The sequence below is a fragment of the Anthonomus grandis genome, chromosome 8 (genome assembly GCF_022605725.1).
Source record: "Anthonomus grandis grandis chromosome 8, icAntGran1.3, whole genome shotgun sequence".
In the NCBI taxonomy this organism is placed as follows: domain Eukaryota; kingdom Metazoa; phylum Arthropoda; class Insecta; order Coleoptera; family Curculionidae; genus Anthonomus; species Anthonomus grandis.
Window position 1 is genome coordinate 17,763,595 of NC_065553.1, and position 205,407 is coordinate 17,969,001.

Here is a 205,407-nt window from a genome sequence, read left to right on the forward strand (position 1 = left end):
CGAATAGTTTAGCGCATTAATGGAAGGTGGCGGATCTTATTCTTTTCATCGATACGATTACGGTGAATGCTCTTCCGAACTAGCTCACACCATTCCACTCAGAGCTATATCAAATGCAAGATCTACTCTATAGAAACAGATGCACGTGGAATATCGAGTACTGAGACACGCTCTTGAACATCGCTGTATTTTTATCGAGAAGTGTGTGGAATCAATTCTCAAAGCACTTTTTTACATCTTGCAAAATTTAAAAAAAAATGCAAAGAGATCTTCATAGGACTCGTGATACTGGAGTACCATAGGGTTTGACCTTTTGTATTGGGCATATTTCGTCAAAAAAAAAAGATAATGATGTCAGTTCTAAACCTGCAGTGCATAACGAGGTTGTTAGTCAAAAAATAACAGTCTGAAAAACTCTTGAATATGCTGGAAGTAGTATTCCTCCGAAGGTTATATATATAGTCATTATCCTATATTATTGAGGAATGGCACGGAGTTAGGACACTGCTCTTTAGTTACAGTAATACTTTACTTATATGTTACAGCATTATAATAAACGAAAATACTCCGCGACTTAATTTTCAGGCTGGCAAACTTGAAACTGTTTTGAATGATTAGTTTTTTTGTTTGCCAACTTTCTTATTATATATGACAGTAAAAGTAATAAAACAACATCTAACTATAATAATTTATATTATGTATATTAACAAGATTCTACCTATATGCTAGATAGTTCCACAAATTTGCTTAATTACATAGAGATAAAACGGATTCTTAAAAATAATCTATTCATTGTTTAAATCACAGTTAGAAAATACTATCTACGTTCTCATTAGTGTTTTATATCTTTTATTTATTTTGATTCCATATCCCTTGTACCTTTTGTTTCGTCCTTATATAAGTAGGGCCTATGCCATAAACATAATTAATTTTGATTTTTCAGCAACAGGTATTTCATATCTATCATATTGAAAATAATTCTTTCAAAAGCTTATCACATACACCGGCACGTGAAATGCCTTTTGCTTTTATAAAGACGCGTTTTAAACTATTTTCAACACCTATTAGGACGAAAAAAATTAATCAAACTTTTTATTTTCTAACCAACCTTATTAAAGCCTATTTCTATAAAATATAAAGAACTGTACACTAACAATGAGACAGAGTCTAATTAATATTTAAAATAATTTATTATAAATGGGTCCTTAAGTTTTATATTTCTACTAATATATACTATCTATCTTTTTTGAAAATATTGTTGGATAAGGCCTATTCTATATCACTAAAATACTTATTTAAAAATATGTTATTTTAAGTACATTTATGGTGAGTCAAAGTTGGGGATGTATATAGTAAAATATGTATTTAAAACTTAATAAATACTGCTTAAAGTTAGGCCAATTTAATCACTGGAAGCAAAAATACTTTAATATAGTAAAATAGAGCTTCTGGGAAAAATACTTATTTCATATTAGAAAAATAGGAAAAACTATTAGATAAGATATTTATCCTGGTAAGGGAGCTTCTGCATAGAAATCTGGTTCATCGTCGTCTGCATCCGGTTGGTCACCATCGAGCTGCAAAAGAAATAAGTGAAATTAGAAATTGGTGAAGGCGCAGGGTAAGTTGCAAGGAAAGCTTATAAAGGCTTTATTTAATTAAAACAACAAAAATTTAAGTATAAAGTTTAATTGCAGTGGTTCTTGTGTCTATGGAATATTCAGGAAGAATTTTTTAATATATTAGTTCATAGTGCCAATATACAATTATTACAATTAAGTTTCTTTAAATGAGAATCTGTAGGAAGAAACTTAACATTTTTCAAAGTCTATTTTTAGCAAACATAACATATTTAGATGTTTCTTTTAAGAAACTTCAAAATCGTAAGCAGAGACACGCGTTAGTAAGAAACTCACTCATGCCGCAATTATGTAAAGAGCTAAATTACGTAAGAAAAATACGATTTTGAAATGACTGAACGCAAAATAAAACGCTAATACAAATACACGGTTCATATACTTTTATCTTTATACACAGTGATGCAAAACATCAAAATAGAATTGTCGGCATTTTTTAAATTTCCTTATCCATAAAACGGTATTCGCCCGTCCTTTATATAAAAACAAATTTGCTTTAGGTGATAAGATTATTGATTTTTTTGAAACGCAGCCTAGACCCAACCTTAAGTAGTTATCATATTTATCGTAATAGTAATAGTATCGTTTAGTAGAAGTAAATATATTTCTTCTTAGTCATATCTTCATTCTCGAAGAGTTGTGACGTCATGTCTATGAACACTGATGGGTCGATTGTCTCCACTGTTGTCAATCTTCTGCTACTCTTATATTTGTCTGGAAGGCTTGCCCTGTAATTTCTTTAATTTGGTCTATCCACTGTGATGGGGATCTTCCTCTTGATCTTTTACCTTCTGCTTTGCCCTGCACGATAAGTTTTTCTAGATTGTCTTGGTCTCTCCTGGTAATGTGTCCGAAGTAACCCAGAATGCGGCGTCGGTAGCTGGAGGACAATCGATCGGTGATTCCTAATTCGTTTAATATCGACACATTGGTCAGGTGTGCAGTCCAGGGTATGCATCCTCCGCCAGCACCACATTTCAAAAGCATCTATTCGGTGCCTGTCGCTCGACTTTATTGTACAGGATTCGGAACCATACGAAAATATCGAAAACACTAGGGTATTTCTGGTTATGGATCTGTCTTTCCATATCTTGGCTAAGTTTGACATTGCTGTCATCGCTAATGCTATCCGCCTTCTTATTTCTGTTTCACACCCTCCCTTGCTGTTTATTAGGGACCCTAAGTAGATGAATTCATCTACTACTTCAATTCTATTTTGCAGATTTCTTAACTCTATGGTGTTACTCCTGTCAATGACCATTAACTTGGTCTTGTCTAGATTTATTTCGAGGCCTAGAGCTGGGCTTTCATTAGCGACCTGATCAATACCAGTAACCATCTCATCTTCATCTCTTGTTATTGTCGTCCTGAGTCGGCGTATCTGAGATTACATATCTTTCTACCATTGATTGACACACCTCCTTCAAAATTTTCCAGGGCTCGTCTTATTATGAATTCACCGTAGGCATTGAAGAGTCTCGGTGATAGGATATATCCTTGACGGACGCCTCTATGTACTTTAAAAATGTTTGATGTTTTATTGTCGAGACTAACTATGGCATTGTTATTTTCCTATAGGTTGGTTATTAGAGATATGAAATGCGGAGGGATTCCCATTTCTTTCAATACGTTCCAGAGACTACTCCATCGAACACAGTCGAAAGCCTTTTTGTAATCTATAAAGCACAAGAGCATGGGGGTATTGAACTCCCGGGCTTTCTCGATTAATTGGCGGATGTTGAATATTTGGTCCCTAGTCCCTCTTCTCTTAACGAAGCCTGCTTATTCTGGAGGAATTTGACTCTCTAGTAGTTTTGCAATCGTCTATCTATTATTTTAAGCAGGATTTTGCTGGCATGAGAGATATCGTTCGATAATTTTCGCATTTTTTGGTGGATCCCTTTTTGTGAATAGGTATAAATGCAGACGTTGTCCAGTCTTTAGGCCATTGACCACTTTGCCAGATCTTATTACATATATCATGTAGGATTTTGGTTTCCGGGTCTCCTAGTACTTTTATGAGCTCAGCACGAACTCCGTCTGTTCCTGGGGATTTGTTTAGCTTTAGGTTTTTTATAGCTTCTTTAATTTCAGACATAAGAATATTGGGCTCCATTTCAAATTGTGTGTTTTCTTTCTGTTGTTCGATCGCTATTTTGGTTTCTTCGGTGTATAATTCCTCACAATATTGTCTCCATAGTTCGATCACTTTTTCATCTTCCCATACTATCTTTCCGTCCTTGTCTTCAATTGTGAAAGTCTTTGGTTTAAATTTGCGTGTTATTTCCCTTACTTTTTGATACAAGTCTCTGGTGTCATGGGTGAGTTGATGTTCCTGTAGTGGTTTTTATCCTGTCTGCATTGTCTCTGTATCTTTTTATTTAACCTCTTGTACAGGTCGCAGTCTTCTCTCGTTAGGATGCCCTTCCTTTTCATTTCTTTTCGTTTGTTAACTGTTTCTATGGTCGCTTGTGTGATCCAGGGTTTGTTTGGCCGATTTATGGGGTTTTGTGTTAGTTGAAGGTGATCTGCTGTCGTCTTAATAACATTTTTCAATGCTTCCCATTCTTGGTCTGGGTCTTGTTTATTCATTATGTCATGTTTTTCGGCCTCCAATTTGTTTTGTATTTCTTCTTGAAATTGCCGTTTGGCTGTTTCCGTCATGTTGATCCTGTTGCGTTGGTGGTAGATTCTTTTTAGACGGAGCCTGAATTTCATTAGTAATAAATTACGATCTGAACCACAGACAGCTCCAGGGTACGTCTTGCAGTTAACGACGGAGGATTTCCAGCGAGATCTGACCATAATGTAGTCAATTTGATTTCTGCATCTATCTCCTGGTGATGTCCATGTGTATAGGCGTCTTTTATGATGTGCAAATAATGTGTTTGCGATAGTGAGATTTTTTTCTTGGCAGAATTGAAGCATTCGTTCACCTCGTTCGTTTCTTGTCCCTAAGCCGAACGAACCAAGTAAATATATACAAAACATACAAAAAATTGGAAATCTCTAATGGTCTCCTTCATACAATTCTGATGCACATTGCCACCATAATATAGCATGCAAGGTTAATTAAATTACTATTAGAAGAGGAGCAGGTGTCTAAGAATATTATTTGAATTATCACAATTTGCATGCATCGACTCGATTATATAACAAATAGATTCAAAATTTGTCCTAGAACTATAAAAAAATATATTGCAATTTAATTCTGTTATTTTATTCTAGTCAGCAAGAAAAAAAGGCCTCAAATGTTAAAAACAAAGGGGTAGTAGGTCTAAAAAAGGGTCTCAAAGTACAATTATATGTACTAGGTATAGAACCAAAAGTTGTCATAAAACCTTAAAAAATTATATGAAAATTAAATTTAAAAATAAAATTTGTAATGAGAAATATACGAGGGAATCATAAATCTGTCAAGTCGATCGACTTTAAAAACCAATTATTTTTAATAGTCCAGATGTGTGAGTATAAGGCCCGAGTTGCTGGGTTTCGATTTAACAGGGGAAATAATGTATCCAGTGCCGTAGCCATTGAGTGAGTTATGAGGGTACGTAAGATAGTAATATGATCTATAAAATATTTTGTTACTGATTTAAATTTTTCTTTATTCACTAATTGGTCTCTCCTGTTCTTATGCCTCCTTTTTTTGTAGAACCGTTTAAGGCAAATCCGTCATTATTGCTGACTATTGGCAACTATCATTAATATGATTTTAGTTATCGTTTTTTTACGATATGGACGAATTTCAGTTGGAAGCATTTAAACTTAAGAGTTTTTATTCACTCCCCAAAAGCCCGATTGAATTATTCCTTAATCCTCTCCATCCTCTAAAATGTTATGGCTACCTACGTCCCTGTTTATGCTACCTAATGTTTATTTTTGTTCCTCGTTAAAAATAATGCCAGCAAAAACAAGAAGTTCAAGCTTTCTTGGGTCTCTGGAATTTGGAATTTTCCGTATCTACTATTTTTAACTTTTTGTGCATTTTATAAACCGATTGTTAAACACAATCGAATAGGCGTAATATAGAAAAAAATAAATTAAATTTAACCTTGGTTGAGGTTGGTTGATTCATCAACATTGTTTAACCTTCTATGGTATTATTATGTTACTTATTTATGAATCAATAGATTTTTAAAGAACACGTTTTATTTGGTATTTTATTGGCAATTATTTTTGATGTACAAATTCGAAAGGTACCATTAAGGTTATTTTGGAAGGTTCTAAATATCTTTGAATATAACAGAAAGAAACTGTTTTTTTTTACATTATTCACGAACTTATAAGTATACCTGGACTGCCAATTCAAAGAAAAATAAATGACCACTACTAGGGGGCCGCCATTTTGCGTGATTGCGTCCTTTCGATGTTGGTCACTCTGACAAATTTTAGTTGTGCCAACTGTAGGGAAACAAAACAATTAAAGTTTTTGAGAGGTTATGTTTACAAAAATACAAAATAGAAAGTTACATTTAGTTAAGAATCTAAGATAGTTGCGTTAGATCTGTGATTTTTCTGGTACTTCTTTACAAGAATTTTGTTAAAATTTATAAAAGAAAATGAGACCAAGTTTCAATCAACTTGGAATAGATGTATGCACTTTAAAATATTTGTTTTATCATTCTGATAATTTTGAATCTTATAAATCCTAATAGCATGAAAATCATGATATTCATTTAAATTTTTGCTTGTATTTACTTAACAAATTCAGTTAAAAACGCTTATTTTCTTTCTATTTTTACTATTACGAGTTTTACTTTCCTTCCATGTACAGTGTTTCCACAATAATAGCTACAACCATCTATAAGAATCAAAATATAGATGATTTTATGCGGGTTTGTAATTATAAAGGGTTTATACAGTAAAAATATAATACTCCATCAACAAGTCAATATATTATTTTATTATAAACAACACAGACGGACAATTCAGAATAATTCGGTTTTGAGAAACTGAACCAAATACCTTTAAATAAAGATGGTGATACATTATAAACGTATTAACCCTGGAATACTATCGCTAATTCATGGGTTGCTTACTATTGCTACGTAAAATTTACGTATATATTAAAATACTTGAAACATTAAACTCTTAAAAGGATAGCCTAGCAGAAAATAAAAGGCTTGAAAAAATACTGTTTTTATAAATATATATTGAACATAAAATTTATAAACGTGGATAAAAAAGGTAGAAAAAAACTAAAAACATTACTGACATATTTTAATTTGAAGCTCCTCACAAATCGATTTTTTGCATTTGGGACAGTAGATAACTGTCATAGGTCTCTTAGCTGAAGGACAAGTTAAACAATTTTTTCTCTTTGGTTATCCTCTGCAATAGGTTCTATATATTTTTCTTGTTCAGTCATATATAAGTTTGTCTACATAATGGTTTTCCCCCTTGCCAAATAATATTCTGAAAATATATTACATACGAGTTAATACATGCCATGTTAATTATGTTATAAAAACAAAAACTCAAAGGTCATCGTCTAGTTTTACGGTTAGTATAACATATTTTGGCACATTTATTTAAAGGTATCAACTGACCCTTTAGTTGAGTTGTAAGTTTCTATAATATATGGCTTTTTTAAATCAGGTTTAATTTTTCCAATAGTGGTGTGCATTCTGGAAATAAGATTTACTGTTTTATTTTGCTTTGCTTTATATGAAACTAAAGTAGTTTTGTGACTATATACAAAAATTGTAGTTCCAACTTGTCGTTCATTTTTATTTTCTTTATTATTTGTAGTGGCAGATGGGCTTTATTCTTTCGAATAGTGCCTACTACCGTAAGACTAAATGACTTTGCTATAAACCGATCTACTAATGGCACAGACGTAAACCATATATCCATGGTACGTTTCTGTAATTCAATGAATAGGCTTCGTAAGCTGCTCCACAAAAAAAATCAACTAATGGTTTACCATATGTATTTGTTGATTTACCCAGATATGGTGAGGCGTTGATTAAATATTTCGTCGCCTCATCACAAAGCATTACAATTTTTAGACCATACTTTGACAGTTTATTTGAAATGTACATCCTGAAAGGACATTTTCCTCTAAACCCTACTAATTGTACGTGCCTCGTTTGTAACTTCTTTTACGCAGTCAGAAATTCAAAGCGTCCCTTGCTTGAAAAAGTTTTATTAAAGCCAAATCAGTCTTTTAAATCAGCAGAAAATATGTATGGACTCAAAAGCGATTTAAGTTCTACCAGATTTGTTTCAGATACAGTTTGTGATGCCACTTTATAATTTTTATTTTGTCTTATAATTTCCTGATTTGTGTAAAATAAGACATTGTTTAAAAGTGTATCAAGAAAAAATCACTGAAAGTGTGTAACTGGTTGTAGCAATTCCTTAGCCTTTTGTGTTGCATCTGGTCTCACATGATCAATATCTATAGATGGTATTTTTCCTCTCTTTTTAGGTTAAGTTTTCCACATTCAACCATTTTTGCCTAGTAAATTTTTAACCTGTGAATCAACTATGCAGTCTAGAGTGAGTAACTTCATCAGGCGTTACTAGGTTATCCTAAAATAGGCATTACAATATATGTGTATATATATTAAAAAGCAAAAAACAAACTTACCGAAGTACTTGGGGTAGACAACCTTGCTTGAACAATATTAGAGTTTTGACGTCTTTTGGAAATTTGAAAAGTACCCGGCTAACAAAAGGTTTCCTCAATGTCGTTCTTACCAGGAGCAAAATTAGGATCGGCTACGCTATCGTCAGAATCACTACCTAACCACACATCTGTTAAACTTTTTTGAGATATTTTTGGTAATCTAATACTGCTTATCACTATTACCACGTCAAAATTAGGTCCTAAATAAAATACGGTTAATACTATTGCTACGTAAAAAATACGTGTCGGCTTTAAGAAATTCGGCTTCAGCCAATACTGTAAATACACAGATCAAACTAGTTCAGGCGTGTCATACTCCTGATAGACCGCTCAAAGCACTACTGAGCGCTAAGGTGGGAGAAGGTAATAAAATTGTAGTGACACGCTAAATAGTGCTGTCCGCACGTAAATATTACGTACAATAGCATTCCAGGGTTAAATAAGGAGAAAGATACATCGCCTGTTCCAGACGATATACCCAAGCGTCGTTTACAAGTCGCCAAAAACTAGGCAATCCGCTATTACTCACACGTCAAACGTCAGCGTTGTCAACTTCATTATCATTATTTAATAAATTTTTTGTTGGCAACACTAAAAATTTTCAGAGTGACCAACATGAAAAAGGACACAACAACTATAAAAATGGTGGCCACCATGCAGTGGTCATTTTTGGGTATCGTGGCCATATGCATTAGCAGTCCAGGTATATTTATAAGTTCGTGACATCATTGGATATGTCATTACTGTATATCAAAGTCAGTCTCATCAAAATCTGAATGGAGAAAATCTTAGTTTCGCTTTTCAGAAACCATAATCAACTTTATTATTTAAAACTTTTCTGTATTTTTTTATTACCATTTGGTCTAATAAACACCATAACGATCTTCTATTTTAACTTACATGTCAGTTTTGTCAAGACTCTAGCTCATTATCAAACAAACAAACCCACTGCTGGTTCCTAGTTTTGCTGGAAAGGATTTGACTTACACACTTTCATCTCCTTTGTACCATATCGCTAATTTGATATTGAGAACTGGAGTGAACAGTTAGACAAAAAGTCTCAATCAGCATGGATGCTTCTCTAGTATGTTATTAATTTTCACTCTTTTTCTCATGAAGTTTGTAACGATATAAATAAAAGAGATCAACTAGATGCTGTTGACTTTGACACCTGACCAAATTGATCATTATATATTACTATAAAAACTCCCTAATCTTTTCAGATTTTCGCAAATTCTGGTGAAATTGCTCCACTAATATCTTTTTGATCGAAGACAATTGATGAATTGAAATCACACAGGTTCATTCTAGCTTCTGGTGTACCTCAGGGTTCTAATGTTAGACCACCTTTTTTAACCTATTTATTAATGATCTTGTAGAAATTAATTATTTTCATTGTCTTGTTATCATTGGTATTTTTACAACAAGTACTATACTCTACCGTATATATGTACCGTTTTTCATTAACCCTACCCTTACCCCCCCACCCACCCCATACAACTTACCAGTAAGAAATTGTTTTCAAAAATCATTGTTTTACAAAATAATGCGCATAAATAACAGCTGGTTTCAATATCATCAAATATAAAAAGAAGAGAGACGCTACTAAAACGTGTTTTATCAGCTAAGGTGACGGTAGTAACTTTAAAAAATAGATTGTAAGGTGATAATTGCCTTTTTTAAAATAATAAAGAAAAGATGCTAAATTTTCAGATTTTGCAACTGCCTGGAAGATGTAAATTATGATTTAAGCCCAGGAACTCATAACCTGGGCTTAAATATGAAAAAAAGAAGAGGAAGAATTACGTAATTCGTCCAGGCAGTTGATACTGCGTTTTTTCAACCCTATGGAGCTCTAAAATCTCAATTTGCATGAAATGTATCTTTTCAGCCGTTCTTCTGTGATAGTCATGATTTTTAGTCCATAAGTTGTCAATGAAAAGATAAAGCTTTACTAAATTTACTTTCTCTTCAAGTTTATTGGTATATCTTTAAGTATACATCCCATCTTTCGAAATGCAGCCCACGTTAGTGCAATTCTTCTTTAGAATTTTCCTTTCATATTCTCGCACTTCTCGACTTTTTCTACTTATCCATCTCTCTGTTTTGACTTTATCTGTTATTAAATCTTCATTGATTTTGATTGTGCTCATATATATCTTTAATAATAAGAATGTATCGAGAGTAGTGACAGCAATGAATAATCTGGAATTATTCATTGCTGTTATAAACGCCCATTTCTCAACTGTGTCAAACGCCTTCTGATAATCAACAAATGCCTAATGTAGCAGAATATTATAATCTGGGATCATCTCAATGAATGTTTGTATAATGTGTAAGTGGTCCACTATACTATATCATATTCTGAATCCAGCCTGTTCATTTGACTGGTAACCGTCTAGTTTTTGTGTTAACCTGTTAGTAATAATTCTTGTTCGAAGTTTATATAAACGTAAAAGCAGGCTAACATGTCCATAGTTTTGCATGTTTTCAAAAACTTGAATCTATCGTCCCTTCCGGTCTATTATAAGTCACAAAAATCAGCGTGGATGAATTCAGACCTGTTTTAAGAGTGATTTAATTTAGTGCTTGTCCCAAGAGTTAAAAAACATTTAAAAAGTGTTAACTTGCCTATCAAAGCAGTTCTAGTATTAGATAATGCTCCAACCCATCCTCATGACTGCGATGTAGATGACATAAAATTAGTTTATCTTCCTCCTAATGTGACAAGCTTAGTGCAACCAATGGACCAAGGAGTGATCGAAAGTTTAAAAAGACGATACAGGCGTAAACTTATTTCTGAAATTCTGCAACACTCGGAGAGTGAAGACAAAGGTCTTTTAGAAGTCATCAAAAAGATCAATATCAAGGACGTTATCTATATGTTAGCTACAGCATTTCAAGAAATGCCCTCTTCAACGTTTATTAAATCTTGGAGAAAACTTTGGCCAGATGTTGAGAATCTAGTTGCGATCTCGAATATTGCAGGGACTGAAGAAGAAGAAAACAAATCCACTCTACAAGACCTTCAAAAGTTAACGGGTAACGAAGCATTGCAACCAGAAGATGTGGAAAATTGAATGATAAGTTGTGACGATCACCTTGAAAATTAATTTTTGAATGATGAAGAAATCATAGATTTAGCAACCAAAGAACCAGAGGAATATGATGAGAGTAGTGACATTGAAGAGGAAAAAACTTCTCATGAAGGAGCCAAAAATGTAATGGAATTTGCATTAAAATACATTGAGCAGCAACATGAGTCAATAGCATTAGACGTTTTGGTGATTAGAAAATGAAGGGATATCGCATTCAGAAATTCACTAAAGGTTAAAAAACAGAAGAAAATCACAGACTTTTTCAAGAAATAATTACATATTAAACTTACATACATATGTATATTTGTTGATGTAGCACCTTCATGTATGTAAATATGAAATACACAATTATATAAAGAATATTTTTCCATTATTTTATATTTATTATGTTCATATATATGTGTAATACTCTCTTCAATATATATACATATGTACATAACATTGATAATGAACATAATATAATATGTATTATGTACACATATATAAGTACACTTCAGATTAACCGGCCAGGTATGCAGTCCCGAGGTGACCGGTTAAGAGGAATTATACTGTACTAACAATACCTAACCAGAAATCAGACCACAATAAAAAATACTTAAACTAGATTTGCATTTGATGTCTCATGCCTAATTTAGAGTTCACATATATTTTTTTTAATTAGTATTCAAAACAATCTACGTTTGCATATATGAATCGAAGAAAAAGGTATACAGTTAGGTGCCCGAAAGCGTGCTAGAATGTCTTATGTAACCATAAATCGCTACTTCCGGTCTTCCTAAATTATCTGCCTGACTTCTTTTGATTCGTTTTTAACATACTTATAGCGATATTTTTAGGCTAGATATATAGGCTGCCTTAAAATTCAGATTTAAAATATGAACATTTCACTTAGGGTATTCTCAAATACAATTATATCTTTCTCTCTTCACTCATGAAATTAAACAAAGAAAACAGAGGCCTTCCGTCAAATGCAAGAAAAAGTAATATATTATAAATTAGTAAGGTTATTTTATGCTATTACTATTACTACTAACGATTGAATAACCTTAAATCGGTTATAAACAATAAATAGTTTTTTTTAATGGTTCGCCAAAATATAACACGTCACTTTGTCATATTTCCAGCACCACCCTATTTCCTAAAATTTGACCTTCAATTATATTAAATCATAGTGTTGATGCTAATGGTCTTGAACCAAAAATTCCATCACCAACATATATTTTATATCTCGAAAGACCAATCCGCTTATACTTAAAAAAATACTTAATACAGGTATGGGACTGCGTATAAAGTAAAATAAAATTTATTGAAATATTCAATCTTACCGCTCTAAGTTCCCTCTGTGAAAATACCCTGGACAATTGGTGTCTTAGGGGGACCATCATGATCAAGAAAAACGGGAATGCTAGGGACGCCTTTGTTGATTTAACGATCCATAAGATAATCAGACACATCAGCTGAATAGTGGTGAAAATGTGCATCTTGACGGTGCGCACCTGAAACATAAGCGTGATATCAAATATATAAAAAAAAATTAAAACCGCATTGATTCCTTTAATAGCGTTAAATTGCGCGGAAAAGAATTTATATTATAGGTGCATTATCTTGGTAATGTAATTTAATTCAGTGCATATACTCCCTAAAGGAATTGTTGTAAAAACCGGGGTCTTTGATGATCCATTTAGCCGCCTATAGTAGCCATTTTTAGAACAACGTGAATATAATCGACATTCTGTTCGTTTAAATTTCACTTATTTTCAAGACTATCTGAGAAAATTGTTAAGAATAAAAGGATTCCACAAACAGATATTTTGTTTCTGGAAAATTGGCTTATTATGATGAATTTTTCATTTGTGACTATAGCAAACAATAGTAGGGTGCGACAAATAAGCAAGTCAATTAGATTATTAAGAAAAATAGTGATTCATCATAAAAATGTGTTGGTAATTATCGTATGCTTAGTCATATAAAAGATCAATGAGTTTCAATGTTCATGTTCTCCGGAAATATTCGGACTTATTTTAACTATTAACGACATTTTAACAAGCATTGGTTGATATCAAGATTTTTTGAATTCGAGGATTTTTTAGAATAATAAATTTAAATTTACTGTCTAAACTGTTAATAAATTTAAATTTGTTTTTTGTATCTTTTAAAGGGCATCCCTGTATGGTCTCCACTGTATGGCCAATTTGTTTTGTACCACCCGTTAAGTCAGTTTCGATAGAAAATTTATATTTTCCAACTTTCCTTCCATTTTAAAAGTTATACTCGCTGTATATTGAAATTGCGCAAGGGATACTTCTGTTTTAAAGAATTTGCGTAACTATTATTTTAGATATTTGTTAAACAGTTGCTCATATTTAATGAAAATACCACTATTAAAAACCAAGAAAATTAGACAAAAATAATTTGAACTTTTATTTATTTTCAGTCTTTTGACCTTCGTAAAGATGTATTGATACTATTTTAGGTATGGGTTTGATTTGTTGTTAGCATACGTTTCTATCCTGGGCTAGATGTGTTATTTCTTTTAGTTTCTCAGTCCCACTTATTAAAGACTGTCCTTTGGGACTTTTTTCCTCAACTTTTCCATCTAGCACGAGCTTTCCCATCTCACCTATTCATCTAGCTTTATGACCGAAGTACTATACAGATGCTTTTATAATTTGGTTTCGTAGATGCTTCTTTTTATTTTTAGTTCTTGTACACCAAAGGTGTTTGCTTTGTGTTCCACCTATGACACTCTTAAGATTCGTCTGAACACCGAAAATTTTAAGTCTTCAATTCTTTTTCTATCTGTTTTCTTTAGTGTCCATATGTTAACAGAGTAAAGAGCAATTGGGAAAATCAAGAAATTGGTCAGCATTACACTCACTGTTTTTGTAATGGTTTAATCTCTCCATATTTAAATGAGCTTAGTTCTTGGTGATGGCCTTTGCCAATCATCTCTTTATTGCCTCTGAACAGCCTGCAGCTCTGGTTATCAACGATCCCAGGTATACAAACTTGTCCATCACATCATATATCGCTCCATTTTTTATATTAAACGTGCTACTGGATCATTACTTTGGTTTTTGTTTTGTTAATTTTCAATTATTGGCGTTATTGGGTAGTGTCTTTTAATTAAAAGTATCAGATCCTTGGGATCATTTTATCCAGAGAAGTGATCAGCACACAGAGACTAACGCTTTTGTATAATCTACCAAGCACATATATATAATTTTGTTAAAGTTGTGTTACCTCGCTTTTTAATAATCTGTCAGGAATTGCGACAAAAACTTTATATACAGGAATCTTGAAAAGTTAATCGTTTTCATGTTACAGGGTGTTTTATAATTCCTGTCGAAGATGGTTTTTTGTTAATATTTTCGAAACGCCTGGTCGTTATTTTTCGAATTTTTTATCATATTCTACTGTTATTGTTACTAACTGATTTTATGACATTTTATGCTAAAATGTATACAGGGTCGATTATAATTTAGTGGTCAGCAAAGAAAAAAATTTCATCACCTTTTTTCTGGTTACCTTTTTTATGTAAATATGTTGGTTCTTTTTAATTTTACTATCCAAATAATTAAAAGGTAACCAGAAAGAAAGTTATGGCATTTTTATCTTTGCTGACTACTAATTTTAAACGACCCTGTATAGGGGAGAATGGTCCACAATCAGACAAAACATGCAATTTTGAAATTCCCGCCGCAAGTTTGACGTTTTTCGTTCGGACAGTGCGGTTATACACGCCGATGTGGTAAACAAAGTTTAAATGCTGTTCCCCTGGTGTTGTGCATTTTTTAATAAAAAATCGTTTTTCAAAGTAAGTTTTTTCTATCGTTGATATGATATTATATGCTCTAATTTTTCTTCTGAAACTAGTATTACAAAAACAACCTTTACATCAGATTTTGGGCTATTTTGTCGACATTTTATAAGCAAGTTTACTTTTGTAGGTTATGTATGAAGGTCACAGTTAAATTTAATTTTGTATTGTAGGTTGTGTTTCACAGCAGACACTGTCTGATTGTGGAACACAACGCTTGTTTGGAGTGTTGTTGAAAAAGTAATTGTTTTTGTAAAAATTTAATTTATATTTCAGGAAAAATGGCTCGAGGACGTCAGCAAAAAAGCGATAAAGGGCAATTTGATGAACAATCCATGAGAGCTGCTGTTAGGGCAGTCACCGAAGAGAAGATATCTTTAGGACAAGCAGCTGAAAGATACAATTTAAAATTTCAAACGGTTTATGAATATGTAAAAAGGCAAAAACGGAATCCCACCAAAGAGATTAAAATGGCTCCAAATTATGCTTGTAGAAAAGTTTTTTGTGAAAATCAAGAAAAAGCCCTAGCCGATTACGTATTAACTTGCTCAAAAATCATTAATATCAGAAAAATGGCTTATGAAATGGCAACTATTAATAATTGTAAAATTCCGGAAAATTGGCAAACAAACAAGGAAGCTGGACGCGAATGGTTCCTTGGATTTATGTCCAGACATGCAGAATTAAGTCTTCGCCAGCCGGAACGATGTAGCCTCTCCAGAGCGACATCATTCAACAAACACAATGTTGGACTTTTTTTCAAAAATTTGGAAAAAGTGTTTCAGAACCATGGAAATTTTTACAGCGGTACAAGAATTTATAATTTAGATGAAACTGCTAAAAACCGAAAAAGATTGTTGCTCAGAGAGGGATCAAGCAGGTCTCTTCCTGCACGAGCGCCGAACGAGGTTTACTGGTCACCACTTGTTGTATTATATCAGCATCCGGGAATACAATACCACCAGTCATGATTTTTCCACGAAAAAAGTTGAATGACTTATGGAGCACCGCATGGTACTTTGGGATTGGTTTCCGATTCTGGATGGATGACTGGTGAATTGTTTCCAAGCGTTGTAAGGCACTTCATTAAACATACGTCCAGCACAAAAGAAAACCCTTCTCTCCTAATTTTTGACAATCACGAGAGTCGTCTAACCATAGAAGGAATAAATCTAGCCAAGCAAAATCGAGTGATCATTTTGACCTTACCGCCACATACTTCCAACAAGCTGCAACCATTAGATGTCTCGGTGTTTTTTTCGTTTAAATCATTCTACAATACTGTCTTACAAATATGGCTTTTAGAGCACCCTGGGATACCTGTTTCTATTTTTGATATCGCTGGCTGTGTTGCTTATGCATTTGAAAAATCGATGACTCCCGCTAATATCAAATCCGGATTTCGAAAAACTGGGATTTATCCCTTCGAAAAATTCATATTTACAGATGACGACTTTGCAATTAGCAGCGTAACTGTTAGGAATGTTAATCAAAAGAATGAAGAAGCTCAACGACTTATGGATCCAAATCAACCATCAACATCAAAATGCACTGAAGAAAATCTAATGTCAGACTCCTTAGTTTCAGTATCAGTTAGTTTAAACACAACACCTACACAAAATCACAAAGACACTTTCGTAAGTCCACAACAATTTAAAGGATACCCAAAAGCTGAAGAACGAAAAATTCAGAGAAAGAAGTGAGAAAAAGCTGAAAGTATTATCACCACGGACACTCCAGAAAAGATCGCCCTAGAAGCTAAACAAATGGAGCGAGAAAGAAAAAAAAGTGTTAAGAAGAATAAGGTCGTGAAAAGAAAAGTAATCGATGAAGACTCAACAGACGAAGAAAATGAAGACGCGGCGATGCTTCTAACCGAAAGTTCCGATAATGATATTGATTTTGTAGGAGAAATCGATCCACCACCACTTCTAGATAAGCTTAATAAAGAGCCAGAGGTTGGCGATTTTATTTTGATAGAATTTATGGACAAAAAGAAAAAAAATTATTACATAGCTGAAGTGTTTTGTAAAAAGGAGTAAATGCGAGGTCAAATTTTTGAGAAAGTCCGTTAAGTATAATAACAGTTTCATTTACCCCGAAATAGAAGACGTCTCATTGGTATGTTTGGAAAACATTAAGATGGTGTTACCAAAACCAGCACATGTGGGAACAGCAAAGCGGCAACAATCTTATTTGAAGTTTAAAGTAAATTTTTCAGCTTTAGAAGTTCGTTAAAACATTATTACCTATTGTCTTATTGTGGAACATGCAGTGTCTGGATGTGGAACATGTGTGTTCTACTAACAGACAACTGTCCTTCCATTGTTAAACAAACTTTTTTTAAATTAGTTTTTGGTTTATGGTGTTTGTTCTACCATAAAAACTTATGTTTAGCCTTAATTTATTTTAGTGATAATCATATTTTGGTTGGTTCAAGAAACAAGGTCAATACTTAGCAAAATCTATTTTGTGTCTGATTGTGGAACACTCTCCCCTACATTTTAGCATAAAATGTTATAAAATCAGATACTAACAATAACAGTAGTATACGATAAAAATGTCGAAAAATAACGACCAGGCGTTTCGGAAATATTAACAAAAAACCATCTTCAATAGGAATAATAAAACACCCTGTGACATGAAAACGACTTATTTTTCCAGATTCCTGTATATGAAGTTTTTGTCTTATTTTTAGACAAAAAGATGCAGCTGGTAAAATATTGCGATGTAATTACGGGACACCCTGTATATTCGCACCATTTCATTGGCCATTCGTCCGTTTGTCATATTTAAGCGCATAACGCGTGATTTGAAATTACGATATTGGAATCGCAAAAAAAGGAAATTTGAAAGGATCTAAAAAAGAAAAATGAATATTTATCAGCTGAATTGATAGCTGTCAATTTTGAATATGTCTTTTTCCTTTACATACATTGCCAAGTTTACTAAAAGTCCTGATGGTTATTAAAACAGTATTTTATATTTGTATGGTATATTTTTTATTTATTATACTAGATATTTTTAATTTATGTCTATATTTATTTAATATGCTGTTATATGTATTATAGGTATCGAATTAAAAAAATCACATTGATACTATATCACTTTCCACTTGATTCAACATTTCTGCAGCCATTTGAGTCAGTTTTAGAATTTTTGCATCTAAGTTATTATCACCTTTCGGAATAGGCAAGATTGGTGACATTTTATGACTTTCATGTATCAGCGGGTAGAAACTTTGGAAAACCCTTAAAATTTGGCAACATCCTAAGACCAGTAGATTACTAAATTCTCAAGCCAACCCTAATTTACTATTGAAAGATATTGTTTAAAATAAATTGATAGTTATGTATAGAGGGTGTTCCAGGACCCACTGTAAGTACTCAAGGTGTATACCTTAGGAAACAGTTATTGGTGTTATTATATTACCATTATAATATACCATTTTTATACCAGTATTTTACTGGTATATTTTTGTGAATTTGATAATATTGGATGGCTGTCAACTTTTAAAGAATCGGCAGGATTAACTATTTTTTAACTTTATTGTTTCCTGATATATCGCTATTTACCTTTACCCAAATAATGACAAATAAAGTTAATATTAAAGGAACGCATAGTGTTATTTATATATATCGATTGGGAATTGATTCCTTTTTGATAGCCAAAAGTCTCCATCTTGAACAATACCGAAAGAGAATCTGTCAATAAAAGTAAGTTAGTATATCTATAATATAAGTTTATAATATCTATTAGTAAAAGCCAAAGGATGCTTAATGAGTACTGCTTAAGGTACAAATCAGTCCAAGCAATTGTTTTGGTGATAATACACTTTTAGCCAGTGACCTCCAAGAATCAACATCTCAGGAACTGCTGGAACAATTTTCATGAAATAATAATATGGTATTAGTCAAAGTATGGTTAATAAATATTGCTCAAGATCCACGTCAGTCCATGTACTACTTTTGAAAATAATGAACTTTTTATCCAGCGATCTCCAACACTCATCATTCATGTTTAAAGGTGATCACTTATTTTAAAGTTGAATATTTCAAAGACTGCGACAAGTTTCTTCTATTCTACTGCGTAATATATGACAGCAATCAAAGCTATCTATATTGTATTATGAGTTATAGATATCAAATTTGTTATATATTTCAATATGAAAGCACGTTATGTGCGTAATAAAAGAACCTGTTACTTTTAAGGTATCTACAAGCTGCACCGGTACCATCAGTACTTAAACCATGCAATGAGCAATAAATTATCGAGGGGCAGATGGGCCATCCATCAGGTAGTACGACAGGACAGTACGGAATATTAAACAGAACCACGAAAATATATGGGTGTCAAATTGAAAATTAAAAACAGTGTTTCACAATTTTTATAGAGAATCCATAATGTACCCGTGTGTAAATAATAAAAAAAATTATCAATATGTACTCAATAATACAATGTTATCATTATTAGGGTTTTAAAGTGAAAGTCGCTTTAGTGAAAAAACAATACGTTCGGCAACCGTGGCAATTTCAAAATCGAAGTCGCGTTCTCTCTCTTGATGTCTCTGTCGAGCCCATGAACTTCGTTCCGTCCTTGCGTTGTTTCGGGCCCGGACTTGGGTATTTTGGAAATATTAAAAACTAACATGTTAACAGAATTTTTAATTAACCTTTTTAAAATGTTTATAATAATAAAGGTGTACAGGTTCTTAAAATAATACTTTTTTCTATTTATAATAGCATTTTTCAGGCAGACCAAATTTGGCCGTGGTGACGATAGTTTTAAAATGGCGGACCTGACAAAATGGATATTTGGTATGGTTCACTACTTAGATCCAAAAAATGGATATACGTTATTACACTAATTGGGCAACATCTAAAACGTCGCCATTTTGTTTTGTATTCGAGTAGCAGAATATAATACTAGTTTTAGAGATTGGCTTTCGTAAAAAAATTGCCATTTTGACAGTTAAAAATGTCATTTTTACGTGAAAAAATAAGATTGTAAGTAGATACGATTGGCCGCCATATTGGACCCAGGCGATGGAGCGAGTTTGCCTCTTAGCTGCTAAATGTATATGAATATACTCGTATACAAGTATAATATTTTATTAATAGAATAAAAAAAAATAGTCGCGACTATTTAAATACATGTAGCAGATACACTTCAATGAAGAAATTCAAGAAACAATTCAAATACATTCAGTCCGACTCGCTCCATCGCAAAGTGTTTGCCCCAATGTACAAAAGTCACAAAAATAATAACGCAATTTAAAACAAGAAAAGCCATTAATGGTAAGTATAATAATTGCAGATTACAAAAAAGCCAAATAACTGCATAGCTTTAAACTAATAAGAGCGAGAATTTTTATTATATATTTTTAAATACATAAATGTTTGTGTGTGCAGCAGGTTCTTTATAAGTTTTCTGCAAGTGCAATTTATATTAGTAGTGTGCCCAAACATGGATTGTAATTTAACAGGTATGTATTCCTTCCTTTCCCTATTACATTACTTATTAAATTACAAAATTATAAAAAAATAGTTTGAGAAAATTCAATTATGTTTTTTAAAAAATGTGCAAAAATGCCCCATATGATTTTTTGAAATATGATAACGCCACGACTCTACCTTATTATAAAACATTAAAATCTTGCCCCAATTTGTCCCCCTCTTAGTAATTAATTTTTTTAGATGTGTCCGACAATATACCAAGAAGGATCCTATTTGAAGAGTGGCTAATAATTCTAAAGCAAAATGAGGGCTATATACAGCAGAAAAGCCATATTTTTTGTTTAAAGCTTAAGGAATTTTGGGAAAGACATAATCGAACACATAGTAGAGTAGAAAAAAATCAGGAAAAGTGGCTTAATGGAAATATTACGGGAACTCTCAAAACGACAACTTCAACTTCAGAAGTAGCCAAAACTTCGAGTGACGACTCCAAGTTGATTGGCAGACCTAGAAAATCGTTCGCAAAGTTATGTCCAAAAAACAAAAGAAGACGAGTAGAACCGCTACTTAAAAGCTATTCCATGGAAGAATTATCTTTTGCTACTAATAGGTCAATGCATTTATTTGACAATAAATATTCCACTCAAATTTAGCCAATAAAAAATGTCTTACAACCTCACAGGCTTTGGCGCTTTTTTACGACATTAATCTTTCTGTCAGAAAATACAACATTTTGCGGTCAGTTGTAAATGCGCTTCATCCAGACTGTTTTTCGAGCTACTATTCAGTGCTAATAATGAAAAAAGAATATTTACCAGACAAAATTAAAGTAACTGAAACCTCCGGAAGTCGACCTTCAACAACTCTTGGAAATAACCACGGATAGCATTTTCAAAACTTTAAATTTTAATAATATTCAAGACCACCACCTCAAACTTGTTTGTAAGTGGGGTTTCGATGGTAGCTCGGGACACAGTCTCTACAAACAAAAATTTTCATCGGCAACAGACACGGATGAATATATGTTTTTGACAGCAATTGTTCCGCTAAAGTTACTTGACCTTGACAACCACGGCAATGTGATTTGGGAGAATCCAAAACCGTCATCTACATTTTACTGTCGGCCGATAAAATTTATGTTTGCCAAAGAAAACTCGGAAGTTGTTCGTAAGGAAGAAGAAAAAATATCCAAGTTAGTAAGAGAGCTTAAAGAATATAGAGTTCCCGTTCAAGAAAACACTATTCTTGTTTCCTTTGAAATTATTTTAACAATGTTTGACGGCAGTATTGCAAATATTTTATCCGATACAAACTCCACTGCAAAATGTATCATTTGTGGAGCCAGTCCCAAAGAAATGAACCCCTAAAGAACAAAATTATCGCTTTGGTATATCAACTCTCTACTGTTGGATGAGATTTTTTGAGTGTTTGCTGCACATTGCATACCGTTTGCAAATGAAAGTATGGCAAGTTAAAGGTGACGAAAATAAAAAAAAAATAGAAAACACCAAAAAAGTTATCCAAGCTAATTTTAAAAGCAAAATGGGTCTGATAGTAGTTAAACCAAAACCTGGGTATGGCTCCACAAATGATGGAAATACTGCTAGGCGCTTCTTTCAGAATTCTGATTTAAGCGCCGAAATAACAGGCATTGATAAAGGCTTAATTGAAAAGTTTCATTTAATATTAAGAATATTGGCATCTGGTCGTAAAATTGACGTAACTAAATTTAGGGTTTTGCTTAATGAGGCCCGTCTTTTGTACTTAAGCCTTTATAGCTGGTATTACATGCCTAGTTCTGTTCATAAAGTCTTAGTCCACGCGTGCGACATTATTGACTTTTTTGAATTACCTATTGGCCAGCTTTCAGAGGACGCGTTAGATGCTAGGCATAAGGAATTTCGAAAAATCCGACTGTGTAACAATCGTAAAACTTCAAGAGCAGATGCCAATACTGACATTATAAAAACTCTCTTACTAACTTCGGATCCTCATTTATCTACATAGACGATCATCCTCATTTATCTACATTAGACGATCTTTAATTAAAAACAAAAAAACTGCCTGTGACGATGAAATTAAAAAATATCTGATAAATGAAGAATCCCACGATTCTCATTCATTTTTAGATATAACGGAAGCTTTAGATACTGATACCGAAACAGAAACTGATAATTCAGACTAAATTTTAAGTGGAAAATGATTTAGAATAATATCCTTTAAGTTTTTATATAGGTATATGTAATTTTTATTTTTGTTAATAAATAATTTGATTTATTATATATTTTATTACCTAGATAAATTTTTTCAAAAATATCGAAAATACAGTTTTTTAACTACGTATTTATTATTTAATAATTTCAATTACCCGCCTATACTCCATACCTTTTTAAAATCCTATAAAAACACCTTTTTAAAATATAAAGGTATAAATGAAGCTGTATCTATATCTATAGATATAGGTATTTACATACTATAGGTTTTATAATAGACATAAATTCAACTTTATTTTGCTCAAACAAATACCTACACCTACATGATAGCCAGATATGGTTTGTTTATGTTCTAAACATTTTCTTTACACAACCACAATTATTCCAGTTTTTATGGCATCTCACTAGCTCAAATATTAAAAAAGGCAAGAGAGGTGCCGTATTAGAAAAACCCTGTGCAATTTCCAAAAATATGCTAGCCATATGTCTCTGTAATGCATTTTGGTTGTTCTTTAATATTAATACATTAAGACATGAATATGTTTAAAACATAGGTTGTATATTACTATTGTTCCAAAACTCCTAACTTACGCAACACTGTGCATCGCCTAGGTACAATATGGCGGTCGAGCATACTCACTTCTATAGAACCTGAATTTTACTGATTCTATAATTAATTAAAACCCCGTATGGTGAGCATAAACAAGTAATAAATAAAAGTTGATTTACTCTTTTTCGCAAATAAGTTGGGCAAAGAGAACTTATGATGATAATATGTGAGACAGACATGAAAATATCCATGTGAAAGTGTTATCCATTTTAAATTAGTGTTTTATCGTTTACTAGCCTTGTCTTGATAAAATAATCCAGCAGAAACTGCAACGTATACAAAATACGTAACAAAATACGTGTTGTCGATTTGTGTGTAATTTAAGAAAATTTGATCGTATGTCCTATATGTCTATCGATTGCAGTGGATAAAAATGTCATTTCTTTTTAGGTTTCCTTTTTTTACTGTTATGTATCGGCTCTATAAGAACCAAAAGCCAAAATATCTGTTAGAGAAATTAATTCCAAGAAATGCGATTCATGATAGAGATATATGACATAAGACTCTGACATTATCACACCATAGCACAGCCCTTTTCTCATGTAGTTATACGTACATTGCCGTAACAATTTGTAATCGATTTAGACCTAATTTTTCAATTCCAGTACCTTGCTTTAAAAATGATTATAAAACTTTGTTATTGCGGAGGGTTGTTGGGTGGGGTCAGAAATAAAACAGAAACCTGTTTACCTAAATGTCGACGTTTCGACTTATATTAAGTCATCCTCAGGACACTGAAATGGATTCAAGTAATTACAGAGATAAAATAAAGTAATTTCGAGTACATAAAAAACACTATTAAAATAAATGTTCTTTAAGTTACAAAAATTAAAACAACAAAAAACAAAAACCACAACACAGTTAAAATTACATTCAGGTACAATCCGTTAAAAATTTTTTTTATAAAAAAAAACAGTATAAAATATTTTTTTTTTTTTTTTATATACTTTACACCTCTTACCTAAGTCTAGGTTTCTTAAGTTATAATTAAAACACATTTATAATAGGAGCGTAGAATTATGTTTAACATGGGTTTAATTTGTAGGTGTTATTGTGGGCAAACTAGAATCAACAATAAGCCAAGAAACAAATGTTTTTATTCTTCCGAGCGTTTATTTATTTAATTTTTATGATTCAATGTTATGTTGATAAGTTAAGGATTAGTAGATAAGGAAGATGTATCTATACGTTCAAAACCAGAAACTTAATTTGTTAATACACTGTGTGACCTAAATTTGGGACATACACTCTTTGACAAAAATAAATTTTATGTTTTAGTTTTATCTTTTTGGTAGTAAATTAATTAAATTATAGTAACTTGTATTTAGATCATCGGTGTCTTGTTTTTTATTAATGCTTTCTTTATACTTTTTTATATTAACCATTTCTAGTAAAATTCTTTTTTATAATTTGATTCTCTGCCAATGATCCGAGTGCTGTTAAAATCAAATTGGTGTTGTTGATTGAAGGAGTGTTCTGCTAGAGCAGTCTTCCCAGATGGTGCGTAGTTCGTTGGTTTTACGCTTCTTTCGTGTTCGCTAATTCTGGTTTTTAAGTACCTGCCCGTTTGACCCACATACAGACCTTGATAATCAGAACAGGGTATTTTATAAACCACGCCACTTTGTAACTCATTTGGTGTTTTATCTTTGAGTTTTGAGAAGTATTTGTTGATGGTATTTTCATTTTTGAACGCTATTCTGACTTCATCATCAGAAACAACTCCTGATAGCCTTTCAGACAAACCTTTGATATAAGGAATTTTTGCAAATTTATGGTTTTGGTTTTCTTTGATTTTTATAGGTGTAGGGTTGTTGTTTAGGATTTTGTTTAATAGTTTATGAGGAAAATTGTTTTTTAGTAAAATATCTTTAATTTTGTTTACATTTAGTTTTGTTGACATTTAGGTAAACAGGTTTCTGTTTTATTTCTGACCCTCCGCAATATTGAAGATAGTGGGTCACAAACACGAAATTGAAAATAAAACTTTGTTTTTGGAGGAGGAACAACTGCACAATTCGTGTTTTTCTCTACGGATTTACAATGTATTTAATTATTTTTTTTTTCTCTCAATTTGTTCTTTGGTTAATTTTTACATAACTATTACTGTTTGTTTGTCAAATCATTTGTAATTACTGGTATTAGGGTTAAGAGTAAAAAGTAGCTTTAGCTAATCTTCGTCTTTTTGGGCAAATGTAATGTAATGTGCAATTGATACCAAATAAAGACATATTTATTTATTTGTTTAAAATATCTCCTAATAAGTGTAATTTCTATCTGAACCACCTTTTAGGTATGAAGCCACTATGTATACAGTTTCCAAGGTGTCCAGTTCAAAATGACATATATAAATGATTTTGTAACACACGCAATTAAATTAAACGCCGCATATTGGACGTAGCAGAGGCGAGGCCTGCGCGACATAGTAACAGAGTACTCTGTCCGGCCTCTGTCGGTTGTGGAGTGTGCACAGTTTTCTCTGCAGAGTGGCAACTGTTGTTGTAAAAAAATGGAGCTCCTAATTGAACTCGTGCGGGCAAATAAAGTATTATATAATACAAGTCACAAAGACTATATGCGTACAAATATTGTTTAGTTTGAACGTCACTTAAATCACTTAAGAGATTAAATTATCCATGCATTCTTATTTTTTTTAAATGAGTACTTTCACCTAAACGCTTTTTTCGCCGTTTTAAATAGAAATACAACAGAATATTTTCGATTTCCGAATCCGATTCTGAATCTAAACAAAGTTTGTCTTCTGTAGACATACTTAATTCTAATAACTAATAGGTACCGTCAATTTAATTATGCTCTTTATATGACAATATAGGTAAATATATATATAACAAAAAAAGACAAATAGCTACGACATGCAAAGGTCCTACGTTAAATATGCGCTCGTCGCAGAGGCAGAGCAGAGGAATAGTTTTCCTCTGCTATGTCTCGGCTGTGCTGTGCTCTGCTGCCCTACGTTCAATATGCGGCTAGCCTTAATATTAGGCCAAATTTAAACTGCTAATATTTCGGAAACTATCAATTTTTGGACTAGATAACCTTATATGAAGGTAACCTTATTTTTAATTATCTTTATGGAAAAATTATAAAAATAGGGGGTTTCCATTTAAAAAAATTGACTTTTAATGATTTTTTTCATTTTAATTTTTAATGCTAGTTTTGACTCCCCTGTATTTTTTTTAGCCAAATATTAAAATAGTCTTTTAAAGTGGTCCTGCCTTGAAAATAAAACCAAAACTACCCAATAAATAAAAGCTACTAAAAGGGAGTAATCGGTAATTATGTTAGGGCTTATAAACATAGTTTTTCACATGAAATTAAACATATGTCAAAAACGGTTACACTTAGGCATAGGACATTATACACAAAATATATCTAGAATTTCACGTGGAAGCCAAAAATGTAAGAATATATAAGGTGTTCTATTTAAAATAACGAAGTTGACACCTATTTCCGGTATAACCGGAAAGGTCACAACTGACAAAATATTTTAGTTGTGTGGCCCCCATCGACTGTGCCATGTGGCCAAATTTTCAACATTTTTGAAAAATTACTTTCCGAGATATCAATCGCGTCTAGTCGTCGTGTATAGCTACACGAGACACGCTGTATAATGATATATATAATACATGGATTATTGGAAACGGTTAGGGATACAGGGTAGACCAAATGGGAAAAAATGAATGCCCATAAATAATATGTCGTCGACTTCTTTAAACCCGGAATAAAAACCTATAAGGTAAATGTACCTATCTTCGGCACTACCCCAATTATCGGCACTTATTACAAATTATCCTCTTAAATAAGATTCCTGCTACGAAATCGTTGAATAAAAATATTCTAAATACTTCTGTAAATCTTTTTCTACGCCTCTGTAAAATCGAACGCTCCTCTGTCAAAATCTGAAAAGACAGCTGTCAAAACAATACTGGTCAGTTCGCGCATTGTTGAATTGTGCATTTGTAGTTACTTCCATTAAAAAAAACAGGTAAGCTAAATCGTGTTATAATTTATGATTAAAAATTCGCATAAACATTCCATTACATTTAATATGTTTCGAAACTATTGTTTTTGATATTTTTTCTGTTAAAAACTATTTTTCTCTTGCTTCTTCGAGAATTTTATGAGTGCCGATAATCAGTACGTAAATATTAATTTAATATTATAGTTATGTGCCTTATAGTGCATTTAGGTCGATTTTACGTTGAATTATTAACTTACCATGGGAAGTGATTGATCTTTAAATGCAGTATAAAACAAAGAAATTACACACCAATTTTCGGCACTCTATATTTTGTACTAAAGTTAGCCTTATTTGACGCATAATATATCTGCCGATAATACATACACTATAAGTGCCGATAATTGGATACGTTTTTTTTTAGATCAGAATTACTTTAATAACAATGGAAAACAAGAAACGAATTCAATATTCTACCGAAGCTATAAAGAATGCTGTTGGCGCCATTCAGGCAGGAATGCCTTTTAAAACAGCTAGCAAGTTATATCGGGTACCAAGATCGACCCTTCAGGACAAAGTAAAAGGTAGAACGAATTTAGATAAGAAATGTGGATTAGGAACTATACTAACAAGTGATGAAGAAAACTTACTGGTAGCATGGTTATTCCGGATAGCAGCTTGTGGATTTCCAGCAACAAAAACGCAGTTATTAGATAGTGTTCAACTATTACTCAAAGAACTGAATAGGCCTAATAATCTCACAGACGGTAGGCCTGGACGGAAATGGTATGAACTATTTCTAAAGAGGCATCCAGAACTGGCAGCAAGAATTTTCCAAAACCTCACTTCTGCTAGAAACATTCTAACAGCAAATCGCATTCGACAGTGGTTCATAGAAGTACGGGCCTACTTACAAGACACAAAAAACCTTAACATTACCTATGACCCCAGCCGTGTGTTCAATTGTGATGAAACGGCTTTCTTCCTCACTCCGAAGGGAGACAAAGTTTTAGTTCGAAAGGGGGATAGAACAGTTTACTCATTTGTAAACAATAATGACAAAGAATGCTTGACGACTTTGGTGACATGTAGTGCCCCTCTGGTCAAATTTTACCGCTAATGATCGTTTAGAACTACAAAAGAATTCCCAAATCAGTTGTCGAAAAAGTTCCAAAACACTGGGCAAGTCGGAAAATGGGTGGATGACTGGTGAAAGCTTTTTTGAGTACATCGCCAATATATTTCACCCTTGGTTAGTTGCTCAGAAAGTCCAGTTTCCCGTTATATTGTTCTTGGATGGACACACATCTCACCTGACGATGTCCCTTAGCGAATTTTGCAGTAAAAATAATATCATCCTAATAGCTCTTTGTCCTAACGCAACACATATTTTGCAGCCACTCGACGTGGCTGTGTTCCGACCGTTAAAACTTGAGTGGAAAAAGAGCGTACACCGATGGAGAATGGAAAACCAAGGCCAAAAGATTACCAAAGACTTCCTTGGAATCCACTTTTCAAAAAATTACTAATATCCCAGATATAATTAAAAACGGGATTCGAACCTGCGGGCTTGTTCCCTTCAATGTTGAGAATATAAAATTTTCCAAATATTTCAAAACGGAAACCGGAGCACAAAATCATCGAGAGAACCCTGAACAGCCTACAAAATCACAAGCAGCTTTAAGAAGCGTGGAACAATATATTCCACCAGAGACCCTTAGATTATTTCAGCTTTCCGGGTCAGTCTGGGAAGGACCAATAGAACATACTAGCCTGTTTTCACTCTGGATGAAAATGAAGACCGAAGGAGCCAATAAACAGACCAATGCAATAGTAAAGTTTGTTGATGAAGCACAAGGTGAAAATGAACTCCAAGAAGACTTAAATGGAAATGATCTCCAAGAAGACTTTGCCGCAGGTGATTCTTCTACAGAGGCAGAATTTTACAACGAAATGGATATCACAGATGTCAATGAAAATGACAAATTAATGAATGACGTGTCACAAGTGGATAATCAACCTCAAGAAGACACTGAAATTGATGTTACAGAAATGAGTGACTGTACAAATTTATCTCTTCCAGTAGGTGTTGCTGAAGATATTCCCATCATAATTGCAAATACATTCGATGAATTTCAACATGACGTACATGTGGAAAACTCTTGGCATAATATTTCTTCTCCTGTAAAACAAAACTTTCAAGAAATTGGCTCTGACCAAATTACGACAATGCCCAGCAATAAAACAGATTCTATAAGCGAGAAAACCTCGAATTTAGAAAAAAAAATGTCGCCTTTGCAACAAAATGTTGCTTTAGATGAATCTGTTCCGACTCCATTCAAGAAAATTTTATTTTGGCCTACACCTAAGGAAAACGGTGCTAAGCCTAAACCAGTTAAGGATAGGGTACCTGCTGTAGCAACTTCATCTCAGTCTGGGAAGGACCAATAGAACATACTAGCCTGTTTTCACTCTGGATGGAAATGAAGACCGAAGGAGCCAATAAACATACCAATGCAATAGTAAAGCTTGTTGATGAAGCACAAGGTGAAAATGAACTTCAAGAAGACTTAAATGAAAATGATCTTCAAGAAGACTTTGCCGCGTGTGATTCTTCTACAGAGGCAGAATTTTACAACGAAATGGATATCACAGGTGTCAATGAAAACAACACACAATTTTAGCTTTAATATTTAATATAATTATTAATATAATATTTAAGAATGAACTCTTAACAAATTTCGTTTTCTACCTACATAATGTTATCTATTGACTACTTAGATACCTAAGTAGTAATATTCTATGCCGATAAAAGGATCTTATTATATGCCGAAACTAGAGCATGCTTTTATTTAGGTGTGCCGATAATCTGGGCAGAGGAGGCTTCTTATTTATTTCCTTTTGTGAGTAGCATATGTTTATTTTAGGTTAAAATAAACATTCCGTCTAAAATATGACACATTTTACTAGCCAAATAAATACTCAGAATATAGGTTGGGCAAATATTTTATTTACTAAATGAATTAAAATGATGCCCAAAGGCATTCTAACAAGCTAAAGATGCCGATAATAGGAATGTTTACCTTATACGGCGAAAAAAAAAAGAGTGCTATAAAATGCTTTATAGCTTGTTTATTATAAAAGATCCTACAAAAACCCAGTTTTGTAGAAAAGTGCGACCGTTTTTGTTTTGCAAATCAAGAACCTCTAAAAACTAGCGCTAAAAGTAATAAAGGATATTGTTTCGAAATTTTTGACAAGATGCGAAAACTCAAGTTGGCAATTTCAAACATGGCAGTTGTAACTAGAATAAAAATATCCCCACTCCTATTTAAAATTTTGAGGGTGGTTGCAACCCCCGCCAAAGGGTTGAAAGTAATAAAAAAAATTGTCCCCCTAAAATCAAAAATCAACGGGTCGGAGCATTTTTTGAAAAAGGGCCCCAAAGCTTGCTGGACTGTTTTCGATGGGCCACCGATGCACTGTTTTTAGGATTTTTACTATTGTAAATTTATAAAACATTAAAAGTTAATAACGAAATTTGGTTAAAAAAAAATTAAATACAGTAGGTACATTTTAAGAAATTATTTTCATCTTATCTGCCCTTGTTGACCAACAGAGGTCGACGCACCATAGAGACAAAAAAAACCAAATATGGCAGTAAACCACTAAATTTTAAAATAAAATATTCTAAATATATAGATATTAGTATTCTCTTAAATCACTGAAGCCTTAAGAATAAAATGTTAATAAAATGATCCTGAATACGGTCCTGTTTGCTAATGAGTCTGGCGACCTTACTGCCATCTGGCCTCGGTCAACAAACTAAACCGTCGATCAGCTCGAGAAAGAAACAAAAACCGATCGGCTCGAAATCGCGAACGGCCGCTTCCGACCTGACCTCCATTTAAACAGTCGATATTTCGCTAATTTAACATAAATAACAACGAATTCTGGTGCCATTTGGTGTTTTATTGTGTGGAAAATTTAATACCGATAAGATATTATCGAAAAGCGATCGTTTTCCCATGTAAAAAGCGACTTTAATGCGGGTGTGGCCCGATAAACAAAATTAGTCATCGAAGGTGGCGTCGCCGGTTTCGACTGACTGACAGTTTCCCCCCCTGAAGAACCAACAAACGAAATTTTAATAATGTCAACAGTGTAGCCCGATTTGCATTTTCCGTTTGTGTTGTGCCGGTTTCATAAAATTTTCATTAGTTTTTCCAAAATGAGTGCTAACAACGTGAACGCGGGGACCGTTCCCACCACTCAGGCCACGGCCACCATCAAAAGTCGTCCAAATATGCCCAGCAGTTACATGTACACCTCGAGCAGTGCTCTTTTAAACCGAAATAACGAGAATAAACCGACTCCACCTCCTACTTTACCTAAATACACTTCGAGTTTTAACGCGGGCAGTGGTTTAAACAGGGACAGGGATAAGGACTCTATAGGGGGTTCATACAGGCTCTCCAGCCTCGACAGGCTTGCCATGAGGCAAAAGTTTTTGGATCAACAGAGCCCTACTAATGGGACAGCCCCGACACCACAGACCAATGGGGATAATACTAGTAATGGCAGCATCAACACATCTTCTATCAACCCTCTTCAAAACAAAAGAGAAATATTTTTTGCTAGTACAGGTAAAGGTTCAATATATGTCATCTTTTATTTGAGGTTATGTTTGTTCGGGTGTTTCATTCGAATCTTCTGTTATGACTTTCAAAGTAAATATTCCAGGTATAAATCTACTTAGTACTCAGAATTGAAAGAACTCATCCATTAGAATGTTGGTACAAACCTAAATAAAGATTCATATTTTATTTTGTATTTTGTTATCATCAGATTAGATTTTTAATACCAGAAGCAGACACAATAAAGTATTGTTTTTTATGTATTTGTACTCTTTTTTGTTGAAAACAAAGTTATACAGAGTCTCCCAAACATAAAATATGACCTAATAGCAACCCTAATTTTTTTTGTGTATTTTTTAAGACAATATCAAATCATACATAATAATAATAAATTCCTTTATTGCCATCAAAATTCTTAATAAAAAGACAAAGTGATGTCAACAAATTTTGACTTGAATTAAAATCTTATGACCTAAGTTAAAAAGACCTAAAACAATTTTTTTCAAAATAAATAAAATTATAAAGTAATATCTACGTTAAAATCAACAAATACCCCATATAAACACAAAAACTTAAAAATCTGTAGTTCATAAAGATACATTTTTATTTACTGAATTTAAAAGAGTAGAACCTTTTTTCAATAAGAAATCGCTTAACACTCTGTTTAAATAAATTACGGCTCTGAATCTGTCGCAGACCCGCCAGTAACATGTGGTATGACTTTACTGCTCAATAAGTTGAGCTCCTTTTAAAGAAAGCTGACCCGTGTGCAGGTACTCCAAGAGCTTCTCTGTTTCTTGTTATGGTCGTCATGTCTCGTGAGTACCCATCCTGATTTTTTGGAAATAACTGAGGATGCTTCTTAATGAACATCACAAGTGATAAGAAGTAAAGTGATGGGGGCAGAACGTACACTGAAACCATCAAAATACTCCTCTCTGGGAGCAAGTCCAAATATGCACCGAATTATTCGTTTTTGCACCTTAAAAATATTTTGGGCATCCCTTCCACTACCCCAAAACATGATGCCATAATTCAGCACTGACTGAATGTTTGAAAAGTAAAAAATCTTAATGGTTTCTATTGATAGTTGATCCCTGAGTCTACGAAGAAGACCACAGAGGCTGCTCAGTTTTGATGTTAAGTAATTTATGTGTTTTTTGTAACTAAGACATCCATCCAAGTGTATACCCAAGAATTTAATACTGCTCAACCACTCTATAGACCTTCCATTAAGTTTTACATAGAGTGATGTGTCTTTTTTGAATTTAGAAAATGTAAGCAGGCCAGTTTTTTCAGTATTTAATTTAAGTTTTTTTTCTAGATTTTCTTACATAGTTGCAAAATTTCAAGATAATTAGAATCAAATTCTTTTATTTAATACAAACTATAAAATCTGTTTTTTAACAAATGTTTGTGGGAACATTTGCAGTTAATAAGTTAGCTTATTTGCAGTTTTGTATTAGTATATGCTCTTCAGAAATAAGCAATAAAAGCCTTTTTTAAAAAAAATCAATAACATAATATGCATTTCAATTTTGGGACCCACTATCTATTAATTTTTACATAAATTTACAGACTCACACTATAGAATGAGAAAATTATTGCCTAAATTTAAACAACTTAAAGAGTTTTTAAATTTAAAACACTTAAAAGCACTATATTTTGCTTTAGTACAACCACACTTAACCTATGAACTTGTGGATGATTGAGGTAGTCTAGAAATGATTATTAAAAATAACTTTTGATAAAAATACATTATTTGCTTCTATTTGGCTTTTCAGTTTTACTGGTTATTTGATTTATGGCACTTATATAATCAAAAATTACTCATAAACCTGCACAAAGATACAATCTTTGTTGAAAATGTAGGTCATAGCTATAAGACTCAAGATTAAAATGAAAATACAATAGTACCACAAAGTACAAAAGCTATTGGCAAGATAGGTACATATTACATTTCCAAAATTTATAACTTGGTTTCCAAAAATTTAAAATGAATATTAGAAACTGGATACAGCAGATAGATCTACTACTTTGATTGTTTTTTTTATATAAATAAAAATTTCTATTGGAAAAGATTTTATAAATAAGAGACATTAAATAACTGAATTAGTCTAAATCGATCTCTAACTGGCTTGTACCGCAGACCAAAACATAAAAAAATTATTTTTTATACAATTTGTATTTGATCTTTTGTAAGTTAGTTATGTACAAGTACATATTGCTACTTCTGTGGTTATTGTTTAGTTACTTCTTTAAGAATTATATTAAAGTTAATGATTGTTTAAAGGTTTTCTTGCTGTCATAAATAAAGTGATTTATTGTTATTATTAAAGGTGCCACTGACAGAATCTTTCAGCAGCAACTTTAACAAACAAACTGCAAAATAGAATATTGGTGGAGGCGACTATATATTTGGATAGTAAAATATATTCTACATAAATCAATACAAAATGAGATTTTAAATATAGTACTTATGATGATAAACACCTGAGATTTAGAATGTTTTTTCCATGTTAAAAATTAGTTATTAGTTCAAATTAATAACTAATAAATCAATCATTTTAGTTCATCCTATTTTGTTCTATGTTGTTTCTGAAAGGAAATTATGTCTTTCTAACTTTGTCTCTATCAGGTATAAAATACTACAGTTTAAATACAAACATAGTATCCAACAATATCTTCTTTGTGATTCTTCTTTTAAATGAATTGTCTACATTTCCACTAATTTTAATTCTAATACATAAATAGAAAATAATTGAATTAAACAATTATAACACTGCATACCTATATAAAATAATGTGGCATGTATGAAAAAAAGATTTGAAAATATATTATGTGTCTCGGATATTACCTAGAGAATGAATAAAATTTATTTATTTAATAAATTAAAATTTTAGTTTGTTATTTATTGTTGTCTTGTCAGTAGAATATAGTACTGGTAGATAAAATCACATATGTAAAAATGCAAACCATCTTGGAGTACTCACTTGTTGACTTAAAAACATAAATTTTAATTTTGCCAATGGCAATTGAAAAGTGCTATAGTGAATGTCATTTCTAATTAAAATATAATTATGTTAAATTTATTCTGGCATTTTTTGCTCATTAGTCTATAATATAATTAAAAATTATTTAATTAAACAATAAGTTGATTATAGTAGTGCATTCATTAGGTAATATGGCATCTATGAAAAATTGATTTTTTTTTAAATAAAAATTGAAGATTTATTGTGGTAAAAGTCAATTTAAACTATTTTTAATTCTTAAGCCTTTTTACTCACTCAGTGAATTTTTTAAGTATGAAAAGTAATGTTTGTAAGGTGTCTGCAACGTAATTTGCTAAGATAGATTTTACTTCATATATAACGGATGTTTTTCTATATCATGTATTTTTGCTGATCTTTTTCTTGTTATCATATAATTTCATTTGTTTATTTACAGGTTGAATAAGCCTAATATGTAAAAATAGTCAGCAAAGTAAAATTCATTCCTCAAAACTAAAAAATAAATAAAATCTGAACTTTTAAGAAGGATGTTTTAACCAACATAAAGTCATCTTAATATTTTATTCTCAATTTTATATTTTCATCTTTATAATGGGCATTTATAAGGTACCTACTGGTACTTACTACCTGATAAGCAACAATAAGAACAAAAAATTTAAATTAGGGACAGATTAAAATTGATTATCAATGGGTGCTTAACTCCTAAATGTGTACCTGTTCAGATACCAATAGTTGAACATCTTTTAAAATTTCATTATTAACTTCACCTCACAGCATAAGAAAATATGACGCTCATTAATAAACGTTTTTCAAATTACAAGTTGTAACTGATTAGTTTTAAATGTAGAAGTTACTAATTAATTAACCTTCTTTTATTTGCTTCCATGTCAGAACTGAATATAGTTGGTTATTAAATATTTTAATACTATCTTTTAAGTGCCTGGGTTTCTTCTATTTGTCAGTTATTTATACTTTATATCTGATGATCTCCATTAATTATCCAAGATTTTAAAAAATTCTTATCATTCTGAGGTTTTTTTTATGTTTGTTACCAGGAGCTACTCCAGAGCAACCCAAAGACACAAACCGACTAAACAAAACCCCAAGCATTGAAAAACCACCGGTACCAGAAAAAAAGGAAACATTAATAGATGGCCCTCCTCCCAAAGAAACCAAAGAAAAAGATGAATCAAGCAAAGAATCTAGTCCAGAAATCATAAAAGAAAGACCCAAAGTGAAGGAGCTGGACGGTTACGTAGGATTTGCGAATCTCCCCAACCAAGTATACAGAAAAGCCGTCAAAAAAGGGTTCGAATTCACCCTAATGGTAGTAGGAGAATCTGGACTCGGAAAAAGTACATTGATCAACTCGATGTTCCTTACTGACATATACAACTCGACCGATTATCCGGGGCCTACACAACGCCTAAAGAAAACAGTAGCAGTAGAAACCACTAGGGTCATGCTAAAAGAGAATGGCGTAAATCTCCTTCTCACCATGGTGGACACGCCTGGATTCGGCGATGCTGTGGACAACAGCAACTGCTGGGCTCCCGTAATCGAATATATTGAGAGTAAATACGAAGACTACTTGAACTCCGAGGCGAGAGTAACGAGGAAACTGAGTCCGGACCAACGGGTACATTGTTGCCTCTACTTCATACAGCCCTCCGGCCACGGACTGAAGTCCCTAGATATAGAATTCATGAAAAGACTGTGCGATAAAGTGAATATCATTCCCGTTATTGCCAAAGCCGACACGCTCACCTCCGACGAATGCGCTTTATTCAAAAAGCAAATTATGAGTGAAATTGCTCAACATAAGATTAAGATTTACGAGTTTCCGGATACTTCCGAGGAAGACGAGGAGCATAAGTTAAATAAGAGTTTGAAAGAAAGAGTTCCTTTTGCTGTGGTTGGATCCAATACGGTTATCGAGGCTGATGGTAAGTACTGCTTTACTTAAGAATACTGGCTACTACAAAGGGAAATTTGTTCATTTTATTCGAAAATGTTAACTCAGCGGTAAATTAAATTTTATTAAAAATTTAGGAGTTGCAAGCTTCTTTATGAGGTCTAGAGTGTTTTCTTAATATTTGAATAATGTTGACATACTGATCAAATTGTAAAATCTTCCTTGGAAACTCCTGGTTTGATAATCAGGTCAACAAAAGAATTTAAAAAGTTGGGATAGTCTTATTAAGCCTAAATTACTTTATGCAGCAATAGTGTGATATATGAAGCACAGGTTTTTGAAATATATGTATATATATGCTTCAAAATTGATGGAGTACACCCTGCAAGTGGTCTGACCTTAAGTTAATTCTACTAAGTAATTTTTTTTATCTATGAGGCATTGTGCTATTTATTCTCAGCTGTTCCCCATATCCACACTAGAAAACACTTTTTTTTTAATTTAGAAAATAGCAACTTAACTTAGCAAGAAGTGCACCTTTATATTGAGCTTGCTCATGATTTAATATTTTACACAGCAATAATGATATCGACCTGTTTAATGGCAGCATAGTAAAATTTAAAGAGAAAATTAATGCAATAATTATGACATTATAACCATCAAATATCTCTTTCTATATAAGCCCCTTATTTAATTTTCTTTTGCCTGTAGTATACTCTGGAGTTCTGAGTTTGGGATTTCGTTTGTTTCTGAACCATTTCAATTTTTATAAGAAGCTAACTATTTTAAGTTATCTAAAGTATATAAGTTTATCTGTTTCTTATAATTACTTCTTGATTTGTCAAGCATAAGTTAAATAATTTTGTAGTCCAAAATGGATAAGTTATTGGATATAAGCATGAAAAAATATAAATGTATTTAATTTGGCTGGCGTTTCACCAAGCAGGTTTTTCAGAATACTAAATACCAAGTTATTTTTTCATTTATTTATCTGCAGGGTAACACACCTACTCCGCGATTAACCCTGTGCATTATATCTCATATTTCAGGTCTCTTTTACGTTGGATTAAGTCTTATCTGACGGATAGACAACAGCGGGTTAAAATTGGTGGTTTTTTGTCAAACCCATTTTCAACAACTTCAAAGGTCATAGGGCTCCCACTTTGGACCATTGTTGTTCAGCCTCTTTATCAATCTTCATGGCTCCCTATTAGAATCTGAGTTCTTGTTGTTTGCTGATGATTTGAATATTTCTTCTTCTCAAGATCAGTTGGTGCTCTAGAGAGATTTAAACAAAGTATTTTTCTGGTGTCGAATGAAATGTCATTAAATATCAAGAAATGTGTATCCCCTCAAAGCAGCTTGACTCACGATCAAGTGGACTCGTGGATTTAGTTGTCTTTTTGGACCCGAGACTTACTTTTTCCCACCACTCTGAGTATACCATAAATAGAGTAGAGATGTTGATTTTCGTTACTAATCGTTACTCGACTATTAAGTAATCATTTAAAGTATTCGTTACTATGATTACTGTACTGATTGTGTTACTTTTATTGGTATTTGCATGTAAAATACCGCTACCGGTATCGATTGACAATAATCATGCACAAAAATTAATAATAAATATAAAAAAAATTAAAATTTAATTAAAAATAAAAATGCTGATTTGGTATTTACCTATTAATTAAAATATATTGTTTTAAAAAATATTTATTATTATAAAAAAAACAACAAAACGTAACATTTCGAAAAATAAAACTTATAAATGTTGGTTATTATGTAAAAAAATTATCATTTCCACGTTTTCACCTTTTAGCCTGTTTCTCCTTTCTGACAATATCTGTCTTGCGGTGGAAAATGTCCCTGTCAGATGGGACTGATGTTGTTACTATGCATAAGTATTTTTTTGCTAATTTACAAAGATGAGGATATATTGCCGTTCTAGCTTTCCACCAGTCTATTGGATTTTCTTTTCTGTTCAAAAGATCCTCAGCTATATAAGAGCGACATTCTAAAGTAGCTGCTGTTTTTGCATCAATTTCTTTTCGCGCAGTTGCAATTTTATCAAAATCTGCCCAAATTAAATTTTTCTGTTGTTCCGTTTCGAATCTGCTTTTTCTAGTAGATGCTCAGTTTTACGTGGTAAATCCCGGCGTTCTGCACCTATCATCCGAGCTACTTCTGTTTCCAAGTGTTCTTTGGCCAAATTGAAATGATGTTCTGATGAAAAAACTTTAAAACGTGCATACATACGTACGGTGGTCTGCGCTTGATGCTGTATAAATAGTATAGAGTATAGGTATTAGGTAGTAATAATTTTTGAATTCGGTATTCGTTACTTCGGGTATCAATGAGTAACGAGTACTCCTGTAACGAATAGTTACTTTTTCAACATCTCTAAAATAGAGCTAATAAATTGCTTGGATTTTTCAAGAGATCTTGCGCAATGACTTCACCAATGTGTCAGCATTCAAATATTTACCTAGTGAGATCTCTTTTTGAATTTCCAATATAATTTGGTCAGCTCATTTTCTCATTTACATTGAGAGGATTGAAAATGTTCAGTTCAAGCCAGATATGCTTTTTTGAATTCGGGCCTGAACCTTACCTGGTCTGAGACCATGTCATACTTGAGTATTAACTCTTTATCGACCAGAGGGCAGTTCTTTGATGTTTGCTTTGCATTTAATGTCCTCAATGGTATTGTTAAAAGTCAAGAGTGTGTGTATCCTCTTACACAACACGAGGTCAGCAGCTTCTCCATATTCCCTTTTGCAGAACATCTAGCAGAACAGAACTAGACTTGCAAAAGATCTTGACTTTCTTCTGGAAGTCTTCAGCTAGGGTTGTTATTTTGGGAGAGTACCCTATAGCCCCACTCTTTAGGTGAAGCTAAGTATTGTTTATTAGAAGTATAGTTATTACTGTTAGCTACTAATATGTATTTGAAATGTTGTATACGTTGACCGATGTATAAATAAATTAAAAATTGCTGAGAAAATCCATTATTTTATTTTCTAGGTAAAAAGATCAGAGGACGAAAGTACCCCTGGGGAATCGCCGAAGTAGAAAACTTGGAGCATTGTGATTTCATAGCGCTAAGGAATATGGTGATAAGAACGCACTTACAGGACCTCAAAGACGTCACCAATAACGTTCACTACGAAAACTACAGGTGCAAAAAATTAGCTGGCCTGGGCACTGATGGAAAACCATCGAGGATATCCAATAAGAATCCCCTGGCCCAAATGGATGAGGAAAAGAGAGAGCACGATGCCAAAATGAAAAAAATGGAGATGGAAATGGAACAGGTAAGGGTATGGAGGGAATATTTTAATACCGAACATCAAATACGACGTGTTTGTTTTTTTTTGCAGGTCTTTGAAATGAAAGTGAGAGAAAAGAAGCAGAAACTTAAAGATTCTGAAGCGGAATTAACAAGAAGACATGAAACAACCAAGAAGCAGCTGGAGCAACAAGCCAAGGAGCTCGAGGAAAAACGAAGGCAGTTTGAACTCGAAAAGGAGGCCTGGGAAAAGGAGAATCAAGTGACCATTGAAGATTTGAGGAGGAGGAGCTTGGAGGGATCCAGGGAAACTATGGATGGTAAGAAGGAAAAAAAGAAAAAGGGCCTTTTTTAAGTTGCTTTTTATATTTTTGTGTGAGTTGGGACGAATTTCACTGGGATGTAAAAATAATTTCTCTTGTTCTTTATAAAGTGTAATTTATTTTGATGGAGTGGTGTGAGGTTCGAAAAATTTATTAAGCTTCCTAGATGTTAAGATTTTATATCTTATGTATTGTGTATTCTTAACATGCAGTTTAGGTCTTAGTATACAAAATAATATATAGGTATAAGCATTTCTTTTCAAAAGGCTGTTTTTTTATCGTTTCATGACAATTTTTAAATTTCAAAGACTTTTTTTGGGACTGATAAAGACTTCCACATTCCTTTTTTTTATACGGTTTTCATTCACAAAAGGTGTGTTTCCTGTAGTATAAGTATCCAGTCCAAATTAGGAGAAAACTGCCAATATTATGACCTAATATTAAAAAAAAAGCTGAAATCCTACATAAACATTTCTCTCGAAAAACTAATAGCTTGAAATATGATATATGTGTAGTATAAAAAATATATTAATCTTTAATAAGTAATTGTAAAAAAATATGATATACATATGTGTTATAATTTATGAGTATCAATTTCCTTTTTAATAATATTTAAAATTGTGTTTTTATAGTATAAAGTGCTTCATAGCGATATGAAATCAATACTGTTCTAAATTATTTCTAGACATATGATTTTGTGTGCCATCCAATATATTTTTTTTTTAATTTGTGAGATTCGAATATAAACCCGAAATTATGTTGTATAGAATTATGATTAAAGCAGATTTTAAATATATTTATTTTTAATTTCTGTAGAATGGATTTTTATTTGTTTTCTGTCTACCTGTTGATACATATAGTTTTTTATTTAGACAATCTGTCCAAATTTTATTCTAAAATCATTTAGTTTTTATAAAGCTTTTTTAGGGTTATCCATAATAGTCTAGGCGAATTGTACCAATTTTAGGCAAAAAAGGAAAAAATTGTTATCCGGAAACTAACGACGGGAAAAGGTTTGGGGGGTATCAGGAACGAGAAAAAAATTCATGCAGGAGCAGGTTAAGGGAAGTAAAGTTTTGGGGGGGTGAAAAGGGGTGAAAAATTGTACCCTTTCGATTTACGACGAAAGTTGACGTCAACGAAAAAAATGTATAATGGAAAAGTTGTAGATAATAAAAAAATCTACAACTTTTATAGCGGCCACTTTCCCAAGTAACATTTTCTCAAGCAGTTGGTTTTTAAAATTGCCTTTTAACCGCACCAAGGTTCTGCAATAGTCATTGGCTTGCTTGATGGAACTATTTAGGTTAAATTTTGTGCTAATAGGAACTAGGAACCTTAGGTAAATTAAAAATCTAATTAGTTCTAGTCAAGTGTCAACAATAACGTTGTTATGGCCATAAACGAGGGCTTGATGGTTTTGAGATAATAAGGTTTTGGAGAGGTTATATTTCAGCATTAATTTGGCAATCAAAATTCCAATATAGAACGATTTTAGCATTAAAATTACCTATTCAGAACCATATGGTCTTGAATCAATTGCCTAACTAATTGGCACTTTATACGGCCTATTCCGGAAAATATAACATTTTTTAACACCTAAAGGATTTGCTAAAAGTCATATGGATAATAAGATAACTTTATGGGATAAGGTTTAACCAACTAGTCACAATAAAACACAGTTTGCGGACGGTCGCGACTATTAAATCCTACGTCATTTATTCTTAGAATACAGGGATGTCTTGGCACAAAATTGTAAGAAGTGGTTTTAGTTTTATTGAATCAATTCAATTCGGCAAATGCACCGATTTTTTTCCTTAAAGCAGGAGGAGGCAATGTAAGTGACAGTATTTACTCTTCAGTTTTTAGTTTGAATGTTATCGGTCTATTGTCGCTTTTTTACATTGCTTCACTGGATGCGATACCATATCTGGTTTTGCGGGTAAAGGTAAAAAAACCACGGTCGATTTGCTTATAAAAACTCGGAACTTATCAGATTTAATAAAACCTTTTTACGAGCCTAATACAGATCCAAAAACTATTGCTCGAAATTGTTGCGCTTTAATTGCATCAGTTTATAACTCTAAGGCACCGTCTATAGATTACAATTGTAATCTATACGGTGGCTAAGGATACCAGATCATCTCTAGACGATTTAAGATTTCAGCGATACAAAGTATTGACTGCAAAGACAACCTTTCAATTAGAAAAATTACCACCAACTGTTGGAGCAGCTACACAACACTCATATAGATCGTATTATCAGCTTCAAAAGTGGCTTGGAAATGAAATGAATGCGACGAAGTGGGGCTGGAAAGAAGTAGCTGTGAATAACTCTAAAATGCTCGTGCCTCGTTTTACAGACATCTCACTAATACCTGAAGAGCTATTAAAAAAAATATCTTGTAGTTGCAAAACAAATTGTTCAAGCAACCGTTGTGGAAATGCACCGTATTGTGCACACAATGTGAACACACAAGAAAATGCTCCAACGTACAAGTAATTGAAGATGATGTTAGTGATTCTGAAGACACTGTGCATGCATTCGAGCAACCAAGTATTTCCTTGGATCAAGAAAATGTAAAAAGACCGAGATTAGCTTAATAGATTTTTATAAATAAAGTCAATAAAAAAATATTTTAGATAAGAAAATGATAATTTTAATTATTTACTTTAATAAAACACATTGATTGTAATACATTTAATAATAAATAATTTCAAACATTCCTTTTTTTCATAAAATTTATTGTGTATTTTTTCTGTTATACCATCCAATCAAATACTGTGATTGATTATTTCAATTTTAAAAATATTAAAATGCATTATTATAAGTTGGTAAGCCGATAATGTATTAATTTTTTTTGGAAAATTAGGAAAACCTGTCTATTTTGCCAAAAATTTAGTCATACGGCCTTGAAGAAAGCGAATTTGGGCACAGTAACCTTCGAAAATAGACTCGGCACATTGTAAAATATTAAGTAATGTGAAATTTAATCGTAAAAATAGTAAAATCAATGAGATCCCACGCCCCTTAGTAGCCGGAGTATTAAGAATATCAATGCAATCGAATGTTTATAGTAATATTATCAAGAAATTAACTTTACGATCAAATAACAAAATATATGTTTTTTTGTATTTTTTCCCGTAGAATTCAATGGTGTAATCAGATTTTTTGTTTTTTACAAAATTTAAACAAATTCTTAACAATTATTGTAAAATTTTTTTTGAAAAAAATTTTTTTTTAGTTTTTTGCATTTTTGAGCACATTTTTAAATTGCAAGTCTATTTTTTTAATTTTATCTGAAAGTACATAAAAATAACAAACAAAATGAGATCTGGATGAACCTCCTACGACGATTTTTTGAAGGAAAAATTTTAATTGAAAAAAACGTAATTTTTTTTAAAAACCTAATATCTCGGAAAATTTTCAATATTTCGGTCTGAAAAAATTTGTGGTTTTTAAGGACACATGAAAGTATTTTTTTGCCAAGTTTGATCAAAATCAGTGTGTTTGTCCGAAAATGAAAAATAAAAAACAAAAAAATTAAAAAACAGCAATTTTTCGCGATTTTCTTGGAAATTTTGAGGTTATGTCACAAAGTGGCCTCTATAAAAGTTGTAGATTTTTTTATTATCTACAACTTTTCCATTATACATTTTTTTTTTGACGTCAACTTTCGCCGCAAATCGAAAAGGTACAATTTTTCGCCCCCCCAAAACTTTACTTCCCTTAACCTGCTCCTGCATGAATTTTTTTCTCGTTCCTGATACCCCCCCAAACCTTTTCCCGTCGTTAGTTTCCGGATAACAATTTTTTCCTTTTTTGCTTAAAATTGGTACAATTCGCCTGGACTATAAGGTTTTGTAAGGCAGGTAGGTCTACTGTTAATATTTTATTTAAATATACTTTTAGTCGAAACAATTTGAGAAAAATTCGTGTCAAATGTTAATAATAATAAAATATAAATAAAGCGATAAGAGGTTCTTAACTGCCGGATCTGTGCAAAAATAAAAAGTACCGGAATGCGTCCAGCTCGTTCGGTTGAGAATATTCAAGCTGTTCGTGAAAGTGTGGCTCAAAATTCACAAATGTCTGTTGAAAGACGTTCGCAGAATTTGGGCAGTTGCAGAACTTCAATTACATCCTTACAAGATTCAACTTACACGGGAGCCAGAACCAGCCGATCATGGACAACCCCGTACTTTCTGCAATTAGAGAGAGGAAAACAGGAGACAACAATTTTTGCAATAAAATCATTTTTAATCACGAGGCTCTTTTCCAGTTGAACGGTTACGTAAATAAACAAAATTGTCACATCTGATGAATCAATGCATGCTCAATGCGTCACAGTTTGTTGTGGTTTTTGAGTTGGAATTATCAATGGACCATATTTTTTTGCAAATGAAGCCGGCTGCTACAGTAAACAGAGAGCGATACCGAACGATGATTGATGATTTTTTATGGAGATAATGGCCATTAGATTAAAGTTACATACAGGTTCCAACAAGATAGTGCGACACGTCATACAGCACGAGACACATTCAATTTATTGCGTCCACGGTTTGGAGGGAGGATTATTTCAAGGGAACGTAACTGGCAACAAGATCATGCAATTTGTCGCCACTGGATTATTTTTTGTGGGGCTGTATAGAAAGCAAAGCTTATGAAAATCCCCAAATCATTTAACAAATGACAAGAAATTACGTAACTCCAGAAATGTGTTTAAACTTCAGCAAAAGAATTGTGTGCTGCCGAAGAAATTGTGGTGGCCACTTGGCAGATATTGCGTTTTGCATATTATTCAACATTGTCCAGCTAAACACTGCCCTAAATAATTTGCAGTTGTTATAACAACTGAATTTTATTCGTTACCGACATTTGAAACCTCTTATTAAAATACCTTTTAATATATGAAAATTGCTTTCATGGTTTTAGAGTGAAAGGTCATAAACAACTGTTTGATTTCTTAGGAAGGAATTTTTTTAAAGATTTTGAGACTATGAATTCTGATGATGTTTTTACCATATTAGACAAAATATTGAGAAATACCGACTCTGACGCAGGCGATTAGTGATGAGGAGCCTATTATAAATAAATATTAATAACTTCAGTGGGGATAAAGCGGATTTATTTAATATAAATTAATATTCAGAAGTGGGACAGTAAGGATGAATTGTCGCTTACTACTATTAGATATTGACAACTTGCAAAAAAAAAATTGTAAAACTTAAGTATTTGCCCATTTTTTGGCAATCGGGTGGCAACTATACTTCAATTTCTTGGAAGAAATAGAAACATTCTTCCAGACTCTTCGTTTCCCTTCCTGAGAAAAAATCAGGTGGCAGTATTCACTTTCCGTAACTGAAAGAGAAATTTAAAAAATAGAAAAGAAATGTAAAAAATCTTGCAAGCTCTCCTATTTTCTTTTCTCTCTGAGATGGTTAAATGCGCCCAATTGCCTGGAAAAAATTAAATATTCGTCTAGGCAAAACCCTGGAATAAAATGACAAAAATTTCAAAAATATGAAAAATTTGCATATTTCTGAAAGATAAGAACTTTGTCTATTAATGTCTGGAATACAGTTAAAAATTTATTTAAAATCTAGGAAGACATCGACAAATATTTACAATTTCGGGAAGATATAAAAAATTTGCTACAGAAGCTTAGAATAAAATTAAAATTTGGTTTATGAACAGAAACGTTTATTATTGCTATAATCCGTGCGGAAATCGGTCAATCGATTAATCTTTGATCACATTTATAGGTATTTATAGAGTTGTTTTAAACAGTACCTGTCACAAAAACCCATAAAATATGGTTATAAGCTTTGGATTTGGGCCGATAAAACGTTGTATTAAACGTCAATTTATACAGGTAAAGCTGGAGAATCTGGAAAAGAACTCAGAAGCTCGAGTAGTAAAGGATCCAATTCCTGTTTTAGTTACATTATGTCTATTTCGATAATTATTTCTAAGAGGGGAGATTTACCAAGATAAAAAACTAGAAAAAGGCTAATTTGATTGGCGCGTTTGCAAGGATGGTATATATGAAATGGAAGGATAGAAAAAAAAGTTAATTTTTTGAACTATTTAGATTCTTCTACCAGTGGTCAACAGGGGACAAAAAAACGGCATTCTAAAAGAAATTTCATGTCCACTACTGATATTCAGACAAACAGAGGTTTTACATATAAAAATATTTAGATGTGCAATAGTATTGGTGTCAACGCAAGTATGCATGCCTCCTTTTAGAATAAATGCTACCCCTGAAATACGATTCGATTCTACTACGCATATGCTGATCCACAAATCCGAAGATGTGCTTTGAAAAAAAACTATTTGTAGTAATTTAGCGTGTCATTTTTGACCCTTTTCTGATTAAATTTAAAAAAATCCGGACACAAAGGAAACATTTATACATGGTAAAAACTATCACGACTAGTCATTTATTTGATTTCTAAGTAATTTGATTCATTGTCAACTTATTAGGTTATTTTGGCAAAACTTATTCTTTTGGTTGATGATTGGAAATTTTAATCTGTAAAACGTATTTAAAGTATTTTATCTCCTCAAATTAAATTTATTTTATTGCTGTTATTTGCATTATATTTCAAATAACCGTAATGAATCATGCGCTTACTGCTAAATGTTACTCTAATTACCACATGATGTATCATCATGTAATTTTACCCTCCATACCTTCACATACAAAATGTAAGTACCGCGTACCACATATCCAAAGCTGGTAAATTCAACCCAAATAAAAAAAAAACTAAAGACATAAATTACATTTCAATGCGTCGACTAACTACAGAAATAAACACTATTAAAAGCACTCTTGGAGGCATGTAATTTGAATTCACTCGAGTAAAAGAAAACAAACAAGATATTCCTTTTAGAAATAAAATGAAATTCGTAGGTTGAAATCCGTTGAGCCGAGAAGTTGCCCAAGTGAAGAATGAAATTTTATGCTTTATTAGGAAGGATCGTGTGTTACGTAGGATAAGGTCGCACATAATTGTGTGTGCGTGGGTTTCATTTGTTGTGAGATTTAAATACAGTATAAGTATACCGACGTCGCTTATAAAAAGATGTCGCTGATTACGACGAAATCTGGGAAGTTTGGTTAGATTTATATGTAAGGCAAGTCTAAAAAAGTTTGCCTACAACGACGCCGGTTATAGCGACCAAGTCGCTTTTAGCGTCCTTACGTAAAAGATTTTTCATGTGGAAGGCCGGATATAACGACCGAACGTGTGTGATTCACACAGCAATCATTTGTAACCAATAAATACAAGTTATTCTCGGAGGAATTACCGGAACCGGAGGCCGGGAAAATACCTGTTTGTCGATCTCATAAATGCTTTTCTTTGTTTATGTACTTTTTATTTAGTGCCGGGATTATGTGCATATACGTATAGACATAGCGTATTACCTAGTGTTAAAATGAATTAAAAAAAAAAAAAAGAAAACTTTTGTCCATAGAGGGAAAATGCTTAATAATTTGCAGACTTGAGGAAGGTGAATCCAATATTGCTATTGCAAGCGAGTTAGGCTTATCGCATTCAAGTGTTTCTACAATTTGGAAGAACCGAGATGCAATAAAAAATGCATTTAATGAGAATTTGCTACTAAAGAAGAAACTTAGGTTATCCAGTTATGCAGATATAAATAAAGCATTATTTAACTGGTTTAAAGTTGAAAGAAGTAGAGGATCGCCAATTAGGCAAAAGCGGAACATTTCGGCAGGGTACTGAATAAAGGACCGGAATACACCTGCACAGAAAGTTGGATAAAACGTTTTCGAAAAAGGCATAATATTGTTTATGGAAAAATAAGTGGTGAATCTGAAATAGGAAAAGGGTATACAAGTGACCAGATTTTTAACGCAGATGAGACAGGTCTGTTCTACAAAATGCTTCCAGACATGACACTGAAATTTAATGGCGAAAAGTGCAAGGCAGGGAAAATGTCCAAAGAGAGAATTATTCTTTTTGTTGCTGCCAAGATGTCTGGGTCAGAAAAACGTAAGTTGATTGTTATTGGAAAATCAAAAAATCCCCGTTGTTTTAAAAATGTTAAGACATTACCTGTTACCTACATGTTTAAAAGCCTGGATGACTTCAGACTTGTTTATTAAGATTGGGACTCTGAGCTAATGAAGAAAAAAAAGAAAATCTTACTCCTAATAGATAATTACCCAGCGCACCCAAAAGTGTCAATTTTAAACAATATTAATATTTAATTATTGCCACCCAATACCACATCAATGCTCCAGCCAGTTGACCAAGGTATCATAAGATCTTTAAAAGTCCTTTATAGAAAGTTCCAGTTAATGAATATTATTGAAAATATTCAGTTATCTAAAGAGTCTTCCATTAATATTTTGGACGCAATATCGATGATCTCCAAAGCCTGGAATAGGGTATTATAACGAAGAATCATTAATTGTTTTAAACATGCCGGATTCCTAAAACAGACACTGGAAACTGCTGACTCTGAAGACGACATTCCTTTAGCCGAATTGGCAAGAAGAATAAGTAATGACTTTGATACAGAACAGCGTGTGCCTCTAGCTGTAACTAAAGAAAACTTCAAATTAACTGATGAATTATGGACTGATTTCATAGATTCTGATAGTCACTTAGACACAAACAGTACTTTGGGTGACGAGCAAATTGCAGCGGAGGTGCTTACAATTGAGGAAGAAGAATTTAATCCACCATTTATTGAAGAAGCTTTACGAGCAGTGAAGACCCTAAACAGTTTTGTACTATACAATAATGCGAGTGACGAAAAACTTTTAGACACAACCAGTTTTATTGAGAAAAAATAGAATCAATTTACTTCAACTCGCGTTGCAAAAAACAAACAAAGATAACAGATTTTTTACTAAATTAGCTACATAATTATTTTAATGTACATACAAATGTATTTTATGTACTATGTAGGTTTACCTTACGTTACCTGTATCAGTGTAAATTTAGTTTTTTTTTTATATTGAATTTTCATTTTTGGTTTTTTGCTTTGTATGTATCTATGTATTTGCAGGGTTTTGTAAAATTAAAAAATATTTATAACATACATATGTAATTATGTACATAGTTTTATTTGAAAAAAAAAGACGTAGTTCTTTAGTAGGTCCTTTAATAACGACGGTCGTTTATAACGACCCATTTTCAGTAGTCCCTTCGCCGTCGTTATATCCGACTTTCACTGTATATTAATTTGATGATACAATATGCAAAATTATAACATTTAGATAAATTAGTTGCTTGCAATATTAGATTACGTGACGCGAATAATAAACATTCGAAAAACAAATAAATGCAGGAAGTATATCAGCGTATTAAGATAAGGCTATTTTTATGTTTGCCACATGCACGTTAATAAGAATAACCATTTTAGAGATTTATTGTTGAATTTAAATTATTTAGTTAGTTCCCTATTTAATGGAACAACAAATTCGTGCATGTTGTTAGGGATGTAAGTTAGAGTATAAGTAAGACCAGTGGCAACTTGTCACATTCAAACATTTTAAGTTACGACATGTTGTAATGTTTGCCTCTCTGATGTTACTTTACCTGGAACCAAATATTGAACAGCTGCGATATTTTGTGATTTCTCCAATGCATTTGACTGCGTAAGTCTCGGGGTATTTACTGTAGATAGTAGCTCAAGTCTTTTTAATCAAGTGACAAACAGAATAGTTTGGTTAATGCAAACCTTATTTTTGATTTATTATTGACCACGGTGGAAATATATCATTTTCTAATTCTTAAGAAATTAGATAGAGGTGCTCTAATATTTTGGAAGTTTCTCAACAAGCTAACTTTCTTTGAAAAACAAATCAAAATTAAAAGCCTCTTTAGATGAACAATACATTTTTCCTTGACTACTCCTAATTCTTCAAAATATGGTTTTAAGTTAAAAAAATTGATCAGCATCTGTATTGGATCTTTCATTTATATACCATTAACATAAAATTAAATATAAGCATGTAGAACGCAGAGTATTTATAACCTTTCTTGCAATATAAATAATAAACAAAGCGCGACTCCTTTTATTAATACCAATTAAGTTCATCTTTTGTTTTATTTAAAATTAACTTAACAATCGCGTCGTTTAATGCAATCACTGCTAATTTATTTATCATTAATTTATTCGTTATAGCGTTAATAAAATATAGATGTAATGTAACCATCCCGTGGACGGAGATTTTATTTCTGCCTGTAATAAATAATTAAAAAAACAATTTTAAACGCATACTGACGTAATTTTAAACGCACATGATGTAAATATAGCTTGGGAGGGAGTAAATAATATATTTTAAATATCATTAAATTTCGCCAATAAATTCTTGAGCTAAGGCGATGTTTGTGGGTTAAAATGGATATCGATAATTAGGGTAAAAATTTGAAACTCTATTTGATAATTTTGAACCCTATTCTCCTAGATTTCATTATTAGCACGTTTTTCTTCTTGAAAAACTTGACGATTCAAACATAAAGTGTGGAAACATTGGTTTGCTGCACAGATGTAAATAGCTCCGCAGTGCGCGTAGTGCGGAGCTATTTACATCTGTGGTTTGCTGGAAAAGTAAAGCCTGATTCATAAATTCCGTACGGTAAGCAGTAAGAAGTAACACCTATGAAATGGTTTAATTTCATTTCTTGCGTCATACTTCTTACGTTTTTATATTATGAATTCGCACGATCCTTACGGCATGGAGTTTACTTCCTACTTCTTACTGCATACCGTACGGAATTTATGAACCCACCTTTACTATTAAGTGTGTCAATTCCTTAACCTTATATTTTAGATGTTACTATTTTTACTATTGTATGCTTCACACTTACCTTTCTGACGTACGACGCTTGCGGATGATGCTTAACGGGCATGAAAAACATTCTAAGTCGATCAAAGAGCTGAATGCCATCAGTGGACGCCACTCCCATATAGAGAAAGATTCCAAACAGTACCGCCATAGGCACCAGCTGGAGAAGTCTAGACATAAATACTGATAGGCCTGAAATCAAAATAAATTTTAAGATTTGCTTTCCATCGGTAACTTTTCTTAGCTAATACAGATTTACTGAAATTTTCATTTAAGTTCATCATCAATGCATATTTATTTATTTTAAACCATGCATTCAATAGGTTTCAGTAAATATCATAAAGCTTTACAGTTTATTCTTGATCAAATAGTCAATCAACGACTATATTGCCAATACTTGGAAATTCTATACATCCAATAAGATACAGTTTTCTATACTATAAATGAATTGCCCGGTCGGGAAGAGATGTCGCGCAGAAACAAAACAAATAGTTTAAATCGATATTCTAAAGCCTTCGGTAGCGCCATCTCGTATTAAAGCAGAGTGGCTCATAAATATTGACTTATTAAATTAAAGTTTTCTGTAATTCTTGAGGTGTTTAAATAGGTCCCATTTGGAAATTGATTTCAGGACCTAATGTTTTAATGATTCGTCTTTAATATAATTTTTTAATAATAAAAAAATAAGAGCTTAATTGGGTTGGGTTGGACTATTAGTTGTAGACAATATTTGCCTCATAGCGATGTCATAAAGAGGAGGATTAAGTCAATATCAGTTAAAACTCCAGAGCCGTGTTTAAAAAAGTGAAAAAGGGTAGAAACTGACGAGTAGCTTGAAAAATATCTTATTCTATAAACTCGTTCTTCAATTTCGCAATTTCCAAATGGCAAATATCATTAACACCTTCATATCTATGTTCAAATATTTTAGATATTAAAGGAATATTTTTGAGTTTTTTATACAATAGTTTGACATTCTCTGAATGATCGTGGAAAATTTTAAATCTAACATTAATAAATTTATAGAATTATTTGGTTAATTTAGTCAAAAAACATGGATGAAAAAAATGTGCCCTGTCGAAATTAAAAGAAAAAGGCATTTCTTCCGGTGTTCTTTCAATGTTTTGAACCTTGAGGACGTCACTAGAAAATTGATTTAATAAGCGAAATATTCATTGAATGTTTGAGATTCAAGTTTTATGAGATTACGGATTAACTATTTGGGTAAAGTTATAGCGGTTTTTAAAAAAACATATATAATTTAATAGCAACAGAAATATTTTACCAGCTTAAGACTCTCTCAATAATGACACATGAACTTTCTTTTTACGCATTTAAATCCTCAAAAGAAAAATGTTTACTTACCAATCAATACAGCAACGATGAAGCTACTAAGCCGTTGCTCCTTAACCTCGATCAAATACGGTTTTTCACCCGGAGCGTGCGTCCTCGACATAACAGTGAGCGCACTAGTGTGCGCAATACTACGCACAGTAGCTGCGCACTGCCACGGAAACCCGATAAATCCACTCATCAAGTTAATTAAGCACAGAAGAACGATGTCCAAGTGGTAACCAGCACCCTTTTGAAGTTTTCGCTCGCTTTTATTTAAAATTAATCTAAAAAAAGTGTAAAAGATATAAGTCCTGGTGGTTTACAGTCTGTTTTTCTCACTTACTCGCAAATGTGAGTTTCCATAAACAGCAAAATGTAAACCAGCATGGCAGGAATGGCGGCCGCGAATATTACCCATAGGGGCAATGGTTTTTCTATGCCCCCTGGGGGTATGAACCAACCCCTTAGTCCAGGCAAAGAGGGTGATAGACCATCGGGCACCTGGAGCTTTTCGGTGAAAATTTGCGGCACCATAAAATCCAGGAATACCATTATTACTATTGCTATCGGAACTCCGAAGTCTCCGAGAGCCCTTCTTGCCTTAAAAATTTAATAATATTTAATTATGGTGGCAGTGTTGGATGGGTTATATAAAAAGCCGAAACCGGCTTGGTTAAATGTCGACGTTTCGATTTATAGTAATCCTCAAGAGTATAGAATAATTCCATAATCGTATATTTTGTTGGTTGTTTTTTTGTTATTGTCATGATTGTTAATTCAGGCTCTAGCGCCTTTTACCTCTGTTTATGAAAAGTAAAAGTTCTGCAATCAATGATATCCTACCCTAAGTAATTTTTAAAAAAATTCGGAAAAAGATCAAAGGAATTTCTCATCGTCGTGGCCCGAATTGCAATGTCTAAACTTTAACAGCGCATTCTGTATTCCAAATAAGCCCCAATTTTCTTCATAAACGAATATTAAGAAACGCTTGGGTTTCGAAACACAGAACGTTTTAAGAAAAAAAAATTATTTCTCAAATCCTCATTCAGTTTAAAGAGAAATTTGATCTCCTGCTCCTTTTTATTGAACGATGCAAAGTTTTCGAGTAAAGAAAATAAATACCATCTCCTGTCGGTTATACAGGGTGTTTGGAAGGTGAGTAGCCAAATGGAAATGGTGAATAGATTACTGGCTATTTAAAACGCATAGTATTTTTTTGTTTTTCCTCAAATTTAAGGAGTAATATATTTTTCCTTTTTTTTATTAGATTTTTCCTGTTTTTTTACTTTAACCTCCAAATTTTTTTTAATTTTTGGCCAAAATGGCGCACAATTAATTTTATTTTAAAGACTAATGTTGTCTCATTCAAATTTAGTTAATAACTGAGAAATATATTTAAAAAAAAACTAATAGTGGAGTAACAAACTTCCTCAAATCAATAGAAAAAAATGTTACGTCAACTTTACAATGGAAAAAATAATAATAAAAAAAAGTTGTGGGGTTTTAAGATGTGTTAAAAAACTTCTCTAGTTAATAGTCTTTCTAACGATGTGCCACATGTAACAAAAATAATTAGGTCACTTAAAACAAATAAGTTTGTCTTCAAGAACGCGTGAACCAATTTCTTGAAAGCAACCTAACTGAGCAGGTATAAACTTATGTCTCTTTCTAACACTGCTAAATCTGTTGCGCTATCTCTTTCACCGTTATAAAACAGCTAAACCTATTGTGTCCTTTCGTTTCCATGACCCTTTCCTTTACAGGTTGATTAAAAAAAAAACATATTTTTTACTTTAAATCGTTTATTTATAAGTCTTGATCAAATTGATGGCCATTATTTCTAATACACGCGTAAAATCGCTTTCTTATTTCTCTCGTGGTATACTGTAATGTTAGTTCCCGTCTCATTATTACAAAAGCGTCAATAATTTTTCCTATCAATTGTTCCCTTGTATTTATAGGTTCGAAATACACAAGTTCTTTTGCACAGCCCCAGACGTAAAAATCAAGCGGCGTCAAGTCCGGTGATCTTGCAGGCCATGGGATAGGGCCATCTCTGCCAATCCAAGTATTGGGAAATGCATTGTCTAGGTGCTCCCGGATCGCCAATCTCCAGTGCGCTGGGCACCCATCGTGTTGGAACGTCATTTGTTCTTCATTGAGAAAATTTGGAACCCCGTTCAAGAGTTTGGGCAGATCATTTAATAAAAAATCTAGATAATTAACCCCACTTAAATTATCCGGTAAATAATATGGACCAATAAGGGTATTATTATATAATCATTTAGGCCTGCCCGCCCAAACGTTTACTAAGAATTTCCTTTGAAAGGACACGACTTTCTTCATTTTTGGGTTTTCTTCTTTTGGGGTCCAATAATGCAAATTATGAAAGTTGGTAATTCCCTCCCTTGAAAACTTGGATTCATCTGTCCACAGTATGTTTTTCAAGAAATCGCGGTTATCCACGTCCATATGGAGCCGGCAAAACTGAATGCGTCTTTGGTAGTCGTTTTCTTCAAGATCTTGCACGGGAGTGTAATGAAAGGGATGCATTCCGTTGGCATGAAGAACAGACCAGACCTTTCATACACTTAGGTTTAGATTGGCAGCTACAGTCCGGATGCTCGTTGTGGGATCTTCGTCAAAAGCTTCCAGAATTCGTTCGTCATCAGCAACATTACGTTGTCTGCAAACTCCGGGTTCACGGCGATTTAGATTACCAGTTTCTCTTAAGCGTCTAAAGGTCGTTTCAAAAGTATGACGATTAGGTTGGCATCTATTGGGAAAACGCTCTTGGTAAATTCTTTTTGCTTCTCGTCCATTTCCATCAGCTCTACCATATGCCATTAGGATATCGGCGTACTCCTCGTTTGTAAAGGCACCAGCCATAGTAGGCAACAGTAACAATAAAACAAAGTTAACGAAAATGAACAACAAAAACAATATGCGTAGAGCGGAGTTAAAAATACGTGAAGTAGCGGAGAAAGACAAGTCTCGACTAAATAATACTCGTATTATGGTTAGTGACAAGTAACAGTTTAAGGTAGCGGCACAGATTACCTAAACAGTTTAGGTAATCTGTGGTAGCGGGGCACAAAGGGGGTGTCGCCGAATGATAAAGGAGATTATAGCATTACAGGTTTAGTTGTGTTAGAAAGAGGCATAAGTTTATACCTGCTCAATTAGGTTGCTTTCAAGAAATTGGTTCACGCGTCCTTGAAGACAAACTTATTTGTTTTTCGTAAGTTACCTAATTATTTTTGTTACATGTGGCACATCGCTAGAAAGACTATTAACTAGAGAAGTTTTTTAACACATTTTAAAACCCCACAACTTTTTTTATTATTATTTTTTCCATTGTAAATTTGACGTAAAATTTTTTTTTCTATTGATTTGAGGAAGTTTGTTACTCCACTATTAGTTTCTCTTTAAATATTTTTCTCAGTTATTGCCTAAATCTGAATGAGACAACATTAGTCTTTAAAATAAAATTAATTGTGCGCCATTTTTGCCAAAAACTAGAAAAAAATTGAAGGTTAAAGTAAAAAACGGGGAAAATCTAATAAAAAAGGGAAAAAATTTATTACTCCTTAAATTTGAGGAAAAACAAAAAAATACTATGCGTTTTTAATTCCAGTAACCTCACCTATTCACCATTTCCGTTTGGCTCACCTTCCGTACTACCTCAAAAAAAATATTACTGGAGATGATATAGATCGTATCCATGATTCTGAGACAGAAACTCATAAATCAATTAGATCGAAAAATGCACCAAAGCAAAAAACGGTTGAATATTTGAATGATCAGTATAATTTTATTAAATCCAGCGGAATTGAAAATAATACCTCAATATCTTGGATATGTTGGAATCTTCAGCTCTATTTAAAAGCCTAAATTATTTGTAAGAAAAAGAAAATTAAAGTTTAAGTACTCTTAGAACCAAAATGTCATCATCATCATCTTACGTAAAACTCATAATGGTCAAACATCTTATATAAAACTCATAATGGATAACTGGAAGTTCACTAAAAGTTCCCAAAGGTCAACGGAGTTAAGAGCCAATGAAGTGTCCTTATCTCATAGATTTCGTGTCCTTGAGCAAGCTGTAAAGCGTAAATAAATTCCGAGGTACTGATATGAACCAGAAGTTCACATAATTATCCTGATGAATTTCTGGATTCTCACCCAGAGTTATCAGAGGCCAAAGAAATTGGAAATGTTAATGAGTCATCTCGGTTTCCCGTCTTGCACTAAGTGTAAAGAGCTTGAGCTTGTCTCATCGTTCTCTGAATTAAATGAAGAATTTGATATTAGTGGACATGGATGACATTCTCAGAGGCAATCTAGGAAACTCAAGAGTCAGAAAACGATTGATTAATGAATGGCTTTTGTCCATTGGACGGAACTGACAGGAACCATAAGTTCACATAAGGATCCTGATTAATTTCTAGAGCCTTATCAAGAGTTATCAGAGGAAGAACTTGGAAATGCTAATCAATCATGTTGGTTTCATGTCTTGGACTAGGTGTAAAGAGCTTGAGCTTTTCTCATTCTTAAGTGAATTGAATGAAGAATTTTCTTGCAGAACACCCGAATTTCTTGAAAAAAATTCTAACTGGAGCTTACTTTCGTGGATATGGATGACAGTCTGAGAAGAAATCTAGGAAACCCGAGTTCAATCTCGAAAAACGACTATTTAAAGAATGAAATATGACCATTGGGGGTACTGACATGAACCAGAAGTTTATGTAAGGATCCTGATGGATTTCTAAAGCCTCACCAAGAGTTATCAGAGGACAAAGAACTTGGAAATACGAATGAGTCATCTTGGTTTCACGTCTCGGACTAGGTTTCAGAGGGCTTATCTCATATTTTTCTGAAGAAAATGGAAAATTTCCTTGCAGAACACATATGATTTTTTAGTTTCTACTCAACAACTTTAAATCGTACAAAAAAAGGCGGCCAATTTTACTCCGTGAGGATTTTAGAAACAATTTTTGTTTTTAGGTAGATTATTCAATTAAAAATCCCGTAAGGAAAGCAACTGAAAAAAAAATTGTTAATCTATAAAAATGCCTTTTATTATTTCGAAGCCGTGTATATCACGTAGAAATCCAAATTAAATCCACCATAGAAGTGATAGCGTAGCTCGATATAAACATGTTTTCAGATATAATTAAGGTTTATTAAAAAGTTCTTGTAAATGTGCAGATATTAGTTTATCTCAACTAGTGATGTAAAATTCTCGAGCACGTAATTTAGAAGAATGTTCCCTGAGCACGAACGAGCATGAACGAGAATAAACAAGCATAAATGAAAAAAACCTGAGAATTTATGCTTGGGATGTGGTAAAGTATTCAAAAATTTATTTTTCATGATTTTTTCTCAAAATGCCTAGAAAAATTCTCAATATTCTGCTAATGCTTTGTAAAATACCGACACTAAATTATTGTTCTAACTTTATAAAAACCTTAACATCATAATATTCATAAATCCGGATAGAATAAGAATATTCATCATAAATAACCAAATATTATATCTGAAGGGGCTATTAAAGTATATACAAAAATTTATGTCACCGATCAGGTTTGATATTATATTCTTAAAAACTGAGCATAGTTTGTGTGCTATGCTATGTGAATACAAATACAAAGTAAGTAAAGTAACATGAAAATAACATGAGAAACGTTTTATGGCGTAAGAAGTAAAAAATAACTCGAAAAAAAGCTTTATATAAAAAAATAAACTGCAATCTACAATAAACCAAAAATACAGTTTTAACCTAACTCAGGTACTCTAATTGTGGATCAATATCAAGATCAAGAGTAGTCAAGCCCATCGAAACTTTCTGGCCCAATGCTACTATTGGAATCGAAATCGTGAACACTGTAGGCCCCGCTCTCTTCGTCATCGGACTCATAAGTCTCTGAATTCTCAGATTCTAATGTTAATAATAAATCATGGACCTGATCACCCAGAGGAGGAGCTGTCTGTGTAAACGTGGAAGGATCCAAGGATTAAGGTTGGTATACCTCCATTGACGTTGATTCACCTTGTCTTTGGGACTCTTTCGCCATCAGATTAAGGTTACAGGCAATATGGGTTAGCATTCCCGCTCTCTTCACCGTCAAACGATTTCGACGTTTAGTATGGACTAACGAATACCTACTAAATGTTCGCTCAGTCGCGGAAGCGTCAAAATGCTTACTGCTAAATCCTTGATAGCTGTTTTCGAGCAATAACCCTGCCACCACGTTACAGGATCTATTTTGCTAACAATGCCCCATAAATAGTGCTTCGCAAATGTTTCTTCGTTCACTTTCTTGAAGACGAAAATTTTCATTAGTGGCAGCCAGTGTATTAATAAATTGTATCCTTAAAATATATTATTACATTAGATACCGTGTTAGTAAATGCACTCCGCAAACAACTTTGCTCTTTCAATCACTTAGGTTTTTGATTAGCGTTTCTTCCTCTTTTTTGGTGACTGGTAGCCCAGGTACCTGTTTTAGAAACACATAATGGAGTTCATAAAAGGCTTCTGTGGCGTCAGACATTTGCCGGTTATCTCCTTCCAGCCTTGTTATCCATTTAACAATAGGTGACAAAACTCTCATTACCTTCGCAAGCTTGATCCAATATATGTCATCATCGAGACAAATTTTTTTCACTGCTATGCTTAATTTGTCACTGATGTCTTCCGAAATGGCTAGCATTTTTAATATTTGTCTGGTGCTCCATAGGATTTCCATACACATTAAGATATCCACCGAGATCCACACCGAGTTACCACAGGTAATTTTAAAGCTACTGCATTACCAGTTTTCTCTACTTGTAATTTATTAAACGTAGCAAGTACAACATGTGAATTTGTTATTTCTTTAACAATTTGTTTGCATTGATTTTCAAAATTTTTCAGAGATTCAGATTTCATAACATCTCCAATCAACAAATTTAAAGAATGGGCAACACAACCATACTGGATGATGCCAGTCTTTTCAGCAACAATTTTTCTTGCCTTGACTTCTGCAGCTGCATTGTCTGTAACAAGACCTAAAACTTTTGATTGTCCTATTTCCGATACTATTTCTATTCTACACGAGAGAAACGATTTATCTTTCGCGCACGAACGATTTATCGGGCGCGAACGTGGGCGAATATTCGCCATAGCACGAAGGGAATTTACATCACTAATCTCAACTATGATTTTTCAATTTATCATCCAATCTTCTTATCTTGTTTATTTACTTTCTCTATTCTTAAAGTGTGCCTTTTGAACTAAATTCATATGCACCAACTAACGAAATAGGGTTGACCATGATTATAACTCTCCACTAAAATTGTGTTGTTTTATTTCACTTTATACTTTTTATAAACAAACCCATAGAAAATTTTGAATTGCTTGGGTAATTTTAACTATTTATTGCGATATATTTTGATCAATGAATATGTAAACATAGACAGTCAAAATAAGCAATTATGCAACATTGAAGATACAAATACAATAAATTAAAAGTCCTGATCTAACTCAAATAATAAATCGTAACTTCTCGCAGAATGAGGACAATAATCATGAATATAATCTGACTATTATATATTTCCATGAAAACATGCGATTGCATATATTATAGGAAACTGCTATTTTAAAAGTGTAATATGCTGTTAAAGAATACGACATTTACTTAAATAGTTCTATTAAATTTGAATGTAATATATAACAAAAGTACAATAATATAACTTTTATAACTCTTTTCAAATTGTTAAATATTTTTCTCGATTTTCAGTCTACTTTCAAATAAATAGAAATAAAAAGAAATTTATTCTTGTTCGCCTTCCTAGAACCTCCAGGAATAGTAAAATTGTTGTTCCCGTCAAATTCTAAGAAAGTACGCATTATATTTATTAAACTTATATTATAGTTGGTTTGATGTATAAAGAAATGTACTTGGAATCTGACAAAAATAGATTTATTATTTGATGCAAAATGCACATTTCAAAAATGTTCATGGAACTCGTCTTTTCATAAAATAAATAACATAAAGTGTACAAAGTGAAAGATTTCCTAGAAAAATAAATACAAATATTTTTGATGTCGCATTAAAAATACAGAAAAGTTATGGAGACATTAGATTTATCTTATAGGCAAATCAACGCAACGTAGACTTGTAAAACTAGAGTCTCCTGAGAAACGATTTCATACAAATCGAAACGTCGATGTCCATAATATCTTTATAGGGTCACCAGAACTTGAATTATATTCAATATAAATATTTGATAAGTTTTTAGTACATGGTACTTACCGATCGTCCCAAAAAGTGGCTATTTCTAAAAATCTTCAAATAATAAGCAATGGCAAAGGTACCCAAAGTTAATATCGTACAAAATAAAGCCGTATTAGGTTGGTTGATGATATTGCCAGATTGGTTATGGTAAGGTACTTTATCCTTATGAATCACTTCTATGAACGACGCGTCCATATTTGTCATATTTTCTTGATAGTCTAATCCTAAAGTATCATTATCCGTAGTATTGCTACAAAACATTCTCCATTACTAAACCAAATTCAAATAAAATTACACTCATCCTTACCTATACGAAGTCCAATTATACTCACAATAATTAGGTAAAATGGGATGAGTTTCGTAAACGGCAAAAATCTTCTGAATCGCTTCAATGATATACAGAAACACAATGAGGGCCGAAAAAATGTCTTCGGTGAACCGTGAAAATAACTTTACGAGGACGCTCCCTTCGAAGGCCGCAACTATTATCCCAATAAGTACCAGCCATAAACTTATGTATATCCGGACGGTCAGGAACTCTATTCCTTGCGCCTGGCAGAATTGAAACAGCGATTCGTCAAAAAGTAATAACGGACCTAAAAGTAAGGATTCACAGTTAAGACGGATTCATATTAAGGTTTAAGAAATTTAGAGTAAATAGTTTTAAGGGCACTAATATTCTTGGTCGTTAGGACAGTTAAAAAAGGACCTCTCATTGACGTAATCGAAATCCAGAATAAAATAAAGAATTTTGGTTATCCAAGTAACAATTTGCAGTCACCTAAGTTGAGATCAACTCTTATTTTCACTAGTTGCAACGTTGTTTTCAGTGGAAAATTTAGTTGGTTTTGCAACGACGTTTCTTTTCGACCAAACTTCGACGTACTGCACCTGTATCGCAACTGTTGTAAAACTCTGCAGTTTTTACAACGTATTTTTTTACTATAGATGGTAGCAATAGTAATTTACACTTAAAACAACGACGTGCAGACGTGTACAATTTTTCGAATCAAAAACCCAGTAAGAACAACGTTTCCTCATCTGAATAAGAGGAAGAAAAAATATTCAATTCAACATAACGATGGCCTAGGCGCAATACCTCGTATCAACATTTTAACAACTTTTCAGGAGACACAATAAACTGTATTTTTTTCCCTTGTGCAATTTTTATTTACCTAGCTAAAAATCGTATTTGTTAGACAACCTTATTTACAAAAATATTTTACATTCGTTTTTTTAGCTATGCGGTTTGATACGTCTTGATAATACTTTTTCGAATGATTAATAATAATTGTAGTAAATATGAAAGAACATAAATCCCCCTCAACTTCACTCCACCAATAGTTTTGCATTCATGAGTTTTTAAATTATAAATGGTAAAATTGTGAACCTTTAATCTAGTTTTCAGGTAAAATTTATTGGCGTTATTTACAGGACACATCTTCACTGGTTGAAGATCCATAACAAATACATGACGTTTACCTTCCTTGGCTTTCTCTTTATTTATATTTGTTTTGTGTTTGGGCTTTTCCACACACGGTATTCTGAGTTGTGATTTTTTGTCTTCAATAAAACACCAATTTTTCGGTAAATAAGTGTAAATAGAAGAATGAAATAAAGCACTGCACTAACCGTACAATTCTGTTATTGTTGTATAAAATATACAAATAAAAATTTTACAAAGTAAAATTCTGATTCTAACCGAAGTTAAAAGTGTGAATGTAAAAATATGGATGGAGTGGAGAATGTGGCTGTGTAAAATGCTTACATAATGAAACGTTGCATTTTTGATTATAGGAGGATCTTTGTACTATTTGTCGGCTTTAGTAACGAAATTGAATAAGCGGTATTAAGAAATTAAAATCTAATAACTCTGTTTATAAAGCTAAGACTGTTTATAAAACTTAATATGCCACCTGTAATAAAAGATTAAATCTATATCATGCGGCTGGCGCGGCGACTAAATAAATTATAGTCTAAACATACCGCCCCCTTTGAAAGGGTTAACTTTCAAAAAAAAAAAATTAAAAATCAAATAAAATAATGATAAAACAACCTTAGTACAAAAAACCAACTAAAAAATAATAATGTTAAAAAAAATGTGTAAAAAGTGAATTAAAATAATGTACATTACGAATATTATAATTAACAAATTGCAATTCAATATTTGAATGCGGTGAAAATCTTATAAACTAAAAAATAAAAAGAGTTAATGCTAAAATATTAATCTTAAAATTAAGTATAAGAACTTATTATACCACTACTTATGGTCTATGGGTAAAGCACAAATCTTAGTAATAGCACGTTTCAAAATACCATTGTTTGTACGAATGTTCACTACACGCACTATATTATCTTTACCGGGAAAACACTCTACTACACGACCTAGCTTCCAAAATAATGGAGCTGTGTTATCGTCCTTTATTAATACTAGTGTCCCTACTTTTAATACTAGGAAATTGAGTGCCACTGTCAAGCAAAGCTCGACAAAAGTGATCATTGCCGTATTTATCTTGAATTAAAATACAAGCTGTAGGAAGTAAGATGCATTGAGATTGAGTTTTGGATGATAAAGATGCATTAATGACAGATAAAACTTGGTAATCATGGTTTTGTGATTCAATAGCGGACTCTCGAGGCATATTGGACTCTGAAACGACTTGAATATTATTAGGATTATGTTTATGTCCTATAAATGGTTTTGGAAAATGCAACAAAGTATTATGTTTCAAAGAACATTTTTTACATGTTGCAGTACTGCGGCACTCCTTACCAGAGTGACCTGGTTTCAGACAATTTGTGCAAGCTTTAAGTGCACGAATCCTGCCAAACCTATCTTGGATGCTGAGTTTTAAAAAGTCACCACATGAAAAAATAAAGTGATCTTTTTTACAGTTTAAACAAGTTGAGGAAGCTATTGAATGATTTGAACTGCGGTTTTGAGGCTTGAATTCGGATTTATGTGAGGTTGAGGAAGATGCAATATTTTCTAGTATTTGACAACGCTTATTTAAAAATGAAAATAAATCATCCGTAGTAGGCGTGTCTGTATTAATTTTTAAAGAAATATCTTCCCACTCACGTCTAGTAGAAGGGTCTAATTTAGATTTTATATGAAATATGATAAAACAGTCCCATTGATCAACAGGTAAGCCTAATGACTTAAGAGCTCTAAGAAGTTGATTTGCATTATCAAGAAGACCTCTGAGTAAAATATGAGATTCTTTATTAATTGGCTGAATTTCAAAAAGTGATTTCATATGGGCTTGAATTATGACCCGTTTGTTTTCATACCTCTTGCATAAAATATCCCAAGCAACATAATAATTAGACTCAATAACCTCCAATGAGAGAAGAAGTTTGGCAGCATCGCCTTTCAAACATGATTTAAGGTACCAGAATTTTTCTATATTGCTTAGTGATGCACTATTGTGTATCAAAGATTTATAAGTATCTGAAAATTGTAGCCAAAGCTCATAGGAGCCATAAAATTTTGGGTAGGTTTGAATGGTATTGCAATGATGCGTTTTGGAAATTTTGCGGAATCGACTCTGCGATCTGGGATTCCTGATCTGCTTGATGAATATCTCTGAGATGTTTATCAATGATAGTTTTAACCAAACCTGAAGATTCAAAGAATTCATCCTCAAAGTCAATCCTAAATTATGAGTGATCCTTAGAATCAAATAATTCCAGATCACTCTGAACTGATACAAATTCAGGCCATAATGATTGTAGCCGTTCTAACCTGACCTGTAATTGGCCAATTTGATTTGGATCAGAAAATGTATTTACAAAATTTGTAAATCTTGAAAGAGCATCAAAAATTCTATTTCGTGTTAAAGAGAATTTTAACGTTTAAGTCCTCTGATGAGGATGATTGTGTTTCAGGCATTTTGTTAAAAATAAATTAATTCAACGTTAATTAAAAAAAATTAAAGTGTAAATAAACTAAAGATTGTAACACTATCCAACAACACGTACTACTCAAAAATAATGTGCTACTCGAACTTTTATGATATATGACGTCGATGAACCTTTTCCCGCTCTTGACCTATATATCCTAAAGTTAAATAAGGTAATGTAAATAAAAAATAAAAATGATTAACGACTTAAACTCGGAAAGTGGGCCGAAGAATCGTCAAGTAGTCCCGTAGCGAAGTGAAGTACCTAATGTTGTTAAATTAGTCTGCCTCTGGAGCGGCTAAAAACCCGGAGATTCACTACGTCGTCGAAAGCGTGTCTCAATGCCTGCCAATTGGTACCCCAGAGAAGATCGAAATGCTTGACACCAAAATCAAAAAAATCACCTTTTTTCGCTTGGGAAAAAGGACGAATTTTCTGGATTCCGATGCTGCTTGTTTCCTTGCGTTCACAATTTTGCATAAAATTTGGCGATGTGTGTTGCGATATATAAAAAATTTACCTTGTCGACTGCTTGGTATGATGTACCTGTGACTTCTGCCTAATATACGTATGTATACCTACCTATCTGCTGTCTGCCAATCCACCAATCTGCCAATCCGGCTCGAAGGACCACGTTTTGTGTTTGGACTTTTCCACACACGGTATTCTGGGTTGTGATTTTTTTTTCCTTCAATAAAACACCAATTTTTCGGTAAATAAGTGTAATTAGAAGAATGAAATAAAGCACTGCACTAACCGTACAATTCTGTTAATTGTTGTATAAAATATACAAATAAAAATTTTACAAAGTAAAATTCTGATTCTAACCGACTCTTGTGTTATATACTGTTAAATGACCTGTTGGCCTAAAGTTAAAAGTGTGAATGTAAAAATATGGATGGAGTGGAGAATGTGGCTGTGTAAAATGCTTACATAATGAAACGTTGCATTTTTGATGATAGGAGGATCTTTGTACTATTTGTTGGCTTTAGTAAGGAAATTGAATAAGCGGTTTTAAGAAATTAAAATCTAATAACTCTGTTTATAAAGCTAAGACTGTTTATAAAACTTAATATGCCGCCTGTAATAAAATATTAAAATCATATCATGCGGCTGGCGCGGCGACTAAATAAATTATAGTCTAAACAATATTTTTTGCCTGCCTTGCTTTCTCTTTAAGAGCAATCTGATTATTGTATTTTATTGTTTCAATATTTCCTGCTCTATAAGCAACACAGGTATTGCATTGATCTTTTTTCGGAGTGTACAGTGCTATGTCAAGATCGTCAAATAACTCGGAAAAGCACCAATAACTTAAAACGTTTTGTCTATCTTCCTGACACTTTGACTATTTGACTGAAAATCATATTCAAGGTACTGCTTTGTGGAATCTTTTCCGCAATAGTATGCAGGCATTTTGAGAAGTTCTTTAAAAAATATTTTTAAATACTTTGATTGTTAATCCAGTCCAATTTAACTTTCTGTTTTAGGTCGGGGAGCATCCTTTAAGGCTTTTCTAGTTTTTTTGGAAACATCGGCGGCAGGAATAATACCGTTTTCATTTTTTTGCACCAGTTCGAAACCGTCGCTTCGTTCACTCTTAGTGTAGACAAAAACTTTTTTTTGCAAACTTGTAAGAAATAGTCGTATGTTAAACTGCGTCTGGAATTTTCAACATACTTTCTTTCAGTAGATTCAATATTTATAAGCGCAACGACATATATCTTTCTTTGGTCCCAGTTGATTCTTTTTCAAAAGCTGAAAAAAATTTGGTTTCGTTCTTTGTCAGATATTGAGGCACAAAATCTAGTTTTGTATTTCAAACACTTGAACGACGATAGGTCGCGCTGCTCTTTGTTTGTTATGAAAAATTTGATTTTTGTTATTTCTAGTATACCCTACGTATTCTTTTTCATCCATCCTCTTTATTTTGATTTTTTCTCTTGACCATTCGTCCTGATTAGATTTTCTTCGACGCTTTTTTTCTTGTTTATTTTCATATATGGCAGTACCGCTTTCATCGTCATGCCATTCATTCAAACCTGGCTCTTTGTCTTCTGTGTCTGAAGGTGTTCTTCATTAAGAATACACTCATAATTGCCTGGGATATCTTCTTCTTCATAAGAAACAAAATCTGCATCATCGCCTTTATTTGTTCGATTGTCATTTTTAGGTATTTTTTCATTTATTATAGCTTTTTCTTCCAGAAATGATTTCTATGTTGTTTTCTATAGAATAAGACTGAACATTCGCCAAAACCTGTAGCTTCTGATAACCCAGTTCACCAATATTTTGCGGCAAAATATCATCAATATTTGCTTTATTTTCAAAGAGAAAACTGCTTTGCAGTGCCTGTTGAAGTATGTCATTATCTCTGATATCCCTAATGCGTTCTGTTAATAAATCTGATGAAGATTCTTGGTTATTAAAATTGTCTGTATCATCTCTGAGAGGTTGTGTGTTTTTGCGTGCTAGCAGAACCAAACGTTTCCCCTGGATGTCATGGTGGAAAACTAAAAAAATTATTCTATTTGAAGTTTTTTCAACCTCAAGGGTCCTTGGCCTTGGTCCGACAAGATCAGATCAGCTATATTATCATACAAATAGAAACAAAATTATATTAAATAATTTACAATTGCCATTTGAAATAGCTCGTAACAAAAATTTATATAAAATTGTAATAACCTGTATCAACAAAAGCAACTTTAAACGTAATTTTAACCGGCTTTGATTTTGATATTGGATAAAATTATTATGAAAGACCTAATGCGTTTTACAGATAAACTAAACCGAAACTTACCTATTTTTCACAAGAAAACCAAAAAATCACTAGAGCAAAAGCCACCTATCCTACTGGCCATGTAAAAACTGTTGATACGAGCTATTTCCACTGGGTTACCGACTCGCATTGATACCTGTTATTGTAGAAACCGATTTCCCGCGTTCATTTTGCAAGAAGTGCGTTTAGCTTTGGATCGATGGCGCACAATATTCCACCTAATATCAGGAACATAATAACTCGATTTAGCCAAAATTGATAATACGAGGTATTGCGCCTAGGCCATCGATAACCTACTTAATCTATATTTTTATTATTATAATTCATTTTTTGTTTGGAATTATTGGGATTTATTATTTTCGTTTTGCTTTAAAAAATTAAGAGATATAAAGACTTTAAATGTTCTGCAACTTACTACAGACGCAAAAAAAATACTTGCAATGGACGCAAAAATGCCTACAACTAGCTTATCTGAAGTTGATATGGATTATGTAGAATCAATGGCGAAAGATAGCAGTGAAAAGATTTGTATTAAATTTTACATATTTAAAGTTTAAAATACTGTATAAAGTTTAAGTTCCTATATCCTAGTTTATAGCCTTTCTTTACACAAGAGACTAACCAGCTTGAAAACAATGGTACCAAACAAATTGTATAAAGTTTTATTTTTTAGGATTTATATAGCAGCAGCAGCAATGAGAACTCAGAATGAAATGTTAACATATATTTTTCGAAGAGCTTATGAATTTTTTTTGTAAAAATTAAAGTTTTTGTTTATTAAGGTTTGTAAAAAACGTGCTGCATACACGCAACAAGCTGCAAACAATAATTGAAATATTAAAATTTTAGGTTAGGTCCATCCTTGCTTCCTCTTGCTTCAGGCTAACCAGGAACATCTACAACATGAATGTTATGTAACCAAAAAAAAATTTACTTTTTTTTTCGAAATGTGCTATAAATTTAGGGCGCGCGTGTTTTATATAAATATATATCTTTTATTTAAATCCAGACTATTTCCCTCCAACCTTTTATTTGAACAATCTGGAATATTTAGTGTTACCCAACTTTATATTAAAAATGTACTTAGATTCTTAATTTGTACTAACCTTTTTAAAAATTTTATTAGTTAACGTTAATTCTAGAGCAAATACACATCAACACCTAATCATACCCATCCCCCATTTTAGTGTAACTCGAAAATGTCTAACATATAAAGCTCCCAAATTATTAAATATGTTGTGTTTTTGAAGGTGGTAGACAATGGTACAGTGAAAACATCTTGTCGAACTTGCATTGTCTTATTTATTTAATGTAACACGACGTTTCGGTTGGTAAGTATCTCCAACTGTAAACCAGTTTACACTTGATAACGGTTGAGATACTTACCAACCGAAACGTCGTGTTACATTAAATAAATAAGACAATGCAAGTTCGACAAGATGTTTTCGTTAAATATGTTGCCGGAACAATTTAAAAACAAAAAATATTATACTGTAAAAAAAATTGTACTCATTGATTAAAGATAACATAAATTCCATCAAGCGTGCCATTAACTTCCATTTAATTATAACTAATTAGTATTTAGTCAATTAAATATTTCTGAATTTGATAATGTTATTTAAGCAGGTATATGTTACTATTATTAGTGTTAGGTTGAAGTTCATTATGAACTAATTATTGATAAGCTTAATGTGCATACACACAGACACATTATGTCCATTGTGTGCATATTATAAGCATTTTACATCTCATAATAATTGTAAATTAATTAGTAAGTGATTGATTAAATAAATAAAATTTTTTACTGTCTAAGCACTTCGCATAGCTTACCTGTAGTTCCTACAATAATAAGTGGCTGACCACAAAACAAAGCAAATACGATTCCCGCCAAACAAGTACTGAGCAAAGTTTCACTAATTCCAATTTGATTTTTAGTTTTGATTCCCGTTAGCCCCCCGAAGGCAATTGCACCACTAACCGCAGCAAAATACATAAAAAGAGCGGCAGCGGCGCACTGGGCATTCAAACCGTCTTTTATGTCACTAAGATAATGCGGATAGCGACGTTTTAGGTCATTTATCAATCCTCCCCATGGTCTTCTTGTACGTTCCAAAGGGTTTGGAAATGGTGGCTTCTTATCACCACCATCCGCGGCCAAAAGAGGCTTAATAATACCTATAAAGTAAAGAGGTTTAGGACCAAATTAAAAAAAAAATCTATATATTCCAACCTTGAGCTTCTTGTTCTTTCTTTAGAGCATTGAGTTTTCTTTTCTTAATGGCATCACTTTTAGCCTTTATTTCTTCTATAGGAAGAAGAGCTTGCCGCTCCCAGTCACCCGGTGGTAATACAATACTGTCATCTAAGAATTCGTTAATTGCTGACAATAGTTCTTTTCTAGAGTCGGCCTTATAGGCTATGTTATGGAACTGCTGGTTGGCCATAAGGGTGGATATGGATCGACCAACCTTTAAAAGAAAAAGTGATATTAAACATCAATTAATATGTATTGTATATTATCAAGTGCAATGTTTTTTAAGGGTTAGTCCACCTAAATATTTATGAATCGAACCATTATATTCAAGGTACTTGAATGGTCAAAGTCTTAGGGAGGACTTAAGGCTTTAAACCAAATATACCTGAGTACAAAGTCTTTCGGTTTTCGAGTTTTACCTGGTTGTTATCCAGTTGGCTCTAAAAAGTTCAATAAAATGGGAAATTTATGTTAGTGTGGAAAATCAAAATATAATCATAAAAGCAAATGGAACAAAATAAACTATTTAAACATGCTTTATTGGTGTTTAAAGTGAGAATCATCATTTATAATACATTCTCAAGCTTTACATCTTACTTCGGCAGTTGTTGCATCTAATAACCTATCTTGCTGCATTACTTGAAAAGCTTCTCGAATTTTTTTCAGTATATATTCAGTATTTTTTTCAGTATAGACAAACTCTGTAGTAATCCAATGGTTTCAAGTCTGGGAATAAAGCAGGCCACGGATTAGTCGACTATTCTCTTACATCTCGACGGATATGAGATGAACATCCGTCGTGCTGGAAACCAATTTGCATGTCACCTGGAAACTCCACTCTTTCAAATAATTCCCGAAAAACATTTTGCAAAATATGTAGATAACTGTTGCTGTCTAATCTTTTGGAAACAAATGAAGATAGATTAATCTTTTGTCCAAAAATGGCGGCCCATACATTAACATAAGACTTGGGTTAGAAAAATACCTCTTTTTCCTGGTGTGAATTTCCCCACTTTTCAGCTTACTCATGCAAATCAATTCGTCTCTCAGGAATTTTTAAGAGTTTTCAGGTATCTTTCATTTCCATTGTAACTACTTAAAAGGAAATGACAAGTCTGGCTTCTACGAATAGGATCACCATTTACAAGTTCTATTTTCTTTTACGGTGCATGGTATTCCAAATTTTCCAAAACAAGGCAAACCAAGAACAGCAGCAAATTTCCTAGTACTTGTAGTGGAATCATCTTTAAATACTTGCTGGACTAGTTCTTTGCATTGAGGAGGATGTCAACCTGGACTACCACCAGGTTTAGTACAGTTTACACTTCCAGTCTCATAAATACGTCGATGTATATTGTAAAACAATCTGACATAAAGCAATCTTTTCGCAGGAAATCTATCTTGGTACAATCGTCGTGTTTCTACTCTATTGTCATCTACTCTGTCATATATAAGTAAACAATATGTATATAGTAATCCGGTAACCGATAGAACAACTTAAATAACACCTTAGCGATGGACGCAGTAAAAGCCGGTTTTTTTGGAGAAAATTAACAGCTGAAACTTTCAAAGTAGAACGGACTACGCTAGGTCGAAGACTTCTTAGTGCACACTCGAAATCAGTTGGTTGTGCAATGGTCTTAAGTAATTAAGAAAAAGCTCTGACTTTAATGACATTGGGTGTTATAGCAAATTGGAGATTTCCTCTCTTAAAGGTTGATATTCGTGACGTACTAAAAATTTCTTAAACAAACAAGAAAAAAATGTTCGAATATTCAAAACTTACTTCTCAGAGCCTAATTTTTTTAAGAGACTTAGAACATCATTGTATGATGAAATTTGAAATTTCCTTAATAATATTGACTTATTGACTAAGCGGAAAGCTTAACATTGTATAACTATGACAAAACGAATGTGACTGATGATCCTCGCTCCAGGAAGCTGTTGGTACCAAGGAACACAAAAAGAGTGGAAAAAGTTCAGGAGCATTCCCGTGCTACCATCAGTTTAATGGTTTGTGGAAATTCTAATAAAGACCTTGTACCGCCAACGGTTGTATATAAAGCCTTGAATGTTAATGACAATCGGAGGGAAGATAGATCTCGAAGAACAAAATATGCGAGCAATGAGCAATGCGAGTGGATTTTCCAACTTTTCCTATCTCACGTCCAATGCACCCGAGAGAATAACGACCAAGTGGTTCTCGGTAGTGACAATCTTGTAAGTCTCTTTTCACGAAGGGTTATAGATGCATGTGGTACAAATAGCATCTACAAAACTTCTTTCTCAACCAATACCACAAATTTAATGCAGCTCCTTGATCTGGATATATTCGCCCCAATGAAAAGAAATTTATAAGAGATTCTTGATCGAATACTGGACAGATTGTGAAAAGGGGTAAGTCAAAACGTGGCAGAGAATCTTAAATGAGTTAAAAGCTTTGAAGCGCTTTTCTGATGGTCTAGAAGATGCAGACATCGAAAGAGTTTTAGACAACAACTGGGAAAAAATGTAAAAGGGGAAGTCGAACCTGTAAGTGATGCGTCTCTCACTATTACAGCCCCTAATGTTTCTGAAAAGCCTCCAAATGTTTCTGAAGAATCTGGAACTACAGATATAAAACCGGGACCCTCTTTATCTAATGTTTTGCCATGCACACAGCAACTTCCCACCAGGAAGAGTAAGAGGGAAGAAAAGAGCAACTCCGAATGTAGTACTTGCAATTGCTTAATACTATAATTCGAAAAACTACAGAGGCGCAATTGATTGGATAAAATGTACGAAGGGTCGCGCATGGATCTCTGAATCCTGTAATAAAGGCAGCAAAGACTCTTATTTTGAATGCGAATGGTGTGAGGATTTGAAAGATAATCAATCTCTGTGATGCTTATAAGGACTTGAAAGTTGACGTTATTTAGCCAGTGGCTTTTTTTGTTATTATTTGTAATTTTTTTAAGGAATATGCCTGATTTTACCAAAGTTTTAATAAGAAAAAGATTGTTTATTTTTTGATAACTTGTTATTATTTTTTAAATATGTCGGTACAATGTAATTATTTTAAAATTGCAAAGTTAGAATGTACAGCGATCTATTGGGAAATGAGCTGAAAAGATGTGCAAATAGCCCCAGTTTACGGTAATGTATTCAGGTTTTGAGGAAAAGCTATTCTTGACATACAGTACAAAACAAAAATCAATTGGGACGAGTTTAGATTTTACAGTTTTTGGACTGACACTCACAAAATTATTATTGACCTGTTTGAAAAGGAATAAAGCAAGAATATTTTGAATTCTTTTATTTTTTTTTATTTATCTATTCAAACAGTCGATATCCTTAATCTTTTGACTTTATTTTTGTTGTTCCTGATTCACACAATAAACTGAAGTGCCTCTCTTAATTATATCTCACAAAAATATAAATTCAGATATTCAATATTAGTTTACTGCTGCTCAGGTAGAAATTGAATTACTCAAAAATTGCTCATTGAAGATATAAGAAACTCAAAAGAATATTACAAAGGGAGAAAATGCCTAAAACTTTTCCTAATGGCTCAGAAAGTTTTACATCCAAACTTCTGAGCTACAGGCAATTTCAGGGCGTCATGTTGGAGTAAATTGTTGATGATTTTCAACTTCCTGGAATAACTACAACTAAGCTGGATGAAAGAAATGAGACACATGTTATACAGAAAAAAAATGTTCGAAGTCCAAGCTTCCGAGTCCCAAGCGATTTAAGAATACCATATCAGAGTAAATTATAGAGAATTTTTGAGTGCTCGGACTAAATTAAAAATTGAACTACTCAGAAACTGTTCATTATAGACTTATAAAACTCAGATACATATTACAAAGGGAAAGAATGCCTCAAACTTTTCCACAATGAATCAGAAACTCGTAAATTTAAATTTCTGAGCTACAAGCAATTTGTGATCGTCATGCCGAAGTAAATTATTGGTAATTTTCGACTGCCTGGACTCAAATAAGAACTATATTACTCAGAAGCTTGACATAGTAGATATAGGAACCATGACACTTATTATAAAGCAATAAAGTACCTAAAACTTTTCCTAATGACTCAGAAGATTTCTAATCCAAACTTTTGAGATTCAGGCGATTTATGAGCATCATATCGGAGTAAATTGTTGGTAATTTTCGACTGCCTGGATCTAGCTAAAAATTTAATTACTAAGAAACTGTTCACTGTAGATGTATGAAATTCGTATTGCTAAGGAAGAAAATGTCTAAAACTTTTTCACAATGTCTCAGAAAGTTTATAAATCCAAGCTTCTGAGATACAGGCGAATTAAGAGCTCATGTCAAAATAAACTGTTGCTACTTTTTGACTGCCTAGAATAAAATAACAATTAAATTAATCAGAAACTGCTTATAGTATATAGAAGAAAGAAGACACAATCATGTTATATTGAATGTCGCAAATAGCTCAGAAAGTTTCAAATCTAAAGTTCTGAGCTATAGGCGACTTATGACATATCGTCGGAGTAAATTCTTATAGACTTTTGACTGCATGGATTAAATTAAAAAATTAATTACTGAGATACGGCTTATAAAAGATGATGAAATGAAATATAATTGTTATTATATCAGCAAGAAAACTCCTAAAATTGTTCCAAATAGCTTCAAAATGCCTTAATAAAATAAAAAATTAAATTACTGAGAAACTGTTTACAGTAGATATATGAAACAAGGCACATGTTATTAAGCAAGAAAATTTAAGTTTACGATTTTTTCCAATCGCTCAGAAATATTCAAGTGAAAATTTTTGAGCTATAAGCGATTTAAGAGCATAACGTCGAAGTAAATTATTAAGTGCCTGGACTAAATTTGAAATTAAGGTACTCAGAAATTGCCCAAATATATAAAATTACGAGATAACATTTTATATTGCCGCAAAATATACTTAAACAGATGACAATTTCTACAATTTATTATAGTTTAATATTTAGGCAACTCATATCTGCCAACTTGAATTTACTGTGCTCACTTCACATTAATCTGAGAAAAAATAAAAGTCTCGGTCTCAAAATATTTTTTTTATATGTTCCGAAGCTACTAAGTACTTTTTTAAACCAACATGTACTTTCACATTAATCTCTCAATCTATCTATGTATTTATGTACCTTTCCAAAATTAGTTTCTGAATCACAATGTTCAGAATTTTACTTTTACCCTAAAAAGTTTATGGGATAATCCAGAAGACCTTATACTCCTTGAATTTCTGGGAATCTTTTATTTTTCTTATTTCTTTCAGGCAGTTAAACTGATGTTGTTGCTTGTTGAACAAAAAAGAAGTGTTGGATAATCTGAACTTTGGATAAGTGTTTCTAGACTTTTGCCTAGATCTGAAATCATTGATAATTTGCCAAAATTTCCATAGCGAGAGAGAACATGAGGTACTGAGATGAATAAAGAAAGACCTAGAGACCTTATATGAAGGAGAAAAAAATGAGAGATCCAAGGTTAGACTACAATTCCAACGAATACAATTTTTAATATTTAACCTACAGCATTGTTTCAAAGGTCAAGACCTACGTAGAATGAAATTAATTATGTGCACTTGTACAGGTTGCTTTAATAACTTGAATAAGTTCCTTCATTCAGGTATTTAAAAACTACTTCATATAGCGTAAAGTTCTATTTTAATGATAACAGGAAACAAACGCAAACACTATTTTTATTTTCATTAAAAACTGAAAATCTTGAATAACTCTGACAACGGTAAGACTATAATAATGTGCTTTAATAAAGATTTTAAAGGATCTGCTTCCCCAAGACTTTGCCACGATCTTCCAAATTTCTGCTAATGATTCATTGCTGGTAATAAACGATTTCGGATATAAAATAAAAAATAATATTTGTATCTTCATCCTATTAGAGACTCACCTCATGATAGTCAATGGTAGGCAGCTTAGGTCCCAATAAAATAAATATAAATCTCGCCGGTATATTAACCTCAATTAGTGAGGGTATAATTACTGGTTCGGCTAATCTTACGAAAGCAATGGCGGGTTGCTGTAAGAAATCCACCTCTCCGACCAATACACAAGCACCCTGAGCCTCTGCCGGTATTTTTTTCAAAATAGCATCGTTTCTGGCCCTCCGTATGTCTTCGTTTGAGGCGGAATAGAGTTCGTCTCTGATGTCTATTAAATGGCTCTCGTTGGGCGGAAGCAGTTTGTGTTCCGCGTCGCCGTTTTTCAAATTCGTTTCTGGGAAGCTGATTTTGCGTTTTTCTGACTCGTACAGGTTCTAAAAATAAAGATTATTTTAATATAGTGGTATGTGACAGTTTACAGGGTTATTTTGATGAAAATGTGAGATATCTCAATGCATTCTTAAGCATAATTTTTGGGTAGGTTTGTTGGGTCTAATACCAATCAGTTGAATCAAGACAGATTTCAAATTTTAATGTACGAGTCATATCATTATTTAGTAGCCTGACATTACAAAAAAATAGATGATAATGCGAGTTTAAGAAAAAATTGCCTTATTTTAAATAGGTAAGAAATCGAAGAAATATCTTGTAAAACTATCCGTAAATATTCTTAAAATTTTTCTAAATTTCAACACTTTTATAAGTTTATATTTATATATGTTTACTTTTACAATTTCTTGCTTATATTATTGTCGATATAATCAATAATAAAAATTTAAAAAAAAATTACTTAGAACATGGGAATTTGGGGTTCATAACTAACTTACTTTTTGATTAATTAAATTCTAAATTCATTCTTGTACTAAATTTATTTATAATTAACTATGTGTATCTAATTTTGTTGTTTCTAAAAAGTTACAGATGCAAATAAAAGAGAATATAGATTTTATTAAGCTCCAATATTTTTTAATGATTTTAATTGGAATTTTCTCTCTTAATATAAACTTAATTGTTTTTTTGAGATAATTTTGTTTTCAATTTGTTTGTGGATTGTGCAAATATTTCCTTAAATATAAAAACAAATTTGTAAAATTTGAAGAAATAATTTTTAAAATTAAATCATTATATTTCTAAAAATACTCTGTCTGTAATAAGAGTAATTGAAATTTAAATATAATAAAAATTAAAATGCTTTCTAAATCAGTTTTTTATTTTTTATTTTAATCAAATATGTTTTTTACATCTAAAATATTTTATCATATCGAAGATTAATTTATGCAGAATAATTTTTTGTAAGTATAATATAATATAAGTTCTCTGAATTCCGTCCTCATTCAATTAAAAAAAATCATTTTCCAAATATTAAATTACGTGAAGTTTTAAATCTAAGTCCATGTTAAAAAACAAAAAAATCTTTAAAAAAATATCCTTAATTAAAGTTTATAATAATTGTTAATAGATGAAGTAGTAGTTTTATTTAAATTACCAATTTTTTAAAAATCATTTTCATTTCTTACATAATATTTTATTAAATGCAAAATTTAAAAAAATTTTAAAATTTGTTCAAATTTAATTTTTTGCTTATATTAATATCAATATAAATAATAATTCAAATAGTAAAAAAATTAATTAGAAAATATAAAAAAATGATTTTATGAATTATTTATTTTATTTTTAAAAAACACCGTTGCACTTCATTAAAAGAAATACATTATTTATAAATTAATTATTAAAAAAAAATAATTATGCATAACAGCAGTTAAAATTAAAATATAGGGGAGACTGGGGTCAATTGAACCATTTTGTACAAATATTTTTTTTCTGGCTAGATAAATACTATAATATGATCAAAAAATATGTAACATATAGCTGGAAACTTGACATATTTGACCTAGTAGTTAAATTTGACTACAGATAAGCGAAAAACAATATGCAAATAAAAATAAGGATCCACTGTTCAACTGGCTTACTTTTATTAAATGGTTCAACACACACCAAACAAAAACATTCACTTTCGTCGTCGGTAGCATTTTCAGATGACTTCTTTCTTGTTCTCACGGGTGCTTTTTTTGGGATTTTCTTTGGACACTTCTTTTCGGTTTCCAGATTCCGTTTGACCTTTTGTGTTTTCTTATTAGCTTCTCTCTCTATTTCCTCCTTTTCCGGTGTATCGGTGTACACGGCTGACTTCCTCTTTTTCTTTCCTCTCGTTTATTTTTCTTGGTGAAGCTTTTCCGAAAGGCCTAACAACTTCTGGTGAAAACGTGTTATTTTGGGTGTTTTCAGAAATTTCACAATTTTTTAGGCCCCGAGAAGTTGATGGCGTTGGGTTTTGAAACTCATCTTCTAAGGTTAGTACAGTCAGATTGTTTCCTGGATTTGAACAAGGATGATCATTTGGAGGTTCGGTTGAAGAAAACCTATTGGTAACAGACGTAGATGAGGTAGGATTATCAAATGTATCTTCCAAAGTAGGATCTGTCAGATTCAGATTGTTGCCTGGATCTAAAGCAGGTGAAACTGAAGGTTCGATTGGAGGCAACCTATCTGTGACAAAAGATGGCGAGAAATCTGTCTCCGCAAAAATACCTCTGGTAAAAGAATATATCCCTGTACACTTAAATCAGGCTTGGATATTGCTTTGTGTAAGAGCTAAGGGCAATGATGTTGCGACAATTCCAGATAAATCATATATAGACATCGGTTTACCAGGGTGACTACGAATTCAACCATCACAAGCAAAGTTTATTGCTTTCTTAAGAGGACCGAAAACTGTTCTATTGAGGGGCTGACATTTATGCGAGCAGTGGGGTGGGAAAGAAAGCATTACTATTCCATGAGTTTTACAATAGTCTAGAGCTTCTATACTAATATGGGATGTGTGTTATCCAGTGTGAGTAGAACCTTATGAGCTTGTGAAAAATTTGTGTGCTTTTGAAAGTGTTTTAAGAACAAGACGAACTCTTTTTCTTGCATCCATCCTGACCCGTTTCAAGCCCCAATACACCCTGGTGGACCATCACGAATAAAATGATCCTGAAACCGCAGTCGAGAAAAAATAAACATGGGCGGAATTGAATTGCCCAGTGCGTTTATTGCCACCGTAACTGTTACGAGTGTACCACGTTCTTGTGAGGTAATTGCACCCACTTGTTTCATGCCTCTTTTTGCTACAATTCGATTTGGTTTCTGGACTGTTGTCACACCAGTTTCGTGTACGTTGTAAATATCCTTGGCTTCAAATTTGTCTCGATCCAAAACTTTGGCAAGATTATTAAAAAATACAGAAACATTTGCACAATTGAAGCTGGTTGCTCTGGCTAAGCTGGTTGCTTGTGATGCTCTTATTGATAAGTCACGGTGTCTTGACATAAAACCGGAAAACCAGTCTTCTCCTGCCATGCCGTTTTTAATCCACGTGTCCGGTTTGTCTATATCATATCTAATGGTTAATTCTAACGCAAGTCTCCGAATATCTTTGGTTGACAGACCTTGATAAATGTCTGCAGCTTTTTTTATGTACTTTACTATTTCGGTTTCTTAAAGTTCATTAAAAACTTTATTTGCAGGTTTATAACTCATTGTAACAGGTGGTTGACCTTCAGTATTCCCCGCAGTTTCTTCCTTTCGCTTGTATCTCAACAAAGACACATGACAGATCCCAAATTGGTCGACAGCTAAGCGTAGAGAACTTCCATTTTTGAGCTTTGCATATGCAGATTCATATAAAGATATATCTCGACTTGAACGATCAGTTTTCGGGACTCTTTTACGGGCATCTGAAATGAAATAAACTAATTAATTTACTAGATTAATGTCCTTACTAATGAAAGCTGACAAACAAACTAAACACACTACAGACTCAATTACAATTTATTTCATTTTAGAAATGCACGGCGGGGTCAGTTGAAACGTTACAAACGTCCCCGTTACAACTGACCCCAAACGACTTTTTTAAATAAATTACACCATATTTACTACAAACAAAATGAATTTCAAATTTAAACCAAAGTAAAATAAAGCTAAGTTAATGGCCTAACTAATGAAAACCGACAAACTAACCAAATACACATACAGACTCATTTACACATGCATAAAAAATATAGCAAATACTTACTTTGGATACGTGAAAACACAAAATCTCGCACTAGGTACGTATACTTTGTTTAATGGCCCGCGGCGTACTGCCAAAAAAATGGTTGTCGATATTATGGTCTATATTACGCGCGCAATTTATTTCTATCTTGTAGCGGAAGAAAGTTTTGATTACTGTTTCAATTGACCCGTGTTATAATTGACCCCAGTCTCCCCTACCTTCAAACGCTTTTATGTAATCAGTTTTTGACATTTTCTTTTAAATAATTTTTTAGGATTTGATAAGCAAAAGGTTTTTTTTAAATATTTTAATTATTTTAGTAAGTCAAAAATTATTTTATACGTAACTATTATAAATAGAATTTAATATATTAAAAAAATAATAAAAAAGAAAGGCAATATTGCTTACATCTTCTTTACCGTATTACATCTATTTTTCCTATTCAAATACTAAAATATGGAAAAAAAATTATACAAATTGTTTATGTTATCCCATGTAATTTAAATTGCAAATTGTGTTTTTTGTATTTTTTTTTAAGAAAATTTTTCTAATTAGATTGAAATATTTAAAATTTGACATGGACTTAACTTATTATTTAAAATTTTTTTTAAAACTGATAATGTTTTTATTAAATCTTTTAATGTTTACAGGCATAAAAAATCATATTCATATAAAATAGCAAAAAAATAATTATTTATATTTTATAAATACAAGTAAATCTAAATCAAATAGTAATCCTTAGACTTCCTAGGACCTGTTCAACTAAAATATTCTTAGAATATAGTTCCAATGTATTAAACATTAAAACCCTCATGGGATATTAATAGGACATCCCAGAAATATCTATTGTTACTAGGCTCTATGTCAAAAAAATAGTTTTAAACATTATTACGTATCTAGCATATTTCCCAAACACAATATGGTACAAGTAAAAGTTGCGTGTTTCAAGCTGTGTTGATTTTGGTCTGTACATACCTTTAGATGTTTTTTTTTTTAATTTTAAAGTAGAAACAATTTTTACGGTGCAAATTGAAAAAATGATCGAAATACTCCTAAAGTTTTAAAAATAAAATAAAATTTATGATCATTTTTTAAAAAACTTGCTTAAAACAAGTGGAATGATTATGTTGCTATATCCTATTCTATATGGCTATGGTGGTGATTTCAAAATCTAGGGAGCAATAATTGTTAAAAAAAAACGAGCATATTTAATATCACTAAAGTGATCAACTAGGCGTCTAAAACCTAATTATTATTTTTATTAAGGAAATCACTACTCTAATATTAAAAATCTAAAAAGTTATTAAAAGGGGAGAAAAACTGAAACAAATGCCACAAGACCAACAATTAATTTGTAAGTAACACTTGCAAACTACAAGAAAAAAAGAAGCGTTTACAATCATTTAAAAAAATTAGTTTTTTTGTTGTAACACGAATTACTCTAACCCAGATGCGAAAGTCCAGCAAAAACGCAGGTCTATCTTAATGTAATAAAGCTATTTAAATAATTATACTTAATTGTTAAATGTAATTAATCTATGTTAAGTAACAGATGAAATAGTAAATAGCATATGGGTAAATCGAAACATAAGCGCGCGGTCTCTAGGAGCAGAAATAGAATAATTATAAATCCCCTATTTAACATGCGATGGCGTGCTAAGTATGGGATACTCTGGTACCTGTAACACTGCTATGACCGAGATGGAAAATCGGTATACATAACCAGGGTTGCCTTTTATATTTAAAGAATTATAAAATATTATTTGTTCCCATATTTTCATGATATAGCCCTTTATGCGGTAGGTACATTTTTTTTTGCAGTAAATTAGACGAAATTTAAAATATAACCATAGTTGTAACTATCTAGTTATATAAGTTAAACGATATTTTTTGTTTGATTTTACTACTGCAATTAGTGCCTGAGGTCTAAGAGTTTTGCAGAGTTTATATTAAAATTACGAATTATAAAGTTCTACTTTTGAAACCAGAACCAAAGTTCATTTTTTATGTTTGTCCACTTGATTATAATTAAAAAAATATTTTAAGGTAAGCATATGAAAGATACCCTTTTCCCGGGTATTTATTAAAAAGAGTTTATGTTGCAAAGTTGTTCTTACCATTCAAAGTATTTCTTAAACTGTATTTATTTTACTTTCTTAAATTTATAAGTTTACCATAACGATCTATAGGAGAATTTTGACAATAATTAGTACGGTGAAAGAGAATGCGAAAAAATTTAATCTCGTAGGTAAGTCTAAATGAATGCTCTGTAATAAATCAGTACAATTAACATTTCTATTGGCAATCTTATGTATAAACAATATCTCCGCCCTATTTGGTCTCTTCTACAAAGCAACTAAATTTAGGCTTTTCTCAATTAAATAATAATCACGTTCAGCAATCAACAAATTCAACTAAAATGCACAAAATCTTAAAAATGTCTGGTGAAATCTTTCAATTATTAGGTTATGAACTGCCTGATGGCCAGATTTTGAAGACATACTCAATATAAGAGCTAATGAGTGAACAATAAACATCTCCTACTGTATCCAATAAAAAGCCACTTCAAAGTCTCATAACAAATCCAGCATCTTGGAAGACCTAACTGTCTTTCCAAATCCTTTACTTTAGTAACATATTTTATTGCAATTGAGCCCCGGAATAATCACAGCTTACCCTCCAGTGACTACTACTATTAAAAATTAAAAGTCTTTTCCAGGCATTCAAAGTGACTCAGATTACTTCAATTTCTTATTAAATTTAATTCACCATCAACACTATAAGAACTTTCTGATTCTCCTATGAAAGCTAATAAAGCAGCATACAGAATGAACAACACTTTAGCTTAGAACAAGCTTGCTCTTTCTACACTAGCATACAAGTCTGTTTAAATCATCCTGCAAAAGAGATTGATCCCTTAGGCAATGGATTGTCTTTATGATTTTAAAATTATTAGCAAACGACAAGATATCACTGTTTTAAAAGCAATCAAAAAATCGTATTTACAAATAGGTCAAGGGAATTGGCAAACAGTGACCATCCTGTAGAACTCCCGAGGTCGCAACGATTGCTTCAGAAAGACAAGAATCTATTTTAACCTTCTGTTGTGATTTCACCAGAAGACTACCGATCTAGCCACTACCAAAACCCAATGCAAATAATCTATTAAAAAAAAAACCACGATGCACTCAATCAAAGGCTTTGAAAGGATCAGTATAAATTGATTCAACCTGTTTTTATTCTTCCAATCAGCATCAATAGCCGCCCAATAAAACATCCATGTTGATCTTTTCGTTAATCACATTTTTACATATACTTTATTGATTACTCATCAAGCTATCAAAGAATTTGGGAATGGAGGACTGAATGCATACACTTCTGGAATTTAACTGTATTCTTCCGTACTTCTGTAATCTCAGTTTTTTCCCACTTTTTTACACATTATATTATTTTTTCATTATATTAATTTGTAATTATTTATTTTATAATTTTTATAAACACGTAGCATTGCATATACATTTTTTAAAAGTACATTAAGTATACCAGTATATATTTACTTCTTTGTACATTTATCATCTGCAGACTGATTGATAAAATACGGAGTGAAGAAGAGTTTAAATAACTTTAAGGTCGCAGACATATTTCGAGAAGTTTTTAGGATTTTTTTTTAATTCCCTGTTAAGTTTTACCATATACTGTGACCAGTCACTCCTCCCTTTACATTAAAATCTCAATCTATAAAACTCAAGATAATCCAAATTTAAACCAGATCTGATATATTTTTTGTGTAAAACGTTATCTTATTAGTTATAAGTGAAGTATCTTATTTCAGGGAAAAACATGTACGATATGTGCTGCTACAATTTTTGTTTAAAGGAACCAAATGATTATCCCTATAATTAAGAAGTCTTCAAATTAACCAAATTTCAATTTATATCACTATAAAATAGGTCAAAGAGACCTATCAAAAAGACCCATATATTCAGCGCGTTTACACTCATATTAAAAATCATAAAATTAAACATTGTTTTCATAAATAAATAACATATTAACAGCCTATTCAATGATGTAAATTAGTGACAAAACGGAATATCGTGCTAGTGACATTTTATTAAATGCACCCGGACACTATGTACCTCCACTCCATCATGTTACTCCAATTAGTCCAATTACTCCAATTAACATCAAGCAAATTATAGTCACCATGGATGTAGACATTTTAGGATAGATATTCTTGTAAAATATTTTCAACTGATTCGCAACGAACTTTATAAGATAATTGACATAAAAAATTAATTTTTTTTTGGCATAAACTGTTTTAAAATCATAAATTTTTAAACACTAAACTTTTTTTTATATATTGAGTAATAAAAGAACTAAAGAATCTTCTTTCAAGCGATCTCTCAATTTTTCTACAACCGCTTATCTATAATCTTTAGGCGTATTGTCTGATCAGATTTATAATTATTAAAACAAACTCTACTCTTCCTTTTTCAGAAATCCCTTGGCTCAGCATTCTTTCCGTCATTATGAAAGCATACACTAACTTGTTGATCTATCAGCAGGATCTGTTGGATGCCTTGGAGAGGGGATGTCAGATGGATGTGATTTATACAGACTTCTCCAAGGCTTTTGATAGAGTCGATCACAGAATCTTGCAGGAGAAACTTAGAGTGTTTGGTTTCTCCAATCATATAGTTGCCTGATTCAGAAGCTTCTTGTCAGGCCGGACTCAGCAGGTTAGATTGAGTAGTGCTAGATCCAGCAATATCAATGTATGTTCTGGTGTACCTCAGAGTGGACACTGCTCACCATTGCTCTTTAACATTTTCATTAATGATATAGGCTAAATGATTGGTGTGTCAACAATATCTTATTCTTAAACATAAAGAAATGTAATTATATTAGTTTTCACAAAAGAAGTAAAAAAGTTGTAACATCATACAATATAGAGGGAAGCCCTGTTCAGTATTCTGGTACAATCAAGAATCTTGGCATTTATTTTGACGATCATTTAAATTTTAATATACACATAAATAATATAGTGGTTAGGTCCTTCAGGGTCAGTCGAGACCTGTAAGAGAGTGTACATGTCTTTGGTGGTTTCTTTATTGGAGTATGGCTCAATGATATGGTCCCCCTATTACATGAACAGCTGTCTGGCCCTTGAAAGGATTCAGAATAAGTTTTTGAGATTTTGTCTATTTAAATTAAATTTGGAAATACCGAACGATCATGTTTATGATGATGCATGGGAAGTGCTGGCTATGACAACATTGAGAGAAAGACGTATTCGTGGTGATTTAACCTTTGTATTTAAGCTTCTTAATGGCCTGATTGTATGCCCCGACCTTCTCGGTAGAATTAACTTCAATGTCCCCTCAAGACTCTTAAGACGAAACCGACTATTTGCTTTGCTTTTTCACAGTACCAACTATGCCACTCACTCCCCTATCGAAAGAACCTTAAATATTATCAACCATGAGGATATTGAAGTTGTGGGCATTGGCTTGTCTAGTTTTAGGAATCAAATTAGAGAGATTGTGTAAACTCTTTTGTTGATTTTATGTTGGTTTGCCTGTAGAAACATATTTGTATTTTAGCTATTTTAAGTTATAGTTAGGTGTAACTATTGAACTTTGTAATATTTTTATATAGCATATAGCATAATTTATTATTAGCCAACCTTACATTTTATGGCTTTCTTTTGCTTTAAAAAATTCATACTTATTTATTAAATGGCAGTCGGTATTTTTCAATAACAGATTTTTTAACCAACAGCTATTCATAATATCATAAGGGCATTAAAATATTGTAAGTCGTACGCTTTTTAAGATACTAAACAAATGTATTATCTTTTGCAGGTTGTGCTACCTAATTTTTATCACCTAAATTTAAGCAATACATTTGGATGCTCAATTAAAATTTACAGGGCTCCTAAAAATAATTAAAAAAAAATTGGTTTGAAATTTTTTTAAATAAACGGGATATGCTATATACGAAGTTAAAAATTAAGTCGTGTAAATCAATTGTGTTGTCCCATTTTAATTACCGCGATTCGATTTAGGGCTTACGTTTGAATTTCGAGAACAAAAAGCGCATTTAAAAAGTTCAGAAAGCTTGGGTGTACGATTTATACATAGTAATAGAAAGTTTCAACATATATTCCATTTATATGCAGTTCCATATATAATAAAATACAAGGTGATTCAAAATTGGGTGCAAAGATTTCGAGGGCGTATTTACCAGCCAAAAATAAGAACTTATATAAACGTATGTCCTAGCATGCTTCGTTTTCTAGATACAGAGTGTAAAAGTTTTTTAATAAAATCGGTTTTTTATCAATTTTTCAAAATCCTTTCAGCCTTAGGATTGTAGGCTTATTTGTCGTCATAAAGGCCTTTCTTTGGTGGGAATAAAATAAATGTATTAATTCCAGTGGCGTTTCAGGGGGCTACCTACTTGATACTTATAGGTAAAATTATGGTACGCCACCGCTTTTTTAACAATTTAATTTTTTTTAGATTAAGCGGTCAATAATGTAACTTTCTTGCCTCTTTAAGCCTTACTAGTATCTAGGGTTGTTTTCAGGAAACAAATCAAAATCTGTGCCTGGCCCTATTAAAACAAATAATAAATTCGCACCGATTACTGAAATTCATTTAATGTTTTTTCAAAATTTAACTTAGCCTAAGTAACAGATACATACAAAATGCAGATTTTCAGAACAAAAAAAAAACTTTTACACTCTGTATCTAGAAAACGAAACAAGTTAGGATATACGTTCTTATAAAAAGAAGTTCATATTTTTGGCTGGTAAATATGCCCTTGAAATCTTTGCACTCAATTTTAAATCACACTGTATAGACGTTGATATTGGCTGGCTTACAATGGTATCTTAAAAATGTATCCGGTGTCTTCTTATTTAAAATAACTAATGCCGCATTCTTTTATGATTTCCTTAAGGAGATACTAGTTTTTCGAAACATAATTTAGGTGTGAAGTTAGCAAATTGGCTATTGAAGTTAGACTGTGCCGGCCTTCTACTCTATAATTTTCTTTCTTTTTCCGCTTTTACTTATATTTATAATTAAAGATTAAATCAGGACGGATGGAAATCAAAAATTCAGAACTTTCGCATCTAGGTTAGATTAAAATACGACCATCATAATTTTACAAAAAAGACTGTGAACGCATCTTAAACCACAAAAAAAAAACAAAAGTAAAACACTTTAGACCCACTTGAGGCGTGAACCCAATGACAGAAAACGAGCGGCCTTTGACTGCCAAGTGCGCAGCGCAGAGTCTACCCTGCGCTGCGCATTGTGCGCAGTGCATCAAAAAGGCCGCGTCTAACTTGGCGCTTTCTCCCATCCAGTAGGACTGTAAGAAAATATGGTTACGTCATATCGTATAGGGAATTATTTCTCAATTGGTTTTGCAGACAAATGCTTACCTGTAATGATGCGTAACTGTGCTTATTTTTGGTGAAACCGAAACGTCTGTCATGTTGCTCGTTTACGTGTCTATGACGGACCAAAAGGGCGCGCATAAGAGGACCCTTGTCGTCTTCTCTGATTAAATCTTCTTTAAAGAGGTCTTCGGAAACTCTATAAGCTATTGCTGGTAGATCTTTTTCTTCTAGATCTAAGATACACACCTAAAAAAAACAAATATAAATTAAATTTGTTGCTAAATGAGTTTAAATGTAAACTTACTCCATTTTCTAAACATTTTCTTAAGTTAAGTAAAGAATGAAAACTTAGAGATGCAACATGTGGTTTGCCCCATCTGTCAACACCTTCTTCAACGTCTTCTTCATATTTGATCCACCGGGCAGTTTCTTTCCATTCTTTCTCTGATTGGTCTTCTGCTTTTAATAGTTCACTTAATTCAACGAATATCTGAAAGTGGAGTAGATGTTATTTTCAACGTACTTATTGAGGATATGTTGAATTTGATTTTTTTGATCGTATGTCGGAATTGTTATCACAAATGTAAATACATTAATTATTCTTATAGTTTTTGTACATTTTGCTCGGTTTTTGTAGTTTAAGTTGACTAGTTAATTAGGGTTTTAATTTAGTTTTTTATTTTTACCTTTAGTGTCTAGTTCTTAGTATTTCATCTTGTTTGAGTGCACTCATTGAGCACCAATGTCGGCTATTTAGTTTATATGATTGTAAATCTTTTTCTAGAATTTGTACACATGCTTGCTTTGATTGTCGGTATTCTCAAGGAACTTAAACAGAAAGAAAACCATAAAAAATGAGACCATAGATAGAAAAGAGAACAAGAGGAACCAGACCCTAAACAGGAAGAAGAATAAGAAAAACGAAGGCGATACAATAAAGAGAAGGCAAATAGAGGTAAGAATAAGAAAAACGAGACCATATACAGAGGGAAGAGGGGGAACGAGACAAAAAATCGGATGATTTATTAAAGACAATTAAATCCGATCTTAAGAAGGAAAATGCAAAGCTAATTAAGACGAAGATCGAAAGACAAGATGATAAAAAATTAATATCGAGACAGAAAACAAGAACACTTTATAGACCATGGAAAGAGACTTGTAATTAAGTATTTTTGGATATTACTACTACCAAAAAGAGCGAGAAAAAAGCCTTCAAATTGAATTTATTAGATTGGCTTAAATGTCTCTTGTACATTTTAAGTACATACATAAAACCTCTTACGTACATATTTAAAAAACGCATTTAAATTCTTGAACGAAAAACTTCCAAATTATAATCCCCTGACTAAATATAATATTCAAATTAAAAAATTCCGTGAAGTTTTTTATATTAAATAAAAACAAAATTTGATTGGAATTATATTTCGAATGTTTTTTTTTTGTTCGTTCCGGAATTTAAACACGAAACCTATATTACCTTATTTAGATAGGATAAAAGTCACTTATTACCTCGTTTATGGTCTGTTTAGGAATATTTAGAAATTTCTTATACATTGTCGCCCAAAGTTATTTTCACATTTTTATATTAAACTCTCAGGACACACCAAACTCGCCAGCTTAAAGACGAGACAGAATATGATTTTTCAATAGACTAATTGGCGAATTTCAGTGATGGCTATATTATACAATTATAAAAACATTAAAATCTAATAAAGTAATAGTGCAAAATCATATTAGTGGGTCTAAAAAACACGTAAAAAAGGATATGTTTGTGGTTTTCGCTTATGTAAAAAGTTATTTGTTGCTAATATGATTAAAATTCTTAAGGTTAAATGAGTATAAAAAGACAACTCTTTGAGTGGAATAAAAATGCATATAGAACCGTGCTGAGCGAGCATATATAAATTATTTTTGTATTTCCTCAGAAAATGCGTAAATTCCATCCTATCTTTTCTACTTAAGACAGATTTTTAAATAGAAAAAAAAATTCTTAGGCTGAATCCAGAAATCACAAGAAAAATCTCTAAAATACAAGTTCCTTCAATCTGTTATATTTTGTTACAGTTTTTTCTATTCTTTTATTAAACTCTCAACAGAACAAAAAAAATTAATAATATTATTTTTAATTAACGCATTAGGAATATATAAAATTAGCTCTTTTAGAAGCCTAGGAAACTCTAAGCCGTCCATTTTTTAAGGATTCATGTTAGATACTTTTACCAGGAATTTTTTTTATACAAATATCGACATTTAAGGTCATTTAAAATTTTAACGATTTTATATATATATTTTTTTTATATAGCAAAAAAATAATTGTAATATAATAAATAAATAAATTAATAGTCCAAAATTTAAAAAATGTTAGTTAGTGAGACAAAGCCTTAAAACTTTCTGTCCATTTAGACTCGATCTTGAGTGTCAAATTGCAAAAAATTGAAGTAACAGAGATTAAGTTATATCATTTAAGTTTTTAAAAATATATGAATTATTAACAACTAAATAAAATAATATTGTCCAGAATTCTCTTATCATATATCTCAAAAATAGTCCACACAACACCAAAGTAAAATAACACTTAGGGTAAAATGAATATTCTGCAGTCTCCCTGCAATTATTTAAATAAGTACAAAAACTAGTAATCTACAACTCCACCGCAAGTATGGACTATTTCTTCACTATTAAAATAACACTTGTTTGATTTCTCTTCCATTTTTCCCTGTATATTATATTATAAAATAGTACCTACCGCATGTGGGCTATGATCATAAAGTTTTTTCAAAAAGGGATGCAATTCAACCCCTTTCCCGATATGCATTATGGAGGCCTTATGGCGACGTAGAGCTCTCGGATCATCTGATCTGTGGCTGTCGAGCTGATCGCGATCTGCACCGCGCAGTTCTTCGTCTTCCGGCTGTGTAGACACCTGCGTAAAAAAATAAAATCCTTAGGTTTGTTAAAAACTTAAAACCATAATTTGCAGTAAGTATGAACTTTCTCCTATTGCAATTCTTGAGGAACTTAAAAGATCAATCTCAAAGTAATAGTTTATTTTTTATCAAACTTATTGAAAAAATGTAGATATATTCCAAAAAACTGAAATAAGGAATATATATTTTCCAATAGACTCAGACAGTAATAGAAAACTAAAATAGCGAAAAATAATTCCAAAAAATAATTTTTTTACGAAAAATTAAATATACATAAAAAAACTATATAAAAAGCAATTTGTAAAAAAAGATTGTTAAAAAAAGAGCTCAAAATTTTCACTAATTATTTCGTTTTATATTATGTTTAAGAATGCGGTTAAATAGACAAAATAGCGAGAATTTTATTTTGGTATAGTAGAATAGATACAAATCTTAATAAATAAAAACAACAACAGAATGTAAACAAATAAAAATTAAAAGGGTTTTTGATGTGTATTCAAACCCTGAGGCGTGTGCCTGTTACCAATTTTAAAGCTTTTACCCCCTGATGATGGACACCACTGTGTCAATCATCAGGGACACATGTAGGGAATGTTAATCTAACTAAATGTTTAATAAATAAGTGGAGGGAGACTGAAGGATTTTCATTTTACCTTAATAGGACTCCACTGCAAGTATGGACTATTTCTTCACAAATAAAAATAAGAAAAAACAAATAATTTGGACAAAAATAATTTTACTACATATTTTCACCCAAATGTATAAATAAAAATAATTATATCGCTTACTATTTCGAATTTTAAAACGTTTAAATTAAACATTTAATAAATACTAAACAATTGCTCTGCAACAACTAAAACTAATTGTTATTCACATCTTTGAGTGACAAATCAAATGCATAAGTCAGCCTACTTAAAAATTTGGGGAAATACTTTGTTCATGTTATATACAGATTATTAAACCAGTAACATATTACTTCCTAATCGGTACACAGCACGTAATTATTTAGGTTTATTAAAACAATCGTCTAAGTTTTAAACAATAACATATTAGAGGCATAAAGTTTAACGTCCTTAGTGTGAAATGGAAAGAAAGTGTCTCAGGTTTAACACTTTAAGCAAAACTGATTTTATTTTAGAAGAATTGCCGACGTTTCGGCCTTTATTTAGACCATCTTTAGGGCTGAAACTGATTTTTACAGTTTATAATTAAATAAAAAAAAATTAAAAAAAAACAAATAAATAAAATAAAATATTAAATAAAATAACACTGTAAAACAGGCAGTTTGATATAGCAAATACATGCCTTCCCTACTATTTTACAAAGTTTTTTTATTATATGTTTAAATTTATTTATTTATTCGTTTATTTAATTGTAAACTGAAAGATGGTACCTTTTACATCAATTTTTTGAGAAATACTTGTAGCCAGCGTAATAAACTGTAGTGTTGCTCGGTTTTAAGTTAGGAAAACTATGTAGTTTCATAATGAATAAAATTTGCTGTATTTCTTTTAAAAATCGGCACAGAGCATAAAAAACATTTGTTACTACCAGGAATATAGTTTAATACATTACCACTAAGCCAAAAACTCTTGTTTAAATATTTTGGTAACACCGAACTTTATAGGAAGGCATATAGATTATAGACAGCATCATGAACTGCAGCAATACCGAATAATTCTCAGAAAGATTTTAATTATATCATTTTCAAAGACTGACTTAGGCAAGGCTGGAAATATCTAAACACAGATGTTTAAGGGATGAAATATAATGAAAGACTAAATACAAAAAAAAAAAAATAACAGAATGAATGATTACTGCGAGGGAAAGAGAACACAGTATTCTTGTAGTAGAAAGACAGATTGGAGAAAATAGTGTTTTTATTTGGACCAAGACTACTCTTATAAAATTTCTACGACCAAAGAAGAGAAGAGCGATGAAACCTAAATGGAACACCATGAAGAAACTATCAAAAGCGACAATAGAAAGTATGAAATAAAAAGACAATGATATTTGATACTGACATGTTTCGATATTAATTATTTTCAGCGAGCAATTTCTAGGCACAGAGAAGCTTCTTCTAGCAAAAAAGTGAAGATGAAGAAAAGATTAGATTATAGCATTTAATGCAGCGATTGATACAGGGAAGTATGAAATAAGAATAGAATATTACGTAGACAGCTATAGTCGGAGATGGATTGGGGAGAGAACATAGAATCAATATGTTGTCTATAAGTTTTGCTCATTTTAATCCTAATAAAAACAATAAGGGCAATATTGCAAAATATCGTCTATATGTCATTTTTTACCCTGATCTGGAATATGAAAACAAAATTTGGGATATGCTGAAGATAATAAACTAACTGCAAGGTTTAGCTACTGTACTTTAAGGGCTTGCCAACATAGTGGCTCAATGTGCGGTCTACAAATCTTTTTGAAATTAATAACTTATTAACCACTTATACTGTAGTGCAATCTAGACAGCAGATTCTATCATTGGACTTTCAGCACACGCTATCATTGGATGCAATTTTACTTTAATGTTAATAACATAACCATTTAACATTCACTTAAATAAATATTAATTAATTACTTAATTAAAACATTTCAAAAACATAAAACCAACTCATCTGCCATCCACCAAGCGCATTGAAAAGCATCTTTCAATGCGCCATTGCCCCACAATTAGCGAATATATTCTAACGTTGCCAGATTATTTTTATATCCAGTAAAAGTCAGTTGGCTCAGTAATAAAGTATTAAACTATGAATCTAAAGACGTATGGTTCGATTCGCGACAATCATTTTTTTATCTTCCTATTATTTTGCAATGGTAGAATTTGATGTAAGAATTAATTGAACAATGGTGCAAGCTGTCTACTATTCTTCTGCCATTTACTTCGGCTAGCTGGTTACTTATAAGAACCTAGCAATGCAATATTCCCAAATAATTAGTGGTTAAAATTTTACGGTTACTAAAACCTTATAATATTGTAGTAGAATATTATAAAATTAGTCAACCAAGAGTTGAATTTCAGCTAATGCCATAGCTCTTCAAACAGTATTCTCGAATTTATTTGCTTATCATTTGGTAACGTCCCGGTTGTCCACACGTCTTTTGATTTGTCATTTGTCGACACTAAAGCCACACCTAAAAAACAAAAAAATAGCACCCAACAGAATTAATTTAAACAAGTAGAAAGCAATAGACAAGTATTCGCGAAAGACATAAAAAATTGTATAGAGAAAATATGAATAAACGACAGCGTGAATTCCCAGTTTAGGAATCGTCCAGGGAAATAACACATCAAGGTATGGTAGGAAATGATAAATCTAAGAAACAGAAATGATTGACATTCGAAATATTGCACCTCATGAAAAAAAAGGAAAACATTAAAGGAGATAAAGCTAAAAATTCGTATAGTCGAGAAAAATTGGATGAAGGGAAAGTGTAAGAAAATAGAAAACCTGCAAAAAAACGTGACAATTTTAACAAGTATAAAAAGGTCGGAGAAGTGGCAGGTTTATATAATAAAAATACCACTAATATGCCAATAGACACTGAAGGCAAAAATATCCTTGAAACATGATTCAAATACGCTGAATGAATCCAATTTTCCAGAGGACCAGAAATTCTCAAGGGTGAAATTCTACTTACAATAAAATCTGAAAGAACTAAAAAAGCCACCAGACCTGATGACACTCCATTGAAGCTGTAACAAATGATCAAAGACCTGGAATCTTGGTCAAATTGTTCAATGGAGTGTACACGACTGGAGGACATACCTTTAGAAAAATGAAAAAGACTGAACGAGGATTTTAAAAACAAATAAACAAAGTGATGCAGTTGAGTTTTAATAACTCTTACACCTTCTGTGTGCAATAGATTGTCCCGCAGCAATTATGCCATATTGCAGCCTCGAGACTATATCGATGCATATACACTTAAAAGCTTTTATTATGCCTCCAGTATTGGGAGAGTGCTAATAAATTAAAAGTGCATTGTACGTACGATGTGTACGTGTACCGTGGTACTTTTAAAAAAGAAAAAATCCTAACTATAATTAACATCTATATCTTGGAGTGCGCATGTCAAGTACATAAAAATCTTTCAAACCACATGAGATCTGGAGATCTTAATTCTTATAAAACTCGAAATGCATATAAATTATACATCCCTTTTACCTGTTGTCGCAGGTACAGGATGGTCCGGAAATTACATCTCTCAAAATTTGTAATCATCTCCCATGTAGAATAAAGAGAGCTAAGACTTTTCCAACTTATAAGAAAGCTCTTAGGACCATGTTAGCTGACTGTTCTTTTTACTCGTTGACAGAGTTTTTAACTGTAGATTTATTGACTAAATTGAGTTAAATTTGTTTCCTTTCATATCTTTGTAATTTTATACTATTTTTATTAGCATTGAAGTTTTTTATTGACAATTCCTATACATTGTTATGATGTCGATGGAAATAAATGATTTGATTTGATTTGACCTTAAAGGTTTTTAAATTATTTACGGGAGTATAAGATATAAATTAAGGGAAAAAATATACAAAATCCAAATCCCTTTTTAATTTCTTTCACTTAATAATATGACACTCCACTCTAAAGAGCACCTCAACAGTAAGATCCAAAAATGAGGCGGATTTGCATAAAACCCAATTTGAATTTAGAAATGCTTGGGGAACTAGAGAAGTTTTGATCATAACATACACCTACAAAAATATCATTACCGGTGCAAGGACGTTTTTGTGTCTTTCGTTGATTACGAGAGGGCCTTCGACAAAGTACAACATAGAAAGCTTGTAGATGTCGTTCAAAACATGGAGCGAAAATGTATGCTAAAGACAGAAAGCAGCAATACGATTAAACGAAAAGCTTACAGAAGAAATCCACGAGGTGTCAAACAGGGCTGCATATTGTCACCACTACTTTTTAAGTACAAATCAATGCAGACTCTATATGCAGACAAATTAGAAGAACTGCAATATCTATATATGTAAATGCAGAAGGACAAGACATAGGGCTCAACATAAATATCAGCCATATAATTATTATGTGATGCTGTAGATTTTGTGTTATTGCTTTTTATAAAGTGTATGACCAGCATCTTTGTAATAATGGATGAATTTTTCGATATAAATATCAACAAGACAAAATTTATGGTGTTAAGTCGACAAACACATACAGATAGAGTAACCCAGTTTAAGTACTATAACTATACTTATAAGTACTATAACTTATAGTTATATCCGAACATCAAAGTCCGAATAGTGAAATAAGGTCTGGTAAACATTACAAAAAAATTAGAGCACTATACCAATGATAATTTGAACCTAAAATGATAACACAGAATGGGAAAATCCTACATATGGGCAGTGTTGCTGTACGTGTGGACGATTAAAGCCGATGGTTACACCCACGAATGTTGAGAATGCTCTGGACAGGTATGCAGATTCACGCAATGATACTAAACTAAGTGCGGGAAAATCTCATACCATGGGCATGTCTTCAGACCAGAATGGTACAAAACTGCAAAAATTGCAATTCGACACCGTAGATACTGCACTTTACTTATCTAATTTATTACCATCGGCCTCTCTTAAATTTGAATGGTGTTAATATAAACACAGACGATGGATTGTTTATTATTTAGTTTTCTTGTCTTGAATTGAATTTGAATTGTCGAAACACTGAGCTGCCAAGGCAGTTGTGCATATAGGTCTCCTGATGGACCCGTTATGCCCCACCGGGGTTTACCAGAGCCCAACGGCCTTAGAGAAACTGATAAGGCTCTCTGGTCTGAAGGACTTAAAGTCACTCGGTACACTGAAAGTGTTACCCAAGTATTTGAACCTGGCGCGCGTGAGTGCTGGGCACTCCCCGACTACATGGTCATCGGTTTCTTCCTTCTCACAGAACCATCGGCATTCCGGGTTTTCCGCAATACCGATAGTATGGAGATGGCTTCTTAAGTGCCAGTGACCGGTTAAAAGACCTGTACTAGCCGAATTTCGCGTCTTTTTAGGCGTAGTAGATTTTTGGTGAGACAGGCAGAAGGCCCACCTAAGTGCACTTTGGCCTGTCTCATACCAGGGTACTCAATCCATCTTCGGTGGTTGCACTTGTCCAGCAGACCCTTCATTGACGCGACCGCAATGCATTTGGCGATACCAACTATGGGTTCCGGCCCCATCGGCACAATCGCGGATCCCAGTCTGGCAAGAGAGTCCGCTTCCTCATTACCTACATGGCCTGCATGGCCAAGTATCCAGACGAGGGGTAACCTGACGACTTTTCTTGTCTTAAAAGTTAGTTAGTTCCTTTAGAACCGTTTTCAATAAAAGATAAAACAATCTGCGTGTTTTATTTCGTACCCATCCTGTTATAATTTAATACCTACAGCACATCATGATAGGAATATTCATAGGACCTAGAGGAGTCGAGAAAAAGCATTAGCCAATTGTAGAATTGACTAAGGAACGGTCGTGAATGAATCTGTGAATATGACAGAATCAAAGTTTACGGAATAGAATACGTATTCTATTTCGTATTCGTAGTATTCTATTCCGTAAACTTTGCCAGAATCGAGAAAGACTTGCTCAAATAATTGCCAACGTCAGGGGAACCCGATTTGGCACCTGAAGAAGAATGAGTTATTTGTACTTTTGATGTTTGTTAATGTTCAATCTTTAACTGAAATATATACGTAGGAAGCTATTTAGACAGCATCTTGCTCGGCAGTATTGCCTAATAATTGGAAAATAAATTCCAAATTTTTTATTAATTAGAGGTCATGTGGGTGGTTTTGCTGAATTTAATGAAATTGTTAACTTAGTGACCTAAGATATGATTCCCCGTAATTATATAGGGTGTCCATTTAATATCGCGGTGCTCGATTGCGGCTAAACCTTGAAACCTTAAATAGAGGAAATGTTAATTATGTTAGAAGGGCTACTTTTTAAAATTAATTTGGTTGATACAGGTTGTTCCCTAACATAAAAAAATTAATTATGTACCCCAAAAAGCGTGGTACATAATAATTTTTTTTTTAATTGAACCATTTAATTTGTATTTTTTTTTTGGAATAGGAGTCTCATTTTACTCTCTCTTTAACCCTAAAACAGTTTTTCCCTAAAATGCGAAGTTGCCTAATTATTAAGCATTTAAAGAAATTTTCACGAAAATAAATGTTTCACTTAAATTTACCACCGGCGTTTTTTATATTTTTAAAAAATCTATGTAAAGTCCATGGTTAAGTTCATTTTATCTTTCGAAATTCCAAACTTTATTTTTTTTTATACACTCAAATAAGGATAATTTCAATTTAATTTTGAAAAGAATGCTCTATCAAAACGCGTTAGCAGATACAGGGTTTTCCAAATCTGCGCAAAATTGAATTGAAATTATTATTATTTGAGTAATGATTTTGATCACCCTGTATAAAAAAATGTAATTTTAACTGCGTCGTGGTTTTTGTTTTTTGTTGTTTTAATTTTTGTAACTTAAAGAACATTTATTTTAATAGTGTTTTTTATGTACTTGAAATTACTTTGTTTTATCTCTGTAATTACTTGAATCCATTTCAGTGTCCTGAGGATGACTTAATATAAGTCGAAACGTCGACATTTAGGTAAACAGGTTTCTGTTTTATTTCTGACCCCACCCAACAACCCTCCGCAATATTGATGATATTGGGTCACAAACACGAAATTGAAAAAAAAAATAAATTTTGGAATTTTGAAAGATAAAATGAACCTAGCCGAGAACTCTACACAGATTTTTCAAAAAGATAAAAAACGTCGGTGGTAAATATTAAAATTTAAGAAAAACAATAATTTTCCAGGCAACGTCGCATTTTAGGAAGAAACTGTTTTAGGGTTAAAGAGAGAGCCAAATAAAATTCCTATTTCGGAAAAAAAAATATAGGTAGTTTCTTTAACAAAAAAAAATTATGCACCAGGCTTTTTTGGGACACCCTGTATCAACCAAACTAATTTAAAAAAATAGCCTCTCTAACATAATTAACATTCCCTCTATTAAAGTTTTTTAAATTTTAGCCGCACTCGACCACCGCGATATTAAATGGACACCCGGTATATATTTTTTTTAATTTCACTTATAAATAAAAATAAAGGCATTCATATTTGGGAACATTATTCGAATAAAACATTGAAACATATTTAAAAAATTGTTAAAATATACGAAAAAAAAACATAATAAAACGTAAACAGGACACAATATCGTTTCCTAAGTCTCAAATAATGCCGCATAAACTTTGCTATATTTGAAGTCATTTGTATGACAATAATAATAAACAAACCAATTTAACATTCAGGCAAATCAACAATAAAAACAATAATAATTGCTTAATTAAAACATGATGAGTGGTAATCCATTTTACTGCCATTTACCTGGGTCAGCTGATCTAATTGTAGAAAAATTATTAAAATAACATTAATTTTTTTTAATGACAACATTAATGCTGTCATATGATGCTTTTTAATTGACAGTTACGTTGTTAGCTGATGGTTTTAGGATAATTTTCATTATATATAATTAGTACTGTCTCACCCTTCTGACTTCCTTGTGAAATCCTTCATGCGGTGTCTCTTTGTCCTTCTCATGATGATGGTGATGATGATGTTTCTTTTTGCCTCCCGGGTTTTCTATTGGCAATGAAAACTTTCTTTGGCCGCTGTGATGTTTTCTAAAAGATTAAGTAATTCGATTAAGAGTTTAATTAATATTCGGACTGAGCGGCTAAATATTAACTTTTAAAGAAAGGGGTGAAGTCTTGATAATAATTGCTTTCGTAACCTTAACGTCGCATTGGGGATCAAATTTCCTATTTGTCGCTGTCGTCACCCCAAAGAAATTTTAGAAAACTCGAGGACACTTGGAAATTACTTTCCTTTCAAAATGATTTCGTCGTGAATTCGTAATGTGAAATTTAACACAAAAAAATTGTATATTATTTGTATTTATGAGGAAAAAATGTGGAAAAAGGAAACTGATTATTTATTAAGGGAAAAGTAGAATATATATTTTACGGTTTTTAGAAAATTATTAGTGGTATACAAACTAAAAATAGTTTGCTAGGGTTTGCTACCATCATTAACTTTAAAAATTATTTTAAATACTATATTAAAAAATATACAGGGTGTAAATTAAAAAAGTCATCCATTTTCTCTCTAAGGTGCTGGTATAATATTAAAAGCAGGAACGAAAAACTCTCAAAATCTACATCATCTATATAATTTAAATAACGGTTACATATGTTTCACCCGGTTAGGGCATCATCAAACCTTAAAAAATTATTAATTTAAAATAAAATTACAATAAAAAATAGGGTTTTCCCTTACCAAAAATAGGACGATACACATACATACACGTAGACGAACTCTAATTGTATACAAACAAAACATTCCAAATAGGTACAAAGATTAAAAATTTTATAATTAATACACATTGTGACATCTATAATAAAACACATTAATTTACTAGAGTGAAGTTAAGTCGGTTGCAAATTTTTATATTCTGATGGTGCGGAGTTCTATAGTTGGTTATTGGATGGTTACTGCGTCTGTAGCAATGGTACTCGTTGTAGGCGATGGAGATGTACAGTTAATATCGTTAAAAATAAAGTGATTCTGTCCCGTAATTTTGTCGTTCACACATACAAAATCGGGACTTTTTATGGCTTTATTAATCTCCATCGTCTCTAAGAGATCGAGCTTTCTACCTTTATCACATTTATGTAGAATTCTGATATTTTCTTCGGGCGGAAAAGTGTGTCTATTTTCTAATAAGTGGTTGGCAAAAGCTGACTTGCTCACTACAATATCGGTGTTAATATGTTTATTAAACTGGGATTTATGTTCTTTAATACGCGTTGCTACTTTCCTGCCAGATTGTCCAATGTACACTGCGGGGCATTCAACGCATTTAATTTCATATATCCCCGATGAAGTGAGCGGGTCCACCCTATCCTTAACCTTAACAATATGACTTTTAAGTGTGTTACTAGTTTTAAATGAGGTAATTACATTATATTTTTCGAAAAAACGGCCCAAGATATCAGAGATTGTACCAAAATATGTCAAAGATCTGTAGGTAACATTAGCTTTAATATTTGTTTGAATAAAATTAAATGAAAGCTTATATTTATTAACAAATTTATTGTATAATTTATGAATGGATTTTAACGGAAAAGAATTGTTTAAGGCAATTTGTTTGATAATATTAAGTTCTTTATTAAAGGCGTCCCTGAAAAGTGGGATGTTGAATAATCTATAAAACAAAGAATTAAAGCTAGCAAATTTGTGGGTTGTAGGTGCATTTGAATGGAATTGTATGATGTTGTCTGTCGTACTGGTTTTTCTGATAATTTCAAATTCAATAGAATTGTTGTTCCTTTTTAAGAGGAGATCCAAGAAAGGCAAGAACTGATTGTTTTTATGTTCAACTGTGAATTCTATTTTAGGGTGGAGGCCATTCACAAAGATTAGAAATTCTCTGAGCTTCTCGTCCCCCCCGTTCCAAAGTATACAAATATCATCTACGTATCTCTTATAAAATACCAGATAATTGGAAAATTCGCTAGATGTTATTGTGCTCTCCAAGTTGCACATAAATATCTCACTTAGAAACGGCGAGAGACAAGAACCCATGGCCAGTCCCTCTTTCTGTCTGAGAAACCATAATTAAATTGAAAAAAGTTCTGTTGTAAGGCGATTGAAAGGAGTGATAGTAAGTGTTCAATGACCAGTGTTGGAAGTTTACCCCTTAATAGTTTAACCACCAGCAACAGACAATTATTCGGTGGTATACTCAGGAATACGTTTTTGACATCTAGTAAAATTAATTGCGCCGAAGGGGAAACTTGTGTATTTTTAATTGATTTACAAAATTCCACTGAGTTTAACACCGAACAAGGAGCCCTGAACTGAGTAACCTCCCTCAAAATATTATTTAGCCATGCTGCTAACTTGTAGCATGGTGATCCTACAAACGACACGACCGGTCTTATTGGTATGTTAGGTTTATGGACCTTTGGAAGTCCATAAAGCAAAGGAGTTCTTGGGTTCATTGGATATAACCTTGATTTTGAACAATTAAAGAATTCTTTTGTAGTAAGACAATGGTCTAAGGTTTTTTCATTTTTCTAAAAAATAGGGATGTTGGATTCCTGTTTAAAGGTTCGAAGCCACCAATTAAAAAAACATATGTAACCGTTATTTAAATTATATAGATGCTGTAGATTTTGAGAGTTTTTCGTTCCTGCTTTTGATATACAGGGTGTTCCTTAAAGACATGCTAATATTTAAGAGGGTGATTGCTGGATCCATTTTAAGTTCCTATAATCATAATACGTCCTAAACGTCTTAACTTTTGAGATACAGGGGGTTAAAGCTTTAAAAAAAAAAACAGTTTTTTAATAATAACTTAAACAATAATGTAGACATTTTTATGAAATTTAATACAGTGAAACCTCTCTTGAGCGGACATTCATGGGACCTTCGAAAAGTGTCCGCTCAACGGAGGTGTCCGTCCAAGGGAAAAAGGCCACACAGAAGCAAAATTAAACAGCATATTATTTTTAACAAGTTTAATATTAATTATTTATTGACAATAAGTATATAATTAGGGTTACAAAATAATTATAATTATGGAAAAAAAACAAACCAAAACAAAAACTTATGAAATAACGAACCGAAAATAAACTAAATTAGTACATACATACATATCCTATGTTTATGTTTTTTTTTCAGAACTAACAAAGAAATCCAGATCCATATTATCCAATATCGTATTACAATTATGTAACATACGGTTAAATGGTGAACAACATTTATTGTAAAACAATCTGACTTCCTCAGTCTCAGATATAATTTTGGAATATAAGACGAGATCAGGTGTATAAAGTTACAGTTATGATATTTGGTTCCATTAGTTATACTGCAAATAAAGATTATACACTTAGTCTTTGATTGGACAGTTTTTGAATATTGAATTTGACCGTGGGACCTGCTCGGTAATGGTAATTCGTCTAAAGATTGTCGTATTCCGTATAATAAAACCTAGAACCCCTAAAGCCACATCAAATTAGATTAGATCGCAATGTGACTCCAGGATCCAAATAGTTATCCCTAATTTGGTTATTTTCAATGTAGTAAGAGTAACTAGTTGGATTGGGAAGACGTGTGAAATTAATAAAAAAAACATCAAGTCATTCTGAAGTCTTATGTTGTCATCTTCACAGAAGATTATCCTACAAATCTTGAAGTTATCAGCAAATAAGAGACAGTTTGAGTCGTTAATACAGATAGTCAAAGGAATGAAATGCTACGCTAAGGGACACCTTATAATGATATGTAAGAATTCGAGGAAGAAGCACATACTCTCACATAATATTGCCTGTTAGAACTATGAGTGAACGAAATTTAGTGAGTATGACTAACCCTGTAAAAGGCCTTCTTTGCATCAGTAAATATAGCATCAAATTTAAGTTCTTGTTAATAGTCTGCGCAGCATAAATTAGAGCCTATGGATTTAAGGTTAAATTATTAAAAGTGGATTTAATCATTTCTTCAATCAAGCCAATAAATAGGCGTGTAATTCTTTACTAAATTATATTTTAATTTAATTTATTTCTATATATATTTCTTTCATTGTTTTAAGACACTCAAAGGGAAAACGTCATATAATAAATTTAAAAAGACGTGTTTTAGAACAAGATGCTTATCTTTAAGAGGTGAATCTTTATGTCATTAAAAGACAAGTTAATAATATAAGCCTACGTCCTAATGTTAAGCCTCGTAGCTTGTGATAAAATTTACCACATGAAGTTTAAGAATCGAATACAATTTTCCGATAAAGGAAATTTATACATACAGAACACCACCATTTATTAACTATAACCCTGAAAAATGATAAAACATACAAACTTAAGCGATAGTTTAAAAAAATAAAAATAAAGGATTATAAATATTTTTAATTGACCAATTAAATATGTCGCTTGTAGTCGAATAATAGTTACTGGATAAACTTTCAAATACACCGTATGTTCCTTACAAATTGCATAAAACCTTACCTAAATTTAACGATAATAAATATGATGTTATAGACAAATTTAGTCCTTAAGATGAGTTTTCTCAAATATCTAATTTAATCTTAATAATGTAACGGGACAAACTGTGGAAAATTGAGTTTGTCCGGAAAAGTTGGAAGATGCGTCATCAAAAATTCAAGTTGAGCGGAAACTGACTGGACGCGGAAATGAAGTTTTCCCCAGTTTCCAAGTCATCGTCCACGTGTAGGTCGGCCCTATAGAAAATAGAGCGAATTTTCAAATTAAAATGTCGATGAACATTTCAGTTCACGAACTGCTCGACCATAAATGTCGGACTTGCTTTTATTGGTCTTATGCATGCTATTTTTTAATATATATATATATTTTTTAATTAGTTTATCTAATCACTGTTAAATAAAAATCGTAACATCATTCTTTCATGTTAGATCAATTGGGGTATTTTACTCGACTCTCTCTGCTTTTATTTATTTTGCGTAGGCACGAAGGCAGGTAGTTTTTTTCTACTTGTCTACTTTGAATTTTTATTAAACGGCAATATATATTAATTTGGTTTTTACCTGGGTGTACATAAAACTATAATTATAACAACTCCCTAATAATAACCAAATCTTCGAACTTGGAATGCCTTTATTTTTTAAATATAGCATGACGTTTCGGTTGATGTGTATCTCCAACCGTTATCAAGTGTACAGTAGAGAAATTTCTAAAGATCCTACAGCAACAGTAGAGGGCAGAGTCTGCACGGCACTCAAGAAGTATTCACCGCATATTTCAGATGCACCGCAGATCGAACTCACTCTACACCATAGCCAATCACCACATGGATGGACTTCTCAAAACACATAAGGAACAGATACCGTTACGACATGTTAGCAGCTCCAGGGATTCGCCAACATCCGAACTTTCTAGATTTTTGTTGAATATCATAAGACCACTGCAAGGGAACACGAAATCATTTGTTAAAAACTCAACCCACTTGGTCGAACTATTTCAGGCCACCAACATCGGACCCGGTGATAGCCTAATATGTCGCATATCAACCTATATCGTGCCCAAGGACACGACGCTTGCTGAACGCACTGGATTACCACTTGAGGGAGTGATGAGCTTTTGGAAGTTCCTCTTCGTAATTTCTATTTTCAAGTCAAAGATAGGTCTTACGTCCAGGACGGACTCTCAGTCGCCAATATTTACATAGAGTGGTTTGAAGAGCACGCTATAAGGATAAAACCCGATATGACATCGATACGTAGATGACACATTTATCATCTCGGACAAAACCGACGCAGAGGTAACGGACTTTCTGAAATACCTTAACAACATTAGACCCAGCATCAAGCCTACGATGGAGTCAACTTAACTCTTTTTACGTACTTGTGAAAAACGGATGAATTTAATATTTTTCAATCTTATATCCTTTGGGTGACAACATGCATTGTCGAGAGTTAATAATATTACTCGTTTTTCACGCATCACTGACCCATGCAATCTTTAGACGAATTACCATTACCGAGCAGGCCCCACGGTCAAATTCAATATTCAAAAACTGTCCAATGAAAGACTAACTAAGTGTATAATCTTTATTTGCAGTATAACTAATGGAACTAAATATCATAACTGTAACTTTATACACCTGATCTCGTCTTATATTCCAAAATTATATCTGAGACTGAGGAAGTCTCAGATTATTTTACAATAAATGTTGTTCACCATTTAACCGTATGTTACATAATTGTAATACGATATTGGATAATATGGATCTGGATTTCTTTGTTAGTTCTGAAAAAAAACATAAACAAGTCTTAAAGGGTGAATTGGTATGATCCACGAGCTTTATCATTTGTATTCAGTAGTTTTGTCTGTTATTTTGTTTTTCTGCAATATATAAAGGCGCCCACACACTTATTTCTTTTTCCACGTCGCGGGTAAAAATGAAGAACGAGCGTATCCTACATGTCACCAGTGACATAACGAATTAGGATGAATCAGAACATTGTCGCATTAGCAATTGCTGTAAAAATAGGAAATGAAAAAAGTGCATGTCTGCACGTTCCCATATTTCGATTATAAGCACCTGTCTATGGGTAATGATCGGTACCCCAACATGTATATCTTAAACAATGGTGCCTGTACCGTTTGTATACTACATATTTTTTGAAAAATATGATGCATTCCACTGTTTTTTTTTTCTTAAAATATAAATTATTTTAAAAATCCCCATTCATTTTAAAAGCAAATTTGATTCGTTTTCTTCAGAGGGGAAATTTTTGTATTTTGGCTTTTAAAATATGACAAAATGCTATATGTAGTTTGACCTAAAATAAAATTAATGACACGCTAAAACACAATTTTCCATCGAGGGTTCAGGAGTAAGAACGACTGAAAAAAACGGTTTATAGTGCCCTAGAAGTGGATTTAACACGATGGTAGATGTGTTGAAGAGGCACTGGATATGGACCATAAATTGCGAACAGTATTAGGAAAAAAATATGGGTGCAACTGTTTCAAATATTCAAAAAATGCAAGAAATGGAATTTTGTGATAATGAAGTATTTGTATTTTTATCATAGTTTATATTTTATTTTTATTAGAATAAAGCTTTAATTTTCATTATGAGATTATATTATGTGTTTTGTACATTGATGTATGTAAAGCCTGCATTAAAAAAATATTTTAAAAAAATGTATTACAAGTAATTCAGTTACCCAAATTAAAGTTAGAGGCTGTCTTTTCTATTTCACCTTTAAGCATTGGTTTATGCGTAATGATCTTAGAACATTGAAAGGCTAGAATTAGTAAACAACAACTTTGTTTGAGTCCAACATGTGCACAGGGGCAAGAGGGGTGTGTTGTTTACAAACATATTTGCCGATTCTTTGTTGTCAAGTCGACGCGAATTTCCAACGGAGGAAATTTTTTGCTATATTTTAACAACCATTATAACGTTAATTTAACTTACTCGTGTTGTATTTTATAGGAAAATTTGAATTAAAAAATATAAATACTACAATTAACCTATTTTAAGAATAAATATAATATCCTTAAGCAAAAAAAAACAAAATTATTAACATTCTTATCCCTAAAACCGTTTCTAAAAAATTTGAAGCGACAACACCGGAACTTAAGCGCCTGAGCCATACGCATAGTGTCATCTGTCAAACGGCTTTTTGTTTACGTTCGGGATTCGTGTATTTTCTTTAATTTTTTGGTTTCAAAAGGAAAAAGGCCACATTTTAGTGTTTTTTTAAATTGCTAGGATGGCAAAAACTTGTGTCGTTTGTGCCGCATCATGATAAAAAGGTGATTCAAGCCGATCTTTTCACAAGTAAGTACCGATACTTTCATAACATCACATCATGGGGTAACCATCATCATAAACGTAGAATAGAGGATCTTATAGATATAAACCTAATAAAAACTTGAATGTGAAAGTGTGTGTAAAATACCAAAATATTTATATTTTTAAATCTAAATATATTTTTGAACATATTCATCTATCAATAGGCTATAAAAAATATAAAACTAGAATTTTGTCCCTGGTTTTATTGCAGGATTTTATGTTTTTTTTGTTGTTTTGGCATAAAGATGGCATAATTCCCATATACCTATCTATATATTGTTATGTTTTTTAATAAAGACATTAGGTAGATAGATGAAATTACTAATTTTTTATTGCCTTTAAAGAATTTTGTAATTTATTTAGATTTGATATCTATGTATAGTTAATTTTGTCTTTCCCTAAAATTTGGTCGATAATTTTTTTTTGTTTTACCATATTGCAACTTATAATATATATATATATATATATAGTAGTTGGCACCACATATTAATTTATTACTGTAATTTTTTGCTTTTTGATTAAATATCAAATACTTATTATAAATTGCCTAATATATGCCCAAAGGGAACAATGGATTTCATTAATCGAAATCAACACAATTAAAAAGAATATATTTGTTCAGATCACATCCTTAGAAGTGATTTATTATATAAGGAAGATAATATTATCAGTAGCCAGACTTTATTAAAAAAATCAGCTCTACTTTAAAGGTAATTTTTTTTTAAATATATTTTTCTAGTATAATAAAATCTTCACAAAAAGTCTTAGTGTTACTCATATAAGCTTTATTTATACCTAATACTTATGTGTGTAAAACTATTTTTTTACTAGGATTTCTGATGCACTGGTTAAAAACACAGCAGCCCATAATTCAGTTAATTTACCAAGTGATTTACCCTTCAAAGCTGCAAGGGTAGTTTTCCTGAAGAGTGCAAAAACTTCTTTAGCTTCCAAAATGGTATATAGTACAAACAGTGAAGCTAATATAGACAAGTATGGATAATTAAAATAAATTAATATTCTTGATACACCAAATTTTGTATAATTACAGATCTGATGTTTCATCATCAACAATAACTGCATCTGAGATTAATAGTTACTGTGGGGTCTAGGTCAACAATTACTATTTCACATCCAATCCGTTTTTGTTTAACTGCTACACATTCCCTGACTCTGCCAAGGAAAAGGTAAAAATACACTCAAAATAGACATCATTATAGCACATTTAAAAATTATTGTTCAATTCTTTTTCTAAGTACAAATAAGACTTTTATGCCATGTATCATCTTATTCTATATATCTTATTTAAAAGTGATATAGTATTTTATTGTGTTATATTTGTAATTAAATGCAATTAATCAAATGTATGATATTTCAAAGATTCTTTAAAATAACATACATTTTATTGATCAATTGGATTATCATAATACATTTTTTTAATTTTTTCTTTTTAATATTGGTAATACTAGATTTTTATGTATATTACTCTAGGGTAAAATGAAAATGATATCCTGAGGCCTTTTTAAAAGCTAAATCACTTGTCACCAAATTATGGAAAAAAAAAGAACAAAAAATTAAAATTTGAAGATTGCAACAAACAAATTTGCACCAAAGAAATTGAATTAGATGTCTCAAGTTATTATTAACATACTTAAGAAATAATAACATGATTTTCGAAAAAGCCCAACATATTACATATTTTATTTGACTTGTAAAAGTACTTGTTTGTATATTACTACTAATAAACTATCTAATCTAATCTATTGTACATAGTCTTTTTTCTTAGGTAAGCTTTGTTTTTTAGTATAAATTAATCTGATATAATAATTGGTATTAGGTATTATATAGGTCACTGTTAAATGTCTCAAAACCATTGTACAGGCTAAATAATACTCATAATAAAAATCTTATAACCTATAAAAAACCTGCAACTCCTTCACAATTTGAACATCCTTGTAGTTTTAACTCTTTCCGCTGAAGCAATACTGTCCCTTTGAAAAAGTCAGCACCATAGAAGTATATATTATGTGATTTAAAGTAAGTGATGTAAGACTGAGTTTTGTCCAATATAACAATAATAAAATTTTGCAAAATGTTAAAAATTTGTGTCTTAAAACATGATTTATTAAGAAATCTATAATATTATTTTAATAAATTATTTTATTTCCATAAAAATGCTTTGACAAAAATGCTGCCTTTTATTAGGACCTTCCTCTAACGAAGTCCGTTAAAAAAACACATAAATAGCTCATAAATGGTAATATTACTTGTACTTAAACTCTATAATAATTAATAAAAATTTATCAGGTAAATATTTGTTGACGACGTCACTGGTAGAGAGTGCTTGTATCGGTGGCGTCTACAATGCGTTCGAGCGGCGTTGCGATGCCATTAACGTTTTCTCGTTTCTTCGTACTTTATTTTCATATTTCACGTATATTGACTTCGATATAGAGTATCTTATCAAATTTATTTTTAAAAAATGCTTGATGTTTTATTAAAGGGGAGCAGTAGTATTGTTTTAAGTTTTCGGAAAAAACTGAAAATTTTTATGATATTATAAAGTGATTTTTGCCATTTCTCTATAAGCATTTGGCATCATTGTATCAGAGATGTTGCAAGCAAACAAACCTGCCCATAGTTCCACGGCATGCTACTTCTAGCCTTTCAATGTTCTAAGGTAATGATCGATTCCCCAACCTGTATAAATTAAACAGTGGTGCCTGGTAAAGGATGCATACAACAAATTTTTTGAAAAATATTATGTACGCCACTGTTTTTTCATCATTTTACATTTTTTTAACTGACAGACAGTTTCGGTATTTCGGTTTTTTAAAACACTTTTATTCTATAACACCTATGCATATGTCAAAAATATGTATGTTTTATTGCATGGAAATATTTTTAAAAGGCCAAAATTTCTTAACTTTTGGAACAAAAAACAAACTGAAATTTTTAAATTCAATGAAATAACTAAAACTTGAAAAAGTATAAAATTATGATAATTAAAAAAACATTAATACAATTTTATTTAAAAAAACTTGCCTGTAATATCTGTCATTAAAGGGCATCTTAGCGTACTTTAAACTATAAAAAACTAACCTAACTTAAAATTAGCATATATTAAATGAAAGTATTATTAATTCTGACCGTCTAAACATTACTTTTTTCCATTGGCACCTAACCGAAAAAATTTAACAAATTTTAGCTCACTGCCAAAATACAATTAGAAAATCGGGACATTTTATTAAGATATAATTATTGTCTGGACACGTGTTTAATACTATAAAACAAAGTGCATAATAAGTCGGAGAAAGTTTCCATTCATTTTTCCCGCATGATACTGACTATAACGTTACTGGATCATCTATATTTTGTCAATATTGAGTGTAACTTATACAGTTCTATCTTTCACGGAATGCCCAATATGGAGTTACACAAATGAAAAACTAATGATCCTGTAGACTCTGAGCTTGAATGTTATTTATATAAAAATCATAATATAAGCACTTACCGTTTCTTCTTTAATCCATCTGGATCAAAAGTATCTCGGTTCTCGCTATTTAAAAACGAAACTTTCTTGTCAGGTGTATTAGTCTCAGAACCATCATTCAGTAAATAATTGCAAGGATCAGAAACGACGCACTCGGAATCTGAGCTTTCGTTTCCTGGATCTTCGGCTTCCAGAGTCACGGGGGAGTTTAGTGGACCGGTTTCAGAATCTTCGATTTTCGAACGAATACTGTAAAATGATAATTTTTTTAAACACAAATAACCTGTTTTCCGTGCCGTTTGAATTTGTCAATCAATTCGTTTATAATTTTTTTAATGCGTAAGCTCGATTTGGTTCTTTACCTGCTGTGGTTACTGAAACTGAGTTGGTGTTCAGTAGTTGGGGTGGCAGAGGAGGAATCTTTTGGAGTGTCCGTGGGGGTGTTCTGAGCGGAGTTGTCTAAAGAATTATTGTTTCGACGTCTCATAGACTTTAGCGGTTTTTTGATGGGGACACGTATATGAGGATATTGCTCTTGTCTGTGTTCTGAAAAAAAAACATTTCAAGTTTAAAATAAATTATTTAACCTTTAAGTATCTTTTAAAAATTAGCCTATAAAACATTTTTTTTACATCTTTGAAATAATAAAAGGTTTTTTTCTCGCAAAGATAACTAAAACTCTTAAATAAGCTTTCCATGATTCCATCTTTTTTTTATTCTTTTTTTATTAAAAGTATTTATTTAAAATCATACATTTTTGTTTTGCTACAATACTTAATTTATTAATTTAAACTGAACAGTTTAAAATGAGATATTCCATATTTTTAATGTTCAGACCTATATCGTCATCTTAATCCAAGGTGTGATACTTTTTTGACATTATAGTGATGATCTTCAGATGTAATTGGATAAACAAGGGCATAAAAAGGGCAGGCTTTCTTTTTTTTTTTTTTAAATGTTGGACGTAGTAGAAAAAATTAAATAGGCAATGAAGAGTAGTAGAACGATGAAATATGCAAAAAAATGTTGCTATTTTAGCCATTTTCAATCAGATATTTTCAACTCAGTCGTACTCATTTATTTATCAACAGAATCCGTGAACGTAGTAAGACGTAAATATTTCGAGATCCTATAGTTCTAGTTTAGGTAAAATTTGAAAACTGAGTATTCAGAATAGTCAGAATAGGTTATTAAATTTCAATGGTTATTTATTGATAATATTACCCCCAACAACCAAAATGAAATTTAGTTAATGTTAGCAAAAGCAATATTTGTAATGGGACTACCATAAAAATAACGGAAAACAGATACTGCTTACAACTTTAAAAAAAAAATTAAACTGTCGTTAATTCTTCCGTCCAGTTTTGTGTTATCAAATATGCTTCTAAACATGGTGTACAAGGAAGTTAATGGTACAGTAACATACCTCTTAACAATTGCCAAAGTTCTTAGAATACAAATTGACATATGATCAAACATAAGAAACGAAGACATCATTCATTTCGTCATAACAACACCCCAAGCTATTTTCTAAAATTTTTTGTCTACGGCATACTGGAGAGTATATGGTGGACTACGTTGAAATTGTATTCAAAGAAGTTGGTATTAATAAAACAATTGGTTTTTGCTCAGGCAATGTAACAAACATAAAAAAATCCTACACAACAGATATCCAGATAAACCAATTTCATATTATGAGTGTGAAGCTTATACCTTAAATTTACTAGTGACTGACATAGTCAACTTAGGAACTAGTGCATTTGTAGTTTAAAATTTAAAAAATTTTGAAATAGGTTTTGTGTCACTCCCTGTAAAACCAAAAGTAACAAAAAATACCAGAATATGTCAAAAGATGCTCTTATAAATTCTATATATTATATTATATATATATTCTCTATATAATTTCATTTCTTTATGTTAAAAACTAACAAATTTATTAATTGTTCCCTTTTTCCTATGACCAAAGAAATACTTCCATAGAAATAAATGTTTATTAATTCATAAGTGTTTATTCATTCACTCGTGTCAAAAATTAATTTGTACTTACTAAAATTTTATTATATTTAAGATTGGAGAGTACAACACTGATTAAGGTCGGATAATTTTTTTTTTCAATTCTTTTATTTAACAATATAATTTAATTTATAAAAAAATAAAAGAACTATTTCTTTACAAGTAATTTACGAAAAAGTAATAAAACAAAGAAAAAAGAAGTTTCACTTTATTGGAGTTCGAATCCACTTTCTCGACTCCAAAGTATCGTAACACTTTAGGGAAATTTTAGGACGCAATGTGGACGCAAATTTTTATTCCGGTTTTTCTATTTAAAAAAAAAGCGATTTAATTTATTAAGTAGTTCTTTTTAAAATTTTAAGAATTTATATTCTTAACTTATTTATTAACCCCAAAAAATTTATGGGGCACAAATAGTTACCAAATTTACGTAAGAAAAATATAAATCAATATAAAATATAATAAATCAAAACCATTGGGCTATAATAAAGAGAAAAGACATAGTAAAAAGATAAATAAACCAATCTGTTTTCCCTGTTTTTTAACACAGTAACAGAAAAATATATATCATATATTAATTGAGTCATCAAAACAAATACTTCCTTAACTTGTTTTAGAAATTTGATAACTCGACTTGACTTTTTTTTCTTTCTATCACAGCAAATTTTTAAAAAATTTAAAAAATTATAAACAAATCAATAAGAAAATAAAACCAAATATACAGATGGTCCCACAATCAACATCACAGACTGTAACTTTCTCTTAGTTTTAAGAGAGATAAAATGAATAACTTTTTAAAATAAAACAATTATGTTAATAATAAAACTGATAAAAGTGCACAGCCTGTAAGTTAATAAAAAACATTTATATAATACAGTCAGTTAGTAACCATTTAAATTTTAATTTAAAAATTTTAAATTGATGAAAAATTAAAGAATTAGAATCATGAAAAATGGAAAAAGGAATTTAAATTGTTCCATTTTAAATTCCAAAAGACGTTAAAACCATGGTGTCTATTCTACACAATATTACCAACAGAATATTTCACGATTTTCTTGTACTATACCGAAAAAAGCACCTTTTGAATTGCGCGCCATGTTTGACATTCATAATGTCGGATCAAAAGTTGACAGATGGAACCTTGGCTGGGATTCTAAAATCACAACTCCATCTCGATACGACAACGACTTCGAATTCGATCGCGACTCAGTCGTGACGAGAAGGGTGATTCCAAATTTCAATCGTCAGCTAAACTTGTTTTATTCGATTTGATTTAGGTTTCTTGGTATATATTTGTTATTTTTCCTAATATTTGACAGATGGAAACGTTAATTGTTTTTTTATTGATAAACACTAAGAATTTGTATTTATTTTATTAATTCTTTTCGCCTCCGTGTTTTTTCGTCTAAAACTTTAATCTAAACTTTTAATCATTTAAAACCACCACAACCCATTAGAAAATAATAATTGAATTCATGGAAAATCACAAAAACTTGTGTTCATCCACTACTGATTTTAATATGGCAACGTGGGTGCAATCAATAGGTCCTATTGATAGCACCAGGGAAATTGGATTTGTCCATAAATGTTAATTTATTAATTTGTCTCTTATCTCTTATATTTGGAAAATTAATTAATCGGTCAGCAAGGTGATTGTCAATAATTTCAGTAATATAATGGATCCAACGACAATCCAATGCTTCTTTTGTAACAATCTGTGTCATAAAATCTTGACGTACTAAAACTGCCCATTTAATGATAACTGTACTTCCTCTGCATCTATTATTAACAGAAGGCTGTGGAAAATAGAGACGAATTTAATCTATTAGTTGTGTTTAAGAAAACTTCTTGATATACAAATGAAAATCCTGGTATGACTACTGGTAAACAATCAATGAAAAAAATACGCTTAAAAAAGGATGCTGACATATTATGCACGTATTAAATAAGGAAGAAGCTATATCGTCTGGTGCATACGATATACCCAAGCGTGTCGTCGACTAATCGTTAAAAACTAGGCAATCCGCAAGACACTCACGATTGAAAATTTTATTTAGAATCAGTCATATCGAGTAATCGTGTCGAATCGCAATTTTAGAATCCCAGTGCTTAATACAGTTGTAAGATAGTAACTTGACAATGGAATGACAAGGACCGTGTAATGCTCCACGTTTGCCAACTCCGATCGGTCACGTCATAATCATGTGACACTAGACTGTGAAACATGGCGCGAAATTTAAATCTTGCGTTCACAAAACACCCTTTATATCTTAAAAGCTTAAAAAGAATTTTTTAAACTTTCAAGTGGATTGGTGTTGTTATCCTCCTCAAAGGTATAATTTACTATCCAGCTCGACACAGCTTGTATTTTTTGCATACATTTTACTTCAAATATTAGAGTTGGCTCTTTTTTTCCTTAATTTCATTTCATTCATATATAACCATCATAAGGTTCAAGTGGAACCGAAAAGTTTTGTTAAATGTGTTTTAAAATAAAAGTTAGACATTTCAATCTCTTCTATTTTTTACTTTGTTTAAATCACTCCATCTAAGTCTAAGGTATAAGAAATTATTCTACTAAAAATATCCATATCGCGTATTACATATTTCAGGAGTCAAGGTTATAATCGCACAAGCCGTTAAAAGCTTAGATGCAAGATTAAAAAAGATTTATTAACATTAATGGTCCGTTTACATGCTCATGCAATTTTGCACAAGTCAATTTGTGCATGCAAATTTGTACAAATTTAACTGAATTGGGAGGCGATTTAGACGCTCATGCCATTTGCGCCAATTGACTTGTTCAAACAAATTTGTGCAAGACAGACCTCCACCATAGACAATTTTGCCTTCTATCAGCGGCAAAAAAAAACTACGCTTCGAATTGTTTATTTATTGAAGTTAATAATATCTGGAAATGGAAAATATTGATGAGGTGTTAATTCTTGGTACGGTTGCAGTTTGTGTTATTAAAAAGAAACTTAAATTAAAGGAAAAAAGAAGATGGTCCAAGCCTTGGTTGCTAAAAAGGGATCTGCTTTCGCACACCAATTTAGTTGCTGAATTACGCAATGAACCTAATGATTTTCATAATTATTTGCGTATGGACGAAACCACAAATCAACATTTGCTTGATTTAGTTACACCAACAATTTTCAGAACAGATTCGGTTATGAGACGTGCAATTACCCCCCATGAAAGACTTTCAGCTACATTGAGATTTTACGAGGCAACAGAGAGAAGTTACGAGGATTTGAAATTTTTAACATGTATTTCCAAAGCAGCACTTAGTGCTATAATTCCCGAAACATGTGACGCAATTTATACTGTATTGAAAAACAATATTTAAAGGTAAGTGTAATTAAGTTTCTATATTAACATATTAACATGTTATTAACTAATAATTATTCAAAGTTGTGAAACAACTGCGCAGCAGTTTCAGTATTAGATGAGGGCTGAGAGTTGAATAGGGGTTGAGCGTTGATGTTGGGGTAACTGTTGTAAAAAAAGTAGATGGAATGTTATATGACTGTTAAGCATTGTGTGGCACCTGCTTGGTTTCTTGCTGCTTGCTGAATATGCAAAAAGCAAATTCGATTTAAATTTCCTAATTCAGCCTCATAGAACACATCGTTGATTAATTTTTCAGCATGGATAGCTTGTTGTGGAGGGAGGCCTCTTCATTTTGATGCCCATGCTTTTCCAATATCACTAAATTTATCAGTATTAACTGTCGGCTGTTCCTTTAAACGTTTTCCAATCACTTCATCGCATTTGTCATTGCCTCTTCGGGATGCTTGAGATTGCTTGGAAGATATTTGTGATGTACTTGTAGATGAACATAGCGTGGGTGCTAAAATACATCGGGAGATTGTGCAGACTCAAGAGTTATTGATTCGTTGTCAGAAACCTGCAAAAAAAAAACGTTGTTTAACAATAATGCTTTAATATTTTATGTGCCTCTCAATTTTTATTAATATTTATGCAGTCATAAAAAATGTACTTCTACCTATATTAACTTTTTATATTAGGTTTCATGTTAATTAGTATTTATATATTTGATTTCAGTTCCCCACCAATGCCCCTAAACGGAAGAAAATATCAAATGATTTTGAAGTTAGATGTAATTTTCCTCAATGGCGATTGCTAATGGTAATTACGAATTTGTAATGAGTGATGAGTGATATCGGCCGAGTTTCTGATGGAGGAGTAATCGATAATACTATATTTATGAAAAAATTACTAGAAAATAAATTAAATTTACCGGGAGCAGAACCATTAGATGAGGGTGAAACACCATTGAATTACGTATTTATCGGAGATGAGGCATTTGCTTTAAGGCCAGATTTTTTAAAGCCCTACGGTCAAAAGGAACTTGATTATGACAAAAGAATTTTTAATTATCGTTTATCCAGGGCCAGAAGAATCATAGAGAATACATTTGGAATACTGGCTAACCGTTTTTAAATATTTAGTTAATACTGCTAAACATTTTTTCAATGTACTTACCTGCATATCTTCAATATTCGATTTTGTATTTCTGGGAGTTTCCTGATCCCTTATAAAATTCATCATATCATAGTACCATAAGTGGGGTACGTAAATGTCCTCTTTTCCTGCACCTGATCGCTCGGAGTCCGGCACTTTTTTAGTTCCTTCCTGTATGTGGTACGTAGCGAATTAATTTTTTTCACAACACTCTCTCTGTTAGCCTCTGGGTTGAAGGTCTGCAGTTTTTCTATTAAAATTTCGTAGGCTTCATTTTTTGCATTTCCATCACTGTATTCCTTACTCTTTACTTTCCATAGACACGGAAACGATTTATATAGCTCGATACACTCACGGAGACACTCCTTTTCTTTCGACATTTCGGGTGTCAACAATCGAGACAAGCCCGCAACAATTAATAATAAAAACAAAAATACCACATAAAAACACCTAAACCTTTGTATTTTTTTATTGCAAGCACACAAAACGTACCAAGTAGGCGCGATTATCGTTCACACGCTCATGCAAATACACCAACTTCATGCAAATTTTCTGCCAGAACAGATTTTACTCAAGCCACATTTTTTGGCTTGCGCAAACTCCATGCTTTCGTTTACATGCAACGATTTACTTGCGCAAATTTGTTTGTACAAGTCAATTGGCGCAAATTGCATGAGCGTGTAAACGGGCTATAAGGGTGGATTATAATAGTAGCTCTTTCATTTAGGAATAAAAATCTAAATTTCATTTTGCCTAGTTAAAAAATCAATCTCAAAGAAAATAATCGTGGTATTACGTTTACTTGGGTGTAAGGAGAGTGAGCAAAATTACGTAAGAAAAGTATAAAATCAAAAATAATATAAAAAGAAGAGTCGAAAAAATGTTAATAAATCAATATGTTTTCCCCATTTTTAGACATAACAATCCATCTTAGTATGAAAGAAAAAGATATATCAAATGAATTTTTTTTTAGGTCAGTTCTAATGGCAACTCGATGTGACTCCCTTTTCTTTCCGTTACACCAATTTTCCATAAGGCTTATCCGAAATAAATCAATCAATAAAAAAATAAAATCAAATATAATAAACTTCTGTACAAGCCTGAATTGTTTGGAAATGTTTGTGACAGGAACAAATATTTATATAAAAAAACACCTTTAATTTTTATATGTCTAATCTAAATCTAAGCCATATATATTAAGTAACTACAACTATATATTAAATAACTACATTAAAATTTCACAGCCTGTTAGTGAATAAAAATCATTCACATTAAGGGGCAGTAAGTAATTAACTGTTAAATTTTTTGTTAATTAAAAAAACAACTTCCTACCATTTTTTATTCCAAAACTATGCACTACTGACGTTAAAACCATGGTGTCCAACCTACACAAGTATTATCAACAAAACATTTCACAATTTCAACGCACTATACCAAAAAAACCACCTTCTGTGATCAAACGGTTAAAATAAATACCATCTTTAGAATCGATTAAAAATTGATTTAACCGTCAACATTGACCGAGAGACTCGAACAGAAATTTAAATCGATGTCTATATTTCATTGTCACACGGAAATTTCTGAAAGAAACTTATTTATATAGGTTAATGATAATTTTATTTAAGGCAACCTCTAATTAAAGGACAATGGTTAAATACCAGGGCTATTTAATTTATTTGTAAGGTGTATAAAACAAAATCACCATGACTAAATTATGATTTAAAAAAAAATAAATAAAACTGCATAAGTATTCATTTTGCAGCATTACTTTTTTTATTGGTTTAAACATCTCTTATTGCACGAAAAAGTGCGTTGTAATACGTATTAGATTGCCCTGGTATTCTGTAAATATTACTGTAAGTACTAAGTAAATTAGAATAAATTAACAGTTAATATATTTTTTATATTTTATAAAATAAGTATTAGCAAATTGTCCTTCACGTAATAAATTTTTTTAATTGGATTGTGATTTTACGATTCAAATATATTCAATTGTTATTATTGGCTTTGGTTTTTCATCCGATAAAGAAATAAGATATCTTTCCATTTAAAAAGAAATTTTAGCCCCAACCTATTACAATAAATCACCAAACGAAAATTATGTTATAGTACCCTCAAATGAAACGCGGTAAAGATGAAAAAAATTTTTTTTTCCCTTTGGATTTAAGTACCATAAAGATTGATGAAATAAGGCTTATGGTAAGAACTAATAAAGAAATTAAATGAGAGAAATGAAGAAGAAGAATTTAACAGAAATCAGATGTTAATTTTTTTTTTACTTTGAAGTCTTCTCGATATCTTTTTCTACTTTTTGTTTTTAATTAAAAATTTAATACTAATAAATTAAATTAACATTATTATATGCGTTGATATATAGCTGAAAATTTCCTCTTTTGGAAATGTGTGTAAACTGGACAACAGAGAATCGATGAGTATGTTTGTAAACAAAACACCCCTCTTGCCCCTCTGCACATGTTGATACATGTACAACTCAAACAAAGTTGTTGTTTACTAATTCTAGTCTTTCAATGCTTAAGTAGGTTCTTATTCATCTTCTTGTTTCTCAAGTTTTATATAAATATAGCAGCTCTAATGATCAAAGTTTGTAAGTGATGTAGATATTGCAATGATTTAGTCATTTAGTTGAGCTTTTGTATTTTGAAATATTACAAAGAATGTCGCATGCACTGCACTCATCTAATATTCTGAACATAATTTATTTTCTGATCTATTGTATACTCTTAATCCAACTTGCAAGAACAAAATCAATTTTAAAATTCCTCATTAAACCGGTAAGTTAATCACTGCTCTTCCTTTTGACATTACATCCATGAAATGCATTTCAAAAGTTCAAGTTCACTGTTGTTTACAACGGGCAGCAAAGAGAATCTTTTTTCATGAATGACGTCAAAATGCCATCCTGTGCCATGCCGACTTACGGGGCTTACCTGGAAATCCAATTAACGTCAATGTTCGTTCGATTGCTTACTAATTTAAAACTCGTTCTTTATGTAACCGCATTGCGAATCAATTGAATAAACATTATGAAATATGACGCGATTCAAATTCTGGAAAGGTGGCTCTTAGAATTCACGTAACTGATGAATTTATATGGTTTTTAATATTTAATGCCGGATAATTTGCTTTACTTGCCTTTGTAATCCTTTTCGTCGAATTTGGGTTTGTGGTATCCGTCTGGATCGTGGAAATCGAATACAGTGGACACGCCGGTGTCCATGGCGAATACTTTGGCGCATTCTTCGTCCAGTTGCACATCGGTATCGCCACCAGCACGGCCATTACTATTCTAGAAGGAAAATAATAAAAATGTTAAAAAAATTGTTTTTTGGTTTGTACTATTTAATCAAAACTTCACAGAAACAAAGGGTTGACAATTCCTTTGGAAAGTCGACCAGAAGTTGATTCTGAGCGTAATCTAAAAGTTCTTCGGCCGAAAATGGAAATAGATTTAAACAAAAATCATACTCAATGTATTCCTGTGGATCAATTATCGACTTTTTATTACCAGACAGCCTTAAATATGAAAAGTATTTTCTGAAAAAGAGGTTGAGATTAGAACCGAACGTAATGACGTTCAGCAGATGATAATTCAGATACTGGATGCATTTTCATGAAAATGGTTAATACATTTTATAGGCAAAAACTCCTTTAAAACGTATGTTCAAATTTCTTGAATGTGCTCTTAGACTAAAGCACACAGGTCAAACTTATTTGACCGTACGAAGGAAAGTAAAGTAGTTACTCATATGCTTACTGCAATTTAGGTGATTGCATATCAGTAACCGCTTATATTTTTATACAGAATGATCAATTTCATGTAAAAATTAGCTACAGTATCTCTGAAAATGTAAAGGTCATGTTATAAGGTTGAGATACTAAATTATTTTCCAAATTAATATAGTAGTGCTTATGGTATAGATCAATATATATTTTTTTTTGGGACTGCAATTCCTTAGATAGACTTAAATCAATTAAGTGATTATAACATTTAAATTTTTTCCACGAATTATATTTTTGTTTTATTGATTTTATAATTTCTGTGGAGAACCAGGCCAGAAAAGATCTTCTTCTTTCAAGACTGTCAAGAAAGTGATAAACTTCATCATAGAATAACCCCACAGTAGTGTTAATGTCAACAATGTCAAATGTCAAGAAATCTCCTAAGAATACTAGTTTCTAATTTTACAAGTAAGTTAGTGAATAAATATAATTAAAAATTTTCTCAAAAAGCTAAACCTTAAGCCCCAATAAATATAAGGAAAGCTAGTTTAATTGTCCCTAGTGAAGTCAAGTGGTTGTTCAGTAGTATTTTTATCAAGAAAGATTGAACTATATTTATGACCTAGTAATGTATTAGTAGGCTTATTTTTCTCAAAAACTGTCACGTTTAAACTATCCAACTCTGCTAGGAATGTCAGGTTAACACAGTGATCTAGCGATTTAGACGATAGCAGATTAATGGCTAAAGGAGCTTTACAAATAATGCTTAAGCCATTTTATGGCCGATACTAAAATAATTCTATAGTGGCATTATCAGTTATTTTTCTTAAAGACTGATTCATCTCTCTTCATTGGCCTTCAAAATTATCCAATTGTACTTAGAAAGGGATTATACATTGTTTATATGATAACTGATTGCTTACGTTTGTCAAAAAACAAATCTTGAAAACAAACTATACTAATTCATTCAAGGTGGTGACATTTTCTGATCTCAATCGGGCTGTGATCTAAATTTCAGAGATAAAATCGTGAAATTATCGTGTAAATCATTTAAAACCTTGTCAAGGCGAACCACGGTCACGATCTTGCGACAATTATCGACTTTTTATTATCGCGCCTTATAATTTATTATTATTGACAATAATTTTACGTTTGTTGCTCTAAAATTATTAACTGATATAACATAAATTAAAGAGCAATTACGCATAATAATCGTTGTAATGTCAACCATAGCGCATAAAATGTCAAGAAAATTATTAATGCTGGGTTAACTTGAATTTGTTGTTTGGTAAAAGAGATAATTACTTAGAGGCAGGCAAGAAATCCGAACATTTCTTGGAGATATCAAGAAAGGGAAAATCAAGTCACGGAACTGTGGAAACGAGAGAAGCATGAACAGCAGACATTAATACCTGTCAGAGCGCATTCAGTTATTTCTGATAGAATAAACACAATTAAAGGAAGTATAGATAGATGATACAGATATTTTTTATTACATAAATGCAGTATGTCATTAAGTAAGTACATATTGTCATTAATATATACTCGTTAAAGTAAAGAGCTTTTAAAATTTTTACTAAATATGCAAGTCAAGTCACTCCCTTTTAAGCAAAATGTTCGATTAATTTTTTCCGGTCTTTTGTTTCTAAGTCCGATTTGTAGGAGTTAATTTTATCAGCTTGGGTTCTGGCTTCCTTTGGTCCCAGGTGAACTTCTAGACAAAGACGAACCCGGGCAATGGAGCTATATTCCTTTTTCCAAAAGAACACCATCTGGATCTGCCTAAGGTTGACCTCTAATTTTCAACGGTGCACCGGGACAGGATAAATTAGTGATAGCAGTCTTTATAATCGGAATTTTATATAGGACTCTTTGTTGAAATGGTGATTACCGCAGTCAATCTTAACAAAGTATTGGTTTGTATTTGTTGTGGGTCACACATGAAGATGGTAGACAAGAGGGGTTTGATAAAGAGAAGCATGGAAAAGTCTGTCTTGATAGGGTAGTAGGTAGAAACGAATCCATTTACAAAGACTTACTTGACAAGGCAGTCGTTGAAGAACGGGTAGCCTTGATAATATCATGAAATATAACCATATCGTGCAATTCACGATTTGCGCTTAATATAACGTAAAAAGCAGAAGGGTGATTTGATGGGTGATAGAGCATTTGAGTCTAAAAGTAAACTAACCATTAGAGATTATTTCTTATCTAAAAGAAAGGAGCTGGTAATCCATTGATGGATAGGTTGGATAATGCTCGATGAATTTGTCGCTAATTCTCAATCACACATCTTTTTTAATGATTTTCTACTAAAAGATTCAATGATAATAATAATTTGAAATTTAAAGCCTTACAGCCATTGAAAGTGCTGACATCTACAGACTTTTGTCTCTTCCTTTAATCCAGTTTTTTTAGTTTTTAAAAAAATTTTATAACCGGTTTATTTGATGTCTATATGTAAAAAATAGTATCAACTTAGGCACGTTTTCAGTAAATATTATAAAACTTGAGCTGAATTTCTTAAGATCTGCTGAGCAATTATATTCATTTTTATTTAAAAGCTCTTTTCTTCCTTCTTTTAACCTTAAGTTACCGATCTATATTATTTTTTTATTGTTAAACCAACCGCGTAATTTATCACATCTCTTACACGTAATACCTTACATAATACCTTGACAGGTTCATAGTATCAACCATATTGTTAGAAGGTTACCTTACGACGGCCCTGCCTCAGATGCGAAAACAGATGCGAGCAATATTGATATTGGAGCTGTGCTATCACAAATGGTGAGGAGCCACTCATCCAGTATGTTAGCAGAGTGTTGATAGAATAGTAGATCATTTTCTGAATTATATGGACAAGAGTTTCTGATTAGGAGATGCAGTCCTAAAATGTTTATAGCAGATAAAACAACCAGAAGAACAAGTCGCAAAATGGTTAGAGAACTTGCACAATACAACTTTAAAATCAAACAGGGCTCGGGAAAACTACAGAATAACGCAGATACTTTATCCAGGAGCCACAATGCAAATATTGGGGCAAAGTAGAGGAACGGGAAGGTTGGCAAATATCAGAATACTTAAATTTGAGGTTAGTGAAGGATGGACTACCACTGAGTCAATAAAAGATCAACGCGAGGACCAAAATATATCAGCAATTCTTTAGGAGAGGGAAAACGGCAGACTAACACCGAGATGGAGTGACGTTTCAGTTAGAGGGTTAACATTTAAGACACTCTGGGTGCAGTGGGACTCACTAATCGTTGAGGATTGGTTGTTGATGACAGCGTGGAAAAAAAATATTAAGAAACACTTGGTGATCTCAAGGAAAGAAAGTTAACCAGGTCCTGGGAGCAAGTTGAGAGTAAATAATTTTCTGGATAAAATCCGGGACAGGCTCTTCTGAATTAACTACTGTGCAGATATAAAATCATGGTGTCGAAAATGTCCGACATGCGCATCTAGTCAGGCCCTAGTACAAGATCCAGTGGAAGAGTTAAGAAGTATAAACTAGGCACGCCATTCGAAAGTCAATATAGCCGGTCCATTTCCCAAGATTAACAAAGAAAATAAGTACGTCCTGGTCGCCATGGATTATTTTAGTAAATGGCCGGAAGTCCTTGCTCTTCCTAACCAAGAAGCGGGGACAGTAGCTTAAGTTTTAGTGAACGATATCTTCAGCAGATTTGTGGTCTCTCTAGAGCTGCATTCTGATCAAGGACGGAATTTCGAATCCAAACTATCTCAGAAATTACTTGAGACTCACAAAACACGGACAACACACTTCCACATCCACAATCCAATGGCATACTGGAGAAATTCAACAAGACAATCGAAGAACATCATTCCAAAGTGATGGAATTGGGATCTTTACTTGTCAATGTTTTTGCTGGCCTACAGGTCTGCAGTTCATGATACAACTGGGTTGATATTGGCCCAGGTTTGGTTCGGAAGAGAATTTCGTTTACCATGTAACTTGGTGTTGAGAACCTCTAAGGATTGCAAGCATCCGGATGAAGACCCGATACGACCTTAAAGCAAACTGTTCAGGATTTCAGCAAAGTGACAAGGAATAGCTTTGGAACCCTCAAGGAAAGAAAGGGAAATCACCAAATCTGATGCCAGCCTGGGAAGTAAGTCGTCTATAGAATCCAGCGCAGATTTAAGGCAAAAATGAAGGTAGGTCATTTAGATAGGCTTAAGTTATATTATGTAGATCAGGCTGATCGGGACGATCAGAATTAAGAGAGGGGTAATGTTACAGAGTTGCCTTACTACGGCCGTGGCTGGATTATTTTAATTGGTTTATATTTGTACTTAAAGGACATTCTGTTAAAATTTTAGAAATTAGTAGAAGAATCTTACAAGGGACCTGATTCGAGGTTAAGTTTAAATTTATAGTTGTGATTTAAGTACGCTTAATAATCAATATATGGTTGGAAATAGTAAGTGATTGCAAGTGAAGTAGTGAATAAAAGTTTAGAGTTTAGTGTTCAGGAGTGCTTATATTGGATTCATCTGATATCCGTAAGAATATATCTATATATATACGAATATATTCTTACTCTGAAGATCCTGCTTGTCAGTAACATGCCCCTGGACTATTGAATAATTATTTCTAAATTTAATAGAGTAGAGTATTTTAAATTTAAAATATACAGGGTCTCTTTAAAAAGCAGGATGGTACAGGGTAGATGTTTTCAAGCATCCTAAATATTTTTCTGTATGTTTTTTTTTTGGATAATTCAACTTGATTATTTTGTTGTTATTCAAATAACAGAACACGTCGTATAGGATATATATTTTTTTCAGGATATTAATAGATATAAAATTTTATTTTAAAAACTGAAAAGATTGACGGGAAGAAAGGGGCATTTAAAAAAAAATAGAATCGTCCCAGACTTACCTGATTATAAATGTGCAACCACTTGAGCAATTTTTCTCTAGTTTTCCGTAGGACGGTGAGCTGTTGCCCTTCCGAGCAGCTGGGTATTCGATTTGGCATATCTCATCGTTAATAATTTCACACTTTTATTATTTTTTTTCGCCTCATTTGGGAAAAATTTTATTTTTTTAGTCGACACTTTAAGCACGTGCAACTTATTTCAAACGTAGTCCCATTTTGTTTTGTTTGGTGCGGGTTGAGATCCTTTTTATTTGGCCAACGTATATTAAAAAAGAGAACCGCTATTATACAGGATGTTTTACATTGTAACGCCTATTTTTACTCAAATTCTAATTTTATTTAAAATTAATCATTAAAGTTTTTTTTCGATTGATGTGCATTACTTTTCTGTTAACCTGCGTATAGGCCACAAAAAAAAATTAAGCAAACCGTATTATACAATTCCATTTTCACATACAAGACTATTTTACTGGCGATATTTTTCGAATTGGAGCTCTATAATTTTATTCATGAATTCAAATTCAAAGGGATTCATTTCTTAAATGGTTGGCTATACGGAGGGTGGATGTGACAGTCTGAATGGATATAAAAGACTTTTAGACTTTTAGGTAAAAAAGACTGTTTTTAACATTCGAGAAAGGTTTTACGGGCAAAATCTAAAGTAGTGACAGCAGCTTTTTTTCTTTGGGAAATTTAATTTTTCTAGTTCAAACACAATACATACTTTTCTGCACCAGATAAAGCTATTATATAGTATCCTACGCAATTAATGACTTATTTACTACCAACGTAAAAGTGACAATTGCGCACTAAGTAAGTAAATAACTATTAACGGTACAACTAAATATTATTTATTAGATTTTTATGTTGTTCATAGATTAGCATCATATATATAGCAGAATTTTTTAATGAAATAACAAAAAAATAAGACGAGCTTTTGAAGCTTTTTAAATGACACTTGTACCTTCAGACGAACTGCTTAAACTCACAAATTCTCTAAACGGTAATTGTTCTGAAACGAATTAAAATTTAGAGCTTTTATAAGATTAAAAAAAATCACAAAATATTGCCATTGACCAAAATGCACTCAACAAATATGAAGAATGTTCCCAAAATACAAAAAAAGGGATAATTTTTAGTCAATTAAATCACTTCCGCTTATTATTTAAGACTATCTATTATCATTTTCCTAATGACAAATAATTGACTAAAAACCGACCAACGACACCATTATACTTCTTCTCTCTGATACCGCCCCTCAAAGTAAATTTACACAATAAGCCTCAAATATTTACATAAAAGCCAAAATACCAAATTACGCTGAGCGGATTCTTTAAAATGCCACTTTGTCAAACAAAAAAAAAAAGACAAGACCGCATGCACCATTAAAATTCTATATTAATCCACCAAAGAAAAATGACCACCCGCACCAATAACCTCTTGATTCTATGCTTATTTTCTTACGACAATATCGTGACGTAATCGGGCCCCTTTTCTCCCGCCGAGTCCTATACTGGATTTCAGACAGCTTTTACGGACGCTTAGTTAGCTTCGCGTGGCGCATTTCAGCGCCAACTGGGTTTTCAAGAAGCCGGATAAATCGCGGTTACAGCTGCGATTCAATTACAATGTTGCCATAACGATGCTGTACGCGCAAAACAATCACAAGTAAATTCTTATGTGTCGTAATAGCTTGAAACTATGTAATATTCTTAGACATTATTAAATTTGTATTTAAACTGATGTTAATAAAGCTCTTAAAGACCAAAATTTCTTTAAGTATCTGCTAAAACAGCAAAAAGATATCAAGAGATACATAAATATGTCAAGTTTCTTTAGTGTCACTTGGCAACGCCGTTTTGTCGGCACAGACTCGGCGTCAGCACAATACCTATCTCTTTTAGATGTATGGTTCTGCAGCTGGTCGATATAAGCCGCTCTCATTTTAACGCTTGTGATGCTGCTGCATCAACTTTATCGCGTGTAGCTGACCTGGCTATAGCTGATCATACAGCCACCGCTGTAATATCGTTTTAGGTGGTGGCAGCTGATCAGGATGTATAGGGCCAAGTCAAAATATTTAGGAATAGAAATATATTATTGTTTGGTCATTTTAGATATATATTTAGATACAAGGTGTCCATTTAATATCGCGGTGCTCGATTGCGACTAAACCGTGAAACGGAAAAAAAACTTTAACAGTAGGAATGTTAATTGGGTTAGAGGGACCACTTTTTAAAATTGGTTTGGTTGATACAGGGTGTATATATGTATATGCGCAGGTATCCGATTAGAAGGCATCCACATCCTTCTGTATTTGTAAGAGTCCATCGACAAATTATTGAGAATGGTTTAGGCAATGTACGAGGAAATGAAAATAATGTAAATTTTCGAGTTCAACAGAGATCCTACAACAAGTATTAGAAGAGTTTCCGCTGGTTTAGGAATTTCAGCTTCCCGTGTTTACCGAGTGTTAAGACGCGATCATAGACGTCCTTATCATTTGCAGCCTGTTCAGAGATTACAACCAGGAGATCAGAAAAAACAAAGAACTGCATTTTGTCGTTGGATTCTTAATGCAGCTAATAATACTCCAGGTTTTTTAAATAACGTGTTGTGGAGCGATGAGTCGTGCTTCACTCGGCGTGGAGTGGTCAATTTCCATAATCAGCACATTTGGGCGCATGAAAATCCACATGGAATTCGACCAAGAAACTTCCAGCATGAATTTATTGTTAATGTCTGGATTGGTATTTATGACAATCGGCTTTTTGGACCATATTTTTTGCCACCACCGGTAAATGCTGCAGCCTTCTTGGAATTTTTAAAACGGGAGCATGCGAATATGTGGGAAGATATTCCTTTAAATTTAAGGAGACGGAGTTGGTTCCAGCTTGACGGTTGTCCTGCGCATTATGGGAGAATTGTGCAAAACTGGTTGGATACTGGTTGGACTCCACGATCCCCAGACTTAAACCCCTTAGACTTTTCAGTATGGGGATTTTTAAAAGAAAGAGTGTATGCGACACCTGTTCCAACAAGGGATGACCTTATAAATAGAATTAGGATTGCTTGTAATGAAATAGTACCATTTTTAAATAACATTTAGCGTTCGGTTATTCGTCGATGTGAATTATGTATTGCAGAAAATGGTTCACATTTCGAACACCTTCTTTAAATTTGTTAATTGTTTGTTGTGTTCTTGTAATCTGTTGTTTGTTATAAATAAGTTATAAGTATTTGTGGTATTGTTCTATGTTGCGATTTATTAGACGGTTGAAATAAATTAATCTTCAAATCTTAAGTGATTTTTACAACCCAGTTTGAGGAGAAAACGGAGTCAGATACGAAAAAATATCAAGAGGGCATTTTTGTTTACAATTAAATGCACTATTTAGAAATGATCGTTTAATCGACTTAATGCAGTGGCGTGCTACTTTTTTAGTCACATTAAAATTATTAATTAGTCATATCTCCGCCACTGGCCAACGTAGAAACATGACATTATTTACGATTATGACCCTTGATCCTAGAATTGTTTATACCAATTTTGATTTCAATATCTTTGATAGTTCGGATATTAAAAAATAAAAACTTTTTTTTTTGGGAAACTTTGACGCCCTGTATCTCAGAAACAAAAAGTTTGACGATCAATATTTATATGAGAAACCTACCTTAAAATTAATTTTTCCAAATACTGTTAAAGTCCTGCTACAAAAAAGTGAAACACCCTGTATAAAGAGAAAAGTAAGGGGCCTAATATGGAACTCTGAGGGACCCCTTTTTTAAATGACAAAAACCTTAAAAATTTAAATTCACCATCATTCACCGTTCGGACACAATGTAACCGATCTTTAAGATAAGAGCTATGAAAATGTATCGCATTTGCCGAAAAACCATAATAGTGCAGTTTTGCCAAAAGCGTTTGGTGATCTATGATATCAAATGCTTTACTTAGATCTAAAAGAGTTAGGCAAGTTATTTCCTTTGAATCCTCTTTAACCCTGATATCATTAACAATACTAATAACTTGTTATTGTACTAAAAGATTTACGAAACCCTGACTGGCAATCAGGAGTAATTTTTAAATTATAAACATAGTCAGCTATTTCGTTATATACGTGAGATTCTAAGATTTTTGAAATGACAGGCAGAATACTTATTAGACAAGGTATTTTTGGTAAAGGAATGAGTATCGCTTTTTTTCCAATCATCGGGGAATTGGTTTTCTAAGATGCAAGAATTTAAAATATTGACTAATGGCTTAAGACAAAAAGGACGACATAGCTTAAGATCTCTCTAAATTCCATCACCATCGATATCGACAGTTTTATTTTCAGTTACAAGACTTATATTAAATTCCGTCTCAAAGTAACTAAATGTATTTAAATTAAAAAAATTAATTTTTCCTAATGATGTTAAATTAGTAGGGCCCACGGTGTTCGAAAAGTCCTCGGGTAAATTGAGATTTTCAGGAATAGGGTCAATCTTTTTTTTAGTAAAATTAAGTTTTCTTGCTTTGTTCCAAAATTCTTTACCCTTTTCTACAGACATTTGCTTGAAAAAAGTAATTTTTTCGCGATTAATTGCGTGTTTAGTATAATTCTTTAATTGCCTGTAATATGTGAAATTCACGAGAGTTTTTTTGACGAGTATATTTTTTGCGAGCTTTGTCTCTTAATTTAATTATGAAATGAATTAATATATTGAAAATGTTTAGGGCATCTGTCAAACTAAGCATTAATCATAAATTTAATTTATATTTTAATTTGCCAATTTAGAGTCAATGTTTGAATTCCATCGTGCAAAAATTGCCAAAAGAAATAAAATAGTTAAGTTTGAACGTGCAATAAATCGTAAGACGTTATATTTCCTGGTTGAATCCTATCGAAGCTAATTCTAGTCCCAACTACGTAAAATATCATCAACCACCGCGAGAAATTTTCAAAATCTAGGTGATTAGTCAAAGGTCCTTAAAGTGCTTGTAGAAAGTTCACTGTGAAAAATGGATCAACTGCAGGGTTACCAGGCTTTACAAAAGTACGTTTTACCTAACTGTTTAAAACTTAAATTTTTTATTACAGCTATAAATTTCATTTATATTGTATAATATATAAATGAAATTTATAGCTGTAACGAAAAATTTCAATTAAAAAAAAACATAAAACGTTCGATAACTGAATATAACAATATTCTGAAAACATTTTTTCGATCATTCCCGGTATATAAAGCTACCCCAAACATCAAATCCGGTGCTAAACCGGGCCCAAAAGCGAATAAGGGCGCCATCATACAAGGTCAGTGTCACTTGACGTTACATGCGGCCATTTTTAGGACAACCTGCACAATGTTAGGCAGGGAAAGGGAAAAGAGCCACCGGAAAATCTGATGAAAATCGAAAATCATCATTCGGGAGAAGCCGTCGGGGAATGGGAGGGCCGCATGACCCATTTAGTAAATATTGGACGGCACGTGGATAAACTCCGAATATCCTGACGATTGTGTTGCTTCTGGTTTCAAAGGGATCGGAAGGATGTGTAAATAGAGGCGCAAAATGGCTTGTGGACTTAAGTTGATTCAAATTTAAACGCACGTTTAAATTAATAAGATGAATTGGGGATGGGTTAATGAGGTCGCATGTGTCACAGTTGAGTATGATAAATTATTGTCTTAAGTTATGATTTTGTGCATACTGATTAATCGTGTTAATTTTCTCAATAAAAGTTTGTTAAAATATGGAACTACGAGAAAAAGAAATATCTGATTTGCTACATAAAAAAAGGAGTTGTCCCATTACGTATTGAAATTAATGACGTTTGAAGCGGACCACCCTGTATACCGTAGCAGTATATATTGGCCGGCAGCGTATTACCATTCTTTACTATTATACAGAGCAACTGTGCTCCGAAACGCAGTGAAGAATGGCTTAACAAATACGCGTATGCTTGAATGCCATTGTTTACTGCGATTCAGCACATCGCCCAAATCGTAATACTCTGAATCGATCCACTAATTTTGGAGAACGTGACGAGCTAAGTGTGTTAAACGTTTTACAAAAGAAGTCTATCCAATATAGGGAAAGTGAAATGGCTAAAATAGCACTTAGAGAAAATCCACTTATTGTTGTCATTTTAACTCCAATAATGCTACGTGCGCATAAAGAATGGTTTTCCAGTGAAGTAGTATTCGTAAACTCTAGTGTTCCTGCGACCAGACTAATACGTGCGTTACATTTATGTTTAGTGCTTCAAAAATTGGGGCTATACCATTGGCTTGCATCTTACACACCGCACAAACCGAAGCAAATTATTCCCTAGCATTCAATTTATTAAAAGAAACTCTTCCAGAAGACTCTTTTGGTAATTCCCCTTATCCACAAGTATTTATGACAGACGATAGCGCAGCGGAAAGAAATGCTCTATTATCTGTATTTTCTACATCGGAAAATGAAAGACCTATTCTATATCTTTGAATTTTTCATGTTTGCCAGGCTTTCTGGCGTTGGTTGTGGGATAGCCACAATAACATTCTGAAAGAAAACCGAAGATATGTAATGAAGTTGTTTCAACATATCATGTACGCTTTAACAGTTGAAGAGGCCAATGACTATTTTAATGAATTTATGAATGACAGTATCGTTCAGAAATATGACCTAAAAACTTATGTAAACAAATTTTGGCTACGAAAGGAAGAATGGTGTTTGTGTTTTAGAAAAAATGTGATGACGAGGGGGAACAACACAAACAATTTCGTAGAATCTTCAATACGCAGATTCAAAGACATCGTTTTCCAACGATGCAAAGCATTTAATATGTGTGCCTTAGTTGATTTTATAGTCAATGTTTTTGAGTCATACCATAAAATACACATCTTATTATTTGCCAATAATCGATCAACGAAAAATAATTTTCTGTACATGAAATTTTGTGGCAAAATTCAAAATATGACTGTAGAAAAAATTAATGAATACATGTATTCAGTAAGTAGTAATGAAGACCAATTTTTAATATACACAGTGGATATCGATTTAGTAATGTGCGACTGTCCTTATGGCTCTAGCGGTAAGTTTTGTAAACACCTTTGTGCTGTTCAAGAAAAATGTGGTATAGTTTTTAAAAATGCTCCGTTATTAACTACAAATGATAAAAAAACACTTGCAAAGCTAAGTCTCGGATATGACGTTTCTGAAGATTTCTTTGAAAATATGGATGCTAGCTCCAAGGAATGTGATATCAAAAATAATAACAGCAATAAAGAAGAAAGCCATCATAAGATATCTTCAATAACCATTACGCAAACGGAAGATGGCGAAGTTATTGAAAAGAAACATTTGTTCGCTATTGAAGAGCTAAATTTAAATTTCATAAGGCTTACAAAAATGGCTACAGAAAATAGATCTGTTGATTTAACAAATTCAATTATAAAATTGAATGGGGTTAGAAAAACGCGATATTCCGCAAATATAGGAGTGCAACCTGGATCCATTAGCAGGCGTAAAAAAAGACCAGGCCTTACTTCTGGAGCCAAGAGAGTTCAGTCGGGAAGACCCTCAACTCAGAAAGGGGCAATTACTAAAAAACGTAAACGAAACTCTCGTATATTCTCGTATTACTCTTTATCACAGAAAATATCCCAAATGCTAAATCACACGGTAGACATTAACCTTTAAATTTTAAATGACATTTATAGATTTTTAAACGTAACAAGATAATATACAGACTATCCTCGGCGGATAGGGTTAAAAGAGCACAAATGAACCAAAAATTTCATTTCTCGACAAGAAGTCATTCTTGATAAAAAAATTATGCTTGTAAAATAAATACGATTCACAAAGAAAAAATTTTGATTTTTTTGTACAGGGTTTACAAAAATAACAAAAACATGATTTTCAGAAATATTAATTTTTAATTTTACAAATAAAATATTACTGCAGCTTGAAATAGCAACAAATAAGAATAAAATCTAATAATTTACTCTTCAAGCGCTCCCTCTCCATATTCAATATTTCTTGTTTTCCCAAAATGTTGACTGCCTTTAAAATTTTAAAATAACATTATTTTAGTGAAAGTGTTATTCTAAATACATTTTTCTATGACATTTTGCTTTAAAACAAAAAAATAATGGTTCTTTATTCGGGAAAAAAATCACGTTTTTGAAGTTTTTGCGAGCCCTGTACAAATAAACAAAATTTTCTTTTTGTGAATCATATTTGTTTTGCAAGCAAACATTTTTATAAAATATGACTTTTTGCCGAAAAATGAAATTTTTGGTCCATTTGTCCTCTTGTAAATCTTATGTGTGACAGTCTGTATACTATAAGCGTGTTGTTATAAAAAGTTGATTTTCTCACGATCGATAACTGTGACATATAGTCTTAAACCAGAGGACCCCACGAGAAAACAACTCTAAACTTGTAAAAAATATGTTAAAATTATTTTTATTTAGACTTTTAGTGTTTATTTAATATTTTTTTTATAATAACGATGTATCAAATATACGCAAAAATATTCTAACTTATAAAATTTAATTAAGTGGCTGGGGTTAAGTAAAAATTGGTATTTAAATACCGCGACTATATTACTTCCAAATTTTACTGCGATTCAGAGTATTACGATTTGGGCGATGTGCTGAATCGCAGTAAATAATGGCATTTAAGCATACGCGTATTTGCTAAGCCATTCTCCACTGCGTTTCGGAGCACAGTTGCTCTGTATAATAGTAAAGAATGGTAATACGCGGGCCGGCAAGCTGATATTTTCATTATAGCAAATTGCGTATCAAAAGAAACGTATTGTCCTATTTGAATACAAAAACAGTTGAGTTCAAGTTGTGTACTACTGTAAACAAACTTTCATAAATACTAATATATGATCTTTTTAAAAGTACATTTCGTCGGCAAATTCACAGAGTGGCGAATATAAAAAAAAAGTGATTTTTGGCTTATATCGTTATTCGATAGAAGTGGGAACACCGAACAAACTCTTAAAGTGGCGAATCTTTATTCTGTCCCCTTAATAAGTTAATCGATATTTAAGTTTAGGCGTAAGTAACAAAATATCAAATAACATTTCTTCAAACAGGCTAATATATATCATATTCGCCTCTTTGAAAACACTTTTTAAGTTACCGGCTGTGGGCGAATATGGAATTCGCCAGTTTACGAACTAAATTGGCGAGTGTTTTAACCTCAAAAAAGGTTAGTGTGTTCTGTGTCTTCTTACTGTAAACATCGTTTTTACAAAAAAAAAATGGATGCATTAGTGTTGTGGGATGATGGAGATAAGAACGTGGTGGATTTTAAAGAACTAAAGTGTGCCGATAAAACAAAAAGTGTTCTTGATATCGGTTGCAGGGTAAAAATGAAATATAAAGAAAAATGGTATTATGGAAAAATTATCGCTACTGAAGAGCATGGCAGTGTTTTGGAGGAATCAACAGGTGAGTTTAAGATATTACTATAATTTGTCTATTATTATACTGTTTCTCATTTTTTTCAAGAAACTATTTCTTCTGATAATAGTTGGGATGATACTGACAATCTTCCACTATCTAAAGTAAAAGAATTTTTGCTTACAAATTTGGAAAACTCAAAAATAAATGACGAATTCGAAGGTTCCCAAATTAGCATAATTCCAAGAAGAGAAGAGCATGGAAGTATTTTGGATAAGTCAACAGGTGAGTTTTAGGTGGTTTAGGTGGGGATTAATGTAAGAAATTTGTCTAATATTATAATGTTTTTTTTTCTCTTCAAGAAATTATTTCTTCTGCTAATAGTTCGGATGATACTAACATGAATCTTCCACTATCTAACGTAAAAAAACTTTTGTTTAAAGATTTGAAAATCTCCAAACTAAATGACGAATCCGAAGGTTCCAAAATTTGCATAATTCCAAAAAGCGGAGAACGTGGTACTGTTCTCGAGATATTAGCAGGTAAGTTTTAAAACTATCCTAATATTTTATCATAATAATTATAGACAGTTTTCTTTTTCTTTTCTAGGAGATTTTGCTTTGGATAATAATCTTCCTTTTTCAAAGTCAAAAGAAATTTTAGGTAAAACTTTGGAAGACCCTCAAATTGTTAAAGATCCTCAGGTTTTGTACAAAAAAAAGTTAATATCATTTCTGATATAATAATATGCACTGTGGAACCAAAAACAGGTACTTGTTTAGTCTTTTATTTCACGCCCACTTTTTTGTTTATTTTTTTTTTCAGGTGTGCTACTAGAAGATACAAAGATGGATTGCTCTGATGACATTATTCTTGATTCCGTAAATTGCGAATTTGAACAGTGCACCTTACAAGGTACACAATTTTGCGGTTGTGGTTACTTCCTTTGTATGCAGCACTATTATGGGAAGACTAACTGTAAAATTTAAAGACTAACTGTAAAATTTACGAAGTGGTTGACAACAATAATTGCCTTACAAAAGTAGGACGACAAAACAAAAAAAAAAAGCAAGATTAAATTCGCTGAGTTTTCAAAGTCTGATTTTAACGGCAATATTCAACAACACTGCGCAGTTTGTGGTTGTCTGGAAGAAGTTTGGGCGGCTTGCCATAGGTGTAATAGTTTACTTTGTTGGCCTCATTTTGACCAAAATTTAGACTGCATAAACCACAAAAGCAGACAAGAAAGCAAGGTTAACGAAGAGACTGTTCTGAATACTGCAGATTTTAAAGTTGAGGGCAGTCCAATTGAAATACCTCGTCAGAGAAAACGAAGTAAAGTAAAATATTTAAAAGAAAACAAATTTAGAAAAGCAGCTGGGCTACCATTTGTAATTCCAAATACAATGAATATCGCTCCTCCAAAATTGCTTAAAGAAGCCTGTAAAATTATTGTAAAAGAGATTTGGAAGAAAATGTCACTTATTTACGAATGATCAGCGACAAGAAAAATTTACGGAGTTTTATGGTCTTGGTTCCTTAGAACTAACAAAGGCAATATTTGTGCAGTTTAATTGAAACTGGCGTTCCTAAGTTCCAAGAAATTTACTCTAGGAAAGGACACAGAAACGACTGGTATTTGCCGTTCTTTGGGAAGAAAATTCAGGTTTGTAAGGTTTTATTTCTAAATACATTTTGTATTTCGGAAAAGTTTATGAGGACTTGTATAATGAAGAAAAAGAATACAGGTGTTATAGAGAAGGAAAGAAGAGGTGCAAGAACATGCAAAATGAAAGAATGCAACAGTAAGCTTAAAAATGATATTGAAAATCACATAAACATGTTTCCAAGGGGAGAATCTCATTTTTGTCGCGCAGATTCTTCAAAAGAATATTTGTCACCTCTACTTTACATACTACACTGCTGACGAAGTAAAAAAGAGGAGCTTATTGGAGAGTTTTAAAAAACACCAAAGTGAAAAGTAGAAAGTAAGAGAAATGAAGCAAGATAGTAAGCAGAGAGCAATTGAAAACAACAAACATATCAGTGCTGTTTTTGATCTACAGCAGGTCATACATCTTCCTATTTTTAAAGAGAGTGCACTCTTTTACAAGCAACGCCTAAGTTTTTATAACTTCACAATTTATGATCTAGCGTCAAAAGACTGTTATTGCTATACCTGGGATTAAACTCAAAGTAAAAGAGGTGCATCAGAAATAGCATCATGCATTTACAGATTTTTACAAGTTTGTAACAATAAAGGAGCTGAAACAGTCAATTTTTTTTCAGATGGGTGTTTTGGACAAAACAAAAACTCAAAACAAAGCAAAAACATTAAAAGCGTTCATCATTATTTTTTTGAAACTTGCCACGGCCAAAGTGAGGGAGATTCGGCCCACAGTGCCATCAATAGAGCCATAAAAGTAGCTGGAGATTAATTTTTACCAAGTCAAATTATACCAATTATAAAATTAGCAAGGCGTGTACATCCGTACATTGTGGTCGAAATGAATTTTTATGACTTTCATGATTTTAAGAAATTGTCTCAGGATTTGCGAATACTTAGATCTCAAGCTGATGATCCACTTGGGAAAGTTGTTATAAACTGGACCAAAATTTTTGTAACAATGATGAACAAGTCAGAACTAAGCCAAATATCTTTTAAAAATAGCCATTTTGACACAAGTTTCCGAATAATAACACTTCCACGAAATGTCAACTTATTTAAATTACATATAGCTAGACTAAATAAAGGTCTTCAGAAAATTCCCGAAAAAAAATATAAATCCTTATTATCCTTATGTGAGGGCAAAAATCCTGTCATACGTGGCGTCGAATACACGGAATATTTTAAAAATCTGCCCCATTAAAAGATTTCTCTTACATACCCAACTAAAATAATGTTTTGGTAATTTTTGTTTAGTGTTTATATTTCCTATTTTTTGTTTAAGAGTGGTATTTTTTTCGATAATTACCTACTTTTTTGTTTAGTTTTAGCATGTTTAAGGATACCGTTATGATATTTTTTGTAAGGCGAATGTCAATCCGGCAATAAAGTTTGTACTTCAAAAAGGCGAATGTTGTTTTTTTTGTGTGTTACAATTGTAAAAGTCTCGTTTTTTCCCTAGGTATGCAAAATAATCCCACCCCTACAATCCCCAGTTAAAACTTGAGGTTAATATTCGAAGTAATTTAAAAAATACAATGATTTGAATAATCCCATAAACTTTAGACGCCATTTTCTGAAAACATAAGAAACTGATATTCGCCACTTCGTGAATTTGCCGACGATTTATACAATTATAGCTGGGAAAAATTGCACTTTTCCCAACATAATTGGTACATAATTGAAGTTTTCATCAAATAAATATAGGTTATCACCTTGTCATAAATTTTTAAAATGCTATGAAATTATTGGAGGTTATAATGTGCTGTAATAGCATTTTTATTTAGGTGTATATATTCGACAAATATACAGTAGGTATATCAACTTTATTTTTTAAAATAGAAATACCCATTTTATTTTTTAATTCTGTTTAAAATTTTAAGTATATTTTGTATACTATGTCCGATACCTAACCTCAATATTTAATAAGAAATTTGCCATTAAATTTTTTATAAATAACTATGAATTTTTGGAACAGTTTATACAAAAACAAAAAAATTAAAATTAATGTTCAAATTGTTGTCCATTAACTTTCTGACAGTAACCAAGTCAAATTCTTGTAATACTTAACTTATTGTTTGAGGCCGGATTTGTTCTATTTCGGCTCTAACTCTATTTTTTAATTTTTCTAAACTTTCAGGTCTATCAAAATAAACTTTAGATTTTAGATAACCCCATAAATAAAAATCCAATGGGGTTAAATCTGGCAACCTTGCTGGCCATTCAATAAAACCCCCCTCTTCCAATCCATCTATTTGGGAAAAGGATGGTAAGGTAATCTCGTACTGTTCGCGAATAGTGTGGGGGAGGCGCCATCCTTTTGGAACCATATCGAATCTGCCGGTATAAATGGGTTTTCACCATTTGGATAAAATGCAATTAAGCTAGTTACTATGTGATTTTGAAGCCACTCTAATTATTTTTCGTGCGTCCTCAATAAAATAGGTACCCACAATTCCCATACGTTTAACTTCTTGGGAAATTGTGTGTGACTTTCCATACTCCAGTGTGGATTTTCTGGTACCTAATAACGAAAATGTTGCCTATTTACAGAACCATAAAAAAAAACTTACTTACTTAAAAATTGTGGATTTGCATTTATTCATCATTATTTCGCAAAAAACTCTATTCTGCGAATGTGATCATTTTCAATAAGCTCCTGAATTAAATGAATTTTATATGGAGGCCATTTAGTCCCATGCAAATATTTTAGAACACATAATTTACAAACCGACTGTTCTGCAGCAACTTGTCGAGTTGATTTATGTGGATTTTTTTGAATTTCTCTATACTTTTTTCAGTTTTGCTTACTACCGAACGTGTAATCGGCCTCTCCGGGTACGTATTGTTAAACAGATCGCACACTTTGGCCTGTGTTCGAGTCTTGTCGCCATATCCTCCACTTGATACTTACTGACATTTAAGTAAAGTAATACCTACTGTTTTTATGAGATTAAATGGTGTCAACATTAAATATACCTGTTAAAAAAACTATGAAAAAACAGCTTGAACAGTTGCAAATTTATTAATAATGTTAGTATTAGGTATAAGGCATATTATACAAAATATACTTAAAATTCTATGCAGAAATTAAAAATGGAATAAGAAATAGGTGTTTCCATTAAAAAACTTGAATTTGATGTTATTTTTGATTCACATTGGTTCACAATCTCGACAAAAAATAACACATCCCTGAATTTTAAATGAATCAAGTCACTTCAGGCTTATTCCAGTGATTAGTAATAACGGTTTCAACTCACAACCTTGTCTGAGAATATATTTTGTTGCAGGAATATTCTCTTAATTCGTAATTATTATTATGATATTATTGGTTATTTAATGGCGAGAAGAAAGAAAATTCTTACCTGAGCAAATCCCAAAAACGACAGCTTCCTTAATACGTTCTTACGCGCACTGTCGGAATTCATCTTGTCTCTTAAAATGTTTATAGTTAATATTTTCACGTTACAATACAATATATATATACACAATGAAACTTTTTTCGTTTAATTCACACCGCGGCGAAAACTGTCTAAGGAAAACCGATGATAACTTTTTTTCTAGGTGATCTGCCCAAACGTGTGATAGCGAACAGCATTTGAAAGAACATGGGGTAAGTTAACGCATACACCAATGATTCGGAGAATTTTCGGTAGCCGCCAGGACGGCGATAAGTGCTAGAATCGCCTGGAGTACCCGTTTTTGGTTCTTTTGTGGAGAGACTTAGGGGTTTATCTGGAAAAAAAAGTTGAATATTACTAAATTACATTGTTGTAAGATAAGAGTAACATTATTAAGATCAGTCATCATGTCTAAGAAAATGTATTTCTTTTTCTAATTTTAAGTCTACCAAAACTGAAAAAATTGATGAGATACAAATTTGAAACTTTGTACACATATTCATTGGACAATTTCATTGCAGATCTATTTCAGCGTTTTTTAAAATTCGTACAAAATTTTGAAAAAAAAATATTTTTATAAAAACAATAATTTTTTTATTTTAAAAATTTGACAAAATGTGCAAAACTCAAAAAATTGATGAGATACAAATTTGAAACTTTGTACACATATTCTTTGGACAATTTCATTGCACATCTATTTCAGCGTTTTTTAAAATGCGTACAAGATTTTGAAAAAAAAATATTATTATAAAAAAAATATTTTTTTTTTAAATCGACAAAATGTGCATAACTCAAAAAATTGATAAGATACACATTTAAAACTTTGTACACATATTCTTTGGACAATTTCACTGGACACCTATTTCAGAGTTTTATAAAATTCGTACAAGATTTTGAAAAAAAAATATTTTTATAAAAAAATAATTTTTTATTTAAAAAATTCGACAAAATGTGCATAACTCAAAAAATTGATCGGATATAATTTTGAAAATTTGTACACATATTCTTTGGACAATTTCATTGCACACCTATTTCAGCGTTTTTTAAAATTCGTACAAGATTTGGTAAAAAAAAATATTTTTATAAAAAAAATAATTTTTTATTTTAAAAATTCAACAAAATGTGCATAACTCAAAAAATTGATAAGATACACATTTAAAACTTTGTACACATATTCTCTGGACAATTTTACTGGACACCTATTTCAGAGTTTTATGAAATTTGTACAAGATTTTGAAAAAAAAATATTTTTATAAAAAAATAATTTTTTATTTAAAAAATTCGACAAAATGTGCATAACTCAAAAAATTGATCGGATATAATTTTGAAAATTTGTACACATATTCTTTGGACAATTTCATTGCACATCTATTTCAGCGTTTTTTAAAATTCGTACAAGATTTTGAAAAAAAAAATATTTTTATAAAAAAAATATTTTTTTATTTTAAAAATTCGACAAAATGTGCATAACTCAAAAAATTGATACGATACACATTTAAAACTTTGTACACATATTCTTTGGACAATTTCACTGGACACCTATTTCAGAGTTTTATAAAATTCATACAAGATTTTGAAAAAAAAATATTTTTATAAAAAAATAATTTTTTATTTAAAAAGTTCGACAAAATGTGCATAACTCAAAAAATTGATCGGATATAATTTTGAAAATTTATACACATATTCTTTGGACAATTTCATTGCACACCTATTTCAGCGTTTTTTAAAATTCGTACAAGATTTGGAAAAAAAAAATATTTTTATAAAAAAAATAATTTTTTATTTTAAAAATTCAACAAAATGTGCATAACTCAAAAAATTGATAAGATACACATTTAAAACTTTGTACACATATTCTCTGGACAATTTTACTGGACACCTATTTCAGAGTTTTATGAAATTCGTACAAGATTTTGAAAAAAAAATATTTTTATAAAAAAATAATTTTTTATTTAAAAAATTCGACAAAATGTGCATAACTCAAAAAATTGATCGGATATAATTTTGAAAATTTGTACACATATTCTTTGGACAATTTCATTGCACACCTATTTTAGCGTTTTTTAAAATTCGTACAAGATTGTGAAAAAAAAAATATTTTTATAAAAAAAATAATTTTTTATTTTAAAAATTCAACAAAATATGCATAACTCAAAAAATTGATACGATACACATTTAAAACTTTGTACACATATTCTCTGGACAATTTCACTGGACACCTATTTCAGAGTTTTATAAAATTCGTACAAGATTTTGAAAAAAAAAATATTTTTATAAAAAATTAATTTTTTATTTAAAAAATTCGACAAAATGTGCATAACTCAAAAAATTGATCGGATATAATTTTGAAAATTTGTACACATATTCTTTGGACAATTTCATTGGACACCTATTTCAGCGTTTTTTAAAATTCGTACAAGATTTTGAAAAACAAAATATTTTTATAAAAAAAATAATTTTTTATTTTAAAAATTCGACAAAATGTGCATAACTCAAAAAATTGATAAGATACACATTTAAAACTTTGTACACATATTCTTTGGACAATTTCACTGGACACCTATTTCAGAGTTTTATAGAATTCGTACAAGATTTTGAAAAAAAAATATTTTTATAAAAAAAAAATTTTTATTTAAAAAATTCGACAAAATGTGCATAACTCAAAAAATTGATCGGATATAATTTTGAAAATTTGTAAACATATTCTTTGGACAATTTTATTGCACACCTATTTCAGCGTTTTTTAAAATTCGTATAAGATTTTGAAAAAAAAAATATTTTTATAAAAAAAATAATTTTTTATTTTAAAAATTCAACAAAATGTGCATAACTCAAAAAATTGATCAAATACAGTTTTGAAACTTTGTACACATATTCCTTGGAAAATTTCATTAGACACCTATTTCAATGCAAAATATTTCTTGGAACCATCAACCCAAAAAGAGCTAAAGCTCTAGTAAGTGTAACTAAAACTAAACTACGTATTCTTACAAGTTTTTACTAGTGGCTGGTAAATGCAGATTCTGCGGGGAAGAGGAGGAGACTCTAGAACACCTAGTAACTGCATGCGAAACCGTGCTATACATCTTGACAGCTATGAAGTTTTAGAAGGAATCATCCCGTCACAACTACTGTATTTATAGGTTGTCTACTTTTAAAAATTAATAAAAAAAGAGATGGAAGGATTAATAGGCAAAAATGAGGTTCAAGCAAAGAAAAATAAACTCTTCTAGAGATCTTTTCACTAAGCTCCTTCTTGCAAAGCAACCAGAAGGATATTTGCACAAATTCACAATGTGTTTCAAAGTTACATTTATCCATGGTCCAAACACCCAGTAATTTCAATGCCTCAAAACTCTGAACAGAATCACTCCCAATATAGACATTCTTCAGCTTACAATTGAAAGCAGTGTTTGTCATAACACAAATATTCCCTAAAAACTGTTCTCGCCAGAAAAACCTCTTGAACCTCCTTAGCCCCACTAAAAATGCTGTCTCCATTCAGCCTCAAAGTCCTGAAAACAATTTAAGCCTAATCTTACTTTACTATTTAAATACCGATTTTGGCTGTAGATACTGCTATACAAATCCTCTACTACCTTTATCAAAGCAATAGGACTGTACGAAGTACTTTGATTTGAGGCTAACATCAAGCAGCAATTAGGAAGGGGAACACAATAGATCTTCTAGGTCGCAGTGTAACTTCACCCTTATTTTAGTCTAATCTATTCTTAATCATATAAAACCACCCTTTTAGAATATATTTTCACATAGAGTAATAATACATAATACAGGATCGGCAAATGAGTAAGGTATGTATCTCAGCCTGTTTATCTGGCAATAATGGATATTTTTTATTATTACAAAAGCGGCTATGTCTAAATGTTGGTCTGGTTCACTTAGAAATGCATTAAATATTAATTGATTGATCTGGCATACCTGAAAACTACACAATAACTCCTAGTTTTTGTGATGTTACAAGTTTAGTGTTTTAACTAATAGGAAGAAATATTTAGAGGAATTGACGTTCTGGTCTGAATAGAACAAATCTATAAAATAGATTAGAAGATACGAAAGCTATGAGGTTCCCTAAGGGGACATGATTGGGATCTGTTAAAATATCAGACTATTGGATTGGGACAATTCCTAATATCTGCAAAGATAAATAGATAGCAGCTTTTAAATTATCTGAAATTATCTTAAAATACTGCCATTGTATAAGTCTTTTTTTTAAGAAGTAAATAGTAGAAATTAAGAAGAAAAAGTTCAAGAGATAAATAGAAAAACTGATTCTACTCAAATATTAGCTATACACATAATCTCCAAGACAATAACTATAATAATTCTACAAAAAGTTTAACTATAAATGAAATAATATTTTCAATAACACAATTAAAATTGAATTATTATTTGTATGCGGGGCCCTCATGTTTTAATTACATCTGTTTTTCTTCATAATTTTATTTATTCACTATATACAGACATATGGATGCATACCATCCATAACAATGTTGTCTCGTGAACAACAAATAAAGAAAGCAATTAAAACTTTAATGAAATATTCATATTGGAAACGAGTGGAAATTGTGAATCATAATTCTGATTTATTTCGACTCTAATATTAGTTACGTGCTGTAAAGGAAAAATATGTTTTTTATTTGTTTATCCGCGTTAAATTTAAAGTGTGAGGTTTTTTTTTAATTTAGTGATTAATATGCACTTTCCTAGACGCTTATATAAGAGAATAATTATTAGTTATGTATGTTAAATTTTGTTTAGTCATCAATTTTATGCTCAAATATTATAAATTACTATATTTTATGCTTTACGGGCCAAAGTGACTTAAAATAGCATCTATACATGAATGATTTTGTTTTTTTTTTTTAATAAATTGGATTAAATTGGTCTTAGTTTTATTACTGTTTCTCGCCTTACAATGATTGTTTGCTTTTAGATTATAAGGCTATTTTCCTTTTTCAAAAGAATGAAATTTCTTACATTTTAAAGGAAAAAAATCATATGTCAAAGCTAAATCCTGTAGATAACGAATTATCTGTAAAACTAGAAAGGTATGCCTAAGTAAATTTAGAAAATTCTACGTCAATAAAAAATTTTAATCCGATAAAATCAATGATTTATTACCATGTAATCTTATATAGACATAAGATTTTCTTTTTTTTTCGTGCGGAAAGAAAACCAATTAATCCGGATAAAATAGTGCGTAATAATTTATCTATTTATTTCATTACTATTTTGTATCACGTAGGTTGGAGAAGATTCGTGGGAGAATTTCAACTTGTGTCAAGTCTTCTTCATTTTTGGCTTCAGGCATAAAATTAAATTCACAACAGTTAAACATAAAGTCAAACATACCTCCCTAAAGCCTGGAAATCAGTTAATACATTTGTCACAGTCAACCCTACAAGAGGCCTTCAATTATTCACTTAGTTAACCCTAATCGACCATAAAATATTATCGTCTTACGTTTTATTACAGTTTTAGACTTAGCTATTCGTATCCTTCAATCATTTTGTCTGATTCAAGCCAAACAATATATTAGTTCCCCTGTTATTCATAATTTATAGTTAATTTGTCAAATGCCTAAAGCTTTATCAATATTATTAGATATACTGTACGTTTCGAATAAACGGCTTTACTAACGAGAAGAATTTAGGCATTCTACAACTGAATTCGGCACCTAGGAATTCAGTGGTAAGAAGATTTAAAGATAAACGAGAATAGGGTTGGAATTGTGAAAAGTTTTTATATTTTATAGAAGTTCAAAGAAGATCGGCAGAAAAAGTGATCATTTGTTATACTCGCTAATTATGATGGCGACATGATAAATAGTGCAATACTGAAATCCTGGTAAAGACGGGGTCAGTCACAATCCGCTTTCTTTCTGATTAGCATTTGAACATCATTTGCTATCCCGCCCTTAAATTCAGCAATGCTCTTCACATTTTAATTTAAAAAAAGGATTTCCTCATAGGGTGTGCCAGTATTCTTTTACCAATAGGCATTACGTCATGTGTCCCTTGTGCCGAATTAAATGACGGAATGTATTAAGACAAACGAAGTCGAGGTTGGATTTAAGCCAAAATAAACGATTATATATAAAAAAATCCCTTATAAAAGCTTAAAACGAGAATCTCTGACATCTCCCAAACTCGTCAAAATCAGAAGTTTATTAAATTAACCTTTGTTTTCCTTTGTCTTTTTTTAACTCAAAATTCGAAGCGGAATTTTTTAGTTAAAAAAACCTTGAATTTGGTTATCCATAACAAGTTGTTTACAGAACTTTTAATTAAATTTCAAATTAAATTAAATAATAAATGAAAAAAAAGTTAAGAAAGGAGTTTTTGTTGGCAATTTTCAGACAGATTATTAACTTTATTAAATACGTGAAAAGTGTTTTTATTTCAAATATGATTGGACTTTATTGATATTATATGATTGGACTATTGGAAATTAGTGTCTCTTTGTCCCTTGTCCCAATGTCCCCCTCCCAAAGTCCCTCTACTTTATTTAAATTTGTTTTATTTTATTACCTGTAAGATACTTGTCTCAATAATTTAATTAGAAAAGTGTCTATAAATTTTCAATAACGTAAAACTGTCTGAATTTTTGAGTTTATAGTAAATCTATAGTATTTTCTTAAAAACTCTGCCTAATTAGGTGTCTCAGTAATTAGATGTTTTGTGGATAACGATTTTCAATACTATAATGATGTTTTTTTTTAATTCCCTAAAAACTTTCAAGAAAATTCTAACCTAGGTATCTAATTAATCTAATAAAGCAATGTGTATACAAATTTTCATTAAATTAACTGTGGTAATTTTTTAGCCAATAGTCATTTGAGTATACATTGCCTAATTAAATTAATTAAGTGTTTAATTAACTTAATTGGAATAACTTTCTTGACTATTACTATAACTGATTTTTTATGAAAATAATTAAAATATCCTACTAATTTTTTAAAAAAAATGCTAAATCAGGTACCTAATGAATTTAATTAGGCAATCTATATACAAATTTTTATAACTTATATAGGCAATGAGCGAATAAAGCTTTTCAATAATATATGCTTTTTTTCTTAGTGACTTTAAAGCCTTTAAATAAATTCATATTTATAGCATCAAGAGCCTGGACTATAATGTTTTCGCTATTTCCCTCTTACTTAATCTATATATAAGCCGCTCAGGAGCAGAGTGGTCCAAGTGCAAAAAAGGAGTTTTGAGATAATTGACATTAAATTTTTTTATAAAAAGCAAACGGAAATTTGTATTGTAAAAGATTTATTTATTATAAGTTTACAACTTTAATAATAATAATAATATGGCACATAACATTATATTGGAACAAAATAATTTCAAAAAACATTGTTTTTCTGTAAAAAAAAACCAGTTGGGCCACTCTGCGCTTAAAAATTATTAAAAAAAAAACAAATTATAGCACTTGAGCCTCAACGTCTTGTTCTTGTGTCGCAATATCTTCATTAACAGCATTCTCACTGGTTGTCAAATTATTATAAAATTCATGGGCGATTGGGGGTATATAGCACAGAAGTCCTTGAAGGTCTTTATACTTCAATTTTTCGATAGGTTGGTCTCTGGGATACAAAACATCTAACTGGAAGGCATCCTGTCTCATCTGTTGAAGCTCTGTGCGTTTTTTAGTGACATTCACATTGTAGAAAAGAGTGGCATCATTATTAGTTCCTCGGATTTACTCTTTAGCCACTGAATTTTTAGCCATTCGACTTTTACATTTTCTTCTCCTTTTTTTTGATTGGTTAAAAGTTTTTCCAAATTCAGTGTACTTCTAAAGTCACCACTTGTCATCTTTACTACTTTAAATTTATTGGTCTTTTTGGCACTTAAAATTACTTTAATCCAATCATCTGGCAAAAAAATGTCTTGGAAGTAGCGTTTTTGCTTTTCAATCAGGCCAAAATCTTGGTCACATGGCAAGTAGGAATGGCCGGACACAAGAAATTTGTGATCGATAACTTTTGGACTGAAGTTATCAGAATAAGTCATGTACGTACAAATTGCAGCCATTTTTATGTTTCTATTCTGGCCTTCGCATTGGTCGCTGTACATAATTAAATTGGGAGTTTGTACATAATTTTTGACATGATACATGAGCCTATTTCTTGAAGTCCACGTGATGCAATTCCCTCATGCCAGAGGTACATCTGTGCCTGGTTTGTAGTTAGGTTATGGATACCTAAACAATATGTCCATAACTGCCTCTTGTAGTAGGCTACCCCTGTAGAAATATTAGGCGTAGGTAATGCCTTCATAAGATCAAATGCAATGGTCGTTGTGGAATTTGGATCTTGTTTTGGATCTTCTCGCATTCCATTTCGAGCTGCTTCTGCCTTGCGTAAATGAAGTTCTTTTTCCATTTCCACTTTTCTTTTATCTTCGCCAGTTAAAATATTTATTTTTACCTTCATAGAATCACATTTTTTGCACGTGTCAGTTGCAGGAAACCGGAAATGAAGATTAAACTCTTCGTTAAAAATTTTTGAAAACACAAATTTTGACACTTTCTGTTCACACTCATCACTTTGTAAATACAAGTTGTATAATTTGCTTATATTTAAATCTGGTGAAAGATATTCCCGGTTTGGATTTTTAACCCTGCTGTAGTGCGATTTATACTTGGCAAATTTGTTGACAAAATGGTTAACATTATCAATATCCACCTGATGAGTTTTGTTTTTGGGGGGGATGCTTACCTCTTCTATCTATAGGCGGTGTAGTATGCTCGCCACCTCTCGTGTTATTAATTAGAGCTCTGGTCAAGCCACCATCCGAAACCCTCAAAGCATTTAAAAAAAAAGTTACGGACAATAACTTTATCTCCAGTTTCTTTGGGCAGTTTATAAATACGTGTCTCACTACGTTTTTTTTTATCTTGAGAATGCGTGAAACGACCCTTATTAGATACTATTACATTGATATAAGATATCTGTAAATTGAAGTTTGATAAGCTGTAAAAATTCTCGAAGATGCGTTTTCTCTCTTGGATACTAAGTAACAAGTGGCCGTGGCATTCTCCGTTAAAAAAAGTTTTTTCTGCAACTTCGTTCCCCTGTAGTTAAAGTAAGATTTTCCGGAGTTTCTTGCAACTTTACTTTTTTGCCTTTTCCAACCTTCATGTTTTGTCTTTCTTTTTCTACCTTTTTTTTCCTCCACGATGTTGGCATTAGGTGCAATGTTCTGAATCGACTCTCCAGAATCACTTTCGGACTCGTCATCCGTTGGCGGGTGAAAATCCGAACCAGAGTCTATATTAAATTCACTGGGTTCGGCTATGCTAGAAATATACAATGACATTCTCCCCTGCAACAAATGAAAATTATCTTATAACTTATGGTTATAATTATTATGGTTATGATAAGCCGAAGCCAAGTCACTCCCAATAATTTGTTTTTATTTTCAGGTTATGTTTTTTTTAAAATATTATTCTTAGCTTATTATATGCATGCCATACGTAAACTTAATATTTCTAACTTACCTGTTCTAGCACTTCAACAGATTTACAAAAATTGTTATAATAAAATATTTATTTCCCGTTTACACCCGACAAAATAGAAAAACACTGACAATGAAAACGACAACTTTCGAAAAGTCAAACTGGCCCAACTGCTAGACCAACTGTCACTTAGGCCACTTTTCTGCTACATACAAATCCAGTGTGCCGGCCCAAGTGTACTAAGAGCGCCATCTAGTGAATATTAGAGAAAGGTCAATTGGGCCACTTTTAATTTGTAAATAATAATACGGTATCTACGAATACGGGCCTATCTGAAATATGTAATTTTTTCACTTGGGCCACTCTACTCCTGAGCGACTTATATAATAGAGTAAGAAACCTAGTCCAGGGGCATTATTAAAATTTTCCCTTTACAAATAAGATTTTTCAATAAATAAATCTTCATATAATTTAAATAAAATTGAAACTTGAAAGCCCTTTAATAAATTCAGATTTATGACATAATAATCTATACTTTAATATCTTTACTATTTGCCCTCTCACTTTAACTTAAATGAAGATAGAGCGAAAATTCTAAAACGGATTTTATTAGGCAACGAGTGTTTTAATAGTCTAAATTGTTCAAGCAATATTTAGGTCAATTACAAAGGCAACATCTTCTGAAAGTTATATAAAAACGTATCATCCATTTTTCCAAGAGACAAAACGTTGTAATGTGATCTGCGTAGGTCTAGGCCTGACTCTCACGAGATGTGTAAAGTTTTAAATACTATTTTTTTAATACTCACAATTTCTCCTAAATAGCGTTGCCTAAATAAGTTAATTAAGTGCGTAGTTTACTTAATTAGGCAAGGTGTTATTACAGTTTTTAACATTATAATTGCCTATTGTTTGATATGCAGGCTTTTTCTGAAAAAACAACTACCATTTTAAAAATTAATTTTTGCTTGAATATCTGTGATTTTTTTTAAAGGAAAACCAAAATCGGTATCTAATAAATTGAAGGTAACTTAAGTAGTATACTATCTTAATTGTTGAAACTGATTTTTTTGTTATTACCCTTTTTTTGGATTTTTTTTTAATTGCCAGGAATATTTATAAAAATCTCTGAAACCAACATCTCTATTTTTGGCTAGACACATCACTTAACTAGAAAACCTTTGATTAAATTCCAAGTTAAATTAAAGTGAAAAATAATTAAATAAAAAAAGACTTTCAGTAAATTATTTTTAAAAAAATGTTCGATCATTACATACATTGAGACATACATAACTAATAAAACAACAATAAAATATGGATTAAAACAGTCATAAATATATAACAATATTTACTTACTTCCCCATTTATCTTCTATAAAATCTACACCAACAAAAAATAACGCACCAATATCTGTATATTTTGTCTAACTGCTTAAGCAGCCAGATCAATAATATCCCAAAATCAAAAATATACCGCTCTTATCTTACCCAATAATTCTATGGCACAAGATTTCGTAAAAATACCTATAATCTTTTAATTGAATGATTAAAACGCAAAAGACATTTATTGTTGCTAATTTATGATTGTTTTTATATTATTTGGCGTCTTTTTTAATTAGGATTAATACGTGTGGCTACTTATAGTATTATAATAAAAATTTAAAAAAAAATCAGTTGATATTTAAAGAATTTAGTTTTCTTTGAAGTAGGATAGGTTTTTCTGAACTACACCCACAACCCAGAGCAATAAAAACAAATTTCATCACTTTTTTTTAAATTTTTTCTTCAAGTTAAATTAAATTAACATAATTATTGCAAAAGTTAATAGCAGGCAGGAAATGTATAGAAAGAAGGGGTATTTACAGTGGTGGCCAAAAGCATGGAAACTTTTTTAATTTGTATTTTTTTTAAGAAACCAGGAACTATAATAAAGTTACTCATATTGTGTTAAAGTATATATAATATATTACCTAACTTAACATATTAATTTGAAATTAAACGTATTATAAAAAGAAAATGAAATAAAATGAATATTTTCTTGGCCAAAAGTTTGGAAACTGAAGAAAGTTATTTATATAAATTACATCTAAATCAAAATCTGCTAATATTTTGTGGCCTATCGAATTTATTACTTCTTTATTTAGTTAGTTTCGTCGTTCTGAATCCAACGAGACCATCCGCAAGGTCGTAGCTCTTCTAATAGCTGAGATATGGCATTTTTGATGCCCATTTTTGGCCTCAAAAACGGACGTCGAAAACGACTTTTTCAGGATTTTCAAAGTGTTCTCATTCCCTTAGTTGTTCCGCTCGGATCCTGTTATAACCCGGTGTTTTCGTAATCTAGGTGACCCAAATAAGACGCTGGTATACTAAGTTTGATTTCGAAAAAAATCAATTTTTGGTGAAAAAATTCGGTACGTATACCCGAAAAATGAAAAAACCCAAACTTTGAAGACCGATATCTCGGCTTCTATGGGAGCTATCGGGAAAATTTCAACGGGTTTGTCTTAGTCTCGTCGTTCTGAATCCAACGAGACCATCCGCAAGGTCGTAGCTCTTCTAATAGCTGAGATGTGGCATTTTTGATGCCCATTTTTGGCCTCAAAAACGGACGTCGAAAACGACTTTTTCAGGATTTTCAAAGTGTTCTCATCATCTCATCATCCCTTAGTTCCGCTCGGATCCTGTTATAACCCGGTGTTTTCGTAATCTAGATGATCAGAATAAGACGCTGGTATACTTAGTTTGATTTCGAGAAAAATCTTTGATCTCCAAAAAGCCCCACTTCATTTAGCCTTCTTCTCACCGTGCGAGCAGACACAGAAATCCCCATTATACTCATTTCTCCAGAAATATCTATAGAATTTTTCTTTGGATCGTTCATCGATATTGTTTTTATTACCTTCATAGCCCTATTGGACAACTTTCTTGGTCTTCCTTGCTTGTGGGCTACCGAAACATTTCCTCTCTCTTCACATTTTTTAATTATTTTTGAAACAGTGCCTTTTAAAATGTTTAAATTCTTACTTATTTCGATTTGTTTATAACCCTTCTGGTATAGCTCAACTATTTTACGTTTTAAATCACTAGATAAGTTTTTACACTTAGGCATGACGCCTACTGTCTTCACTCAAACAAAATCGTACCGTTAAACAGCTTGTAGTAAACAATTATTATGATTTTATTAAAGGTTTCCATACATTTGGCCACAGAGAAATAACTCCTCTTTCATCAAAACTAATAAACAACATTCTTTTGCTTTACCTCCATCGGAATTTCTTTATTTGCTGATAAGCTGTTTATTTATATTTTTGAGAGTTTTCGCATTACGATATTTTCTGCATTTTTGAAAAAGCTTAAAGTTTCCATACTTTTGGCCACCACTGTATTTAATGTTTTTTAATATCTTCCAGACGGAAGAGTAAGGTAAAATTTCTGGAATAAAATAAATTATTCTAGATTTTTTGAGTCAGTTTCGATCTTATTCCAGGCATTTCACATAATTTCTCATCTCTACTGGAATAAAATATATACTTCATAAGCCTACAATATATATCAGAAAAGAAATATACAGAAAAATGAAGCATGCTTTATCCTTTTACAAAAAATCACGAAAATTGAAGAACAGCTCAGTCCAAATCCAAAGCACGACTTCGATGTATTTATGACAATATCTTTAGTTTATTATTTGAGACAAAAAGGATGTAAAGCTAGCAAATTGTTTAACGGACATCAGTATATCGGCAAGCAATACATACAGAACAATACCTACACCACAACTTTAATCATCCTGGTCCAAGGAAGGTGTCACAAAAGACTTACAGAACGGGTATCCAAGCAAACTAATAAAGACAATTATTAGGACAGCAACAGAGAAACAAGGAAAGAGCCACAGCAAATGAATGACAAATCCTACAGATATTTTATAGATTTCATTCAAAGGATCTAAGAAGAAAATGAGGAGAATTGTCAGAAAATTCAACTTTAAGACCGTCTTTACTTGGAAGACAATCATACAATGTCGCCACGAACTGGGTATAGAAATTTTCCTAAAAATCAAAAGACATAAGCGAGATAAATGAGTACTGGAAGTCAAGAGAAAAGAACATCGAAAGTGGACCGGAACAGGAAAGTTTGGAAAGTGCATCAGTCAGGACACTGTAATATTTATTGCACTTCACACATAGCCCGACGCGACGGCACACATCATTACTACATAAGCCTGTAGAATGGTTGTAATTGTTAGTTTACACTTGATAACGTTGTAATAAATTTAAAAACAGTCGATGGAAGATGGACTGTTCGAGATGTGGTGCTATCCGTTTTGACCCCCGTATAAAACCGAACATGAGCCGCCACTCCGGTCATATATCGCCTATAACTAATAATCTAAAATCGCTTTCAATACCAAATTAAAAATAAACGTTTTAGGTAAATTACGTCTTGCATCATTTGATCTTTAATTGAATCATTCTGGGTTAAATGTCCCCGTCCCTGAATCCATTTAAATTTATGTACTGTCCAAGACATAATCATGAACCGTGTATTTTATTGCGAGTTAATCCGTTGAATATTAATTGTTTACCAATCTCAATTTTCAAGTATATTAAAATAAATTGAAGAAAAAAAAATATTTTAACTTGCACCGAGAGTTCATTATAAAGGCCAAGGTGGACGAATTATTTATTTGCAACATTTCTAGGTTAAACTGTCGTATTGATCTGCTCATATATTTATTGCTAAATGATGTCGATTCGTTGTTGCGATTTCTCGTACATTATTATGGAATATTTTATGTGTACTTGAATTTACTGATATGGGTGTTAACATAGAGTTTAGGCAATTATTTTATTACCTTTGATATGGAAATTATCATTATTTTGGCAAATAAAATATAACATGAATAATTTTGATGTTTTATATGAATATTGTAAGGTTTTGTCATAAAAGCCAGAAGAGGCAAAAAATTTATTATTTTTCGTATTTTTAGCATAACCCATATCAGTACCGAAGCATCTTAAAAGATCAGGTTACTATGAAAAACTAAGATCCAATAGAATCGAAGAACATCCCAAAAATTCACAATTGTTTATATGTTTAGCTGATCTTACACCCCTTTGGTAATGAAATGTATGTATATATACAGATCTAGCAATTTTTTTTTGGTGCCAAAATACCTGCATGCATTGACTTGCCATAAAACATTTAAGGCAAAGCGTTAAATTAAGAGGCTCTGAATTGGAGAATGCAATTCGCAGCACTCTTGGCTCGGCCATTTCTACGTACAATTTGGTTTTGACTGTAGTTGTTAGAGGAGTTAGGAGGGAAGCAGAAGAAACGCTATTTTGCTTTTGAGTCACTTTGTTATTTCTAGTTATAACATTGAGTGCCGCACTCAAGAGCTTTATTAGCGAAGCGTGTATAGTATAAGAAAAATACAATTTCTCATACGTAGTTAAGGACTACAATCCGTTAAAGATCACGAAAGCTTCAAAAATTAAATAATTGTTACTTTCAAAAAGTATAACTGGAGTTTTTATGCAACCAAACCCATAGGTGTCTAAATATTTAAAGGATGATAATGAGATGATTGACTGATCCGACAAAAAAAGCCCAAGAAATCAACATTATTAACAAAGTTCCAGGCAGCATAATTCGTCCCATTTCATATGTTATGAGCAAAACTACATGAAAAAAATACAATGTTAAGTTTACAGTAGCCCAAGAACTGATCTATGATATAATAATATATTTGGGCTTGTCCTGATAATACTTTTCATATCTAAGAATCATGGAGACTCATAATTAATTTATAATTGTCATTGGACGCATTTAAAATGCCATTGGAACTATAAAATATTTTAAGAAAAAATATTTATTTCGTAGAACAAACATTTTCTGAAAAACTCACTAATAAGAAGATATTAAGTTTCATAAGTTTTCATAAAAATTTCACTGTAAGAACACTTATAATAAATAAAAGAGTATAAGATAAGGTTACTTGTTGTTCAATCCCTCTGAGACATCACCAATAAATTATTTCAACCAATAAGTTAAAAGATTAGGTTAATATGAATGAATGAAATTATTTAGTATTAACTTTCGCTTCAGTTAAAATCAAAATAACAATAAAAAATAAATCCTTAATTAGCTCTTCTACCTCTTTTTTACTTCTATAGCATCTTTGCAAAGGTTAACACTTTTAATGTCTTATTTCTGGCGTAATTTTAAGGAGCATATAAGTCCAATTTTTAAATTTTCATTGCCTTTATTTAATATTTAGCACGACGTTTCGGTTGGAAAGAATCTCCAAAAATTATCAATAAACTAACAACAACAACTATTCCGACAGAAAGAATCTCCAGATGTTGGGAATATCAACCCTGGGTTTTAAGTGATATAAGTTGTTTCCAGAAATCTTCTCTTCATCCAAAGTTGCTCCTTGCACAAAATCTTTATGTCCAATGTATGTTGTGTCCATTGGACCAAACGTGTTTTGCTACTCCAGCTCTGGAAACCTCTCCTGTTTTATTCCACTTCAGATGTATGTCCTGACTTCCATGATAATCTCTTTGTCTCTCCTAAGTATGACTCACAATCACAGGGGATTTGGAATAGTTGTCTTCGAAGTGAAGGCAGTTTTGATGTTAAATTTTCTGGCAATTCCCCTGATTTTCATCGAGGTTCGCTTGATATACGGAATCGTTAAAAATCGTTTAATCCTCCAGTTGCTATGGCTCTATACTTAAATAATTCTTAATAGTGTAATAATTTCTTAATAGCCTTAATTAGTTTGCTCACATATCCGTTCTCTTGTTAGTATTTCCCTGTTGAGATCAACATTGTGACGTTTGTTGAACCAGGATGATTGGAGATGATGTGCCCTTTGTGTACTGTCCTTAGGCGTCAATATAAGGTCAGTGCGCTGACTCAGTTTCGAACTCCATTATGAGCTTGATACTTGGCCTAATGGTAATGATGTGCTTCAGAAAGTTTGCTAGCTCTGTATTACTTTGGTTCCAAATAACAAATATGTCATAGAAAAATCTAACTCACACCTTGGGTTCCAATAGACCGTTATCTGGCCGTGATGGCAACATATACATGGTTCCAGGGGGACGCTCTAAGGACAACTCAATCTCACACCGAAGTAGAGTAAAATATTTGTAGTTGTTAGTTTACACTTGATAACGGTTAGAGATGTTGCCCAACCGAAACGTCGTGCTAAATTTAAATCAAAGGTGATGGGAGTTTGAAAATTATACTTTACTAATGTCTAGCAATTTCAGAACAGAACAAAAGCTGAAAAAATCAATTCTGATTAAGGTTTAATGATCTTTTATGACGACATTATGAAATACATTTTTGTTCTTTTAGTTTAGACAGTTTGTATTATATTGTGTCATTTTCAGCCAGTACAATCAGGAATCATCTGTTATACCAAAAATTCTTGCTCTTTTAATGTCCTGTTTCAGCTTTTTTTAATTGTCAAATTAATTTAAGCTTGCTAAATAAATGAAGTTTTTAAGCAAATAAATCTTGTAAAATTCATTAATTTTATAGTGTGCGTTTACTTAAGTGAATAGTTAAAATTTCAGTGTTTCCATTTACCCAGTAATAATTATAAAATATCATGAAATACTTTATAGAAAAAACGTAAATTGCCAATGAACCTTGCTTGAGCTTAATTAAAAACAATAACAAAATGGGTGCGTGGTATGTGGTATTAATAATACATATGTAATCACTGGCATATGCATTTAATTTAAGACATTATGATTAGAGGAATATGTTTAGTTAATTTGTTTTAGGCAATAGTTTTATTCTGTATACTATTTTGACTCCGATTAATCAATATAGAAATCACCATACCTGTAGGCAATTTAATACATGAACATATATTAGACAATAAATTTCACGACATTTAATATGTCGTCATTTGCATCCTTAAGTTCAAATGAACCAGCACGTATTATATTATTTTCCCTAGAAACCTTAGTTGCCACAGACTATAGCGTTTTTGCACTATTTTCAATTTTTTTTTAATTTTATTATTATCAAAATCTGTTTTTTAACATTAGAAATCAACATCTTATGCTTTCGAATTTGAAAACAATAATTAGGTGTGGTAATTCTCTTCTAGGTCTGATGCGTAGTATTTTTACATTAAGGTCTTTGCTGGATCTTTTTGCCTCATCATTGACATGCGCTTTGATGTTTTTTTGTTTTGTTATCTTATTTTGCTGGAAAATTTTTTATCAAAATGATTGTATGATTGAAGTTGAATCAAAATATTTAAATTTATCGTCAGGATTTCCGGATAAATGCTCGTTTTCAATCAAGGTTTTGAACATGCATTGGATTTCTGAGCAGCCCTGGATACCGCCAAATCAAATTTCTTTATTTGCCCAATATATACATATACAAATTATACACAATCAATTTTACAACTGTATACTATATAACCCGAGGACAAAAAGGATAACAGCGCAACCATAGTGGCCAATAACACAAAATACACAAATAATGTGCATTTGTGCGCAATAACCTTGTATCACCTAAAGTATACATAAAAGGGTCAATAAGATTTTCACTGGAACAGCAAATGGCAGAAAAAAAGGGCGAAAGGTGTGCGCGAGACAAAACAAGGGCAGCTAACAGTAAATATATTAATTTTACAGGATATCATATATTATTTTATTTTTGCGGGAAAATCTGACAACAGCACAGCACGCATGGTTTGGAAGAAATGTAGGTTATTTTTGCTCATTAATAAGAAATTGCTTAGCGTATTTTAGGAATCTTTTATAAGTAAATTCCTTTACTTCATCTGGTAAATCGTTCCACAATTTAATCCCTATAAAAGATTTCTGAAAAGCTGCAGTGCGATGTTGAGGTACCTTAAAATAAAACTTAAAATTTTTAAATTATAATATATTTTAATTATGAAAACACATTACAGAAACACATATGTGAAATCAAAAAAGAAATAAATCTACTACTTTCTGAAATAAGTGGTGTTGGGTAAACGCATCAACGGCCTATGGTGTTAAGTGATATTGCCGAAAACAGTCAGCGTGTAAATAAATAGTGCAACGCTCACAAATATAAATTGTTTGACTTCTACATACACAACATCTTCTTCGGGAGTCAGTCCTACTGATTACATGTCCAGAGTGATCAACCCTCACTTCACTGGGTGGTCCTAATAGAAGTGGTCTAGCGACAGAGTTCTTTGTTTTTAATAAGCGTATGGCGATGAATGATTTAAAATTCAGTTGTGACATTTTATTGTGATTCACCGTGTTGTAGAGTTTCCAGGAATTGACAAAAGTACTGTCTATTGGTCATTTGTCATTTTTAAATAGTGGCCACCACCATTTCTTACCCGTCACACCGATTCTATAATTTGCCACGCCATTATCATGCAAATCTACTCCTCCCATGTATTTATTATATCTTGAAATTACAGCTGGTTGTGGAATTGACACTTCTTTTTTCGATTTTCTATTATATCTTTTAGCAGAAGTAAGAGGTTCTACATGATAATGGGTACTAATTGCCGTGACAATAGAATTATCGATCCATTTTACCAATGAAATTTGTGTGGATTCATCAAATTGGGAATCATAGGTGTCTCTTTCTTTTTTTGAAATGACTTTATTATCAACCAAAGGACAATGACTGGTTCTGTTTTCGCGAATCGTTCCTGTGGCAAAATAGCCTTTGGTTTTCAAAAGAGATAAGAGCTTGTAGGATGAAAAAAAGTTATCAAAAAAGACGTTATGATTTTGCGGATTTTTCACAATTGACAAAAGTTCAACAACTACAGTCGCACCAAGTCCAATATCACTGTTCTTCTCTACTGCTCCCGCTTAAGGAATGAACTTGTATTATCCACTCGAAGAACAAATGCACCAAAGTTTGAAACCAAAACGCACAGGCTTGCCTTTTATAAACATCTTACAAGAATGGCGTCCAAAATAAGGAACCATTTGCTCATCAATAGATAAGTTGAATGAAAAAATGCCAAACTGTAAGAATTTTTCATTCATTGTATCAAAAAAAGGGCGGAGTTTTGTGTACTTGTCTCCTTTATCCAGATTATTATTATCACTCGGTGTAGATTTCGCTTTATCGATCTGAACTTATTGCTATTCATGCAGTCTCTGACAATATGCACAGTTTTGTCCTCATTTAAAGACCAATACACATCTGTCTGGGGTAAGCTGTGATATCCAGACAAAATTAGGATCCCAAGAAAATTCAGCAGTTCTTCTCGTGAATGAAACTCGTGTCTGTTATTGTCCTGTGAGTATTTTTCTGAAAACTGGATAATCAAATCCATAAGATTCTCATCGACAAATTTGAAAAAAATGTCCAACGGTGACAAACCCTCCAATTCGCCCCTAAGTTCTTGAATGTGTTCCTTTTCTTTAAATAAAGGTAAATTCTTGTGTATGATTGATCCAGATCTCCAAGTCGGGTTGTAACTTATTGCTTTTTTTTCTAGGATTTTTCGGCGTTTTGTTGCCAAATCTTCTTCGTCAGATTCATCGTAAATCTCGTCTCGAACGGTGTGGATCTCGAAAGTTCCCGCTATATCTCCATTCTGGCTATTTTCGATATTTTCCGGGTCTTCTGAAAATTCCTCCTCGTCTGTGAGTTGATCTACCTTGGGTGGAATGTAGACAGCGTCGACTTGTTCTAAAAATCACAAATTATTGTTGTATATATTGTGTATAATATTGTATGTATAAATAAAAAAAACGAAAAAAAGGTGTAAGAACTACTTACCAACTTCATTTTCAACCTCATTTTTTTTCAAAATGAGGTTGTAAATGAGTATAAAAGAAATTTTCTCATTTTTTTCAACAAACAACTCTTATTACAAATAACACGCACTCGATTAGATGCAGACTCAGACTAAATATTGTATAAATAAAACATAGTAATCGACTGCCCTAAAAAACTTGTCTAGACACACTTGTGACAGGCAATTTCAGTTATTCGGCCGGTGATGCGAGAACGCAACAGCATAATTTATGACCTAATTAGGAAAACCCTGGTTCAACTAGGCCCCGGTTTTCAATTTTATGGTGTAGTTTTGAATGTAATTATACTCTATTTCAGAAGTGTATAGAGCAATAAACTGGGGAATTCCGTTCTGTTTGGCTACATTTCGTGGTAGTTCATAGGCGCAGGTACTTATAATATTTATGAATTTAATTTTCACGGATTAAATGCCTTTATTTTGAAAGAGATTAAATACTAAATAAATACTTTTAATCCTTTTGTATAGGTACCTATCTTTTAACGCTTTGTAACATGTAAAAATGGGGTCAGGTAATATATACAGACTATAAATACTTTTAAATCATATTTTAAACGTTAGTAGTCACTGCTACGCTGTAGTGTAATCACAATATTATTATCCCAATATTTAAAAAATGGAGGTATTCAGTCCAACGAAAAGATGTACTAAAAATTCTCCACTATCGCTGAGTGAAAAAGTTATTATTTTAAATGTACATGATTGCATAAAACACGATTACCCTAGTTTTACTGTGCAAGAAATTGTTGAAAAATGTTCTCGAATGAGTGGAATTGGAAAGTCCATCATTTTCAAATTGTTGCGGGAAAGAAAAGTAGCAGGTCAAGTGGAATCTCCCAAGCAAAAGCCAGGACGACCTACAAAAGTCCTTGATGAATAATGCTAAATGTATAATTCAAAGAAAAGTTCACTCTTTTTATTTTAAAAAGGAAATACCCACCCTAGACAAAATTTTAATGGAGCTTGGCCGAGATGACAGTATTCCGTTGATAAGTAGAAAACTTTTATGGAAAACTTTAAAAAGTATGGATTTTGCCTGGGAAAAGCATAACCGCAAAGCACTTTTACTGGAGAGCGACGAAATTGTTTGTTGGAGACGACAATACTTGAGAAGTATCAAGCAGTACCGCAGGGAGCAAAAGAAAGTTTTTTATCTTGATGAGACGTGGATTAACGAAGGTTATATAGTCCAAAAAATGTGGCAAGACAAAAATATAACCAGTGCTCGCCAAGCTTTCATAGAAGGCCTGTCTACGGGTATTAAAGTACCTTCGGGAAAAGGAAAAAGACTTATATTCACACATATTGGAAGCGAAGAGGGAAAAGAAGGTCTGCTAACCTTTGAGTCGACTCGCACAGGAGATTACCATGAAGACATGAACTCAGACGTTTTCGAGGACTATTTTGGTGAAATGATAAAATTTCTTCCGGCTAATTCGGTGGTGGTTACGGATAACGCAAGCTATCATTCACGGCGAATAGAGAAGACGCCAACTTCAAGTTGGAGAAAGCAAGAAATTATCGATTGGCTGACTGCAAAAGGTATTGCGTTTGAAGCAAATTTGATAAAAAAAGAACTGCTGGCAATAGCAAACTTACACAAAACTCGTTTCATGAAATACGCCGTGGAAGATATAGCCGAAAAATATAATATAACTGTACTGCGCTTACCGCCATATCATTGCGAACTAAATCCTATAGAACTGATATAGGCGCAGGTAAAAGGATTTATAGCAAGACAAAACATGACTTTTAAAATAAAAGATGTTAAGCTACTGTTTGATCAAGCCATTACGGAAGCGACACCAGAGAATTGGCGAAAAGCAGTCCAGCATGTAATTAAGCAAGAGGACAAAATGTGGGATCTTGACAACCTCATCGATCAGACAGTCGATCCTTTAATTATAATGTCAAGAGGTGATGACAGTTCGTCAGATAACGAAGAAGACTACAATCTATTATAATTTAAAATTGTTATACACTGTTCAAAAAGTGCCAGATCCAAAAGTGACATTTTCAACTGTTTTACTCTACATATTATGTTCAATAAATTTGTGAAAAAAATATATTATTCCATTTAAACAAAAGTAACTTTCTAAAATAAAATAGCATTTAAGTACATTAATTATAAGGTAAAAAACAAGTCCCAGTTGCAAGCCTTTGGCGAACCGTTTTCAATGTTTATCAGTGGGTAGCAATGGGCAAAACTCATAAATTGACCCAAAACCGGGTGGCACTACCTGCAATCAACGAAAAGAAAGAATTTTACATTGAAACTAATACCCAACTAAGGTAGTGGCATAAAATATTGGTGGATCACCAGGTACCACATTTGCATACCTAATGAGGTTTTATTGCTCTACACACTTCTGAAATAGAGTATAGTGTTAAAAAAATACAAAACTTTGAAAATAAAAACATTAAATAGGAGTATATGATTTTTTAAAATGTGCGGCCATATATAAGAAAAAATCCGGCTTTTTAAAAATTTCGTACAAGAAAGCAAAATGAAAAAAATTGTTCAAATTTAATTCTGTCAGTTTTGTTCAACCTTGCGTCAATGGTACCGGTCCATATTTCAGGCGAAAAAAGCACTATTTTTTTGTAAATAAATCATTAGTGCTGTGTTGCGTATACGCATCACTGGCCATAAATGGGTTAACAAATCTTGTATGATGCTGATGTAAAAAATGGATTAAATAACGCTGCAAGGTATGAGGGTTGTCCAGTTTTTAAGATTCTATGTAAAAAAGTATAAAAATGAAGTTTTCTACAATAACTCATATTAAGGATATTTTTATTATTTAAATGAGGTTTAATATGTTCTCTTAATGGAATATTGTAAGAAAAACGCATACAGCTGTTTTGTATTTGGTGTGCTAATTGCATCGTCAAAAATGAACCATAAACCACATCATCGTAGCCGAATAGCGATAATATTAAACTGTCACATAATTGATACTTTATTTTGGATGGTAGCCATTTTTTTAAATAATTAAGTTTTTTCAATCTTATATAAGCAATTTTTAATTTATTATGAATATGTTCTTGAAATCTTAGCAAATCATTAAAAAGTATACCCAAATTTTTCAACTCTAAAACTGAGGCCAAATTATCTATTTGTGGAACAAATAATTGCCTAATTCTTTCAATCTGATATTTAGCATTAAAAAATAGCGTACAGGATTTAGAGGAGTTTAGTTTTAAATTATGATCATCTGAGAATTTTTTAAAATTATTCAAGTCCGTGTTAAATTTGTCAATATTTTCGTTTACATAATCTAAAGAAAATGAAGTGTATATTTGAGAATCATCAGCATATTGTTGAATTTTCGAGTTTTCAATAGAATTGCACATATCTGCAACATATATGGAAAACAACAGAGGGCCCAAAATTGAGCCTTGAGGCACACCTGTGGCAATTGGTACAACTACAGATCGAATGCTTTGAAAATCTCTCACAATTTCCACACAAAAGAATCTATCTATTAAATATTGTTCGAAAAATTTCACAGAATTATCAGAAAGTCCATAGTAATGAAGCTAATAGTATATTGTGGATAATCGTATCGAATGCTTTGCTAAAATCGAGAAATGCCAGGCAAGTTATTAGTTTCTTATCTTCACTATAACGAACATCATTTAAAAAATTAATTAAAAAAGTATAGATGCTGTAACCAGATCGGAATCCTGACTGGCACGATGGGATAAAATTTGACGTGTTTAGGAAGTCGTACAATTGTTTATTAATATGTTTTTCAAGAAGTTTAGAAACTACCGAAAGAATAGTGATCGGTCTTAGATCCTTTAGTCCTTTAGGATTCGTATTTTTAGCTAGCGGTTTCACGATTGCTTTTTTCTATGAAAATGGAAAATAACTCTCTAAAATACCGGAATTCATTATATTTAATAAGGGTGGAATGCAGTATGGCAAGCAAAGTTTAATATCTCTCACTGATATACCATCATCGCCAATTGCCCCGGTGGATATACGATTCAGAATCTTTAACAGGGAATTCTCGTCTATAAACGTAAAATTTAGTTTGATATTAACATTGGGATGGACATTTGAACGATAAAAAAAGATTTTGTCATCTGACGCAGAGTTAGGAGCTTGAAAAGTAGATGAAAAAAAGTTGCAAATCTGTTCTGGATCACATAATTCATCGCGAATTTCAACTGTCTTATTGGATGATATATTATTTAATTTTTTTAGCATTGTCCCATAAATCTTTCCCTTTTTCTGAAGAAAATTGGTTAAAATAAGTAGTTTCTCCCGTGTAATAGCATGTTTTGTAAAATTTCTTAACTGTCTATAATATTCTAAATTACTCAAAGTTTTGTTTTTTAAATATTTCTTGTGTGCCTTATCCCTTAAACGCATCAGTTATCCAGGGCATAAAATGTTTCTCTTTAACTAATTTTTGTTGCAGTGGAGCGTGTTTATTTATTAAATTTAATATATTTGCATTAAAAATATCTAATTTTGTATCAATATTGTTTGTGAAATAAATTCCGTTCCACTCTATTTGCTCAGCATCTCTGCGAAAATCCTCAGGACTAATATTTTTATAATTACGGTATTTTAAATGTTTTACTTTGTTTTGAATTTTTGGAAAATTTAATATGGCGTATACTAAATTATGGTCGGTTAGGCTTCTTGACACAGGTGTAGAAACGGCTTTTATCACTTCAAGTTCTTGACTTGAAATAATCACATCAATAAGACTTGACCTATTTGTCAATAAATTATGGTGTGTAGGTTCAGTTATTAATTGCTTTTAAATTGAAGACATTTAAAACATTTTTAAGGTTTCTTGTATTCACATTTTTATTTAGTAAATTAATATTAATATCACCAAGTAACAAAATATAATCGCAAAGCGTCATTGCTTGCGCCAGTACATTTTCTAACGTATTAAAAAAAGTGACGGTATTTCCAGAAGGTGGGTGGTCTATATATAGTAAGTGCCAGAACCCGCTTACCACTCACTTCAAAACCAAATGATCAGTTATTTTCTTCTACTTTACCATCTACTACTATGTTATGGTTTTTTAAAAGGATAAAGCTAACATTTTTCGACTCGTGAGACCAATAGCTACACAAATTTTAATTAAATATGTCAAACTGTAAATAAAAATAAATAATAACAACAGTTCGAATCTTTAATAAATATAACTACTAGTAGTAAAAACCTATACTGTTTTAATAAATGCCCAATATAAATAATGAGTCTAAGAAATACTGACAAAAAAGAAATGCAAAAAATGGAATCTATTATAAATTAACTACAACAAATTTAAACCACCAAAGGTTCCACTCAATACGTAATCAATTCTGAGACTAATTTTAAGAACCGATGTATAGAGTTTTAATATTTTTGATGACGTCGAAATGAATTACGTTCTTAAGAAATTTCTTCAGCTTCTTTTTGTGTGTTTCTGGTCGTTTGTATTGTGTTGTGCTATTTTCAAGCAGTTCAATCAGAGATACTTATTATACGATTTTTCTTTATTTTTCTAATATTCTACATATTTTTTTGCAATAATAATTTAATTAATAAATGATTTTTGTAAAGATTTTAAGACAACCCAAACAGGTTTTGTAAAATATTCATTAATTTTAATGCGTATTTGTAAGTAAATAATCAGTATTTCCATTTACTTAATAATAACCATAAAGCATAACGAAATACTTCTAAAAAATGTACATTGTCAATGAACCTGGCTTGAATTTAATTTAAAACAATAATGAAATGGGTGCGTGGAATGTGGCATTAACAATATATCTAACGATTGACATATGCATACAATTGAAAAAAAAATATTTTCAGATTTTTTTATATATTTTTTAGGCAATAGATACCAAACATAAAAATTTAAAAAAAAAACTGGATTACAACTTACCATACACAAAACATAAACATCATTTGCGATACATTTTAACAAGAAAACAAAACAAGACAATTTAAAAAAAGATAAAACGGCTTATCCACACCGACGAAGAAACCCAAAATAATTTATTTTTAATATTTATTGTTTATAAGTAGGCAGTTACTAGTGGGTGAGGTTATGTTACCATCCGGTAAACAATACTATAGAAAAATAAAACGCTAGCAAGTAATATTAAAATCGTTATCGCTTCGCGCTTTCGGGTAATCGCTCACGATTCGTCATGCGACTCATGACTTCTATCGGTACTGAATTTATGAGACATAAGATAGACAGTGAGCCTGCCCGAATTAGTTTTTAGTTTGTTAGCTAAATTTATTTTATAAATAGCGAATAGCGAGATATAGAAGGTACGTGGGTATGTCCGATATGATGAATGGCAAGATTACGACATAGCATAGTATTGTATACATTGTAGATATTAGAAGGTGAAGGTCCACAAAAGTAAATCAGTAAAAATTATATGCAGAAACAAAAATTGAATCACACTTTGAAAAAATTCCCACAGGTTCTAGACATTAGTGCAATGATTCTTCCTTTAGGTCAAAAAGGTATAGATATATTTAATTTACCTCTTTCACACTCACAAAAAAAAACTTTTTTTTCAAAATAGCTTTATTACTTCCAAAAAGATAATTAGTAACGATGATAACCAATAAAAACTTACTTTATATCCAGAAAGTAAAGTTAATATTTCTATGTAGTCAACATGAGAAAAAAAGTGCCTTATTAAATTCCGTGACATGGCTCAACAATTTGATTATAGAGGTAACTACAAAAAATGTCTAACTTTTTTTTCAAATAGACCCTATCGGCGAACATTTCTTATATCTACTGGTAAACTATCATATAAAGCACGTTAATGATAAACATATTAAATTTTTAATTCGATATTACTTTGTCTATACAATTTATTTTTTAACTAGTGAAGTTAGAATGTTTACTATTCATACCACCAAATTTAATACAGGAATCGTTACACTTATCGTGTGCATAAAGAATGTAAAACTTTTTTTATTATATTATTATTTTCTTTTTATTTTCAATTTTAATATACATGTATTTGCATTTTATAATAATAATAATAATAATAATTCGTTTATTAGGACCAACAATATTAACCAAAAATACAGAAATTTCAATGCAATATGTCCTAAAAAGCTCCTCAGACACCTTACAATAGAAGTGTTGTAAGGCACTGCTTAATCCTAAACACAAATAAATTAAAACTTTTACATTTTTAAATATTTAGAATCTAAGGTAATCATTACAAAATAAGGTAGAGTAACAAAATTGAAATAAACATAATTAAAAATAAATGCAAAATACAAAAATACATAATGGCCAAAGCAAACGCATAATTTAAAATCATAGAACCATAAAATACTTAGAATAAGTTTAAAATGTAAAACAGAAATACAGAGATAAAAATAGAAACACAAAGTAAAAACAGCAAACAAAAACACAAAAAATCAAAAAAAAAATACAATAACTCAACACGTAATTTAAAAACCGTTTTCAAGAAATCACAGCTATTTAAGAGATCCAGTTAGACAAGCTTACCCCTATAATTCAGTTAGAGCCTATTTGTTCAACAATCAGAATTTGTTTAAGTCGTTTTTTAAAGTTCAACAGCGAAGTGTTTGAAAATGACGGTGAAAATAGGTTTATAGTTTTAGCCGCACAATATGAAAATGATCTTTTAAATATTTCTTTTCGATGTCTAGGTATGGACACTTTATCATTAAAACGCAAAGGTCGATTACAAGCATCAACTCTAAATTCAAGTTTTCAATTCAACCAAACTCTTTTCTTTCAAATTATATCATCAATAAATAACTTTAAATATTTGAGAAACTGTATACGGGTGTAACTTGAATATGCTTCTCAAATATGGATGCCTCTAAAATCCGTGCGCATAGATCAAATAGAATAGGTGCATAAAATATTTCTCTGGTATCTTATCACGTTACAAATAATAACTCCTATCCTTACATAGTTTCTTATTTAATACTTTCCTACTTACAAAAAAAAACGCAGGCTGTGATATTTTAGTAAATATACTAAATAATTGTTATTATGAAGACTGTAACCTAGTCATTTACATCACAATTTAATCCGATTGAATGTACCTAAAGTTATATAAAACTTCTAAAAAATTAATGTTGATAATAATTTATCTACATTTAATCGAATGCTGATTGCTAGTGAAGTTCTTGGAGAGACCAGCAAAAATATCCTGAACATATCTAATAAAAATCTTTACACTCTAATACAATTACCGTTTAAAACACCCTTAACTATATTAAAACCCGTTTTTACAACTGTTCTAGTTATTTTTTGTATTTGACTTGTTAATTATTTTTAGTATATTATTTTTTATTTTTGGTCTTAAATTTAATATTATATTAGGAGTAATCAGTATTCTTGTATATTTGTAAAGGGATGTTTTTATATGACAAATAAATGCTTACAGTATGACAAGTTAAGTCTTTTGATAAGCAATTAATTTTTTATTGACTTGCACGATACATCTTGTCAAAGCAATATGTTTCATAGGTGCAGAGACACACTAAATTTTTTTTTATGAATCTTAATCTAATTCTAATATAAAAGTAAGTCATCTCTAGTACAGTCATCTAGAAAAATATAATTTGACTCACAGGGCACTTTATTTACGTATTTTATTTATAATATCAAGTTTTATTATTTTAATATTGCTATTAAAAGGCTAAAAAGCATTATATTATTAGAGAAAAAAGGCCATTATTCAAATCTTTCACGGCAATTTTCACTTAATAAAAAAAAATAAATTAAGTAATCACATTTATATTTTTATAAGGTGCTTTATATAACTAAAATAACGCCTTTCATTTTAATATTATTACTTAAAAGTAACAAAACTTATTAAAAAAAAAAAAAAAAATTTTAATTATCATAGGGGTTTCTATATGATCACTTGTTAAAAATGCTTTATAGAAAAATGTATTTTTTTATAATTTTAATGATATAGATATAGAAATATTAATTTGAAATGATTTTTACAGTAATATACACAGTGCACAGTAAGCTCTCTAATAATTGGTTCAAAGGATACACAGAAAAAATGAACGAGTGGGTCAGTCAGAAAGTAACGTTTGAAAGAAGTGTCTGATAGAGGTTGCTTCGTCATCACATGCTTGTAGTAATTATAATTATTAACTTTAATTTTCTCTTAGTCAATACTTAGTAAAACTTTAACTTTAATTTAATTCTTTACTTGTATTTAATATTTATGCATTCAAAAATACGCGTTTTGCTAATAACTTTTTTAACTTTACATAATTTGCCTTACATCTTTTCCTTTTCTTCCACTCTTTGCGCATTTGTATTTAATATAAGGACAGATATGTATAGGAATATACAAAAGGTAGGAAAAGGAAAAAATGTAAGGCAAATTATGTAAAGTTAAGTAAGTGTTGCCAGCGTGAAAGTCGATTTATATTATGATTCGTAAAATCAGGGTCAGGTAAAGCACTAAGAGGTGGCATAGTAAAAAAATGACCAGGCGTAAGTACTGCCAGGTCAGAGGGATCAGAACTTATTGGACAAAGTGGTCTAGAATTAAGAACTCCCTCTATTTGTACAAGTACAGTGTTAAATTCTTCGTACGTTAATCTTTGAGTACCAACAATTCTTATTAGATGCGACTTTACAGATTTAATATTTGCCTCCCATATTCCGCCCATGTGAGGAGCAGCTGGAGGTTTGAAATGCCACGTTATCGCTTCGACTTTCTCACAATTGGAAAATATTTGTCGCAAATATTTATCGCTACCAACAAAATTGGTACTGCAATCGGAATACAGTATTTAAGACTTTGTCTCGTCGCGCAATAAAACGACGGAGACCTGCCAAAAGGACTTCTGAGGTAAGATCCGATAATAACTCCAGATGCAAACATTTAGTATTTGTACAGATGAAGAGACATACGTAAGCTTTGTAAATTTCAGCACCCCTTAGCCGACCCATCGTAATATCAAAAGGTCCACATAAGTCTAAACCTGTATTTGTAAAAGCCTTAGGAATTTCTGAAATTCTAACTCGGAAGATTTCCCATATGGTTTTGGATTTATTTTCCAGCATGTATGACATTTTCGAATAACTTTACGTAAAATTGGCAGAAATGATCCAAAAATGTTGAAATAGAAAGTGCCGGGTGGTTTGTATATCATAATGTAAATATGTAATGTGTAGATCAAAAATCAACATACGTGTTAATTAGCATTTGAAGGCAATAGTAAAGGAAATTTACTCAATCATAACATAGTGAGTAAGAATTACATAACCTGCCACCCATTCGTAAAAGACCCTGCTCATCAAGAAAGGGCTTTAATTTTTGTAAATATTTTGGAAGGGGCTGGTTATTTTTTATTAGCGCAATCTCAGAAAAAAAGTATTTATTTTGTAAAAAAGTATTTACATGTTTTGTAAGAAATAACAAAGCATTGTTCAATTCCTTTAGAGTGAAATAAGAAAATTGATTTAGTTGAGAGTGATAAGTGACAGATTTATTTCTAAATTACGAAATAATTTGATACCACGCAAAAAGTAAGCAATAATTCAAAAGTCAAAATTGGTAAGTTCATAATTTTTTTTGTACCAAAGAAGAAAGTATAATTTTCCTTTTTTCTAAATTTAAATCTGTGGGAATTTCTATTTTAGGAAAATTCCACGTGTTACAATAATCAAATAAAAAATCAGGGCCATTCCACCACAATGAAAACTTAGCAAGCTCTGACAGAAACATATCACGGCTACCGCAGTCAGCTGGATTTAATTCTGATGGAACATGGCGCTAAACTTCAGGCGATAATTTTTTCTGAATGTATAAAATTCTATTGCTTACAAAAGTTTGTCACTGGTGTGGTGAACCTTTTATCCAATGCAATACAACAGAACTCTCAGTAAAAGCAAATGTGTTAGGAAATTGTAACTTGTGTGAATAAGTATGTAGAATAAAATGCATGAACTTGCTTAGCAATACAGCGCCCAAAAACTCTAATCTTACTAAACTTTTAAAGGGCTAACGATGAATTTTTAATGTATTTAAAAGGGTTAAATCCGCTTAAAATTTTTCCCATTTATTAGTGATTTCAACTGGTGATTTTTCATCCCAATCTATACCCGACAACCATAGAGATTTAATAAGTAGCTTTATAAAGATTGTAATAGGGGTTAGAAAACCGCAAACATCGAATATTCTGGCGCAAGTACTTATTAAAATTATTTTGGTACAGTGGTTATTTTCAACTGAAAATGTATAGTAAAAGCAATCCTGCCTAGGATCCCACTTTAAACCTAAAATTTTTAAAATAGTTGTGTCATCTTTATCAAAAGAAATATCGTGAGCTACATGATTTAAAGGTAATTCTTTTAATAAATCGGGACAATGGCTAGCCCATTTTCGGGCTTCAAACCCTCCTCTAAGTAAAAGATCGTTAAGTTGATTTTTTATAGAGATTAATTCGTAGGGTGTGTTTGAACCCCCGGTTACGTCGTCAACATAGGTAGACGTTTTTAGAATATTTGAAGCTATCGGCAAATCATTGTAATCATCAGCAAGCTTTATTAAGGTTCTAATAGCCAAAACTGGACTAAAAACAACCCTAAATGTAACTGTATTTAATTGATAATCGGAAATGGGGTCATTGGGAGAAAAACGCCATAGTACCCTTTGGAAATCACGATCTTTAGGAGTTATCAAAATATTTCTAAACATTTGTTTCAAGTCGCAAGTAAAAACATAATTGTGTAATCTGAAATTTAATAAAATATTTACAAGATCCCTCTGAAGCTTAGGACCAGTATGTAGTGCCTGATTTTATGATAAAATTTTTTGATTTGCGTGACTACTTGCATGCAATGCGTATTGGAGTTTAAGCTGAATCATTGTTAAAGACAGCATGATGACTGATGTAAAAGTAATTATGCATGTTAAGTAAACAAGGTTTATGTACAAGTTGCAAGTGATGATCTATGTATTCCTGTACAATTGTAGAATAAGAAGTAAAAAACTGAGGGTTTTGAGCAAATCTTTTTTCTAAAGATAAAAATCTGCGGAGAGCAACGGTATATGTATCTCCAAAATCTGAAGCAGTAATTTTAAACGGTAAAGAGACCACGTATCTGCCCGAAGGTGTTCGATAAGTGGTATTTAAAAAATATTTTTCGCAATATTCATCGTCTTTTGATTTAACACTGACTTCCGGTACTTCCTCAATCTGCCAAAATTTTTGTAAGATTTTGTTTATAGTGACCAAATTTTAAATAGCAGTACAAAAGGTTCGAACGATTTTATCAGTAGATGTATAAGATGTTTTACCAGTTATAGTCCAACCAAAGCAAGAATTTATTAAGACTGGTTGATTAGGCCCATTTTCTATTTTTCCATCTTGCAAAATGTACGGGAAAATATCGTTTTCAAGCAAAAGATCTATAGATGATTTTTTAAAGAAATATGGATCAGCTAAGTTTAGTTCCGATGGAATAGTAAAATGTTCTTTTAAAAATGAGATTGACGGCATATCATTGCAAATTTTATCAATAATAATAGCTTCAAAATTAAAAGATTGATTATTACCGTAAAGTGAAGCGACACTGCAATTCACAACTTTTTTGGCAGTTGAGTACATGCCATCGCGTCCATGCAAAGACATAGAAATGTTAGAGGTAGGTAAAAGTAATTTATTTGCATAATTTCTGGAAATAAAGCTTGATTGAGTACCTCCGTCAAGGACAGCCCTACAAGTATGCCATTTATTAAAGACATCCTTGATTTTAATTAATACAGTAGATAATAAAACCTCATGATCATTAAGTAACAGAGGTGTTACTGCTGAATTGAATAGTGGTGAACATGAGAGAAATAGTTGATCTTTAGAAGTATGGCTAGTTTTATATTGCGCACTTTTGGTGTTCGCACAATTAGGTGTAAAAGCCTCTGTTCAATTAAGAACAAATGCGCAATTCCTCGAGTGCTGGCTAATAAGACTGGGGCCTTACCTGGAGCTCGATTGACACAAATAAACCTGAGGTTATCATAGAAATATAATATCCTCTGTCTAATTTGCTGAGATGCCTACTGTTCCAATCCTAGGCCAATTTTTTTCGTAATTTTTTTTATGTGTTTTGAAGTAATCGTTTCAATGAGACAGCTTTTCTATAGCATAAAACTGGGGCTTAAGCATGGAATTCTGCTTCAATTTTTTTCCATGCATCAGATTTATCAGCAACAGAAGTGCGGTGTGCTTTCTGTAGTATTTTTTGGCAGATTTACCAAAATAATAATTTATGATATTACCATCTTCTAATTTTATAAGACCATCCCTATCTAGCCTTCTTTTGACATATTAAAAGTAATTAATCACATATTATCAACACGCTACTATCTAAATCTCGCAGTTTAATTCTGATGATGCTTTGTTTAAAGCAAAACATGGTACCTATCTATTTAAATTTTTACTTATAAATATAGCTTTTGTTGAACCCGACACTTATAGTGTTTCATTTTTATTTTGATATTATAACCTTCAGTTGCCACCAGGTCAATAGCTTTTTGAAAAAGACGTCATTATCTGCTATTTATGTATTATACTAATCAACTATGAAAAAAAGTTGGCGAACTGTTGTGACTAACTTTTTAATTATGAAAAACCACTTTTAAAAAATATAAAATAATATATTTTTAGTCTGAGATGGGTGGTAGGGTTAAAAGAATAATCTTATAACAATCTTCACCCTTTTTTCATCTCGATCACTGTCTGATTTGATATGAAATTAAATTTCTATTACGTAATTTGTAATTTGGCTCACATGGCGCTCGCACACACAAAATAGGAAATTATTAAATGTTTTTTTTATATACCGTATTTTATTTACACATACACATATAATTTTTCAACTGATTTTTATCTCACCTACATTAAAATGCCATTATAAGGTAAATTTCCATTGTCATCCTAATTGATGAGAGGCTTAGCAATAATTGTAAATTAAAAGGCCCAATCTGTAAAATCTGCGATAATTTTCATCCATTTAAATCGGTTTTATTATATGTTTAAAGCACGCGTACAGGTCGGCGTTTTTTATCTTTTAATCAGAAATAAAAAACATCGAAAGTACGCACCTTTAAGTGTCTTATTAATCGTCATTAGATATCTAGGCAATTAGACTTTAATCCCGAAAATCCCTTATATGGTAATGACAAGGCTGGTGAATAATAGTAAAATCCATATATAGAGTGGAATAAATCCAGTGAATTTTGGATTTAGTAGAATAATTTTAAAGAAAAAGAGTGTTCGACAAACAATTAAAAATTTAATCGAACTTTAAACAAATAGTCATATATAAATTTAGACTTTGATCATTGAAAAGCTAGAATTAGCATTGCCGTAAAACAACGGGCCGTTTGTTTGCTTGCAACATCTCTGATGCAATGATGCCAAGTGCTTATGTAGAAATGGCAAAAAAACACACTTTATATCATAAAAATTTCACACTTATTTTGACAGGCCTAAAATAATACTAGTCCTCTTTAATAAAATATGAATCATTCTTTTTTCATAAAATATAATAAGATACTCTATAAAGAAGTCAACATTCAACTAAATGTAGATAACGTACGATATATTAGAGAAAAAGGCAACAACATCGCAACGCCGCTCATGTTGATATCACCGACACAAGTAATCTTTACCAGTGACGTCGTCAAAAAATATTTACACGATAAATATTTATTATTAATAGATTATACTTTAAATTATAAACAATATTACCGTTTATGAACTCTTTATGCGATTTATATACTTCATTAGAGTAAAGGTACTTAGAGTAAGGCATTTTTATGAAAATTAAATACTTTATAATTATTCTACGTTTATACATAGACATCCCTTGATATGACTGTTATGACAATATTGGTATTTACTTGTGAAAAGATGAAATAATGATGAGGAAATGCGTGTAAACTTGACAACAGGGAATCGATAAATACGTTTGTAAACAAAACACCCCTCTCGCTCCTGTGCACATGTTGAACTCAAACAAAGTTGTTGTTTACTAATTCTAGCCTTTTAATGCTCTAAGTATTTAGATATTTAAAATAAAATCCACTATCCCAGATGATAATATTATCGAGTATTCTTCAGCCTCTCCTTATGCTTACAATATTGCTTCTTGTAACTCCCGTTTCTATAATATATGATATCTAACATTGCTCTGTCTAGGAATGCTTTTTTTATGAAATTTAGTATTGCAAGCGTATTGAAGCAGTTGGTGAAACAGCTAGAAACTTTTAATGACATGAATTATTTAAATATTGTTATTGATTAGAAAGATACGAACAGACTCAAAAAGAATTATGTGAGAATAAAACATCAAAAAATGCTCCTTAAGAGTCTGCTAGGTCTGACTTGGTTCACTTATTCAGATGTTCGTCAATAGGTGGGCCAAGTCAGAACCTAAGTCAAGGTAAAAATCATGATTTGGCCTCTCGAAAAATTGTATGTGTAGACCTACAATAAGACTTCAACCGTTAAACCGTTAAAAGTTTAAAAGCACAGTTAGTCTCATCAAAATCAGGCGTATACTCTATGAATTCTGATGACTGTAATGTTGTTTACGCAGGCTCCTTAGGAAGAAATATCTCAACAAGAATATGGTCTTTCTTAATAAGTTTAATATTAGTAGAACATATGGTTAGTTCTCTACTTTGAGAAATGACATGCATCTTGACGAACAATTTTTTGTTGATATACCCTAAATACCGACATAACATGAGATATTTTTTTAGCAGAAGGGACCTTTTCCGATAAATTTTGAATTGAGACATTAAGAGAGCAATTAACAACAATCAAACTTATCAGAATAAAAAGATATTCTTAACAAAAAAGTTACTGAAAAAAAGCAACTTGGCAACGTAGGATAATTCAAATGTTTACAATACAAGTATCCAATGTTGCCGCTTTGTATTTTTTTTTTCTAGATATTTTTGCATGTGTGTGTGTGACCCTAGCCTCACACACACGATTGATCCAGCGACCAAAATCGAGACGTAGCATATGTCGTTTACCAGCAACCTATTTAGAGTCCGCGCCCGCTGTTATTTTATCATTGTATCTACTATAATTCCCAAGAAATTTTAATAATGTTTTGTCTAGATAATAACGATAAATAACTACTACTTTTCACCCTAAAAAATTAAATTATAGGATCAGTTTAGGTTTATTTATTTTCTTAGAGTTGCTGTTAAGTTTTGTGATAAATAAACGTTCTTATTATGCAAAATTGTACGTAGCATCCAGAGTCCAAGTTGAAAAAAATGAGCAAAGAATCTTCTTATATGAAGATACTAATTTTGTTTTAACGAAAACTTGGCGGATATTTGGGCAAGTATAACAACGTGGTAGGTCGATAGACGCCACTCTTAGAATTTACTAAAGCGTTTGATAAAGTGTATTACTCAATTTCGGTTCAATGTTGTTCAGTTATGGTAAATTGCTCTCTTGACTATGATACAGTTTTCTCTTGATACTTGAATAATGATGTTATTAAATATTGACAAATATGGTGCAGTTTAATCTTCTGGGTATCATTTAATTCCATAAATTCTTTTCTATATAGTATTGGTAACACAAAGTGATTAGGACTGAGTCCTTTGTAAAAGAGTAAGGGTCTATCTTGACTGCAATTTGACATTCTGTAATCACATCAATGTAATAAATAGAGCTAAAAAATGCCAGGCTTTATTATATGATATACGTGATACTTATACAGGGTGTTTCAACTATGGGATCAAACTTCTAGGGGTTGTTCAGTGCAACTGTAGAATCCATTTGAGTATAGGAACCCATGTCCGGAACGTCGGACGTTTAAATTTAGAAAAAATATTAATTACCTAAATAGGATCTGATGCATTTATTTTTACCTTTTGTATATGATATCATCACAACAATTGTTCAAAATGTCTTCCTCCAACCTCAATACACCGATTTAAACGCCACACATGATTTCAAAGGACAACACTAAAAATTTGATCCTCGTTTTGAATGATTTCAAATGCTGCTGTTATTCGTCCAATTAAGTCTAGCTCTGATTCTACTGGAGTTTCGTAGACTAAAGACTTTACATGTCCCCACAAGAAAAAATCGAGCGACGTTAAATCGGGTGACCTAGGAGGCCAAGAAACTGCTCCACCTCTGGCAATCCAACGGTGCCCAAATCGCTGAGCCAAATACTCGCGTACTTGTACAGCAAAGTGAGCCGGCGCTCCATCATGCTGAAACCACATTTGCTGTCTAACGTTTAGTGGAACATTTTCAAGGAGTTCTGGGAGAACTTCCTCCAAGCAACGCAGATAAATAGGTCCTGTTAACCGTTCCGGTAGAAGGTATGGCCCAATTAAATAATCATTAACAATGCCTGCCCATACGTTGACAGACCAACGATTCTGATGAAAAATTGCATAAGGATTGTCTTCGTCCCAAACATGGCTATTCCTACTATTTAAAATACCGTCTCTTGTGAAAGCGGCTTCATCGGTCCACAAAAGATATCGTAAAAAATTTGGCAATGATATGATCCAAAAGCCATCGACAAAATTGAACTCTAGGATGATAATTGGCTGCAGTCATACCTTAAACTTTCTGGAAGTGGTAAGGATGGAGTTGTTGCTCGTGTAGTACCCGCCAGACAGAAGCGTTACTCGTATTCATATTCTTAGCGACGTCACGTGTGCTATTTGATGGTTCATCGGCAACTCGCTGAAGCACCTCTTCTTCATATTCGACCGTTCTTACGGTTTGAGCAAACAGTATCATGCATCTTGGTCTTAAACATGCCTGAATTCTATTAATTCATATGGTTCAAGCTTTCAAGAAGTGCAATATTTAGAGATTTTCCTTTAAAAAACGCACCCTGTCAGGAGGTATATTTAATTTGTAGCATATACTTACTTAAAGGATATTTTATTGGAGAACCTAGACGAAATTTTTACAGTATTTTCCTACTTGCCAGAAACTCTATTGCACAATTTTTAGGCACTAGTTTTCGCAGTAGAGTTTTTTTTTATCATACAACCTGTAGTCTATAGAATGCCTTCTATAAAAGTATTTTTGTCTGCACTCCCACTGTTTGTTGGATCGAAGCCAAAAGTTTGACCTGAATTAATGGTTCGAATAAAATTTTAGATCACGAAAATTACTGAAAAAAAATTGGAGAGTTGAAGTGGAATTTTTACTAAATTAAGTATTTTTTCTGATTTCCTTACTGAAGAAACAATTTTAGTAGTTTTTTCCAATATGCCTATAAAGACGAAAACCACTGACTAGAAATTCCAGTTTTCGGGATCGGGATCCCGTTTTGAAATCCCGGGATAAAAATCCAAATCCCGAGATCCCGGGACCGATCCTAATTATATTTTGCATAAAAATTGTTAATAAAATATTTAACAGTAATAACAGTATCCCGAGAAAATAAAAATGCAGTTAGCTGAAAACAAATTATTTAAAAATTCAGAACTAAAAACATTTTCAGTACATTTGTACATTACGTATTACATATTACATACCTAGGTACCTACTACCTAACAACCTAACTAAAAAGTCTAAAAACAAACTTGAGACAGAAACACATCCTTCAAAAAAAAAAAATACAAAATAACTTTGAAATTAAACAGTTAGTTTTGTTTATATAAAATATGCTCTTAAAAACACTAAGGTATCTAAAGATAAATCACTTAAACGAGATCTAAGTTTAGTCGCAAATGTGACCGCCGAAGAAAAGGCTCTTTCAGCTTCGACACTTGTTGGCGGTACTCTCAGTAAATATTCATAACTATATGTTACAAAAAATCGGGATTTTCGGGACATACAGCAATCCCGGGATTTTTACACTATTTTATCGTAAAATCCATCAATGCCTTTTTTGGTATTTCAAGGTATGTTTTGGTAGCAAGTTTCTTTTTTAAATAATTGGATATAAGAAAATAGATTTTTCAGGATATTCCGCAAGTCAGAAAGCGAAAAAAAAGAAAAAACGATTTGTGTTATCTGCTCTAGAACCTCAGGTTCTGGAGAGAAAATACGACATTTCACCAAAAAAGCATAAGCTACATATATCATACACCCGAACTATAAATAGATATATTTGGTAATTTTGTCAAAGCTGTCTAGGGCATTTAATAAAAGTTTTAATTTTTTTTTGCAAAGAAAGTGCAATTTGAAAAAAAATTCTTTTAGTCTGGAGGTATTTTATAGTATTTTAGGTTATTTATAAGGAGTTTCTATTAATTTCTTAATATTATTCTTATTATTGAGAAAACGGTGCAAGTTTTAGAGTTTTTTCCTATTGAAATTATTATATTTTATTTTACACATTTTAGGCTTAGCACTTAACAGAGCATTTCAATGATGTATCGCATTTATCCAACAATTATATCAGGTATGTACCTTCCACAAGAAAGCGAGGGAAGAGTATTAAATAATTTTTCATATAAATGAATATTTACCCTCAAGTATTTTTAATAAGCAATCGTAATAGAAACAGTATTTAACAGCACGAGGTGTTTTAAATCTGGTATAATCATCCATTATGACGCGTATATAAGAAATAATGATAGTTCCCAAAACCCGAAACGTTGTATAATCATTTTTAAATTACTATAATCTAGATAGAGAGGGAATTAAAATGTGATTAAATAACGCCGGAAAAAAATTCGAATTTTTTTTTCGGAAGTAATCGGATTAAAAAAAAAAATTAATCAGCAAACATCAAATCGTTCAATATTTTTCCTATAACTTCGCCTACCTGTATATTGTCTCTCTTACGTTTCCAAGGTTGAAATTGGGACACCCTGTACGAATGAAGCATACAAAAAATATAATTATTATTATTCATAACTCGTGTTTCTTTAAAAAACAAAAACGGCAAAGCCCACTTTCATGTATTTTATTTTATAGTGTAAGTAAATAAAGATGAATATTTCAAAACCAGTTTTAAGCATATTTTAAATATATAGGGTGATCCAAACTTAAATGGTCAATGAATAATATTTCAAAAGTTGTGAATTTTATAATAAATAGTACCTAAATAATATATAAATTATGTTACTACTTAAGTAATTTATTTAGGAAAAAAATCAGGTTGTTGGTAGCGCCCTCTAGAACATAAGTAAAAAAAAACGTTAATTTCAGGATTTCCCATATAAAAAAAAACATAAACCAATAATAAATGCCAAATTTATGAATAAAAAAATTAAGGAATCTGCTGTTAAACACTTTATCATTAATATGAGACACCCTGTAAGAGCCAAAAAAATGGTGGTAAATAATCATCAATTTTCAATCTAATAGTGATTAATTATCAGTAAAAATTAGGGAGAAAAAGGGGGCCTTACAGGGTAAAAAAAATTAGAAATTTCGTGTTTCTTGTCGAATTTCTCCGAAAATATTTGGATAATTGGATTTAAAAAATTATAATGCTATATTTTTATTATAAGTAGGCCAAGCTGTATTGTATCTCTTAGGTTTTCAAAGGTCCCGGCGGTCGAATTTGGGACACCCTGTACCTATTAAGCATAAAAAACATAATTTATTATTCATAATTAATATAAAAAAAGCCGCAAAGCGCACTTCTATGTATTTAATTTTATAGCCTAGGCACGTAAAGATGAATACTCAAAAACCAGTTTTAAATAAATTTTAAATATATAGGGTGATCAAAACTTAAATAGTCGATGAATATTTTAAAAGTTGTGCATTTTAAAGGAAAAAGTTAACAAAATATACAACTGAAACATAAAACGTTAAAATGTACATTAATTATGAAGATTCTACTGAAATTTCTTAAATTCTTTTAAGGGTTAAAATCACTCCCTACATAATAAATTCAAATGCCAAAATACTTACAACTGTCAGCACCAAAAAGTAGCGAAAAAATCCGACCCTAAAACGCGACCTATCCCACACCGGGATCACTCTAACCTCACTTTACATCACACAAATACGGATAAAATTTAGCGTTCCACCGCACGCAAGACCGATTTTCTATAGAAAGAAGCCCCCTGTCTATTAATTATAAATAGACTTTATTTTGAAAATTTCAGCTTTTAAGGTATTAAAAGCTGCAACAGGGTACGTTGTGGGGCCCGAGAGCAGATTATTAAATATAAAGTAGGAGGAAAAAAACTTGTCCCGCATACTTTCATGCCCAAATGGAAACAAAAGAATTGGCTGCGTGGTGTTTCCATGGGTATAGTACGTGCAATCGCACTTGTTCCCAGTTAATAGGTAAAGCATTCGAGTATTGAGTATTCGAGTACCAGTAAATATGGTTTACTCGAATATTTCACCTTTTGTTTGAGTTTGGAGTAGGTCAAATTAAAAAAAAAATACAAGCTGTAATTTGGTTTATTATGATACTGAAAATTAAAAAAAAAATATTGGCATTAGATAAATTCAAACTGGATTTACAGAAATACCAATCAGTATTTTATTTATTTTAAGGTAAGTAATGTCGAAATTATACCCATTTGTAATGACATCATTTTTGTTTATCTTTGTTTAGCATATTCCAAACAGCGGCGACAACAAACTTTTGAAAAAAATTGGTGTCTGATGATTATTCATCTTTTATATACTAGGTTATGTGAAATATCCGTTACTGTCAATCAAAAATATTGGTTTGTCAACTTGTTCTTGAAAGTTATTTCAAAAAGTGTTAGATAATGCCTAAAAAAAGATATAATAGGTATAATGAACAATTCCGAAACGGAATTGCACTTCAAATTGAGAATGTGATACAGCGAGCCGCAGATGCAATAAAATTGAGCACAACAACGATCGCAAATGTAAAGAAGAATGGGATAAAATCAGATCAGGATTACGCAGCCCGTATATCTTCCAAGCAAAAGACAGCAAAAACCAAAATTACAACATATTTGAAACATAAAATTCGGGACACAATTTATTCTATGTACGCCAGAAAAGACTATGTAATATTGGCAACAATAAGAGAAAAGTTCAGGGAATAAGTTAAATATTTTGAGTTTTCCATTGACTCCTTAAGAAGATAGATCAATAGTATTGGCTTCAAGTGGAAAAAATCAAATAACAGAAAATATTGTTCATAAAAGAATCAATTTTTTAAGGGAGTATATCAAAAATAGAAATGTAGGTCCGGAAGGTTTTACTCCAGTTTTCATTGACAAGACGTGGATTTTTAGCAAGGGATCATTTCGTAGTAGCTGGCAAGATGACACCAAGCACACGGATTTAAGGAAAAACAGTGAAGATAAAAATTATCTGGTTATCTTTTTAGATTTTTTTTAATAAAAACTATTGCCTTTGTAAGGGCCCTAACTTCATAATTTCATTTGTTTCATAGTTTCATATAATTTATCTCTAAGACAATATGAGGGAATTTAACTCCATACACTACTCGTATGTGCAGTGCATAGAACATTACTTATTATTTATATTAAATTTATGTTCTGGAAGAATGATTTCTAAAAGAAGAGAATTGAATTATCTTTTATTTTTAAGGTCATCGTTATATCGTGGTCCACGCCGGAACCAAAGATGGCTTCATCAAGGGTGCAAATTTAATATTCAAGAGTGGATTCAAGACGGGAGATTATCATGACAATATGAACAGGAAAAACTTCGAAAACTGGTTTAAAACTCAGCTGGTTCTAAATCTTCCCCCAAAGTCATTTATAATCATGGACAATGCAAGTTACCATTCTGGTTTATTAGAAGAAATCCCGAGAAAATCTTGGACAAAGCAGAGACTCACCGAATAGTTGAAGAAAAAGAATATTGGCTTTCCAGAAAAAGCCATGAAAGATAAAATATGGAGTATTGCACGCAGAAACTGCCCTAGTAAAAAAGAGTACTCCCTTGATGAATATGTTAAACCTTTAGGTCACAAAATTTTGCGACTGCCACCATATCATTGCCAGTTTAATGCAATTGAAATGGTATGGTCGGAATGTAAACGAAAATATGATCAATATATTTCCAATTTTAAGGGGACACCTTCAGAAGCTCTGACTACATAGGAAATGGTAATAAACGAAATTTCTATAGATCATTGGCAAAAATATGTTTTTCATACAGAAAAGGTAATTGAAAAGGCTTGGGAGGCAATACAAGTGCGTGATGCCTATGACATTCTGCCACTTGTGATTCCGACTAACGATGACGAATACAATATCTCTGATTTCAGTTCTGACTCTGACAATACTGACGAGATTGATTAAGCTTTTTTTCTTCTAGCAAATTTTATTTTATGATCGTCGTTTAAGTATTCAATCATATCGTTGCAATTTCATTAACTTGGTAATGCAATATGGCGTGTTTTTTTTGAGTTTGTATGTTTTATTTTTTGGAATGGTATTTTCATTTTAATATGCTAACATATTCCTTCAAGCAGCATTTTTTTTTCATGAAAAAGTAAATTAAATTGTCAGTATTTAAATTTTTCCCAGTGAGTTAAAATAATTTTATACCATTATTCACAATTTTTGTAAGCTCGGTTTTGTTAGGTCTACTGCTCGTGCCGAATTCTACTTTTCAAATATGTTGTAGATTTGGTTTTTGCGGTCTTTTGCTTGGAAAATATATGAGCAGCGTAATTCTGATCTGATTTTATCCCATTCTTCTTTGTATTTGCGATCATTGTTGTGCTCAATTTTGTTGCATCTGCGGCTCGCTCTATCACATTCTCAATTTGAAGTGCAATTCCGTTTCGGACTTGTTGTTTATGTTCCATTATTTATGATTAAATATAATAATATTTGCTAATTGTTAAGTTTGTTAATAATACAATAAATACTACAAGATTTTTTTTAATTTTTTGGGAATGAAAGTATATACACGAATATAAAAATATAATAATATGCTGCTAAAATAAATCATTTGTTAATTTCTGAACGTATAAAAATACATAGCAGACTATTAATTTCTGAAGGCGATGGTAAAGTTTCTAACCTAATATTGATTGGCAAAAATATTTACGCCATACGTTTTTTCTCACCTGGATGACGTAACTACAAATGGGTATAATTTCGACTTTACTAAAATTAGATTAACTAATGCAAATGCTTTGGGTGCTTGAGCAATTTAAGACCCAACGATTTTGCAAAAATTTTTTTGCTTAGTGGAAAAGTTACGATCTATAAAACAGTTTAAAATAAAAACATTTTTGATAGAATTAAATTTTGCCCTAAAAAAAAATTCTTACTAAATGACCTCATGTTCACAACATTGCTGTTCGAAAATTCTCCAATATGTCAATTTTGCCCGAGGATATTTGGCAGTGTTGGCATACTGAACAAAAGTCTATAAAGTTTAGGTAAAAGTAAGTCAGTTATGAACAAAGTTAATGGAAGGAATAAACTTCAGTTTTTACTTGGAATTTCTTGGAAAACTTATAAGTTGTAGGTGAATTTCTCATTGTTCAATTTTTGTATTTTAACATGCAACATCTGTTTATATATATAAAAATATTTATATATATTATATCTGTTTATACAGGGTGTTTGGTGCATCGTGTGCCAAACTGAATTCAGTGATTGGGGAGGTCTTTGGCTACCTCTTCAGCCCTCATAAAAAAATCTTGCTCAAACAGATTTTTTTATACTGGGTTTTAATGGTTTTGAGTGAACATTTATTTAAAAAACATTCAAAATTTAAAAGTTGTTAACTTTTGCTAAATTTTATTTTCGACCTTTTATTTGCAATGTTTGACGCTTCTTTTGAAACTAAAATTACTCGCCAGCGACATCTAGTTTTTTTTTACAGCGCTGCAAACATTTTTTTTCAGTAAAAACTAAGCTTAAACGTCAACTTTCGGTTTAAATAAAAAAAAACTAAAAGTGTTCATGATCTCCCAATTTTTTTAAAAACATTTCTAGTCTGTTTCCATTCTAATGATGTGCAATATGTCATAAAAAGTAATTGGTAATATGACTAATTTTCAAATTTACTAAACATAGTCGCAATTTTCTAATATTCAACAGGTGAATAAAAACAAGTTTTTGTCTTAATCAGCGATTCAAAGCAGGGAAAATAACATTAAAAAACAAAAATAGCCTTTTAAACATTTATTTCATCATTTACAAATCCTGCTCAAATTGTTCACCTCTGTTTCGAATGCAGGCCCGACATCTTTGTCGTATTTCTACAGTTGTAGTCCGAAGTCGTATTTCGTTTTTGATTGTATTAAAGGCTGCTTCTATGCGTTGTATCAGTACCTCCCTCGTTGGAACTTCTGTGGCGTATACCAGCTCTTTGGCACGTCCCCAGACATAAAAATCTAATGTAGTTAAGTCTGGGGAACGTGGCGGCCATGCAATAGGCCCATCGCGCCCAATCATTACATGGCTACTGCGCCATGTAATGGACTTCGGGCTACAACTGTAGAAATACGACAAGATGTCGGGCCTGCATTCGAAACAGAGGTGAACAATTTGAGCAGGATTTGTAAATGATGAAATAAATCTTTAAAAGGCTATTTTTGTTTTTTAATGTTATTTTCCCTGCTTTGAATCGCTGATTAAGACAAAAACTTGTTTTTATTCACCTGTTGAATATTAGAAAATTGCGACTATGTTTAGTAAATTTGAAAATTAGTCATGTTACCAATTACTTTTTATGACATATTGCACATCATTAGAATGGAAACAGACTAGAGATGTTTTTAAAAAAATTGGGAGATCATGATCACTTTTAGTTTTTTTTTTATTTAAACCGAAAGTTGACGTTTAAGCTTATTTTTTACTGAAAATAAATGTTTGCAGCGCTGTCAAAAAAAAAACTAGATGTCGCTGGCGGGTAATTTTAGTTTCAAAAGAAGCGTCAAACATTGCAAATAAAAGGTCGAAAATAAAATTTAGTAAAAGTTAACAACTTTTAAATTTTGAATGTTTTTTAAATAAATGTTCACTCAAAACCATTAAAACCCAGTATAAAAAAATCTGTTTGAGCAAGATTTTTTTATGAGGGCTGAAGAGGTAGCCAAAGATCTCCCCAATCACTGAATTCAGTTTGGCACACGATGCACCAAACACCCTGTATATATTATAAAAATAAGACAAAAACTTCATTTGGAGGAATCTTGAAAAGTGAATCGTTTTCATGTTACAGGGTGTTTTATAATTTCCATTGAAGATGGTTTTTGTTAATATTTTCGAAATGGCTGGTCGTTAATTTTCGAAATTTTTATCGTATACTACTGTTATTGCTACTAACTGATTTTACAACATTTTATAGTAAAATGTATACAGGGTCGATTAAAATTAGTGGTCAGCAAGGTTAAAAATGTCAACACTTTTTTTCTAGCTACTTTCTAATAATTTTGGTAATAAAATCGAAAAGAATTAATATTTTTAATTAAAAAAGGTGTTTTTGTCTTTATTCAATAGGAGCACCATAAGTATTTTTGATCACGTTTAATAAAATTAAAAGGTATGTTACAAATCATCAGGTATAAACATGACATAAGACTATTACAATTTAAGATCAAAAACTGTTTTCTTTGTTAAAAAATGTATTTTAAAATTGTAAATAATTGAGAAAAATTAAAACAATTAACTTAACTTAATAAGAAAAAAAAACTGAAAATACCAAACAAACCAACAGAAGAAAACAAATTATAGCAAATGTTCGAAGTGGGTGCCATTTTGTTGGAAACATAATCTTGCTCTACACGACTTATTGCGCGAGTAGCCCTTAAAATAGAAAATGGATTTTCCCTTATCTTATTAGCCGCCCAATTAATCCTCTAAATTAATTCTTCACGGATATTAATTTCTACGGCATATACCAATCCATAAATAGTAATCTACTGAAGTTAGATCTGGAGATCGAGGAGGTCAATTTATAGGACCTTGATTCGTAAATCTATCCTTAGTTTTAAAAAAATAATTTACATAAAGAACTATTTAACTTTACCAACCTAAATGTAAAAAAATTAAAATGCCAATCAAAACGTCAAACAAAATTCAACCAATAAACAAATTATCAACAAGCACTGCCAACTACTATTTTTTATTTTATACAGAGTTACCTTTTCAATACCAGTCGTGATTTACTTAAAACTTAATGATTATTTTTCTTCAAACCAGAGGCTTTAACGAAATAAGACAAGAGTACCTTTTTTATGTAAAAATGTTGGTTCTTTTTAATTTTACTATTCAAATAATTAAAAAGTAACCAAAAAAAAAGTTATGACAGTTTTATCTTTGCTGACCACTAATTTTAAATGACCCTGTATACATTAACATTAACAAAGTAAACCAGCCAACTAACCTGACACTTAGGTAATAAAATAAATATATATGGAATTAAAGCTAAGAAAATAGGTTTACAATTCGGCAACGCTGTAGTTACTAGTTTGATTTTCCTGAATGGGTCGGGTATCAAATGTTAATAATTTGACAGTTATTTATAAACGTCAACGTTCCTAAATTAAAAGAGGCAATTTGGTAAACAAAAAAGTAAAAATATTTTAGATCAATATAAAAGTGATTATTTCTTATATGACCTTATTTATGATATCACCGATGTTTGGTTTTTTAAATCTTAAAAACGCTTTTCCGTCTCTCCAACCTTTATTTATGTATGTTTTAAAAATAAATCTCATTTTGCCAAAAAGGCGGAAGTTTTTGCTAAGCAAAAACGGCTAGATTTAGGGATCAAACATTTATATAAAAACTTTTAAGTTTAAGTGGAAAAATGGTCGACTATTGGCTTCAGAATAGAGATGAAGATCTAGTTTAGACAATAGAATATTTAATTACTTTTTTTTTATTAATATATAATTACTTAAATACTATTACTTAAATCAAATTAATTGAGTCGGTATAGGCTGCTTTATAACAATATGTTGCAGATAAAAATATAGATATAAATTAAAAAATTTAGAGCAGTGTTGTGATCAATTTTTTCTTCAATATTGCAATCAATATTTTCCTACGCATTAAACATTTTCTAGGAGTGATTTTCAGAAATATCGAGCATAGCCAGAAAACTTTAGAGTGCGTCCTACATGTCTACCCTCACAACATTTTACATGAATCAAACACAATTTCTTCGATTTAGATTGAATAAAAATAAAAGAATTGATTTGATGATCTTAAAGAATTGATTACAACTTAACACGCCTGTACTATACATACATTCCTTGAAAGTAGTAAACGTAAGTTGGCAGCTGGCGTACTTGTTTGCTTGTTGTTACGTTGCCATAGTAAAAAAGAGTGAGTAAGCATGAGTTCAATCAAACAAGACAGTTTGAGTTACGGAATGGATTCACTAGGGCCATCTGTGGAGGAAAGTAGAAACTAAAGACGGTTTTTTGATGTAGAAATCTATTGGGTAATTTAACGATGCTTAGTAATTGAAAGGATAGATGACATTTCAATGTGAAAAATTGTATAATTGTATATATATATACCGGGTGGCGCATTGAAAACGAAACAGAGCCAATTACGGGCAGTCCATTTACTTTTTAAAAAAACGCTCGGACCCGTCGATTTTATTTTCGACACTTAATAATCACAAAATCACTTTCCCACCTACAACCGCCTAAGCGGGGGTGGCACTACCCCTAAAATCTTAAATTAGAAGGGGGTCGAGTGATACCTTATTGGAAAGGTGTTTTAATTCTCTTTACAAGGGTACTGGTTTGGCGCAATTTAAGTAAGTACTTTTTAAAATTTTCGCATTTAAACCTTAAAAGGTAATTTTCAATATTTTTACTTTATCATAGACTACTAAAGCTACTTTTAAGAAAAACAATGCCAGGCAGTAGGACAAAACCATCAAGTATTATTAAATTATGAGACAAAAAATGAGATAGCTCTATCATATTACAGAATATTTTGACTTTAAGTCTAGTGATTCAAAAAATTTAAGTGTTAGCTTATAATAAATGTTCAAAATGGCCACCTCCATTCTCCATACAATAAAAAAGATTTTGCTCAAAGCGTTGTCGCACGTTCTGCAATACTTCAGACGTGATTTGAAGACACTCATTTACAATTCTGCCTTGTAAATCTTCTAACGAAGTGGGTTTAGTCTCATAAACTTTGCTTTTTAAGTGACCCCAAAGAAAAAAGTCTAGAGGTGATAAATCCGGCGATCGTGAAGGCCATTCAATAGCACCTCTTCTTCCAATCCATCGTCCTGGAAACGTCCGATCCACATATTCTCGCACGAATAACGTATAATGTGATGGGGCACCATCCTGCTGAAACATCAACCTATCCTCATCGTATCTGTCATTTTGAGTTTCAATTATAGCTATCAATGCTGGATCAATGGCCTGTTGTAATAGCTCTAAGTACATTTCACCTGTCAGATTTCTAGATAAAAAAATGGACCAACTAAATTATCACCAAAGATACCAGCCCAGACATTTAACTTTTGTGGGTATTGGGTGTGTACCTCACGATACACTATATGATTATTGTCGGACCAATATCGGCAGTTATGACGATTGACCAAGCCATTCAGGAAAAAAGAGCTTTCATCAGAGAAACAAGTATTAAACAAAAAATTTGGGTCATTAATAATTCGTTCACTACGGGATTTTCAATATTGCGTTTGCGATTCGCCACTGATCCAGTTTCTCGAAATTTGGAAACAAGCTCCAATACATACTTTCGCTGCATCTTGCTGTTTTCATGTCGCTCATTAAATAATTCCGCCGTTCTATTAGCACATTGATTATTTCCAAAAAAATAATTCAATTATTTCAACTCTTTCTGCCATTGTATGCACCATTTTTTAAAAATAGGTATTACCTAAAAAAACAAAGTCCCGCACTATAAATCACCTTTTTAACAGCGTACTACATTTAGAATAAATTGAGAATAATTCAGTTTTTAGTTTTGGTCAACAAGAAAATTTTACAAATATTTGTAAAATTTTTTGGCTGACCCGTTCTCTAGTTCATCCGTATTATTCTAATAATATTTATTACCTGTCGTAAATAAATTAATATTAATACCAACGTGGGCTGTGATTGAGATAGTGAACTAAAGCAAATTCTTTTTAAATGTATTTTTGCGATAATTTTTTAAATGTCTAGACTTAAGGTCAAAATATTCTGTAATATGATATAGAGCTATCTCATTTTTTGTCTCATAATTTCGTAATACTAGATGGTTTTGTCCTACTGCCTGGCATTGTTTTTCTTAAATGTACCTTTAGTAGTCTATGATAAAGCAAAAATATTGAAAATTACCTTTTAAGGTTTAAATGCAAAAATTTTAAAAAGTACTTACTTAAATTGCGTCAAACCAAGTACCCTTGTAAAGAGAATTAAAAGACCTTTCCAATGAGGTATCCCTCGACCCCCCTTCCCATTTAAGATTTTAGGGGTAGTGCCACCCCCGCTTAGAGGGTTGTAGGTGGGAAAGTGATTTTGTGATTATTAAGTGTCCCCCTCGAAAATAAAATCGACGGGTCCGAGCGTTTTTTTTAAAAGTTAATGGACTGCCCGTAATTGGCTCTGTTTCGTTTTCGATGCGCCACCCGGTATGTATAGATATTATACGCTGAAAACAGTTTCTATTAAACGAAGGGGGTACAAAAACAAGCATATTATTTAACCCTTGTCTGTAACCCCTTGGACAGAGTAAGATACACCCCTAAAATCTAAATCTAATCTCTTAGAAAGGGATACATCATTCCGAAGCTCTTAAAAAATGCTTTCTAGGAAATTCTCCTCTCTTGATCAAGGAAAACAATAAATAAAAACACAATAATAAAATTTTTATCATTATTTATTTAAATGGTGAAACTGATTTCCAACTTTGTGAAGGCAATAATAAAACATACTTTCAAATTTTTTACGAAACTAATAAATGCTGCATATTCATTAAGGTTACGTTTTAAAACCAAAGATTTTCGGCGACCCCACAAAAAGAAGTCAAGAGGTGTTAGGTCTAGGGATCTAGATGGCTATTTATAAAAACCTCTTCTTTCAAGCCAAGAACTCAACGGTTAAGATAATGATCATCCAACCATTGCCTAACGAGAACTAAATAATGAGGAGGTGTTCCATCCTGTTGGAATTGTAGTAGCGTTCTTCTATAGATAAATTTCCGTGTATGTCCCTCTAATTTTCTAATTTCCGCACTATTAGTGGTTCGGTAGACCTGTATAGCATTTTAGTATACATGTTGCCCTTTGAATGTACTGGGTACAAATATTGAACGGATCTTCCCATATAACCTCTCTACGTGTGGATTCCCGTCATTCTAGAACGACAATTTGGCTTTTTAACATGCCTATTTTAAATATACACTTATCACTGAAGCAAATATTTTTAACTAGTCGAGGTTTTGCCGTAATTTTTCTATCTGTCATTATTTCATAAAACTGGATTCTTCGGTCTGGCTCGTCGTCACCAAGTTCTTGCAGTATTTACAGTTTATAGGGATAAAACTTATAAAATTTAAATACCTTTTTTATGGATTCATTGTTGTCACAATCTCTGTTGATTTCTCTTTTTATATGTAATAGAACAAGTTTTTTTTTAAAATTTCCCCGTACTAGTTGGCGACCATACTCCAGGCTTATTATACATTTTGACCTGGATGCTTTTCGTTGAAACGTTGAGCTGTCCTGAAATAATAATCTTGGGAACCATAAATAAAAATAATGCTTGGTAGAAAAAAATACATCTTATTTTGATAAGTTAAGATTCTTCTATAAATCGAGGACATGTATAACTTTTTGTTTAAGTTGAAAGATAGATAGGTAATTGAAATTTTATATTGAAGTAAAAATACGTAACGAACATCATAATACTTTGTACTGGTGGTTTTAGATAAAAAATATATTTTATTATTTAAGGAATATTATTATTTTATTATTTAGGAATTATTTTTGAGGCATCCCAATTAAGACGACTACCAAAAGAAAGCAAAAAACCAGAAGATCAAAATCGAGAATTTAACGCTAGACCGAGAATTTTGCGTGGACTTATTTGTCGACATGTCTTATTTGTAGAGCGACATTCGCGCACAACAAGAAGTCAAATTTAGAGAGACACTTTACAAGAAAACAAGGAAGAAAACTGTTCAGGAACTCTAGAAGAGTCAAGAGTCGTCAACATTTGTATTTAATAACTGGATACAATCTTTCAGAAATATTGTTATAACTAAAGTTTTGTTTTCAGTCCCAATATTGCTAAGAGAGGAAAACCATATACAGACGGCCAATACATAAAAAATTGTTTTATAAAGGCAACCGAAGAGCTACTTTGGGATTCTAAGAGAAAAGCAGATATTCGGAAAAGAATTAAAGGAGTATCATTGTCTGCCAAAACCATTTATGTCTCATTAGGTCTTAAAGAAGAATTTTTAGGATTATTGCCACTCGTGGAGAGGATATTACAAATGCTTTAATTGAGTGGATGGATAAACATCATATTCTCCTCGATAAAATTGCATCGATTATAACAGATAGGGCACAATCAAGTATAATGGCGTAGGAAAATCATTTGTTGCTTTTTTAAAAGAAAAAAATAATCCTGAGATACTTCTTCAGCATTGTATAATTCATTCATCTTATATGTTTTGTGCGCAAATATCCGGAGAATTAGTAAAGCTATGGAATTTGTGATTACCAGTATCAACTCTATTTTAGCTAAAGATCTTAATCATTGTCAACTAAAAGAATTTTTATTTAAAATGGAGAGTGAGTACGCTGAATTTTTGCTTCATAACAAAGTATTTTGGTTTTCAAGAGGGAAAGTCTTAAAAAATATCGCGTCTCTTGATCATCAACAGATGATCAGTTGATTCAAAACTTTGATTTCATGGTAAACCTTAGTACTCACCTAAATTAGGTTAATGTAAACTGCAAGGGAAGGGAAACTTATTTTTTTTTGATGTTTAAAGAAGTAATAACATTCAAAAACAAATTATTCATTTTTGCTCGGGATTTTGAAAGGGAAACATTGTTTCGAGCCTGCTGAAGCATCGCCAAGAAAGTAATTAATCAATAATTTCAGGAATGTATAAACGCCAGAGCAACTTTAGCATTTGCCGAAAATCCTGTTAATGCCACAATAACTGAGGTAATTTTTTTCCTTTTAATATTGACGTTGATAGCTTTGAAATGAAACAAAGAGATATGGCGTTCTAAATTCGAAAGTCTTTCTGTTAAATTGGAAATATTAAAGAAGGAAAAATTTGTTGTTAATTAGCTACCTAAGTGGATGGCTTTAAATGACCTGAAGGAGGAAGACATTACCATTTTTAATATTTGGAATAGTACTCCTAAGGCTCGATTCACACTATGATTCCGATCACGGCTCGCTCTCGGTCCAGTCTCGGTCCGGTAAAATATTATCTAATGAAAAACAATGATTCCGTTCACACTATCCGTACCACTCACGTTTCGGTACAGTCACCATCCAGCACCGATCCAGTTTGACGAAGGTGTGCAAACCAGCCTGTAACACATTTACTAAGGCCACTCCGACAGCTTAAAAAGTGAAAAATAGACCAGGCCATACACAACAAGAAAATGCATCATCCACTTTAATGAAGTACATTTTAGAAAAAAAAAAGATCAAGAACGGGCCATACATCCAATAGATAATTTCTTTTCTTTGATGGCTTCTACTGTGAAAAACTTTACACCAATTGATCAGCATATGGTGAAGACGAAAATATTCACTATAGTTAGCGAAATCGAGGAAAAATACTTAACCTTAAGAGATACTCCGACTTCACAATTCTTGCCACCACCACCAACCTATTATGGTCAACGACCATCTCCTGTTCCATCACCTGCTCCATCTGCGTCGTCATCATCTTCATCGAATTTCTACGCCACAAACGTCGCTTCTCCACCCGATTTTTCAACACCATCCTCTCAATATTCATACATACATCAACAGGCAACTACTCCACTCGGATCTACATCGTCTACTACTCCACTCGCATCCACATTCGGTGATTCCATGCCATACCCACCTTACGTTATCTCACACCATCGCCGCAATACCAACAAGTTGAAAATCAATCGTCACAAAATTTATATCAGTCACAATCCTCACATAATAATAATAATAATAATTAACATATTTCTTCGCAGATTATTATATTTACTTCATTTATTAGTATTATGTTAATATTTGTTTGATTTTATAAGATACTTATATAATAAAAATGATCGCATACCTAAACATACGAGTAATTTTTCACGTGGAGAAATAGCTTCACGAAAAGTTGTATTTTTCTTCAAAATTTTATCTTTCGTAGGATCATTTCAAATGTTCCAGAATCCATTCCGCAGTACTGCAAAAATTTTTCTACATCGTCTATTAAATGACGATACAAAGTGTAGTATTCACCTTCGGTTTTTCTATTTATTAAACTTGGATGAATCCACATTCTTCGTCTCGAAATTTTCTTTTTTCTTAATTTTTTATTTTGATTTTCCTCATCAAGCAGGATAGCCGTAATAGCTAGATCTTCAAAATCAAAATTGAATGCCATTTTTTGGTGAAAAATTCGAAATCTATATACGTCTTCACGCAACGAACGATGAATCTAGACTGGACCATAACCAATGCTAGAACAAAAATGTAGATGTCGACTGATTTTACCGGACCGAGACTGGACCGAGAGCGAACCGTGATCGGAATCATAATGTGAATCGAGCCTAACTCTTATGATCAGCTGAAAAAGCTCGCAGTTGCTGCTCTGTCCTTTATTGGTTCTACATATATATGTGAAAAAACATTTTCCAAGCATGAACATTGTCAAAATTAAACTGAGAGTCGTCTTATTGATGAGAACTGGAAATCACGCCTAAAATTAAAAACAGCAACATACAAACATGACTAAGTCAAACTTTCCTAACAAGGTTTTCTTGCCCAATAAGTTTGCCGACCACTATTCAAGAAAATCTTATAAAATTTGTGTGTATAACGTGTCTTATAGAGGTATATATATAGTATATGTATATATTTATATATATATATATATAGAAGTTTAATAACACTTGTCCCAATTTTTAAAAATTGCGGATGGGTGATATCTTTCGGAAAAATTAAATGAAAGGACGGATCTACAATTTCATAATATAACATCACTAAATTATTGGCCCGAAACAAAATCAAAGTCTATATATTGCAACTACTTGCAAATTTAATGTCATATGAGTAATAATAAGTTAATTATTAAAATTGAAAAATTAAGTAATTAGTGTAAAGAAATTTTTTTAAATTTTTATACATTTTTAACACACTGGAATTTTGTTTTTGTTATAAATAAATAGTGATTTTTGTATCTGTCATAATACCTTTATATAGAAATGTCATTTATACGTCAACTAAAATTCAAAATGGCTGAACTGGCCAACGTTTTAGGAAAATTCTTTATAAAGAGTTCCTCTGCCCGATATTATAAATTTGTAGAGTTACGCCTTTGAAGCAAAATCGTATCTGGTAAAGCTCACTCGACTCATTGTTAATTTTTTTTAAATTTAGAAATAAGTAATAAAAGTGTTTTTTCCAAATTTTGATATTGTTTTTCTACTTTTGCACAACGTTGTATACATATTCTTGTAAATCTTGCCTTTTTAAATATTTTAGTAAAACTCTCGACAGTTATTTTGATAAAATGTAATTGGTCTCAATATTTGCTTCTGTCTAATTAAGAGATTTTTAATATCTAACTGATAACTACAACTAACTTGTTTCGTTATATTGGTGCTGATATCTAATTACATGTTTAAGTAACTCGTTTTTGTTCATTTAAAAAATATTCCAAATGTTACCGCATATACAAACTATGTAAAAATTAAGCCAATACAACGTATATTTAGTATGAGGCCAGGAGTGTTAATAGCCCATAAAATCTATAATGACGCTGGTAAAAAGCTAATCGCAAGACCAATTTGTTAATAAAACACAAAATACGTGAACGATTAATTACAGACTTAAAACACTACAAAAAATAGTTACACAGTGGTTATGTTTGTACAAGTCACCTGATGTTTAAATACGGTATGCTTGTCATGTTTAAATACGGTTTTAAAGTTTAATAATGTTATTATTTTTAATAAACAAAAGTTGGAAAAAGTATATTATTACAAACAAAAAATAAAATAAATTAAAAATTTACCCACGAAAAAGTAACATTTAATAAGCTCATGCTGATAGTGATAACTCATTATTTATGCTCAGTCTTACTGATTTGATGTTTTTTTTTTTAAATCGCCTGATTCTATAAAATGTAGCTTTTTTATTTATTTGACCTTAAGGAAAAGTGATTCGATAGGTTTGGGTAGCAACGCTTTATAAAATATAATTAATGCATTACAGACTTTATGTCTAGAAACACATATACATAACTTATTTTGACATTCACTCAATACTTTCAATAGTTTATAATCCAAAACTATTATATATATCCAGTACAGGTAAACCATTGTATCGCAGAATCCTCTTTTCCTGTAATCTGTTTTTACATCTACAACCGACAATTTTAAAACCCTATATAGGATCTCAAACCATTTATAACATTTTCATTTTAATTATACACCACATTAAATACTAATATTTGTATAAACGGCGATACCATAAATAAGTTCACGTAGTTTATTTCCGAAACGTATCATGCGTAAGTTTTAAAATTCCACATGATTAAGTCATGGTTTTCTTACTAGACGTGAGTGTGTGCATACGGGGTGACAACGCTAAATTAAAAAAAAAACGTTATCTAAGCAAAATAAAGGGAAAATTTAAAAAAAATTCATCAGATACCAAATCAAGCAGTTATTAGCTAGAGAGGTGGTCCTACACTCTATTAACAAATACTTTTTCTTTCCTATTAAATTTTCTTTAAATGATATTTCAAAATTTCGATGTTTTGCGTTTTTAATGTTCAGCAGTATTTCAAAAATAAATTCAAATGTGTTTAATTTTAATATTTTTTTCAGATAAATTTCCAAACCTTCATTTAATTGTCTTTTAATACCTTTCTGAACGGCACGATTTATTTTTTTACAAGTGGTTACGGGTCGATTAAAGAATCGACTAATTAGGCATCCCTTAGCTTAAAAAACAATCAACATATATATACATATATTTAAAAATTTAATTACCGAGTGATATTCCTTTAAATTTTCTTGTTTGATAGAGACTATGTCATGAGGACGAAGAGTAAAGTAATTATCTAACATTTAATATCAGTAATCGCAGAAAATACTAAAATATAGGTTCAAAAAGATCAATCCAATTTGAAAGGAAAAATTTACAATTATCAAAATAAAACAAATTACGTAAACGCTATCGTCATTTATATTTGACTTTGCGTTATTATGGATGTCCGGACAACGGGCTTACTGAAAGTGATCTTTGAATGATCGCAAGTTAGATGAAAAAATTGAGTTAGAGGTTTTATAGGATCAAAAGCAATAAATAAAATAAATTTATATAATTGTACGTGTAGCATATTCATGATACAAAGAAACAGCACTTTTTTGTCAGGTTTTTTCAATAAGTCAACTTTCAGATAGGAAAGCACTTAGAAATCCATAAAAATCGGCAACATATAGTTCTTGATAATAATGTTTCAATTCATTCCTGAAATAAGATAATTATGTATTACAAAATGCTTGGAATTTAAAAATTGGAAAAATTATAAATAATTATCTATGAATTGCTTTAACTTGATATTTTGGTTAATTTTGTTTAAAACATATTTTTTTATGAGCAATGGGATCATACGAATAAGTTCGTGATACCCCATCAGAATCTCCAAGGAAGCAAGACTTATTGTTATCTCTCTTATCCTATAAATTAGCAACATTGTGAAGTCTTTTACATATCTATTTAATTACTAGTTCAAAAGAAGTTTTTCTTATGACTTCTCTTTTAATAAGCCATTGTTCTTTAGAATACTTTTAGTATAGTAGAAAACTGATGTGCTATTTTTTTGCCCTATTTACTTTACCATCAAAAGTACCTCTTTTTCAATTGTTTTTACAAATATTTGACATAGAATAGCGTCGTCAGCTTACAGAGATTATACAGGCAATAGTCTCTGCTTGCACTGATTTTTGTAATGTGTGTAATGATTCTTTGAAAATTAAATGGGTGACTTTTCTTTCAATATGCAAAACCTCGATTTTTTCTTTTATGAGGCGAACAATTGAAAAAAGATTCACAAAAAGAGCTGAATTATCTCAGGATCTTAAATAATTTGTTAGACTTGTATTGTACTTCGTCCAGTGCTTTGATCTCTGCAAACTCGTCATGACCATGCTTGGAAATAAAGTTATAGAAGAACATAGGATAGTATAGAAGAACGCTAATAATCTTGCTACTAGTAAAAGAATCTGGATGCTTATGAATTCAATAATTACTGGCATATACGCTCACTCTTATAAAGTGAATAAGGCTATTCAGAAATATTGACTACCACAGTCGAGAATAAAGTGACTGATAAATATAAAATAAATCACCTTGAATGCCTAAAATCTGTAATAAAAGAAAAATTTGTTCCATAATATGAATTGCTTGAGAAGTACCTTCAAAAGTATAGAAGAGCAATACAGACGAAATAGGAAAAATTGGTTTTAGATACCAGAAAAAAACCTAAAATGCCTAAAATTAAACGAAATATTATTTCAAGAATTTGGAACCTACTTGGAAAATACCTAAAAGAACTATTCACGAAATACATAAAAAATAACTTAAAATGTGTAGAAAAAGGGAAAAATAACGTTGAATGTCTGGATTTAATAAAAAAAGCCCAAGAGGGCAAACAAGTTCCAGCCATCATTAGCAGTATCATCGCAGCAATATTCACGTGACATTTCAATAGTTCTTAAATAATTACACGATGATGCTTCAGGAAAGTTATGGCAGAACTTTGACATCTGCAGTACTGTAAAAAAGCGTAAAATATAAAAAAAATCAAGATATTAATAAAATCCAGTATTTTCAGGATCTATGATGAATAAGAACGATAATCTTGCTGATAGTAATATTATTTGCTTATGTTCATGGCTTCAATAATTACTGGCATACACTCATCCTTATAAATTGAATAAGGCTATTCCGAAATATTTTAGAAAAATCTACCTGGAAGACATAGAATAAGTCACGTCAAATGCCTAGAATCGAGAATAAAGTGTCTCAGCAACATAGATGAAATTAGAATTATTATATTTAGATATTAGAAAGATACCTTAGATGCCTGGAAATAAACCAAAAACCATTCCAGCAATCTGGAACATACTTGGTAAATACATGGAAGAAGTAAACCAAAATTAAAATTAGTTCGAGAGAATAGGTTGTAATGTATCAGAAGAAAAAAATAAATATAAACTCAAATAATAAAAGGAACTCAGATAACAAATCAAAATGGCTTCAAATACTAAGAAAATATGTAAATAATAATAATAAATCATGTTTTATTAGATACCACAAAATCCATGAGTAAGTAGCAACATTAATTTAGTATTTTAATGGTATAGGTGCAAGCAGTGGCGAAGTCTAGCTGCAGTAGCTATTCATACTTGAATGAAGCACCATAGATGGCTTATTTACTAATACACTATTAACAAAAGAAAATTAAGATTTATACTTAAAAGAGATAAATCAAAAGTACATTGTGTTTGGCTAGCAAAATTAAAGTAATGACTAAAGTACCCAAAATAATCAAAAAAAAAAACTAATAATGTCTAAATATTACAAGTTTTAGAAAAAAGATAATATTATAATTTTTAAACAATAATAATAATCATTGTAACACATAAAAAATTTAACAAAATAATAATTTAGTAACTGATGCACTCACCTTTCATAATTTCTGGTTTATAATAAAAACTTTAAACGCTTTTTTAAACTTGGTAAATGTTAAAGATCTTAACCTTTCAGGAATCCTATTATATAATTATAAATACTGTTATATACAAAGCTTCGTTTAAATAAGGCCGTTCGATGACGAGGAATTGTAAATGAACTTGAAATACGTAGGACTCGTGAATGTACGAAAGTTCTTAAAACAAATTTATCTTTTAATGAATAAAAAGCATTTGGGCATGTCATTAATTTGTGAAGAAAGTTACCTACATGAAGAGCTCTACGATCTTTCATCCTTAACCATCCCAACTCCTCAATTTTAGCACTAATACGATCATACTTTCTTAAGCCAAATATAAGTGTAGCGCAAGTATTTTGAACTTTCTGGATTCTATTCTTTGTGTTGATATCCAAGCATGGTTCATAGATAAAATCGCAGTAATTAAAATTTGACAACACTAGTGATTCACATAGATTCTTTCGAAGTTGTTGGCTTAAGATATGTCTGCTGGAATATAAAAGTTTTAACGAAAGGTAGGCCTTTTGTGTAATCTTAGAAACATGCATTTTAAATCTTATATCAGTGTCCACCCACATTCCCAAATTCCTTGCAGTTTTAACAACAGGAATTACTACACCATTAATATTTACATCTAAATGCTCTCTAATAAAATCAATTCTCGTTTTAGGGCCAAATATTAGTAATAAAGATTTTGAGACATTCAATTTTAAATTATGTTGTGCTGAGAGTTCACTTACAATCTTTAGATCTTCGTTAATTAATGTATTTGCCAATAAAACATCAGCAGAATTAAAATTAAACTAAAGTTGTGTATCATCAGCATAGGCTTGGCGTTTACAATGTTTTATTGACTGCAAAATACTAGAAGTATATACCAAAAACAGTAAAGGATCCAACACGCTACCCTCAGGAACACCTGATAAAATGGAGATAGAATCAGACACCCTATCATTGCACGAGACACTGAAATCTGACTGAAACCTGTCTTTTAGGTAGGAAGATATTAAATTAATAAGCGAATAATAAAAGCCGTAATACTTTAATTTAGCTATTAATAATTTATGATCAATGGTGTCAAACGCTTTTGAAAAGTCTAAAGAGAGCTAAAAATCCAAGAGCTAAAATAACGTTATTACCTTTATCATAGGCCTCAATTATATCACTGATTACTGTAGCTAAGGCAGTCGCCGTTGAATAGTTTTTTCTAAACCCACACTGATAGTTTGGAATTATATTTTTTTCACATACATATTGGTATATTTGTTTATAAACAAATTTTTCAAAAACTTTTGAAAACGTTGGCAAAATACTGACTATTCTAAGGTCAGAAAAGTCCTTAGGGTCGGATGTCTTTGGAATAGGCCTACCGATTGCAGTACGCCAAAGACGAGGAAAATATTGCTTTTCTAGACAGTAGTTTATGAGGTGAGTAATACATAGAAGATTCTCACTTCAAATACCTGGAATAAAGTAAAAATTTACTTTTAATATCTCGATTTTATAAGAAAAGCACAAGAAGATAAGAGGAGATCCTGCATTCCAGAAAAAATACGAATAATTTAAAAGGAATTTGGGTTGAAAAAAGGAAACGTACCTGAAACAAATGAACGATGACTTTAACTGTAATACTTTAATATACATCCGTCCAACTCTCTGGATTAAAAAATATAAATTTCTTCTAGATATTTGGCATAACGAACAAAATATGTTAAAGACAATTCAAGTTAAAGTAAAAAATTACTAAATGCCTGCAACATATAAAAAATTAAATTTCTAATACGTCGGAAGAAATAAGCTCTGATTTATAATATTTCAAATAAATAACTTGAAATACCAGAAAGAAATTTAAGCTAAAATGGCTGAAAAATATAAAAAACATGAATAATTATATAAAAATGATCTAAAATACCTACCAATCAAATAATTATTTCAACGGCCTCAAAAGAAATTAAGGTAAGTTGGGGCAAGATCGCACGGAATATATAGATTAGTTAAAATTTACCTGATCATAGTATCGTAAAATGATTTTAAAAATAAGTCACAATCTACAGGTTTCAACTTTAATATGTAAGCAAAGAGTTCGCTGGGTGGAACTTAATACTTGTTAATAGGAAAAATTATAAAAAAATAAAATAAAAAAAATACAGTAGTTCACATAAAAAATACACCCTCGGGGTAACATCGAATTCCGAACAAGCCCCTGGCAAATTTCTTCCTATTTAAACCGTACATTTATAGTCGTATAATTTTTGGATGTGTTCGATCTTACCCCGTATTTAAATAAAACCAGCCTTATAAAACTAGAATACAGTAGCAATCTTTATTTTTAGAAAAAATACAAAGTTAAAATGTTAAGCAATATTTAATCCGCTAAAATCTACGTTAAATTCGAAATGATTCTCATTCTGTAGAGGGTCCGGTAAGAACATTTCTATGTTTTCATAAATTATAGTGTCAATATCGTCAGTTTAGGCCAAACAAATTTTTTGAGTTCTTCTTTAAATCTTAAAAACTTGACAATACATTCGCGCTGAACTTTGTTTATTTCTACAATTTTTCATATTTTACAGTCTTCTTGCTACAGTATTTGACTAATATCCAAGCATTTAATTTAAAGTTTTCCAATTCATCTCTCTGTTCTTCGTCAAGGAAATCTAAATCGTTATCAGACTCTTCGTATAATGGTTCTATACTACTTTCGCTGCTAGTGCTTTCTGAGCTTCCACACTTTTGGTTTCTAGGCTTCTTAGTTCTTTGTGTTGGGCACTTCGTGCTGCATTCTAACATCTGGTCTACATCTCTATGCGTGATAACTTCAGCACCAGTTGCAACACGTCTTTTTTTCTGATTTTAGCATTTATGGGATTCTGTTTCACGGTTGCAAGTAGGAGGTCTTCAAAAGAAACATTTGTTGGTCTAGACTGTCCATCAGATATTTCCCCGTCAGTCGTGATTTTAGGTGAAGCACTGCTTGGCCCTGCATCTAATATATCCCTGCCCAGAATGTCATTATTACCATTCGCTTTGTCAGTTACGCCTACACCGGCATTTTTTATATTTTCAAACTTTTTTAATGCTTCAGGATGGTATTTTTCTTTTGGAATAACTGTCGGATTAAAAGGATATATTCCACTTTTCTTAAATCCATTTTGAATAACAATTGGGCTTATGTTATTCCATATTTTCCGCACTTTTTCGGAAAATATTTTCTTTGGCATTTTAACGCCTTGATTCTGTCTTTGCCAAGTAACTAATTCTTGGTCCCAAGATGTTTTAAATGGCCTAAATACAGCAAGGTCAAGGGCCTGCAAAAGGTGGGAGGTATGCGGCGGAAGCTTTAAAATAGTTATACCATTTTCCTGTGTGTGCAAGAGTTACTACCCTATTGTCTACGTGCGTACTGTATCCATCATATATAAGTAAAATCGGTCGTAGCCCACCCAGTGCAGGAATTAACGTTTTCTTAATGAAGTTGACAAAAATGTCAGTCTCCATCCAATTATTACTGCTAGCAGCGTATGCTACATCTGTTTCGCCGTCTCGATCTGCCATCCACTGGTCCCATACATTCTTGCCCTTAAAGACAATTCAAGGGGGCGCTTAGTCACCAACAGCATTCACAGCAGACAAAATTGTAAAGTTCTCTCTTCCGGGACCACTGGTAACACGGGAACAAGCTACACCTCTTGCACCAACTACCTTTGTTTTAGATGGATCTATAGACAAGCTCGTCTCATCTAAATTCCAAATTTGCTGTGGAAGATCATTTAATTTTAAGTCATTTAAAACTGTCTCTAATAGGATAAAATACTCGTTGATTATAAAAGGATCGGTAATTTTCTTTCTCGAATATTCCACCGCCTGGGGCTTTTTAATCGAAAGTTTTTGTCGTTGTTTAAAATTAATAAACCAGTCGGCACCTGGCATATTATTTTTAAGGAGTTTTAATGTTATTTTTTGTTACGTACTCAGCTACAATAAACAAAACCTCCTTACTTGAGAGACCAAACCCCCATTTCTCAAGTGTTTTAAGACCATTTGCCAAAATCCTTTCATGTTCTAAGGAAATTGCCAAGTCCCTTCCCAGTGTTCGGCTTTTTAATCCATGGGTTCCTTTAGAATGATCATGCAGTGTTGATTTTGGGATGTGATATTTTTTTGATGCACCGTGAAGGGTTATTAATCCCTCTTCTAATTCATTAATGGCTCTCGCAAGGTCCTCCTTGGTGTACTTTTTCCCCCTGTCGGATTTTCTTACATATTTTCGAACCATCGTCAGACCTGTAACAAAAAAAATGAATGCTTTAGATGTATTGGGGCAAGATCGGAAAAAGTTATTTGAACTTGCCCCTTACTTCTACATACGGGGAAAGATCGAACCAACTCATAATAACACTCCTAATTGAGGTTATGATTTACTAATCCAAACAGTTTATAAAGATAGACCATTCACAACAGAGATTACCTATATAATGTTAATAACTTACCTTTTGAAGCAAAGTTGGCGGAGGGGGTAAGTTCAAATACACAAAATAAACCAAAAAAACACAAAATCAATATGACTTTTGGAGGCTGCGTTCGGACTTGCCCCTTGTCCGATCATACCCAACTTACCTTAGTTAAATAGATACTAGAAAAAAATGTCTGATAAGATGAAGGTAATTATTTCAAATTACTGGACTAAAATTCAATGTATTTACAAAATTCTAAAACATTCAACACTCTAGTGATTTAAAATCCCAGATTTCAGTTAGGACGATCTCAAGAAATGGCTTTAATTCAAATGGTTGGAAAATTAAAAATGTAATAATAATAAACTAGAATGATGATAGGTGTCTAAACTGTGTATAAGATATTACTTTAAATAAAACTTCAAAATACTCAGAAGCTATATTAAACTTAGGTAAACAAAAATGATAACAACATTTGGGCGTACTGGCAAATTAATTTTTGATTGTAAAAAAACACAATTTGTTCAACTTTCATAATTGCTAACATTATTTCGTATTTATATGCATATAAAACCTATAATGATCTCGCCGTTCTTCTAGTTTCTTAGTAATAAGTATTAGAAGCGCAAATACTTAACAATGAAATCTTCTATAGTAACTGTGATATGAAAGGAGAAGAGAGTGCGACACAATTTATCTTTGCGCAGATTTTTGTTCAAGTTCAAATACCTTTTTGGCCAATTTACTACAAACTAGCGCCAATGACCTGAAAAAAGTAAGACAACAAAGAAAGACACGAAAGCGACGTTATACTTATGTAAGAGAAAGAGAACACTGTAGCGTGATGCTTTCAGGTGGCCTCTGAATGGTGGAAAGCACATGGCGTGACTCAAA

General features: G+C 31.8%; 3 protein-coding genes and 1 long non-coding RNA gene across 7 annotated transcripts; 3 read left to right on the forward strand and 1 right to left on the reverse strand.

Moving 5' to 3' along the window:
- Positions 1–676: 676 nt before the first annotated feature.
- LOC126739889 (band 3 anion transport protein) lies at positions 677–125,625 on the reverse strand. Of its 2 annotated transcripts, XM_050445710.1 has the most exons (19): positions 125,428–125,625; positions 119,931–120,084; positions 110,639–110,822; positions 110,298–110,525; positions 98,922–99,057; positions 90,165–90,341; positions 87,723–87,908; positions 87,461–87,664; positions 87,247–87,387; positions 75,917–76,282; positions 69,993–70,230; positions 69,593–69,937; positions 61,385–61,673; positions 61,096–61,327; positions 53,139–53,395; positions 52,826–53,079; positions 51,483–51,652; positions 12,698–12,868; positions 677–1,577 (listed from the first exon to the last, which is right to left on the reverse strand). In XM_050445710.1, exons 1-19 carry the CDS (start codon positions 125,524–125,526, stop codon positions 1,506–1,508), a joined length of 3,903 nt encoding a protein of 1,300 aa, XP_050301667.1. In that variant the 5' UTR covers positions 125,527–125,625; the 3' UTR covers positions 677–1,505. The 2 variants fall into 2 exon arrangements, with proteins under 2 accessions (XP_050301667.1, XP_050301668.1); XM_050445711.1 differs by lacking the exon at positions 87,247–87,387 and having other exon boundaries at positions 125,428–125,623.
- On the forward strand, positions 31,289–41,440 carry LOC126739890 (septin-7). Its single transcript, XM_050445712.1, has 4 exons — positions 31,289–32,096; positions 36,154–37,044; positions 40,035–40,324; positions 40,391–41,440. Exons 1-4 carry the CDS (start codon positions 31,682–31,684, stop codon positions 40,652–40,654), a joined length of 1,860 nt encoding a protein of 619 aa, XP_050301669.1. The 5' UTR covers positions 31,289–31,681; the 3' UTR covers positions 40,655–41,440.
- Positions 50,047–68,766, forward strand: LOC126739892 (uncharacterized). 2 transcript variants are annotated; one of them, XR_007661723.1, is made up of 5 exons: positions 50,047–50,266; positions 51,446–51,690; positions 58,587–58,817; positions 68,436–68,544; positions 68,612–68,766. It is a non-coding gene; the product is annotated as an uncharacterized LOC126739892 (long non-coding RNA). The 2 variants fall into 2 exon arrangements; XR_007661722.1 differs by lacking the exon at positions 58,587–58,817.
- Positions 125,626–134,113: 8,488 nt separating the features above from the next.
- Positions 134,114–137,887, forward strand: LOC126739891 (uncharacterized). Of its 2 annotated transcripts, none has more exons than XM_050445714.1 (5): positions 134,114–134,865; positions 134,926–135,102; positions 135,261–135,359; positions 135,427–135,587; positions 135,643–137,887. In XM_050445714.1, exons 1-4 carry the CDS (start codon positions 134,676–134,678, stop codon positions 135,558–135,560), a joined length of 600 nt encoding a protein of 199 aa, XP_050301671.1. In that variant the 5' UTR covers positions 134,114–134,675; the 3' UTR covers positions 135,561–135,587; positions 135,643–137,887. The 2 variants fall into 2 exon arrangements, with proteins under 2 accessions (XP_050301671.1, XP_050301670.1); XM_050445713.1 differs by having other exon boundaries at positions 134,116–134,865; positions 135,180–135,359.
- Positions 137,888–205,407: the final 67,520 nt, after the last annotated feature.

Bases quoted from the DNA above. Each gene is read 5' to 3' on its own strand.
- LOC126739890 (XM_050445712.1), top strand. From the start codon at position 31,682: ATGAGTGCTAACAACGTGAACGCGGGGACCGTTCCCACCACTCAGGCC. The intron at 37,045-40,034 runs GTAAGTACTGCT...TTTATTTTCTAG, and splicing joins TACGGTTATCGAGGCTGATG to GTAAAAAGATCAGAGGACGA. The intron at 40,325-40,390 runs GTAAGGGTATGG...TTTTTTTTGCAG, and splicing joins TGGAGATGGAAATGGAACAG to GTCTTTGAAATGAAAGTGAG.
- LOC126739889 (XM_050445710.1), bottom strand. From the start codon at position 125,526: ATGCCAAATCGAATACCCAGCTGCTCGGAAGGGCAACAGCTCACCGTC. The intron at 110,823-119,930 runs GCAAGTAAAGCA...TTTTTTTTTCAG, and splicing joins CGACGAAAAGGATTACAAAG to AACACAGACAAGAGCAATAT. The intron at 61,674-69,592 runs GTAAGCTATGCG...CCTTACTTTTAG, and splicing joins TATTATTGTAGGAACTACAG to GTCCGTTATTACTTTTTGAC.
- LOC126739891 (XM_050445713.1), top strand. From the start codon at position 134,676: ATGGATGCATTAGTGTTGTGGGATGATGGAGATAAGAACGTGGTGGAT. The intron at 134,866-134,925 runs GTGAGTTTAAGA...ATTTTTTTCAAG, and splicing joins TGTTTTGGAGGAATCAACAG to AAACTATTTCTTCTGATAAT. The intron at 135,103-135,179 runs GTGAGTTTTAGG...TTTCTCTTCAAG, and splicing joins TATTTTGGATAAGTCAACAG to AAATTATTTCTTCTGCTAAT.